Source organism: Lynx canadensis, chromosome F1, assembly GCF_007474595.2.
Source record: "Lynx canadensis isolate LIC74 chromosome F1, mLynCan4.pri.v2, whole genome shotgun sequence".
NCBI lineage: Eukaryota > Metazoa > Chordata > Mammalia > Carnivora > Felidae > Lynx > Lynx canadensis.
In genome coordinates this window covers 20,209,041-20,471,222 of record NC_044319.2, presented here as the reverse complement: position 1 = coordinate 20,471,222, position 262,182 = coordinate 20,209,041, and the positions used below count along the sequence as shown (strand labels likewise).

At 40.3% G+C, this 262,182-nt stretch overlaps 2 protein-coding genes across 6 annotated transcripts; one reads left to right on the top strand and one right to left on the bottom strand.

The window, feature by feature from the left end:
* Positions 1-57,591: 57,591 nt before the first annotated feature.
* Positions 57,592-258,861, bottom strand: RALGPS2 (Ral GEF with PH domain and SH3 binding motif 2). 5 transcript variants are annotated; one of them, XM_032591829.1, is made up of 20 exons: positions 258,701-258,861; positions 221,921-222,066; positions 216,015-216,119; positions 213,664-213,714; positions 198,250-198,333; positions 187,012-187,101; positions 181,240-181,332; positions 169,369-169,495; positions 130,014-130,151; positions 128,920-129,010; positions 123,499-123,566; positions 121,773-121,908; positions 120,823-120,974; positions 117,512-117,566; positions 115,044-115,121; positions 113,161-113,266; positions 110,017-110,109; positions 102,120-102,225; positions 99,848-99,939; positions 57,592-57,889 (listed from the first exon to the last, which is right to left on the bottom strand). In XM_032591829.1, the coding sequence occupies exons 2-20, from the start codon at positions 221,975-221,977 to the stop codon at positions 57,656-57,658; spliced, it is 1,956 nt and encodes a 651-aa protein (XP_032447720.1). In that variant the 5' UTR covers positions 221,978-222,066; positions 258,701-258,861; the 3' UTR covers positions 57,592-57,655. The 5 variants fall into 5 exon arrangements, with proteins under 5 accessions (XP_032447720.1, XP_032447721.1, XP_030159288.1 ...); XM_030303428.1 differs by lacking the exon at positions 57,592-57,889 and adding an exon at positions 87,530-93,226 and having other exon boundaries at positions 258,701-258,851; XM_030303429.1 differs by lacking the exon at positions 57,592-57,889 and adding an exon at positions 95,273-96,048 and having other exon boundaries at positions 258,701-258,854.
* On the top strand, positions 135,630-158,826 carry ANGPTL1 (angiopoietin like 1). Its single transcript, XM_030303432.2, has 5 exons — positions 135,630-135,928; positions 141,113-141,958; positions 154,404-154,597; positions 156,473-156,743; positions 158,139-158,826. Exons 1-5 carry the CDS (start codon positions 135,919-135,921, stop codon positions 158,324-158,326), a joined length of 1,509 nt encoding a protein of 502 aa, XP_030159292.1. The 5' UTR covers positions 135,630-135,918; the 3' UTR covers positions 158,327-158,826.
* Positions 258,862-262,182: the final 3,321 nt, after the last annotated feature.

Genomic DNA, 262,182 nt, shown 5'->3' with positions numbered 1-262,182 from the left:
AAAATGTCCTTATCTGGAAAATGGGAGTTAATCAAGGTACCTTATTTCACAAGATTGTTGTGAGGACCAAATTAGTAAAAGTGTGGGGAAAGTGCTTTCACATTATTGTACAATGGTAATGATTATTCGTGTATTTACTGAGCACTTGCCATCAGGAGAGCCTGAAGAAATAATGATGCCGGACACCAGCCCCAGACAATCTAGTGAGGGAGGCAGAAAACAATCACTGCAAGAAGGAACACACTGTCAAATACAGAAGGAGTTGTGTCAGCTTTTTACTGGATGTAGTCGAAAGGGCTTGGGGTCGTTTTTCTGACCACGGGATACATCATTCTTAGGAAAATGAGCTGGATAGATACAGGGGTCTACTTAATTTCTCTGACATCCATCTGCCTGCAATTGGCTAATCTTGAACTTTGTTTACTACATCAGGAGACCATTAAACAAAAGGGCAAAGCAACAGTTCCTCTAAGATACTTTACCCCAAAGGACTTTCCTTTGGTGCCTAGAACTCTGACAAAGATAGTGAGGGTAGATTGTCCGTCACTGCTCAGGAGAGCACATCCTGTAGCTTCAGTTTCATGCTGATCCCTTCTGTCATTAAGGACATTCACAAGGGGGGGTGGGGTTCATGGCCTCTCTAGGCAATCCACTCCAGTGTTTAATTTCACATCCATCAGATCCTTCCATCCACCCCATATGCTGCAGGACAGACACGCTTTCTCTAATTCTGTCTTCAGAGATGAGAAGCCAGGGGTTCAGGGCCTTCATGCTTTCAGACAGCAAAATTGTCCCCCCCCACCCCCGGCCGCCCCATCTTCCCCTCGCTAGACCACATTATTCAGGCTCTTTGTGACTGTATGCACAGCACCAGCACAGTCCTGATACAGCACGATGTTAGTATCTGCCCTCTTCTTCCTGCAGTGCGCCTTGCTTCCCACCCAATCAACAGTCAATATATTCTAGGTACTGTGGGGGATGCAGTCATTTAAGAAGGGGATTCTGCCTTCAAAGAGTTTACATGACTAGCACACAGGAAGCAGCTGCAAGAGATACGGGGGACTTAAATTATGCAGCACAGAGTCTGTGATCACTGAAAGAATCAGGGTCCAGGAAGATAGTGTGGGCCGGTATTGCCAGCGAAGGAGGATTAAAGTGAGCAAAATATGGGTGGGAGAAGAGACGGACGATATGAACCGAAGTTAGGTACTGCCGTGTGCACTCAACGACAGACGTCCTCGGCCAATGATACACGGTGGGAGACTTCCGTCCGTCCTTCGGTGAATGTCTACCAAGTGCCACGCACTGAGCTAGACCCAGCTCATGCAAAGGCCAAAGAAAGCCTGGTTCTCATGCTTGAGAAGCTGATAGTCTAGTATTGAGAAATAGAACGGAAAGTCAGGCAGAACCGCCATAGGAAGGTCTGAGTCCTTTGCCAAAGCTTCTGTGATGCTTCTTTCAGAACTCATGTGATGTCGTTCTAGGCATCCCTGTCTAATCTCCCCCTTTGCCTCTCTCTTCTCTGTCCCCAAACTGCAAGGCCCTTAAAGACACAGACTGACTTTATTTCATCTTTCTTTCCATCTGTGGAGAGCCTCCCGGAGAGTGCTTTCTCTGCATTGACGTGTTGAAGTGCATCGAGGTTAAATCAGGGAACAAATTTGGCCGTCCCCTCTAGCCAGGGACAGTGCCCATATGTCCTCAGTGGAGGAGTCTTTAGTAGCCCAGTGCAGCGTCCCCCAGTGGCTTGTCCATGGCCTGCAGAATTCAATAGCAACTCCTCTGCTTGGCATTTCCAGGCCCAGTCCACCTTACTGGGCCCATTTTCTGCTAATGTCTTACCTTCTACCCTAAATGATTCACTTGCTCTGAGGACATCCCCTTTTCTGCACCCCTGGTTGTGATCATACAGATTCTTCCTCTGGGACTCCCACCTCGCCCCATCCCCCTCTCTACTTGTGAAACTGTTGTGTATCTCCCAAATACCATTTGCTCATGAAGCCTTTCCTGACCTCTGCAGCTGTGCATGTACTCCTGGGCCTCGAAGACTCAGAACTTTCTACCTCCTTTGCAGTATGGTTTGCAGTGATCTCTTTGGGGATATGTCTGACTCCTTCCCCTGGCTTGTAAACCCTTCATGGTCAAGGACAGTGTTCTATTCACATCTGTATCTTCCTTAGTGCTAATACTGTGCCTGGCCCATGGTGAACACTCAACACTTGAAAGAGAAGTTTTAGAACAGGTCCTGTAGGCATGAGAAATCAGAGATCTCTTTCTTGGCCTCCTCCTCACTGTGTTTTCCTTTACCTGTTTCAGAATTTCCAGGTGCTTGCCAATTTGCCAAGCCCCAGGACTCAAATAACAGTCCAGCAATTCGAAGGTATAAGGGGAGGATTGTCTTAAGGTGACTGTATACACCAGCCCCAGCAGAACACACATGCTCGCTCGCTCTCTCTCCTTTTAAGAGAATACACCCACAATGATGGATCGATCCTACTGAAACTAATTAAGTTATTTCTACATCAAGAAACTTGAAGGGAGCTGGAGGAGAGCTCTCGCTGTTCCAAGGTGCTGGGAGCCAGGGAGAGGGAGATGAAAGGATTATTGAGTGAAGGAGCATAGGTGTCCCTGCCAGGGGCAGGGGCAGGGGCAGGGGCAGGAGCTCTGCCTCCGCTGCCTCCGTCTCCGGGCAGAAGTGTTCTTTGCATGGGGCTCTCTGCCGACCTGCCGCTTCTGCATTTCTTTCCCGGCTGGGCAAACTCCTTTCTCTCATTTAGCCACTGGCTCTCCACAGCTGCTCCTAGTAGCTCACACCCCTTGCTCCCAGCACTGGGAATGCCCACTTCACCCCCCTCGTGGCACATGTGGCAATGCCATCTGAACAAAACTTGCAAGTCCCAGGGACAGCATTATAAACTGCACACAGCACCCACTCAGCCTCTCTGCCAAGGAATTGTCCGGGATGCATGTATCTGAAAGTGATGGAAATCTTTCAGTTATTTCTTGCCATTCTCATTTTTTTTTTAAAGCAGCTTTATGGAGATATAACTTACATACCATAAAACTCACCTGTTTACTTTGTACAATTCAGTGGTTTTCAGTATATTTACAGAGTTGAACAATTATCACCATAGTCTAATGTTAGAGCATTTCATCACCCCCAAAAGTAATATGGGCTATTTTCTCTCTTATTCTGAAAGTATGTTTGTCTATTCGTTTCGTTTTGGGTTTTTTTTTTTTTTTTTTCCATTTGCTTATTACAGGCAAAAAGAAAAATACCTCAAGGGGACAGTGAACTCCTAGAATTACTAAGAATGCAAAGGAGTTATAGCTCTCAAAGCTGCATTTCACTTAACTTCCACGGATGGCTGTAGTCGTTTAATTAGCCACTCCAAGATGTACACTTTGTTGTGGTATATCCTCCGGAGTGAATGGCCAGGGCCACGTCTTTGGACATTTTCCAGTTTGTTGTGCCTTTCTCTGATGCCAGTGGGCTCTCCAGCGGTTCTGGCAGAGACAATATTGCAAATTCCAGATTGCTAATTCCCACAAGGCAGTCATTGTGTAATAAGCTCAGGATGGTACCACATGCACATGGGTATTTAATACACATTTTTTTTTTCTTTTTGCCGTGATGGAAGCTCTTTAGTTTTTATTAGCTCAATTTAACGCATGAAGTAATTGCATTGATTACTGCATGTGGTAATTGCAGCCACCTGGAAGTTCTGGGGTCCTTAAATTCGGCTCCCCTCCCCCACAGGTAATGTGCAAGAAGTTAAGCGGAAGGCCCTCTGAGCCTCTCTCACGACTGACCCGGGGTGTTGCTCTGACTGCACAGGGACTTTCAAAATATCCCTACGCCTGCCCCGCCTCCTCGAAGACTTGAGTTTAATTGTCTAACGGGGAAGGCCTCGCAAGGATATTTTTTCTTAAATATCCTTGCTCTTAAAATATTTTTTATTTATTTTCGAGAGAGATAGTGCAAGCTGGGGAGGGGCAGAGAGAGAGAGAGAGTGGGAGTCAGAGAATCTCAAGAAGACTCCACGCTGTCAGCGCAGATCCTGACCCGGGGCTGGAACCCACGAACCATGAGACCGTGACCTGTGCGGTGAGACGATGACCTGAGCCAAAATCAAGAGTTGGGCGCTTAACCAACCGAGCCCCCCGGGTGCCCTTAGCAAGGTTTTTTGGTTTTTTTAACAAAGCTCCCGGCTTATTTTAATTTGCAACCCAGGCTGAGAACCACTCCTCTCCTAGTGACTAAGCCAGGATCGTGTTGAACCGTGTGTAATTGCCATCTTAGTAAGGCAAAAAGAGTTGAATATTGGCAATTTCATGTGATTCGATCTAATATTCAGGTAATTCGTTTTTACTTTTATTTTTTTAAGTTTATTTTGAGAGAGAGAGAGAGCAAGAGAGCAAGAGAGCATGCAAGGGACGGGGAGGGGGAGAGAGAGGGAGAGAGGGAGAGAGAGAGAGAGAGAGAGAGAGAGAGAGAGAGAGAGAGAGAGAGAGAGAGAGAGAGAGAATGAATCCCAAGCAGGCTCTGCACTGTCAAGAAGGAGCCTGATGCGGGGCTTGAAACCACAAACTGTGAGATCATGACCTGAGCTGAAATCAAGAGGCGCTTAACTGACTGAACCACCCAGGCGCTCCAACTGGTTTTTATTTTTGAGTGGGAGGAAAGATTGGTCTTTTGGAAGGTATTCCACAGGAAACCAGTCATTTCTCTACAAACCCCCGATCTGCAGCGCATGAGGGTGAGAAAGGTGTGGCAGGGAAGCCAATGACCTCTGTGATCAAGGTGCTGCATCTGCGTGGACTAGACCCTCTGCATCTCTTCTTCCAGTGCAGCTGAAGCATTCAGAAGCCCATGGCTGCCGTGCAAGGAGGGAAACGAGCAGGGCTGGCCAAGGGTGAGACAAGCAGAAGTGTTGAGGGAACGTGACAAGGAGAGCATCTGGTCCCTCCTTCAAAGGCATTTACGGTTAAGAACATATACAGTTTAAATACAGGGCGGGCCAAATGAAATGCTTGGATAAAGAAAATCTGGTGCTCAGGCCTGCAGCTTGTGACCCTGACCTAGAAGACAGATGTTCATGGCACAGAGAGGTGGCTCAGAACAGGGGAGGACAAGACATGTGACACAGTAGAACTAGGAACCCAGGGAGAAAGGAGCCAGCACGTCACAGCCGTCCATGTTGTATGTAGATCATTGATTCGTGTTGATGAATAGAATTCCTTTGGGAGACCACGTCATGATTCATTTGTCCATTTCTACTCTCGGTGGACGTGTGAGTAGTTTCCAGGTCTGGGCTGTCACAGATAGCGTTGCATTCCTCTGCCATGATGGATGTTTGGGTTTACCTAGGAGTGGAGGTGCTAGGTCATGGGGGATGCTTGCGTTCAGCATTAGTAGAAAGTGCCAGTTTCCCAAAATGTGGAACCAGTTTACACCTATATCAGCAGTGCATGAGTGGCGGCATAGCTCCACATTCTTGCCCCCTGAGTGCTTTCTGGGCCACTGAATTAACCAAACCTGGAACTGTCTACTTCCAACTTAAGTGTTTAAGCGATGACTGGTCAGAGTTTCTGTTACGTGCAGCCCAGAGCTTCCGAAGGCACTCTACAAGGGCAAGTCAGGGTGCTAAGCTCTGAAAGGCATCTTTCCTTTAAAGGCCAACCATTTTCTGGCGTGTGGGTCCCCCACCACCACTGGAGCAGAGCCTTTGTCTCTCCATAGGGAGCAGCGCGTAGGTTCCCTCATTGTCGTTACCGGTTCCACCACTTGTCTAGGCCTTCCTCATTTGTGTCCTAAACTCTGCTAGTGGGTGTTCTCCTCTGAGTCTCTCCCACTCCAGTCCATCCTTCCTACACATGCAGTAGACTTCTGAGATAATCCGGAAACAACTGAAATTATTTTCTTCGATATCCCATTTGGCTGCCCAAGAATATACCGAATGGCTTCTTTGCTAACAGCCAACTTACCACCCAGCCTAGCAACTATCATTAACTGAGAACTCCTTTTGTTTGCCAAGCCTGGGGCTAAGAGCACCACACGTTATCTCATTTTATTCTCACAATGATCTCAAGAAGATCTTTGTGCCAGTTACAATGGATGGCCTCTCAGCTCCAAGCCACCCTTCATTGCCTGCTCTGGGAAACACAGACTGGACCTTTTAAAGATTTTTCTTTTGCTGGTGGCACACTGTCAAGCCTCGTCAGTAGAGAGCACCGGCGAGGCACCTCAAGGGGGCAGGGCTTTCCTTCCCGGTGCTGGTGTGCCCCATTCAGATGGCCAGACTCCCGTAGAGCAGCGGGGTCAGCCGCTTCACCCAGCGCGGCTCCTGGTGGTCCCTGCATAAATGACAGCATCCTAGAGGGTGGGTTTTGAGCAAGTTAAGAGATTTCTAGCAAGTCCTCCATTGTAGCACCGCCACGACTTCTTTGCTGCTACCTCATGAGCCACAGCAACACCCCAGCAGTAGAGTCTGGATCTCAGCCCTGGGGGAGGAGGGGCTTCCCTGGTGCTCTGGCTCAGCTGGACAGGGTGGTGGCTACTCTTCTTGTACTCTTGTATTCTGTAGAGTTCTGTTCACATTTTCCTAGCCAATCCCTCCTCACTCCAACCCACTGTCACAGTTCATAATTCTTCATGTTAAACTTTCTCTGCTCAAATCCCTGTCTAGTTTCTACCCCTGATTGGACCCTGATGGATATATCCCCTCTCTGATTGCACTTCTGGGTTGGTTTGTTTGTTTTGGAGTTAATGATATATAGTTTTTCATTTTCTTTGGTTTTATCTACTATTATTATTTCAATCCAAATATCTTAGCCAGTATACTCAATCTCCTCGTTGTAAACACAAACATGTTGGTTATTCTAAATTTCATCTTCTTTAAGAAATCTTTCCTTAGAATTCTCTTCCTCATTCCCACACCACCTTTTGCCCTTTTTATCTGGTCTGTCTGCAACATCATGTTGGGAATCTCCCATCTCCCTGGACCGTGTGTGTGGATCACTCAGCCACATGCTTCCAAATTTTGTCATTTTGTCTGTTTCTTCCTCTCTGTCTTTGCAGGTATATGTCTTTCAAAACACCCACTGAGGCTTTCCTTACAGGCCCATGTTTATGTTTCTTTTGTCTTGCTTTAAAGCAGATTTTCATTTTACTTGCTATCCTTTGTACAGAGTTTATGTTTGTTAATATCACTGCTAAGGTTCTAATAAAGAGCTTATTTTATTCAGGAAAAAAATCCTTTCAGTTGTTATTGTAATAGGGTTGGGGGGGAAACCAAACAAGCACACACGTGTTTATTCTGTCATCTTTCCCCAGACTCCTTGCAGATATTCTTTTGAAGTCTGTTTTTTATTTTGAACTCCACAATGTATCAAGAATAGCTTCCCACATTATTACATATTGTTTTACTACAACATTTCCTTAAGTTACTACAATATTTTAAAAGATCTTTGGTATTCCCCACTGAGGATATACTGTAATTTATTTAGCAGACTCCCCCGTTGTGGGATATTTAGGCTGTTTGCATTTGTGGCCAAGAAATTTTTAAAAGGTTCCTGGAGCCTAACAGAGATTGGAGGTACGCACCCAGGACCCTGACAGACACAACACAGAGGCATCCCTTCACGTAAGCAACGCAGTTACACTCCCTGGGGCTCTCGAGAATCTGTAAACAACGAGCAGTTTCTTTGATGGCCATCCAGCTCCCAAGGACAGGACACCCCAGTGCGCCTTCTTAGCTAGCTGCCTGCTACTCGGCAGCTTACCTGAGAAAGGGCAAAGTTCATTATTTTCAACTTGTTTTCAGTTTTTCCTTCTCCCCTTTCTCCTCTATTTCTCATTGAACTCCTAACTTTGCCTTCAATATATGAAACAAATGTATTACTGGCTTCCCTTGCATCTAAGGAAACAGTGTGTGAATAATTAATTTAATGTCTTTGAATTAGTCTTTGACACTAACACATACAATGTTCCTAGCTAAATCAGTGCGCGTGTCCGGGGGGGTCTTCCACGGATAAATTAGGCCCTTCTAACTTCTGGTGGCCCCTGGGCCGCCATCTTGGCCCATCGGACCTCAGCACATAATGTGGGGGAGAGAACTTTCAGCATCTCCAGTTGGAAAATGCACCAAATAATGGCACTATTGCACACAAATAAATACAGGATGCTCAGTGAAAAGCGAAGTTATGGAGAAACTTGCAAGGAAAATGAAAATAAGTTTGTTCCTTCAAGTTTTTACCCTGCTCCGTACGCAAACACAGACCAGCAATTCAAAAGTAAATGCAAGGTTTTCAACATCCAACAGTTTGGAGTAATGAAGGAAAAAAAAAAGTCAGAAGTAAAACAGTTTATACAGTGCCTTTCCTTGTCCTTTTTAAAACTCAAAAGAGGCTCAAGCAACAACATTCTTCCTCTGGGTTGAAACCAGCAGGGGCTGGGGCTGCTCTGGGACACTGCTCCTTTCATGAACTGGGAGTGAAGACTGGGCTCATTCATAGAACTTGCTGGGCAGTTAGACCACTCACTCCCTTGTGGGCTGCTGTGTGCACCCGTGCCTTAGCTGGGCCTCGATGGTGTTGCTGACCTCCAGAGGGCAATATGGGGTCTGCTTCTAGAGTAACTTTCCCGTGGTGCGCGGTGGAAGCTTTAACGGCCGCCCTGATCTGTTGCTCTTGATAGTTAGGCTTTCGGCCCACATTTCCTGAGTTGCTGCCACATGCTGGGCCTGGGAAAGACAGAGGGCACCAGTGTGGTGGGGAGAGAGACCTGTACATCCAGAATCACAAGACGGTCTGTGCATGCTGCCCGCTCCTGTAACAAACACTGACCCTCGAGCCGTTTGTGCCCAATCTCAACGGAGGAGGGGTTTGGGGGAGCCCGTTTGGTTGGAGGCGGGTAGCCAGGGAACAGGAAGGAAGAGTGTCTTTTTAGAGCCCAAGCTACACACTAATAAACTTAGCAAAGATTTCCAAGGATGCTTTCGTGGGCCTGAGATGGAAAAAATGTTTGTTTTCCATATTACATATGTCCCCACCTTTAAAAATGTTTTTCTTATTTTGTTATTCCACGGGGAAGTAGAGGAGGCACTGGTGGAAAGTGTAGGAGGCAGTGAAAGCCCGCCGAAGCCACCCCCCAGGCTGCTTCTAGCCAGGCCCTGCGTTAGAAACGAAGAATGGCATCCGACACTGTCCCCATTGCCGCTGCTGAGCGGGTTAACTTGTGGCGGGGAGTCACCATGCAAATAAAAAGATGCAACGCAGGGTAATGAGTGCTGCTCATAAATCCATTTACTGGATCATTCTTTCATTGTGATGGAGTACTCGCTGTGAGCCAGCTACAGTGCTCAGTCCTGAGGATACGAGAACCTAGGAACTGGGTTGCCTGCTAAAACACAGGTGGCCAATTACATTTGAATTTCAGATCAACAAAGCGCATGCTTTTAGTGTAAGTACATCCCATGCAATAATTTGATTTGCTAAGTCTGGCAGCCCTTCCTGGGAGAGGCCAGAAAGAACGCCAAGTGCTCAGGAGCACGGAGGGGGAAGGACCTCCTTCGGGCCCCCGCGGCTGAGGCGTCTCCCGGTGAGGCCTCCGCGACCAGCCCGGCACCTTCGTGCCTCTGACACCGCAGTGTGCCTGACTGCAGTGCTCATCGGTCTTGCCCAGGAAGCTCCTCCAGGGCGGGGTCCTTGTCCGGCCTGTTCAGTCCTAATGCCCAGTAAGCGGGTGTGCAGCAACTTCTTGTTGAATCCAGGAAATGTTCCCTGGAGATGGAAGGAGGGCATGGTGGTCTGGGGACACCTCATGGGGGAGGCGGTACTGGAGTTGGGCTTTACAGAAATGCATGCGCGGGGTGGGGGGGGGGTGATAGGCTACAACCCTGTGGGCAAGGGTGGCGCTCTGTATGACCAAGGCAGACTGACCGTGAGGGCTCTGCCCTGTGGTTCTCTCCGTGGGGATGAGTGACAGCTCATGCTTGCCCCGCCCCAGCTGGGAGGAGGCCTGCATCATGAGCAAGATGGATCCAGCGGCAGATACGTTTTCCTCTGAGTCCCCAAAAGGACTCTGTGTCGGCCATGACCTCAGAGAATAAATTCTCCCTTAGGGAGGCATGGAGGCAGCCTAGCAGTTTCTGAGTGGTAGGGTCTAAGCACTAAAGAGCAGACACATAGAGGGGCACCTGGGTGACTTAGTCAGTTAAGCATCTGACTTCGGCTCAGGTCATGATCTCATGGTTCGTGAGTTCGAGCCCCACATGGGGCTCTGTGCTGACAGCTTGGAGTGTGGAGCCTGCCTTGGATTCTCTGTCTCCCTCTCTCTCTACTCCTCCCCAACTGGCACTCTTTCTCTCTCTCTCTCTCTCTCTCTCTCAAAAATAAACATTAAAAAAAATTTTTTTTAAAGTAGACACATAAGGATGGACAGTAAGCTAATGGCATTTCAAAGGACAGTGATAATTCTAAACCACATGAATGGTAGGATAGGAAATTAGCTCATGAATGTCTGCTCTAAGTCAGGCCCTGTGTTAGTCCTTGAAGGCCTCTGCCCATCTTTTTTTCTTTTTTAAGTTTATTTATTTTGAGGGAGGGAGGGGGAGGGGCAGAGAGAGAAGGAGAGAAAGAATCCCAAGCAGGCTCTGCACTGTCAGCTCAGAGCCCAACGTGGGGCTCGATCTCACAAACTGTGAGATCATGACCTGAGATGAAACCAAGAGTTGGACACTTAAACGACAGTCACCCAGGTGCTCCCCCCCTTTTTTTTTTTAAAGGGAGAGGGAGTCCCAAGCAGGCTCCACACTGTCACTGTGGAGCCTGATGCAGGGTTCAAACCCACAAACCGTGAGATCAAGATCTGAGCCAAAGTCGGACGCTTACCTGAGCCACCCAGGTGCCCTTATCGTGGGCTTTTCTTGTTTGGTTTTTGGTTTTGCTCCTGTTAACATTTTTTATTTACATGTAATAAAAGTCACCTTTATTTGGTGTACAGTTTATGCTTTTTTGCATACATGTAGATTCTCATCACCACTGCTTCAGACTGGACACAGCTCCCTTCCAACACCCTAATGATGTCTCCTACGTTGCCCCTTTTGTATTCGGACCTTTTCCCCTATCCCTCAACTCTGGCCCCTACTGATCTGTTCTCTGCTCCTACATTTTTGTCTTTTCCAGAATGTTCTGTAAATGGAATCATGTAGTATGTAACCTTTGAGACCGGGTTTTCACTCAGCATAACGCACTTGAGATTCACCCATGTTGTCGCATATGTCCGTAGCCCATCCTTTTGTATTGCCGAGAAGTATTTCATTGTGTGGATGTAACAGTTTGCCCGTTCGTCATTCAGAGGTATTTCGTTGTCTCCAGTTTTGGGGCATTGTGAATAATGCTGCTATAAACATTCACATATAGGGTTTGGTGTGAAATAAATTCTCATTTCTCTAGGATAAACACCTAAAAGTGGATTGTTAGGTCACATGATAGGTGAAGATTCAACTTCTTGAGACGTTGCCTGTGTTCCAGAATGGCTGTACCATTTTGCATTGGAGAGGGCAGCGTTTAGATGATCCTTCCTTCATTCATCCCTTCTTTTCTACTTTCCTTCCTTTGTTTTTTTCTTTCTTTCACATTTTTCCTGAAATATAACTTACATGCCGTCTTTGGTGTAAAAGTAGATACACAGTTACATTCATGTAACTACCACCCAGATCAAGATATGGAACATTTCCAGCCTTCCTCCCTGTAAATACCCGCCGATCCCACAAAGGAATTGCTATCCTGACTTCTGTCATCACAGATTAGCGCGGCTTCTTTTAGAATGGCACTTACGGGGCACCTGGGTGGCTCAGTCGGTTAAGGGTCTGACTCCTGATTTTGGCTCAGATCATGATTTCATGGTTTGTGAGACTGAGCCCCCGTGTAGGTTCTGCGGGGACAGTGCAGAGCCTTCTTGGGATTCTCTCCCTCTCTCTCTTCCCCTCCCCTGCTCATGCTTGCTCTCTCTTTCAAAATAAATAAATGAACATTTTTAAAAAAGAACTGCATTTACATGGGATCATACAGTATATGATCTGTGACTGCCTTCTCTTCACTGAACATTATCTGAAATTCGCTCAGGTCCACGCATGGTGCAGCATCTGTCTTTTCTACAATGCTGCGTGATGTTGCATTGTATGAATATGCTTCAAACATTTACTCACTCTCCAATGACAGACATTTATGTGTGATCCAGTTTTTGGCTGGTAGGAAGAAAGCTGCTCTGAATATTCTTGTCTGTACATTTCTATGTTGCTGGTGGACACAAGCACTCATTTCCGTTGGGTATATACCCAGGAGTATAATGATTGGGTACGTGTAGTATTCGTAGAAACTGCCAAACAGTTGTCCGAAGGGTAGACCTATTGACAGTCCCAGAAGCAGTGTGGAAGAGTGGCTTGTGTCCTGACAATTGGCGTTGTTGGGTCTTCATTTCAGCCATCCTGGGGGAAGGACGGTGGGATCTCATTGTGGGTTTAATTCTCATTACCCTGATGACTAGGGATGCTGAGCATCTTGATCTGTTTATCGGCCATTTGGATTTCCTCTTTTGTGAGATGCCTGTTTAAATCTTTTGTCTGTTTTGAAAATTAAGTTATCTATAGGGTGCCTGGGTGGCTCAGTTGGTTAAATGTCCGACTTTGGCTCAGGTCACCGTCTCACGGTTCGTGGGTTCGAGCCTCACATCGGGCTCTGGGCTGACAGCTCAAAGCCTGGAGCCTGCTTCGGATTCTGGGTCTCCCTCTCTCTACTCCTCCCCCATTCGTGCTCTGTCTCTGTCTCTGTCTCAAAAATAAACATTAAAAAATTAAGTTATCTGTGTTGACCTTTCTTTTCAGGAGAAGGGAAGCTGTATAAAGTATCTAAACTTAGCTCGTGATTACCTCAGAAAGAAAATTGACATTGGTCCGGGTGCAAATGATGCTTTTTGTGGTGAGTGGAATTACCAGCACAGATGAATTTTGCCTGTTTTTGAACTTTATATGCAGATATGTAAGTGGAACCATGCCGTTGTCTTTCTCCTCCGTCTGACCTTTTCACTCAACACTGTATTGACTAAGTCATCCACCTGTTTGCATGTGGTTGCAGGCCATTTATTCTTCTTGCTGTAGAGCACTCCTCCGAGCGACTACACCCCCGAGTTGTTATCCTACTGCGGCTGGGCATGTGGGCTATTTCCAGTTGGGTTCTTACAGAAAGCGCTGCCATGAACCTTCCTGCACGCGTCTTTTCACACACATATTCACGCACTCCATAGCTGTAGATCCTCGATGTACCAAGGTGTGAGACTGCTGGCTCACAAGGTGTGCGTGTGTTCACCCCCCATGAATACGGCCAAAGGGTCATCAACGTGAATGTGCCAATTTACCCTCCGGTCAGCGGCGGTTCACGAGCACTTCTTTTGCTCCTCTTGCCATGATTAATTTCCAAACTTTAGCTATTCTGGTGGGAATCGTGGTTTTTAAACATTCCAATTGTGACAACTAGTGGAGGCGGGTCAGAAGACCAACCCAGATCCATCTACAGAGGGTTCTTGAAGATAAAGGTGGGGCTCAGAGGAAGGTAGCTGGAGCTTTTTAAAATGTTTACTTATTTGGAGAGGCTGAGAGAGAGCAAGGGGCAGAGAGAGAGGGAGACAAAGAATCCCAAGCAGGCTCTGCACTGTCAGCACAGAGCCCGATGCAGGCCTCGAACTCATGAACTGTGAGATCATGGCCTGAGCCAAAACCAAGAGCCAAAACTAAGAGTTGGCTTAACCAACTGAGCCCCCAGGCGCCCCATAGTTGGAGCTATTTCAAAAGCCACTCCCATGGTACTCCTCTCCTTGGTTCTCTTCTCTCTGCAGAAGTTGTGGGATGTTCAGGCTCACTTGTATTAAATATCATCTAGCTATTCCAGCTACCAATGAGCAGTGGCCTTGAAATTGTAATTTATAAACACAGCACAACTATAAGTAATACAGCTAAAAACATTGGATTCAGAGCTTGGCAGGCTGTCTTTAAAGTCAGGTTGGCCTTTCCCAAAGACAACATGTAATTCATATGTAAGGGGCCCAACACAGCGATTTGAACATAGGAGATGGTCAGTATTGGTTTCCATGAGCAAAAACAGCATCTTAAATTATTCTAGAAGGGATATGATAGCTGCTGCAAGTAACTGACACTGGCCCTACAGTCACTAAGCAGACTAGTTCCAACAACATGGTCATCAGCCTGTCACCTGAGTGCCTTTCTCTCTTCCCAGCTTTAGGAAGAAGGATTAGCAAAGGCTGTGGAGAAGGAGATGGTGTTGGCCATGAGTTCTGTGTATAAAGCTCCAGGAACATGTGTGCATCTGTGCTTCTGTGTACACACACACACACACACACACACACACACACACACACACACACAACCAGTGGTTTAGGATGGAGGGGAAGACATCAGGCCATCAGTACTCCCCTCTCTCCCCCCTCCCCCCTAGAGCATTTCTTTCACCATTTCAGCACTGCACAGCATCTCTTGATGAGATAAGTTTCCTTTTCTGTGCCTGGGAAGTGGAGCAGAAAAGCAAATACGTGAGTGCTGCCTCCAGACTGCTCAGGTTCAAATCTCAGATCTGCCAAATGCTAGTCATGGTTATGGTGGTTACTGTTGCAGTGGCTCACGCGGATCAGGCTTTACCTGCTTAATGTCGCTGGTGAGGGGGGTGCTGGAGTAAATGCTCTGCCTGTAGGGATGCACCTCTCGGTGCACGCTGCTGCAGAAAGTTCGGGGCATGCTCATTTGTTCAGCGATAATACAGCATTCCCCCCCACTGGAACGTAAACTGTATGAGGTTGGGGATTTCGTCTATCTTGCTTACTGCTCTACTCCCAGTGCCTAGAACAGTGCTTGATAAATATTTGTTGAATGAGTGAACATCTTTCTAAGGGCACCAGTCTGTCACTGCCCCTAAACGTGAAGTCCATAGACCTGGATGTGGAGTAAAATCATGTGGCTGGGAGTCAGATGAGCGAACAGCAAAGCCCAGAGAGGAATGAGAGCAAATCGGGACCAGAGACCCCAGGAGGCAGCACGAAGAGAACGGCCAGGCAGATCCCAAGCCCACATCGGAAAGGCCCCAGACAGGTGTGGTCTCCGAGGTGAAGCTTACACCCGATTCCCACTCCTCCTTCTAGCCCCAGGGTCTCCCCTCACCCTGACACAGCCTGACCCAAATAGCAGGAGTCTCTCACTGCCTCCCTAAACCAGAGTCCTAACCAGAGTCCAGAGGGGACTAAAGTTCCTCTTAATGGGAAGACGGGGAGGCTCCGTTTCCTTAAGGTTTGGACCTAGCGGGCAGAAGGAGAAATACAAAATCCCCTGGCAGTGAGGACTCCGCACAGACCACCAGATGTGAGCTGAGGCTGACTTCCCACAGAAAGCCATCAAGTGGAGGTTTCCCTCATTCCCGAAGTTTCAATGTCCCTGAAGTTTGGGGGAACAGGGGAGTTATTGGATGCTATGTATACATGGTCACCGGGACAATAATGACAAGGAATACGAGTGAGCTCGATTGATCATTCTAGCTTGGAGGTGGAGCTAAAGTCAATACCATGCCAAGTGCATTCCTGTCAATCACTAATTTTTCAAACACTGACTCAGCACCTACTTTGAGGTAGACATTGTGCTGGGACTTGTTGTACGGAAATGGATAAGATGTTGGGACTGGCCTCAAAAATTGCATGGGCAGCCAACCAGCTTCCAAACACAAGATCTTTTTTTTTTTTTTAATTTTTAATGTTCATTTGTGAGAGAGAGAGAGAGAGAGAGCATGCCAGGGGAGGAGCGGGGAGAGAGGGACAGAGGATCCGAAGCTGTGCTGACAGCAGAGAGCCCGATGTGGGGCTCGAACCCACGAACTGCGAGATCATGACCTGAGCTGAAGTCAGACCCTTGTCCAGTGCCTTTCTTACTGTCCACTTCCGAAGTTTTAAACTTGTGTTGAATGCATCCTAATTCCCCTAAGCTCTGTCTCTCCTGACTCTTGGATCCACCCACCTTTTGTGACTCTGTTTGTAGCCCCAGCCTCTGACCCTGCCTCTTAGGGTGATGAGTCGTGGAAGCTTGCTCCTTGTTAGGGAACCAGGTAAACTCCTCTCTAGGTCCCCTGCCCCCAGCGTCCAGGTGTGGACTTGCCATGTTTCCTTCAAGCTTGCTCTTCCCACTGTGTTTCTTGTGCTTTTGAATGAGTGGCATAATTCACCCCGTTGTTCAAGCCAGAAAACTGAGGTAATGCTCCCCTATTGACCCCTGCTGCTAATGGCCGCCATGAGACCTCAGAGTATTAGAGCAGCATTGGGTCTGAGCAGATGACTACAGGAGATGGAATGGAGGAGAATGGCTCATCAGCTGTGTTGACACTCAGCGTCCTACAAAGACAAGTCTTCAACCGCCAGCCCTAACTTACTCCTTTAGTCTGATTAGAATGGGGCCCAGAGATCCCACCATCCACCCCCGCCCCCGCCATTTTCTCTTCTTTCTTTTTAGGTTCCCCTGCACAAAACATCACCCCTCCTGCCTCCAACACCCTCCGCCCCTCCACATCTGCCTTTTTCATTCGGCCAAAACACAAGCTTCTGTTAAAAACAACAGGCTCAAAATGGAGTTGCGTATGCCAAGCCCGACATCACCAAACTGAGACTTAACTACAATTTCACCTCTTCCAGAAATGGAACCTTTTTTTTTTTTTTAATGTTTATTCATTTTTGAGACAGAGACAGAGCATGAGCGGGGAGGGGCAGAGAGAGAGAGAGAGAGAGAGAGAGAGAGAGAGAGAGAGAGAGAGAGAGAAGAGAATCCCAAGCAGGCTCCACACTGCCAGCCTGGAGCCTGATGTGGGGCTCAACGTGAGGCTCAAACTCACCAACCGTGAGATCATGACCTGCACCAAAGTCGGACGCTTAACCCACTGAGCCATCCAGGCACCCTCAGTTGATTTTTTTTTTTTTTAACACTTCCATTCATATAAACCCATGTAAGTAGGTTCTTTGGAGAAGAGTGCCACCAACATGCAGACACTCTGACACTGAACTAGTATGTGGGATTGAATAAATGAACCTGTACTGTTCATGTTCCAACAGCTTGAGATCCATGTTCACACTGAAGAGCTCCAGTGTCCACATTTGCTTTCTTCTTCCCCCTCTAAATGGATTCTCTTGAGTGCTGTTAAGTTGTTCTCAGCCTTCACAGAGGCCTCCCGGAGCAGACGGCAGGCTCTACATTAGGCAGAACAATATGCATTGTTTTGTTTCAACATATATTTTTTAACAATTTGCTTCCTTTCTGCCAACTAACACAAACTGGCAGGATTTTCCGGTCATTCGACAAAAATATGTTGAGAATTGATGCACAAAAGCGAACAAAACCCAGCCCAATCTCAGCCCTTGAAACAAGTATGCAACTGACAATGCAATGCAGCCGGCCGGGTGTGGACTGGGGAACGTGGCCAGGCAGGGGCAGGAGTGGGGAGGCAGAGGACAGAGCCCCCTAGCCCAGGCCTTGTTTTTTAAAACTTTTCTTTTTGGGAACTTCCAAACAGGTACAAGTGCTGAGAGGACGGTACAATGAGCCCTCACGTATCCATCACCCAGCTTCAACAATTATCAATATTCTGTCATTTTATTTATTTATTTATTTGGGGGGGAGAGGGGGAGAGAGAGTGGGGGAGGGGCAGAGAGAGAATCCCAAGCAGGTTCCACACTGTCGGTGCCAGAGCCCCAGGCAGGGCTGGAACTCACAAACTGTGAGATCGTGACCTGAGCTGCAGTTGGACACCCAACCAACTGAGCCACCCAGACACCCCAGTACTTTGCCCTTATTTCATCTCCTGCCCCTACTTTTTTTCTTGAGTATTTTAAAACCAATCCCAGATATCATATCATTTCACTTATTTCAGATTTCTGTTTGTAGCTTGAAAGAGCATGAGGCACGCCTCACCCAGTCTCAAAGGGAGGCTGGAGAGCTTCCTGGAGGTGGTGGCATCTAAACTGAGGCCTGGAGAAGGAGGCGGATTAGCAGCCAGGTAAAAGTGATAGTGGGGAGGAAAGGTTTGAGACCCCCACCCCCCCAAAAAAAAATTTATGTAGAGGTTGAAGGTAAGAGGTCAAAGGTAAGGGGAATACGCTGTGCTTAGCACCTTGTCACTCAGCTGTGGCCTATCGACCAGCAGAACTGATGTGACCTGGGAGTTTGTTGGAAATTTAGAAGCCAGAGCCCCACCCCAGGCCTAGTGAATCAGAATCTGTGTTTTATTTATTAAATGCTTATTTTTCAGGACATCTGGGTGGCTCAGTTGGTTAAGTATCTAACTTGGGCTCAGGTCATGACCTTACAGTTCACAAGTTCGAGCCCCACATCGGGCTCTGTGCTGACAGCTCAGAGCCTGGAGCCTGCTTCGGATTCTGTGTCTCCCTCTCCCTCTCTGCCCCTCCCCTGCTCATGCTCTGTCTCTCTCTCTCTCTCTCAAAAATAAACAAAACATTAAAAAAAATTTGAGAGTGTGCATGTGCTCACACATACACACACACAATCAGGAGGAAAAGCAGGGGAGAGGGAGAGGGAGAGCACGGAGTTAGATGCATTGGAGATCATGACCTGAGCCGACATCAAGAGTCAGACACTTAACCAACTGAGCTACCCAGGCGCCCCCAGAATCTGCATTTTAATCAAAATCCCCAGGTGATTTGTTTGCACATCCAGATCTGAGAGGTGGTGGGTTACAGGGCTGCCTGAGGGCTCTTGCCGCTGGGAAGAAGGATGGAGTGATGTGGCCAGAGCAGGGGACATGGGAAGAAACGAAGACAAATGCTCAAGCTCTCCCCTGACGCCAAGGAAGCGTTGCCAACCATTCTACAGAAGTGATATGATCACATGAGTGATGTGAGACTTTCACGGCAACTCTGCTGCAATGGAGAGAGTGGATTTTTTTTTTTTTTTGAAGTTGTCATTTTATTTCCAGTTAGTTAACAGTGTTATGGTAGTTCCTGGTTGTCCAGTATAGTGGGTCAACATTTCCGTATGTCGCTGAGGGCTCATCACAAGCGCACGTCTTTATCCCCATCACTTGTTTTACCCATCCCCCCCCCCCCCCGTCACCATCGGTTTGTTCTCTATAGCTAAATGTCTGTTTCTTGCCTTGCCTCCCTCCCCTTCCTTGTTTTGTTTATTAAATTCCACATATGAGTGAAATCATATGGTATATGTCTTTCTCTGACTTATTTCACTTAGCATTATACTCTCTAGCTCCCATCCATGTCATTGCAAACGGCAAGATTTCATTCTTTTTTATGGCTGGAGAGAGTGGATTGAGTGGGGGCGACAGAAGCCGTGGACACCAGTGAGGTTCTTGTTCTCGTAGAAGCTACAAGGTGCAGGGGGGCTGGGCATGGACCCAGGAGCCCAACAGCCTCGCCTGTGTTGTCTTTTTATCGTATTGTGCAAACCCCAGCGTGACTGCTTACAAACGGAGTGGCTTTGACTTTTAGGAACAGCTATTCAACTTTTCTGAGCCTCTCCTTCCTCGGCTGTCCCACGCATGGCACTTTCTTTTTATGGGCCCTTGATGGCGGTGTCAGTGAAGAATGAGTGCCTAGAATTAGAACCTCACTTGGATATATTAGGATGCAAAATGGAATCGGAGAAGCTACAACTGCCGGGTTCTACACTCATCTGCCCGCCTAACCCAGATCGCAGCACTCAGGCCCCTTGCCCCCCGGAGCCCTTCACAGAGATGCAGTTCACTGGCCAGGCTTCCAAGCACGTTCCCATACCTGCCTGCCTGCCTCAGCTCAGGCCAGTTCCCGCACCTAGAATGCGGGTGTGCACGCGTCTGTGGATTCCACATTACTAAGTGAGCACTCGTGATGTCTGGGACATTGCTCGGTCCTTGGGGCCTGAGGATGTGAGATACAGGACTCTCTGCACCCCTCCCTCTGTCAAAATTCTCCCAGTTCTTTGGGCTCATGCCTGCCCCCTCGATGGCACCCCCCAGCCCCATGCTGAGCTCAGGTGGTCCACGAACACAGCCCCAAATAGCACAAAGAGAGTGCCTCGTGGGGACATGTCACCAGAGGAGAAGAGTCAGGGGGTCCTGAGAAGGCCAGATCCCTCCTCGAGGGTCCTGTGCTGCGAGTAGAGACAGGGAGGGCATCAAGGGGTCCCTGCTGAGATCAAAGGGCCACAGGCCCACATTGGTGCCAAATCTCCGCATCATTTCTCTTCTGGTGCTGCACCTCCACAAATGGCCACACGGGGTCAGTGTCCTTTCATGCTTGGGTTGGCGCAGCTGGTCTGGGACATGGCTGGACACCATAGCTCTTCTCTCTGCAGTCTTTCTGCAGACTTCTGGCTAATTGAGAACATTTCCCCGAGGCTGGGAGCAACGTGGCCCATTAGGCTAGAGGGACCCCATGGTCTGGGTGAGGAGGAAGAGCCGCAGATTATTTCCACAGTCACATTGTTTCACTGAGAGGCGACGAGGGGTGGGGTGGGGTGGGGGTGGGGCGCTGCCCAGATTCCGGCCCAAGCTGGCTTGGTGTTCATTTATGAACAGTAAGTGCTCATTTGGACTGATGTGAGGGCAGGAAGATCTGCGAGAACAGGGACGAAGTCTGAATTACGTGAGGTTAGAAAGATAGGGTATCACGCCCCTCAGGAACACTGGGAGATCTAATCAACTGCAGACCACCTCTGCTGGTCCTGCCCTTAATAACTACAGGACACTCAGGCCAGGCCACAGGGCCCACGATTCTCACCCTGCACCAGGAGGGTGGCTGACTACCATGCCGGGCAGGGTTGTGCTGGGGGCAAACCCCTAGGGATCGAATCCAGCAAATGCATGTGTCACTGGCTCATGTACCTTCCCACTCCCCAAAGGGATTCCTTGGCCTCAGCTTGTTGATGGCTCCCAGGGCCTAAGAGATGAATGCCAGGATGGAGACTTTGAGGGCGGGAGTGGGCCAGGGACCCCAGGGAAGCCTGGGGGCCAGGACTGGCTGGTATAAACCTCTGAGCCCCAAACCTAGACCCAGGCCCAGATCTAGGTTTTTCGTGGCCTGAAGCTTATACCATTTGAAGATCTTTTCAAGAAAATAATATAAAATTACAAATACAGTAAAACCTTGTATTGCTGCGAGTAACTTGTTCTGTGAGTGTTCCGCAAGACAAGCAAACGTTTCTGATGAATTTTAACTTGATGAATGAGCGAGGTCTTGGAATACGAGTAGTACCTGGCACCAAGTGTCACATGATCACAACTGAGCCAATGGCTAGTTCGTTCTCTCTCTCTCTCTCTCTCTCTCTCACTGAGGGATTGTAGGATTGTGGGTGATCGTCTCCATGCTTGGATGCCCCGTCTCACGCTGCGGTGTTTGGCAGAAATCAGTGATTTTTCAGAACGTTGGAAGGTGCCCACAACTGGTTACTCGTGTATTTTTTGTCACTTCAAAGCACCTATGGACAGTCCTTTGCTTTTCCGTACAAGAGTAAGCTTAGGAATTCTTTGCTTCACAGTAGGTCAGGCTGCATGCAGATAGAGACCCTTTCCTCTGCCACCTTATTGCCGGTTACATTAAATACAGTAGATGACAAGAGGTTATTAATACTGCACTGTAGTCAACATCCGTTAGTGATAGTGCAAGTCGTCCTACACAATAGCCCCCCTCTCTCTGGTCTCCCTCACTCCAGCCACAAAGGTTTTCAAAGGTAAGTGCAGGTTAATTTATTTTTCTTTAGATTTTGTATTTTCTTCGTTATTTTGTATTATATCTTAATATCGTAACCGTTAAAATTTTTTTTAATGTTTATTTATGTTTGAGAGAGAGAGAGACAGAGCATGAGCAGGGGAGGGGCAGAGAGAGAGGGGGAGACACAGAATCTGAAACAGGCTCCAGGCTCTGAGCTGTCAGCACAGAGCCCGACACAGGGCTCGGACTCGGGAACGGTGAGATCACGACCTCGGCCAAAGTTGGACGCTTAATGGACTGAGCCACCCAGGCGCCCCTGTAATCATTTTATATGAATATTTTTGGGTTGTGGAATGAATCATCTCAGTTTCCATTATTTCTTACAGGGAAATTTGCTTGGATATACAAGTGCTTTGGATTACAAGCATGTTTCCAGAACAAATTAGGCTCGCAAGCCAAGGCTTTACTGTATAAAATTTGGAACAAAAGTAACTATTTACTAAGAATGAGAAAATAGGTCACATCAAATAATAAATGTTTAAAAGCTGACAAATAGTACAGATATCACAAAACCCGGAAAAATAACATTTTCATTAACCACCCGACACACCTCTAGAATATTTTCCCGGGTGTGCCGGGCTGCAGGGTCTTTGATGACCATTTGCCAATGATTTGGTGACACCATTTCCTCTAGGAAGAATAGAAAGATAAGTCAGCTGTTCTAGTATGGGCATCCAAAATTTCGTGTACTATTGCTACAGGCCTGTGCTTACAGACTCGGGAATTTGCTATATTCTATTTTGTCAATCCCAACAAAGAGAAGAGAATATGCTATGCTTATAACTGTACACGCTGCATTATGAAGTCTACCCCTGACAGGAGAGAACCTCCTGGCAGAAGAAAACTGGGACGTCAATGGGCACGGCCCCTGCTTGTACATTTACGGTGATTGAAAGGAGTTCCTCAAACTAGCTTCTGACTCTGGGCCTGTTAAGCCTTTCTTCTCTTACACTTCCCAACTACTTTGGGGGCCAGGTGCCACAGGTCACATTCATACTGCCATGTGACCTCTGGTCATGAGTTAGTGCAGGGGATGGTAAGGATGGCTTTCTTTTTTTTCTTTTTCTTTTTAAATTTCCATCCAAGTTCGTTAGCATACAGTGCAATAATAATTTCAGGAGTAGATTCCAGGGATTCATCCCCTACCTGTAACTCCCAGGGCTCATCCCAACAAGTGTCTTCCTTAATGCCCCTTACCCATTGAGCCCATCCCCCCACCCATAACCCCTCCAGCAACTCTCTATTTGTTCTCTATATTTAAGAGTCTCTTATGTTTTGTCCCCCTGTTTTTATATTATTTTTGCTTCCCTTCCCTTATGTTCATCTGTTTTATATCTTAAATTCCACATATGAGTGAAGTCATATGATATTTGTCTTTTTCTGACTGACCTATTTAGCTTAGCATAATACACTCTAGTTCTATTCACGTTGCTGCAAATGGCAAGATTTCATTCTTTTTGATTGCCGAGTTATACTCCATTGTGTGTGTATATATATATATATATATGTATGTATATATATATATACCACATCTTCTTTATCCACTCATCCATCGATGGACATTTGGGCTCTTTCCATACTTTGGCTATCATTGATAGTGCTGCTGTAAACATGGGGGTGCATGTGCCCCTTCGAAACAGCATACCTGTACCCTTGGATAAATACCTAGTAGTGCAATTGCTGGGTTGTAGGGTAGTTGTATTTTTAATTTTTTGAGGAACCTCCATACTGTTTTCCAGAGTGGCTGCACCAGCTTGCATTCCCACCAACCATGCAAAAGAGATCCTCTTTCTCCGCATCCTCGCCAACATCTGTTGCCTGAATTGTTAACTTTAGCCATTCTGACAGATGTGAGGTGGTGTCTCATTGTGGTTTTGATTTGTATTTTCCTGATGATGAGTGATGTTGAACATTTTTTTATGCGTCTGTTAGCCATCTGGATGTCTTCTTTGGAAAATTGTCAATTCATGTCTTTTGCTCATTTGTTCGCTGGATTATTTGTTTTTTGGGTGTTGATTTTGATAAGTTCTTTACAGATTTTGGATACTAACCCTTTTTCTGATATGTCATTTGCAAATATCTTCTCCCATTCTGTCGGTTGCCTTTTAGTTTTGCTGATTGTTTTCCTTTGCTGGGCAGAGCTTTTTATCTTGAGGCAATCCAGATAGTTCATTTTTGTTTTTGTTTCCCTTGCCTCTGGAGTATCTTCTTTTTTTTTTTTTTTTTTTTTTTTAATGCTTATTTATTTTTAAAAAAATTTTTTTTTTTTCAACGTTTATTTATTTTTGGGACAGAGAGAGACAGAGCATGAATGGGGGAGGGGCAGAGAGAGAGGGAGACACAGAATCGGAAACAGGCTCCAGGCTCTGAGCCATCAGCCCAGAGCCCGACGCGGGGCTCGAACTCACGGACCGCGAGATCGTGACCTGGCTGAAGTCGGACGCTTAACCGACTGCGCCACCCAGGCGCCCCAATGCTTATTTATTTTTGAGAGAGAGAGAGAGAGCACACAAGCAGGGGAGGGGCAGGGGGGAGGTACAGAGGATTCGAAGCTGGCTATGCGCTGACAGCAGAGAGCCCGATGAGGGGCTCGAAATTCACAAACCTTGAGATGATGACCTGAGCCAAAGTTGGACACTTAACCGACGGAGCCACCCAGGCGCCCTGGTAGGGACACCCTAAAGCCATTCCTACACTGGAGGAAGGGTTGTAGAAAGTATTTAACTGTACTAGAAAGTAACTGAAGATCACATATATATATGCACTCTTAACTCGGTTTCCCCTCAGCCAGACTATACTCATAATGCCACAGCCACTCCAAACACTACCCAACATGAAAGGAAGTGTGACCAAAGAACGTCAGAGTGGGAAAGCACTGTTGTCTTAATTATGGTTTATCTATGCCACGCTTTTCCCAATTTTCCCAATTTTCAGCAATCACTACGGGCCTCTCCCAGGAACTTGGATGAGGTCCTCGCCAGTGAGGGGTCCTAAAGCTTAAGCTTTGTCAGTTTCCTGCTAAGCTCACCCTTGTCTGGAACCCATCACTCTTTCCTCCCTCCCTGCCTCCTTTGCTCTCCCCACCCAACTGGTATCGCTTCTGGTGGAGGAAAGTTTCCCTTCCAGGTGGAAGGCAGGACAGGTCTCAGTCCCCGGCCTTTCTGGAGCCTCTCTGGGGCCTTCCCTTCCTTCCAGTACACACATAGCCCTTCTAAGCTTTCCAGTGACTTGACAGCTAGAGACGACAGACATGAGGAATAAAGCAGATTCTTCAAGCCTGCCTTTACCTTCTCTCCACTGGCTGCCCCAGGGAGACAGAGCCCCACATAGGTGTGCTGGTGTACCTGCAGCTATGGCCAGAGGGCTGAAGTGAGTACTCGGATTTCCAAGGAAAACAGAGTTAGGATCTCCTGGGGGCTTTTATCCCTGGAGGTAGGGCTGAAGCTCTGGATGGACCAATGGGATAGAGGCTGCAGCAACTGATGGCCAAGGCTGGGGTCACTGCCACCTCCCCCGCTTGGCTTCACCAGACCCCATCCCTGAGCTCTCCCCTGGATGACAGCAGGCCTCCTGAGGGCAGAGGCTGTGTCTCCTGCACCTGGCATAGTTCTTGGTACACAGTTGGTGCTCAATGAATGCTGAATTTGAAGAGCAGAATGGGGCTGGGGGCTCTGACTGCTCCCAGGTGGCCCTGAGGGAATGACAAAGGCTGCATCAGGCATGAGTGGCTAAACTCTCCGTGTTCCCTCCTTCCGTGCATGCTCTCACTTATGACGCCATTTTGTTGAACAAGGCTCTTCCTCTGGAAATCAGGCAAAGACCAACTGCAGCCTGGTGTTTGCATGCAGGGATTTCTTCTGGACATTCCTTGGGAGATCAGCAGGTTTTTCCAAATCGTGAATCCTGAAGAAAAGCCATCGGGAAAACAGGAAAAATGCTATCGTTCTCCCATGAGAATCGAAGTTTAACAATCAAGATAGAGGCGTGACTGGTTTGAAGGGTTCCATTGATGTCAAGCGAAACCAGGAGCGGAAAGTGCCGACAACACCAAGCTGAAGTTAAGGCTGACGTTTTTGAGAACAGGAACAGGAAGACACAGGAGGGGTGTGCTCATCATATAGCCACTCTTGCTTGTAGTTGTTTTAATAGGTTGTGTGTGTACGTGTGTGTGGCCCTGTTCTGGTGCTGAGCTATGTTGCCAACAAAATAAATATTAATAGGTCAGTATACCTCTTGCAAATCTTATGAATGGTGTTCCAAGAAAAAACAAGATTTGAAAGCAAAAATAAATCCCTAAATTGGCAATTTCCACACGTGATTGTGTGTCACGCTATTCACTTCGCTAAAAGATCTGAATGTTACATATCCAAATGTTACCCAACAACAAGCACCGGTGTTTTCCAGTGTTTGAGTATTCACCATGGGCTGTGGTGCTCTGTGAACACCACCAAACTTAGCATTTCTTATCTGTTAAACAAAAATTTGAAGATGTACGTAATAATGAGTACAGAATATGAAGAAAGTTGGAAGTGTTTTAAGAATAACTTAGGATTGGGGGAATTTCCAAGAATTCCCAGGGATTCCAATTTCTTATTCCTGAATTCTAAAATGGAACATCTGTTCAAAAATCTGGAAACACGACTCCAGCCTCAGGGAGGATCCAGGGGACTGAGTGGGTCAAGTTTGGGGGGCTAGGATACTGGTGGGGGAATTGTTAGGTTTACGTCGATGTCTCTTTGGTCCGTATCACTCCAGGGGAAAAATCTCAGCCCTGAGTGCATGATATGTGTTTGGGTTGGTGGATTGCACAGAATTAAAGAACTGAGAATCAGAAGGCATCTGAGTGGTTCTTCAGTGACCTCGCACTGGTAGAGCACCCATGACAGATGACCATTTACCCACTGTCTCCTTTATGTGACCCCCCCAAGTCCCCACTGTGCCTACCCTGCAGAGGGCAGTGCTCATCTTTTCTCTGGGGGAGTTAAAGTTTCTCTTGTCCTGTCCAAGTCAGAGGCTTGCAAGGCAGTATATGAATCTTTAACTTGGCCTCTTGTGTGGAAAGAGCTCTGGGTCTGATTCAAAAACCCAGATTCGAGTCCTGCATCTATCGATGACAAGCCTTATCAAGTTGGCCTCTAACTGGTCTGTTTACATGAGTATTCCACCGGGCTCTGTGGCTGGGGTGGGGCACCAAAACCAGACAACAGTTAAATAAACAGATAGATAAGTAAATGCATGGGGAGTCGAGAAGGCTTTTGGGAAGAGGCTGGCACCGAATAGGCACAATCTCGCGATTGCAAAAGACCAGTGAAAACTTTCAGTTAAACCAGATGGACTCAAAACATTTGTATCTCTCTCTTCCTTCTCCAAACTGCATTTAAGAAGTTTTATTAAGAGGGGCTTTAAGAAGTTTAATTAAGAGGGGCACCTAGGTGGCTCAGCCGGCTAAGTGGCTGACTCTTGGTTTCAGCTCAGGTCATGACCTCACGGGTTTGTGAGTTCAAGCCCGAGTTGGGCTCTGTGTGGAGTCTTGCTTGGGATTCTCTGTCTCTCTCTCTCTGCCCCTCCCCTGCTCGAGCTCTATCTCTCTCTCAAAATAAATAAACATTTTTTTTATTAAAAAAATTTTTTTTGAATGTTTAATTTTGAAGGAGAGAGAGAGAGAGAGAGAGAGTGGGGGAGGGTCAGAGAGGGAGACACAGATTCCGAAGCAGGCTCCAGGCTCTGAGTTGTCAGCACAGAGCCCGACATGGGCTCGAACTTATGAGCTGTGAGATCATGACCTGAGCCAAAGTCAGATGCTTCACCAACTGAACCACCCAGGCTCCCCAACAATTTTTTTTTTTAAAGAAGCTTTGTTAAAAAATACAAAACATGTACATTCCCAAGGACAAAGATAAGAGTACCCCTGACAGACAACCTTAGAAGACTGAATAATTGGAATTGTCCTGTCAGGGCCTAGGAGGCTATAGTGAACACGAGCTTCCTCAGAAGGTCAGGGGAGAGGTGGCACAGAGGACACAGGGACAGTAAGAACCCATCTTCCTTCCCCTCACCCTGCTAGGAGATAGGAAGTTCACTCTCTGCAGAAACAGACCAGACAGACTCAGATTCTAGGTCACCAAGCCCAGCAGATGGGGGACAAAGGCACACAATGAGGTCGAGGCAATGGAGTTGGGAGTCCCAGCCTGTGCCCTGAGACCCCGGGGGCCCTTTTCCACCTGATCTGAGCAAGCCTGGCGGCTACCTCCCAGATGAACAATCGGAGGATTCTTCTCTGGAAAAACGGACCAGCTCAAGAGAAATGACCTACAGTTACTGAAATTTGGGCCCTCCCATCAAAATATGCAAGTCTCAAACTGGTCCCTCTGTAGAGAAACTCTGTAGTCCCCATGCCCAGAGGTGCCCCAAACAACCACCCACAGACAGCCCAGGGTCATCAGAGTGGGAGAAAATCATTGGTAAGCCAAACACACACAAACTCTGCCTTGTGTTCAACTTTTAGGGAAAATGCTGAGAAAACACTATCTTTAAAAACAACCACCCCTCTGCTGCAAAAGAGAACAAGTAGAGAATTATTCTTATCTGCTAGGGGTTTGTGCTGAGTTTGGAAAACTTTGTTTCTTATGAAAAAAGGCTTACATCAACTTTGAGTTGTGAAAATAAAAGGGAACCTCATTTGAAATGAAGTCAGGAGGCCAGAAGGAGGAGCTCTCACACCCAAATATTTGTCATCAATTGTGAACCCAACAGGAAGAGAGGTGCCTTGTAAATTGATACTACTTAAGCTATTTCTATACTACCCCAGGGGGAGGAAGGTTTTTCTCCTCCCCCGGCAACAGCCCAGCCAATGAGAAGCCACTGTACTTGGAAGCCCCAGTGGCTCAAATGGATTTTTTTGTTTACAACAGCCCTCCCAGCTTCCCCCTTTCCTCTGTGAAAGACATTTCCTCTTTGTTCTCCAGACTTGCCTCTGGTTTGGCCGCAGCTTGCTTGTCCCAAATTGCAATTCTCTGCTATTTCTGAATAGACCCATTTTTTCGGTTAAAATAATGGATGAGGTTTTAGTTTGGTTTGGTTATTTGAAAGACAGATTGCACCCGCTGCGAGTCGGGGAGAGGGCAGAGGGAGAGAGAGTCTTAAGCAGGCTCCACACTCAGCTCAGGGTCCAATGCGGGGCTTGAACCCATGACCCTGGGAGCCACGACCTGAACCGAAATCAAAAGTTGGATGCTGAACTGACCGAGCTACCCATGTGCCCCCAGGACAGTTTTATTTGCAGGATTAACAGCACTTGGTGATCTAAAGTTGGATCCAGAGAAGACCCCCCCCCACCCCCAACAACTTCAAGGCTGGTAAACAAACAGTTGCTCGCACCCCTACGGCCAGTTGAGCTCACTGCTTCTTGTCAACACTGGGGTTTGAGAGTTAAGTTTTCTCCTCGGTTTTAAGCCCTACTTTGTGTTTTGAGCCTCTAGGCTTGATTCAGAATCTGTCTCAGGTCTTGTCCTTCCCGAGAATACTTGTTTGACCTTTGGTCTGATTCCTTTTGAGATCAGGCTGTTCCTATTGAAACTGTACTGTTCAGGAATTTTTCCTTTTTACCCTGGAGAAAAATCCCTAAGAAATGGGATACCAGTCATCAAAATGCTTTGAGAGTGTACCCCCTCCCTCACCCCTTCTTCTGGGGTCCAGGCTGGTTTTATGAGTAAAAACTGTGGTCCTTACTCAAGCACATTTTTTTTTCAGACAAAATAACATGTTTTGTTTTAAATAACTAAATAGAAGAAGACTAACGTATTATATTTATCCAGATAGTTACCATTTTGAATGCTCTTTAATTTCTGATATCCAGGTTTCTTTTCCAGTATCATTTTTTTCAGTCTATAGAACTTCTCTTAGTTTTGTTTTTTGCTACATCTTTTTTTTTAATTTAATTTTTTAAAATTTACATCCAAGTTAGCATATAGTGCAACAGTGATTTCAGGGGTAGATTCCTTAATGCCCCTTATCCATTTTGCCCATCCCTTCTCCCGTAACCCCTCCAGTAACCCTCTGTTTGTTCTCTTTATTTAAGAGTCTTTTATGTTTTGTCCCCTCCATGTTTTTATGTTATTTTTGCCTCCCTTCCCTTGTGTTTATCAGTTCTGTGTCTTAAAGTCCTCATATGAGTGAAGTCATATGATTTTTGTCTTTCTCTAATTTCACTTAGCATGATACCCTCCAGTTCCATCCACGTAGATGCAAATGGTGAGATTTCATTCTTTCTGATTGCCGAGTAATGCTCCATTGTATATACATACCACATCTTCTTTATCCGTTCATCCATCGATGGACATTTGGGCTCTTTCCATACTTTAGCTGTTGTTGATAGTGCTGCTATAAACATTGGGTTGCATGTGTCCCTTCGAAACAGCACACCTGTATCCCTTGGATAAATGCCTAGTAGTGCAATTGCTGGGTCGTAGGATAGTTGTATTTTTAATTTTTTGAGGAACCTCCATACTGTTTTCCAGAGTGGCTGCACCAGCTTGCATTCCAGCTCAAGCACATTTCTAACTAAATAGACCAACTTAACCAAAAGCAGTTCAGAATTTCATAGTTCATGTCCATTATGAGACGTTTTTGATCTCTCCAAGTTTGTTTTACTCAAAAGTAAATTAGAAAGCCGCAGCTCCAAAAAAGCAAAAACAAAAAACTGAATGGGATGCCTATTTTAATTGGTATCTTGAGGCTTCCAAACGTTTTTAGGATTCTAAGTTTGCTTCTTTGCAAAATACTATTTTAAGTTTATTTATCTTGAGAGAGAGAGAGAGAGAGAGAGAGAGAGAGAGAGAGAGAATCCCAAGCAGGCTCCGCAATGCCAGCACAGAGTCTAACATGGGACTCGAACCCATGAATGGGGAAATCATGACCTGAGCCCAAAACCAAAAGTGAAATGCTTAACCAACTAAGCCATCCTGGTGCCCCTCTTTGCAAAATACCCTTTCTGTCTTATCTGAGGCAAACAAACAATTGAAATAAATAAAAATGGCTTCTGAGACCTCTTTTCCCCTCTCCTGTCCTCTTTGTCTGCTCGTGCACCGCTGCCTTCTATTCAGGCCCCACCTCCAGGCACCATGTTCCTCTTTTCCCTCTTCATCCCTGCCCCCTTTGCACCCCCGTCTTCTCATTTCTCCTCTTTTCACCGAATTTCCCTTTTCCTCTGAACCTCTCCCCACTCCCTCTTCTCCTGAATCTATTAAAACCTGCCTCTTTATTTTTCTTTTTTTTTTTTTTTTGAGAGAGAGAGAGTATAAGCAGGGGAGAGGGGCAGAGGGACTGGGAGAGAGAATCTTTAGTGGCCTCCACGCTGACTCTGGGCTCCATCTCGTGACCCAGGGATCATGACCAGAGCCAAAATCAAGCGTCCGATGCTCAACCAACTGAGCCACCGAGGCACGGCAAAACCTGCCTCTTTAAAGTTAAGTCTACTGAGGACTCAAATAAACCCCAAATTTCTTATGTTCTCTAGATTAAGGATGAATTTTGAGCCACAGTTTCCTAAACGGAGGATCCCCATAGGTTTGCTGAAGAATTTAACTTATTCAGATTTAACGACGTGGTTTCTCAGATTTATATCCATTAGCCCACATGGGATGGTTGATGAGGAGCAGGTCAAACACCGCATGAAAAGATCCTGATGGGAACATCCTGAAAGGGATAGAGAGAAACAGACTCCCTAACTTTTGGCAAGATGCTAGGACCCTTGCTGGAAATCTCTACCAAGCAACTGTAGTAGCTTTTTCTTAAGCCTGTTGATTGGATCAAAATTGAGGCTTGTATACAAAAGCCTGATGAACCTGTTCGTGACTAATATTACTGACTCCAAATTGTCTTCAAAGAAAATTCTGGTCTTCCTTTAGATATTGAATTCACCTGGGTAGCATTTAACTCTGTTTATTAAATGACTGAACCAGGATCTGTCTCTGTTAAAACAACAACAACAACAGAAACAAAAACACCCCAAGAAAACCCCAGAGTGGAATGGGAAGCCTTGTCCACTCCAGATGTAGTTAACTTGGCCAGCAAGCTCTTTGGCACCCTAGATGGGTCACCGAAAAGAAAGACTGCTAAAATTCTCAACTTTCAACTCCAGCAAATAAAGGTCCCTAAGCAAAACCAGAAGTTTCTTCTATCACTGCAAAGAGCCAGGGTGGCAAAAAAAAAAAAAAAAAAAAAAAAAAAAAAAAAAAAAAAAAAAAAAAAAAAAAAAAATCATACAAATTCAAGCACTCAGACACCTCCGGCCCTCTGGCCAGCCTTTCCAGTGTTCTAATCGCAAGAGATGGGGCTCTGAGGAGCTACAGGGGCTCCTCCCAATCTTCCCTCTTAACCGGCTCAGAGAAAACACTCCCCAGACTGGGAATGAACCCCTCTCCCTTCATTGAAACCAGAGCTACGCTCTTGGTGCTCAGCCCGACTGCCATAAAGTAGCCTCTGCCTTGAAGTGCTAAACCAGTTCAAGAGGTGGGAGTCTCTAATAAACCTCAGCAGATTCCTGTCTCTGAACCTTTTCCCGGTTGTCTAGGCCCTTTGAGAGACACTCACCCTCTCTTCTTAGCTCCTCCACCCCTATTCACTTATTGGCTGAGATATCTTAGGAAAGGGGCATGCTAGAATTTTTCTCCCCCAAAGAGAAATCAAACTAGCAGTAATAGCAGTGATCAAAATAGCCAGGCAAGTGAATTAAATGACCCTCTGACATCTCTTATTGGCTCCGTCTCTGACAGCACTATAGCTGATCCTGGGGACGCGGATTGTTCGTCCCCGTTGGATCAGCTACAGTTCTCTTTATGAGCAGAATCTCCAACTGATGTCGGCAGAACCCACAGGGCATCGTCCATCAAGATTCAAATAGGTCCCTCAAAACCTCTCCCCAGAACTAATCAACACCCTCCAAATAAAGAAGCCCTTCAAGGCATCAAGCCCATAATAGACGATTACAAGGCTCAGGCCCTCATTACCCCCTGCCCTAGTTCCTGTAATACCTCTCTTTTACCCATGAGAAAACCCAATGGCTGAGGATGGAGATCTGTCCAGGACAAATAAATAATGCTGTTACCCCTCTGTATCCTGTTGCTCCCGTAACCCCCATGTGCTACGGGACACCCATTCTCCCTGGTAGCAAATTTTTCACTGTAATGGCTCTAGGCACTGCTTGTTTAGTATTCCAGTTGAAAAGGATGGTCGATATCTTCCTGCCTTCACTTGGGAAGAATGGAAATACACCTGGACAGGAATGCCCCAGGATTACAGAGTCCTCGCTTTTCACAAACCTTAAAGGCTGAAACGGATGGGGACGCCTGGGTGGCTTAGTCGTTAAGCATCTGACTCTGGCTCAGGTCATGATCTCAAAGTTCGTGAGCTCGAGCCCTGCTTCAGGTGAACATGAGCCCTGGGTGAGCCCCGCTTCTCTCTCTCTCTGCCCCTTGCTCACTTGCGCCCTCTCTCTCTCAAAAAAAAAAAAAAAAAACACCGGAAATGGTTGATATGAAAGAAGTTTTTCGGTAGGTTCTACTTTGTTAGAATATGTAGATGATTTGCTTCTCTGATCCCTTCTCAAACCTCTTCACAGGTGACAGCATCCATCTGTTAACACTTTGGCCTTAAAGGGACCTAAAGTCTCCAAAGAAAGATTGCAGTTTGCTCAAATGGGTGTTCAGTACTTAGGACATCTGATCTGAGAACAAGGGCTACAAGGATGCAGATGAAATCCCTCCCTACTGCTGAATGCCGACACGACATGTCACCGTTTGACCACCCTGAGGCAATTCAATTTTTTACCAAAAGCTCCCCTACCCAATGCAGATTTTTTGTGGTTTCCCGATTGTTCTTATTTAAAGGACAAAAGTGGTAAATAAGTGCTGGATGCTACTGCAACTCCTTTTGAAGTCACTGAGATCTCGGTTTACCTCTGGCTACTCCTGCTCTACAGGCTGAGTCGGCATGTGCCCTTACGTGAGCTCCGTACCTTAGCCAAGGGTAAAAGCACAAGCATTTATACTGATAGTCAGTATGCCTTTGGGGTAGCTCATGACTTTGGAAGATTATGGAAACAACGAGATGTCTTTACCTCCAATGGGGATACAATTTAAAATGGCTCCTATGTTCAAAATTTAGTAGATGCCATAGTTTTGCCGGCTGCTCTGGATATTATGAAGGTCTCTGGGCATTCCAGACTTGACTCGCTGGAGGCCAAAGGAAACCACCTTCCTCATATTTCTGCCAAAAAAAAAAAAAATCCTGCTTTCAAGGGACCCAATAGCCAAACCTCTGTCATGTTCCAAAGGGATGTTCTCCCAAAAGGTAATTAGGAAAACTGAACAGAGACACCCAACAATTGGCCCCATTAAAGGAAAAACAATATGGGAAATCTAATCGTTGTTGGTTTAATAAAAAGAGAGAACTCTGGTTTAGATCAAATAACAATCTGGCCTTCTCAGAAATTCTAAAATTCCCACCACTTATGACTGTACGTGCATTAAACCATCGGTCTGCTGACAAAATGATAGTGTTCGTGAACCAGCATCTTTATCTGGGGGTCCCTCTTGCACTTCCTTAGTGATTGGGGAACCTATTTCGCCACTCAGGTGCTTCAGTGAGTCTGTGCTGTTTTGCGGGCTTTACAACATTTTCATCGTGCACACTTTACAACATTTTCATCGTGCACACGATCCTCAGGCCTCAGGGCTAGTTGAATGCAGTAACAGCAATATATTGTGCGACTTAATTGGCAAGATTTGTAGAGACCTGCCAAATACCTTGGCTGAAATCATCACTCTTAGTCCTTCTAAATCTCAGACCCACCCCTTTTGGAACTCCTAGACTGTCAGGCTTTGAGACAGTCACAGGACATCCAATGCACTGGCCTCTGTCTCCTTTGATCCACAGTTGATAAAAGGAGACATACTTAATATTGTGAAGGCCTACTTGCTTCTATCAGAAATAACCATGGTTTCGTAGAGCAATCTTTTCACACTGCGTCCGTGGGGGACAAAGACCCTATGCATCTCACTTTGCAACCTGGAGAGTTTGTCTATTGGAAGAGACACCCCCAGAAAGACTCCCTTCAACCTCGCTGGAAAGGCCCTTATCAGGTACTGTTAGCCAACCCTTGTGCCTCCAAATTCCAGGGAATAGACTCTTGGGTTCACATGACACCTCCAAAGAAAGCATCAAAACCAGACCAGACCTGCACGCCACCTGGTGACCTGAAAGGAAAGATTTCCTGGAATTGAAGCAGATGACATATGAGGAGACAGCTTTCTCAAGGTGTCCGGACCAGGCCCGTATAACTTTTGGAATTACGGTCTTCTTCATGATCCTGTAAACTTTTTGAAGGGTTAGAAGGTTCAGAATTCAAAAAAGTCTTTCCTTCATCTGAACTATTAACTGACTTTGGATCCTTATCCAAAATCACGGTCTCAGAATTTGCAACCTGGTAGGCAGTATTGTTGGTAACATTTGGTTCTAAATGGTTCTTTTGAGGTAACAGTACTGTTTCATTTTATTTTAGAGAGGGAGAGAATGTGTGAGCAGGGAAGAGGGGCAGAGGGAGCGAGAATTTTTTTTTTTAAGTTTCATTTATTTTTGAGAGAGAGAGAGAGCACGCACGCAAGCTCAAGCCGGGGAGGGACAGAAAGAAAGAGAGGGAGACCCAGAATCCAAAGCAGGCACCAGACTCTGAGCTGTCAAGCGCAGAGCCGAATGCAGGGCTTGAACCCACAAACTGCGAGATCATGGCCTGAGTCACAGTCAGTCACTTGACTGACTAAGGTCCCCAGGCACCCTGAGGGAGAGAATCTCAAGCAGGCTCCACACTCAGTGCAGAGTGACACAGGGCTCCATCCCCGGGATGGACCTGAGGATCATGACCTGAGCTGAAATCAAGAGTTGGATGCTCAACTGACTGAGCCATCCAAGCACCCCAGGAGCAGTGCTGTTTCAAAATACCTTTGAATTTTGCTGTTTTACAAAAAGCTAATCAGGTATCGCTTCATGTTTATACCTGCACTGTTTCTTCCCAAATGCACTTGATTAATTCTTTCAGTGTGCTCCTATAGTATTCACTATTCTGCTTTTGTAAGTGGGGACTTCCAGGAGGCATATGTGACTCTGGGTTTGCCTCCACAAGGACAACTTTTCTCCCCGAAGGTAGAATGAGTGCCAGTAAATATTTCAGTTGGCTACTCTCAGACCTAGGGTCCTGGTTTAGAACCATCATTCACTTTGGAATTGTCTTGTTATTTCTTCTGTCTTGTATAATCATTTTAAGGTTTGCATTTTATTGCCTGTCAAAACACTTTTGCAAAGATGACGTACCCAGCAAGATGATCTCCAGTGCTTACAATCTTGTATAAGTGGGAAGTGCCTGAGAGTTTTCCCTCTCCTAACCTTCTCTGTTACTCAAATGTGGCCTTAAGTGATTCCCAACTGCCTTGTACTTGCCCTCCTACGTAGGACATGACAACCAGGAAAGGTCCTTCCTCGCACCGAGAAATAAAACTACTAAATACGGAAAACCTGAGTCTTGATCAGTGATGTTTTCAAAGACAGATCTTGATCAAAAGGGGGAAATATATATTTCCCCTTTTTAAAATAAAGTTGATTTATTTATTTTGAGAGAGAGAGAGAGAGAGAGAGAGAGAACAAGCAGAGAGGAAGAGAATCCCAAGCAGGCTCTGCACCATCAGCGCAGAGCTTGATGTGGGGTTTGAACTCACGAACTGTGAGATCATGACCTGAGCAGAAATCAAGAGTTGGATGCTTAACTGACTGAGCCACCCAGGCATACCTATATTTCCCCCCCTTGTGATCAAGATCTTTGAAGAATGAAAGGAAACCTCACTTAAAATGGAGTCAGGAGGCCAGAAGTGGGAGCTCTCACACCCTACCACTTGTCATCCATTGCAGACCCAATGGGAGGAGAGGTGCCTGGTAAGTTGATATGACTGTACAGCCTTAGCAGGAGGAAAGGAAGGCTTTCCTTCTGCCCCAGCAACAGCTCAGCCAATGAGAAGCCACTATCCTTCAAACTCCCCGTTTACACCAATGAACTTTTTGTTTACAACAGCCCCTCCCAACCTCCCTCTTTCCTCTAGGAAAGCACATTCCTCTTCTTTGTTCTCTGAACTTACCTATGGTTTAGCTGTAGCTTGCTTGTCCCAGATTGCAATTCTTTGCTATTCCTGACTATTGCTATTAAAATAGCTGACAGTTTATTTTTAAGGTCTACAGAATCATTAATATTATTGACATAGCCTAAGATGTATGATTAATGTAATAATTATCTAAATAAAGTTTCACAAATCTGGTGACTGATTCAAGAGTAGGAAGTGTTTTCTGTGCATTTCTTATATTAAAAACAAGTTTTAATGCAAATTCATTTCCTTATTTTTTATTCTTTGGATGTCAGGAGTTTTTAAGAAGAGAAAATATAGTATATAGCAAAATGCAATCTAATTTGGGATTGTAAATTTTACACTAGTGACTTTACCTAGCAAAGCATTTTGTTGAATAAAACCCCGGTATTTTTTCTTAACAGGGGAGCTTATATGTTTTTTATTATATTTCTAAAGGGAGGCTTTTTTTTTTTCCTTAAGTAGTTTTCATCCACACCAGACAACCCCCAACATTAAAGACTGAGCCAAAACTAAAAAAAAAGAAAAAATTTAGGAAACCAAGATAATGTATGGAAGAAAAAAACAATTATAATGATTTTCAGAAAGATCCATAAAAAAGGAGGGTGATACATATATAAAAGAATACTCAGAGAGGAAGAAACAGTTCTTGAAAATTTATAATGGTCATTAAAAATTCAGTAGGAAGGATAGAACATAAACTCACGAGTATCCCTCAGAAAGTAGAAAAAGAGATGGAAAATAAGAAGGTAAATATACTCATGAAGTTTCAGGGACAGGGGCACCTGGGTGACTCAGTCGGTTAGCGTCCAACTTTGTCTCAGTAGAACTCACGGATCTCACGGTCCACGGGTTCAAGCCCCGCATTGGGCTCTGTGCTGACAGGCTCTGTGGCTCAGAGCCCAGAGCCTGCTTCAGATTCTGTGTCTCCTTCAGCACTGAGGATGTAAATTTCCGGTTTGAAAGGACCCACAGTGTATCAGAAGAATGAAAATAGACCCACACCAAGGTACTTAATCTTGAATTGTCTAAATGTCAAGAATAAGGAGATGATCTTATCAGTGTGTGCAGCAGAGGAGGAAAGCCACATACAAGCATCAGTAACGAGAGGGGGATGAGGTTTTTCACCAGGAGTGCTGGCAACTCGAAGACAAGGAATCGTGCCTCCAAAATAATGGGAGAAATGACTTTCAATCTCAAATTGTCTTTCCAGCCAAACTCTTCATCTTGGGAGGGCAGACTAAAGGCACTTTTAGGCGTGCATGGCTTTAAGACAATTTACCTTTCATACACCCTTTTCTTAGGAAGCTCGTGGAGAGGGAGCGCCACCAAAATGAGGGAGTGAACAAAGGAAGAGAAAGATGGGCATGGAAGGAACCCAGGAGAGAAGGGACAGGAATCTCCAGGCTCAGGTTGAAGGAAGAGTGCTCTGAGCTCTCCCAGGCTCAGATAAGAGGGGGAGGCTGAGCTGGGGGACCGAAGACTCAGGGAAAAAACAAAAAGGGCCCATTACCTGGATCACACACACACACAGAGGGGATCTGGAGAAAAATTAATGATAGGTATGTAGAGAATAAAACCAACAAAACAAGGCAGTTGCTAACGTGGGGGTGAGACAGATGCGAGGAAGATGCACAGGGAGAGAAATGTAATCTGGTGCCAGGATACTCAGCTGGGAACAGCATTTACCTACTCATAATACAAATACTGAATATTCTGTTTTATTTATGAAAAAAAATTTTTTTTTAATTTATTTACTTAGAGCACAAATGGGAGGGGCAGCAAGAGGGAGAGAGAGAATTCCAAGCAAGCTCCACACTGTCAGTGCGGAGCTGGACACAGGGCTCAAGTTCATGAACCCCGGGATCATGACCTGAGCCGAAATCCAGAGTCTGATGCTCAACCGGCTGAGCCACCCGGGGGGCCCCTGAGTGTTGTGCTTTAAATGTCACTGTACAACTCCCTGTGAGGTGGGAGAGTGGAAGTGTGTGTATGTGTGTGCAAGAGAGACCAATCCTTATCTTGCACGGTGGAAGTCAATAATGCCTACAATGATATTGAAAAATAGTATTGTAAATATGGAGGTAAATTGTTATCAAATAGCTAAAGGAAATAAAGGTGGTTGCCCCTGGGGTTGGGGCTCCGAGGACAGGAGCCTTGAAGCCCTATTGAACTTTGAAAAACACATACCCCGTATTATGATGTTAAAAACAAAAATGGCAGTTCCCCAAAACTCTGCCTCTGTAATTTTCCACTGTTCCCACCAGGCCCCCTGCACTCAGAAGCCAGTTCACCAGGCACCCAAGGAAGGGCCGAGCCCCCAGACCCCACCGGGGTCACCTAACTGCAGAAGCCGGCCCTGTGCTCGCTCCTGAGAAACCCAGCCCTCGGCCGGCCCACCGGCGGGCCGACTCTGCCCCTGTCCCCCCACCTTCTTTCCAGGCTGTTGGCCTCCCGCCAGGACTCCGTGCTTCTCGAAATCAAAGCTGCAGACCCTAAATCTCCTGCCCCACCCCCACCCCAGATCCCGCCAAACTGACTCTGCGGGAGGATTTATTAAACCGGAGGAACCTACAAAGGAGGAAAACACACCCCTCCTCCCCCAACCACAAGACATCTTCAGCTGCTCTGTCCTCTGGAGAGAGCCGAGGGGATGGGCTGCCCCGGGAGACCCACAGGCGGGAAACTCGTTACAGATGTGAGCTTCGGAGCAAGAGGGGCACTGGAGACCTGCACGTTTCAGGGGTTTGGGGGTGCTCATGCGTTGCCTGGAAACCAGAGACCAAATAGGAAACAGGAAGCCCCAGGAGAGAGGCTGAAATATTTCAGCATCATTTCCAGAGGCGAAGGCTCCTTGCCAGGGCCTGGGAGCAGCTCTGGTCCTTTCTCCTCTCGCTCAGATCATCGGAACCCTCCCACCCCACCGCAGCCCACCCCACCTCACTCTCACCGCTTGGGGTAGAGGTGGCTTCTTAAAGGGTGCTGGGGTCCGTGTACACAGGCACACACACGTGTGCACACACACAGCCGCGAAGCCAGTTTCTGGCACTGATTTCTGATGAAGCTGACAGTTTAACAGAAATATCGTCTCACACCTCCGAGTTTCCTGCAGCTGCAGTGGCTGCCTGAGCAGGGCATTGACTTCCTGCTTCCTCTGGAGCGACCGTGGGTGAGGCCGGGTCTGAGCCCGTCCTAGAATCTGTAGCCAGAGCTGACTATGGCCAGGCCAGGAGAGCTCCTGGGACATGAGTCCAGAGCCCGAAACACAAGCGGCTCCCAGCTGAACACCCCAACCGTGTCTTTCTCGGCTGCAGACACAGGTCTGGCCACAGGGGTCCCCTTTACCGTGCCCTGCTGGGGCCCTGCATCTCTCTCTGTCACGGAGAACTTTCTCACTGGGAACGTGTATGGAACCTGCTCTTACTTGTCCCCTGACGATGCCCTGGGAGGCCCATGTTTCTGTGCTCACCCCTCCTCTACGCCCCATATCCCTCTGACTGCAATTCTCATTTGGCACTAGCATCTGTGAACTTAAAAGTTTCGGGCATGTGTATGCTGTGAATTTCAGAATTAGACAGACCTTGCTTTCCGTCACCAATTAGATTTAGGGCAACCTAGCCTCTCTTAGCCTCGGTTTCTTCATCTATAAAAACATGGACGATCAAGAAAGAAAAGACAAAACAAAACACGGACGATCCTTTCCTCTCAGTGGTGTTGTAAGGATTGGGGGGTAAGAAATATTTGGGCCTCGAATGGTCATTTCTTCAAAGAAGATATATAAATGGCCAACAAGCACCTGAAAAGATGCTCAACATCATCAGTCATTAGGGAAATGAAAATCAAAGCCACAGTGAGGGGCGCCTGGGCGGCTCAGTCTGTTGAGCACCTGACTCTTGATTAAGGCTCAGGTCATGATCTCATGGTTTGTGGGATCAAGCCCCACATCGCGCTCGGCACTGACAGCATGGGGCCAGCTTGGGATTCTCTCTCTGTCTCTCCCTCTCTCCCTGCCCCTCCCCGCTCATGCTCGCTCTTTCAAAACAAATAAATAAAACTTAAAAAGTATATATTTATATACAGCTTTGCTGCGGGCCTGGGTTTGACAATGGCTGAAGATCTTTGGTTCTCAAAGTTGGCTGTACTGATGCCTGGGTTCTGCACTCAGAGATTATGATCTAACTGGCATGAGCAGTGGCCTGAACGTCGAGACTTGTGAAAGCTCCCCCAGGCGATCTCAGCAGCCAGGTTTATCTTGAAGGTGCCTCACTATAAGTTGGGTCAGCAGGGTCTGACCGGTACTTGAGCGTGTGAACGTAGAAGAGGGTGAACAGTCAGATATGTGTGTGAACGTGTGAGAAAATCTACAATACCCTCGGGAGCTTGGGAGCGTGGGATCCGGCACTCTCTCGGACACTTGTCTATGTGTATGAAGAAAAGTGAGGGTGGCCAGCCATGCTCTGAAAACCTTTTACCTTCGAGAAGGTGCTCCAGGTATTTCCGACACAAGTCACCTGTGTAGCCAACCCCAACATGTTACATTAAGCCAAGGGAGGAGGGGTGTCTAATTCTTATAAAAACAGCACCGGGGAAATTCTCAGCATGCGTTTCCAAGGTTGCCTTCAAGGGCAGCCGCTCTAGACTTGATTCTGGCCAAGCACCAGAAACTGGGAAGTACAGATGGGGGGTCTTGTGAGGAGGTGACGATCATCTTAGGGTCCACGATAACCAGATGGCCAGGGAAGCACTGGAGCCACAAACTCAGTGTCTTCGTTGCCTTGTAATAACAAACTGACTCAGAACTTAGTGGCTTAAAACGAGAACCATATACCACAACGAGGTAACACCTCACACGTGCTGGGATGCCTACTATCAAAACAAACCCCAAATCCAAAAACCTAAGAAACAAAATACTAAGGTGTGGGTGAGGGTGTGGGGAAATTAGAACCCTTGCACACCGTTGGCCCGGATGTAAGATGGGGCAGCCGCTGGGGACAAGAGCATGGCAGTTCCTCAAAAAAATTGAAAATAGAACTGCCACACTACCCAGGAGTTCCACTTCTGGCTTTATAACCAAAAGAATTGAAATCAGGACCTTGAACAGATATTTTTACATCCATATCCGTAGTAGTATTACTCCCAATAGTCAAGAGGTGGAAGCAATCCAAGGGTCCCCTGATGGATGAACAGACAAGATGTGGTGTATAAATACAAGATTATTGTTCAGCCTTGGAAAGGAAGAAAATCCCGACGCCTGCTATACCACGGATAAACCCTGAAGACATCACGCTGAGTGAAAAAAGCCGGTCACAAAAAGACGCTGTAGGATTCTACTTAGCGAGGTACCGAGAGGAGTCAAATTCATAGAGACAGAAAGTAGAATGGTGATTGCCAGGGGCAGAGGGGAGAGGGAAATGGAAGCTACTGTTTAATGGGTACAGGGGCTCAGTTTAAGAAAATGAAGAGAGTTCTGTGGATGGGTGGTGATAGGCACTTAATGCCACTGAAATGTATACTTAATAATAGTTAAGATGGTAAAGTATATGTATCTTATTATAATTTTTAAAAAGTATGTATAAAAAAATCCCCCCACATCAAGCACCGTCTTATTCTCTCTCAAGACCCTGTGGGTTCACTGGGCCTGCCTAAGAGGTACTTCTGCTCTGTGTGGTGTCAGCTCGGGCTACAGACACCTGGGGTACCTGGCTGGAACATCCAAGATGGCTCCCTCACATGGCTGGCACACTGATGGGAATATCCGGAAGGTGGGCTCATCTGAGACCCTGGGACGACTGGGCTTCTCTTTCTCCTTGCAGTCATAGGGCCTCTTCCTCTCCAAGTGGCCTCTCCAAATGGTCTCTCCACTTGGTCACTCTAGCAGGGTAGCCAGGCTTCTTACATGGGGGTTCAGGGCTCCAAAAGGTACAAAAGACAGGCGCTTTCAGGCCCAGCCCTGGCACAGCATCATTTCCGCCACATGCTATTGGTTAAAAAGAGCTCCAGGCCCAGCCTGGATTCAAGAGGAGGGCACTCACTACACAAGGCTGTGGATGCTGGGAGGTGTGGGTCACTGGGGGCAATTTTTGTACACATTTCCAGAACTATGGTTAATCACCCCCCTCCCCATTCTCCTCTACTCATGTCGCTGGCTCCCCAATCTGCCTCTCTTTTGGGGTTCCTCATCTTGAGGAGTAGCACAACTATCCAGTCCCCTATCACTGAACCCAGACACTTCCCTGAGATCTTCCTCTTCTTTCCTTACACCTCCCCCCACTCTGTCACCAAAAAGGCCTGTGTGTCCCACATCCTAAATATGCCACTCTTCCCCAACCCATTGTCATGGCCTTCCTTTAGGCCACAGCCATCTTACGTGTGGGCTACCGCAAGCACCCCTCCAACCGACTAGGCTCCTGGACTGGCCCTCTCCTGCCCTTCCTCACCCTCCCTCCAGAGAAAGCTACAGAGTGGGGTCCTGTCCTCGACGTCTGAAGTCTTCCCCATCTCCCCGAGTCTTTCCAGGGTACAAGCTCCTGCACGGGACACACCAGTCACTTCCCCTGACCACCCACTCTAGAGTGGTCCCCAGGTGCTCTCCATGATGGGGCTCAGTTTTGTTCACAGCACTTCTGTTTTCTTCTTCTTTTTTTTTAATCCCTTTCACCGGGACTCCTCTTCTTGTTCCTGCTTCTTGTTGTGTATTTCTCACACTGGTAGTTCCTTACGGTCTTCTCTCTCCTTAAGTTCAACTATACGGGATTATTATGGACACTTCGCTTTTTTTTTTTTTTAAGATCTAAAAAAAAAAGGCAATTTCATATAATCTCACTCAATAGATATGAGCTACTTGTAAGTGAGTGGCTTTGTGTCTTGATGTCTTCAGCACCTCGTACAGGGCCTTAACTAGTCAGTCACTTGTACTAGATTTTGGAAAAAACTTTAGAAAGTCCAAAGGAAAGGCAGGTGTGACCCTAGAGGTGTGAACAAGGATTATGCCAGAGGGACGGGAGGTTCTAGACAAGAAAGGCCTCCGAGTATAACCAGGGATGAACTCACTGAAGAAGGGGGACATGTCTAAATAAACAGAATAGAGCGCTCCTTAAAAAGCTCTTAATGTTGGGGGGCCCGGGTGGCTCAGTCAGTTAAGCATGCGACTCTTGATTTCAGCTGAGGTAATGATCTCACAGTTCATGAGTTCAAGCCCTGCATTGGGCTCTATACTGACAGCGCAGAGCCTGCTTGGGATTCTCTCTCTCCCTCTCTAACAAAGTAAACTTTACAAAAATCTTAAAAAAAAACAAAAACAAAAACAAAACTCAGTGTAAAAGAACATGCATCCCTCCTGGACTGAGGGGCAGAGACACAAGGACAAAGAGAAGGCCAAGAACTCCTGAATAGTGTCAGGAAAGCTAAAGTTTTGCAAAAACAAGTGTTTTTGTTTACTTTTGTGTTAATGGTGACCGCTGTTGTGTATTTGTTTTCGGCTGCTACTCTAACAAATGACCACAAATAGAGTGGCTTAAAGCACCACAAATCCGTATTTTACAATTCTGGCGGTCAGAAGTCTGACACCGGTCTCAACGGACTTCATAAAATCAAGGTGTCACGGGTCTGCGTTCCTTCTGGAAGCTCTCGGGGGGGGGGGGGGAAGCAGTTTCCTTGTCTTCTGTGGCTTCTAGAAGGTCGCCCACGTCCCTTACCTAGTGGCGCCTTCCTCCGCCTCCAAGGCCGAGGATGTTCAGCCATGTCTTTCTCACGCCGCCATTTCTCTGCCTCCCTCCTCCAGTCCATCGTGAGGATCCTTGAAGTTCTCTTGCCCGCCCCCGCCACCCCCATAACCTACCTATTTTAAGAGCGGCTGGTGAGCAAACTTAAGTCTACCCACAACCCTCCATCCTTTAACCCACCCACGTCCTCCTTGCCATGTAGCGTCACACTCACGGATTCTGAGGCTGACGATGCGGACATCTGTGCGGGGACCATTCTGGTTTTACGGGAAGATGGGAAGTTTGGGATGGGGGAAGATTAGTAAGAAAGGAGAGTAAGAAAAGGGCAGAGCCACAGCTTGGGGAAAGCGGTAGCTGGGAGGGGACGTGAGAGCCCACTCAGGCGCTGCCCGCTCCACAAAGGGCAAAACAAGCAATATTGAGAGAGAAGTGTAATCTGACCCAGGAGTGAGAGAGGCCAGCAGATGGGAATCTTGGTTCAGGCGTTCAAATGCGCAAGAAAGGTCATGTTTCTCTAGTTTCTCCAGATTCACTTCAACCTGGCTCCGAGTTCCTATCCTGCCGGTTTGGCAGGAAACCCAATTTAAATTATTACCAAAGCTTCTCCTTTCCCCAGGATTCGGAGGCAGCCCCTCTGAATACTGCTCCCCCTCCTCACCAGCACGGTATTGTGTGCCTGGCGCTGTTCTAAGTGCTTACAACACACGAGCTCATTTGATCCTCATTACAGTCCGGAGACAAATAATACGAACGTCCCTATTTTACATACAAAGAAACTGAGACCCAGAGAGTTTCAGGAACTTGCCCAAGGCCACACAGTTTCAGGTGTTTTGGTTGTGGTGGACAGGCTCCTCGTCCTCCAAGGGAAGAGCCCCTTGAAGGTCTTGGCCGTTTCAATGCCACATGTGGGGTAACCACGGCTAAGATGGGGCACCCTGGCACCCATGCCGTCGCTTCCCCAGGGGCACAACGCAGCCATCCACCCAGGGCCTACACTTCCTCAGCACTGCCCAACCCTGCTCCCTCCTACCCTGATTAAGGACTTTTTTTTACCTCAGGGAATTCTGTTCCTTACTCTTCTGGTGGCCATTAAAAATGTTTAACACATTCTCAGGCACCTGGGTGGTCCAGTGGGTTGAGCGTCCGACTTCGGCTCAGGTCACGATCTCGCAGTTCGTGAGTTTGAGCCCCGTTTGAGCCCCGTGTCGGGCTCTGTGCTGACGGCTCAGAGCCTGAAGCCTGCTTCAGATTCTCTGTTTCCCTTTCTCTCTCTGCCCCTCCCCCGCTTGTGCTCTGTCTCTCTCTCTCTCTCTCAAGAATAAATAAGCATTAAAAAAATATTTATCATTTTCTCTTCAACCAATGTCAGAAATAGACAGCCAGGCTAATACTTCTATTTGGGGCCATTGTACAAAGCTCCCCCATGAGGAGCGAATACATACAGACCCAGCTACCTTCACCAGTCTTGGGGCCACGACATTTAGAGATGAAAATGTCCCCATTAATACTTCAAGAAATTGTCCTGTCCCGCAAGGAAGGGAGTGCCCAGCACCCTTGAGCTAGTTCATTTACATTCCAGAGCATGGACAGAACCTGACAAGAAAATCCACAAAGCCTGCTTGGGCCTCTCTGAGGAGTCTTGGGAAGGCAGAAGGTGCCAGGAGGCTAGCAGCTTTGGAACCAGGTTTTTAAAAATGGAAAAAGCGGTAGATTCCAAAACCGACAGATCCAAACCTTGGCCAAAGCTTCTGAAAAGATCATTAAACACAGAATTTGTAAGCCATTAGCAGAGGAAATGGTCTCATTTCCTTTAATAATCGGGCCTCCAGACTGGAGGATCACTGGGGTATCAAACTCTGGGGTGAAACATGAACTTTAGCGAAGATTCCCATTGAGACATCTCAAGGTCAAGATGAAGGACAGTCATCCAGATGATAACTTGGTTAGATAACGTTACGGGCTGAATGCTTGCGTCTCTCCAAAATTCATAGGTTGAAGCCCTAACCCCCAATGTGATGGCATTTGAGGGTGGAGCTTTTGGGACATGATTGGGTTCAGATGAGGTCATGAGGATGGGGCCTTCATGATGGGATTAGTGCCCTTGGAAGAAAAGGAAGAGACATCAGAGCGCTCTCTCCACCATGTGAGGACACAGCAAGAAGGCAGCAAGCCGGAAGCAGGGTTCTCACCAGAACCCAACTGTGCCGGCACCCTGACCTTGCACTTCCAGCCTCCAGAACTGCAAGAAAATACAATCTGTGTTGATTTAGCCACCCAGTCTGTGCTATTTTTTCATGGCAGACTGAGCAGACTAACACAGATGGGCTTGGAGTTAGTTCAACAAAAGTTCTTGCAAAGTGCTTATCAATGAAATTCTATGAAGGGGGGTGTCATGGATCAGGGACCTAGATTGACCTATGCAGGGAGCATCTACCTGGACTTATGCCATTCAACATCTTAATGCTTTGCATGATGACAGATAAAGCAATTGATACGAGCAAAGCTTGCCCTGAGCTGGGGGTGGGCGAAGGACAGCGTTCAGCTCAGGTAACCAAATCCCAGCACAGTTCCTGGCTTCTAGAAGGAACTCAATACACAGACCTGTCATCCTCTGAGCTGGGGGTGGGCGAAGGACAGCGTTCAGCTCAGATAACCAAATCCCAGCACAGTTCCTGGCTTCTAGAAGGAACTCAATACACAGACCTGTCATCCTCCCTGTGTGTCCTGCTCTTGTGTCTTTTGTCTTTGAGATATTTCTTCTGCCCACAATGGCTCTCTTCCTTCACCTCTTCGAGAAGCACCCACTCATTCTTTGAGATTTCATTTATATGCCATGTTTGTGAAGTCTTCATTGACCTGTGTTCCAGGTGAAGTCAAGCACTCCTGAGTTGGTGCCCTTTCTTTGCTCTGTATTTTGTGCTTTAACATACATACCTTTCTACACACGGTCTCCCCTGCTATATACGAGGCTCCTGAAGGGCTGTGACCGCCTTGCTTGTTTCTGTATCCACACCTAGCACGGTGCCTTGCATGTAGTAGGTACTTGATAAACATTTGCAAAGGGGAGGAAGGGAGGAAAGAAGAATCAAGTTGGCTGTTGCCCTTCTCTTGTCATATGAAGGGGTTTCCATGATGCCGGCCCCCAAACTACCCCCAACTCAGTGTCTTAAAACAAGAACTCTTCTATTTGCCAATGATTCTGTGGGTCAGGAGTTTAGGTCGGACTCTTCTCCTCTATGCAAGTTGGCAGGAGCCGCTCACTTGGGTGTATTTGGCTGGCAGCTTGGCTGGCCTGGAAGGTCAAGACGACTTCATTTATGTGTCTGGCACTTCCACGTTTCACCGTGCAGCCTCCCTCCCTCCATGAGGCTTGAACTTGGTCACAGAATGGTGGCCACGGAAGAGTTGGATTTCTCACACAACGGCAGATTTTCAAGAGGAGGAGTTCCAAATGGCAAAGGCTCACAGAAACTGTCTATCTTGTCAGGTCCAGCCTCAGAAATTATGCACTCATTTCCCCCATGTTTTACTGGTTAAAACAGGTCACAGGGCCTGCCTAGACTCATAGGGAGGGCTCAGTGGGAAGGGGGAGCAGAAAGAGGAGTGGGGTGGCTCCTAGCAGCCATGTGACGCAGTAGGCTTTGGAGCAGGGACCTGGGTTCAAATCTTACGTCTCTCCTGTGTAGTCTCATGTCACCTAGCCTCTCTGGGCTGGTTCCTCTATCTGTAAAATGGGTATAAGGATCATGAAATCAGCTCTTTCCCAGGGTGATTGTGGGTTTCAAATGAGCTCATGCATTTGAAAGCGCTCCACAGAGGCCAGCTTTTATCAGAGGCAGAGCCAGAAGTAGTAACCAGGCCAGAAATTGAGCCCACACCTCTTCCCACCACACAGCCCTTGGGGAGACTCAATGACTACACATTCACTGAGGGCAGGGAACACGGGTCACCCGTCTGCTTAGGAAGCCTTTCTCATCCTAAAGAAGATGCAGGTCGTAATACTGCCATTGTGTGACTAAGTAATTAGGTCTTGTACCTCTGTTGCTGAGGGTAGGAGGTCAGATTTCCAGGAAGCAGAGAATTTTGGGAGGGGGGGAGGTGGTGCCTAATTTAAATCCATGTGGGAAATAAGAGCAAGAAGATAGACTTTCTCTCAAAATGCTTTAAACTAACAATGGTCTCCCCTGACCTGCCCCACCCTTGTATGCAGGAAGCACAGAAGAAACTCTGAGCCCACTTGCCCAGGACTGTGGGCCTGGTTGGAAGAGGCCAGCAGGGCTGACCAAGTGTCAATCTTTTCATGAGGTTAACAAGCAAACCTGTCCCGGACCAGCAGGTCATTTGCATTCTTGTCACAGAGGGTGGCTGGGCTGACTGGTCTCCCTGCTTCCCCATGGTCTACCCTCCACATAGCAGCCCAGTATCCTTTTTCTTTTTCACTTGTCAATTTCTTTCTTTAAAAAAAAAAAAATGTTTTAAATTCCAGTGTAATTCATATACAGTGCTAATTAGTTTAGATTCCATATTGAATTCTATATTGATTCCATATTCTATAGCTGAATGGATTAAGAAGATGTAGTGTGTATATACACTGGATTATCACCCGGCGATCAAGAAGGAGGAGATCATACCATTGGCAACAACACGAATGGATCCAGTGGACCTTGTGCGAAGTGAAAGAAGTCAGAGAAAGACAAATACCGTATGACTTCACTCCTATGTGGAATTTAAGAAACAGACAAATGAACAAAGGAAAAAAGGCAGTAAAGAACCACTGTTAACTATCCTGTTAAATTGTTAGTCCAATCTCTCCAGCATTTCCTCGTGCCATTGCCCTCCCCTCGCACACCCCATCCTGGCGCCATGACCTTCTGCCCTTCCTGAAACACACCAGGCTCTGGGCTTTGCACCAGCTGTTCCCTCCAGCTAGAACACTATTCCTCCAGATGTCTGGATGGCTCGCCCCCTCACCTCCTTCAAGTCTTTGTTCAAATTTCATCTTCCTAATGAGGCCTACCCCAACCATCCTATTTAAAATTGTAGGGGCACCTGCTGGCTCAGTTGGTTGAGTGTCCCACTTTGGCTCAGGTCATGATCTCACGGTTCGTGGGTTCGAGCCCCGTGTCGGGTTCTGTGTTGACCTCTCAGAGCCTGGAGCCTGCTTCAGATTCTGTGTCTCCCTCTCCCCGCCCCTTCCCTGCTCGTGCTCTCTCTCTCCCTCTCTCTCTCAAAAATAAATAAAAACATTAAAAAAAGTAAAAATAATATAAGAATGAAGCCCTTAGTTTACTATGCTCGTTGTCTTTCTCCCTTCACTAAGCTCTCCGAGGGCAGAGGTTTGGTCTGTTTTGTTTGCTGACAGATGTCAAGCCTCCAGAGCAGTTGTTGGACCACCGGATGCCGCCCCGCCGCCCCTTCCGGGTCTGCTCCTTCTGGCCCGCATAGAACTACACCCCTCCCCCCACCCACTCCTCTGGAATGGTCATGTGATTTGTTTGGACTCCTGAAATGTGAGTGAACGTGACACGTGCCACCTCCAGAAGGGATGTTGAAGAGCTGGTACTTGACTGGTTGCAATCCCCTTTCATTCTGGTGTGGTGACCGGCGACCCCTTACCGGGCGGTGGTGGTTCTGTCTGCCCTTGACCCTTGGCCAAGACCAGGTGGAGCAGTAGCACGGGCAAGAAAGACGCTTTGTTGTGGTGAGTCGCTGAGGTATCGGGGAGATTTGTGATTGCAGAGTGGTGGGGTAGGCCCTCCATAATAAGTACTTGTCGAAGAAACGAATGATTAGTCAATGAATCCTTTTGTCCTCTTCCCAAAGTCCTGAATTAAAAAACCCCACTCTCGGGGCGCCTGGGTGGCTCAGTCGGTTGAGCGTCCGACTTCGGCTCAGGTCGTGATCTCGCGGTCTGTGAGTTCGAGCCCCGCGTCGGGCTCTGGGCTGACAGCTGGGAGCCTGGAGCCTGCTTCAGATTCTGTCTCCCTCTCTCTGCCCCTCCCCCGTTCATGCTCTGTCCCTCTCTGTCTCAAAAATAAATAAACATTAAAAAAAAAAAAACAACCCACTCTGGGTATTGATATACAATCATGTATAATCATCATCGCACGGATTCTTTTTTGAGTGCCAAGCCCTCGGAAGTGTGCAAGGCACAGGTCTCAGCGTTTTACATGTCCTTACCCACCCACTTCTCAATAAGTAAATCTGAGGTAAGTGCTATTATTGTTCCCATTGGTCAGATAAGAAAACGCCGCAGAGAGAGGTCAAGGCTAGAGCCGCCGGTCCCCACCGGACTTTTGGCTACATTCTGGAACTCCCAGCGGATGAACCCAGGCAAACGGTCCCACAGGCTGCAGCCAGTGTGTGCCAGCTGGTGGTGGGAATACTTGCAATCACCATTTCCTCGTGTAGACGCAGCCTCTGGGGCAAGGCAGGAATGTGCACTCAGAGACAGGGAGAGGGGCAGACAGCTTGTTTACCTGCTGAGCTGGGTGATGGGTCACCTGGATGGTTCTAGGTCTGGTTAACGTCTCAGGATGTTTTAAGTGGTTGGGCTGCCAGTAAAATTCTCCAATTGTGCTTTGTGGGGGAAAAACACCCAATCATCCAAAAAAAAAAAAAAAGAAGAAGAAGAAGAAGAAGAAGAAGAAGAAGAAGAAGAAGAAGAAGAAGAAAGAAAGAAAGAAAGAAAGAAAGAAAGAAAGAAAGAAAGAAAAGAAAAGAAAATCCAAACCCTATCCTTGCCCTTTAATTTTTAAATATATATGTATTCTCCGGCAAAATTCAATCCATATGTTTCTCAACCTTTCATACGCTGAAATGTTGAAATGTTTCCTAGGGAGTATTTGACTTGCAAAACCTCAGAACCTCCCCCCACCTCCTTTCCCTCTCTTCTGCACTATCCCGACTCTCGCAACGCTTTAGAAACAAGAATTCACATTCCAGCAAAAGGGAACCTTGGGGAAAACGGTGAGGCTCTACTCTGAGAAGGCAGAATGGCTCTGGACTGCTGAGACACCCACGGGGACATCCCCCAGGCCCTGTCACCTCTGAGCCTCACACTGAGTCAGACTGGCTGCCCTCCTCTGCTCCATGTGTGCCCTGATCCCTGAGCACTGCTTTTGAAATAGTGGAGGCAGCTTGAGGGACCTCAGCGTCTCTTTACACACTTGGAGTCAGGACAGCCAGCCAGACAGTGCAAAGACGGGTGGGAGACCAGACAGGGATCCGGACTTTTGTTGGGAGCCTGGGCCATGAGAGTCTCAGGCTCATCCTACCCCATTCCTGATGGCGGCTCTTCGTGCAGGACCAGTGAGGCACAGGCCAGGGGAAAGGGGGCATGTGCAGTGCGGCAGGGCTGAAGGCCGTACAGGGGCTTCAAGCCAAGCGCCACGGGGTGGAAGCGATAATAATTATTAATGCCTGGCAGTTGTGTAACCCTTCATAGTTTCAGAAATGCTGTCGGCAGTTTGATGCAGCCAGTTTTGGGGGGCGGGGGGGGGGGGCAAAGTGCTTGCATTTGATTCTGATTCTTTGATTCTTTGTCCTGGCTGGGCAACCCTCAGTCAATACACCTAACCTCTCTGAGCCTCAATCTACTTATTCACGGAACGAGGACCGTAACAACTCCTGCGTCACAGGCTGGTTGTGAGTCTTGTGAGAAAATGCCAGTGAACACGCTCGCAAGTCGTGAAGCTCCAACAGCTCGCCGTGGCTGCTGTGGAGCGGACGCCTCACCTCGCCTGGTGCTCGGGTCTTGAAGCTTAAGAGCCTGACCCTGCCCAAGGAGGACAGATTTGCAGTTTTCTGTCCTGTTTCTCCGCGAAGGAGAGCGGATGTTGTCCCTCTCGGGCTTACCTTCCCATCTCGGGCGCTCTCAGGATTCTGGATGCCGGGGAACGTTTCTAGGAGGGACCGAGGAGCCTCCAGGGGGACGACTCGTCCTGAGGGAAGGAAGGGGGAAGAAGGCAGGGCTTGGGGTGGCCGTCCGGAGGAGAGGAGTGGCTTCCAGGACCTCTGGGGGGTTCTAGCGGGAAGGTCAATACACCCAAGGGAGGGAGGGAGTCCCCCAAGTGCTGTCAGAAGCGAGCACCAGGACCACACGACATCGTACCACACGGAGACGCCTCAGCAGCCATCGCGGTGGCCCGGGGCCCCTTCCTGGGCTCTGGGGAGCACTGGGCAGTGGATACGTTTCCAGGGGCTGGGCTGGAGGCGCAGCAGGAGACGGGGGAGTGCTGCGGGGCCGTCTGGTGCACTGAGGACCCCCGGGGGGCTCCCAGAACTATGGCCCCTTGAAGGAGGGGTCCCGTGATGGCAGGTGGAGGCAGAAAGGGCAGCACTGTCTCGTGACTGTGACGCTTTACTCCACCGAGGCTCACGTGCGTGAGAAGCAGGGCCGCCAGGAAACGGCCGGAGCGCCTCGGTGTGGCACAGGGGGCCTGCCCAGGTCCCTGCCCGTCCGCCACCCCTGCCCCAGGTACAGCCCCGTGCCCCCGTGGGTCTGCTCCTCGGCCTGCATGGCCTTTCCCTGCCCCGTGCCTCTCCGCCAGACGATCACCTACATCTGTTCATCTGTGTCCTCGGGGCCCAGCAGAACGTCTGACACATGTTGAAAAAGTGGGGAGAGTGAGGGGCCCACATAGGACCCCCAGTATTCAAGTCCCAAACCCGTCTCCGGCATCAGCGGCGGCGGACCCTCCCGCCCTCGTCTGTCCTGGGCGTCTGCAGGTGCTGCCCGTGGGGCGGGGGCCACAGACACACAGCCCCGTGCAGCTCGGTGTCCAGCCGGCACACTCACCTCGCCGGGAGCGGGGAGGGCACAGGCACCCAGCAGGAATCCCTGCAGCCAGGCCGCCTGCCCAACCCGGGCCTCAGCTTCGCAAGCTGCGCTGGGCGTTGCTGGCCTCTGGGCCCTCTGGGCTCTCTCTTGAGGTGTCCCTTTCTGAGCAGGAACGGAAGTCTGACAAAGCCCGGCAATCAGCCAGTGCAACGCAAGCCTGCTGTGGAGACGCCTCCGGGTGAGATGTGTTCTTGCTGCGTATTAGGATCACCTGTGCGGCTTTGAAAACGCCACTGTCCAGGCTTCCCGCCGTAGCAACTATGCCAGAATCGCTGGCGTGGGACCCGGGCATCAGCGGTCTTTAAAATGCCCCAGGTGACTCCGAGCTAGAGCCAAGTTTGAGAAAAGGTGATCCCTGTGCCCCAGCCTCATCAATGAAATGAGGTTCTCTGGGGGCCCGGGCCTCCTTTGGTTTGTTTGGTTTTGATAGGTCTCCAGGGGATCCTAATTTGCACCGGGCGTGAGGTCTGATCAAGCTCCAAGGTACTTGCCTGAGGACTCGTAACACACGGTGGGATCGGGATGTGAATCCAGGGGCCTGAACCCCAGTCCAGTGCTCCTCCTGTCACACGGGGAGAAGGGCACACAGGGGGACTCCCTCCAGCCAGGCACTTCACAGCTTCAGGGTTCCGGTTGGCAGATTTGGCCAAGAGAGGTCGCAAGATCATCCTCAAGTTTGATCACAGAACTTGCACGGGGGCAACCGCTCCCCTGCCCTGCACTCTCCCGGAAGCCGCCTGGGGCTTCTGTGCCTCCTGCCCTCCCACTCTTTCTGTCCCTCCCATCATGCGGTTCGGTGGGAGCATCACGGGTTTGGAGACAGAGTGCCCCGCTTCCCCTCCAGCCCTGCCAATAGTTAAGTGTTGGCGTGCTTGTCATGAGCAGGCAGGGACTGTACCTTCTCGTCCTCGGCCTCTCTTAATGCTCAGATGGGGATCACGAATGCCCATTTCACAGATGAGAAAAGTAAGCCCCAGAGAGGTTAACAGCTTGTTCCAGATCAGCTGGATCACTTACTACCGTAAGTGATGGTGCTGGGATCTAAACTCAGCCTGCAAAGTCCGTGCTTTCTCTCCTGGAGCGTCATGCCTCCCAGAGCGGCCCTCACCCTGTTTGCTGCAGTCAGCTGGGAGCACCTGCAGCACCTGGTGAGGTCCTCCTGGTCTTTTGAGACCTCAGTGACTTGCTTCCTGGTGACCCACACCGTAGCCTGGATTGGGCCTCGTGTGTCTCCTCCGTGGTCCCATCTCTACTTTGCTCTCGACTCCTGGGGACCCGGCCCTTGGGAGGAGCCCAGAGGCGCGCGGTGACGTCTATGGCCACCAGGCCCTCACCTCCGGGAGCCTCCTTTTCAGCTCAAGAGGTCCCCGGTCCCAAGAGCTTTCTTTCAGCTCCAAATACATCTACCGACCGTGACCCGACCTAACATCCGTAGTCTTCTGGGACGTATTTTGGGCCATGGTCAGATTGTTCCCCAACAGTTGAAAATTGAGGTTCGTCTTACAAATAACTGCGTGACGAACGTCTCTGTCCACACATTTCCCTAGGAGGGGCACAGAGGCCAGGGCAGCTGTGTGTGGCGGTGGGATTAGATGTGGCGGCTGGGAGGGAGGGCGCAGGAAGGTCTCCTGTGGCCCCCGCGTTGTCTGCACCAGCCAGGCTCCCCGGGCAGCCTCCCCAGCCACCGCCCCATGGGCAGCTGAGTCCCATGCATCACTGGCAGCTTCTGCAGTGTCTCTGGCTCTGTGAAACTTGGCCCCCGTCCCTGCTTACATTTGCAAAACTTGACCGTGAAGCAGAGGCTTACCTCGGAACGCTATTTATGTACCACTGATGGATACAGAACGCTGTGTATATCCCTGTGAAGGTGGGGCGGGGACGGGATGTGCCAGACGCAGTCGTGCAGATGGGTCCGACTCACAAGTACCTGTGCGGGACGCTGAACGCTTCACGCAAAAGGTCTTACCGCAGCCTCTCACGGCAGGGTGTTTGACACGTGAGGCCCTGAGGCCCCAGAAGGACACACGCCCCCTCCAGGCACTGGCAGGTGGGGATCACAAGGCTCTAATCCACGTGCGTTAGGTTAAAGTCACTCCCCAACCCCAGTAAGTAAGGAAGTCTGAACACAGCAGAAGTTGTCATTTCCCAACAACCCCAGGAAGCAGCTGGAACTTTGTGGCCAGCTCTAGCCCATACCCCAACCCAGGCAGAAAGGGGGGGGGGTGGCCGGTGGTGATGAGGTGACAATGAGGTGACAGGCAAACCTCCTGGGTGAACTGCAGAAGGCCAAGGTCTAAGTCTACTTGGGGTTTTCCTTCAAACACCCATGAGGAATTTCCTATTGCTCTCAATTGTAGTTGTCATTAAAAAACTTTTTAAAAAATGTTTATTCTTGACTGGGGGAGAGAGAGAGAGAGCATGAGCGGGTGAGGGGCAGAATGAGAGAGGGACACAGAATGTGAGGCAGGTTCCAGGCTCTGAGCTGTCAGCAAAGAGCCCGATGCGGGGCTCGAACTTACAAACTGTGAGATCATGACCTGATTCGAAGTCGGACGCTTAACCCACTGAGCCACCCAGGCGCCCCTATAGTTGTCATTCTTAACGTATGCATTGTGCCTCCATCTGTACAAGAAGCCGTTGCAATGCAAGTTCTGGGTTACACTCTGGGCTCGAGGATGGCTGAGTCCCCACCCCTGCGGTCCAGGAGCAATGGAGGCTGAGTTCAGCTTGGAAGGATGGGTGTGATCCCAGCCGGTATAGACAAATGGGAAGGGCAACCCAGGCTGGGAGTTGGGAAGGGGCAGGGAGCGTGTGGGCTGAGAAGGGAGCAGCGCGGAGACGGAGACGGAGCTCACTAGGTTGGGTCTGTGTTGGGGAAAGACGAGCCATCGGGATGGAAACAGGGCCCCTGGACTAGCCCGTAGTCTGGAGAGAGCTCCTTCTCCACGTCTGACTTTCTCTGGCTCAGAGTGGGGAACAGTGATGAGGGTGAGGGGGTTGATTACATTTGGCACCTTCTTGTAATCAGTAAAGGGGAAAAACATAACCCAACACTAGATTAGGTAAACAACCGAGATCCAGGTTGCCAAACCCAGACCCTGAGTGAAAACAGGCCGCCCGGTGCCTGTCTGAATTCAAACAACACTCTCAGATGAGCACAGTCCTGCAGAAGGTCCCAGGAAAGAGCAGCAGTTTCCCTGAAGGGGGGGCCTAGCCACTGCCTTGGCCAAGGCGGAGTCCCGGGGGCAGGTGATGCTCAGGCCAGACTCGGTGCACAGCACCTCCCGGATGGCTGCTTGGGAGGTGGCCGAGGGTCTTTTCTCTGCAACCCCCTGTATTCCTCACCTGCGTGGTTCCTCCAGAGGCTCCAGAGCCTACCAGGAAAACCTGGAGAGAGGCGGAGACCATCTTCTGGAATGGCCAGGGCTTGCTCCAAAAGCCTCTGTCACCTTGGCTCCGGGTCTCCACCACCCTCCCCTTGTTCTCTAGGGTTGGCAATGGGGAGAGGCGGTCAGCCCCTTCTCTGGGTCCCAGCCTCTTGGGCTGTTGGCTAATTTTGGTTGGAACTCCGGTATTAAGTAAAAACATCAGGGATTCCTGGCAAGGACTCAGACGAAATGAGAATTAGAAAAACAGAAGAGTCTCCAAGTCTTCCCAAGCAGTGTAAGCAAACAACAGCCCAAGCTGTTGACGGCCCCTGGAGAACACCCCTTGGCAACAGACAGCCCCGCACCACCTGCCTTTCACTAGGGAGGCTTTCTCTGCCTGTGGTTCACGTTAGAAATTCTGACCCATGTGTCCAACCGACTGTTGGATGTTTCCATCTGAATGGAAACACCACGAACTCTATAGGTCAAAGCCAAACTCTCCCCTGACCCCTGAGAGACCTCTACGTCACTTTGTTCTCTCTGTCTCTCGCTCATTCAGCGGCTGGTTCCGCCATCCTCCCAGAGACTAGAACAGGCACGTGGGATGCACCCTTGTCTATTCTATCCAGACACGAGGTCATTTCCAGCTCCCCATCTTCCTCCCCATTTCTGCCGCTCCCTTGGTTTGAGGGTCTCATTCTGAGCTGTCACAACGGACTCCTCGACAATCACCTTACCTCTGTCCTGTCCGTTCTCAAAGCCATCCTTGACCCTTGACCCTTGATTCCAGGGGAATCCATCCAAAATACGAAGTTGTTTGAGCACCCTGCCCCCACTCCCTTGGAGTGTACCGTGGAGAAAACAGTTGAAAACCAGTCGTTGCAGGGTAGTGTCCTTCTAAGGGGGAGGTGGTGATCCAGTGTCTGTGAGTGGGGAGATTGCTCTCTGTCGGCTTCCTTCCCCTGCAGGGAGGAGTGGGGAGAATAGGTGAGAATGGCTGAATTTGTGACTTACTGTTCAGGTCAGCACAGAGAAAGACTGAGTGGTCACTGAAGGTTCAGGGTGTAAAAAAAAGTAAAGGAAGCTACAAGGCACATCTATTAAGTTGGAGAAGAGTGCTATGAACACCTTATCTTTAAAAGAAATATTTTTCAGGGGCACCTGGGTGGCTTAGTCGGGTGAGCGTCCAGCTGCAGCTCAGGTCATAACCTCCCTCACTCATGGGTTCGAGCCCCGCGTCGGGTTCTGTGCTGGCAGCTCCGAGCCTGGAGCCTGCTTCAGATTCTGTGTCTCCCTCTCTCTCCCCCTCCCCCATTCACGCTCTATCTCTGTCTCTCAAAAACGAGTAAACATTAAAAAAAAGAAAGAAAGAAAGATTTTCCAGTTTCTGTTACCACCAAGGCGGCGCCCTTGCCCCCGTCCCTCACCCCCATGCTCACGTGCACCCCAGCCTCCCAGACTGTGGTCTCTAATATCATTCTCCACTACCAGGAATGAGGATTCCATAGAGACAGCTGATTCCTTGTCTTTAAGACGCAGGAAAAAAATCAGGATGGGGTCTGGAACATCTTGTTGTTGCCAGAAAGCAAGAATGCTTTCAAGAATGTCAAGGGCAGCGCTGTAAGGACAAAGGAGCCAAAGGGGTTCCTGAATCAAGCCCTGACCATTTGGGCATTAATTAGAAGAGGTTGAGCCAGAGAAGGAATGCGGGTTTGCTACAATACTCCAAAAACAAAACAAACAAAAAAACCTTAAAAGTATACAGACAAGTGGCTGGAGGTGAAAAAAAAAAGGGTGAATAGAACGGGCTATGTTAATTTGTATTGACTTCAGTAAGTGGGGCATTTCATGTAAACAGGTCTTTTGTTTCTTCTACTAATTATAAATCTGTTTATAAAAGAGAGAGATGTGCTTGTTTCTCTCTGTGAAAGCAAGAAAGAATAAATACAGGGAACTCTGAGTCAGCTAATTTTTTTTTTTTTTTTTTTTTTTTTTTGAGAAAGCAGGCACCTTCCCAGGACAGGGCTTCTCAATCCTGAGGTCACTAGGGATGACTCATTAGGGAGGGTCCCCCTGTGTTTGCAGTGGGCCTGGGAGGAGCAGTATCTGCAGAGAGTTGGTGCCTTCTTCCTCAGGGGATGGAAGTTCGAGATGGCCCTATAGGTGATAATACACCGCCAGCAAGGAGCCGCACGTTTTTAATAACGCTAACAGACCAGGGCAATATATCATGAGGCAACCCTGGCCAAGCAAGATGCCAATTCATCTCATTTCTGGGGGGAAAATACAATGCTGCAAAACTGAAAACCTTCCCTAAAGGTGTGGGCTTGAAAAGTCTTACTGAAGTAACGAAGTTTAATTATAAAAAGGAGACTGTCCATATTTGGATTCTTCTCATCAGACTTTGCAACCCAGGCTTACATCCTGACCCAGAATCAATTCTTCAACCACCCAGACTTTCACAAACTCCAGCGGTTTGAGGCGGTTCTTTCCCTTTTTCTTTTGGTCTGGTAAGGTTGTTAAAATCCCTAGGAAGGTAAAAATAGTATTTGGTAAAAATCACTGAAATCCTAGGAAGGTGTCAAAATTGGCACCCCGGGAAGGTGTGGAGTTTAGGATGAGACAGAAAGTGAAATCCACATCATTAGCACTTTTTTAACAGGTTTTGATATAAAGGTATGAAGCGGTTTTGGAATTGCGATGTTTTGTATAGTTAATGCACTTAGAGCTTTTAGAAGGATCTGCTGCATTGAATTTGTGAATTTAATTAAATGTTTGGAGGTGTTTCTTTAACTTGGCGATCAACGTTAAATGTGAAAATCCAATGTGCTAAATTCATGAAGTCTTAAAAAAAAAAAGACTTTATTTCTTAGAACAGCTTTTGATTTACAGTGAAACTGAGCGGAAAGTAGAGAGTCCCCGTATGCTCCCTTCCCCGTGATGACACACGGTCTCCGAACGCTCTCTCAGCTTCCCCGCCCCGCAGAGCGGTACTTTTGTTACAGTCAGTGGACCCATACTGACACATCGTTATCAACCAAAGTTCAGGGTCGACATTAGGGTTCACTCTGGGTGGTCTTGGCAGTCTTTGGGTCTTGACAAATGTATAATAACATGTATGCACCACTGTAATGTCCTACAGAATAGTTTCACTGCCCTAACCATCCTCTGGGCTTGGTCTATTCATCCTTCCCTCCCCACTAGTCCCTGGCAACCACTGATCTTTTGTTGTATTTTATTTTGTTTTAATTTTATTTATTTATTGTGAGAGAGAGAGAGAGAGTGCGGGAGGGGCAGGAAAAAGACAGAGAGGGAGAGAGAGCATCCCAAGCAGACTCTGCACTGACAGCGGGGCTTGAACTCATGAATTGTGAGATCATGACCTGAGCTGAAATCGAGTCAGACGCTCAACTGACTGAGCCACCCGGGCGCCCCAACCACTCATCTGCCTACTGTCCCGGTAGTTTTGCCTTTTCCCGACTGTCAGCTACTTAGAATTGTACAGTAAGTAGCCTTTATAGTTTGGCTTCTTTCATTTAGTAACATGTGTTAAAGTTTCCTCCACGTCTTCATGGCTCGATAGCTCTTCCTTCCCCACCCCCTTGCAGGCTGAATAATATTTCATGGTCTAGATGGGCCACAGTTGGTTCATTCATTCACCTACAAAAGGATATTTTGTTTGCTTCCAGGTTTTGAAAATTATGAATAAAGCTGCTATAAATATCTGTGTATAAGTTTTTGTGCGGATGGAAGTTTTCAACTCCTTTGGGTAATTACCAAGGAGTACCTTGCTGGATCATAAGAGAGTATGTTCAATTTTGTAACAAACTGCCAACTGTCCTCCAAAGCGCGGATTCCATTTTGCATCCCCCCTGCCCCCCACAGCGATGAATGAGAGCTCCTGTTATCCTCAACCTCACCAGCATTCGTTGCTGCCATTGTTTGGGGTTTGGGCCATTCTAATAGGTGTGTAGAGGGAACTCGTTGTTTACAGTGAATTTGATTCGGAAATGAAAACCAAGAACACATGCCAGTTAGAATGGCTAGCGTAAAAAACACAAGAAGCAACAAGTCTTGGTGAGGATGTGGAGAAAATGGAACCTGTGCACTGTTGGTAGGAATGTAAATTGGTGCAGCCACTCTGAAAAATGGTATGGAGGGTCCTCAAAAAACCCAAAACAGGAGCACCGTACAATCCGGTAATTGTACTTTTGGGTATTTACCCAAAGAAAATAAAAACACTAATTGGAAAGATATATGCACCCCTATGTTCATTGCCCCATTATTTACAATAGCCAAGATATGGAAGCGGCCCGAGGGTCCATCCATAGATGAATGGATCCAGAAGATGTGGAATATTACTCAGCCATAAAAAAGAACCAAATCTTGCCATTCACAACAACATGGATGGACCTGGAGTGTATTATGTTAAGTGAAATAAGCCAGACAAAGACAAATAACGTGTGATTTCACTTATATGTGGAATCTAAAAATATGGCAAACACACAGCAACAACAAAAAAGAGAGAGAAACACACTCATAAATATAGAAAACAAACTGGTGTTTGCCAAGAGGGAAGGGGGTGGGGGAGGGGGGAAATGGGTGATGGGGGGGATAAAGGGGTACAAATTTCCAGTTGTAAAATAAGTCATGGGGATAAGAAGTGCAGCCTAGGGAATATAGTCAATGATACCTTCATACACCAATCGTGGTGAACATTCCATAACATATAAAATTGTTGAATCACTACGTTGTATACCTGAAATGAATTTAATATTATATGTTAACAATACTTCAACTAAGTTTTTTTAATGGCATTAAAGCCTGTGTCAATAGTCAGCATCCCTCTCCGTGCCCAGAGGTCCTTCGGACTTGAACTAACCCTCAGTGGTCTGAATACTACCCACCAGGCAGTGTGGGCCTGAGTGGGGGTGGGGGGGTGGTGGTGAAGAGGGGCCAAGTTACTCCTGGTTGCAGATAGGATGACTTAGGGAGGAGGGTTAAGGGCAGAGAGAGTAGGCCAAGGTTGGAGAGAGGGGGACAAAGAAATACGGTGGGAGAATAAAACTCAGGATGGTGGCCAAGAAAAATTTAAGAATGGGCAGCTTAGTATTTTGTTTGACGGGACGAGCATTGCTGTGATGTGCCCCGTTTCCACGAGGCTGCACTGTGTGGGTGTGGGGGTGTTTTGCGTGGAACTCCAGGAGAGGTGACTGAGCTCCACACCTGTGTCCCGGAGGCATGGAGAAGGACCAGCTGTGGGCAGGGAGAGGGAGGAGACCAATAGCCTGTGGCGGCAGCCTGTGGTCAAGTAACTAGTGCGGGCCCCTCTCCCCAGGGACATAAGGAAGGCCAAGAGGATTTCTATGTGGAACTGGCCCTCATCAGCCAACAAGCCGATTGTTCCATTTTCAAGATTTTCTGTGAGTTGGTTATTGAATTACTGGCAGGGAGAAATCTGCCCTGAGGCATTTGCACCACGCAAGTTGGTGTGCCAACGTCACGGGTCAGCAACCTCCCCAACTCTGCTCACGGCTGCCAGTTAAACGGTGACCAGCACACCACGGCAGGGAGGCCATTTGTGATCCGGCTCCTCGCCCCTCTCTCGAGGCTCAGCTCCTGTCACATCTTGTTTTTCACACACCAGAAGTGCCAGAGGACACGAAACTCCTGGCTCCCGGCCTTGTGCAAATGCTGTCCCTCTTTCCCTGACTGCACTCCATTTTTTAAGTCACCTCCTGGGGAAAGGCTCCACTCCAGGGCTGGATGTGTGAATTCCCAAGGAAAGTGTCTTGACCCTGTGGGGTCCTCCCTCCCGTCCTGTCCCTCCAGCTCGAGGCCCTTGAGATGGGCCTGTGGACTCTTCATTTCTGCGTCAGGAGAGCCTGGCGTGGGGCCAGAACCTCTCTGAACTTCTACAGCGCGATCTCCCAGGATAGGCTTAGTCTTATTATTTTTTTTTTTTTGTAAGTTTTTTTTTTTTATGTTTATTTTTGAGACAGAAACAGAGCATGAACGGCGGAGGGTCAGAGAGAGGGAGACACAGAATCTGAAACAGGCTCCAGGTTCTGAGCTGTCAGCACAGAGCCCGACGCGGGGCTCGAACTCACGGACCGCAAGGTCATGACCTGAGCCGAAGTCGGCCGCCTAACCGACTGAGCCACCCAGGCACCCCTGGGATAGACTTAGTCTTTAAGGACAGTCACGGTAGGACCGTAGGACCGGAAGGGGAAAGATGCTGCCATCTTTGAATTTAGAGGGAAATTCTCCAGTGCTTCCCGGATGCGGTGTGCTGAGGGACAGCGAGCGCAGGGTCAGCTTTCAATGACAGAGGATGAAAGAGGAGGCCTCCTGATGACTGCTGAGGCCTGGGGCTTCTCCAGGTGGCAGCAGTGGCCTTCGGTCCCACCCATCCTGCAGCGCACTGGGCTCCAGGCCTCTGGGTCGGCTCCAAGGTGTCAGCACCCGGGCCCAGGCCTTGGCTGCCCGCTGACTGAGTCGCTCCCAGCCAGAGCCACTTTCCGACCCCGCAGACTTGTCAGCAGGATTGGAAATGGTGACTTGGATGAAAAACTTAAACTGCAGGGGAATTTTTCAGGGCTGCAGAGAGAAGAGCTCCTCTTGAGGCTTTTGACTGGGTGGCCCCCTGGATGGCTCTGCCTCCCCTCTGGTCAGGGAGACGTGGGTCCCGTGGGTCCCGGAGGACAGCAGCCCTGAGGGGAAGGGCAGGCGGAGACGGGGAGGGGCCGGCAGAGAATCTTCCCTGATGCTGTTTCCTACTCTCTCAAGGCAATGCCCCATTATAAACACTGTTTGCTTCAGAATCCTAAATGTCGTCTAGAAATCTTATTGGCATTTTTGGGAAGATACACGAACCAGTCTTCCTGGTGGGGGTAGGGCTTCGTCTCTCCACCCCAGCAGGAGACGGCTTAGAATAAAGTAGAGAGCTGAGAGTCAAGACCGGCAGGTCATGTCCCGCTGGGGACAGCCAGGAGGCAGGCCAGGTGCTGTCCCCCAACCTGGGCCTGGGGGTTGGGACGCGCACGTGAGCTGCCTTACCTCTCTGGACGTCGATTTTCCTCAGAGTGGCCAAGATGTCTTTTCCTGGAAAGCCACGAGCCTGTTTTTCCTGAATCTCTCATGCCCATGTAGGCCTGCCCTCCTTGATAACACCATTGCCTCAGGGCCTGGTGTGTGTGTGTGTGTGTGTGTGTGTGTGTGACCTGGTAACTTCCAGAAACTTCTGCTCAAAAGAACCCATCTCTGGGGCAGGTGTGGCTGCCAGGAGAGTGCTGGGAGTATGAAATCCCTCAGCAGGTTTGCTCTGAGGGCTGAAAGCAACTCAGTGGTTTTACAGGATCTGGGGGAGCCCTTGGTTATTCTTGTCCTTCTGGCCTGAGCAACTCAAGCATCATTTGTCAACTTGTGTCTTCCTTCTCTCTTCTATGGGTCATTAGAGCAGGTGCTAAGATAGGTCACAGTCCGGGGCGCCTCGGTGGCACCCTCAAGTGTCTGACTCTCCATCTCAGCTCAGGTCATGAAGTCACAGTTTGTGAGTTCAAGCCCCGCGTCGGGCTCTGCACTGATGGCTCGGAGTCTGCCTGGGATTCTGTCTCTCCTCTCTGCCCCTCCCCCACTTGTGCGCTCTCTCTCTCTCTCTCTCTCTCTCTTTCAAAATAAATAAACTTAAAAAAAAAATAGGTCACAGTCCTGTCGCAGCCACCTGAACAAGCCACAGCCCCAAGGCAGAAGGACGGAACTCCCTTTATGAATTGTGGACCTCGTGTGTCCCTCGCGCTTGTTGTGGCTCCTGACACGGGTTATAACCCTGCAAACAGGTGCTGGGCACTTCCTGTGGGCCAGAGATTGTGCTAAGCTATGTACAGGCGCCATCTCATGTAATGTCTCCATGGTCTTGTGAGGAAGGGAAGTTCTATGATCACCATTTTCCAGGTGACAGAAGTGAGGCTCAGACAGCTATGCAGCTGGAGGCCTGGATGGTGAGTAGAGCCACGATCTGAACTCCCGTCTTTCAGACTCGGGCAGGGGGGGGGGGGTGGTGGGCAATACTGCCTTCCTGGGACTGGCAAATTCAGGCTGATTCTAAAGTTCGAGTCCAACTTGGACTGGTCTTTGGACAACTGACAACGCTTACAATATCCGTCTCCTTTTGAGGAGGGAGGAAAATGCCATCCCTGGAACATTTCTATCGATTCATTACCAAGAGGTTAAATTCAGTGTAAAGTGTACCAGCTACTGACCCTGAACTTCTGCCTTGACCTCCCTCTACAACCGGTTTCCCCACGGCCACTTACCTGCTGAGTTCTATGTTGAATCATCTGAAATTGATGTTGTTATAGGTAAAACTAGCAACTTCCTGTGATTCAAGCTAACAGTAGACATTGCAACTTGAAGAGCTCTCACATACCTTGATGTTATTTAAGTTTTCATTTATTATTCTGAGAGGGTGTGCGTGCGCGCACGTGCACGAGTGGGGGCGGGGCAGAGAGAGAGGGAGACAGAGAGCATCCCAAGCAGGCTCTGCACTGTCAGCGTGGAGCCTGACACGGGGCTCGAACCCACAAACGGCGAGATCACGACCTGAGCTGAAGTCAGACGCTCAACCGACTGAGCCACCCGGGCGCCCCAAAGCTTTCACTTACCTTTGCTGCTCCACCTCCCTCGGTCCCCAACCAACAATCCCTCTTATCCAAATTTCGCCCTCACTTCAAGGTTTAGCTTAAATAATGCCACTTCCTCCAAGAAGTCTTTGCTGAACTCCCATCTGGAAATCATCTTTCCCAAACGTCCATGGCATCTTACCCGCACCCCTCGTCACCAATCTCCAGGCACGGTGGTTGTCTACACGTACGTGCTTTTTTCTGATGAAGGAACCATGTCTAATTTATCCCCATCTGGCTGGCTCTTCAGCATAATATCCGGCACTTTGTAGGTGCTTTTTAAGAGTTGAGCTCAGTAATGTGACCTTCTGCTCCTTGTAGGGACAGTGTCCCAGGGCTCCACACCATAGCTTGTGGGAGCATCTGAGAAGGGAGCAGCGTGGGAGGCAGTACCTGCCCCTCAACATCCACCTCCGTGACCCTGGGAAGGGGGGCCCAGGAGCCCTCTCTGGGTCACACTGAATACAAGAATCAGACGAGGATGATGTGCCAGAGACAAGGCTCCCTTGATGTCATCCCACCTCAGAGAAACTTCTCCCAAATCTGGCCAGGGTGGCAGAACCATGAGCCTCAATTTTGGTCACTGCCTTGGGTACAGGCTTAGGATGTGGTCTGCAGGCCAGGGAGTCAGAAGACAGGCGACCCTGCACGGTCCCCCACTGATGACTTTCTGGGAAGGATCCCCTAGCAGCCCTTACCCAGTGAATTCGTATTTCCTCCCGACAGGCCATATCCACACACAGACCCTGCTTTCTCTCTAGAAAATGTTGTTTGCGGAAGACCGCGTGCCCTTGACTAAGCTCATCTTGAACCCAACAGGTCTGTGGTTTTCATTTCGTATCTCCTGGCTGTCCCTCCCTCCCATGACTGGGAAATGAGGAGGAAGGCAGGATTTTAAATGGCCGATGATCTCCATCTCCTCGTGGCAGCCGCCCAGTGTGGACTCTGGATCCGGGCCACCGAGCCAGCATGGGGAAGAAATGAGGCGAGGGGGCAGAACGCAAGCAGAGACCCCGGCTCCTGGGTCTCCTGCACACCAGCTGTGCGACTTTGGGCAGCAGGGCCCCTCCTGATTCCTCTGCACCCCGCTTTCACCACCCGCAACAGACAAGGGATACACCCCCCCCCCCCACCTTGCCCAGGGCATACATTAGAATGCAGATGATGCAGGTGATGCTTCTGGAGACAATTCTGGGGCACAAGATCCAACCCCGACCCATATAAGAGTACTCTGAAAAATCATAAAGTGCTGTATAAACTCAGTATCCATTCATTCCCTAACTCCTTTGTCGAGAGCTTGGGAAGTGCTGTCAGGCAAGGTGAGTGGTGCTTGGGGGACCAAGTGAGAGTTCCTCATCAGCCAGACAGCAGTGGGGGGCACAGACAGACAGACAGACGGATTTACCAGCGCTAGACAGAGACACAGGCCAACAGGAGCGTGAAAGAGATTGGGGATCGAGGAACCTATAAAGTGGCTCCTTGGAGAAGGGGGCTCCTGCTGAATGTGGAGACTTGGTAAGCAACTGGATGAATGGGGTCAGGGAAGCCGGGGGGTCTGGATGACCACCGGCTAAGGGCAGCCAGTGAGGGTCCAGTGCCATTTGCAGAAATGGGGATGCAGGAGGAAATCAGCGTGGGGGAAAAAGAGGAGTTCTTTTTCTTTTTTTTTTTTTTTAAATTTTTTTCAACGTTTATTTATTTTTGGGACAGAGACAGAGCATGAACGGGGGAGGGGCAGAGAGAGAGGGAGACGCAGAATCGGAAACAGGCTCCAGGCTCCGAGCCATCAGCCCAGAGCCCGGCGCGGGGCTCGAACTCACGGACCGCGAGATCGTGACCTGGCTGAAGTCGGACGCTTAACCGACTGCGCCACCCAGGCGCCCCGAGGAGTTCTTTTTCTATGCATCCTGAGTTTCTCTCCTTTTAGGCGGCAAATAGCTTTTCCCTCCCTTGTACCAATAATTTGTTTCATTGCAATTTGTTTCGTTGCCCCCCAAAACAAAACACAAACACACAAAAAAGCAGGACACAGAAGAGCTTCCAAGTGAATAGATTCCTCTTAATTCTGCACTCAGAGCGAGTCAATTAACCTACTGGTGAACGTTCTCCCAAATCTTTTTCCTGCGATCCCTAATTTCAAAAAACATAATTAGGAGTAGGGTATGATAGTGTTTTTAAAACTCTTGGTGCCTAGCTGTATCCCAGATCAGTACACTCAGAATCCCTGGGGGGCTGGGGACCAGGCAGCGGTGCTTTTTAAAGCTTCCCGGATGGTCCGGATGTGCAGTGTCAAGAACCAGAACCCAAGAGACAAACTAGTACCAGACGGGGCAGCAAAGGCAGCCTCCTGCTGATTCCATGCTGGTGCTTGAAGGCTCCACAAAGAACTCAGAGATGTATGTAGCACCAAGCCCAGCGACCACAGGGCATTTCAGGCTTCTACCCAGAGGAATCAGACCAAATCAGGATTCAAAGAACTGAGGAAAAGACGGTATTTTCAGACCCTCCGCTCAAAACCTGGAGGCTTCCCCCTGGGTCATGGATGGTGGTGGAGTCCCTTCAGTGATGGAATTAATACCTTCACGTCTCCGCCCTCGGGCTCTACAGCTGGTGGCAGGTGCTGGGGATGTTGTGAGCCACAGAGCAAGGTTAACTTCGGGTCCTAGCAAGAAAGGGATTATAAACTCCGGGAGCGGGCATCCGCCGTCTTGGAGAAAGAAGGTAAAGAGGGAAAAGAGAGCCTCCGATTCACACGAGAGCATCGGGTCCAAGAATTGTAAACATGTATAGGCTGCCAAACCTCACTCTAAATATATTCCAATGATCTCATGTTTTCATATGCAGCGCAATAAAAAGAGGCATTTTTATTCATCTTGGATGACAGCATTTTGAGCTTTTATGAGAGCGCTGTAGAAGTATTCGCGTAAGCAAGAACCGCAGTCAATATTTCAGCCGCTTAAAGTCACCACGACAGGCACTTTCAAGGTGCTGAACGGCAATTACGTATTTTCTCGCGAGTGGGACCCTCAGATGCCTTTCCCGACACGGCAGCCAACCCCCCCCCCCGGGGGGGGGAACCGGCCCCATCACAGATCCCCTGAGGAGAGCCAGGAGAGGCTCTGGAGGCCTCAGTGTGTATCCTGAGGTGATTAACATTTCGTTTTGGCCTCTTCATCTGCACGGACTTCATCTGTTCCTCGTTTTCTCCTTGGCCAAAGAGACCACGTCCAATGTCCTGAAGGAGAAGGCTGGAAGCTCTTCCTAAGCCCTTGTTGATGAAGCCCACTGAGGGGGCTTGTGGAGCGTCTCTCCTTCTGTGGCCATCTCTCACAATAGGAGAAAGGGACAGAGAGACAGAGAGACAGAGACAGAGAGCGCGCTCATCTCCGTCCTGCCTGACATCTGTGGAGCCTGTGTGATTCTCAGCCCTCACTGAGCTGAACAGCCAACCTCAGAACCGGGGGCCCTGTCGGGGACCTCCGCACCTTTGAACCCCTCCCCCCCAGAGCTTACCCTCGCCCTGGTCTGGAATCTGCGCTCCGGCCCTGTCTGTGCATAAATCAAGCAGCAGGGTAGAGCTCGGAAATATGACGAATACCTTGGCCGGCTCCTGCCTGAAAAGATGAGGGGGGAGGAGAGGGGATCTAAAGTAACCAGGCCTCGGCTGGAGGCACAGCCAGAATTTAGTGTTCCTGGAGCTGGCCCCGGCTGCTCAGACCCACGCCAGGGGAAGCTTCCCTGGGGGCAGCCCAGCGCTCCAGGCTCCGGAGGAGGAGAACACCGCTCAGAAAGTCTTGGGCACTTCGGAGCCCTCACTGCGAGCCCGGGGACGGGGGCTTGGGGACGCTTTGTCTCAGCGGGGACGGCCCTCACAGCAGCCCCGGGTCTGGAGGCTGCCGTTCGCACAGGGAGCTCCCCGGAGGGGGTGTGTGATGCTCACGTGGGCACGGGTGTGCAAGGACGTGTGCTCACGTCGGCGGCCCGGGAGGCAAGAGCACCCACAACCCCCCCGGAGGACACAGTTGAGGGGTGTCTGCAGCCCGCAGTCTGGGGGATGCTCAGTGCTGCAGTGGTTGGGGTCTCCCTTCCTCGGGTTCCTGCCTCCACTAGGTTAACTGGTCCCCTCTAGTCGATTCTAGTAGGTGGGGACCCTGCTCTGTCTTCCCTGTCAGGGACAGCCCGGCAGGGAAAGCTGGGGGTCCTGGGGGTCCCCCTCCTGCCCCGGTGCCGGTCACGGGACCCACTGCAAGCAGCTCCCGAGTGACCAAGCTCCTCCGTGGGGTGCCACGGTTGTGACCGCACGTGACAGGGTTCAGGCCTCCGAGAGCTTCCGTCTAGAGATGCTTTGTGTTTTGTTCTGTTCTTGAGAATCACGGGGAGACGATTCCCGCTGCCGCTGGCCGAGGGTCCGGGCACCCGTGAATCTTGGGGGGCCGAGCTGCTGCTTTTGCGAGGAGCTTTGGAGGGTTTAGGCTGCCACGGGCTCCAAGCAAACATGTATCAGAAGGGCTGCCTTCCCAAGGCCATCCATCAGTCACCTCAAAATATTCACTCCTCTCTCCAAACCCCCTCCACACTTAAAAGCGTTTTTTTAATGGAAGTTTTCCTTTTCTTTTTTTAAGGGAAGGAGCACCGTGAGACCCTCACTGCAAGGAGACAGGCCATTACCACCACCCTCGCCCCTGGTGCCTCCGGGCCCCCCCCTAAGGGCAGTGTGGGTCCTCTGAGCTGGCAGAACACTTAGCTTTCCTCGGGCGGAGGCAGATCACCCAGTCGGGCCTCCGGCCAGGGCTTTCCTGTCACCAGAGCCACACTAATGCGAATACATTTTTCATTAGGAGAAAATAAAACTCACAAGTGACATCAACTGAAAAATGTTCTTTGAGAGCAAGTTATTTCCATTTAAAGCGAAGCACATGACAGCTGGTGACTTTTAATGGAAAGTAAAATTTGCTGGGCTGCCTTACTATCAAACCACTTGAGAATTTGTGTTTTTCATTTTCCTTTTTGGAGCAAGGCAACGCTTTGGAGTCCACAAGAGCAGATGAGGAATGGAAAGGTCTGGTCTGGTCTCTAATTATGGCCTTAAAAGACCCTGGACAATCCTCAGCAAAATCGTGTTCCAGAATCTAGGCGCGCATTAATTTCCTTTACCTTTCACTTGAAGCTCATTTAATAAGCTGCTTAGAAAACAGACTCTTCCGTCCCACTATTCACTTGGGCTCTATCCCAGTAGTTGTGTGTGTACCGAAAACTCTTTGCCATTTCTCCAGTTAATAGGAAATGTCTGGTACGAAGGAATCCAGTGGGTATTTGCTATGGATTATATGTTTGTGTCCTTCCCAAATTCGTATTGTGTAACCCTGACTCCCAATGTCCCAATGTGATGGTGGTTGGAGGAACCACCTTTGGGAGGGAATTCAGTTTAGATGAGGTCATGAGGGTGGGGCTCCCTTAATGGGATTAGTGCCTTTTTTTTTTTTAATGTTTATTTATTTTTGACCGAGAGAGAGAGAGAGAGAGAGAGAGAGAGAGAGCGTGCGAGCGAGCGAGCATGAGTGGGGGAGGGGCAGAGAGAGGGAGACATAGAATGGGAAGTAGGCTCCAAGCTGTCAGCACAGAGCCTGATGCGGGGCTCGAACTCACAGACCGCGAGATCACGACCTGAGCCGAAGTCGGACGCTCAACCGCTGAGCCACTCAGGCGCCCCTGGGATTAGTGCCTTTTTAAGAAGAGGAGGAAGAGAGACCAGAGCTTTCTCTCTTTCCACTCTGGTGGGCATATAGCAAGAATATAGCTGTCTTGGGGCACCTGGGTGGCTCAGTCAGTTAAGCCTCTTACTTCAGCTCAGGTTATGATCTCACAGTTCATGAGTTCAAGCCCTACATCGGGCTCTGTGCTGGTAGTGCAGAGCCTGCTTGGGATTCTTACTCTCTCCTCTCTCTCTGCCCCTCCCCTGCTCATGCTTTCTCTCTCAAAATAAATGAATACAATAAAACTTAAAAAAAAAAATACAGCTGTTTGTGAGGCAGGAAGAGATCTCTCACCAGGAACAGAATTTGCTAGCACCTTGATCTTGGACTTCCCAGCCTTTAGAACTGTGAGAGTCAGTCAGTAAACGTCTGTGAAGTCAGTCTATGGTTCTCTAAGACAGTATTCAGGTAAGCCAGGAGGTGCTCTGTTACCATGAACTCTAGGGGATGAACTATCTGAACACTTGAACTGAAAGAAAAACCATGTGATGCCAGACCTCTGTTTCAGGCCAATATGAATTCAGTTCCTCTTTCCCTCCAGAATCTTCTAGCACTTTTAGAATCCATAACACATTTGTTGTCTGTGTGGAGCAGCAGAAGCACCTGCAGAATTTGGGGACATGGTCAGAAGGTGTCAGGTGTTGAAGGGAGAAACTAATAGAATCTTCACAACATGCTTGATATTTACCATCTGCAGACGCAGCCCGCAGCCCGCCCTAGAGGAAGTTTTGCAGATGCATTGCTGACGGTTTCACGGTTTGCAACATTAAGATTAAACCCGAAGTTTATTGGAAGGTTTATGTAATGACCAAGTAAATTGTAATAAGCCATATTACTTGAAGAGGATTAAATGAGTGGGTGTGAAACTTCCTGTATGGAGCCTAGAACAAGAGCGCTGAAGAGGAAGAACGTGGTTAGTGCTTATCCAGGGATGCCAAGGGGATATCGAGAAGGCATTCCCGACTCGACTCCAATCCGGGCCACACACCCTTCAACACCTTTTCCCTGATTCCTGCTTAACAAGCAATTTTTGTGTAGTTTGCTGCTCTTTCCTGTTTGGTGCGTCATGCTAAGGATTGTTCTGTCTTCTTGGAAACTGACCCCTTTATCATTATAGAATGCGTTTCTTTATCCTTGATAACTTCCTTTGCTTTGAAGTCTGCTCTGTCTGAAATTAATGTCACTCTTCCCGCTTTGTTTTGATTAGGATCAGCATGGCATATTTTTCTCCATCCATTTATTTTTAATCTATTATGTGTCATTACACTTAAAGTAGGTTTCTTGCAGGCAACATATAGTTGCCTGTAAGAATCTATTCTGATGGGGGCTCCTGGGTGGCTCAGTCGGTTGAGCGTCCGACTTCGGGTCATGATCTCACACTCCGTGATTTCAAGCCCCGCATCGGGCTCTGTGCTGACAGCCCAGATCTTGGAGCCTGCTTTGGATTCTGTGTCTCGCGTTCTCTCTGGCCCTCCCCCCGTTCATGCTCTGTCTCTCTCTGTCTCAAAAATAAACATTAAAAAAAATTTTTTTTAATAAAAATAATAATAATAATAAAAAAAGAATCTATTCTGATGATCTCTTGTAGCTCATTGGTGCATCTAGGCCACTGACATTCAAAATAATTATCGATACAGGTTGGATTAATGTCAGCCACACTTGTTACAGTTTTCTAGTATGTTGCCCTTGTTCTTTGATCCTATTTTTGTCTTCCACTCTTTTTCACATTTTATATAATTTCATTTTCTCTCCTTTCTTAGCATATCAATAATACTTCTTTTCTTCCACTTTTTTTAGTGGTTTCCCTAGCATTTGCAATATACCTTTACAACAAACACAAGTTTACTTTCAAATAACACTATACAACTTCACAGGTAGTGAGTATCTTACAGGAACAAAATGATCCTAATTCTTCCTTCTTGTCCCTGTATCACTGCTGTGACTCGTTTGACTTACATGTAAGCATACACATGTGTGTGTATATATATATATATACCAAATACATACATGAGCATAACATAATCTCAATACATTGTTGCTATTATTATTTTGAACAAACTGTTATCTGCTAGGTTAAGGATAAGAAAAATAAAAGTTTTAATTTTACCTTCACTTATTCTTCAATGGTCTTCCTTTCTTTACGTAGATGAATTTCCGACCTATTTTTCTTTTCTGGAAAGAACTGCCCTTAGGGGCGTCTGGGTGGCTCAGTCCGTTAACTGTTCGACTTCTGCTCAGGTCATGATCTTGCAACTTGTAGGTTTGGACCTTGCATCAGGCTCTGTGCTGACAGCTCAGAGCCTGGAGCCTGCTTCAGATTCTGTCTCCCTCTCTCTCTGTCCCTCCCCTGCTCACGCTGTCTCTCTCTCTCTCTCTCTCTCTCTCAAAAATAAATAAAACATTGAAAAAAATTAATAAGGAACTGCTTTTAACTTTTCTTGCAAGGCAGGTGTACTGGCAACAAATTCCCTCAGTTTTTGTTTGTCTGGCAACACCTTTATTTCTCGTTCACTTTTGAACAATAATTTCTCAGGATTAAGAATTTTTGGTTGGTGGTTTTTTTTTTTTTTTGTTTTGTTTTTGTTTTTTTTTTTTTTGTTTTTTTTTTTTTTTTTTTTTTTATCTCTCAACACTTTTCTTGTTTGCATGGTTTCTGTGGAGAAGCCAGGTATAATTCTTAGCTTTGATCCTCTATAAGTAAGGTGTATTTTTGTGTCTTTTTCTTTTCCAGTAATTCAAAAGTAAGTTTAAGTGTCGATTTTTGTTGTTTCTGTTTTTTCTTTTTGCATCTGTCTTGCTTGATGTCCTCCAAGCTTTCTGGATCTGCAGGTTAGTGTCTAGCATTAATTTAGGTGAAATCCTCAATCATTATTGTTTCAAATATTTCTTCTGTTTTTTCTTTTTTCTCCTCTGGTACTCCCGTTATAAGTACGTTACACTTTTTGTTGTTGTCCCACAAGCCCTGGATGTTCTGGTCTGGGTTTGTTGTTGTTGTTGTTGTTGTTGTTTTTAGTCTTTGTTCTCTTTGCCCTTCAGTTTCGGAGGGTTTTACTGAGATAGCCCCAAGCTCCGAGATTCTCTCCCCAGCTATGTCCAGGATCCTGGTAAGCCCATCAAAAGCATGCTTAATGTCTGTCACAATGTTTTTCGTTTCTAGCATTTCTTTTTGGTTCTTTCTTAGGATTTCCATCTCTCTGCTTACATTGCCCATCTGTTCTTGCCTGCTGTCTACTTCATCCGTTGGATCCCTCAGTATATTAATCATAGTTGTTTTAAATTCCCCATCTGATAATTCCAACATCCCTGCCATATCTGCTTCTGATGCTTGCTCTGTCTCCTCAAATTGTGTCCACTGACTTCTGTGTGTCTTGCAATTTTTTCCCTGATGGCTGAACACCAAGTTACTGGGTAAGAGAGATTTCTCTGAATAGTCCTTCAGTAATGTGGTGGTGAGGGGCAGAGAAGGGGGTATCCTATAGTCCTATGATTAGGTCTCAGCCTTTGGGTGAGCCTATGCCTCGGGACAGTGAACTTCGCGCATGTTTTTAATTTGTTTCCCTTTCCCCTCAGCGGGGACAGGAAGGCTAGAATCGGTTGGAGTTGGATATCGTCCTTCCCCCAGGTCAGGCAGGCTCTGATAACAACCCAGCAGGTTAAGCTCAGATTAACTAGTTTTCCCTGAGAGCAAGCCTTAAGAAGAGTGCTCGGTCACATTTCAGAACGGTTCCTTTTCCTCTCCCCATGCTGGAAGCATGAGGGGATTCTTCTCTGATATACGCCCTGGGTTCACCTTTCTCTCCAGTCTTGAAGGCAGTGGTTTGTCCAATGTCCTCCTTCTATGGATCCTAAATGAGTTGTTGCTTTTCCGGGTTCCTTTTACCTATTGTTAGGATGAAGTGACTTCCAAGCGCCCTTACACGCTGAACTAGAAATAAAAAGCAATTTTGAGAATGCTAATTCCGTTTTTCGGGTACGCAGCCGAAAGGGGTGCCCTAGGGAAAAACCGGAAAGGTACGTCCTTCATTGTAAGTTAGTTAAACTGGCATTCTGATTTTCCTATCAGTCTACTGTCAGTTTGGTTGGCAGGATTTCACCTCTCGGGGCCTGGGGAGTCCTGTGTGGACCGATTACATGAGGTTTCTGAGACCTGAAAGCCAAGGGCCGGATCTAGACCCAGACCTGCCCCGGGATGCAGATGTCCCGTGAGGCTCGGCTTGATCAGGCAGAGCCAGCCGTGGAGCACATACCCGGACAACACCACGCCCGCGGCTGTCCCTGTCGCGTTCTCACTCGCTGGTAAGTTACTTTGTACAGATTTTATCTTGGGTAACCCCTTCCTCTCCACTTCTCCTTCCTTAGATTGCCACATTTTCTGCAGCAGGGACACTGCCCCTGCTCCATCATGTATTAAATGTATGGTGTCTCGGCCACAGGGAAACTCAATATATTGACTGACTTTATAAGCAAAGGCATTCGAAAAGGTAAGAAGTGCAAATATATCTTCTTTGGAATCTAACCGTAAAAAGCATAATAAAACACGCTGACATGTTCTGTTGTTTGATCTCCCGCTTCTGTTTGAATGGAGTCTCACGCCAATCTACTTTCTCGAATGATGAGCAAGACATTCCTTTTACCATCCCTTTTCCATATTCTGTCCTATGGCTTTTGTTTTCATTCAGCCTGTCATTTACTTGTCATGAAAGAAGATGCTATTCGGGGCTGATCAGAGCTTGTGGGGTTTACATTTATTAAAAAAAAAATTTTTTTTTAACGTTTATTCATTTTTGAGAGACAGAACAGAGTGTGAGCTGGGGAGGGGTGGAGAGCGAGGGAGACAGAATCCAAAGCAGGCTCTGAGCTGTCAGCCCAGAGCCCGATGCGGGGCTCGAACTCACTGACCGTGGGATCATGACATGAGCCGAAGTCGGACACCGACTGAGCCACCCAGGTGCCCCTTACATTTGTTCTTAATCATACAGTTATAGGTGATTATTGTAGCAAATCACCATTGTGAAACCACAAACCTCTCAAGCCTCCTGGAACAACAAAAAAAAAAATTGCTGAACTTGAGTCATAGTAACAGCATTGCCAGGCTTACCGTGAGGCCTGAGTGCCAACCTGGGAGAAGGAGCCTGCGCAGGTAAGAAGAGGCTTCAGACGGATGCACTAAAGGCAGGATTTTGGTTGCAACACTGGCTAGATGAGGGAGTTTGGGCAAGACCCTTCAACCAAGACTCAATTGCCTCATTTATAACAATGCGGAGAACAAGTCCTACCTCACAGGACGGATGTGAGGATTGCATAACATTTGTCAAATGCACAGCGTACTATCTGGGCATACAGAGACGGATAAATGTTAGTTTCTCCTCTGCACGGGGCATTGAGTCAAATCTTACGTGAAGGGTCCTTCTAGTATTCTCAGGACTTAACCTCTCTAGCTGGGGCGCCAAAGCATCCTGGATTCCCATCCAGGCATCTGTTACAGCCTGGCTCCAGGACATCGGAGTATAAACACAAGGAGGGGGAAACAAAGTCTGTATGTGCAGCAATAGTCTAACATGAGGGGCTATGAAGTCATGTTCGCTGTCAGAACTCACCAAGTTCTGACCCCGCGTGAGAAAGTTGCCTCTGTCCAGCTTATCTCATGGGAAGCCCTGGAAAGGGATCGTACTTTCAACTTGCTTGATTGCACCTTCAGCCGTCTGCCAGGGTCTAACATTTCCCAGAGAGAGAGCAAAGCAGCCACTTTCCACAGCAGGCAAGTCCTCGAAAAGCGTGCTCATCACTCGGGAGGCATTAGTTTCAGCTGACCGAGGGAGCAGAACTGTCATTCTGGTGGCTCCCATCTGCTGACTGCTCTCCAGTGCCAGGCCCTGTGCTTTGCATTTTCCATGCATTATCTCATTCAACCTCACAATAACCTTAGGAATGAGGAACTGTTTCGGGCTGACCTTAAAGGCTTAGGAAGCTAAGTACAGTCGACAGAAGGGGACGATTGAAATGGGCATTTGAACACGGAGGGGACTGGAAGGGGAGGCCCCACTTTTTCCCTGGAAAGGACATCACGTTGTCTCTCAGGTCTGACAGCTCAGTGAAGCATCGTTGTGGGTTGTACTGCTCAGCAGAGCGCAGGGATCCTGGGTTCACGAGACGGAGGGACACCCTTTCTTCAAAATGCTTCTCGGTCTTTTTTCCAATGCTCCCACTTGGGGACAGACCCTCCTTGTCCCTCTCTTGGAGCGTGGCTGCTTCCTGCCTGTTCTCCCGGCCCCGTTCTCCAACTCCTCATCCTTGCAGTTCAAGTCCTCACTCAGCAGCTCAGCTCGAAGCCGTGTGTCCCACGGTGTGTCTGTCCTGCCACTTCTCAGCAGGGAACTCTTCCCTGGCCTCGGCTGCCTTCTTCCAGGCTTTGCTTTCAGACGAGATGGGGCACTTTCAGGGTGGTACGGTCGTAGACCAGGTCTTGCTTCCAGTTCTCCTCTGCCCTAAATCCTACCCACAGGTAAATCTCGTCCCTCCCATCCAACCTCCCCTGACTTCTCGGTCACCGTGCAGTGCTCTCCTCTGAAGCAGACCTTCCCTGGTCTGGCATGCACACGTGGCATTGCAGCCGTTCAGGATTCTTTGTGGATTCTTTGTGCTGACTTCTCTGTTTTGCATTTGTAGTGAGGTTGCAAAACGCCAGGGACCAATAGTGCAAGGCCCACAGGGAGGCTCGGGCCCTGCACAGCCACGGGGAAGAAAAAAAATTACATCTGCGTGTTGACACCGTGCGAATTTCTTTAGAAACTGTTATTAGCAAGAATAATTAAAACAGGAAGCTTCTGGGTTCTTCTTTCCTTGAGTCACCACATAATTAATCACAACATTACCTGTTTGTGCCGCTAGCTCTGGGCACCAAAATTGTAAGTTACAGCTCTGAAAGCCAGGGCCCACTAGGTTTGAGAACCAGACTAATCAGAGTTTGAATCCCAGCTCCACAATATTCGTTAACCTCTAACTTTTCGGGGGTGTTTTTTTTTTTTAAGGAAGAATTATCCCTACCTTATAGGGTTGTTATGAGGAATAGAGCTACTGCATATAAGATTATAACCAAGGCATCAATGATTATATGATGAATCAAATTGCTAAATTTTAGTGAAATACACTGGGAACTCAGAATGGCATCTGCAGGGACATAGTGAGGAGACACAAGGCAGGACTAGAGAATGGGCGGCCAGGAAAATAGCTGCTTCGTCATCTTGGCCTGGGGTGGGCTTGTGTTCCCAGTGCAGGGACAGGGTGATGGGGAGGTCGTTGCCTCCAGACAGCAAAGTGTGTTTTCCCAGTGATACGCCCTCTGCCTGAGGGCTGACGCAGTGCTGGTCTCATGCAGGTGACGGCTCACCAGGCACTTGGTCACTCCTGGTTCCTGGTTGCTTCTCGGCTCTCATGCTCCCACCCTGACTGGGGTGGGGGAGGGGTGGTCAGAGGCTGCCTCCCAGGCCCCAGAAGCTGGCAGAGAGCAGGAGGTTAGCACAGACTAGTTTCTACCGGACATTCCCAAGTACATACTTTGCAAGAATAAAAGAGACTTCTTCCTAGACCGACTTGCTAACCAACAGGTGGACAATTAAGGCGTCGCAAGAAAAGTCCGTGGTAAAGGTTCAAGAAGCTGCTTTTCTTAAGCTCTGCACAGAGGTGCGGCGGGTTACATTTTTTGAAAGCAATTACATCGCTCCGGGCAGATGGAAGAACAACAAGTACGAGAGAGAACTTGATGCGAGCAAGACTTTTGGCTTTGTTTAGCGACTGTTTACTGGATACCATAGTAGCACGCCTCGCCCTGGTGTGGAGTGTGAGAGATGCCTCGTTAGCCAGCAGGGGGGAATGGAAATATTTGAGAATGAAAGCCTAATTATTTTAAGACACATCAAAACAAAAGCAATGAGGGAAACAATCTGGCTTTAACAGTTTATGAGAATTCGGCATCTCTGAAGAAGCTGGTGGTGGTAACAGAGGGAGCACTGGGCCTGGAGGGAGCAGGGGCTTCCTGTGGACACAAATCAAGCCCATGAGGAGGCGGCGGGAGTTCTGTGGGCCTCCCGCGGACTCAGGGACCAGCAGGGGCTCGGCTGCTTTACCCACATAAAGGAACAGAATGTTCCCTTTACAGAACTGCGGCTGACCAGGCTGACCAGGTGCTGGGGTGGAGGCAGCTCGGGCCCTGCAGCCACGGGAGGTGGCCCGGCCAGAGCACCCGTCCCCTGTGTGGGGGATTATATCACCACGGCCTGTGGAGATGGCATTTCCCCCTTCTTTAGTAAAAACAAAAACAACCCCCCACCCCCAAGCAATAGGCATTTCTCTCCTTTGTTTTGAGATCATTAATATCCCTGGTTGCACTTTTAAAAATTCACAGAGCAGGCACACAAGCAGAAATCTTGAGATTTCTCTAGTAAAGTATTTTTTGCAGCTACATCTTTCCTTGGCACACATACAAGTCTTAAAGGCAGCCTGCCTCTTTTCCCTTCATTTTTTCTCCTCTATCCCTTCTCTCTTCTCTCCCTTTTTTCCTTTATTTCCTTTTCCTTTCTCGTCCTTTTTTTTCCTCTTTAAAAAAAAAAAAGGATTATCATTCTGCATGAGTCTAAAAGTGAGGCTCTTGTGGGCTTGGATTAATTCAGCAGCACAAGGAAATCATTAAGGACCTAGGTTCTTTCCATCTTCCCTTTTCTTTGAGGACAGCTTTGCTTTCTGGCCAGCTTCCTCTTGGTCATAAAGTGGGAGCCTCAGTTCCAGGGATCACATTACAACACCTAGGTCCATAACGAAAATGAGAGAAGAAAATCCGTCAAAAGGCTATGAGGAGTGATGGGGACTACAGTGGTCTGGAGCGAATGCCCCTGCCCAAGGCATTCAAATACAGAACAGTATTTTTCCCCTGTTGCTTCAGAATACTTTTGTTGTTAGAGGGGAAAGGCGGATCACGGATGTTCTGAAATAATTCCTGAGAGTAAACACACTGTTGTGAGCTTGGAACAGTTACTGATCTACTCTTGCAGAAATCAGCCCTGAGTCCAGGGAGGATGGTGACCTTCCGGAGATCGGACGATGGTGAAGCCTGCCTCAGCCTCACCTCATGCTTCCGCAGTGGCTGCTGTCCGGTCACGAGTTCTGCCTCCCGGGCAAAATCCCAAGCTTCTATACACTGAGGGCGACAGGCCCCTTGGCACTCTCCCATCACCTGTGGTCATGCTCTGGATGACACCCCGTCACACTCAGTTTAGGATGGGCCCTCTGGTGCTCCCTTCTAACCCAGTTTCTAAGTTCCAGTGGTTCCCAATGTGCGGACTACACTTTGCATCAGCACCACGTGGGACCTTGTTAGAAATGTACATTGTTAAGACTTACCCTACACCTGCTGATGCGGAAACTTGGTGGTGGTGGGGGACCCAGATATCTGTCTTAACAAGCCCTCCAGGGGCTCTGGTGCCCTCTGAAGTTTGAAAGCAACTGTTCTAAAGTTTCTGGCAGGTTTAGACACCAACAACCTAAATATTGGCTTTCAACCCTGGCTACACATTCATGTCATCTGGGAGCTTGAAAAAAATTATTAATGCTTGGATCATACTCTCCCCGCCCCTCCCCAATTATTATATTCTAATTGGTCTAGTGTGGAGCCTGGGCTTTGGGATTTTTAAAAGTTCTCTGGATGGTTCTAAATTGCAGCCAAGGTTGAGAACCACTGATCTAAATAAATATGAAGGGAGACAATTATACTACAAATGATTAAGTAGAAATCAAAGAGTGAGACACATACACTGAAACGAAATGAAAAAAAAAAAAAAACCCACTAATGTGACAGGTTAAACTGTAAAAACAGAAGTATAAGCGAAGAGAGAGGATTTGGGTTAGATATTGTTGGAGATATCCCACTCCCAAGATTTAAATGAGGCTGGAAAGCTCATTACCTCCTTTGGCAACATGTATACATCAGTGGTTTCTAAATACTGTGGGTTAGTGTTACTTGAAAAGTCCCCTTTACTGCTTCAAAACACACAACTCACTGTGTTATGAAATACTCTCAATATGTGATATGTTCCCTTAACTGTCCTTTTCCCTTTTCCGTGAGTTCTGATAGAGGGAGCAGATAAATGAGTTTGAACTATAACAGAGAGCCTCAAGTCCCCATCAGAACAGGAAGGGACCCTATGAAAGTCCCTTTAATGCAGAAGGCCCTCCTGCCCCCAGTCAGCTCAAAGCACAAAGGGCATCCACAGATTACTTTAACCAATGTGAAAACACAATATAAGCCTCTTCTTAAAGAAGGAAAAACATGAAACTAGAAATGAGCATTTCTTTAGGAGGGGTATCAGTTTTACTTTAGCAAAACTAAGGAATTACTACATTTCTGCTACCCAAGTGCAGTAAATTACCTTCATTTGAAGAGAGACCTAAAACTTCATTAGCTGTTATGGTAGCAAGTTAGGGTAGGGTCAAAGGTCTCCAACCTGCACCAGGCCATGCTCTGGACTTTTTCTTAGGTTGTCTATCCCAAAAATCCAGTGAGATGTGACCACACTCAAAAGTATAGCCATTTACCTCTTAATAGAAATTCCAACCCCCCTGTTTGTGAGGTTACAATTTAAAGTGCAATTAAGGTTGCAAGAGGTCACGAAACAGGGCTGCTACTCAAATGAATGGTTGGCACAGTGCATCCATGGATTCACAGTGAATCTCCAGGTGTTTCTTCCACAACTAATGGCACAAGGTCCTGTTTTATATTAAAATCTCAGAGCAGTTTCTGGCAATAAAAACAGCAGCTTGCTTATCTTTCTTTTGTAACAGCTTAACATAGATGCTAATAGTTTCTGAACCTAAACTGGATGAAAAACCGGACTCTCACAATTAGGCAGTAACAGAACAGATTCAGCAATTGTTACTTCTTGCTGAGCTTGGGCCATGGGCAAATCAGTCCACATCAAATTCAGCTTTTAACCTGTACCAGGCACCAGCCTCAGACTGATTTAACCAATCTAGGGTGGTATTCAGAAATCACAGTTTTATTTTCAATTTTGTCACTGTTATATTATTTTTTTTTAACGTTTATTCATTTTCTAAATCATTTTTGATACAGTATGAGCGGGGGTAGGGGCAGAGAGAGAGGGAGACACAGAATCTGAAGCAGGCTCCAGGCTCTGAGCTGTCAGCACAGAGCCCAATGGGGGGTTTGAACCCACAAACTGTGAGATCATGACCTAAGCCAAAGTCAGGCACTTAATGGACTGAGCCACCCAGGTGCCCCTTGTCACTGTTTTAAATAGGCACTGAGGTGGGTGAAATACTGTTCTTAATACTCAACAATAAATGGGGGTTCTTTTACAGGTGGCTTTTCTTCATGTTTTTCTCAACTTGCCAGTTTGTCTGTGGTGAATATACATGGCTTATTTATTTGGTTTCAGGTTTACAAGAAGATACTTCTTAGTTTACTGTGACTTAACTTAGCAAAGATCCACTCTTGTTCTCTTTAAAACTTCCCCTTCATCCCTAATCCCACTCCCTGTACCAGAGTTGAAGAGCAGAGTGTGTAATTGGGATACCAACATAAACACCAATAGTGCTTCTTACGGGCTAGGTAGCCCTGCTCTAGGGGCCTGAGAGGCACGAGCTAAGCTGAGCCTCACAACTCTGTAAGTGGGTTATTAGGTACATTTTATAGGTGAGGAACTTGAGAAAGAAGGCTGAGTCGCTTGCTCAAGGTCATGCAGTAAGGGACCCAGTGCTGGATTGCTCTATATACAAATATATTTCCCCGATACTGTCCACAAGATCTCTGGCATGGTTCCACCAGCTTACACCTTTACCTGTTTGCCTGACAATTCTGATTTTTCCTGGTCTCACCGTAACTGGTATTATCTGCTTATTTTTCACCAGTTTGACAGATATAATGTGACACCTCTCTGGTGATTTACTTTGCATTTCTCTATACTACTGAGGTTGAACATCTTTTCATAGGTTAGCCCCACAGGCTTCTTCTGTAAACTGTCTACTCGTTTCCTTCAGCACATTTTTCTACTGAATAAATTTTCTTACCCGACTTGCAAAAATTCCTTGTATGTTCCTTTCAAAAATTTTTTTAAAGGACCTCTTGTGAGAGGAGGGTGTATTTTCAAGACTAAATGAGATGATACATTTATTTTTATTACAATTAAAAAAAATGTTTATTTTTGAGAGAGACAGAGTGCAAGTGAGAGAGAAGCAGAGAGGGAGACGCAGAATCTGAAGCCGGCTCCATCCAGGCTCTAAGCTGTCAGCACAGAGTCCGACGCGGGGCTCGAACTCACGAATGGTGAGATTATGACCTGAGCCAAAGTCAGATGCTCAACCGACTGAGCCACCCAGGTGCCCCTTTGCACATTCTTGATATGAACCCTTTCTTTTATAAACTCCAAATATTTTCTCCCAGTCACCTTTTTCACAGCTCACATGACAACAGAATCATACTGGACAAATGATTAGAATGAGATAAGGGAGTTCAACAAGGTAATGGGCGTAAGTCTTCAAGTGAATGGAGAGATATTTCGTGTTTGTAGATGAAAGGAATAAATGTTTAAACACTGTTAATTCTCAAATTCATTCTATGAATTTAAAGCAATTCCAATAAAAATACCAATAGTGTTTTCTCTATTTTGACACAATGATTCTAGAATTCATTGAGAAGACGCATCAAGACAGTTAAGGCAAATTTGGACAACAATGTAATTACCTTACTAGATATCAAGACTTCTGTAGCAACATAGTAATGAAGGCAATACGGTACAGGCATACCTCAGAGATAGTGTGGGCTTGGGATCCAGACCACTGCAATAAAGTGAGTCAAAAGACTTTTTTTGTTTCCCAGTACCTATAAAAATTATGTTTACAGGATACTGTAGTATATTAAGTGTGCAACAGAATTATGTCTAAAAAAAAAAACCCAATGTATATACCAATGCTAACCATCATCTGAGCTTTTAGCGAGTCAGGTTTTTTTTTTTTTTTTTTTTTTTTTTTTTTTTTTTTTTTTTTTTTTTTTTTTTTGCTGGTAAAGGGTCTTGCCTTGGTGTTGATGGCTGATGACTGCTCAGGGTGGTAGTTGCTGAAGGTTGGGGTGACTCTGGCAATTTCTTAAAATTAGACAATGAAGTTTGCTTCATCAATTGATTCTTTCGTGAGGATTTCTCTGTGACATGCGATGCTGTTTGATAGCATTTTACCCACAGAACTTCTTTCAAAGTTAAGAGTCAATCCTCTCTAACCTGCTGTTAGTTAATATTACTAAATTTATGTAATATTTTAAATACTTGGTTGTCATCTCAACAATTTTCATGACAACCTCACCAGGAGTAGATTCCATCTCCGGAAACCACTTTCTTTGCTTCTAATTCTAGTTCTCACGCTATTTCCACCAGCTCAGCAGTTCCTCCGCTGAAGTTCTCCTGAACCCCTCAAAGTTTTCTGTGAGGGTCAGAATCAGCTTCTTCCAAACTCCTATTCATATTGATACTTGGACCTCTTGCCATGAATCATGAGTATTCTTAATGGCAGCTAGAATGAATCCTTTCCAGGTTTTCAATTTACTTTGCCCAGAGCCATCTGAAGAATCATTACCTGTGACTGCTATACCCTTATGAAATACATTTCTTAAAAATTAAGACTTAAAAGTCAAAATTACTCCTATGATACCATGGACTGTAGAATCGTGTTAGCACGCATGAAAACATTAATCTGGGAATGCAAATTGGTGCAGTCACTCTGGAAAACAGTATGGAGGTTCCTCAAAAAATTAAAAATAGAACTACCCTATGACCCAGCAATTGCCCTACTAGGTATTTATCCAAGGGATATAGGAGTGCTGTTTTGAAGGGGCACATCCACCCCAACATTTATAGCAGTGATATCAACAATAGCCAAAAATGGAAAGAGCCCAAAGGTCCACCAATGGGTGAATGGATAAAGAAGATGTGGTGTGTATGTATGTGTGTATACACACATATATTGATATCATTATTGCACTATGTGCTAACTTGGATGTAAATGAAAAAATGTTAACAAATGAAAAAAATATTTTTGTAAAAATAGAAAAAAAATAAATGCTAGAGATACAAAGGTATCTCTAGACAGACATGGGAAAAAAAAAAAAAGCAAAGAAACATTAATCTCGTTGTACCTCTTCATCAGAGCTCTTGGATAACCAGAAACATTGTCAGTGAGCAGCATGTATTAAATCTTTTTCTTTTCTGAGCATCAGGTCTCAACAGTGGGCTTAAAATATTCAGGAAACCATGTTGTGAACAGAAGTGCTGTCATCCAGGTTTTGTCCCATTTACAGAGCCCAAGCAGAGTAGATTTAACCTAATTCTTAAGGGCTCTAGGATTTTTGGCATGGTAACAGAGCATGTGCTTCAATTTAAAGTCACCAGCTGCATTAGCCCCCAAACGTAGGAGTCAGTCTTCCTCTGAAGCCAGGCACTGACTTCTCTAGCTATCGAAGCCCTACATGACATCCTCTTCCAGGATTAGGCTGTTTCATCTGCACTTAAAATCCATCCTTTAACGTAACTACCTTCCTTTTATTTTAGCTACATCTTCTGGGTCACTTCCTGCCTCACCTTGCACTTGTATGGTGTGGAGATGTTCTTGCCGTAAACCGCAAGAACCAGCTCCGCTAGCTTCCAACCTTTCTTCTGCGGCTTCCTCACCTCTCTGTCTTCATGATATTGAAGAGAGCTAGGGCCTTGCTCTGGCTGTTTGAACTTCTGTCCAGACCATACCAGCAATAAGGCTGTTTTGTTTTCAAATCGTTTGTGTGTTCACCGAAGTAGCACTTTTAATTTCCTTCAAGAACTTTTCTTTTGCATTCACAACTTGCCCAACTGTTTGGTGCAAGAGACCTTTTAGCCTAACTTGATTTTTTCACTAAGCTTATTTCTCCCCCCAAGGAGAGGGGGAGACGGAGGAGTGGCCAGCTGGTGGAACAGTCAGAATACACACAACGTTTACTGAAGTAAGTTTGTGGTCTTATATATGGGTGTTGTTTGTGGTGCCTTCGAACCATGACAACAAGATCAAAGATCACTGATCACATATCACTAGAACAAACATGGTAATAATGACAGGATTTGAAATACTGAATTACCAAAATGTGACAAGAGACACAAAGTGAGCAAGTGCTGTCGGAAAAAGGGCGCCGACGGACTTGTGCGAAGGAGGGCTGCCACAAACCTGCAGTTTGTACAAAATACAGTACCTGTGAAGTACAAGTATGCTTGTACTGGCTCACAGACAAGCACTAATGAAACAGAAAAGGGAAGCCAGAAACTGAGCGTGCACATATGGAAAACTCGTGTAGGACAAAGGTGGCACTGTGTGAAGTAAAGACAGGTTGACCCCATCAGAGAATTGTCACTCTTTTCATTCCAATGCGGGGACAGTGAAAATTTCCAAAGGCCATTAGCAAGGTGAGAACACTGGTGAAGCCCGGATCTTAGGGGCAAGCTCACGTGGAATTCTTAGATAACGCATGACCAACACCTCAGCCAATGACTCATGGGAGACTCAACCCAGCTGTTTCTGCACTTCTTACGATTTAATGTCATGTCTTAGAATCTATGAAATACAGTACGTATTAGCAAAGAAGGCCTCTCTGGGGACTGTTCATAGCATATCATATACTTGGAGCGAGGAGATGAAGTTGGAAATATTATATCCATGACCTCTATTCCTCCAGACCCCATCTGTCAACCTGCCAGAGCGCACCCTCGTTCCAGCACAGAGAAGAGCAACTGAAGCGTACCCAGACAGAAGCTTCCTGTACCAACAAAAACTTTGTCGATTGGTTTAGAAAGAGAAAAATATCAAGTTAGAGAACTTATTTAAAACTTAATGATGAAATGCATTTCAAAAGTTAGTGATCCAGGAGCCTGGGTGGCTCAGTTGGTTAAGCGTCCGACTCTTGATTTCGGCTCAGATGGTGACCTCACAGCCTGTGGGATTGAGCACTGCTTCAGGATTCTCTCCCTCTCTCTGCCCCTCCGCAGCTTGCACTCTCCCTCTCTCAAAACAAGTAAATAATAAGAAGATTAAAAAAAAAAAAAGTTAATGATAAAAATATAAATATGGCAACAAATTATCCCCACACAATCTATATTTTTAAGTAATTTATTTCAATAGAAATATTTCAGAAAACTGTACTTAAATTCATTTTAAGTTAGCTTATGCAAACACACTGAAGATCTCACACTCACATCTGCATATTAAACAGAAACAAAAAATGAGAGAGGAACCAAGCTGCACATCACTCAGGGAGGTCATAGTGCAACTGAGTGCTTCATCACGGGAGTACCTCAGGTTAACTGGGATAAAGAAGAATAAAAATGGCTTGTGTTTTCCTGTATATTATCATCACTGGGATATTTATGCCCACAGATGTTTATCTCCTTTAGATGACATTGTGAGCGAGTTCCCCGGTCCTCCCCACACATACACACTGCACTGGGCTATAAAACAATAAATTTGTCAATAATCAAGATGTAGAAACTCTTGAGAGTCTGGTGATTTATGAGCAGCTACTGTGTCAGACCTGATAAGTCGATGATTACTGGACTCTATTTATGAGTAGTTCTGATAGGTGATATCTTTAGGGGAAAGTTAGTATTTGTTAGTATCTAAAACACAGATAATATTTATGAAAATCTCTCTGGTCTATTAAAAGTCTCATCCCAAAGCACTATATGCATTCCATTCCTTTCATCCCATCACCACTCTGCAAGGCCAGGTGACTAGAATCAAAATTTAAATCCTGTTAATAACCCTTAAGGATCAGTTAACTCTTTAAAGAGGATATCTACTTCTGTATTCTGAAACATACGAGCCCTTAAAAAATGTGAAAATAGCATCTTGACTCAGTTGAACAACAGTCGTTCCACATCTTGCAAGAGTCTCAGAAGCAAAACGTTTCCAAGTTTTGTTTTGACTGAGAAAGCTAGTTTAGTCTCTTAGCTTCCCTTTAATTTAGACATTAGAGTTATTTTCACTTTCCTGCAATAGTATTTTCAAGCAAACAAGAACTGGTAGGTTAAGTGACTGCCTGTTTGTTCTGAGTCTTATTTAAATGTAAGAATGAACCAATCTAAATTTCGCTTTTTTGTCAAAGAGATTATCATTACAAGATTTCAGTAGCTTTAATGAGATTCTCAACAAATCCTTCTGGCTATAATGTATTCTTCTAGGGATTTTCTGAAAGGTCTTTAGAGTTAAATCTATGCTCAAAACGACAACATCAACAACACAAAATAAAACCAAACTCAGCTGGATGGATGCTCTTCAAAGCTGTTCATAAAAGCGCGCATCTAAAGGTTGATTTGGGCGGGTTTCGTTTTAATCTCCCCTGGCAGGAGAGGGGCAGGGAGGGAGCCCGTCTAAAGAAGAATCAAGACCAAGGAGGACAGCAGCAACTGCCTGGAGGCCTGTGTACAGACTGTCTTGCACCTGCTGTGAGAAGGAGTAAGCTGGTGGACACAGGATAGCACACACTCCTGAAATCCGACAAGCAACAGGGCAGAGGATTATCGTCGTATTCGATGCCCTAAAATTGGTCCTCAAATTGTTAAGGCACTGACCAAATTTTCCCCACACTACCACTTGAGACACTGGTATAAGGAAATTGCTTTCAATAACCTGAAAGAGTTTGCATGCACATATCTTTCATTAGAATCCTCGGAACGGGGGAAAAAAAAAAAGAGGTCACTTTAGTCACAAGCCATTTTTAGGGGAGCAAAACCAAAAAGTACTTATTAAATCATTTAAAAAAGGTTGACTTCACGTGGAAAACAATGATCCTCAATGCGATTAAGTAACAATGTTTTTTCTCAAAGCTTAGAAAGAACAGAGTATCACTCTGGCTGTAAAACCATAAATTTACTATGTCTGAAAAAACCAGTATAAAAGAAGAGAGAGAAAATAAAAACAAACCCTAAAAGACCACCGAAGAAGTCAGGTAAACCTCACCACTTGCTTTGGATCGTTTGTCCATGTGACAGCAATACTATAGTTCCACTGGGGCACAGCTGAATTCATCTTCATTTTCAAAAAGAGATCCTTTGAAGCAGAAGATTTCTTTTATTAAAAATTACCTTCTGTTAAGCAACACTGGTACCCTGCATTTGCAGAAGGTAACGGGTTGGTTTAAAAACTGGGTGGAAAGGAACGTGCCTCAAAAAACAAGAAGAAAATCAATAATGGATATATTCTTTTAAGAAGTTAATAGATTAAGTCTACTATTATTATTGATTTCCAATTAATACGACGCTTTATAGTTTTGTTTTCAGCAGTAAAGGTGTATAGTTTACAGATTTAATCTTAAGAAAAAAAAAAAAGACTTCTGCTCAAGTCATTTGGCCAGGTAAATTCTAGTAACCCCAAGAGAGCGACAGGCTAGGCTGTTCTTCGAGGGCCCCCGTGTCAACTAATACACAGTGTAGACACTAGAGACTGTAAACATTCCTTCTGCAACAATAGTGCTCCTTGGGCTCTTTTGTAAGTCACCCAGAAGAGGAATAAAGCCACTTATTAAAACTCTGTAGCTATAAACACCCTAACTCTTGACATACCGGGGGACCCAATACCGTAACAGTCCATACAGAAGGTAGTGCAATAGTCATATGGCATTTTTTATGCAGAAGAAAAAAAAAAAAAGATTGTCATTGAAGCACAGACCTAGGGAGAAAAAAAAATACTCAAATTGTCAGGATCCCTTTTTGTAATGTTTATAAAATTAATAATATTTACATAGTGAGGAAAATGCTATAGGAAGGTGTGTTTGATGAGTTCTCTTTCAATTCTTATAGTTTGAAGATCACAGTAAAAATAATACCTCTGGGGAAAAAAGAAAAGAAAACAAAACAAAACAGCAAAGTCCAAACCCCAGAGGGGGCATGAAACTGAAGCTAGTGCTCTGAAGGCCATTATTATGCAGGTATTTGTATAGTTGTATTTTAAAAACTGATGTTACTTCTGTATGAAAAATAAGCTTCCGTGTTCAAATAAACTGTTAAATTACATGTGCCTCAAATTGTATTTTGGCTAGTATTATATACTACTACACCAGGCAGTATAATATGCCAATATTTATGCTTATTGTAAACTAGCTTAAATTTAAATTATAATGGAATTTCTAATGAGTTGTTCTCGGCTAGGAGAAAAAAAATGAGTGTAATATTGATAGAAATCTCAAGCTTTTGAGTCACTCGTTTACTAATTTATTAAGCGTAGGCTTAATAAGAGAAAAAAATTTCATCTTTCTACTAATAAACTACCTAAATATTTAATATTATTTTGGTGACCTATTTTCTTTGTTTCAATTGTTAGATCATTTGGTGAATTATAGATCAAAAATTCACCTATGCTATTTTAATTCCCTGCTTTCACTGGTTTCCATTTGCTTCAAATGCTAAAATAATCCTCAAAAGCAACGTATAATCTTTTGAATAGACAAATTTGAAGACAGAAGAGCAATGGCTACTTCTACTGCACAGTTCTGTTAAGAGTTTCGGTCAGCCGGAGGCCACAATCCTGTACGGGGACTGTTCACCACATTTGAACGCTACTCTTTCTCTGTGCAAGCATCCCTTAACGTTTAGAGCTGAAAATATCAAACACGTCTTCCAGTTTAGCTCTCTCTTTGGCAAAACTGTGTGATGTCAGGCTCTGACTTCAGTTGCAAATCTCCACAAATATGGTTAACCTACAACATATCTACTTTAGCTTATTTATGAGAACATAATAGTAAAAAATCCACAGGGTTTTCATCCACAGTATTTTAAAAAGCACATACACTGTTAAAAACACTTATTTCTGAAGAGAAATAGACAAATTAAGGAATTTTTAAAAAATGCAAAACCAAAGAAAGATGTGCAAGGTCTATATAGTAATACTGTTGGCTATGCACGTGATATCTTTCTATGTACCTGACGTGGGTTCAGCCTGGGAGGTCGTTAACTGAAAAATCATTTACCACAGGCAACATTTTGCCCTCTCTAGCCTCTGTCACTTTCCACAAAACCAGAAATAATGGTATTTCTAACTGTGCTATATGAGAAAAATATTTGAACTGTTCATATCCTTTCCCAAAAGCTCTTCTACTTTCCTTTGGATAGATTTTTAGCTAATTATTCTGTGGGCAATATTTTCTACTTAATATTTAAGTTTCAAGAGTGAAATATTGATGATTAAAAAAAGTATAAAACTCCCTAAGAATGCAAATGTAAGAAATTTTATGTGAGGCCCAAAGTATTACAAGTTTATTGGAAGGTATCAGTCAAAAAGCATTTCTTACTCTGGGCCACTGCTAAGTTACACAGTGCCCCATGAGCTTACAGCATCTAACACATAGCTATTGTCCAAGTGCCATTTTTTTGTTAAAACTCTAAGGCAGTTCACCTTTGAACTTTTTTTTCTTTCTGCAATTCAACATTTATTCTGGAAATTAAATGTACTGTTGTGTAGAAGAGCTCTCACAAAACAGCTTGGTCAACTACTGATGAAATAATGGTTTCATGGCAGGGACCAACAGTAAGTTTTCAGAAAAATGTTTTTTATAAAGGAAAGTTATGGGAGAAGGAAAGTTTTGATAAACTGAAGATTCCCAGAATCTCAATCTTTCCCCTTTTTCCCTTTTAAAATTATTTCGTATGCCTTATAATAAAATACATACACACATACACATGTGGAAGCTCTTATAAACAAATGTGACCCTGAATCTCCTATTTAACAAAAATAATGAAAATGACTAATAAAAAAAACTGGCATTGTATACATTACACCCTGTAAAAGAAAATATTCTGATGAAATAGCAATACATCACCTTGATAACAAAAATCACCAGTGACTGGCAGAAGGGTTAATTCAATTAACTTGAAAAAAATGTAGTTACTGTAAAATCTCAGAAAAGTTTAGGTTGGGATTACGGTTCTTTCCTAAGCAGATCTGTGGTCCAACAATGAATTCAAATAAAAGGCTAAACTTCAAACCCAGTTAAAAACAACCATGTTTTCTGGAGCCCACTTGAAAGAGCGTCTGAAACAGGAACACTCAGCCTTTATGCCTCCTGCAGGAAATGAGGTTCCCCATACAGTACTATATTTCAGAACTTTAGTGTCTAAAAAAACCTCCCCTCATTCAAAGCAAACCCCACCCCCAACCCCGAACACACCCCAACCACTCACATTGTGAACACGTCTAATTCCTAAACTCTTGCTGTGGGAAAGCCAGTGAGGCTGCAGATTACTGGAAGCCAAAGCAGCCTTTCAGGTAGGCTGCTGGCAGCATCCTACTTGGGCAGGGTATCTTCACACCTCAGTTCAAAACCAGCCCCTCACATGACCCATAAGAAATATGTTTTCCCTTTTTAAAGTGTTTCTAAAAAAGGCGATTCCCCCCTCCAAAATTAGTACAAAGTTAAAAGAAATGCAAATCAGCTATGATCTATCCCAAGCACAGCACCGCCGGAAGAGTCACACGCACTATTTGGTGTTTCATGTTGGTTTCCCTTTCATTCTTTTAAGGCAGTGGTTTCTGCAGGTCAGTTCGGAGAAAAGAAGCGCGGTCCATGGCAGTTTGTTGTGTAACTCCAATTTGTTCTCTGGGAATATCTCACTTCATTCCCTGAAATTAGTGCTTTTTTGGTTCAGAACTCCAAAGGCTGAGACGGAGCCTCTGGGCTCCTCCTGGCACAGAACTGGTTATAGCTGGCGCTTTCATCAGCTCCTTGCTTTTACTTAGGGGCAATAGTTCACCTCGCTTCTTTCTTAGGCTTTTACTCAAAAGTCATCAAGTTTGTAGGAACCTTAAAAATATAAGCATCACAAAACTGATAGTATTTAAAAGTTGTTTTTCAAAGTATTATTTCTTATCTTTTCTTGTCATTTTAAGTAAGCCCAAATATCTCTTTATAAAAGGAATTTGACAGAAGGTACTGCAATCATTTATGAATAATGAATAAAATATGCTAGAACATTTTTGAGAAAATCACTGAGTTAATACGCTCTTTCCAAAAAACTGAAATTGGAACAGGAGAAAGGGTGGAGACGGTGTCTTTCTTGTCTAACACAGGGGCTCAGCAGATGCTTGCTGAGTGAAAAAAATGAATCAGAAAAGAAGTTCGGCTCAAGTAGGGTGAGACTCACACAAATGTGCTTGTTGTCATCTATTTTCTCATTATGTGTATCACCATGAGTTTCTACATTCACATTTTAAAATCACAGGTCATTTTATAATGAACGTTACAAAGAATTTCTTTGTGAAGTCATCATGAAAATACATATGGAAGAATAAAACTTATCATTAGATAAATTCTGATCTGACACTTTGTGACTCTGAAAAAAAAAAATCAACAGGTTACATAATAGTTTGCTGCCTATAGAGTGGATGGAATCAAATTTCATTCCTTACAGAAATCAACAGCAAGCCACGAAGTCCACATTTTAATGAGGAGAAATTCCACAGTAACTCTTTGAAATAGGAATATATGTTGTTTTTAAAAATCAGTTGATGAGTCCTCTAGTCAAGGACTAAAGAGGTTTTCACCATGTTAAAATACACTCTTAACCTTTACTATCAGTTTTCTTATCAGTGTGCTGGGAGAGATACCCCTATTTCAACGGTCCTTTCTCTGTCCTTTAAAACAGCTTAACAGCTCTCACACTTTAGCAATCTTTTCCTGAAAATCCTAGGATACTCAAAAAAAAAAAAAAAAGGTGGGCGAGTCTCCTACACGTGTCATCTTTGGAATGAAAAAATTCCTTAACAATACATTTACAATTGAATTATAAATCAAATACAATACAGGGGCACTTGGGTGGCTCAGTTGGTTAAGCGTCTGACTCATGATTTTGACTCAGGTTATGATCTCACGTTCATGAGTTCAAGCTCTGCACTGAGCTTTGTGCTGACAGCACAGAGCCTGTTTGGAATTCTCTCTCTCTCTCTGAACCTCCCCTGGCTTGTGCTGTCTCTATCTCAAAATAAATCAATAAACTTAAAAAAAAAATTACAATACAAATGCTCAAAAGTGCTTAAAGTACAAATTCTCAGGTCTGGTGATAAAAAACCCATATTTAAATAAAGCATAAGCTCATTTCCTCCTAAGTTCCTTGAATGTGATTTAAGGTGTTGTATTTGAGTCAGAGTCTTCTATTAAAAATTTTCAAATTTCACAGCTTCTATTTATACATTTGCTGCTACTCTAATTCTTCCAAGTATAGAGAAAAATGAATAAAACCCATTTACACACATTTGGTTGACTTTTTCAGCTGGAAGGTCTACTAATATAGTAAAAGAAATTGAACCTTTATGCATACGCTTTCTAGATTAATCTTGAAATCTGAGATTAAAAAAAATGACACTTAATACCTTAAGCACATTTAAAGAATGTAAGTTATGCTGCATTGCACATAACCTTAGTCCAGGCAAAAGGACGTCTGTTTCCTTTATTCTGTCCCAGACACTAACCTGACAGAGGCAAGAAGGTTATCTTTGTTCTAGATCATTTCCTTCTTTTTAAAAAAAATTTTTTTTTTCAACGTTTATTTATTTTTGGGACAGAGAGAGACAGAGCATGAACGGGGGAGGGGCAGAGAGAGGGAGACACAGAATCGGAAACGGGCTCCAGGCTCTGAGCCATCAGCCCAGAGCCTGACGCGGGGCTCGAACTCCCGGACCGCGAGATCGTGACCTGGCTGAAGTCGGACGCTTAACCAACTGCGCCACCCAGGAGCCCCTAGATCATTTCCTTCTTAATGGAGGGTGCTAAAAATGATATCAAATGCTGCTCTTAGTCTTTCCTATATATATCTAAAACGAAAACACTAAGAGAACAAGGCCTATTCTAACAAAATTTAGAAAGACTGGATCTAAAGAATAGAGGTATTTACTTGTTTGACCCTGTGTAGGTCACTTAGCATGTCTGAGACTTAGTTTCTTCCTTTATCAAAAAAGGGGTAATAACTTAGGGCCTGACAGCATAGGGTGAAAAATACTTTTATAAATGATATAAACTTATATAGTGTATTACATTATTCAAAATTAGCTACAGATAACACTTCTGAATTTTGGTACCTTAAGTCAATGGTCTTCAAATATACTCAACTAAAAACTGGTGTATAAAAAAATCTACACATATTTCCATAACTGCAGCTATCTTTATTTCATGTCTGCTCTAACAGTTCATGGTTCAACTTTAGATCTGCAGCAGGGTTTGGGGAAAACAACACCGTGGTTTCATTCTTCTTTGCAGCTACAGCCTCTGAATTAGACCATCTTTGTTTCAGTGAAATAAAAACAAACCCATGGGGTTTTTTGGGGGGGGGGGGTTTCACTACAACTATAGGAACCTGCATCTAGTCAATAGAATAAAGAGGAATCAGAGTCATTTTTATTAAAGTGCCATCTAAATTTACCCTCTCTGGGGCTATATTCCTTTGCCTCTCACTATATTCTACCAACATGGCCTCATTTGCCTATTTTGAACATCTTAAGCTCATTTCAGTTTCAGGAACTTTGAACTTTCTGTTCCCTCTACCAGACCTCTGTTCCCGTTAATCTTCACATGGCTGCTCCTTCTTGTTATTCATGTCAATGTCTTCCGGGAGATCTTTGTGCTCATTCTTTCTTTATTAAATTAAAAAAAAATTTTTTTATGCTTATTATTTACTCTTGAGGGAGTTAGAGCACGAGCCAGGGAGGAGCAGAGAGAGACAGAGAGAGAGAGAGACAGAGAGAGAGAGAGAAAATCTGAAGCAGGATCCAGGCTCTTCACTGTCAGCACAGAGCCCGATGTGGGGCTCAAATTTGTGAACCACGAGACCTGACCTGAGCCGAAGTTGGACGCTCAACCGACTGAGCCACCCAGGCCCCCCTTAAATTTTTTTTTAATGCTTATTTATATTTGAGAGAAAGAAAGAGCATGAGTTGGGGAGGGGCAGAGAGACGGGGAGACACAGAATCTGAAGTAGGCTCCAGGCTCTGAGCTATCAGCACGGAGCCTGATGGGGGGCTGGAACTCATGAACTGTGAGATCATGACCTGAGCCGACTGAGCTACCCAGGTGCCCCTCACTCTTATTTAAAGTTGTATCTAAATATGGCATCCTTTCTTGATAAAAACTCTCAAGAAAGTAGGGATAGAAAGAACATACCCTCAAGATCATAAAGGCCATATACCAAAGACCCACAGCCAGTATCATCCTCAGTGGGGAAAAGCTGAGAGCTTTCCCCGCTAAGGTCAGGAGCACGACAAAGACGTCCACTCTCACCACTGTTATTCAACACAGTGTTGTAAGTCCTAGCCTCAGCAATCAGACAGCACAAAGAAATAAAAGGCATCCAAATCAGAAAGGAGGACGTCAAACTTTCGCTCTTCGCAGATGACGTTATACTGTATGTGGAAAACCCAAAAGACTCCACCAAAAAACTGCTAGAACGGATATATGAATTCAGCAAAGTTGCAGGATATAAAGTCAATGTACAGAAATCAGTTGCATTTCTATAAAACAATAATGAAGCTGCAGAAAGAGAAATCAAGGAATCAATCTCATTCACAACTGTACCAAAAGCATAAAATACCTAGGAATAAATCTACCAAAGAGGTGAAAAATTTATACACTGAAAACTATAGAAAGCTTATGAAAGAAACTGAGGAAGACACAAAAAAAATGAAAAAACATTCTGTGCTTATAGACTGGAAGAACAAATATTGTTAAAATGTCAACGCTACACAAAACAATCCACATATTCAATGCAATCCCTGTCAAAATAACAGCAGCATTCTTCACAGAACTAGAACAATCCTAAAATTTGTATGGAACCAGAGAAAAGACCCTGAATAGCCAAAGCAATCCTGAAAAAGAAAACCAGAGCTGGAGGCATCACAATCCTGGACTTCAAGCTGTATTACAAAACTGTAATCATCAAGACAGTATGGTATTGACACAAAAACAGACACACAGATTAATGGAACAGAATAGAGAACCCACAGATGGACCCACAAACATATGGTCAACTAATCTTTGACAAAGCAGGAAAGAATATCCAAAGGAAAAAACAGTCTCTTCAGCAAACGGTATTGGGAAAACCGACAGCAACATACACAAGAATGAACCTGGACCACTTTCTTACACCATACACAAAAATAAACTCAAAATGGATGAAAGACCTAAACGCAAGACAGGAAGCCATCAAAATCCTAGAAGAGAAAACAGGCAACAACCTCTTTGACCTCGGCTGCAGCAGCTTCTTAACTTGACATGTCTCCAGAGGCAAGGGAAACAAAAGCAAAAATGAACTATTGGGACCTCATCAAGATAAAAAGTCTCTGCACAGCAAAGGAAACAACTAACAAAACTAAGAGGCAACAGACAGAATGAGAAGATATCTGCAAATGACACATCAGATAGAGGGTTTGTATCCAAAATCTATAAAGAACTTACCAAACTCAACACCCAAAAACCAAATAATCCAGTGAAGAAACGGGCAAAAGACATGAATAGACACTTCTCCAAAGAAGACATCCAGATGGTCAACAGACACATGAAAAGATGCTTAACATCACTCATCATCAGGGAAATAAAATCAAAACCACAGTGAGATACCACCTCACACCTGTCAGATGGCTAAAATTAACAACTCAGGGGGGCACTTGGGTGGCTCAGTTTGTTTGGCATCCGACTGCAGCTCAGGTTGCAATCTCCTGGTTTGTAAGTTTAAGCCCCATGTTGGGCTCTGTGCTGACAGCTCAGAGCCTGGAGCCTGCTTCAGATTCTGTGTCTCCCTCTCTCTCTGACCCTCCCCTGCTCATAGTCTGTCTGGCTTTCTCTCAAAAATAAATAGACATTAAAAATAATTTTTAAAAATAAATAAAATTAAATTAACAACTCAGTGGGGGCTTGGATGGCTCAGTTGGTTAAGCTTCCAACTTCAGCTTAGGTCATGCTCTTGTGGTTCGTGGTTTGGAGTCCCGTGTTGGACTCTGCTGACAGCTCAGAGCCTGGAGCCTGCTTAGGATTCTGCGTCTCCCTTGCTCTCTGCTCCTTCCCTGCTCACGCTCTGTCTTTCCCTCTCTCTCTCAAAAATAAACACACATTTAAAAAAAAATTTAAAAAATAAAATTAATAACTCAGGCAACAACAGGTGTTAGTGAGGATGTGGAAAAAGAGTAACCCTTTTGCGCTGGAGGGAAGGCAAACTGTTGCAGTCACTCTGGAAAACAGTGTGGAGGTTCCTTAAAAGATCAAAAATAGAACTACTCTACGACCCAGAAATTGCACTACTAGGTATTGATCCAAAGAATACAGGAGTGCTGATTCAAAGGGACACATGCACCCCGATGTTTATAGCAGCACTACTGACAACAGCCAAAGTATGGAAAGAGCCTAATGTCCACTGACTGATGAATGGATAAAGAAGATGTGATGTGTGTGTGTGTGTGTGTGTGTGTGTGTGTGTGTGTGTGTGTATAATGGAATATTACTCAGCGATCAGTAAGAATGAAATCTTGCCATCTGCAACTATGTGGATGGAATTAGAGTGTATTATGCTAAGTGAAATTAGAGAAAAATACCATATCTCACTCATATGTGGAATTTAAGTAACAAAACAGGTGAATATAGGGGAAGGGAAGCAAAAATAAGACAAAAACAGAGAGGGAGACAAACCATAAGAAACTCTGAAATACAGAGAACAAAGGGGGTTTGCTGGCAGGGTGTTGGGTGGGGGATGGGCTACATGGGTGATGGGTATTAAGGAGGGTACTTGTTGGGATGAGCACTGGGTGTTATATGTAAGTGATGAATCACTAAATTCTATTCCTGAAGTCATTATTACACTATATGTTAACTAACTTGGATTTAAAGGAAAAAAAAAATCAAATGAATAATTTTAGGAGTTAATAAAAAAAATAAAGTGGTGTCTACTCTCATCTCTCCATATCACATAACTATTTTTTACATAGTTTGTATAGTTCTATATACAGTTTTCAGCAGTTCAAATTTTATTTGTTCATTTTTTGGTACATTTAAAAAATTTTATTTATTTTGAGAGAGAGCAGAGAGAGAAGAGAGAGAAAAGGGCAGAAAGAGAGAAGAGAGAAAATCCCAAGCAGGCTCTGCATTGTCAGCACAGAGCGCAACCTCGGTTTGATCTCACGAATTGGGAGATGCTGTCCTGAGGCGAAATCAAGAGTCGGACGCGTAGCTGAGCCACCCAGGCACCCCTCTTTGTTCACTTTTTATTGACTATCTCCTCACTAGAACGTGGACTTCATATCTTGCTGACCACTGACAACAAGAAAAAGCATAAAAACAATACTGTTTTCCCTCTTCATTCTTAAAACTGGTCTCCTTACTTCCCTTTGGAACTGGTTAAACACAGGCCCGTGTTCGGGCCCACCATGAGGATGGAGGCGAGCGGCTCACCTGCTGTCTGTTGCTCTGGCAGGCTGCGCTCAAGTGCTTAAACCACAGCATCGCGTTCATTCTGTTGCCAGCTTGAAACTTGTACGAATTTCCTAAAATTACCAAAAACAAGGGGAAAATAACAAAATTTTAAGGACTCTGACATATAATAATTCAGGCAGATACCAGAGAGCAAACTAAAACATGACTAGAATTCTCAGTTTCAGAATTCTGTGCCTCGAACACCTGATCTTCTGATATAAATAAAAAGAAGAGTTCTCAGTGCTACATTCACATGCTATCGTTAATTCCAAAAGCCACCATTTTGCTGTTTATGAATCGGCAGAGAAGTACTTTTGTCTCCTTACAAGCTCTTTAAAGTGTACCTAAATAAAAGAATTGTTTGGCTCCTCTAGATTTGTGTGTGTGTGGCGGAGAGTGAAGAATATGTTAAGTTTTTACAGGCAAAATACTTTAATATGTTTGACACTTAAACACCAAGTATCTACTGTAATTAGGGATTAATTACCTAACATCAATATCAACTATGCTCTTAGTTTTCGGTTACAGTTGCCAAAATTATTACAGATTGCCAGGTCTACTGAGGGCTTGCTGGGAAAATCTGGAAAACCATGTTTTCCTCTTTTAGAAAATTAGAAATTCATCCATTTTGTGTGTATTTAGAACTTATGCTAATTCAAGACTGACACATAACAAATATATCTTATATAATCGTATATATTAAGGTAATAAACTGAAAAAAGAAAGGATTCATGTACTGAATGAAGCCTGCCCTAAGTTGAGCTTTATTCTCTTTTTTCATGGACCTAAGTTCTTTTTATTTCCCAATTCGTACTGAATTCTATTCTTTCCTTTATAATTGCATTTGATGGTCCAAGAGCCTGACCTTTATTTAGCCATGATAGAGCTTTCCTTTGAGACTTGAACACTCAAAGGACTTTTTCACTTTCAGAAGCAACAGTTTTTCTTCACCAAATGTTTAATGTTCAATAATACTGTTTTACTTGCTGAATTTAGATGCAGACGTTAGATCAACCTGAATAGAAGGCACATCTACAGTTAAGCTGGTCACAGCTGCCGTTTACCTACTTTCTCCTCCCTAACAGAAGGCCATTAGTTCAGATGTCACAAAAACCTCGGCAACTTGGAAATAGTTCTATCAAGCTACACTAAGGGAACTGAAAGAAAATAAAGAATTTGTTAAGTAAACCCAATGAAAATGATCTTAAAATGTAATTTTATGAATAATGTCTTTGGGATTTGGGGAGTAGGGCAGGGACTTTGAATTTAGAATACTGAGTAGAGAGTCCTTAACTCTATAAATCAATCTATTGAATCTCAAATGAGACATTTTGCTACTATGATTTTTTTCTGTATCTAACATATTTGCTTCAGTTTTCACTTAAAATACTATAAAATCCTAAAAGCAGAGTATCTGTTGATGTAAAATACATTCTGAATAAACAGACATCAAAATATAACTGTACAGTCAAGAAGTAAAATTTCAGTGGTGAGTTGCTGCAGTGGAAGATTCTGGGCAGATATGAAAGAATTTCCTGTCTAGCTTCCTTTGAGGTGCTCATCAAGAGCTGGCAGTTGTTAGGAAGGAAGAGCAGCAATCATGTAAAGATCTGTTCTGATGGCTGCCTGTGGTCTCCACTTAGAGATGCACACAGTGGGTCAGGAGGTAGGATCGGATTCTAATTGGCCCACTGTCTAACTTCTCAGATCCACTTGAAAAACTCCTATAGTCAACAGCCAATAATTTCATTTTTAAGTCTCTCTCTACATTGCAAGCAAAGTATTATAAATCATATTTTGAAAGTGATAGGAGTCAACCAATTAATTTAATTAAAAATAATGGAATAAAAATCATTTAGAGGACAACCTCTGTCACATTTAGAACTTAAGAATAATAATTTCAGGGTACAAATGAAGGGGTGCTGCACATATGGCAAATCATGGCCTATAGATTCTCCAACTCCCTCCTTCCCTCCCTCCCTCCCTCCCTCCCTGGTTCTTAGCTCTCTAGGGATTACTTGGGCTTTTAATTTCAAGTTTATGACCATGTAGCAAAGAAAATATGCTTATAATAGATACTGATATCTAAAAATATTGGCATCATTACTACACATTATGTGACAGAAATATTTCCAAGACATAAAACTATACAAACATGTTCCTGGTCAAGTATTCCACTTAAACTAGGTTTTGGCCAGCTGAAAGTTATGTACACGCAGTACCTTAAACCCTAGTTATTCTAATGATTCACCTTTCTCAGAGTCAGTCAGCAAGAAGAGATCTGGGTGTTCTGGGTCATCAGCCATCATCACCATCCATCCTACCACGGATATGTTCTTATTCGATGTTGATTTGAACTGAGAGATAAACAGATAATTAATGGAAACACAAGATTTATGGCTCATCCTAAACAAATCTTAAGAGTGAGCATATTTTCAGTTTCTCCCACTGAGAGGTGAGATTTGTGACTCCATGTTGGTCAAGTCTGCTCACAGCCTTTTACTTACAACTAAACTCCATTTAAGTATGCCCTCTTTAGGTAGTCTCCTACTTTCCAGATTCTTCATAGCTTCAACTCTTTATCAAAGTGTAACTGTCTGAGTCTCAATTACCTAAAAGCATGATCTTTTGCTGGGTTTGGTAAATTCATCTATGTCGTTTTTTTCTGTTCCTTACTATGTTGCCCCTCACTCCTTGCTTATAGGAAACATACCTGCATTTTAATCAAGGTGTTATCTTTTCTCACTCAGCTTTACTGAGATGTAATTAACATACAACACTGTGGAAGTTTAACGTGTACAATGTAATACGGGTTGTTATCTTTTTTTTTTTTTTTTTTTTCAACGTTTATTTATTTTTGGGACAGAGAGAGACAGAGCATGAACGGGGGAGGGGCAGAGAGAGAGGGAGACACAGAATCGGAAACAGGCTCCAGGCTCTGAGCCATCAGCCCAGAGCCCGACGCGGGGCTCGAACTCACAGAGTGCGAGATCATGACCTGGCTGAAGTCGGACGTTTAACCGACTGCGCCACCCAGGCACCCCAATACGGGTTGTTATCTTAAACCTGATGATTTACTAAGTCAGCAATGCTATCAGACAATTCTTAATAGTATATTCTTACTTGTATTTCTCAAAAAAAAGGTATTCTTGGCATGTTTGTTACTTTTCTATTCTTGTTTTTAAAGTTATACATAACATGAAATAAATGTAATGAAAAAAGGGCTGTTATAAAGGAACAGAAAATTAGGTTAATCTCATTCATAAACATAAATGAAAAAATATTAAGTATTGGTGTATAAAAAGCTGATATATATGACAAGCTGGATTTATCCGAGGAATGTGAGGTTGATTTAATGTTAAAATCAACTAATGCAACTAAGTTGGGTTTATTTCAAGAAAGTAAGATTAGTTCAACTTTAGAAAAATCTTTTTTTAATTTATAGAAAAATTATTAAAGCAAATCACCATATTAACAGATTAAAAAGAAAAAATATGCTCAACTCAGCTGATGCAAAATAAAACCATCTGGTAAAATATAATGCAAGTCTGTGATAGACTAGGAATGGAAGAGAAGTTTCTAATTCAATGAAGAGTATCCACCAAGCAAACAAACAAAACCTACATGAAACCCAAACCAAAACAAAGCAGGAAAGAAAAAAAAAATTCCCAAATCAAAACCCTGTAATACACACACTCAAGGGTAAAATTCTAAAAACATTTCAAAATCGGTATCAAGACAAGGATGCCCACCATTGCTACATCCACTCAACACAGAATTTGAAGACTTAGCTTAATATGACAACAAAAAGGAAATAAAAGGTGTAAAAGTAAGGAAGAAATAAAACTGCCATTACTCACAGATGATAATATTGACAAAGAAAATCCACTCAAACCTACCAAATTAATAAGTTTGATTAGCAAGGATGCTTGGAAAAGATCAGTATGAAAGTCAAATGTAATTCTATACACTAGAAATATAATAGTCATTTATAAGAGAGCAATACATGTAACAAGGCATATGGGAAAGTGTAACAGTTCAAAGGTATTCAAGAAGCCATAAATCAACGAATACCATGAGATGAAGAAAAAGGTGTGATTTGTATAGATCTCCCCATTTGATTCTCCCTAAATTGATCTATAGATTCAGTATCATTTCAATAAAAATTTCAATAGGGTTTGGGGTGCCTGGGTGGCTCTGCTGGTTAAGCATCGACTTCGGCTCAGGTCATGATCTCACGGTTCCTGGGTTTGAGCCCCGTGTCGGGCTCTGTGCTGTCAGCTGGGGAGCCTGGAGCCTGCTTCAGATTCTGTGTCGTCTCCCTCTCTCTCTGCCCTTCCCCCGCTCACACTCTGTGTCTCTCACTCTCTCAAAAATAAAGAACATTAAAAAAAAAATTTCAATAGGGTTTTACATGGAACTTGATAAGCTGATTCTAAAATTTATATGCAAGGGCAAAGCAGCAGAAATAGCCAATATACTCCTGAGAACAATTAGGTAGGACCTGCCCTGATAAACATCGAGACTCATAAAGCTACAGTATTTGAGACCATGGGCTACCGGGACAGGGATGGACAGGGCAATGGAAGTTGAAGAGAGCACAGAGATGGGCACAGAGATGCAAACTCATATGACAAGAGTGGGCTCTGCAGACTGGTGAAGAATGAATCGTTCAATAAAAAATGCCAGGAAAATTGGTTATCCATGCAGAAAAAACATGAAGATGAATACTTATTTCTTATCACACCTCTCTCTCCCCCCTCTCCCTCCCTCATGCGTACACACACCTACACACACACACACATGTCTCTGATTCCAGGTAGATCAATGATTTTAAAGCACAATGCAAAACTAAATCCATTAGTAGAAAATACAGAATATCTTAATGATCTCAGGTTAGAGAAGAATTTTGAAAACATGACTCAGAAAGTACTAACCATAAAGGGAAAGATAAATTTTATTACTTTAAAATTAAGAACTCTTCAGTAAAAGACGTCCCAAAGAAAGTTTGAAAAAACAAGTCAAATTAGAAACTGGAAGAAGATACTTGCAACACATAACTACTAATCGATCAGTGTCTAGAATATATAAAGAACTTTCACCAATTCATTAGAAAACCTATCACCCAATAGGCAAAATATTTACCCAGATATTCTGCACAAGACACATGAATGACCAATAAACATGAAAACAATTTCAAACTCATTAAGCAATCAGGGGTATATAAATTAAAATTATGATGTGCCATTTCATATTTACTAGATTAGCCAAAATTTAAAAGCCCGACAAGTATTGTGTTAACAATGAGGAGCCTCAACCTCACTGTGCTACTGGTGAGTGTGTAAATCTATTTGGCATTTTCTTGTAAAGTTGAACATCTGCATTCCTAGAGAACATACACACAAAAATATTCACAGGGCACTGCTAGATACGGCAAAAAACTGGCAACTATCCAAATATCTATCTACAGAATGATGAATACATTATGTAAGATTCATAAAATGGAAGACTATTCAATTGTGGAAAGAAAAAAGTGACAGTTATATGCATCAACAGCGATGAATCTCAACAATATAGTATTAAGCAAAAAAGGTAGTGCTTCAGACTACGTATGTGAATCTATTCAGGTATGGTTAAAAAAAATGTGTTAAGGAAATCTGTAAAGTAAAAAAAAAAAAAAAAGCAGTAATGAATGTAAATTCAGGACAGTGACAGGCTGGACAGAAGGAAGAAGATGCTCTCTGGGAAGATGTAGTGGGTTCACTAAGACTGTTTCTTATGCTGGGTGGAGAGTTATAAAGGCATTCATTTTATTACTAGTTAAAGTGTACATGTACACCACACACCTTTCACATGTTTCACAATTTTAAAGTAATGGGAAAAAGTATGAACACAGCACATTACTTGTAACGACACGGGCGCTACAAAAATGAAAGCTAATTACAAAGTTTTAATACTATCAAAAATGAAATGGGCAATACTCCAGAACTGCTGATTTGACAGCTTATAATTTATGTCAAAGCAAACAGCATGATTTTCCAATGTTCTTTTCCTAACCTTAAAAAAAAAAAAAAGTAACTCAAGCAATGTAAGTCTCTTTGTATAGAGGGCCAAAGCATAGGGAGTAAAAGTGCCCCTTGACCACCAGCTGAATCTCATCCCACTCCCCAAAATTCATCACCGTTCAGGGTGGAGACCTCTGGACCCTTGTCTATGCATTTACACCAAAGACCTTTTTTTTATTATTTTTTTAATGTTTATTTATTTTTGAGAGAGAAAGAGACAGAGACCGAGAGAGAGAGAGAGAGAGAGAGAGAGAGAGAGAGAGAGAGAGAAAGTAAGTGTGGGAGGAGCAAAGAGAGAGGGTGACCTAGAATCCGAAGCAGGTTCCAGGCTCTGAGCTGTCAGCACAGAGCCCAACGTGGCACTCGAACTCACCAACGTTAAGATCACAACCCAAGCTGAAGTCAGATGATTAACCGACTGAGCCACCCGGGCGCCCCACCAAAGACTTTTTTGATACTGTTGGTTTTCATATACAGTTGACTCTTGACCCTTGAGCAACACGGGTTTGAACTGCGCAGGTCCACTTACATGCAGTTCTTGGATCAATACAGTAAGTGTATTTTTTTCTTATGATTTTATTAACATTTCCCCCCAGCCTCCTTTATTGTAAGAAAACATCATATAACACATACAATATACAAAATATGTCAATAAACTCTTCATGTTATTGGTAAAGCTTTTGATCAACAGTAGGCTACTGGTAGCTAAGTTTTTGGGGAGCTGGATTTTCAACTGCACGGGAGTGGGAGGGAGCCAGGGTAGGTGCTCCTAACCTAGCTGTTCAAAGGTCATCTGTACAAACAGGGGCATATGTATACTCTGACTTGTGGTTTTCACTTGTCAGTAATTCCTTATTGATAAGTATTTTGAGTGTTTATAGATTTCTGCTATTATAAACACTACAGGAATATGCTTCTACAGGTATCTTTGTGCACTTGTTCAAGGATTTCCACAGGCCAGATTATCAGATAAGGAATCGCTGGTTATCATTAAGTTAAATATTGACTAGGACTGCCCACCACAAAAACAATACCAATTTAAATTTCTGCAAATAACAGTCTGTGTTTCCCTATACCATGCCCAATGCTGTATTATCAATCTTTAAACTTTTTGCCTAAAAGTAAAAAAGGGCATCTTTTTAATCTACATTTTTTTTTTTTCAACGTTTATTTATTTTTGGGACAGAGAGAGACAGAGCATGAACGGGGGAGGGGCAGAGAGAGAGGGAGACACAGAACCGGAAACAGGCTCCAGGCTCTGAGCCATCAGCCCAGAGCCTGACGCGGGGCTCGAACTCACAGACCGCGAGATCGTGACCTGGCTGAAGTCGGACGCTTAACCGACTGCGCCACCCAGGCGCCCCATTAATCTACATTTTTGATAGCTAATGAGGTCGATCATCCTTTCATGTTTATTAGCCACTTATATTTCATCTTCTGTTTATCTCTTCTTTCCCTTTTTCTTTCCTCCAGTTTTATTCTAAGTTGTAGAAGGTCTTAAGTTTTGTTACAGATTTCTTTTCAGGTGCAGTCTTGGTTTTTAAAAATGAACTAATTGAACAATATTTATTCTTTCTGCACCATACAGAGATAGGTTCACACATACCTGCAAAAACTTTTTCTTACAATGAATAAACTTCCATTAAAATATTTTTACAGTGAATGCTATTTTAAAACATCCAAAAATATAGACATATGAGTCCTCTTCTCTCTCCCCAGTTATTCTACCCTGCCAAGCTTATACTGTTCCTCATAGGAAAAAAGATGTATAGAGAGTAATAAAATATAGGTTTGTAGGCTTCCAGATTTCTTCCTTCAGCATTTATAGACATATGAACAGGCGTTATTTTCATTAGTGATTTTTTTCCCCCTCTAGCTTTTAATTTTGAAAGGCTGAAACTACAGAGAAGTTGAAAGAATGTCAGTGGTTACCCACATATCTACATTTTGTGCATTTGCTTGATCTCTTTGACCTACAGACATCATAATATTGAGTCCTAAATATTTCAGCATGTGTACTCTACCAATGTATTTCCATATAACCACAATGTAAGTATCTAAGAAATTTAACAGACACGTCGTTTTTAAAGTTCATATTTAAATTTCTTCAATTGTCCCAATTAAGATCTTTGTAGTTAAAAAAAAAAAAAATCACTTCCAGGATCCAACAAAAATACACAACTGCACTTATCTCTCAGACTCTTCAGTCTCTTTTAACCTGTAACAGTCCTCTTGTCCCCCCGCCCCCTCCATCTACCAAATTCTCCAACTACCAAGCCAGTTGTCTTGTAAAATGTCTCACAATCTGGATTTGATTGTTTCTTCATGATTAGATTCAGGTTACATTTTTGGCAAGAATACTACATAGGTGGTGCTGTGCTTATAGAACAGATTTTAATCCTTTATCTATTGCTTACATATAGCCAATATTTTCTTCCAATTCATATTTTAATTTTGTTTGAAAATGATTTTGCAAAGTTTTTCCTTCATTGCTTTTAGTCCTGTGCCACATCTCTTCTAAAATTGATACTCTAAAATAAACATGACCCTGTCTCTATATCTTCTATGTTGTTCTTATAATTCCTTTTTTAATCTTAATAGCTTTAATCAAGAGATTAGGAATATAGTCCTTTTCCTAGGCACTCAATTTGATTTCTTTACAGGCCACTATGCTAATTTTATTAGGCTTCTTTCTAGTTAAAGTTAGAGAAAAAAAAAACCCATTTAATTTTGAACAGCTACTTTATAATCATCAACTAAGTGAAACTGAGGCAAGCATCTCACAGTGGCTATGTGAAGAGTTAACTATATCTGAAGATAAAGGACTTCATTTAGCTACAGCAACCTTTTTTCCTCCCTTTGAGGACAGCAGTATTAATTAGAAGCAATTACTCTGCAAAATGTTCTGGTGGAACGAGTCTGTGTAACTCTGGTGGGTGAATGAGCATTAGTCACTTTGACCAGAAATACAAAAAATAGTCCTTTACTTCAATGTGAGGACTATATGTAAAGAACTGTAAGATAATAGTGGGCAAAAAAGCCAGAACTTCAGAATTCATGATTTCATTCAGGCATAGTTAAAAAATGAAGCAATGTACTGTTTAAGGAAACATACATCCTTAAACCCGAAGGCAGAGCAGGGCACTGATTAACACCAAATGCAGGACACTGACAGGTGTAGGTCTGGCTGACAGGAAAGAAGGTGATGATGCACTTACAACATTCATTTACACCAAAAAACGTACTCTTCTACACCTCTGGTTTAATTGCAAAAAACTGAAACCGTAAGAATAAAGAAGAGCTTCTCTGAATTATGCAATGTTACTGGGTAATTTATATGTAGTAAAAGGACTTGATTTTTTTTTTTTTTTAGTAGCTTACCTTTCCTCAGTATGGTAAACCACTTAATTTTCCCACAAAATACATGACTTAGAAATAAAATTCTTCTCAAGGGGATTTTACTAATGCAACATGGAAAATTTCTTCCTTACAAAGACTGTATCACTAGCATATAAAAACAAAACAGCATGCAGAAAAGATTTACAGCACGACTTTACATTTTGAGAAAAGAGCACTGAGAGGCTTCTAAGTAACATGCAGCACAAGAAAGTGGACTTCAGTGAGCATAGTAACCATTGTTCCTCTTTACTGTTGGGAAAAATCACTCCATTAGAAATCGAGGTGGAAAGAACATTGGATGATGGTCTCAATTTTTCACATTTTACGTGTTATGAACTGAGACTCCAAAGCAATAACTGTCAACTATTTTCTGAACAAGAAACCCAGGCGTGGGAAGGTTTTGATTCCAAGATAGATATTGGTAATGTGCACTTTTGATCTTTCAATGGAAAAATTGCATTCAAAAAAAGAAACTTCTAAATATGGAAGTTATTCCAAGACTTTCTTTGGAATGGTATCCCTAAGTAAAATCATTCTACCACACCACTCACACAAGAAATAGACGGAAGAACTGGATTAGAATGTGGAAAAAAACCAACTTGCCGCATTCCATTAGGACTACTTTCTTTACAACCATGGAGAGGAGGCACAACTCTGCTAACAGTTTAGAGGAGGAATACTTACATGTTTTCTTTCTGTAGCTTTTAGAGATTTGGCAGCATAGTAAAAAAGCTGTGTCCCACACAAAGCTGCCCAATACTTTGTCCATGATGCTACCTGGAAAGACAAACACATGAATATACTACCACCAGTTTCTCAGTTTCTTCACTTTCTTAGTGCTGATGACCAAGAGCTCCACTGCACTCCAGCCACCTTAGCCTAATCTTAGAGTCGAATCACTTCTGAAATCGTTATCTCCAACATTCCCGTCACTTCCACTGAACACACTCTACTGCTACTTTCTTATTTATTTACTTACTGAGAGAGAGAGAGAGAGAGAGAGAGAGAGAGAGAGAGAGAGAGAGAGAATGCAAGTGGGGAAGGGCAGAGAGGAACAGAGATCCGAAGCGGGCTCCAGGCTGACAGCCTGACAGCAGTGAGCCTGATGAGGGCCTGAACTCACGAACCGTCAGATCATGACCTGAGCCGAAGTCGGATGCTTATAACTGAGCCACCCAGGCTCATTATCTAGCCTTGCCACTGCCTCCCCATCCCGTATCCTCCTTTCCCCCTCTCCATATTTAGCCAGGACCACACGGTCCAGCACTATATCCGTTCCCTTCCAAACACTGGCATCTCACCATCCCTCTGTCCCGATATAGCCCTAGCCCTATTTAAATCTAACCATCTGATTACTTGGCACATTACAATAACCGAATATTGCTGGAGAAATCACATAATTGTGCCAATTGATAAAATTATAACCAGCAATCTCAAATAGAAATCAATAGCACTTCACTTTTACCCCATCAAGTCATTATATTCTTTCTCTGGAGACAACGATTTCATTCCTTCTCTTAAAAACTGTAGTATTCCACCCTCTCATGACAGCATCGCGTACTTCTCGGAGGAAAAGAGCTGAAGTCTAGTGAGGACTACCTCATCTTCCCAGGCCAATGCCATCTAACCACCTGTTTGTAGACCCACATACTTAGCCTTTCTTCTCGCTACAACAGAATAGTTAATGCTGCTTCTATCAAAGGAGAAACTCCACTGTCTTTTCACACCCTAGCTTCCTACTCTCACTTCCTCAAGAAACCTGCTTTTGTAATTTACTCCCTCTCCACTGTTTTTTGATTTCTCCCCCTCTACCATCATTATACAAATGAGGCTTAACAGCATTCTCATCTTTGAAAATCCCTCCAGTGCCCCACTCCCTGCCCCACCAGATAGCAGCCAATTTCTCTGCTCCTGTAACTTCTTGCAAGGTGGCTCTAATTCCTGACTCCACTTCCATCTTGCCCATTTTCTCTTCAACTTACTTTCAGTTAGGCTGCTGCGGTCAAGGTTACTGATCACTGACATTTTATCAAAGCTTCTGTTCTTTTTTTCTTCTTTTTAATATTTTTAAGTTTATTTATTTATTTTGAGAGAGACAGAGACAGCAAAAGTGGGGGAGGGGCAGCAAGAGAGGGACAGAGAATCTCAAGGAGGCTCTGTGCTGCCAGCACAGAGCCCAATGCACGGCTCAAACACACAAAGCCGTGAGATCGTGACCTGAGCCGAAACCAAGAGTCAGATGCTTAACTGACCGAACCACCAAGGCGCCCCAAAGCCTCTGTTCTTGTCACAACCTCTTAGCAACATCCGACACAGCTGGCCACTCCTTTCTTGAAATACTTTTAACTGCTATGCTTCTCTGATTAACAGTTCCTTCGTTCTCTCTGCTTTTCTTACAGCAGACCTTTACATGTTACAGAGTTCTATCTCTGCCCTGTTTTCTTCATAGATAATCTGTCTCATCCGGTCTCATACTTCAAATACCATCTGTATGCTAACAAGTCCCAAATCTCTATCTCTGGCCACCACCTCTCTGCTGAACTTTTGAACTGTATTCTTTACAGCCAAACTGACATCTCCACTTAAATGCATAAAGTGAACTCAGCCAAGACTGACCAGCCCCTCTTGGAAAAAACTTTCCCCATTTCAATAAACGTGCCCAACATTCATCGAGCTCAGCCCCAAACCCAGACACCACCTTCACTTCCACGTTCTCTCACACACCGCATCAAATACATCCATCAAGCAAACGCTAACTGTTCTGACTTCGCCTCCTCCACCTTCCGTGCCTCAGCCACATGGGTCTTCTTGCCTCCTGAGCTGGAGATCCTCACACGGCTAACCCGCCTTCTTCATTCCCATGACAGCGTGGAAGCCTCGCTGCGCCGATACCTCTCCTCACCCTCTCATCTGCCATCCCATCACCTTATTTCAAGGGCTTACTTTCTATTTGTCCTCATTGGAATGTCATCCCCACAAGGCAGGCACTTGGCCTCATCTTGTTTGCTGATCTATTTCCAGCATCTGGTGCACAATTGTGTAGTAATATCCTACCCGACATGCTACTCCTAGTTTGTGAGCTGGCCTAGTGTAGCTTCCTAACTATATGTGCCTGAGGTTTACTGTAACACAGGCAGCAAAATCAGATTGCTTAGATGCAAACCATTTTTATGTTTTAAGAAGCCTTTGTAGCTTCAAAAGTGTTATGTCTGGATATACGTTGAAGTTTTAATTCCAAACTAGATAAATTATACTATTATTTGAGAAAAAAAAATTCTCTTTCTTTAGTAGTCCAACTACTTGCTGCTGTTGGGGAAGAAGAAGCTTCTAGGTTACGTACAAAGGCTTTGTGCCACTGTTATCATTTTTTTAAAAAATATAACTATGGTTTGAAGGACATTTAATACCTGGGTTTCATTTCATGAAGGAAAACAAAACTGCATTACAGAAGATTTAAATAAACAAGTTAGGACTGACAAAACAAAATTAGTTGAATCCCATTTTTTAGGGTTGTTACTCTCTGTTCTTTTCCTAAACTTATTACTAAAATACTTCATAACAGCATATACTTTCAAGTTTCTCTGTGAAATGGTTTTGTGTAAGAACTACATTAGGGGACTGAGGAAACAGGAGCTCCTTGATGTAAACACCCTAAATGAATGATTTAACTGAAGTCTAAATTAAGAAACACAGTGAGGCAAATGTGTATTTCAAATTGTTTCAGTTGAACCATGTATTTGGTTTTACTTCAATTGTCTTCATATTTTTTAGGGCCCTATACATTTGCATATTTTTAGAGGTGTGTTAAAATATAAGATAAGATCTTACTGTGGGCTTTTTGCCTTCTTTTAACAAAGTTTTTCTTCTGAGAACACCTTGAATAGTAACAGCTCCTGGATATAAATGCACTGCCAAATCTTCTGATTCTGCAGAACTGTAACAATGGAATGAAGAAAAGAACATGTAAGAGCTTTTGGGTACAGTAGTTACAAAGCAGGTACTTAAATGAAATGTAACCGCTCTTAATGGTAAAACTTTGTTACTGTATTCAGAACAAGAAGACATTGACAATTATAAAGGTTTACTGATATGAAATTTATAAACTGTCACAAAAGTTTAATCAGGAAGTTATTAAAGTCAGATGGTTAAAAACACACTTTACGACATATTTGAACAAGCATAATTTAGAAAGAATAGAGCAATTCACTTTAGTGAAGATTAAATTATGGATTTAAGACTTTTTCTTCTTTTTTTATAATGTTTGTTTATTTATTTTGAGAGAGAGAGAGAGAGAGAGCGAGCGAGCGAGCAGAGGAGGGGCAGAGGGAGAGAGAATCCCAAGCAGGATCTGCACTGTCAGTGCAAAGCCCGATACAGGGCTTGAACTCATGAACTTTGAGATCATGACCTGAACAGAAACCAAGAGTCAGAGCCACACAGGCACCCCCAAGACTTTTTTCTTCTTACATGCTACATTGCATCACTGCTGTAAACTTTTTTCCCATTAGAAATTTTAAGTCTTGGTAGGAAAGATGAGGATTCTTTTTGTTAAAAGTATTTAAGCATACAAAACTCTAAATAAAAATAGCAGAAACTCAAAAAAAGGAGGAAAGGGAAAAGAAAACCCATGCTTAAATTAATTCTAAAGTAGATGAGAGAAGTAATACAGGCAATAACAACATATTTAAAAAACTGGCATACTATGATAAATTTTAATGACATTTAAACGCTGTCAATGTGTAAGTGTTTGGTTATAGCCTTATAGCCTAACAGCTCTCTAAGGAAGGAATAACTACAAAACTCAAGATTTCCTTTTCATATATCTTAAGAAAACCATCACAAAATAATCAAACATTCAAATATATTTCCCCAACGGACTTAAGGTCCTATATTTAAAACAAGAATAACTTAATCTGTCATTCTCTGGTGATCTGACATGATCTGCAGAATTCCTACAACACAGACAAAAACTGTGTAGTTTGCCAGTTTATCCCTTTATGATTATTTAGGTGTCTTCAAAGTGACTTAAAAACCTAGAGACCACTATAAATTTCATGTTAGAGCTGTTTATATTCAGGGAGGTATACACAGAGAGATTAGACACCAAATTGATATAAAGTTCACTTTTGAAGTTGGCTATTCTGTTGTAGTATGAGGTGGCTGATTACCCGTTACCATTAGCCTCCAGCCCCCAATCAATCTAACATTCTCATTTCTTTCCGCAGCTAATATGGTGCAGAAAGAGACCTGGTAAAACTACATAAACACTGAACAAACGGAAGTTGAAACGAACAAATATTTACTGAAATGGACTTGTCTAAATTCTGGACCTGCAGTTTATCTAAAAAATTCTTAACAAAGATAAAATGAATGGAGACTTATTAGCAAAGTAAATGCTATGACAGTAAGTAGCCTTTGAATAATAAGTGGATTTTTATATTGCTCATCCAATAACTAGCAGCATTAGAAAGACCTGTATGGTTACAAGGCTACCAACTTGGAATTATTTTGCAACTAGCTCAGTGGATCTGAAAGAGAAGTCCAAATTTCTCTCTAGATTAAATCTCGGAAAGCAAGTTTTCTTGGGTATTTTTTTAGCTGATAAACCAATTAGCTGAGAAAGAACAGAGATACTGTGAGATTACACCCATTAAGCCAGTCACCACCACCAGAGGGGAGTTCTGTGACCCCTGGATGCAGGGGGATTGTACCTGCTGGCCTTCATGTGGCTTCGATAGCCATTTCGTGCCACTCGTGTCACCGGGCCGAGAGAATGGTATAATCTGTTCCTGTTGGATTCCATTATAAATTGTATATATTACATATGCTTTTATTCACACAATCATTGATACCTAGAACAATATAATTTCTTCCTGTAATATAGCTTTCTAAATCCTTTCTAAATCTAAATGTGGTGGCTCCTTTCTTAAGCATGCAGCCTAGATTAAAAAAAAATGTTTTCTTCTATTGAGTCTAGATATACTTACAGGTGTTAGTAATACTATACATTTTACATACATTTGCTTTCATAAATCTGCTAAAATAATGAAAGTTATTTATAACCAATACTATCAAAACCTGGAAAATACTTCGAAAACCCTTTTGTTTCTATTCCAGTTCTTCGATTCCAGTTCAAAAATGGTATCTGGATTTATATAAATAATTCATTTTTATTATATGTCCCTATGAAGACACCTAAAAACGATGTGGGCTGTAAACTTAATGTGGCCTAAACATCTTATTTTCCTCTCTATCCTTTACATTAAATCCAAGAAAACTAATAAAGGAGAGGAGCTGGGTAATAAAGGCATTATTTTATTTCTACATCAACTGAAATAAATGATGAAGCCAACAAATGATAAAAATGGTTTGAATTCATATTTATCCAAAATGGCATGTAATACTTAACAAAGGAAATAAACACACACATAGAAACACCAACACGTCTTTGCCTGGGAAAAGCCAAAAGTAGCACTGTTGGGAAATGTTATTTAAAGCAAAAAGCATTACTTTAGCAACTTAGGCAGCAACATACTTGATGTCTCTGTAGTAAATAAGAACACAGAGTGATTTAACATTCAGAGTACTATTTTCAAATCCACTATCTACAAGCAGTATTTTAAACATCCTCGTTCTTTATTTACTTTTTGTTATTCCACGTCTGAATCTTGCTGAGAAGCATTAATTTGCTCTCAAAATGTTCCAAGAGCCACAGATTTAAACTTGGCGCAAAGACAGATTTTTTTTTAGCTGAAAATGTCTGCAAAGCAAAACATGTGTCACAAAAGAAATATACTGTTTTGAGATGTGAAGGTAACATCGTTACATACAGTCTTCAGAAGTAACCTGCTGGGACGAGGACGGACAGATTACTGAACACGACACCGTCCTGGTTACTCACTTATAACTCATTCAAACTGACAAACATTTTTTCCATTAATATTTTTTATCTAAAGATTACAGTATACTCTATAACCAACATATGATGCTCTTCCTAGAGGGAAGGAACTAAAATGACTTGTACCGACAGCATGCCAGAGGCAACTCTCATGTTTTTCTCGTTTCACGCAAACCTTAATAAAGAGACTGAATGTAAAAGCTGGAAGAGAAATAGTATGCAAAAACAAGGTAAGATCCCCCCACAGCAAAGAGTAAGAGTTGATAACACTGACAAGTAGAGTAGAAAGGCTTAAAAGTACTTTGAAATGTTGGGTTTACAAACAGCGTGTTAATCACATAATGGAGAGAAATCGTTACGAAGTTTCATCAAGAACAAGAATATAATTTTCCAGTTCCAATATAGTTTAATTTCAAATGTATAGTTAATAAAATTATTTTCTATTAAGAAGTGACTGATAGGGCGTTAGGTAACTATTTTCAACTCCATACTCTAAATTCAATCTCAACTACACTCTGCTGCCTAGAAAGTTAGGATGTCCAGTTTACGTACAAAAGGGGGCAATTATTTTGGCAAGAGTCAAGCATCTTATAAATCCGAAAATGGAAGAACTGAAATGGTCAAAGACAATATAAGAGTCCTAATGGATATTTAGTAAATAAATTATTTGCGCTGTTTGGCTACATCTTTAAGGAGATCTTATACTGGCAGATCAATACAGCATGGGATTTGCTGCAGGAAGAGCACAACTTCCACTACTTAAAGCCCTAAAGAAAGGAGAATGGAGCGTGACTTAGAGCATTTCAGCATAAATCTGTGTGCTGTATGTAAACTCTGAGTTGCTGACAATTTAAACTCAAACTCTAAGCTGCTTTACTTATAGTGTAATTTAAAATTTACTAAGTCCTTTTGCCCCTGACAAGGTAGCAGAGAATGAAGTAGACCATTCTATTAAATGCCTTAAAACTACTGAAATGAACCAGAATTTAAGGCAATAATTTTACTTCAAACACGTAAGTAGGTAAGGTGAGTATGATTGGTTATTACTGTTTTAAAGGTACTAAAATTCAAATCCACGTGTCAAGGCACCAAATAAACATATATTTATGAGCTAAGACTCAATTCCAGACTTAAATATCAACTTCTAATTTCTGCCACCAGTTGTAAGCTTATAAATAGTCCCTTCCAGATATGTAACAAATTTTATCTGTTAAAATGTTTATGATCTTTTAAGAAAGACCAACTCAGCTCAAAGCAGTTCAAATGGACAATTTTTCTTACCTCTCAAAAGCAGGCCATGAGGTCTCTTCACTTAGTTCAGAACCATCACTACTACCTAAAATCAAAAGTTATTCTAATTTTAAACATCAGAATTAGTTTAAGTTTTGTATTTTAAAAATAAACTTTCTAATTGTACTTATAAAATGATAATCATGTTATCTGTGGGTGAACATCCACAAATTAATTCTTCATTCTTGTGTTACTGCTGCGAGGCTTATTCTGCAATATACTGGAATATAGTTAACAAGACCACCAAAAATAACAAAGAGCATAAAACACTTTTGCAGGTCTACTTATAGCTCAAATGCATTATGTTTAAAAACAATTATAAACCATCAGAGAATGTACATAAGCATAAAACTTTTCAAAATTTCAAAATTTTGTCATAATTTAAGACGAATATAATTGTGAAATTCTTAAGAGGTTTGCGATATACTTCCTTCTCTTTGTATTCCTTTAAAAACCCATTATTACCTTAAGGATAAGAAGCTTAATGAAATTCCTCTCTTTCTTTCTCTCTTTCTCAAAAATAAATAAACATTAAAAAAAAGAAGTTTAATGAAATTCAACTTCTGCCTTTAGAGGCAAGGTAGAAGAGGATGGAATCCCTAAATTAGAAAGAAAGAAATAACAATGGTGCCGTAACAATGTAAAAACTTTCTCTTTGGCCAGAATAGCAGCTAACATACAAAGTTTTAAATTAGCTAAAGAAAAAAACTGAGAAGAATAAATCTGGAGAGTCAAAAACAGCTTACACTGATTTAAAAGTTATTTTAAAGATAATTCTGGCTCTCAATAAAATTGATGATTAATGTATCCCACATGTATCAAGTTAAACTGTCTATCAGACTTTCATACCAGTGTTCCATGACAGACTCAAACTTCAATGCTAAAAGGTATGCATTATATGTGATGGATTAATACCTCATCTATGTATTTAGAGTGGCCCTAGCTATATACTCTCCTCGGAAGAGCTTAGTTAATATGCACTGAAATAATTTTCTGGTTGTGTGGGTCAGATGAGAAAATGCAAGTGTTCTGTTAGTGGCGGTAGGGTATTCTAGATCATCTTTTGATTTGTAACATTATGTAGCAAAGACTGAAAATTGAATCATAATTAGTATGACTTATTTGTAGAAAATATGTTTTTCCAGTCCACAGTGGATATGCTTCTCTTGGCTAGGCAAGACCACTTCAGGTTATCTAAGATATCTGGACCACAGAGGCCACTGTCCCAAGCACTGGTGAATTTCTCTGCAGTACTTTCTCAAAACCTCTATGGTACAGATTGATATTATATGTTAAAGTTACAGCTAAGGAAAAAACCCTTTTGTAATTATAAATTGTGTGTGTATGTGTGTGTGTGTGTGTGTAACATCTACCATCTAGGGTTACAGATTTACTTTCTTTCCAGAATATACAGTTTTAAAATAAAAACCTTGCAAGGTACTATGTCTAACATTCTTAATTTACAAACAAGGATGTAACAATCTTTATTGCTTATCCTCTTAACAGCCTTAGAATTAATAAAAAATAAACACAAAGGCAAAAATTAAAAGTCTCTTCCTGTTCTAAAAGAAAGGCCTATAAACTGAGACACTAACTGTAAGTGAATAAAATAACCAGATAAATAATTGTCCTGTGGTAACAAAAAGAACAGCTATAGAAAGTAAAAGCCACAAATAAACTAAAGAATTTTCATTATAAAACTTATGAGGGGGAAAAGTGAAATAATATGTATACTTGAGAGCTGTAATTTAAAAAATTATTATTTTTTCATTTAAGTGGAATGCCAGATTCCATAGTGTAACAAATTTTTAACGGGAAAAAAGTTCTTCCTTTCTCTTTTGTCAAATTATTCTCTGTATTATTTTTCAGATTGAGGTTGATACCTGCATATAGACGACTTACAGTATCAACAAAGAGGTACTTCAGGTGGCTAATCGGTCTTGTATTTTGTGAATTTTGTCACTATTTAATCATTTGCATTTGTCAAAGGGGGAACTTTGGAATTAAAAAACTGAATGGTGCCAGGAAGCTCTAAATCAATTTTGTTTACAAGGTTTGGAACTCTCAAAGGTTAAGGAAGTCAATATGTTTAAGAAAATGAACTCCTTCTTGGATTTCCTTCTATTGACTGTTCATCAATACTAAGATGATCCTATTAACAATTGGCATAGCCCTTGACCAACCTGGTACTTAATCAGAGAGGAAGACATTTTTCTCCTTTAAAAAAATAAATCAGTATTTATGAAGATTTTTCTAATTATCAAAAGAAATAACGCTCATCTAAAAGATTCAGAAAATAAATAAGTTTAGGAAGTAAAAACAAATTCCTCATCTCCCTTTCCAGTATGGTCCTGATTTTCCAGTCCCCTTCACGGTAACTACCTGTATTTCTTCACCTCTCATTTTCCAGGCTACTCCAATCAGGACTCCACCCACATTATTCTATGAAGCAACTCTTATCAAGGTCACCAATGACTTCTATCTTGCCAAATGCACTCATCAATTCCCATTCTTATGTTTTCTTTTTCTTGCATTTGATAGTGATACTTCCTTCCTCCTGAAGATACTTGTCTATTGGGCTTTTCTGATCCCACACCCTGATTTTTATTCCTACTTCACTGGTCCCTCCTTCATATTTCCTCTGATGGCCCATCTTTAAAAAAAAAAAATAATCAGACCTCTAAACATTAGTATGTCTTATTTATTTACACTCTCTCCCTTGGTGAACTCAACCAGTCCCGTGGCCTGCAATACTATAAATATGCTAACTCCTATACTTGTATCTACAGACCTAATCTTACCCACTGAGCTCAAGTCATATATTCAGTTACCTACCTGACAACTCCATGTGGACCAAACATGTCTAAAACAGAATTCCCAATTCCCCAAACCCAGTCTTCCTTCACAAATACTTCACCACCTACAAATGACCGTTCTTCTGGTCTTCTCTACTATGGCAACAGTGCCACTATCTAACTAGCTGCTTAATCCAAAAGACAGGGAGTACACCAACACTGCCTCTCTTTCCTCATTCCTACAAACTGCATGAAGTAACCAATTCAACCAGTCTACCTTCTTTTCCCACCATTTCTCAAATGCTTCCCCTTTTGGAGTCTTAAAAACACCATGAATTATTAACTTCGGAAGCTACTAGTAATATGATCCTATATCTAATTGTTAACTTTGCTTTTATCAATTTTTCTCTAAGTATAATAGGATTAATGACTCTTTTTTTCCAGCTGAGTTTGATTAAAAGTCTCATTGTACATAATTTGGAATCCTCCCAGAGAAGTATTTCTCACCTATTGATATTCCACTAGAAAGAGTAGAACTTTCAGCGTGGCCTCGAGACGGTGCATGGGGCTCCATGACGCTATCATCTAATAGATGTCTTGGCCCTGCGTTTGGGAACGTTGCACTCTTAAACTCTGCTGTGTTCATTTTATGAATGAAACTGGAAACAAAGAAATATTTTTCATATCTTTTATTACTGTTGGTAGTTCAAAATATAAAAGATACTCTTATATAAAGAGTCAGGACACAGAAGACTTACCTGCTATCCTGACCTGACTTCTGAACTCTCATACTAATGAACACACAGATTTCACCATGAAAGCCTCAAACCAGCAGTTTAGGGAAAATATTTTAGGAAACCAGGCCAGGCCTTTATCTATCTATATAACAGACAATACCTTAATTTCACCTTAAGTCTCAGGTTCATTAAAAAATTGTTTATTTACATTTGCTTTTGGAAAATAACTATTAAATTTTCACAAAAATCATGGCAAAGGTGAACTATGGGCCCCATTTTGAGAAAAGTCTTGCAAAGTTAATGATGTTAAACAAAAAACCAGTTTCCTTTTATATTTAGCAATAAAAGGAGTAATTTTTATAAACCTTAATTTATGGCGACTCATTTTGATTAAGACAAACAATGACTGTCGTGATACAAAGATGATAATTTAAAAGGAAAATGGTATATTGCTTTCCTGATATTATTTACGATGATGCTCTGTAATATAGTTCATTTATCTCCCCCAAATGTAAAGGCACTGTTGGGAGAAGCTTATTTCCAAATTAAGGAAGAACTAAATGCTTTTAAGCAAACAAGATATTTTACTGAATCAGAAAAAAACTATTGTTATACAAATAAAACTACACAGGACACTATTTTAACTGATAAAATATCCAGAAAATAAATCCAACTAGAAACAATTCAAAAATCTGAAAAGATAAAGTTAAAGATGCTGACTTATAACCCAAGCTATGGCACTTCCTATGTCCGTGGGGAATCAGGTTCCGAGGGGATGGTGGCGTCTGCGGTAGCAAGGCTCCTTCAGCTGCCACGCTTTTTCTTCCACTTTGTGGAGATGCTCCTACTTCGGGACCTAAGAATTAAATGTGTGTGTGTGTGTGTGTGTGTGTGTGACAGAGAGAGAGAGAGAGGGAGAGAGAGAGAGAGAGAGAGAGAAATTTTCAAATGGTTTCAAAAGAGTGTTTTCTTTTTAATCCCTTGATAGAAATTTAAAATGTGGTTTAAATAAAATAATATTGCTAATTCTATTTAAATGACTGAACATTAAAATATATACTTTCTGCTTAAAACACAAAATCCAAAATATATCAAATCTGTTACTTCCTATCTATTTTACTGCATTAAGCAGGCAGTAGAAGCATTTTTCCCCACTTACAGAGGAAGAAGAATTAGAAGAGACAGGCTCAGGATATCACGTTGCACATAAAGCCTGAACTAATCAATCACTCAGCTCTCTGAGTCCTGTAGCTCAGTGCTCATTTCAGTTTACACACTGCTTCTTTCTCTTAGTTTCAGTTTTCTCTTAGAGAAAGAGAGTGTAGGGCAGGGCAGGTCAAGCATTCAAGTTGGAATTTTAATCTATATTAACATCGCCAGGCTTATGGGAATTTAAAAAAATAGAACTTGAAAAGTACACAGATTTGTGAAATATCACTTTAACAATAAAAACAAAAGCAAATTTAAGAGATTAAACTGCCATGTTTTCCTCTGCTTGTAAGCCTCTCCTAGATATTGTCATGGCTTGTCTCCTTGCTTCCTCCACATCTTATTAGATCAGCCTCCAAATACTTCGAGGGGATGCGGTATTACGAAGCTTAGGGCCAAAGTCTGCCTTTGAAATTACAAAAAGGTGCTTATTAATAATTTCTTAAATAATAGCCAATTATCTCCAATTTTTCATTTTTAATTATCTGTGGTATACATATATTATCCCCATTACAATGCAACAAGTAAATTAAGGAACTGTGACTATTTTTTTTAGTATTTTCAGTATGTAGCCCAGTATTAAAGTGAAATTTCTAAAAAGTCAAGTCACTAAAACTCACCTCTATAATTATTCAAATTAGTAAAATTTTCCACTCAGACCCCAGAAATGCCTAATGTAATCAACCTTCATTGCCTAGGACAGTGTATTCTTAATAATAAAAAGAAGAGATATTCATAAATACTTATCTTTTTTTTTATTTGTTATCTATTTTTCTTGATTAGTTGGCTTGTTTGTACATTACTACAAATTCCAAGTAACAACTTTAAAAAAAAATTTTTTTTAATGTTTATTTATTTTTGAGAGAGAGAGAGAGAGGGAGACAGAGCACTAGCAGGGGAGGGGCAGAGAGAGGGAGACACAGAATCCGAAGCAGGCTCCAGGCTCTGAGGTCTCAGCACAGAGCCTGATGCAGGGCTCGAGCCCACAAACCATGAGATCATGACCTGAGCCAAAGTCGGACACGCAACCAACTGAGCCACCCAGGCACCCCTCAAGTAACAACTTTTTAAATAAAAAACAAAAAAAACCCAAACAAAAAAGTGATATATTTTAATATCAAAAATCAACTTTTGTGTCTATTATAAAATGTGCTAAGTATATTTACTTTGAAGCACATTCTTTCTTATTAGGTTATCTGATTTCTTATTCAGTCATCAGAGAAAACTATGCACCAACCTACTAAATCTTCTCTGGAAGCAGCAGAACGTGGTGTGCTGGTCCCTGGTTCTATCTTTAATGAAAGCCTGCATTTTAAAAAGAAACAAAACACATAAAATATTAACATTTGACAAAATAATGTTAAGATTATGTATTTGCTCACAAAAAATTAAGCATTTTTATAAAATAATCTCAACTATATATTTTTCTTCAAGAGCAATCTTCAGTAGTAAATTTCTTATCATCTTCATACAAAAGCTGATCTTACAGTTATTCTAGGAAATATTAGGGAGGGGAAAAACATTAACAAGTTATAATTAAAAACAGAAAAATCTTTCCAAAGTACCCCAATATTGCCAAATGGTTCAATGTATTTAAAGATTTTTTTTGTGTGTGTGTTTTTTTTTTTTCCAATGTTTATTTATTTTTGGGACAGAGAGAGACAGACCATGAACGGGGGAGGGGCAGAGAGAGAGGGAGACACAGAATCGGAAACAGGCTCCAGGCTCTGAGCCATCAGCCCAGAGCCCGACGCGGGGCTCGAACTCACGGACCGCGAGATCGTGACCTGGCTGAAGTCGGACGCTTAACCGACTGCGCCACCCAGGCGCCCCTAAAGATTTTTGATGAATGACTACAAAGTGATAGAACTTGAGGTTATATTGATACCTGACACTTCAATTCAGGAATTTTCATGTATGTTACTAAATGTATCATGCAAATACTTCTAGAATCTTTGCTGGATGGGTTAATGGCTTCTCTAGAACTGAAAATTTGCAAAACACCCCCCAAAACCAATTCAAATTCTTAAAAAATCTTCAATAATAAAAAGGTTGTCTGCAAAATTCCTAGTATATCCCTGTCCTAACTCAAAGTTTATTACCTGGTACTTAAGTTTCATTTAGGTTAATATATCCAGTTTTGAGTTCCACAGCAATAAGAGATTAGGACTCCTATCCATGGAAACTTTCAGGAAATAGAATAATAAAGCAGTTGTAGAAAACACTTTGGTATAGTCCACAAAGTCTATTATTACTAAATATTTGTCTAAATATTAATATTTTTAAAAAGCATTCTACCCACTGGAGTTGTTTTTTTTAATGAAATTGTAGAATACAAGTGATATTCATCATGATAAATCTATTATAGGTTCTTAGCTGATTTACTTGATTACCTAACAAGGGAATTATATATGATTATATTCTAATTGTTTGACAGCATAGAATACAGCACTGAATAGATGTACAGTTAATCAGAACTCTCTGCTTTTTCTTTTTTTTTTTTTTTAATTTTTTTTTTCAACGTTTTTTATTTATTTTTGGGACAGAGAGAGACAGAGCATGAACGGGGGAGGGGCAGAGAGAGAGGGAGACACAGAATCGGAAACAGGCTCCAGGCTCTGAGCCATCAGCCCAGAGCCCGACACGGGGCTCGAACTCACGGACCGCGAGATCGTGACCTGGCTGAAGTCGGACGCTTAACCGACTGCGCCACCCAGGCGCCCCATCTGCTCTTTTTCTTTTTACACAGCAGTTTAATTATTTGGGCTACAGAGTGTACTGAATTCATTCATTTTTTTTTTTTTAACATTTATTTATTTTTGAGACAGAGAGAGACAGAGCATGAACGGGGAAGGGTCAGGGAGAGAGGGAGACACAGAATCTCAAACAGGCTCCAGGCTCTGAGCTGTCAGCACAGAGCCTGACGCGGGGCTCAAACTCACGGACCGCGAGATCACGACCTGAGCTGAAGTTGGACGCCTAACCAACTGAGCCACCCAGGCGCCCCGTGAATTCATTCATTTGATAAAGTTATTAAACACCTGTTTTGTGTCGGGCACTGTGCTCTTTGCGCTGAATGTGAGAGAGACTAAGGGCAGACATGGTGTCCCTGCCCTTCTGAAGCTTACAGTTTAGTAGGTGGGGGACACAGAAGTAAACAAAATAACTACAATTTCTTAATAAAGAACTGCAAAAGAGAGGAACAGAAAGGAAGCCATGGGTGAATCACATTGCTCTCAGCACTATAAAAAGCATCTTAAAGCACGCAGTGAGGTTAGAGTGTCAGTTGCCTGTGTCATCATCAAAACACCATCCAGTAATAGTGCTGCTAGTTCGCTGAGAATAGATATGTTCAGTATTAAAATGAAGTAACTTTGAAAGATTTTCATGCTGATTAAAAAACATGCATGTGGCAGCTCTTTCTGCCCAAGGGGCCTGTCCCTGTGCTTCGATAAAATCACTTTTTACACACCAAAACAAAAACAACCCCAACAAACAAACAAACAAACAAAACATGCACGTAATTTGTATTATCTATACTGGTTGCCTATATAGATGAAGATGCCAAAAACAGAGGTTTTTGGATAAACAAGGTGTCATTTTTATTTAAATCTCTTTCAACATAAAAACCATTTTTTTCTAATTATTTTAATAGCTCTTATCTTAAAATGCTGTTTTTCAGTACACTGAATTAGTAGGTTCATGCATCAGAACTGCATCTTTAAAAATTATCTTCTTCAGTCTCCCATATGAGGCCAACAACACAACACCAAGGGACTTGTTCCCCCAAGCAAAAACAGTTTCCCTCTCTATTCCTTTGGTCAGTCCATCCCCTGGAACACCTTTCTTCACTCTTTATGTGGAGACATCTCCCACTCACCTGTTAAGATTAAGCCTCAGGTGACAACCGTCTCCTGAAGCTGTTCACGTTTCCTTTTTCCTCATTTTTCCCACTCAAAAGCTGAGTTAGGTCTCCCCCCATGTCTGCATTCCCACAGCACCCTGGGCATATCTCTATTACGGTGATGTTTGGCGTGGTTTGTAGTCATCTGTTTTGTGGATGTGTTTTGTATTAGACTGCATTTCTTAAGGGCAAGAATAAGATTTTGTTTTTATAATCCTAGCAACTAGCATAATAACTCACCTGTGGCAAAAGCTTAGTAAATATTTATTAAAATGAATATAATCAGAAGGCTCTTCTGGTTCTAGCTACTCATGAAAACAAAAATCAGTACAATAGCATCAGCTTTCCTACAAAAATGAAGGTATCTTATGTCAGTTTACAGAGATTTAACACTACTTAGTGGCTTATTGGGCTATTTTATCCTTTTAGCAAAGTAAAAATCAGCTTACATAAACATTTTATTATTTTATTTTCACAGCAGTCAATAACAATTCACCATCCTCTATAACTGCAACAATTTCTTAGACTTCACCCCTACTGAATCGTTTAACTTCTTTTATTTTTTATTTGTATTTTTTAAAAGTTTTTATTTATTTATTTTGAGAGACAGAGAAAGAGAAAACATGAGAGGGTGAGGGGCAGAGAGAGGGAGAGACAGAATCCCAAGCAGGCTCCCCGCTGCCAGCGCAGAGCCTGACGGGGGCTCAAACTCACGAACTGTGACATCATGACCTGCGCCGAGATCAAGAGTCGGACGCTTAACCAACTGAGCCACCCAGGTGCCCAAAATAGTTTAACTTCTTTTAAATCTAGTAAGTCTGAGCCAGGTATAGAAATTTTTAATAACTACTTAATCATATTTTGAGTTTTAAGATAATCTTCCATACCTCACTGGACAAAACATGAGTGTTTTATGCTATGTCAGTGACTAGAGCTGACACAGAAGAAATAGTGGTCAATACAATATACAGACCATCGGACTGAAGAAGCTCACAACTTAGGGCGGGACAACAGATTTATGAAAAAACTCCAGCCTTGAAAAGCGGGTTCAGTGACCTCACATATTTTCAAATGAATTACTATGTACAATCTGTTATAAAATAAAAATTGATACAGAAATATAAAGTGGTAATATTACCAAATGGGGAAACAGATAGCAATAACGGTTTTTAAACATTAGTATAGATATATTTAAATATATAATACCTAGAGCTTAATACATTTAGTCTTTAAATTTTTTTTTTTTTTTTTCAACGTTTATTTATTTTTGGGACAGAGAGAGACAGAGCATGAACGGGGGAGGGGCAGAGAGAGAGGGAGACACAGAATCGGAAACAGGCTCCAGGCTCCGAGCCATCAGCCCAGAGCCTGACGCGGGGCTCGAACTCACGGACCGCGAGATCGTGACCTGGCTGAAGTCGGACGCTCAACCGACTGCGCCACCCAGGCGCCCCAATACATTTAGTCTTTAAAGAAAAGTTATTTCTATTCATTTTCCAGAATTTTTAGCCTTTTATTGGTACTAAGTCTGCTCTTCAAGAACTGTTGAAACTTATGCAACAAGAAAGTTGATGACCACTGTAAGAAAATTTTTATATAAAGCATTAATATTGAAAAATAGCCTAGTCTCTCACCTTGGTAAGTTATAAAGTAAGTATGTGTAAAAAATATTTGTGAAAGACAAAAGGTAATTTGAAAGCTTGGGAATAATTGGCATAATAAGGCTAAGCAAAAAATTTTTTTATTTGAAATTAACAAAGAAAGTCATAAGAAATATCAGAAGCCCCAAGGGAAATAAATAAGCTCTTTATCCTCCCATCTTTTGAAAAAAAAGAAACAAAAAACACTGGCAGTTATGATTACATGCAGCATACCACTGAAAATAAAAAGGGTTAATAATTCAAAGATCCTTCCCACCTTGGGCAGTACTGTGGATGTTAAGGAGAAGGAAACGGACGACGGTATTTAAAAGTGCTTTTTTAAGATCTTTAGTGAAGGACTTGCTACAATAGAGAAAAGGGTAAGTGTGGTGTTGGACACATATCTCTAACCCAGAAGTAAAAAAGTTCAATTATTCTCTCCATCCATAAAAATAACTAAAAACAAATTCAAAGATATGTCAAAAATTACCATTAAAAAAAGAAGTAATTTTCCTATTTGTAGACTGTTTCATTAGTTTTTCAATCTATTAAGAGATTAACTTTCCACAGGCACCTGGGTGGCTCAGTCAATTAAGTGTCCGACTCTTGGTTTCAGCTCAGGTCATGATCTTCTGGTTCCCGAGTTTGAGCCCCGCATCAGGCTCTGTCAATGCGGAGCCTGCGTGGGATTTCCTCTCTCCCTCTTTCCCTCTCTCTCTGCTCCTCCCCTGCTTGCATGCATGCACACGCACTCTCTCTCTAAATAAATAAACTTAAAAAAAATAAATAAAGATATATTTCCATAAAGATTCAACGTTTCAATATAGAAAGGAAGAAATCCAAACCACAACTATCAAATATCAAACATCAGCTCTCAACAACTTGAGAAAGGTGAAATACTTTAAAACAAAAGAAGAGACGAGGTATTTGTATACTGGCTCAATCATATCAAGTGATTAAAAAAAAAAACATAAGTACCTTTGCTACTGTAAAGACACAACTGGAATAGGCATTTGTATGATACGATATAAAAGTCAGATGTTTAAATACATGGGGACGAAAGGGTAGAAGACAGGAAAAAGTTAAACAGACTACTTTTGAAGATCCAACCTACTTGTAATTATCATCTTCCACAAACTTCTGTAGTTCTTCTATATACTGAACGGAGTTCAGATATTTTTGGACATGAGGCAACATGGGGATATCTAGGCAAAATGTGATAAAAGATTATCTTATAAAGTATATCTTAACCAGATTTTTAAAAGTTAACCTGAGAAAAAGATACTTCAACAAAAATTAAGGCCATGTGGTACCAAAATTTAAATGAACTCTAGAAGGACATTACTGAGGTAGATTTTATTTAATTTTATTTAATGTAAAACTAAAGGCATGCTGTTTATGTAGATTTTTAAAAAAAAAAGCAAACATACTCTGGTTTCTCCCCAAACAATTCCATTGACAAAATCCCATGTATTGGATAAATTTCCTTCCTCATATACACTTTCAGGAAGTTTTTGAGGTTTTCTTAAAAGTATACATGCATATAAGTTAGCTTTAAGACAAATCTATTTTAAATAAATCAGATAATTTAAACAGTATGCTCACTGTTTTTTAATATTATAAAAACACATACCACTAGGGTATCTTTATTCCCTATCAAACTGAAAGCATCCAAACATTACAAAACATTAAAAAAAAATCTACACCCTTTTGCTCATCACCTGAGTTTGTGTAAGCTCTTTCTACATATGTGTTTCCATAAACTACATCTTGAACAAAAATTGGTTATCTACCCATTATCGAACTCCAGAAAGCTAGTCAATTGTTACTAGGATCAGAGGTCTTAGCTCCTTCCCTAACTGAAAAATATAAGAAATATTTACATAATAGTTGAGGAATATCAAATGACATGAAGATAATAAAAAATAATTTTATAAATAATGTTAGCGCAGTTTCTACAAAGTAGCAGAAGAGCGAAAGATAAAACTTAAAAATTTAAATATGAAATATTTCAATTCCTTAAAAGCAAAATCTCAAACAGGATGCTAAATATTAAAGAGTGAAATGAAACAATCACTATTCTCCTTTATATTAGGATAATGTTCCCTGCTGTGTGAAAAGTGGCTAATGAAGGCAAATGGTTGGTTCAGGTAAATGAACCAACAGAATCACAGCATAATGGTGCAGTAGTATTCCCCAAAAACGTACCATATTCACAGGACTGCTGTAAATCAGAAATTATTCGAAGGATGTTATTCATCAAATTTGATCTTTGCTCATTTTCTAAAATGCTGCCAGTTGATGGGTATGCTGAATCAATGTATGTTAAATCTGACAAATAGATACCTGAAACAAAATGAGAGAAATGAGTGTTTTCTTAATTGTAGCCTGGAAGAGTAGGACACAATGAAAAAGGGGGGAAAAAAGCTACTTTACAACTGTATTTCAATATACATGCCGTATTTAGGATTTGTTGTTATTTAATATACCACAGCCTTGTTAAAACATGACGACTGAGGCCTAGATTTCCATGGATTTGGGGTCAGATACGTAAATAATATGTGTTTTTTGTAAATATCCCTTATGATACCATTTCATAGTTTGAGGCTGGAGTCAGAAACTGGCGCTTTTGGAACCTCGTGAAAAGGAGATGAGCTCTTGAACTGTCTCTGCCTCTGACTAGTTGTACATATGGAGACACTTATTTTAACTTCTGTACGTCGGTTTTTATGTCTATACAACTAGCGCCTATGTTCTAAGGATCGGGTGAAGCAGCTAAGTTAGCCTAGACAGTACATGGCATGGGGTAGTTACTTAGTATTAGTTCTATATTCCCTTGCCTCAAGTTGATAACTATCACCTGAATATTAAATACTTTGAAAACTGCCTCATCCTGGTAAAAATGTCTTGTTTTGAAGATTAGCAGTTGAATTTCTGAAACAGTGCACAGGACTACAAATTGAAGCTAACTCTTCCCCCAACCCCGACCCAACAAAATACAAAATTCTCTGTACCAACAAAAATAACATAACCTCCAAAATAATTTGGTTCTACCAGTTCTGGATATGCAAGGTCACTTATTTAAAAATATTTCCTGAGAGTTTATTATACAAATGTAAAGTGTGTAAGACAACTATACTCAAAGAGAAAAATACCACATTCATGAACTCTCAGAAAAAACACAACCGATGCATCACACGCTGCCTTCCAAACAAGCCCTGTGTTTTTTTCTCACGCCATTTCATTCACCTTGACTGTTTCTGAGACTCATCTCTGTTATATCCAGGTCAGCGTCAACTGTTCTTTGGTTTTCTCACAGATTCTAAGAAAGGAATTTAGGAACTGTCTAGTCTCGCCCCTCATTTTACAGATGAAGAATCTGAGGGCCACAGATATGTGTCTAATGCCATGTGAACTTTTAGTAATAGAGCTGGAGCTCAGAGTATATATACCTGTACACAAATTTCTCTCCTACATGCTGTTATAAATTCATACGGTATCTATAATACCATTCACTTGGTAATTTTTATGACTTTTCAATCTGAACTCTCATGTTTATATCTTATCTGTTCACGACTATAAACTCACTTAAGGCAGTTGCTCTATCTTGCACTCTAGGAAAATGAAAATCTTGTGCAGTGTTTTGACACTAGGTGCTTAAAAACAACTAACCTAAAAGGTTGGTGTGGCAATCCTTTTATTCATCCTATTATCATTCCTTTCCATTCAGGAAATCTTAACGGTATTCTTTAAGCTATCTATCATAAATACTTCCTTTTCTTTAGACTCTCAATTTTTTTTTAATGACTTCAAATGAATCTTTAGTTTAGCTTCTTTCCTTTTCCTTCAATCTCAGAGGAATATGAATCTGTTTCTCCTTCCCAGATCTAAACTGTGACTTTGAATATAATTGCTACTGCTTCTTTTAAAATATTTGCTGTTTTCTCCACTATCACTCACCCCCCGTCAGCTCCTTTGCTAGAGCCCATGCATACACTTCCACCTCCTCTTCAAGAAAACAAAATCGAGGCAACCCTTCATTCAAATCTGATTCCCTCCTCCGGATAGCACCCTGACCCTCTCCCTTTAACAAAACCTTTTAAGACAAACACAGACTAGTCCACTTAACTTATTTTATCCTTCATCTCTTTTTAATGAAATCTTTGACACATAGATAAGTTTACACATGACAGACTTTGAAAAGGCAAAAAAGATTACTAGGTGTCTTGCCTCCGGTGTATTCTTCTGTTTTTTCTTTGTTTTGTTTTTTTTTTTTAAGCTATATTATAACTCTGTAAGTTGTTGAAAACTGGTAATAATACACATTCTTGTCCATAAAAATGCCCGTTGTTTACGTCTAGTAAAATGTAACAGATTCATGTTCTATGGATGTTGAGCAGTTTTGTAACTATCTGTAAATTCATTTTAGCGTTCTTTAGTGCCTACATGGAATGTGTAGTACTTTGAATTCTCCCTTGAAATGGTTGCAAAATTTTCCTGATTCCCTTATAAATTTAATGATTTAAATAAAACCTTGACATATATTCATTTTGTATCTGTATGAGAATCATGACTTTACCTTTTAAAGAAGTATATTCTAACACATGTAATGTGTTAATAAATAACTTGTGAATGACCAGTCAAGTTACAAACTACAGCATCACCAGTACTGTTCCTTCCCTGCGTCATCTCCTTGCCTCCCGTCCAGAGGGAACTACTATTCCAAAACTTAAGATTATTCCTTTTCCCCAAGACAATGTCTGTAGCTCTGCACGATATATTATCTACTTTTGCTTATCTCTGAGCTTTAAAAAAATCCTATTTTATGCACATGTGATTAAGTCAAATGGTAACATTGGTAAAGTTCGAACAGGTACACCACAAGTAATTTATAGGTGTCTGTTAAAATTTTAAAAAGATAGCCTTCTGTGATGGCTGTATCTCACCATTTTGTTTCCAAGAGTTATTCAGGTTGTTAAATGTAGCTGTAATTCCTTAAATTGAAGAATTTGTAACTATATAACTATATCATAATTTACTTATTCATTTTATTTGATAGACTTTCCAGTTACTTCTCCCCGCTGGTACACAAAGAATTTCTCTAGGATACATACATCTATCATATGCTATAAATATGACATATATATGGTATATTCGTGTTCAACTTTACAAGACGATGCCACATTGTTTTTTAAAGCTGTATCAATTCATACTCCATTGACAGTATGTTTCTACTGATCCATACTTGTGCTAACACTTGGTATTACCAGTCTTAATTTCTGCCAATCTTGTGGGTGCTAAATAATATCTCATTGTGTTTTGATTTTCAGTTCTTTGATTAGTTATGAGGTTATGCATTTACATTTCTATGAAATGATTTTTGTTCATTTTTTCCCTCTGGGTTGTCTTTTTCTTATTGATTTCTAAGTTCTTAATATACTGTGGAAACTAATCCATTTGGCAGTTAAATTTTATCTGCTTTTCAACCCGTTATATAATCTGAAATCGAGATCTCGCTGTTGAAACTTATTCAGGGGCGCCTGGGTGGCTCAGTCGGTTAAGTGTCCGACTTCAGCTCAGGTCATGATCTCACAGTCCGTAAGTTTGAGCCCTGCATCAGGCGTGGTGCTGACAGCTCAGAGCCTGGAGCCTGCTTCGGATTCTGTGACTCCTTCTCTCTGCCCCTCCACCTCTCACGCTCTCTCTCTCAAAAATAAATAAACATTAAAAAAAAATTAAAAAAAAAAAGAAACTTATTCAGAAAAGGTTTAAGAGACCTGCTCACTATGAAATCCTTACATGTCTCTCTTGGTCTCCTCCTGCTGCTTATTAGTGTCGCAGCGGGACTTTTATCATTCCCTTTGTTCCTTGGTCTTTACTGGCTTTATTGGCTTGAGCCTTCCTACCTTCCCACACTCCGTCCATTCTCCTTTTTCCTCAAGGTTCTCTAGAAGCTGGTGTTCCCTAGGGTTCTGTCATTAATCTTCTCACTCTGCATGTACTTTTCTGGATTATTTTACTTCTGTAGCCTCAGCCATCACCTTTTGCTGATTACTTTCCAAGTCTCTCTTTAGAACTGAACTCCTAACTTTCATTTTCAATTTAAACATGCCGAATTAATTATTATTTGTCTGGCCACACCTGACAATCCCATTTCCTACTTTGGTTAGTGATATTACTTAATGTTAAAGTTAGAAAGTTCAAAACGACTCAAGTAAAAAGCCTCAGGAGAAATTTACTATCTGATATTTTCCCCAGATTAAGCTATTAGTGAATACAACAGGATCGCTAAATGATCAAGTAATGTATTATGTAACATAAACCAGAGGTTAGAAGCTGGGAGTCCATCTATTCCTAAAAATGGGGAGATGTGGCAACAATGAGGTACAGCTGGGAAGGGTGCAGACCCCACTGTATTAACCTTAAGGATGCCAGTTTGTCCTAGCCCTCATTTTCCTTTGTTATCTGACTTTTGGTTTACTTCATTTACTTACATGACTTGCTTCATTCTTGTGAGCATGTCTTTGTAGACCCTTGAGTTTGCAACCCCCGATAGACATAGGTACATGACGGAATTTAAAGAAACAATTCTGTGAAAGAGGTAGACACTAGGTTGACTTTATTTATTTTGAAACTAGGCTGACTTAAAGAGTGTGGATCGACAAAGAGATGATGGTAGAATCTATCAGGAAAGAAAAAATATCTCAAGCTAAGGCAACATGGAAGGAAAAGCACATGGTAATATGGAAACTAGAAGCCCCCCAAATTTTATCTAGAAGCAGCAATCAGCAATTACAGAATCCAAGGAGAGACAGTGTGGCATAATGCTTTGGAATTAGATTCAAATCCCAGTTCTACTACTTAATAGTGAAGTACTAAGCCAAATCAGTTAAGATGCCTAAATTTTTGTTTCATTAGCTATTGAGTTACTTAACATTTCTTGGTTTAATGAAATATAATAGCACAGTGAGTACTGAACAGTTACTAATTCTCTCTCTTGACTTGTCTAAATTCACATAGCCTGTGGGGAGTCAGAACTCTCTTTTTTCCCTCACTCTGGCCAGGGTTATGTTTGCTTTTAAATCTCAAAACATCAACTACTAAGAATAACCTTATTCAGACAAGAAGGGTCATGTTGTTAGAATAGGAGGCTATGACATTATAGAAAATCAGAATCTTTAAAAGTATTAAATTTCTTAATTTTATATATAGATTTCCACTTATTTTTAGTAATTACGTGTATGAGCAGTTTTATCTTAAGTGACATTACACAGTGAGGTACATCAAAACGACATCAAGTTTCTTATAAGTTTAAAATCTTCTGAAATGACAACTTAGTAAAATGTTTAAAAATCCTGCTAGGTTATAGAGAGTATTACATTATTTAGGTGGCTGCCTCCTGACAAGGTCTAATGCTCGTTCTTTGTAACAAAAAACAAACTTATCAGCCTGCTACTATTTCTGAGAAGCTGAGTACTATTTTTTCAGTATTCGAGTTAAAAGATCTCTGGCCAGCAGACTAAAATGTTTGTTTTATAATTGCCCGCTGAACTATGATAGTTTGTTTCCAGATGGTGCCCTTCCTTCAACCTGCACACAGTCTCTCCTTGTTCGGAGCTATTCAACCTCCTGCTGATCCCACTACCCCCACCCCTATTTAAGGCTACAGAGAGGAAATCCTAAGGAGGAGACTTTCCCCCCCTAGTCTCCAGCAATTTTTTGGTGACGTAATATGTGGGCTGAACTTGAGTTTACTGAGAAAGAGAGGGAATCACTATTCAAGGGTACTGTATATACAATCTGGGTCAGCTGCAGCTGGTTACTGCATTTCTCCATGTGGCAGACAGAGCAAAGCCACAATGCTTTCTCTGCCGGATTAACGACAGCCCACAGACCAGAACTTCCACTATACTACTTAAAATTACATAGGTGGCTTGTCAAATTCAATTGATGAGTGTTGTAAGAAGAAAAAGAAGTTCGTTATTACAGCTTGGATTCAACGGTCCAAAACAAAAATGCAATTGCCATTAAAGTCACAGATGAACAAACTTCTACACTGATTTTTAAAAGCGAGAATAAGAGCAGCAAGTTTCTGGGTCTGCTTTATCAACAGATGCATAAAGGTATTTTAATATTTCTTGTTTTTATTTAAAAATTCTGTATGTCAAAATTTTATATTTGTAGAAATTTCAAAATCTTTTATTAAACAAAGAATTTATAAATACACTACAATTTATCTTAGCTGAAAAAGGTTTTCTTTTGCACCTTTATGTAAAAACTGGTCCTTATGTACATACTCTGTGGTGATTGATGCATTATATGAGGTTCATTTTAATAACATTTGGTGTATATGCTTACACATCGGTAGATACGTGCTTGGTTTCAGAGAACAAGTGCTTTAGTGACACTAGAAAGAAATTTTAACAAGTAACAGATTAAATGTATAAGGCTGATAACACAGTGAGTAAAAACAAAGGGATACAAACAAAAGAAAACAGCTGTAAACATGAGTCTCTCTTCCTGCAGTTATAGTGTGTAAGTTTATGCATACTGTTAGAGATCTTAAAGTATAGCTACAAAACACAGCTAAGAACATATAAAATTAACTTAAAGGCTTTAGAACAATTCCCCAGTTATAGCATAACCCAATATGAAGCAGAAATTTTGTAAAGATTATAGGTAAGTCTATGGTATCTCTTGCAAAAACTCAAAATTGTAACTAACTTTCCAGGTTTACATGCAACAGGAATTTAACTTGGGTCACACACATTAAAACTGCTATAACTAGAATTACTTAAAAAAGCAAAGTTATTGACACACAAAAAAACCTAAAACTTTATAGATTAGGATTAAGGAAAAAAATAAAATATGACAGAAGTATTAAGTAGTCAGCAGTAACAGTAGAAAATAAGAACCCAGAAGAACCAATTACTTAAATACATGATTAAAAGACCAAAAATATATAATACTTTTAGATAGACATAATTTTGGTAACCATACATATGAGGTTTCTTTCAATATTCTACCTGAGGGCTTTGTTTAATTGTATTATGAGAAAGAACTGTTAAAAATAAAATTACTAGTTACCAATAGTTAGCTTTAACATCAAAGACACTTAAGTTTTTTATGATTTGGGGATTTTCTGTTCTTTTAAAAAACTAAAGGCATTAAATGGTAAGAATCTTCAACAAGCAAATAATTGTAAAGCTAAGATTTCTTCAACTTTACTTACATGTCTTTTCCTTAAAGATTCAAACTCTAAATCCTGGGAGGATCTCTGTTAAACATATTTTACAAGAAACTGATAACATGTCCATGCAATACTGCATCTGAAATACTCTCATCTCTCTTTCTGTTGTTGTTGGGTTTTTTTTGCTATGAAAAGTGCAGGACCTCATTCAACCTCATTTCTTACTGAGTCCTTAGGCAAGCATTTAATCTGAAACCCCAAACACACAGATAACTATCCCTTTCTTAGATGTCTCCAGGGGATGAGATTGTTCTCAAGTCTTTTCCCAGAATATAATTCACAATCTAGAAGTACCTAAGGTATCTTCAGTGCTTCATAAATTTAGGTTCATTGCCTCATGCTATTTTCGGTGCGTGAGATAACCAGTTAAATGCCTCTATGCATTTACCATCTGAAAGGAAGTAAATCCTGATTTTTATTTCTTCTCTCTACTAGCTGGCAAATGTAGCAACTATGAAGAGAAACAGTACTAATAAAATTAACCCAAGGCATGGAAGACTTTTTTTCTTTTTTTCCTAAAAACAACCAAGCAAAGGCACAGATTTAAACTTAAGTATACTGTAACTAATTTATAACATTCTCTTGGGACCTAGGAAAATTTTAACATATACAGAAAGGTTTTATGAGGTAACACAGATTTATAGATCTTTCACTTTTAAAACTGAACGTGGTGGGGAAATACTGAAGTTTTCAGAAAATGTAGTAGTAAATGTATTTTTAAAACCAGTTCTTTACTCATGACGTAGCTAGTCTACTTACTTAAGAAATGTGGCTCCTTATTCTTCTTTATGTGACAACTAAGTCATTACTTTTATAATAAGGGTAAGGGAATTATATTTGCTTAAAAGAAACCTTTAATTGCCTCCTTTAAATACTTACTTAGGTCAGATTCTCTCATGGTACACAAGGATTTATCTTACGACTTAATCGTATAGGAGCCCACAAAGAGCTAAGGCAGAACATACTGCTATTTCAACTTTTCACGTTTTTGTTCTTTCATGACAACACTGATGTAAAGTCACAATAACAGTCTTGGATTATATGTTCTTAGTTGTTCTATACAAATCTGTGTCTGGTAGGAAACACAAGCTGTTCAAATCAGAATACTGTTTATGAAATTCTACTTGTTTGGAAGTTTCATGATAGGTTCTGAATTTCCCTTGTTTTGGTAGCTTATGTCATAGATTACTTAAATAATTTTATGATCTAAGAGTTTCCATTCTATTATTAAAGTGAAATGAGTGAAGTTGAGGACTAGCTAAGTTAACTATGCAGGAGAAATACTATACATTTGAACCAGGAGGCTGACGGCTTCTACTTTACTGTCCTCAGTTTTTAAAATAAACCACATCTAAATTCCATGAATCTGCAAATATAGCAAGAAATCTTTTATTGGTTTTTGGCATAAGGAACTCTAGTACAATAGCAGTCCTTTTCTTATAAAATAGACAGATGATGTTTAAGGTCTAAATTTTCTACTCATGTCCGAGGCAAAATATACAAACAAAAAACTAAAAGTATTCATCCAAGTGTGCTTTTGATGATCACTTAGCAAGAGAAGGCCTCTGATATAAATAAGGAATACTATTATGCTCACTCCTCCTATCTTACGTTAGTAACAGAAAAATACTCCACACTCCACCCTTTGCTTATTTTCATTCTCACTCCACCTTCAAAACACCAAAGGAGACATGGTTTTAAAAAGTAGTGGTCATCTTCGTAACTGCAAGTCAAAGAGTCCTTATTTCACTGATTTTAATAATAACCTTTATTTTGGAGGAGGGTTCATACTTACAAGTTAGATATATACCAACTGATACAACACATACAGAGGAAAAGGAATGACAGCAGAAAAGCTTGGGATAGAAAAATGATGGAAACAGAGCCTAACAAAAATGATTCCCAAATACCTTTTCATAAATAAGCAATGGGTCAATGTAAAGAGATACACACCAGGAAAAGACTGAAAAATGAGAGACACAAAGTTAAGGCTCCTCTGTAGTTACACCACGACTAGGATAAAAAACACAGGTCTAGCAAAGTTAGGAGAAGATCAGAATCGCATTTGAATGCCAGTGTTGGCTTCTCTGGTACTTTATCTCTGTGTAAAATGGTATACATTTATTTCACAGTGTTGTTGTGAATGCAAATATATTGTTAACATGTATTAAGCACTACATAAATGTGAGGGACTGTTACGGTATTGGGGATAGAAAATAGAATAGAATATGTTGCAATGAACTCTGTGGAGTCTCTGCCTACGTTCAAACTCTGGTGCCATCTCTTAGAAGCTGTGTGACTCTGGGTAAGGTACTTAATTTCCAGATGCTAGTCTCTCGCTGAGAATGAGGACTGTGACAGTCTACCTCAGAGGGTTGTAGTTACAAGTAATGGACTTAATGCATGTAAAGGGGCTTAAAACAATGCCAAGCGCCCCGTAAGTATGAATGACTGTTATTACTGCATTGCTATTATTAATCGTAGGCATAAACAACTTGGGACCTGACTTCTCAAATCAAAACACAAGAAGTAGGGTGGGAAGTGGTACACTAGAGTTCTTAGTGTATCCACTGGTGTCCTTCAAAACCAGCAAGCAGGAATCAAGCTTGTGACAGAGGGAAGGTGGGCCATGTGCCGCTCAGCCTGCTGACGCACCCGACAGAGTGGCACGTCCTACCCGTTCTACTGCCACCACTCCTTAGGGAGGGAACTCGTGAGAAAGAAGCATCTTTGGTTCGTAGAGCGAGTTCTAATGTTTCCTCTAGTGTTTCTACAGAAATTGCATTATAAGGGACAAGAATTTCTCTGTCACAGCAAAATTGAAACATTTCAAGCACACATGTCAGCAATACGTGCCACTGCTATAAACACTGACTGAGGAGCCGGGGAACCTGAATTCTTGACTGGGTTCTAATACTATCTATTTGTGTGGTCTGGGCCTTCAACATGCACATGGGTGCAAAGAGGTTCTTTTTTATTCTTTAATGTTTATTTATTTTTGAGAGAAAGAGGGAGAGCACACGTGAGCGGGGGAAGGGCAGAGAGAGAGAGAGAGGCAGGCTCCAGGCTCTGAGCTGCCAGCACAGAGCCTGATGGGGGGCTTGAACTCACGGACTGCAAGACCATGCCCTGAGCCGAAGCCGGACACTCAACCGACTGAGCCACCCAGGCGTCCCAGGTGCAAAGAGGTTCTTGAATGAGATGGTCTCTAAGGCACTTTCCAACTCTAACAATCATATTCAAATATAGAGTTTCTTTCCTTGGTAATGGTTAAAGAAAAATATTGAAATTTTACTAAAATACAGTTCAGTAGAACCTGTTAGAAGAATGAACCTGCTAAATCATACGTAAACTTAGAACATATATATGATTATGGTTTAGAAAACATAATCGCCTACAATAATGACTGTAAACATTCCCTCATTCTTCAACTTGTCTCAAATCCTAAAAGGACATGCTACAAAAACTAAAAATATGATGCCAAAACTTTCTGGTTTGAGATTTGCCTCAAAATGTTTCTTTGATAGATAAAAAAGATATTTATTAGAGAGGGCCAATTTAACTAAAACCGAATATACATATAAAATAATGACTAGTAAAGTCACTTGCTATTAGCTTTAATACTAGTTAGGGAAGAATATTTTAATTAATGCCTTATACACATTGTGTATCATTTTCAGAGTCTTAAGACAGTAGAGTAAGCTTTTCAAGGGTAAGAAAAGTGTCTTATTAGGGTCTCAAAGCACCCAAGAACACTAATAGTATGCCATTGCAAACAGTGGGCACTCACCAAAATGTGTGCACTGAGCTGGGGAAGAAAAAGTATTACAGTGAGGTGATAGTTGGGAGAGTTATTCTCTGAAACCTAAACAAATGCAAAGGCATCGTGGTGTTGGATTTAACAAATTAATAAAATTAATTCTGGCCCAATTAATAACACCAATAGATACTCGTTTTTTTTTTTTTTTTTTTTTTTTTACGTTACTGACTTTAAAAGTAGGTTAATATTAATTCTTTTTACTTTTTTTTTCCTTCACTGGTTTGTTTTTTTACAAAGACTTTATACAACCTCATTTCAAAATGAAGGCTTTTATTTGGACCCTAAGTGTGTTATTCTTCCTACTAATGGGCATTGGACATTGCAGAGGAGGACAGTTCAAAATAAAAAAAATAACCCAGAGGAGATACCCTCGTGCCACAGATGGTAAAGAGGAAGCAAAGAAATGTTCATACACATTCCTGGTGCCTGAACAAAAAATCACAGGGCCAATTTGTGTCAATACCAAAGGGCAAGATGCAAGTACTATTAAAGATATGATCACCAGGATGGACCTTGAAAACCTGAAGGATGTGCTCTCCAGGCAGAAGCGGGAGATAGATATCCTGCAGCTGGTGGTGGATGTAGATGGAAACATTGTAAATGAGGTAAAGCTGCTGAGAAAAGAAAGCCGGAACATGAACTCCCGTGTTACTCAACTCTATATGCAGCTATTACACGAGATTATCCGTAAGAGGGATAATTCACTTGAACTTTCCCAGTTGGAAAATAAAATCCTCAATGTCACTACAGAAATGTTGAAGATGGCAACAAGGTACAGGGAACTAGAGGTGAAATATGCTTCCTTGACTGATCTCGTCAATAACCAGTCTGTGATGATCACTTTGCTGGAAGAACAGTGCTTGAAGATATTTTCCCGACAAGACCCCCATGTGTCTCCTCCTCTTGTCCAGGTGGTGCCACAACATATTCCTAACAGTCATCCGTATACTCCTGGACTGCTGGGGGGTAATGAGATACAGAGGGATCCAGGTTATCCCAGGGATTTAATGCCACCACCTGATCTGGGGACTTCTTCCACCAAAAGTCCTCTCAAGATACCACCAGTAACGTTCATCAATGAAGGTGAGTTACCTCTTACCGTTAAAAATGGAAGCATGAGGTTAATATGTTTTACGGTTTATGAAACAATGCACACAATAAATGGCTTACTCTTCATTTTGGTGACGTAATTATACACGAACATTTTTGTTTTCTATTAATCAAGAATTGAACTTAAATACATCTCTCAGGTCTGAGTCTAAGAGTTTCTAAAAACAGAGTATTCTGTGAGAAAGGTATTGTCTTCCATCCAAATTCTCACAATCTAAGTTACCAGCATTAAGACAGGAATGAGTCCATAATCCACTTCTAACCTCTACAACCCCCCATCGGCCTCCAGCTAGATCATCTAGCTGCTCAGCAATCCTTCTGTTTACCTCTTGCTGCTCTCCCCATTTTCCTCCTCTCCAAAAGGAACATTTAAAAATTTGCTTTCACTCTCCTTAAGCCTCTAATTACACCTCCTCCTTACCTCTGCTCTCAGAAATGTGTCATCTACTCCTGCACTGAGATGAAGTCTACTCAGGCCCTAGGTTCCTTGTTTCTTCCCTATTTTGGAAACATCTACACAACACCCATGCCTTCTTGCCCTCAGTGTTAAGAGGAAAAGGTATCCCTTCTATTTTCCAGGGCTAAACAAACTACAATTTGTATCTTATACCCACATATGTATAATTACATTTTCACTATGGTTAAACAAAACAAAACAAAACCTAAAATTGATCCCACTATCCCTACCTCTATTTCTTAATTTTGTTCCTTCTTCCATTCCTCTTCCCTCCCTCCCTCCCTCCCTCCCTCCCTCCCTCTTTCCCTTCAGTATTGGTCACCGATCTAAGTGGCCAGAATACAAAGATAAATAATTCATCTTTATTTCAGTTTAGTAAGCTCACTGCTAATTTTCTGAATATTTTACATTTATTTTACCCCTGCAACCATTTTGCCATAAGGCATTCTCTTGAATTCTTTAGAAGTTGATTTATTTCCTTAGAGTGGAAAGAAAAGTCCAAATGCCCCAAAGTAAAAAGATTAAATAAATAGTTCATTCACTTACTGAAAAGGCAGTACATAAAAATGTACGTAGACTATGGAGTGATTTTAAACAACAACACAGAGAACAAAGACTGGAACGCGTATGTCATAAAGTATGTCTCTGCAGCAGTGGACCCCACTGCTTTCTTGGGGCTCCACTTCAGAATATTCCGACTCTTCCTACTTCTCTAAATTCTTCATTTGCATCTCCTTCCTTCTCTATATTTAAAAAAGTTTTCCTCAAGATACTCTGTTTTGCAGGTTTCACACACCTTCAAGGCCGCCAAGTATCACCACTGCTCAGACGACTCCTGCCTGGGGCTTTCCCTCCAAATTCTAACCAATGCTCAGTGTTTGCATCTGGATGTTCTACCATCACCTCACATGGTGCTGCTTCCTCTCCTGAAATGCCTTCTCCCAGTTTCTCTCTTGACCTGGCAGATTTTAAGGCTTAAGTAAAATAATACCTTAAATATTACACATTCCCAGATTCCAACAAACATCTAAATGGCTCTTTCCCCAAACTGCTGACTTTGCCTTGAACATGTTTTCTGTTATCACATTACACTAGAGTTGTTTGCATGTTGGTCTCCTGGTAGACTGAATGCTTCTGGAAGAAAGTGAACTGTCTTTTCATTTTACTGTCTCAAACATCTAGCTGGGGGATGCCTGGCTGACTCAGCTGGTTAAGCCACTGACTCTCGATCTCAGGGTGGTGAGTTAGAGCCCTGTGTTGGGCTCCATGCAGAGTATGAAGCCTACTTTAAAAAAAAAAAAAAGAGCGCCTGGGTGGCTCAGTGGGTTAAGCATCCGACTTTGGCTCAGGTCATGATCTCATGGTTCATGAGTTCGAGCCCCGTGTCTGGCTCTGTGCTGACAGCTCAGAGCCTGGAACCTGCTTCAGATTCTGTGTGTCTGTCTCTCTCTCTGCCCCTCCCCCACTCTCACTGACTCTCTAAAAAAATAAACAAACATTAAAAAAAAAAAAGAGAACTCTCAGTATTCAACAGTAAGAAATTGAACATCTAGGTAGGATCAAGTCTTGGCACATTGTGCTCAGCATATTTTAAGCACTATGATAGATATTTGAGGAATAAATGAATGAGTGAATGAATGACTAAAGCTTAAAAAATCTTTTCCCCAAGCTAGCATTTTCCTTTTAAAATAAGTAACTTATTACAGAAGTAATACATATTTACCGAAGAAAATCTAGAAAAACTAACACGCTTTTAAGAAAGTTTCGCTAAATAGCCAATAGAAATAAACAGGGGAGCCTGGGTGGCTCAGTCAGTTATGCGTCCGACTTTGGCTCAGGTTTCAAGTCCCTCATCGGCTCTCTGCTGACAGCACAGAATCTACTTTGGATCCTCTGTCCCCTGCTCTCTGCCCCTTCCCCGCTTGTGCTCTCTCCAAAAAATAAACAAACATTACAGACAAAAAGCAAACAGAAATAAACAAAAGTTAACCAACACTTTGGTAATAGCCTTCAAGTCTTTCTTATTTGCCCTTCCTGTTAAACATGGTAATCAGTATTCTTGCAGCTTTAAAAAATAACTTTGTTCTTTTTCTTTCTCTATGATTATATCCTTAGGATAAATTCCCATTAGTAAGATTGGTGGGTCATTTGATTTTGATTTCTCTGTTTTGATTTCCATCACTCCCTATTTCTGAATTTGTTTGGCCCATCTCTGACACTTGCCTCCTGCCCCACATACCCAGTCAGCTCAGTTCTACCCCTGCTGCTTTTCCATCGTTCGTGGACTTGTCCCTCATTTCTATTCAGAGCCAGAACTCTAACTTAGCTCCCAATTATCTATGGCAGCAGCTAGAGGATAGACTTCTGGGTTATCAGCCGTGTAACCTCAGGGTGTGGGGTGAAGGTGGGGCGAAACTGCTCTGTGCCTCGGTTTCCTCATCTGTAAAATGGGGGATAATAAATGTACTTACCTCATAGAATTTAACATTTGAGGAGTACTTAGAACAGTGCCTGGCAGTCAAAATGTTAACTCTTACTAGAAATGGTGTAATAGCTTGTCAATTAGCCTAACTCCATTTTCTCTCTCCATCAAAATATATTCTATATTGCCAACAGATCTTCTGAAACTACCACTTTGATCACATCACACTTCTGCTCAGCAGTTCCATATGACACACAGAAAATGTGCATTTTGCTTAGCCTGAGTAAGAACAATTTCCTCCTCAAAACAATCTTACTTCTTTAGCTTTCCTTCTATTAAGTTCCTTCATAAAAACCATCTGTTTCAATAAAATGAATCAACTCATTGTCTTTGAAATATTTTCCATGCTTTCTGCCTATCAAATTATAAGGCTCAGACCAAAATAAAATAAAATAAAATAAAATAAAATAAAATAAAATAGCAACTCCTCCTTAGAGTCCTTGCTGACTTCCTCAGGCTTAAAGTGATTGCTTCTTTCCACAAATGTTTCTTTTCTCTGTGACATAAAGTATATACAACATTCCTTATACTCCCTCTTGAATTATTAGTTATCTTTACAGGTACATATAGTACTTATATACACATCTAAATAAAATGTCTTCTAACTATAATATAAGCTCCTTCCTAGTAGATGGATATTGTCTCTCACTTGCAGATGCTAAATAAATGTTGGCTAACTTGTTACTACATTTTTACAGAGCTTCTTAAAGTTTTCATTCCAAAGACCTTCATGAAAGTACTTTTGATACATTGCACTAACAATGTATTAACTAACGCTGTATTAACTAACAGCCTGTTAAGAATATAGATATCAGGATTCATTCAGTTTATATTGTTTTAACACTCAGTAACAACAGGCTAGAACACCATTATGTTAGGTAAATGACGATCATTACTAATATCCCCACACCCTGTGATTTCCAAAGCAAAGATGTGTACAAAATGATCCACTGGGTATAGAAAGAAAAAAATACGTATTTATTTTTGATATTCTTTTAAAAAGTGTATGTTTTAGGTAAGCTTTTAATGTTCGCAATTTATCAGCATAATAGTTTATACATTATCACATATAAATAAATATAACTGAAGTGTGTAGAATTTTTTTTTAACTGATGGAAGGTATAGCCACGTAGGTACGGAGATGAACACCATGGAGTATTTTCTGTGAGTGCTGAATCTTAACTGGATGGTATCAGTTCTAGAAGAAATTATTATTCATATATTCATACACTGATACATTAAAAAATGCTTACACAAAATGAGCTGTATCACTTCTAGATTTTATTATACACTGAGCTGTAGTGTAAGAAAAATCTTTTATTTCAGAATTAAATCCCATGTTAGGGATTTAGCATATCAAAAGTCCCATTTAAAAGACCTCTACTTTAATAAAACAATGGTGTTTATATCCTTAATAAACTAATCCCTAATGTAAAATTAAGGGCACACATCATTTTTTCTGCTATTCACTATTTGTTATTATAAGTAAACATTAACTTTTTACTTATTTCATTCTATAAATGTTGGTCTTTGATATCCAAGGAATAATTAGCTACACCGTAAGAATGTTCATTAGAACACTAATGAACATGTAAGGGAAAGCGCACAGAGTTAAGAAAGCCTGTTATCTTTGTTATTGACCTTGGGTAAGTCACTTGCCTGACTGTCCTGTTCTCTCACTTGTACAATGAGAGTGCTTGTTGGACCTGACAATTTTAACATCCCTTTCTAGTTCTAGTATTCTATGATTCCTATAAAATATAAATTACTCTGAGCAACAATAAACATACTTGCTATTTTCTTTATATATAAGGTACTAAAATCTTTGTTCACAGTATTCTTATCAGACTGGAAAATATGTTTGAGCTTTTTCGGTACTTGGACAAAAAGGGCAAAGATGGATGGTTCTTCTGTACTTACATATACTTCTGGCAACAAGATGTTCTTAATAACCGTACACTACATGTAGGTACATAGTCTAGAATTCTAAAGTCTCTAAATGTATAATGCATATGCATTAAACTTGTTTCAGCCAGTCACAAAAAGTCAAATACTGTATGACTGCACTAATATGAGGTGCCTACAGTAGTCAAATGTGCAGAGACAGAAGGCAGAATGGTGGCTGGAAGAATAGGAAAGTCTCTTTGATGGATAAAGGGTTTCAGTTCTGCCAGATGAAAAGAGTTCTGGAGACTGGCTGCACAATAAAGAGAAGGTATGAACCGTACATTTAAAATGATGAGTTGGTAAACTTCGTTGTGTGTATCTTACCACCATTCTTCTAAAAAGGTGTTTTAATGACAATTTTATATTTTAGGTTATAAGAAAAATGTACCTCCAAAGAACAAACTTACTATGAAATCAACGCAAATAATGCAATAACTCTGTTAGATTAAAATTAATTATCTCCAGAAACATTACCTTCCCTCTACTGTTAAAACAAAATGTTTGGGAATATAACTGCACACCTGGCAAACTGCTATCACTAAAATTCTTAACCGTTAATGTTATTCACTGACGGCATTTTGGGTTAGTCTTTTATAAAAGAAAACATTGCTCTTTTACAAATGGTGTATTTATAAAAATAGGTTTATTCCTTGTAAGCAAATGGATTTGAGAAAGTTCCTTCACAGCGTATTAGAGCATAGCTATCAGGAAACTTGGGATTCTGGCAAGGCTTTTTTGTTGCCTCTTTTGTAAGAGATTGTTATGGTAATTCGTGAGTTGATGCATATGAAAACACTTGGTGTATGTATGGTCTGACCATCATTAATTACTCCATTTATCTGTGCCCTCCCCTACATGTGCCTTGCTTTGCCATGTATGGGAACATAAAAGGTAAGCTTAAAAAGTTAAACATAAAAAGCAGGCATTAGAAACTAACAATACGCTTTTTAGTGGATAAAACTTTTAATTACTTATAATGCTTCTTATTGGTGTATTTTAAAGATGCAATTGCTTTCAGTGGAATACTTAGATTAACACTTTAAAAAAAAAACTAAAGAAACCTGTTTAGACAAAGGGGCTATTGGAATAGGATTCTTTTTTACCAGTTATGAGAAACAACTTATAATTCTTTAGTAATTTCAAAAATAAAAGCTCAGATTGCTAAATGCATTTTATTTTTTAATTCCATTTTATTTTTTAAGATTCAAAAAAAATTTTTTTTCTTTTTACATTTGTTTATGTTTGATAGAGAGAGACCGAGCACAAGCGGGGGAGGGGCAGAGGGGAGGAGAGACAGAATCCGAAGCAGGCTCCAGGCTCTAAGCTGTCAGCACAGAGCCCGACATGGGGCTCGAACTCACAAAGTGCGAGATCATGACCTGAGCTGAAGTTGGACGCTCAACCGACTGAGCCACCCAGGAGCCCCTATTTTTTTTTTAAGATTTAAAAAAAATGCTTTTTATTTATTTTGAGGGAGGAGAGAGAAAAAGAAAGGGAGAGAGAAAGCACACATGTGAGCAGGGGAGGGGCAGAGAGAGAGAGGGAGAGGGAATTCCAAGCAGGCTTCACATTATTAATTAGTGCAGAGCCTGACATGGGGCTTGATCTCAGGAACTGTGAGATCATGACCTGAGCCGAAATCAAGAGTCAGATGCTTAATCAACTGAGCCACCCGGTGCCCCACTAACTTTTATTTTAAACTTACAGGTTAATAAACATAGTAATTAATATTTTTAGAAGACAGAATCTATCATTGCTTTAGAAAGTATTTGCCCCAAACTTCCCATTCGGAAATGCTATAGAATGTATTTGTCTTATACTTAGCTCACAACCCAATTAAAAAGTTTACCTCTCAAAAGATTTTACTTGATGACCAATTATTTGAAGCTCTAAAGTGATTACCTTTTTGTCCTGTTTCTTTTGTCACAAAGAGCAGGATTAGGACAATGAAAATAAATGAGAAATTCAACAACTTCAAAAAGGGAAGAAAGCTTTTCCTTTTAAGCAATTAAATAGTTTCTTTACAGAAAAAAAAATGGGTATATTAAAGATGGTTCCCAATAAAGGTATATTTAAAGTATGAAAAAAAAATTAACCCACTGTTCTGTTCAAAATATGGGTTCTTAATGAAAAATACGTGTTGGGAAATAATGTGGCATGACTGGTCAATATTTTTCTTTCTATGAATCAGATCTATTAACTGGAGTTTGTTAGCCCTATACAAACTTTAATCATCAAATAAACTGAGGAAGAGAGAGACTGGTCCTTCAAATTCAATGTACAGAACTCCAGTTTCCTGCCTTGAGAAGAATCCAATTGTGTCAAGAAAGATGAAGACTCTTTCAAGATTACTCAATGCAAGAAAAAGGTTAATAAAATTCCTATTTTAAAAGAAAGGTACTTCCAGTCTATACCCTTTGTGAACCATTCTGAACAAATTCCTGAAACATATGTTAGTAAACTTACTTCTGATCATATGCAAACCTTCAAGTTAAATTTGACCTCTCAAAAATAAAGCTATTACTTTTCTTCTAGTCATTTAAGAATTCCTATTAGGCAATGACTTTTGTGGAAGAGAGAGCAGTAAAACACTTAATAGAAGAATGTCTTATAATCAAACTCTAGAGCAGAAAGTAAATAACATATACAAGTAATAATGAAAAAATATTTCTGCCAAGACCAACAATATATACTGGGCTAAGACAGGTTAATGGTTTATTTATAAAAAATAAACACAAACAAATACTAAATTCTAATATTAACTATCTTTACCAAGGAGAAAAAAGTAGCTAGAACACTACTAATTTTAGACACATGTTCTAGAAAAGGATTTCAACTAAATTTTCCTAAGCTTTTTGATCAACTAAATCTAACAGGCATCTGAACTGTAAATATGAAGGCCATCACCAAAAAAGTGGGTTGAAAATTAAAGTTAAAGGTAATTTTAATATTGCATAAAATGAAGTCTTATCAAATCAAAGCTGGATTTAGAAAACCCACAACTCTCCAATTTGTTTAAATATCCAAGGGCCTTTTAAGTCGCAGAAAAGAAACAAATGGTATTTTACAAATATTCAGTCAACATTCAAAACCTTGATGTTTCTAAATATTTTACAGCAATTCAAGTAACCTAGTGAAAGTCAAACTTCTGAATATATACTTAAATACAAAATGTAATTGCCAAAACTATAGTCAAATGAGTGCAGAGCAAACATTTACAAGGATGACATTCATAAAATAAACAATACAAAGATGACATTTACAGAATAGACAAATTTCTGAAATGAGGGAATATTTATGTGGACTGCAACAAGACCATTTTATGTGTGCATTAACTATAATAGAGTTTAAGATAAGAGCAATGTTCCTCAGATATCCTTGACTATTGTGGAAGTGACAACTTCAACTCGACAGTCTACCTCAAGGGCTCTAAGTATCACCCTTGGCCATTTACATTTCAGGCATACAAAACTTGTAAGTCCTCTGTAACCTCAAGCTCTCTTCTGTTTTCAGTTCTCAGCTCAGGTTACTCATGGGTAGCCTTGATCAGACTCCTAACCCCCACACTCCGAGCCCAAGCTCTTACTCAATTTTCAAAACTCAGCTTAGATACAGGTAGACTTTGATCTCTTTTCTGCAAATCTGGGTTAGTTATTTGTTGGCCAGTATTCCCAACTGTCCTGCATAACTCCGTCAAAGTATTTGTCATGTTGCAGTGGAATTCCCTTTTTGCTTGCCACTTCCCCCACTTCCCACTTAACTCTATGGTTGCTTCTTTACCTCTTGAGCCTAAACTTTCTAGCCTATCAGAGATGCAGAAAAGAAACATATGGAAAAAATGCAGAACTGAGGAAATTCTGGAAACCACTGTGGCTACTAGCGATCATGTAGCTCAACAAATATTTGAGTGCCTATGTGGGCTTGAACTATGGATGCACAACTAAAAGATATAGTCTTGGCCCATGGGGAGTTGTAGGAGTAAACAAATGAATATAATATCATGCATTACACAAAATAATCTAAGAATGGACCTGGAAATTAGACTTCACTTTTCCTTGAATTTTGCTCCTGCATATAAAATTCCATAGATTTCATCCTATCTGAATTACAACCTCTCTATCCTTCTCTGACTTGACTACAATGCATGCTTCTGAAATGTTTAGTAGCTCATATGTGACGGATAAAAAAGGAGAATAATATCAGTAAAACAAAGAGGTCATATTGGTTCACTGGGATTTTTTCCAAGCTATTTTAATGTTTTGTGTCACAAGCATCAACAGCTGAATACAAAGTATGTTAGCAGCTAATATTTGCTGTTATTTTTAGTGTAAGATTTTACAAAACATGAAGTTTTTCAGGAATACATTATTTTCTACAATAGAAATGACTGTACATTCACCTTTAATTAGCCATATTAAATTTATTAATTAAATAAGATACATATTTATTACATGAGCAACTGCTTTTTTTTCAAGGTCTGCAATGAAGGAGAAAAGAAGGCAATTAACAAGTTACTCATGATGACTACTCTCTAAAGCACTGTGTTAAAAGTTCTGAATACTTTGTAACTTAAATTCAGTAAATGATAAGGTAGATAATATAAAAACAATTCACACTGAATTTTAATGGAATGTGATCAAATTTATGGCCAGTCTAATAAGCTCAAAACATTATTTTTTCACAGTCCTCCCTACCTTAAGAACCTATTTATGAGCTTTCACAGACTAATCAATATCCTCATGAATATAAAAGCAGAAATTCCTTTTTATTTTTTGTTTTAATTTATTTATTTTGAGAGAAAGAGAGAGGCAGAGAGAGAGGGAGAGTCCCAAGCAGGCTCCACGCTGTCAACACAGAGCCCAACACAGGGCTTAATCTCAAACCATGAGATCATGACCTGAGCCTAAATCATGAGTTGGACATTCAACTGACTGAGCCACCCAGGTGCCCCCGAAAGCAGAAATTCTTAGCACAATTTTAGCAAATGAAATCTAGCAATACATAAAACTAGTAATACATATGACCAAGTCAAGACTATCCCAGCAATAAGGTGGTTGGTTTAATATTAAAAAATAATCACAGAATTCACCTACTAACAAACAAAAGAAAAACCCTATTATCTCAGTAGATAAATAAAAGCTCCTGACAAAACCCAAAATCCATTATGATAAAAACTCTCAGCAAACTAGGAACAGAAGGGACAAGAATTTTTAAAGTAGATATTACAGCTTAAAGGATATGTTCATAATGAATGCAAGATTAGAAACTGCAGGAGAGAAATAAAAACTACAAAAAAAAGAATCAAATTTTTTAAAAGAATTAAAGAATCCAATACCTAAAATAAATGTAACCCAAGAAAGGGAGCATTAAGTCTTTCCAGGTTCTCAAATTTTTTTTACTAGTAATGTATAGTGTTTATAGTTATTGTATCATAATTTCAAAAAGTCTGAAACAGAAATATCAACAGAACATAAAAATGTGGGCTAGAGAAATATATCATCTATTGATTTTGTGTGTGGTTTTCAATTTCCTTGTATTTAAAGTGTGAAGGCAAGTTAATTAATTTACTTAAAAAAATGACCGATAGCCTACTAATAGTTAAAACACTGATAATGTAAAGTCAGAAGAAAAACAAAAATAGTCTCCATCCTCAAGGAGCAATCTAGAGGAAAGAGTTCAGTCTCTAAGAACCTCTTCTAATGATGCAATCGTATAACTATTTATTTAATGAGATGACTCCTTCCCCAGTTAGCCCAAAAGGGTCCCTTTATACACCAGTACAGTATAGATAACACATTTCTTAAAATTTCAACAACGCTACTTTCATTATAGTGTATGAGCTTTACTCGACTAAACTCTATTTTCACCTAATTTCTTTTTTTTTTTTTAATTTTTTTTAACTTTTATTTATTTTTGAGACAGAGAGAGACAGAGCATGAACAGGGGAGGGGCAGAGAGAGAGGGAGACACAGAATCTGAAACAGGCTGCAGGCTCTGAGCAGTCAGCACAGAGCCCGACGTGGGGCTCGAACCCACAAACCGCGAGATCATGACCTGAGCCGAAGTCGGACGCTTAACCGACCGAGCCACCCAGGCGCCCCTATTTTCACCTAATTTCTAAAAACTGCACATGTCAAAATGTAAATATTTCTAGTAAAATATAAAATGTGATGGCTGGAATTTCTATACTTTTTTATTGTTGTTCTAAAAGATCTGTGGGGTAATTCTTATTTCTGAATCACTTAATATTTTTACATCCTTATAAAAAAAACAACAAAGGATCAAAACACTGGAGAATGGTTCAACTAAAGAAATGTTCAGTAAAACTTAGAAGCAATCTTTCTTTAGATCCAAAAAAATGTGGAAATCACAAGTTCAAGAGTCAGACACTACAAAGTATTTCACAAAAATGTTCTGTCATTTTAAAAGATACGAAGAACTTACTAGTAGATTAAAAAACAAGGAAAGAATCCGTTTCTCTCCCTATGAAATAACACGAAAGCAAATGTAGCCAGTAGTTCAGAACATGGGCCCTGGGGTTAGAAAGAAACGGGTTTAAGTCCAAGGTTTATTACCTTCTAAGATACAGGACTTTAGTTTCATCTATAGTTAACTGTTAACTGTTTCATCTATAGGACATCTGTAAACGATCACAGGGTCACTGTGTAGACTAAGAAAATTACTGTTAGTCATATAAATTGAAACAATTCTTTAGAAAGGCATTTTGCCAACATTCCTGAAATGCATTCATATGGACTACTGAATGAGGGAAAAAGTTAACAGATTCTGTAAGTTTGGGAAATTCTGATTTATTTCAGGGCCTCTTAGTCTTTAATATGTACATGTACACTGTGAGTTTCCAAAAGGGTAATATAATACTTAGCAATAATAAAACTTATTTGACCATGGTAGGTGGTTTTCACGAAGTACCTTAAGGGACTAGTGTGTTCAAGTGAAATCAAATTTTGGAAAATGTAAACTGGGTACAATGAAGAGCCATAAAAGTGTTCACACCCTCTTGATCTAGCAGCTCAATCCCACAGCATTTTTAAAGTAAATATTTGAAAAAAATGAAACCAATAAGAAGACACTTTGTGCACCTTACAATAGCAAAAATCAGATGGAACTTCAGTATCCAATGACAGAGTAATAAACAATGATATACTAATGTTAAAAATTGTATATTACAGCTACTATAAGTGCTAGAATGAAGACTGTGGTCCCAAGGAAACGGTCTTTTTGTTAAAAGACAGAATTCAATTTTCTATGTGTGTCAGAATTGCAATATAAAAATGTATGCATATGGACAAAGACTCCTAAGAACAGTGGAAAATGGAACAAGTTAATGTTCCAGATAGTGGGACTGGGGTAATCCTTTATTTAGTTTCTTTAACTTCTATGGTATTGTGTATACAATAGATAAAAAGTTGTATTGTAAAGAAAGAATAAAGGTAAGACCCTAGACTAAAACTATTTTAATAAGGCTCTATTCCTAGTAAGTTTCCTGGTAATCAATGGTATTTTAATTATAGGACCATTCAAAGACTGTCAGCATGCAAAAGAAGCTGGACATTCAGTCAGTGGGATTTATATGATTAAACCTGAAAACAGCAATGGACCAATACAGTTATGGTGTGAGAACAGTTTGGATCCAGGGGGTTGGACTGTTATTCAGAAAAGAACAGATGGCTCTGTCAACTTCTTCAGAAACTGGGAAAATTATAAGGTAAATCAGTGATTCGGACCTGGGAGAGAGGTGGAGCAAAGCAACTTTTACAATGTAGTCATTCTAGGAAATAAATAAGATACACAGCTGAGAAACAACTATCCATATGTTTTTTACTATCTACCTTTGTGGAAAAAAAAGAGAATTCTCATCTCTAGTTTTAAAGTCAAAATTAAAAGGTAAAAAGGAAACTAGAGATATACTTTAAAATGTCTCCCGGGGCGCCTGGGTGGCGCAGTCGGTTAAGCGTCCGACTTCAGCCAGGTCACGATCTCGCGGTCCGTGAGTTCGAGCCCCGCGTCGGGCTCTGGGCTGATGGCTCAGAGCCTGGAGCCTGTTTCCCATTCTGTGTCTCCCTCTCTCTGCCCCTCCCCCGTTCATGCTCTGTCTCTCTCTGTACCAAAAATAATAAAATAAATGTTGAAAAAAAAATTAAAAAAAAAATGTCTCCTTTCAGTCTGGATCATTTATACATGTATTTAATAGCAAAGGCTACTGCTAATTCCATTTTCTTTTTTCTTTTTTTAAAAAATGTTTATTTATTTTGAGAGAGAGGGGGAGAGAGAGAGAGAGAGAGAGAGAGAGAGAGAGAGAGAATGCAAACAGTGGAGGCACAGAGGGAGGCTCCACACTCAGAGCAGAGCGTAGTCCACTGTGGGGCTTGCTTGATCCCATGACGGTGAGATCATGACCTGAGCTGAAATCAAGAGTCGGATGCTTAACCGACTGAGACACCCAGGCACCACCACTAATTCCATTTCCTAAGAAGACAACTGCTTTTTTGTTTACGATCACATTTGTACCCATCAGCAGTTGTATGTAAGCACTAATATAAACTATAGAACTCAAAAAAATGACTCTTTCTCTAGGTTAAATTATCTCAGATAATCATCCCCCCATGTTTTAAATTGTTTTAAATTGGTTAACACCAGACAACGGCGCTGTTGGGAAGTAATGTACACGCAGACATACGGGACCAAAATTATTTCTCAGTAATTTCGATGTTTATCATGCTAGGAGTGTATAGTATACACCCTTCAGTCGAAGGATGGCAGATGAGTGCGATTATATTTTCTAGACGGTTAATACTTCATTCAAAACTGTGAAGTAACATGTGATTACTCACTTTTAGGTGGCATTTTACTGGCAGCTAAAAATGAGACATTAATATATCCATGTCAAAAGTTGTGTAAATTTCCAAACAAGTAACCAGGGAGAAAATCCCCAACACAACCTCCTTGAAAATACACTTAGTGTTAAGATCAGGTTTGCCGAAACTTACGCCGTGCTGCACACCTGCAATGGTGAATGTTTACTGAAATAGGACAGTTCATGGATTTTTTAAAAATAATCTACAATTTTTCCAAGGTGGAACTTTGAAGATGACTGTTTTATCCTGATATTTAATTATAATAGAGCTAAAGAAGACAATTTGCTCTACTATCATTTTTATTGAGTGATCATAAAAATGTCAGCTATCCTTTTTGTCTGACTATGGCAGGGGACAGTTACATATATACCTTTAGAAAAAAATCTGGCTCTTTGTACGAGAGAGATTAGGAATCCTTTTCAAGAATCTGGCTAGTTCACTAGTTAATGTTTTTAGTAGCTAGGAATAATGTTTATTCTGTTTTGCCCTTATACCTAAGGTTTGAAGCTAGATGTATAAATAAATATGGACAAACTAAGAGAAAGAAAAACAAAAAAAATGACTATGTGGGGTTTATAAAGGTCAGGTGAGCTATTAAAATGGAAATTCACATTACCGCTTAAATGGCAAATATTTTTATGTTATCAAATGTTTGAAACTTATCTATAAAAAAGTTTACTATCCCTGCACTTATGTTTGTACTCATGCTGTTTGTTGATTAACAGAAAGGGTTTGGAAACATTGATGGAGAATATTGGCTTGGACTGGAAAATATCTATATGCTTAGCAATCAAGATAATTATAAGTTGTTGATTGAATTAGAAGACTGGAGTGATAAAAAAGTCTATGCAGAATATAGCAGCTTTCGCCTGGAACCTGAAAGTGAATTCTTTAGACTACGTCTGGGAACTTACCAGGGAAATGCAGGGGACTCTATGATGTGGCATAATGGTAAACAGTTCACCACACTGGACAGAGATAAAGATATGTATGCAGGTGAGTAAGAAAAAACTGAAGTGTATTCTTTGTAGAATCACTACCTTCTATGTATTACACAGAACCTTGCTATTACAGTAGACACTACTAAAAATCTTTCCAGAAAAGTAATTTTGGAGTCAGTCACAGGGAATATAAGCTGCTGAAAGGTTGGTTATCTCTTCTATAAGGCAATCCCAAAGTGTGAATGAACTCTGTGAAAAATAAGGTTCTGTCATTCTAACTTGGGGGTGGGAGGGTGGTGAGGAAAAAAACACTCATTCCTTTGAAATAAAATTCTCTAATGCCTAAAATTCATAACTACTACTAACTAATCACCTACCACATGCCAGGCACTGTTAACAGATGCTAAGGATACAGCAGTGAACAAAGTTCCTGCCCTTCTAGAGCTTATTCTCTAGGAGACAAAATTATTTGTCAGGTGGTGACAAATACTCTAAGAAAAATAAAATGGAGTGAGAGAACAGTGAGTGATAAGCAGCAGGAGGTGGGGTGGGTGCTATTTTATACAGAGTGGTCAAGTAAGGTTACTTTGAGAAGGTAACATCTGAATAAAGACCTGAAGGGAGCAAAGGAAGCAAGCCATTTGGGTACCTGACCTTGGTAAAGGCATTTCTTAGCACTCACATGAAGGGGAACAGTAGGACTGCAACAGCAAAAAAGCTTTACTCAGAGAAGTTAATATTTGGTTTAGGAAGAATCATTTAGGCCATCCAGAAAACAGAACTCTTCACATTAGTTTTCATATACTTCTGCCTTTTTAACCCAGTTTTGTGGCCCTGATAAAGAGACATCACCCTGCAAAATCTGTTTTTCTGTTCAGCTGTATCTTGGCAAGCAGTATATAGGTCTCTAAGTTTACAATGGCAGAAGAGGGAAAAAGGAAGATATAACCAAAGTATATCCCATATTTACAGAAACACATTTGGCCACTGGTAGTGCTATTCTAATTTACATTATTTTGTGCTTTTTTGAGAATTCAATTTTCCCCAACTTACTACTTTAGCAACTCCATACCTTTCCTTCCCAATTCTCCATTTTATTCCTCTTTCTCTCACACAAACGCTGTTTGTGTTTTATTTACCCTGCTACACAGAAATTACAATTAATTACAATTAAGGTTAATTAATTGTTAAATTAAAATTTAATTTAATTTAAAAAAGCAATGGTAAGCAAGCAAAGGGCAAGGTCAAAAAGGCAATTCAAGTGATCTTCCAAGTAGCTGATGCTTCAGCAACAGTAAAAGAATGAAGAAACAAAACTCTAAAGACAAAGGTAACTGAAATCAGTAACAAAAACTCAAATTATTCCAAAGGTAGAGTAAGTTTTTCATGGTTTATGGAGTACCACGCTTGGAGAAACTTTTACTTTGATACTGTATTTTCTTCCTCAAAGGAAACTGCGCCCACTTTCACAAAGGAGGATGGTGGTACAACGCCTGTGCGCATTCTAACCTAAACGGAGTGTGGTACAGAGGTGGCCATTACAGAAGCAAATACCAAGATGGCATATTTTGGGCTGAATACCGAGGCGGGTCGTACTCTTTGAGAGCAGTTCAGATGATGATCAAGCCTATTGACTGAAGAGAGATCGCCTCCAACTTAAATGACAGAGAGCTCTGCCCTTTTCAGTTCCTAAAAATGTAAATGTTACATGTATATTGTTTTGCACAATTCATTGCTACAGACACAGTTTTAAATGAACTTACCATAACTGTAAAAGGGGATTTATGACTATAGTTTCATCTTTCCTCAATATACTGCAGAAGATTATTTGTACCCATAATCCTATTTTTAAAATTATATTGACTAAACATAGGCAAAGTTTGTTTTATAAAATGTAAATATTTGCCACAGTATATAACAAATCTTAGCTTTATTTTAAATCAAAATTGAATACATGTTCAAGACAATTTATTTAAAAATTTTATGAGATTGCTCTAACTTCCAATAGAAAAAATAATTTTAAAATTTCAGCCAAGTAATACGTTTTATTTATAAAAATATAGACAGGAAATTAGAGAAAACTCTAGTTTTGCCAATAGAAAATACATTTTGCATTGAATAAAAGTTATTTCAAATTCAATTTGTGCCTCTGACATGAAATGGTTAGACCGAAATCCTTTTCCTTTTATTTTGAGAGAGAGAAAAAGCATGCACAAATGGGGGAGGGCCAAGAGACAGAATCCCAAGCAGGCTCAGCACTGAGCATGGAGCCCAATATGGGGCTCCATCACATGATGGAGATCACGACCTGAGCCGACATCAAGGGCCAGATGCTCAACCAACTCAGCCAACCAGGCGTGCCCCTTGAACTCCTGCCAATATATTTTGTGCCAATTCCCCCCCCCCCAAATTAAGTGATCCATAGTATTTACGTATTTTAAAAAATAACGTATGTAATGTTTAAACAGTCAAATTTACAAAAAATGGAAATTATAAATGATTTTTTTCAATATTGTCTTCACATGATTTATTGGAACACCAAAATTTCCTGAAATGTATTTATATTGTTCTATCAGCAAAATATTGGTATTACAAGAATGGGAATCACAAAAATTTAGTGAGCCAATGGTTTTACAGATCTGAATTATAACTTACGTATAAACAAGCTTATTAATACTCCTGCTCTCCCCACTTCCAAATTTTCTGATCCTGTCTGCTATTCAAGTCAGAAAGCCTAGAGAACTTTATAAGCATTACCACATACTGATGGGTGGGACTAACACAACTTCAAGGAACTGTTAGATATTTTCTCAATACTGAGATTCAATACCTTCAGGGCAGAATCCACAGGGGTTTGGCTAGTCCAATTTGCTAATTCCAACTTATTGTGTGTGTGTGTGCGCGCGTGTGTCTTTTACTCAACTTTGGATCTAACAACTTATTACCAACCTCCTGGAACAATTTCTTTCCAAAAACATGTTCTTGCTTACAGTTGACCTTCCTAATTCATTTGTGAACTAAAATTTTAGAGAAATCGCTGAAGACTTCTGCTCAAGCAAAAAGAAAATCCAACCGTGACTGAAGATAATCACTTGAACAACTCAAGCCCACCAACATGACCAGTGTTTTTCCTGTCGTATGTTAAAATGAAAATGCTGGTCAAAAAAGGCTTCAAGAGAACATCAAAATATTAAAGTAGTGCTTTTCTTTGTTTTACCTATGGTTATCTTAAAATGGGTTTGAAGGGGCGCCTCGGTGGCGCAGTCGGTTAAGCGTCCGACTTCAGCCAGGTCACGATCTCGCGGTCCGTGAGTTCGAGCCCCGCGTCGGGCTCTGGGCTGATGGCTCAGAGCCTGGAGCCTGTTTCCGATTCTGTGTCTCCCTCTCTCTCTGCCCCTCCCCCGTTCATGCTCTGTCTCTCTCTGTCCCAAAAATAAATAAACGTTGAAAAAAAAAAAAAAATTAAAAAAAAAAATGGGTTTGAAGTCCCTCCTACCACCCCCAGAATAATAAAAAAAAAAATCTGCTGTAAGATTTCTGGATAAATTAGGCATCTAGTTGTTCTATCAAATCTTAATTGGATAAAATTGTACAAGGGCATTCCATTTATATAGCATTTCATGTAAACATCCAAAACCCTATCAAAGACAAGTCTTAAAGAACTTTCACAGGAGAATATTGTTTTATTAAAACTAGAATGATGTGAAAGTCCACATACAAACAAGAAAAATGGGCTCAATGCTAAACCACCTTGGCCACTGGGCCCATTCTGCTCTCCTTTAGACACGAGATAGCTCTGTTCTGGAGCTCCTGTAGAGCAGGGAATAAGAAGCAGAATTATATGATGGCTAAGTATAGGTACTAAAGTCAGTACTACTTGGATCTGAGGCCCAACTCTACCAATTTACTAGCTGTGTTACCTTGAGCAGTTTTTATATTCCGTTTTCTTATCTATAAAATGAGGATATGAACAGTAGCCAGCTCTTCATTTGCTAACTTAACAGAGCTATGACAAGCTATTATGGCAGATAGTTAAGAGATGGGATCACAAGAAAAGATAAAGAAAAACTAAGGTGAAGACAGTCATAGTAAGAATTTAAGCCAAGTGAGGATCTTCTGAGAGATTAGATAGGTCACTTGTGTGGTCCAATGGCTAGCTACTTAGCAGGTCACTTAGGAATAAAGACATGGTTGCCCGACCTTCAATAAGACTGAACTCTAACTTTGGAGATGCTTTACAGAAGGATTCAGTCATTTTTAATAAATGAAACGAAGCTTATCCTAAGAATGATTTAGACTCCATTCTGTACTCAATGGGAGATGCCATCAATGTCTAGGAAACTTGGCATCTCTCAGGTAGACTTTTAAAACTTGAGATTTTGAATAATGCCAATATTAGACATTGCCTTGAAATTCATTAGGTATCTACAAACCTATCCCCAGGCTCCAAGCTTGGTAGAGTAGAACGACCAAATTTTTAGTCCAGTGCTCACTTGACTCTGTAAGTCATGATATGAGAGTGCAAATTCTTCTAGTGTTATATTTCTTAGGACTCCTACGAGTAATAATATAATAAGGCTGTAAACACTTCTGCAATTATGAAGATGTTTACAATTACTTATAAACCTATACTAGTAAGATATGGTTTTTATATACTTAATAGTAAGCTAAAGATTATACCCTCACAGATTTTTAGTCTTTTATTTTAGTGTCTATAAAAAGACAACCAAGTAAGAAAAGAATGCTTCCACTCACAATGCCAAGCCCCCCTCCTCTCCTACTTCTCCCAAAAGCCATCTAAAAATAAGCTCAGTTTTCTGGGCACCTGGGCAGCTCAGCAGATTAAGCATCCAACTCTTGATTTTAGCTCAGGTCATGATCTCACAGTTTATGAGTTTGAGCCCTACACTGGGCTCTGTGCTGACATTGTGGGGCATGCTTGGGATTCTCTCTCTCCCTCTCTCTCTGCCCCTCTCCTGCTTGTGCACTCTCTCTCTCTTTCAAAATAAACAAACACTAAAAAAATAAATAAAAATAAACAAAAATAAGCTCAGTTTTCAATTTTATCAGTGGGGTTAATAGTTACTAAATTGTAAGTCTACAGATAATTATAGGAAAGACGGACAAATGAACTCAAAATTTTAATTCCAATACAGATTCCCAAAATATTAATATTATTCCCTAATGCTTTATTTCTTTGAACTGTAAATGAAATATAATGCTTATCTTTTTAAAAAATATTTATTTATTTATTTTTGAAAGCAAGAGAGCTTGAGTTGGGAAAAGGGGGGAGGGGGAGACAGGGTGAGAGAGAGAGAGAGAGAGAGAGAGAGAGAGAGAGAGGAGGAATCCGAAGCAGGTTCTACATTAAGCATGGAGCTGATGCAGGGCTTGATCCTAGGAACTGTGAGACCTGAGCCAAAATCAAGACTGAGCCACCCAGGTGCCCATAATACGTATCTTTATGTAAGTCCATTTAACCTTCTTTGTCTCAGTTTCTTCACTTGTAAAATGGGAATATAATATCATTTACCTTATAAAACTGTTAAGAATTAGACAATTTATGTAAAATACACAGTGTCAGGCATACAGGATTAAGTGCTGAATAAATGTTATTGAGATTTTTATTATTTTTCTGTTAAGGTTTGCTCAAAAAATTGCAATTTTTTTTTTTTTTTACTGCAATTATGGAAACATTAGCAACCAGAAATGCCACCAGCAAAGCTGCTGGAACTGGGGGTGGGGGTGGGGGATCTGATTCTGTTTATGATTAAAACGAAGATCTGTAAACTGCTATACATTATTTTCAAGATAGAAGCTCTTAAAGAAAGACTACGAACAGGGGAAAGAAATCAATGCAACCCTATCCCCAGCCTTTTTATATCACAAGTCCTCATGTGATCTAAAGTAAACTTCAGAAAATATACCATGAAAGAATGTTAGAGGAATTTTAAATATATAAAAAAAGAAAGAGAGCAAAAAGAATATAAATGAGGTAATGGAAAATGCAGATGTAATTTTGGCTAAAGAGAAAGCCAGGGCTGGCTGCCATTTGGTCAGAGCTCATTCCTGGGATTCAAACAAAAATGACCAAACATGCTTTATTGCTGTTTTAGAATATAATATATAATCTAGTGAGAAGAATAAGGTAAAGTACTCCATGGTGTATATTTTTTTTTTTTTTTAAATTTTTTTCAACGTTTATTTTTATTTTTGGGACAGAGAGAGACAGAGCATGAACGGGGGAGGGGCAGAGAGAGAGGGAGACACAGAATCGGAAACAGGCTCTAGGCTCCGAGCCATCAGCCCAGAGCCTGACGCGGGGCTCGAACTCCCGGACCGTGAGATCGTGACCTGGCTGAAGTCGGACGCTTAACCGACTGCGCCACCCAGGCGCCCCTATGGTGTATATTATCTACAAATCAAACCAAAGAAAGGAAAGGGAATAAAAGTCTTAAAATATCAAAAGCCAATGACATTTTTTGACCATTAGACATTTTTTAAAAAATGTTTATTTATTTTTGAAGGAGAGAGAGACAGAGCATGAGCTGGGGAGGGGCAGAGAGAGAGAGGGAGACACAGAATCCAAAGCAGGCTCCAGGCTCTGAGCTGTCAGCACAGAGCCCAACGCGGGGCTCGAACTCACGAGCCATGAGATCACGACCTGAACCAAAGTAGGATGCTTAACCAACTGAGCCACCTGGGTACCCTGACCATTAGACATTTTTGAGACCAGTGTCAGAGTCTTTTATACTCTAGAAAAGGGGAAGGGGGAAATCCCTTTAATTTCCATACAGCTACATACAGCTTTGGATTTTGTCAAAGTTATCTGAATAAAAATGTGAATGAACACCTAATATCTTCGAAAACATTTATACACAGGTTAGCAGAAGTTTCTAAAACTAAAGTAAAATAAAGAACTGCATCCTATTAAAAGATCAAGATAAGTAAACAATTATTGTAAAACAGAGGATCAGATAAAATCTGGAGACCACTGTAAGTTTAGGCATGCTTTAAACATTTCATCAAGTGTGATGAGGGCACCACTGACGAAGGCTGGCAAAGAAATAAATGTACTTCTTCCACGACACAGGAGAGAGAAGAGATTACTGACAAGGTAAAGTTGGATCTGAGCCTTTGGTATTGAAGAGACATTAAGTTCCGTAAGGGCAGGGACAAAGTCCATTTTGTGGCCTGCTGTGCAAATACTGGCTGGCCAGCTGAAGCACCAAAGGAAAACTGGGGTAGGTGGGAAATTGACTGATTGTAAAACTGCCTCACAAAGAAATCTATTGTATTTAAAACAAAGTTACTGGAACAATAAGAAGAGCCAGAAAGCAATCATTTAATTAATTCAACCAACAAATAGTAAGTGCCTACTTTTGTTCTAGATGCTAAGGATAAAGTTTTGAACCAAGAGATTAGAGTTTACATTCTGCTGAGGGAAAGATGAATTAAAACATTATAAAAACAAAATGTTGCTTTTCAGAATTGAAGATGGAGGGGATGCTATATTACAGAAAGTTTTAAGGACAGCTTTTCTTTTCTTAAAAAAAAAAGGACTATTATGAAAATCTAACAAATCAAAAATTTGTGAATTTGTGTGTGTGTGTGTGTGGGGGGGGTTCTCTACAAGAGTGAGAGGAATCACACCTAGACACATCAAAACAATGTACTTGTGTGCTACAGAAGGGCAGGAGATTTTACAGAAACTTCTTTGCTTCTACTTGATCAAAAGCAATAAAAAGAACTACAACTATTTATTTTTTATTATGTTTTTCCAGAAAGCATCCTAAGCTTGTTAAGCTACTGCTTTACCCCAAAATACACGAATAAAGTAGAAATGAGGCTAGGATATGCACATGAAATAATATTTATGTTTCATCCAGCTCAATTATTTTAGCACAATGTCCTATTTTTCTCTCTTCAGCAAAGCAAAACTTCCCACGCCAAATTCTTCAATAAGCCCCTTAAGATTTTTCTCCAGTGACAAGAACAAATGAGACCTGTTAATAATTTTCAGATTTAAAGCAATAATTCTCATATAAAACCATTTTTTCCTTGAGATTTGCCAAACTATTTCTCTCCAGAAATACTGTATCCTTATTCTAAGAATTTTTCACTATATTGTCCAGGCTGACTAATTTTTACCTTGAATGCAAACCAACAGAAGAGACAATTTTGCAAGGGATGATGAGTTGAAAGCCAAGAAAACATTTTCTACTTCTTATAATTTAATCCATATTGTAGATAAATTTGGCAGTATCAAAGTAAGAGTTTTATCAGCATATAAACCACCACCTCCTTTTTTGAGCTTTTCTAAGAATGGTTGATTTTGGTCATAATTCTTAGAGGCAAAAGCACTGAAGTTTGGATTCTATCTTGTGTTAAGAAAAGTGATTTGGGGGCTCCTGGGTGGCTCAGTCAGGTAAATGTCTGACTCTTGATTTCAGCACAGGTCATGATCTCAAGGTTTGGGAGACTGAATCTCACATCAGGCTGCGTTGACAGAGTGGCACCACCTTGGGCTTTTCTCCCTCTACTCTTTCTCTGCCCCTTTCTCCTTCTCCTTCTTCTCTCTCAAAATAAATAAACATAGAAAGAGAGAGAGAGAGAAGAAAAGAAAAAAAAAAGGAAAGAAAAAAACAGATGATTTGCCTTCCCCTTTTCTCTATGCCGTATAGATTCTTTTGGTTGATAACACTCTTTCCATAAAAACCTTTGCAACATAAGGGATAAAGGGCAGCGTTATGCAAATTCTGCATACTGAAAAGGGACAGTTAAATAGAAGCTACCAATATGCATACTGAGTAGCATCTTTCCAACATTTCTAGGGCAAGTTCTTTTTTTTATTTTATTAAATAATTTTTTGTAATTTTTTTTAGTTTTTAGAGAGAGACAGAGAGAGCGTGTGCGCGCGCAAGCAGGGGAGGAGCAGAGAGAGAGGGAGACACAGAATCTGAAGCAGGCTCCAGTCTGAGCTGTCAGCACAGAGCCCGACATAGGGCTCAAACCCACAGCCTGTGAGATCATGACCTGAGCTGAAGCTGATGCTTAACCAACTGAGTCACCCAGGCGCCCCTCTAGGGCAAGTTCTGTCCTATTCAATAGCATCTTGTAAATACTGACATTTGTGACAACTGCACTAGGCCTCGTCTCTTAAGAGTGGGAAAGGCTTCTGAAACCAAGACAACTTAAATAAAAAACACAGTCTTCATTAATTTTAAATTAGAAGAAAATATGAAAAAAGTAAACATTAACAGTATATAAACTGTTGTTGGTCTTGGTTCTTTAATACTTCAGTATTAAAGATCAGGAATGAAACAACAAACCAGCTAAGATGTAAAATAAATCAAGTAGTCACACAGTTGTATAAATTGACGATGCTTCACATTTTCTTAGAAAAAGCATGTGTGTTTTGATAGATGAAATACATTTAACCTCAAGATTTGCTATACAACAAAACAAAACTGTCACTGCATTAAAAGGATTATTTTTAAGATGGAAACAAACTAAATTGAGTCATAATAACTTATCTGACAAACATTAACTTTTCCTTTCTCCAGTCTGCCAAATGTTTGTGCCAAATGTTCCATAATTATCTCAGAATCTCAGGTGCTTCTTCCCAAACTAGCGTAGGGATGAACTATTACATGGAGACTACCAACATATAAGGAGGTAAGACAGGTCTGAAGGAAGAAGGATGATGAAGTTACTTCTAAACATGTTGAATCAGAGTTCCCTACAGATAGATATCTTATTCAATCAGTATCTGAGTATCCAAAATGTTACCAGGCACTGAGAATTACTAGACAGCTGGATGTACTGGAGTTGTTGGGCTAGATTTGGGAGCTTTCAGGAGAATTATGGAAAAATCTGACTGACCACTCCAGAGAGTACAGACTAAGTAAAAGCAGTGGACTGAGACTTTTAGAAGAACAGATGTAATTAAGAAGGCAGAGAAACAGGAATCAATAAAACAAATGCCAGAAACATACAACATAAACCAAGAGACTGGCGCTACTACTGAAGAATTTCAAAAAGCAGAAATAACTACTATCAACCTCACAAAATTAAGATGAGGCTTGAGAAACACCTATCAAACACTCCAACTAGGAAATCATGGTGGCCTTATAGGGAACATTTCTATGAGTGAAGAGGGAGATAACAGCATACTGAGCAAAAGAAAACAGCAAGAAAAGTAGAAAGAAATAGAGTACTTTTTAATTAGCTTCGGTACAGTGAAGGAAAATTACATAGTAATAGTGAAAAAGAAGAGTCTGGGTCATGAGAACATGTAAAATGAAAGGGAACTGAAAAAAGGAGGAGTCAATCATTGGAGACCAAATTGAAGCCACAGAAAAGATAATGGTTCTGAAATTTTCTCTACATCAACTTCTGCATCTCAATATTTGTCTCATTTGCTTTAACCAATAGGAATAACCACTGTGTTTGTTTCAGGTACCAAGGCTGGGAAGAAACAGGTATGCTTTCTAATAGCCAACCTTTCCAGATTCCACTCAACTCCAACTATGCTGCTGGTTTGCTCCCCTTCTATGTGCATGACAGGGCAAAAATGGATGCACATGCATTACAACTTCAAATCCTGTACCAAAGTCTCCAATGTGGAAAAATGTAAAGCAGACTCCTAATCTAGACATCATGGCACAAAGATTTATATTCATTTTCTCATTTTCAACAGAAAAGAATCTTAATTTCCTTTTTTTTTTAAGTTTATTTATTTATTTTGAGACAGAGAGAGAGTGAGAGCGAGGGAGGGGCAGAGAGAGGGAGAAAGAGAGAATCCCAAGCAGGCTCTGCACTGTCAGTGCACAGCTCGATGTGGGGCTCAAACTCACGAACCACACAATCATGACCTGAGCAGAAATTAAGTTGGATGCTTAACCGACTGAGCCACCCAGGCGCCCCTTAATTTCCTTTTCTAAAAGATACAAATAGTGGAATTTGAGAAAAACATTTCAATGGGAAACAGCCATAAACATAGAATCAGTAAATTTTGGAATGAGAATTGAACAGGTACAATTGGAAAGACACCAGATCAAGACTTTGGAATGTAAATCTGTCAGGAACTAGATCTTCAGACTATAAGTCAGGCCTTCCACCTTTCTGGACCTTAATTTTCTTAATTATAAAATAAGTGAATTAGAAGAAATCACAATGGTCCCATCCAGCTGAAAGAAGAACATGATTTTGGTCCTAGGTGTGCTACTTCTAGGTAGAACAAGGCTCAAAGACGACAATTCAATGACTTCAAAAGTTAGTAGGGAAGAGCCATTTTGGAAATGAGGGTTGCTGATTCTCAGTCTAATGTTCTTTAAGCTATAAAAAGTTTATGTTCTTAGAAAGTACGAAGATATTGGTGATATAAAAAAAATCCTCTATTCCTCTTCACTCCCAATGACATTTTCAAGAACGGGCACAGCCAAGGCCATGGTGAAAAGTGGAGCATATGCAGAAAGTCTCTCCAAATATCCAGCTTTGAGCCTCTCTGATGGAGTCATGTGTACTATGGTCCTGTACTGTTGATCAAAGAAACAGGACACAATATTCTGGAATGTAGTGGCCCTTATCCATGCTCTGCTTGGGGGTATTCTGCCTTCAACACAGTATGTGCAACATTCCCTATTCCCACTGGAATCCTAGGATGTCCTACAAGGTCCTAATAATGAGTTCAGTCTTCTCTGACAAACTAAGGTAGATGCTCTATTTCAATTGAAAGAGAAAGTTATCAATTGCCTATGTCCCTACCTTGTCTTCTAGTCATTGGTACTATAAAGACTTCAAAGAGGACACTAAGATAGTTGAAGAAATAACAGGTTTTTTCCAATTACTTTCAAAAACAGTTACAGTGAAATCCAGTATGAGTAATTACATGAAGATAGTGGAGACAGAGATGAAAAAAGGGATATTCAGAAAGAAACAAAATACTCTATATTTTCTATATTTAAATTTACATTTTAAAATGAGACAGTTTGAGACTTCCTTTCATTCAAACACCTAACAAAGCATTGTTCCTTTTTTGTTGAAAATAATCTTATAATATTATTAGTTAAGTAGTTCTTGGAATTTATAAACACTGTAAAATACATAATAAAGAGACAAATTCTTAGTCAAATGATATCTAAAATATACATTTGGTTGTCTCAGCACTTAGCTAAATTTTCACTACTGAACAACTCATTCCATCCAAGAAAACAACACCACCAACATTTAGACTACTTTTCATAATTCGCCCTAAAATATCTGCCAACTATACAAAATAACAGGAACTCATGATATTGAAAATAAATTCAATAAATCTTTTGATCAATTTCTTTAGTTAATGTTACATGTTTTCACAGCATTAAACTTCACTGCAAACTACTGTTTCATTCTTTAAAATCATTACCAAAAGAGCTAAAATGTATTATTTTACCAATGGTTCATCTTTAAGAGAAAAATGAGAGTCTACAAAAAACCTTAAGGGCCAAAGTCTAATTTAATATGAAAATCCATTCCAGGTAATAAGGTAACATATTTCTTTAGTCAACTTTTTTAACTTAACAATCTTGCAGTAATTTCCTAAAAGGATACACATGCTTTTAAAATATCTAGAATTTTATATAAACTACTGATTAAGACAGAACTAGACATAATGAACACATAATGACACTACTCACCTAAATAGGGAATGCAAGGCGTCATCTTTAAGCTACTTATATAGTCTCTTAGTCTTTTGTAATTATCTTCTTTACTCATTACATATTCTAATTTTTCAAAGGTAGTTTTGTCTTTTCGACTTAGTAACTAAAAAAGCAAACAGAAGAGTCTAAGTTATTTCCAAATCCCATCTTATTTTAGCAAAGACATGAAGCTGTATTTACTATAAATTTAAGTTTTAATTTCAATGTTATACATTTTTCAATTATATTTTGGCAGTATACAAATAAAACAAAATCAGACATGTTTATTAAAATAAACCCAAATCCATTATTTATAAAATGTAATATCCTTAAAGAGATTACTCAATTTTGTGGTTTAAGTAACAATTTTTTTGATAAATCTAACCATGGCTAGTCCTAACGATAACCATAAAACTGTGATTCACATTTTTGGATTTTTAACAAGACATTTTTTCTTTGATCGCTTTGATCAGTGCTGTATCACACAGAGGTGAACACTCAACTGAAACTGTTTTTAAGAGGGTTGAGGTGATTTGTAGTGAGTGCCTTTGAAAAAAATTGGGACAATCAAAGGGAATAAAAGCAAGGTCAATCACCCAAAATAATATTAACTCTTGCAATTTCTTGTGTTCTTGATTTTAGCCATCCTGACAGGTATAAAGTGGTATCTCATTGTGGTTTTCATTTACATTTCCCTGATGATTAGTGATCTTGAACATCTTTTCATGTGTCTGGTGGCCAACTGTAGGTCTTCTTTGGGAAAAGGTCTATTTAGGTCCTGTGCCATTAACTGGATTTTTTGGGGTATTGAGTTGTATAAGTTCTTTATATATTTTGGATATTAACTCCTTATCAGACTTATCACTTGCAAATGTATTCTCCCATTCAGTTGGCTGCCTCTTTGTTTTGTTGATGGTTACTTTCACTATACAGTAATCTTTTATTTTGGTGTAGTCTGAAAAGGTTTAATTTTGCTTTTGTTTCCATTGCCAGAGGAGACCTATCTAGAAAAATGTTACTATGGTTGATCTCAAAGAAAGTAATGCCTATGTTTTCTTCCAGGAATTTTATGTTTCAGGTCTCACATTTAATCCATTTTGAGTTTATTTTTGTGTATGGGATAAGGAAGTGGCCCAATTTCATTCTTTTGCATGTAGCTGCCCAGCTTTCCCAACACCACTTGCTGAAGAGACTGTCTTTTTTCCATTGTACATTCTTGTCTCCTCTGTCATAGATTAACTGACCATATAAGCATGGGTTTGTTAATTGACTCTATTCTGTTCCACTGATCTATGTGTTTATTTTTGTGCCAGTACCACACTGTTTTGATTGCTACAGCTTTGTTGTATACCTTGAAATCTGAGACTGTAAAACCTCAAGCTTTGTTCTTCTGTTTCAAGACTGCTTTGGCTATTTGAGGTCTTTTATCGTTCCACACAAATTTTAGGATTATTTGTTCTAGTTCTATGAAAAATGATATATTGTGTTGGCAAGGATGTGGACAAAAAGGAACCCTTGTGCACTGTTGGTTGGAATGCAAATTAATGCTGTCACTCTGGAAAACGGTATGGAGTTTCTAAAAAAATTAAAAATTGAATTACCATATGATTTGGAAATTCTGCTACTTGGTATTTAACCAATAAAAATGAAAAAACTAATTTGAAAAGATGTATGTACTCCTATGTTTACTGCAGCCTTATTTACAATAGCTGAGTATGGAAGCAACCGAAGTGTTCATCAATAGATGAATGGATAAAGAAGATGCGGTGTGTGTACACACACACACACACACACACACACACGCACAATGGAGTATTACTCAACCATAAAAAAAAGATCTTGCCATCTGCAGTAACACGGAAGGACCCAGCTAGAGAGTAAGTGATATAAGTCAAATAAGAAAAAGACAAGTATCATGTGATTTCACTCATATGTGGAATTTCAGAAACTAAACTAACGAACAAAGAAAACAAACAAACAAAAACAAACAAACAAAAAAACCCCAAAACAAAACCAGACTCTTAGATACAGAGAACAAATTGGTGGTTGCTATAGGGGAACTGGGTGGGGCGATGGGTGAAATAAAGGGAATTAAGAGAACATGTATCTTGATGAGCACTGAGATATATATATAGAATTGTTGAATCATTATACTGTACATATTAATATAAAACTGTATGTTCATTATACTTGAATAAAAAGGGTATTTTAAAAATATTAATTAAAAACTTCAGAAAATATGGAGTTTTTAAAAGTTTATTTTTTAGAGAGAGAGCATGTGGGAGAAGAGAGAGAAAGAATCCCAAACAGGTTCTACACTCAGTGCAGAGCCCGATGAGGGCTTGAACGCATGAACTGTAAGATCATGACCTGAGCTGAAATCAAGAGTTGGATGCTTAACTGACTGAGCCAGCCAGGCACCCCCAAAAATATGTTTTTAAGTATTTCAAAGACTCTGGAAAAAAGTCTTGTTTTCTTTAAACATATGAAGTTACTATTTCATTATGATATAATAAAATTTCACTTTATGTCATAAAACATTAGTGTTATTTTTTAGCACGCAAAACACATTCCACTTGTAAAATTCTCATCTAACTCTATGAGGTGAACAGAGAAGTCTGAAGATTAATAGAGAGATGAGGAGACAGAGATTCAAAGGAGATTACAGGGTTAGCAAGAAGCACATACTAATCCTCTCACAGTCATCCACCCACAAAGGCACAGGTCCCTGTCTTGCAGTGTCTCAGTCTGGTTCTGGAGGTGAAGAGTATTTTGACACCAAATCCACCACTCTTTATATATAATACTACAAGTGGTACGATTGGGATTCCTGTTGGAATTTATTTTTTCATGGGCTCTAAGATGCAGATTATCTTCAGATAATCTCCATCAGAAAAATGTGTGACTAGTATCCCTCCTTCTTTAAAACAAAAGTTTTAAGGAGTCCTTTGCTTTAATATTTTAGATAGATATTCCACAGTCTAAAACAGCAATTATATAATTTTCCTTGGCCCAGCTTTAACAATCTTGATCAGCATTTTCAAGAGTAGGTGCAAATCTCTGCTTCTACCTGTAAGTCCAACCATCCCTTTCTCTCCCACTTAAATGTGTGGATATGGAAAATACAGTGATATGACATGGCAGGGATAAGAATAAGCCTATTCTTTTTTTTCTTAAATCAATCATTCAAAAACTTCAGAATTTCAGGAGAAACAAATTATGTACTCGGAACATCACTGATTTTGCCACCTCTGAAACACAAACCTGTGGTAAAGAACTACATGGTTTAATATGTATAAGAACAACTTACATTTTGGAATTTTCAAAATAATCAACAACCAGATTAAAAGGATTCAATCTGGGGTGGGATAGTAGAGACTTGTTTCCAAAAGACTATTTAGAAGAAGAATATGGAAAAAAGAATTAATTAGATGTTAAAATAGGTTATTTCCTAGTGATAGCTCAGAAACTTATCCAAAGCCCACGTGCCAAAGCTATAACAAGTCCTGATTTTCTTTTTCTCCTTTTCAAATCTTTTTCTGATGTTTAGTCCTAATATCCCTACAATGTCACTTCACTATACTCCTCCAAAAAAGGGGGAAAACAAAGTACTTCACAAGGTTCCAACTCTTCATGTTTTTTTTAAATTTTTTTTTTTTCCTTTCAATGTTTTTATTTATTTTTGGGACAGAGAGAGACAGAGCATGAATTGGGGAGGGGCAGAGAGAGAGGGAGACACAGAATCGGAAACAGGCTCCAGGCTCTGAGCCATCAGCCCAGAGCCTGACGCGGGGCTCGAACTCACGGACCGCGAGATCGTGACCTGGCTGAAGTCGGACGCTTAACCGACTGCGCCACCCAGGCGCCCCCAACTCTTCATGTTTTAGCACCATATTCTTTCTCTGGTTAAGAGGCCACTGGGGCAAAGCTCTTCACACTTTCACTGGTGCCTGAAGGTGGGAACTCCCAATGTTCCTGGCCAAATCTCTATACCATAACAATGTTACCATAACAATGGACTTTGGGAAAATTTGAATCAACCCTTGTACATCTCAGTCACCATAAGAAAAGTAAAATTCCCAGATCACCCCTCATCACCTTGATTTGTATCTCCATATAATCTGTACAAATGCTTTCATTTATATAAATAAGTTATTTGTTTTGAACCTTAAATGCAGATTAATTATAATCTTTTGTTCATGACACTCAAATTATCATTAGTCCCTGATGTTACTTTCTTGTTAAATCGATTTTTTCTTAAATTTTTAAGTGAATGCACATGTATTAATCTTCATACTTACAAACCATATACTAACAATACACATCTACCTATGTGCTTCTTTCATATCCAATTCCTTTGACTATCTTTATTTTTTTTTTTTAATTTAATGTTTATTTATTTTGAGACAGAGAGAAAGAGAACACAAGCAGGGGAGAGGCAGAGAGAGGGAGAGACACAGAATCTGAAGCAGACTCCAGGTGCTGAGCTGTCAGCACAGAGCCGGACGCGGGGCTAGAACTCATGAGCCTGTGAGATCATGCATGACCTGAGCCTAAGTCAGATGCTCAACCGACTGAGCCACTCAGGCGCCCCTCTTTTGACTATCTTTAAATAACCAATAATCACTATCCTAAATTTTGTGTTTATCATTCTCTTTTATTTGATTTTTTTAAAAATTTTGACTGAAATTTTATTTGATTTTTGACTAAAGAATAGCATACTGTTTTTAATCTTTGGCTTTATCCAATCAATGTTCTGATGATGAAATTTCATCCATAATGTTGCGTGTGGCTGTAGTTCATTTTCACTGTTTCTATGCATATGTCTTCTTCTATGAAGTACCATCATAATGCATACTTTTCCATTTTTCTTACTTTTTCCTTTTGCTTTGTAAGAATTCTTTATATACTCTGGATATAAATTCTTGACCAGTTGCAACTGCTACACATTCTTTTCAATTTTCTTTAAAATATCTTTTGGGGCACTTGTGGTTCAGTCAGCTAAGCATCAGACTCTTGATTTCGGCCCAGGACAAGATCTTACAGTTCATGAGTTCGAGTCCCACATCAGGCTTTGCGCTAACAGCATGCAGAGCCTGTGTCAGGAATTTTCTCTCTCCTCTCTCCCCGCCTCTCCCCTCGACTCATGCTCTCTTCCTCTGTCAAAATAAATAAATAAACTTAAAAAAAATTTTAAATATCTTTTAGTGAACAGAAATTCTTACTTTAACGTACCAAAATTTTTTCATCTTTTCTTTCTCTGCTTGAGGTTTTTGTATCTTATCTAAAATATACTTACAGATCCCAAGTTGGAATCTATTCATGCTAAGCCAGAGAGATATTAAGCAATTTTTCCTCTTCTAAAAGCTTCAACGTTTTTCATTTTGCATATAACTCTTTAATTCATCTGACAGTGACTTTTGAGGCCTAATTTCATTTTTTCCCCAAACTGGTAACTAATTTCCCAGCTCCAGTTAAGAACAGCCCCTCTTTTCTTCATTGATTTACAATGCCACCACTGTCATATATCAGAGTTCTATAAAAGCAATGATCTTTTTGGGGGTTCTTTATTCTGTTCCACTGGTCGATATGTCTACATCTGCACTAATTGCACATTACCTAAATAATATAATCCATCTCGGTATCTGTTAGGGCAAATGTCCAAGCCTCCAACCCCATTTTCTTCTTCAGAAATAACTTGGCTATACTGACCTTTTATGTTTCCATATTATTTTATAAGCAGTCTTATCCAGACTCCCAGTTTGGGACTGATTCAAGTTGCATATAATCTCTATGTGCATTTGGGAAAAAACGCCATCTTTAAGCTTTCCTATCAGATACTGTGCCATCTAACCTAGTTCTTTTTCAATGACTCCCTATAAAGTTTTATAGTTTTCTGCACATGTCTTTCATATATTATTCTATTTATTGTTTGCTACTGTATTTCTTTGATATTGTAAACAGTGGTGTCCTTTTAAGTGACACTTTCAAATTGTTTAGAATACAACTAATTTTATATATTGTTTGTATATTCAGTCACCTTAATAAGCCCTGTATCTTAAAATTGTGGCAGACAGAATACACATAACATTCACCATTTTAACCATCTTCATGAGTACACTTTAGTGGCATTAAGTACATTCACATTACCAACCAACCATCACCACCAACCGTGCATGGCCAGAACTCTTTCCATCTTTCCAAACTGAAACTCCACATACATTAAACACTAACTCCCATTTCCCATTCCTCCCTCCTTCGGCCCCTGGCAACCATCTTCTAGTTTCTGTCTCTATGAATCTGACTTCTCTTGGTACCTTAGAATCATATAGTATTTGTCTCTTTGTCTGGCTTATTTCACTTAGTATAATGTCTTCAAGATTCATCCATGGTGTAATGTGTCAGAATTTAATTCCTTTTTAATGCTAAATAATACTCCATTGTATGTGTATACATTTTGTATATCCATTCATCTGGTGATGGATGTATGGACTGTTTACACCTTTTGGCTATTGTGAATCACGCTGCTATGAACACTGGTATAAAAATGCCTGAGTCTCTGCTTTCAGTGCTTTTGGATATATACCCAGAAGTGGAACTGCTGGATCAAACAGTAATTCTGCCTAATTTTTTGAAAATAAACCCTACTATTTTTAATCATTTTTTTCTAATTGTGTTGGCTAAGATGTCAATGTTGAATAAAAACAATAAAAATGGGCATCCTTTTCCTTGATGTTATAGAAAATGTTCCTAATATTCTCTCCATTTAGGTTACTATAACTCTGGGGAGACATTCCTTTTATCAGTTTAAAAAAAAAACAAAAAGGGGCACCTGGTGGCTCAGTTGGTTGAGCATCTGACTTTGGCTCAGGTCATGATCTCATAGTTTGTGAGTTCGATCCCTACATCGGGCTTGCTGCTGTCAGCGCAGAGCCTGCTTCAGATCCTCTGTTCCCTCTCTCTCTGCCCCTCCCCTGCTCACACTCTCTCTCTCAAAAAAGAATAAACATGAAAAAAAATTAAAAAACAAAAAACAAACAAAAATAAATAAAACCCCCCAAATACTCTCAATTCCTTATTTGTTATTAAAAATCATTAGCCCAAACTAGCATGAAACACATGCAATCTTTATTATCTTCGGACTTGGCCCAATACTCTACCCCTCCTAGTCCCCTCCAACTGTACTCTCTGGGTCTCACGGTCCATCCTCTGCAAAAACCCCATCCTGAAACTTTCCTTTAAGCATTCTCTTGCTTTTCTTGTAACATGAGCCTGGATTCAAGTTGGGTGCAATCCTGGCTCCTTGCTCTTCACAACTTTTTCCTTCCTAACATCCTCCAGCTTCTACTAGGTTCAAGCACTAGATCAGTGCTGTCTGAATTTTGTGTGATGAAAATGATCTGTGTCTGTGCTGCCCAACACAATGGTCACTAGCCACACGGGACTACTGGCTAGTGTGAATGAGGAAGTAAATTTTATTTTATTTTTTAGTGTTTATTTATTTTGAGAGAGAGGGAAACAGAGCACGAGTGGGGAAAGGGCAGTGACAGAGAGGGAGACAGAGAATCCCAAGCAGGCTTTGTGCTGTCAGCGCAGATCAAGAGTTGGATGCTTAACTGACTGAGTCACCCAGGTGCCCCGAGGAACTAAAATTTAGTTTTTTTTAGTTTTTTAAAGTTTTATTTATTTATTTTTGAGAGAGAGACAGAGAGAAGCGAGTGGAGAAGGGGCAGAGAGTGAGAGAGAGAATCCCAAGCAGGCTCTGCGCTGTCAGCACAGAGCCCCACGTGGGGCTCGAACCCAGAAACCGTGAGATCACAAACTGAGCAGAAACAAAGAGTCAGATGCTTAACGGACTGAGCCACCCAGGTGCCCCAGTTTTAATGATTCAAATTTAATACCCACATGTGGCTAGCGGCTACTATAGTGACCAAGAGAGCACTTAGATATATAACGCTTATGTTACTGTCATTAATAGAGCTGCTAGTCATTTTCCCCATTATACCTTAAAGATGTTAGTAGCTGGAGAAAAAAAGTCTGCAAACCAACATTACTTTCATATCTTGGTGACTGCAATCTTCACATAAAGGAGACTCTCAATACCCTGGTTTCTCAGTTCCTTGACTTCTCCTACACCCAACGATCTTAACTTCTACCACTCTCAGCCTCTATTCCCTTGATCATCCTGAATCCAATAAGTACTGCCTGCACCAGAACTTCCAATCCAGTTACCAATACTACTTTTTCACTTTTCCTTGTCTCTTTTACTTGGGTTAAATTCCTCACCTATCACTGAAACAACTTGTACATTTAATCTCCTGTGCTATCCTTGACCTCACTATGGTACAAACAAGCCTAAAATAATTCCAACTCTGGTTACACACAACTCTCATCACTACTCCAGGCTTATACTGAGCACCTGCACCTGGATGGAGAATGCATGACTTTGCTGACTGGTTTCACTTTAAATACATGATCAAAAGTCTCAATCGTAAGGCCTGCCATACCGAACCTACTATATTTCCCTAGTTAATTCATTCTGACACTCTTCTGCAGGACTTTCATTCATTCATTCTTTTTTCAAACCTCCAACACCTCTCCTCCAACATTCTCAACTAAGGACTCTGCTTTTTATGTCTTAAATAAATCATCAGAAGAATTTCTATAGAATCTCACCACCAAATCTACCAACTTACCTGCATCGGTAACCAAATGCATTTTCCTTTTCTGCTATTAAAATGGACAAACTGTTGGGGCACCTGGGTGGCTCAGCTGGTTAAGTGTCGGACTTCGGCTCAGGTCATGATCTCATGATTTGTGAGTTCGAGCCCCACATAGGGCTCTGTGCTGAGAGCACAGAGCCTGCATGGGATTCTCTCTCCCCACCTCTCTGCCCCTTCTCCCCTGCTCTCTCTCAAAATAAATAAACTTATAAAAATATTTTTAAAAAATGGATAAACTCTTTCTGCTCCAATACAGTACTGGATCTAATTCCCTCCTGCCTGATCAAGGGTATTGGTGCAGAACTCCTTGCTCTCCTACCATTTCTCTCATTCTATTAGATCACTGCACTAGCATATAAACATAATGCCAGATTTCTCTGTAGTACCTCAGTCCAGCCATTTACAGCAAAATTCCTCAAATGCATTCTCTACACTTGATGTCCTATTTTTTCTCCACCATTCTCTCTTTTCATTCCACCACTGTACTGAAACCACTCTTGCCTAGATTGCCAATCCTCTCCAATTGCCAGATACGATGGCCATCTCAAAGTGCTTACCTAATTCAACTTATCAGCAGCATTTGACATGGGGTGATTATTCTTTCTTGACACACTTTCATTACTTGACTGTAGGAAACTCCTCCCATGATATTTCCTTTGCTGATCCCTCCTCATTTTTCCAATTTCTAAATCTTACAGAGTTCCAGGGCTTTTCATCTGTACTTTTGACTCGGATGATCTTATCCAACCTCATGCTTTATATACTATCTTTATACTGATGATCAAAAATATATATATCTCTAGCCCCAACTCCTACTGTACACTTATATACCTAACTCTGACCTTACAGTTCCACATGGATATTTATCACCCAACTCAAACTGTCTTTGTGTAAAATAGAACCCCCCCTGCCCCACTGCCAACACAGTGGCCCCAGAATATCAGTAAATAGTATCTCCATTACCTGACTTGATGCCACCTCTCCGGACTAGTCTCCTACCATCAATTACTCCTTATTCCATTCTGTCAACACCGAGCACCCCATTCTTTGAACATTATCGGGGCCTTTGTACTGGCTATCACCTTTGCTTGAAATTCTTTTCTCCCAGATTTCCACACAAATGGTTCTTTCAATTCCTCCAGCTCTTTACCAGAGACTCTCTTACCATTCATATACATTCAAAGTTAACTTTTGAACGATATGGGTTTGAACTGCACAGGTCCACTTATATGGAAATTTTTTATAGTACAATACTATAAATGCATATTCTCTTCCTTGTGATTTTAATAACGCTTTCTTTTCTCTATCTTACTTTACTGTAAGAATACAGTATATGATATGTATAGCATACAAAGTATGTGTTAATTGACTCCACGTTATTGCTAAGACAGTCAAGTCAACAGTCAGCTACTAGTAGTTAAGTCTGTCGGGGAGGGGGCGGTGTCAAAAGTTGCATGTGGATTTTTGACTGTGCAGGGGGGCTGGCATCCCTAATCCCTGTATTGTTCAAGGGTGGATTATATATATAAAATACTTCCCTGCTTCCTCTCTATCCCATTTAATCTGCTTTATTTTTCTTCAGAGCATTCATCACTCTTTACGATATAACATTTATTTATTTATTTACAGTTTATCTCTTCCCAGCAGACTGTTGGCTGTATAAAAATGGGACTCTGTCTGCATCATTTACTGCTCTATGTCAAGCAATTAGTGCCTGGCACACTATTGACTATTTTAAAGTTTAATATAAACACCAAAGATTTTATTCAGATTAATAACCAAAATTGCTAAATAAAAAAAATTATTTTCCATGTAAATACATGAGGGAGATGACAAAAATATCTTAAAGAAAAATAAAAATTAACTTGAGGGAGATGTATCTCATTTATAAACCACAATATAAATCAGAGTATAATTCTTTCCCCAAAAACTTCAAAGACGGAATTCATTATTGTATATTTATAATCATTTCCATTCCCCAGTGAAATTCAGATTTTAAGAAGAGAGAATAAGGCCATATTATTAAAAAGAATTTTTAAAGTAAGAAAGCCCTTCACTCAGGTGTTTCTAAATGCAAATAAAATATAAACAGGATCATAAGCTCTCCCATTTTAATGTCTTTCCAATACAGTAAAGCACCCTGGTTTTCATGAGAAACATCTATCTCTTCAGATACTATGGAAAGTAAAAGCAATACTATGCTAATTAAAAATGGTTATATTTTAGTTAGAAAAAAAAACATTTTTTAAATTTTTTTCCATGATATTTAATATGCTACATAACAAATATTCTATTGTGCTCTCTTTGTTGTTTTTTTTTTTTTAAAGTTTTAAAAGTTAGTCATGTCTTTATCACAGGGCCCAAAGAATACAATAATCTTTTATACAAAATGTAATAAAGATTTAATTGGATCTAAAATTTTACTTATATAACATCTAAATGAAAAATACCGAGAAAGCTTGAGACCAGTATCACATCACTCAAATATTAAGGTACATAAATTTGCAGAAGTCAAAATTAACACCCTGACCTTGTCAAAGTGATAAAACCAAATATAATAAACATATATCAGAATGTGCAGCAACACTGAATAATTCCATGTTAGGTATCAGGTTTTTCATTATTCCTCAGGAAAAAATCTAAGAGTTTATTAACTAAAAAATGGTAATTTAATGTTTGTAATGTTGTAACATTCCATTTAACTAAAAAATGGAAATATTAATATTTAATATTCACTGAAAGTTGCCATTTAGATCTTCCTCGAACTTTCCGAAAGCTTAATCTTTATAAGATTAAATACAAAAAAAACATTAAGTGCAAAAAAAAAAAAAACACTTTCCCATCAGTAAACATGAAATGCTATGTTATCAAAGATGCTCACACAAATTCTACAAAAATGATTTCCTAAATGGCAGAAAGTAAGAACCGAGCTATAATTTATCCCAAAATTACCTGGCAAGTCTAGTGAAACACTTAGAGAGGAAAATGTAGGTTTCAAGAAAAAAAAAAAAACCAGTACAAAATAGTTTAAAGATCCAAATCTATTATCATAACATTAACCTTACTGAGAACTACAAAAGAAGTAAATAGATCTTTACTTCCAACAAAAAGTCCAACCCTGTCATTAACTAGGAAGTTTACTTACCGCCCATGTTTTAGTCAACCTGAAGATTGGGGCACTCTGTAAGCCAGAAACCACCGCCATAAGTGCATGAAGGTTATTCAGCTCATACAGTTTCTGAAGATTTAAGAAAAAGGGAGAGGAGAGATGAAAAATAAAAAGAATAAACACAACAAAACTTTAGATTAACAATGAGTAAAATCTAGGCAATTGGTAGTGTTTCAGTACTTATCACCCTTATTGAGATTTGTCTTTAGAGTACCCACCATGTTTACAGTAAACTGATTTTGGCCCACAACAGAATTTCCGTGTTCTAACCTGGCATTGTCCCCAAGTGTTGGGAACACATCTACCTCTAGCTCAGTAATATATTAAGAAAACCAAAGTTATAGCTCAGCATCAAGTTTACCCAGTATGATCATGCACCCTAGTTTCCAGTAAGGAGTCTCCTTTACACTGAAATGCTAAGCCTCTGCCTTATGATCCCAGTTTTATGAAAGGATCTACACCCAGGATCCTGATATGGTTTCCTACTCAGTATCCTCATAATTCCAGGACGAGGGTTCAAACCTGCCTTCCACAGCCTTCCTCAATTTTCTGCTTCCTCCTGGCTGAATCCTCAGATTCTTTGTTCTTCATTCATGTTGGGACACCAACCTGCTTTCCAATACTAGGCCTTGCTTTACAGTCTCCTTGTAGAACTCCTACCTAACATTAGGTTCCATCAGTTTGCTAAACAGATCTATTTGACATTTATTGCTAACTTCCCAGATTTCCTCATACTACCATGTGCTTACATCCTAATGGTCCTATCTAAAAATCATTTAGAATGGTCCTCACCCACTACCAAAAGACTCCAGAGCAAAAAATTCCTGTTTTTAACTGAAAAACTCCAACCAATATACCACCTTAACTCAGGTCTCAAAGAATTGCCATAAAGTTTCAAGAAATATGAACTCAATAAAACTCAATCTTTTTTTTTTTAACGTTTTTTTTTTTTACTGTTTATTTATTTTTGAGAGAGAGACAGAGTGTGAGCCAGGGAGGGGCAGAGAGAGAGGGAGACACAGAATCCAAAGCAGGCTCCAGGCTCTGAGCTGTCAGCACAGAGCCCGATGCGGGGCTGGAACTCACGACCTGTGAGATCATGACCTGAGCCCAAGTCGGACGCTTAACCGACTGAGCCACCCAGGCGCCCCAATAAAACTCAATCTTAAAAACATGGAAAATGAACACACATAAGGAAACAGGAATTCACAAATGAGAACGACGTTAGGTACTGGCCTCAAAATGAAGATTAAACATGAAGACATTATCCAGAATGCAACATGAAAGAAAAAGTGTTTTAAAAAAATGTCAAACAAAGGTTAAGAGACATAAGAGGTTTTAAAAAAAAAAAAAAAGGCCAACATTTATCTAGAGGGAGTTGTAGAAGAAGATGATAAAAAGCAATGGTAGAAATAATTATCTGAGAGATAATGGGAGATTATTATTTTCCCAGAGGACTAAAAAGACACTAATTCCTGGTGCCTAAAGAAACACAAAAAAACTGTAAGTCTGGAATAGCATTTTTAAAAAATGTTTATTTTTGAGAGAGACAGAGGACAAATGAGGGAGGGGCAGAGAGAGAGAGAGAGAGAGAGGGAGAGAGAGAGGGAGGGAGGGAGAGAGACAGAATCCACAAGCAGGCTCCAGGCTCTGAGCCGTCAGCACAGAGTTCAATGCAGGGCTCGATCTCATGAACTGTGAGATGGTGACCTGAGCTGAAGTCGGACACATAACCGACTGAGCCACCCAGGCGCCCCTGGAATAGCATTTTTTTAAGAACAAGATGACATAAAGATACTTCTAGGCAAAATAAAATAAAGATTAACGAAGGATTTTTTTTAATGGTGTCAGACACTCAATATCACTAATCATCAGGGAAATGCAAATCAAAACCACAGTGAGATATCCTTTCATACTGGTCAGACTGGCTACTATCAAAATGACAAAAAATAACAACTGCTGGCAAGGATATGGGAAAAAGGGAACCCTCGCACACTGCTGGTGGGACTGTAAACTGATGTGGTCACTATGGAAAGCACTGGGAGGTTCTTCAAAAATTTAAAAACAGGGGCGCCTGGGTGGCTCAGTCGGTTAAGCGTCCGACTTCGGCTCAGGTCACGATCTCACGATCCGGGAGTTCGAGCCCCGTGTCGGGCTCTGGGCTGATGGCTCAGAGCCTGGAGCCTGCTTCCGATTCTGTGTCTCCCTCTCTCTGCCCCTCCCCCGTTCATGCTCTGTCTCTCTCTGTCCCAAAAATAAATAAACGTTTAAAAAAAAAAATTTAAAAACAGGACTACTGTATGATTCAGCAATTCTACTTATGGATATTTATCTAAAGAAAAGGAAAACAAAATTCACAGTATGTTCACTGTAGCATTATTTACAATAACCAAGATATAGTAACAACCTAAGTGTCCACTGACTGATGAAGAAAGATGTGGTATATATGATACAATACAATATTACCCAGCCATTAAAAAAAAAAAATGAAATCTTGCCATTTGTGATAACATGGTTGAACTTAGAGGGTATTATGCTAAGTAAAATAAACCAGACAAAGACAAATATAGCATGATTTCATTTAAATGTGGAATCTAAAAAACAAATGAACAAACAAAACAGACACAGATTTATAGGAAAAAAACTGTTGATTATCAGATGGGAGGGCTTGCGGGAGTGGGCAAAATAGGTGAAGGGGATTAAGAGGTACAAACTTCCAGTTCTAAAATAAGTAAGTCAAGGGGACGTGATGTACAGCATAAAAATATAGTAAAAAATATTATGATAATTCTGTATGGTAACTAGACTTATTGAGTTCACAATGCATAAAAATAATGGATCACTGATATATACCTGAAAGAGGATATTGTTTGTTAATTATTCTTCAATAAAAAAATGGTGCCAGATACTCAAATGAAAAATATGAATAATCCATAATTCCTACATATAGAAAAAATTTTTTCCACATAAATACTCACATACAAAAATCAAAGCTATAAAATTTTCTTAAATGAGATACTCTTTTTTTTTTTTTTAAGATGATTTCTTTCTTTTGAGAGAGTATGCGTACGTGTCGGGGAGGTGCAAGGAGACAGGGAGAGAGAAAATCCCAAGCAGGCTCCGAGCTGTCAGCGCAGAGCCCAATGCAGGGCTTGGCCTCACAAGCCGGGAGATCATGACCTGAGCCAAAATCAAAAGTCGGATGCTTAACCAACTGAGCCACTCAGACACCCCTTAAATAAGATACTCTTAAAGGATATAATAAAAATTAAAGATCACTAAGTTTGACTACTAAAGTTAGAACATTTATATGAAAAGATAACATGAAAAGAGTAATAAGAGAAGTCACAAATATAAAGATGGATATAAAAACATATATTGGAGAAGCAGTATCTAAAATTAAATTAAAAAACAAAAATCAATAAAAGATCAACACCATAAGAGACAACTGTTCAAAAATCTTGAAGAGACATTTCAGGAGAGAAAACCTAAATGGCCAACACTGAAAAAATGTTCATTCTCATCACGTTCAATGAAAGCTATTGTTCCGTCATTTCTTTAAAGGCAATTTATCTTTTCTCTCTATACTTCTAGGGCTTAACCCCTCACATGAGCACAAAGAGAATCCCACAAGACAGCTTTCTAGCAGCCGTGTGTACAGCAACAAAAATCTGGTAACTATCCAAGCCAGAGTATACTGAAGAACTGGTGGTAAATGCAAGCAACCGAACACTCTACAACAGAGGCACACCCAAAGCCATTCGGCAACAGTGCTGAGTAAAAACACCAAGTTATAAAAGTATAAAAGTAATTATGGAATAATTTAAACAAAATTCAAAAATATAAACAACAATCTATTACTCAGGAACACACATATGTACAAAACTAGAGAAGAAAAGCTAACGTAAAGTTCAGGGCAATGGTTCCTTTGGTAGCAGGAGGGCAGGGGACTGCGTATGCGGAGGCCTATCAGAGTTCAGTGGGCAGTGGGGACATGGGCGTCCACTTTATGATTCTTTTGATACTTAAAATATACTTTACAATTTTTGTGTGTGTCTATAGGATGATTAGTTTTATATGTCAAACTTGATTAGACTACAGTACCCAGTTATTTAACCAGACAATAACCTCGGTTTCGCTGTGGAGCCGTTGTGTAGATACAGTTAACATCCATAGTCAGTCGGCTTTTTGGCTAAGATCAAGTGTAAATAAAAGAGACTACATTTGATAATATGGTAGGCTGCATCTAATCAGCTGAAATGCCATAAGAGTATAAAAACTGAAGGTTTCCCAGAGAAGAAATTCTGCTTCAAGACTGCAGCTTCAATTCCTGCCTGAGGTTTCTAGGCTGTCCACCTGCCCTACAATCAATTTCACACTTGCCAGCCCCTTCCCCCAACCATCGGAGCCAATTGCTTAATCTTCTTTATACATTTTACATACATGTATATTTATTCTGTCTCTCCAGAGAACCCTAACGGACACAGTCTACTAAACAAGTAAAAGACCTGCAAGTTTTGTAACAGACGGAATACAAAAGGCAGAGTCAGAATAGAGGGATTTAAAAGACAGTGTGAGCCAAAAAAAAAATTATGAATTTACAGCTTGGGATGAAAGAAACTACTGTCAAAAGTAACTTAAAAGTCTGAAAGTCTGAACTGGAATTACATGATTACTCGAGGAGGAAGGTAACAATGAGCTTGATAGGCAGAATTTGGTGGTTTTGAGTGGAACATGCAAAGCCCATAAAAAAACTAACAAAAATACCAGAAAAGAAAAAAACAAATTCAGAATGTATGGAGAAAAGACATGAATTTCTGCTAGCTAAAACCCAATATTTATCAAACATATCACAGAGAATGTTTTCAGAAATTTTATGACATTGCCACAGATCACATTTTGAAAGCTAGCTCTGCCACCTAGTGCCACAGAATGTTAGAATACAACTACTTCCAGGTGTGCAAGGAAATTACGGAGGCGTTCCGACCTATAGCAGTTACAATTTTAAAATAATTACGATAACTTAAAATTGTAAAAATGGCATTCTCATTTTAGTCCACCTTCATTCAGACATGAGGTAAGTTATGAATTTATTCTAAGAATGGTGAAGATGTGGCTACAATTATACCACCCTTTAGTGAACTTACCATAAATTTAGAGTTGTCAGTTTTAAGGAAATATTAGTATCCTCTTGTGGAATGCCTTGTTCACCCTCCTCTCTGAATTCTGACCATCCTTGAAATCCATGTTCCTTTTCTCTTGCTGCATTCATTATCTATGCCCCACAATAACTACTCAATTAACATATTTGGTTAACATCCTCTTTATACTATTCCTTTAAAAATAAAGTCTTATTCTCCACAGGGTTGGCAGTGATAGATTTCAAAAACAAATAATCGATATACATTTTCCTACTTAATCCTATAAGGCTTTCTCAATTACCTGCAGAAGAGTCCAGTATTTTGTAAATACTATACTTCACCATAATCTGATCTCTGCCTACTTATCCAGTCAAATAAGTAATATATTCCAGCTACTCTAAGACAGGGAGGGGAGAGCTAAAGGGAGGAAGACAGGAAGAATAAAGAAAAGGCAAAGAAAACAGGCATCCAATCGAAAGAGTCAACATATTAATCAACAGGTCTTATTTTCCAGGGTCAATAAATAGTAAATAAAGTATCACGGGCAAATAGTCACTCACAATGCTGAATGGCTGGACTCAAAAATAAAAATACAAGTCTTTCTTACCTTAGCAGTTTTAATATAGTGGCTCAAAACTTCTGCTCTAATTTTTAATGTCTGAGCATGAAGAATTTCTCTAACAACCCAAAAGCTTACCTGCAAATAAAAATTAAAAGGAGTTGAATGGCAAGATTCTTTACTCACAAGGATCAAATTAATGACAAGAGCTACTTGGTGAATGACCTATATAGCTGGTTAAAAGACAATACTTTTTTTCTCCTTCCGGCTGCCCGCCAGGATATAACCAGTCTTCAAATGTTGCATACATTTCATATATACATGATATGTATGTGCATAGAGATATACATGTGTATATGTGTATGCTTATACACACACACACACACACACACACACACACGACTACGAGTTTTGATTTGTAAAAGCAAAATAAATTTTGAAGGAGTTAATAAAACTGGTTTTATTGCATTATTACAACAAGAACACTATACAAATACATGTAATTTTATTCTGAAACATCATGGCAGAATTAGATAAGCTCTAAGATCAGACATTATAAACTATGCTACTTAGGGCAAGTTTTTCTGTGGCTGTGTAATCCCACATTGCCATTTATTTACATTATGAAATAATACCATAAAGAAAAGTCACTCTAAAATTAAACTAAGATTATATTTTTAAAATCATGTAATGCTTTCTAATTCAATAAACCACCTTTACAATTTCTTTTAAAAACCATTTATCAGAAGGCAGGCTAAATCTAAATTACTAAAATGCTCTATGTACTCTGATGAAAATAGTTTGCTTCTCATAAATATAACATATTTTTAATTCATTTACTATGAAAATAAAATCAAGGCACTCTCAGTTGGCTTGAACTTACACAAATCTAAATACAAGGTGTATTAGCAAGAAATGATAGTGCAAAACATAGTGCCACTGCCTCACATTTCTTATCCCTGTTTTAGTGAGAAACATTTCAGATTTTACTTGCAACTTTCATCTATAAACTGCCAAAATGTACATATTTTGTATATATTTTACAAATGTATATGTAAATATAAAATGTATATATTTTATAAAGCCATATTCATATTTGTTACTATATCTGGGCTACTAATGACAATAAGTATCCCCCATTCTGATAAAGTACACTTCTAAAATATATCAAAAGCTATACTTTATTTTGTCAACAACCTTGGCAAATATCACCTGTAAATTTAAACTAAACTGCATGATTACTGACTTTATTAAATTTAATGCCAGGCAAATTTTTTTTTCATTTTTTTTTTTTTAACATTTATTTATTTTTGAGACAGAGAGAGACAAAGCATGAGCAGGGGAGGGACAGAGACAGAGGGAGACACAGAATCCGAAACAGGCTCCAGGCTCTGAGCTGTCAGCCCAGAGCCCGATGCGGGGCTCGAACTCACGGACCGCGAGATCATGACCTGAGCCGAAGTCGGACGCCCAACTGACTGAGCCACCCAGGCACCCCAATGCTAGGCAAATTTTAAGACAAAATGCCATCATGATTTTAAAACATGGCCAAAAGGTCTCTGTCATTCTGTCATTGAAAGTTGGGGTCTATGTCACCTGTCATGTCATCTGGACAGGCTTGTGACTGCTTTAATGAACAGAAGATGAACAAAATTGATGCTAACTTCCAGAAGATGGTCATAAAAGAAAGCCTCTGCCTTGACTGCCAGAACATTCTCTCTGAGGTTCCTGAGCTACTGTGTAAGAAGTCCAACTTCTGTCCATGCTGGACAGGCTAAGTGCAGGTGCTCCCCAGTTGACAATCCCAGATAAAGCCAACCATACCCCAGAATACTGATCCAGAATGACCCACACAAAGATACAGTTCAATAAAATTACTGGGAAAAAATCTTTTGGCCACTGAGACAAAAAGATACAGTGATTTTTAAGGAAAAGAAAATGTAATTATCACCGGACTTATCAACAGTAACACTTGTCAGAAAAAAAAAATGGAGTAATATATCAAAAATCATCAAGGAAAGAAAATTGTACACAGAGGACAGGCACATTTGCCAGCATGCAAGAATTCAGGAATTACTATTCTCACGAGCCCTTCCTGAGTACTGTAATGGGTAACAAGCTACAGGCAATCAACATGCCTTGATAATCAGGATTCTGTGAGTAGAAGAAAGAACATGTGGACGCAACACAGAAGAGTTGGAAAAAAAAGTCTATAGTCGGTCCTGAATTTGAATTACAAGTATCTATACGAACTCATGAGATATTTTATCTTTAAACAGTTGTTTGTCTATGTGTGTGTGGACGACATATAGAAATCTTAGCTACCTCTGCTGAAAAAGGCATAGAAAATAGCAATGAGCATTCCTAGCATTCAAGTCCATTTCCCCCTGTAAGAAACCAGGACTTATTAAAGAACGTTGATTCCATATACAGGGAGGGGATGGGAGCAGGCAATGGACAAAATGAACCTGAAATATCTTTGCATACCAGATGGCAAGGAAACTATTAAAGACTGTTAGAATCATGACAAAGGACATGAAAGTGGCTCAGCTGGTTAAGCATAAGATTCTTTTTTTTTTTTTTTAATTTTTTTTTTCAACGTTTATTTATTTTTGGGACAGAGAGAGACAGAGCATGAACGGGGGAGGGGCAGAGAGAGAGGGAGACACAGAATCGGAAACAGGCTCCAGGCTCTGAGCCATCAGCCCAGAGCCTGACACGGGGCTCGAACTCCCGGACCGCGAGATCGTGACCTGGCTGAAGTCGGACGCTCAACCGACTGCGCCACCCAGGTGCCCCAAGCATAAGACTCTTGATTTCAGTTTAGGTCATGATCTCATGGTTTTGTGAGTTGGAGCCCTGCGTCTGGCTCTGTGCTGACTGTGTGGAGCCTGCTTGGGATTCTCCCTCTCTTTCTGCCCCTCCCCCTGCTCTCACTCTCTCTGTCTCTCTCAAAATAAACAAACTTAACAATATACTTTTTTAAAAAGGTAATAACTGCAATGGGTTGAAACACATCATATATGATGTTTTAATTTGTAAGTTCACAATGGTACTTAAAAAAAACTACTTGGTCACTGTTAGAGGAAGACAGAACACCAATTCACTATCTTCAAAACAACTAAATAATGGGAAAGAATTGAACATTTATCCTTCCTTGCTTATAGGAAATGGATCTCTGGGTAAGCAAATACCAGATAAGGGAAAATGTCTCTTTATAAAAGCATTCCAACTAATAAATGAAAAAGAATGAAATGTGAATTAACCTTAACATTTTTTTAATGTTTATTTATTTTTGAGGGGGGTGGGCAGGGAGAGAGGGAGACAGAGAATCCAAAGCAGGCCCCAGGCTCTGAGCTGTCAGCAAGGAGCCAATGCAAGGCACAAACTGTGAAATATGACCTGAGCCTAAGTCGGACGCTTAACCAACTGAGCCATCCAGGCGTCCCAGCCTTTTAACAACTTCAGTTAATTAATGGATCTAGACACAGCTGCTAAAATCCTGAAAAAGACAACCAGATATTATGTGCCTCCTGATGAAAAAGAAGAAAAACAACAAACACAACACATATTCTTGCCAAAGACACTGAACCCAACTGAATCCTTGGAACCAGCACTAACACCCAGAAAACATAATATATTACACTGTATAGATGCAATCTAGATTGTGGGAGACTCAAAATTAGGTCAAAATGCCTAGGTGCCTCCACAGGTAAATGATAAAGAAAAGAAAAGGAGAAAATGCCAATTAAAAAGTCTTAAAATTTAACAAATTTTAAAAATTGGCAAGGGTAAATAGTTGTGTCTGGGGACACATTTAGGTGATAAAACTATAAAAAGACACACAAGAAAGTGAGTATGATAAAAGGACAGTGATTATTCCTGGAGGAAGAAAGGGTGTGACTGGGCTGAGGTACATGTAGGAGTTTCTAAAGTTCAAGTTTTACTTTTGGTCCGGGTGATGTTACAAGGATATTTGACAATAGTTTATTGAACCATGTATTTGTTTTGTGGGTTTTTTGTATCCACATTTTAATTTACAGTAAGTTATGAGTAAGCAAATAAATGGGTAAGAAATACAAGAATAATAAAAATGACCAGGGAGATTTTAAAATGACAGAACTTGTGGGGCGCCTGGGTGGCTCAGTCGGTTAAGTGGCCGACTTCGGCTCAGGTCATGATCTCGCGGTCCGTGAGCTCGAGCCCCACATTGGGCTCTGTGCTGACAGCTCAGAGCCTGGAGCCTGTTTCGGATTCTGTGTCTCCCTCTCTCTGACCCTCCCCCGTTCATGCTCTGTCTCTCTCTGTCTCAAAAATAAATGAACGTCAAAAAAAAAAAAAAATTAAAAAAAAAAAAGAAAATGACAGAACTTGTGAAAATGAAAAAACAAAAGAAAAGTGAAATTAAAATTAGTAAGAGCTAGAATGAAAAGGTCCATGGAGATAATGATCTTTGTTTTTCCTGTTCACTAATATATTCCAAACACTGAGAACAGTGCCCAGGACACAGTGAAGCTTAATAAACATTTACTGAATAAAAATGAAACCTGAATCATTTCATATCAATTAGGTTGCAAAGTCTGATGATACCAACTGTTGACAAAGATGAGAGAAACGGAAGTTCTTGTACTCTGCTGGTGGGAATGCAAAATCAGTACAATCATTAAAAAAAAAAGACACCATCTTTTATAGGTAAACATGCATACATTCTCTCTGACAAAAATTTTATATCTAAACACACATTTTTCTAACCAATTACAGTGGGGTTTTTTTACCCACTTTAATGTATCAATTTAGTAAGTCTAAGTAGCAATGTTACTACTTTATTAAGCAGAAAAGATCAAAGAACATATCATCTAATACAAATAAATATTATTTCAGAATACTTCTGTTTCAGCTGTGTGTCTACACTGAATCACAATGTAAAATATTTTATCTTATCGTGGGTCACCATCAAAAAAGTTTGAAAGCCACTGCCTAGAGAAACTAGTATACATAAGTACCAAGACTCAGAATATTCCTAGCATCATTCTTCATAATAGCAAAAAATTAGGAAACATATTTCATGGTCATCCTCAAAAGAATGATAAATTCATTTTGATATATTCATACAATGAAATGCTAGAAAACAGTGAAAAATCAATGAATTAGAGCCAAATACATCACCATGGCGTCAGAGAAACACAAAGTGAAAAAAAGCCAACCATAAAAAAATATATATATAGTCTGATGATACATTTTATGAGGATGAAAAACAAGATTATACAACATGCTGTTTCAGGATACAAACATTTCTGATGAATCTATAAAAGAATTACAAGAAGAGTTTAAAAAACTTTTAAAAACCTGCCCAAAAAACCAAAACCCAAATTTTCAGATAATGGTTATCCTTAAGAGAGGGTACAGGGAAGAATATGTAAAATGTTTATAGAGTTTGGGTAATATTCTAGCTCCTAGCTTAGGTGGTTAATTCAAAATCATTTATTAGAATGCTTTTTAATACACATTCATCACATGAACTTGCCATTTCTGTAGGCTAACAATGGTTGAACATCAGCAGTTTCACATGATTCAAACAAATATTTAACACATTCTTTGAAATGTACCAAATATTTCATAAAAAAGTAAATCCTAGAAAACATTTATTCATAGGATATTTTTAACTGTAGTTGCTTTATTCAGTTTTATAATCATATAGAAGTGTTATAAAAACCTTATATTTGCATGGGGTGCCTGGGTGGCGCAGTCGGTTAAGCGTCCGACTTCAGCCAGGTCACGATCTCGCGGTCCGTGAGTTCGAGCCCCGCGTCGGGCTCTGGGCTGATGGCTCAGAGCCTGGAGCCTGCTTCCGATTCTGTGTCTCCCTCTCTCTCTGCCCCTCCCCCATTCATGCTCTGTCTCTCTCTGTCCCAAAAATAAATAAACGTTGAAAAAAAAAAACAAAAAAAAAAACCTTATATTTGCAGCCAAAAATATGTTAAGCTTCAAGATAGTTTTCTCAACTGTTTACATGGAACACTTCAAATGTATACTGAACTAAACAGAAGATAATAATGAAGTCCCTGATGTACAGCAACCAGTTTCAACAATTACCAAGTTATGGCCAAACTTTTTCACCTCTATCCCTCCCTTCCCCTCAAATGCCCCAGGAATACTGTGAAGAAAATCATAGATAATATATAACTACATCTATAAATTTTACTTTCAGAAAGTACAGTCTTTTTTAACAAACATAACCCATTATCATGATCATTCTTAAAAGCATTAACTTCTAATTATCAGTCGTATTTCCAATTATCTAAAGATAATGTCTAAAACAAATTTAAACAACCCTTCCCCAATAAAAAAGAAAACAAAAACAAGAACCTCCACTGGCCAGAAGGCATGCCCCCAAGTTGTCAGAGGAATATCCAATATAGAATGATGATTAAAATTATGACATAGTTCAATCACAGGAGATCACAGAGATACTAAAAATGTTTTCAACATATAATGATATAGGAACATTTAATGGTATGCCATGACAATAAGGCTATAAATTACATGCACAACATGATTTCCATTAAATTAAGAAAAAATAAAGAATGAAGAAAAGGATATATGCTGAAATGTTAACAACAGTCATGTCCAGGTATTTGTTTTCCCCTCAGCTTTTTATACATTTCTACATTTTTTCAATTTCCCTGCCATACATATTATTATTTTGATAATCAATAGAAAGCATAATTAAAAATTTTTTTAATGTTTTTATTTATTTTTGAAGGGGAGAGAGAGAGAGTGAGACAGCATGAGCGGGGGAGGAGCAGAGAGAGAGGGAGACACAGAATTCAAAGCAGGCTCCAGGCTCTAAGCTGTCAGCATAGAGCCTGATGTGGGGCTTGAACTCATGAACTGTGAGCCGAAGTCGGACGCTTAACTGACTGAGCCACCCAGGCGCCCCAGAAAGCATAATTTTTAATGGGATGGGAGAGAGTTCCATTTCTGGTAATGTGGAGTAGCTGGTATCTTTGGGAATGCTCATCTGATTATAATTCCAAATTATAAAAACAACTATTTAAAACCACAAGAGAGGGACGAAAAGAAGGCAGAAACTGGAGAACTGATCCTTGAAAGAAGATGCGTTGGATGAGATTTGCACTTGGTTCACTGAGGATGCTTTCTAGTTACCACAGTGTGGGCAACTAAAATTCAAGCAGAAGGCCACAGTCTTAATGGCTTCAAAAGTCAGAAGCCAGCTGGCCAAAAGTGAGGGGATAAATTCTAGAAAGGAAAGAAAGATAAGAAGGAGATTCCCCCAAATCTATATAAAAATGTCATCTAACTCTCTGGCTGACCTTGGAACTGTGCATGTGCAAGGGAAACTCTAAGAAGCCTAATTGAAAACAAAACCTAAAGGAAATTATCTGTTCTCCAAAGGAGAGACAGAATTTGAAGTTTGAGTCCAGCGAAGTTAACTGCTTGCTAAAATAAAAATCAACACTCTTCAAAAGAGGAAAACAAAACCATTATTACACTATATGTTAACTAACTTGGATTTAAATAAAAATTTTAAAATGCAAAAAAAAAAAAAAAGGGAAAAAAAATATTGAAGAAAAGTCATAAATAAGTTAGTCAGAGATAAATACCATATGTGGAATTTAAGAAACAAAGTAAAGGAGCCAAGGGAAAAATGAGAGACAGAGGCAAACCAAGAAACAGATTCTTAACTATAGAGAACTGGTGGTTACTGGAGAGGAGGTGGAGGGGGAATGGGTTAAATAGGGGACATGGATTCAGAAGGGCACTTGTGATGAGCACCGGGTGATGTATGGAAGGGTTGAATCACTGAATTGTACATCTGAAACTAATATTATGCTGTATGTTAACTAACTGGAATGTAAATAAAAGCTTAAAAAAAAAAAAAAGAGGACAACGGAATCCAGAATCACTATTATGTATCATCCATAATGATAACTATAAAACTTTAAAAATTGTCATACATGCAAAGAAACAGAAAAATGTGACAGTTAAGAGGTAAAGCACTAAAAGGACAAAAACAGACCCCAAGATAACTCTTCTGTTATAATTAGTGACAACTAGATGCAACGTGGGATCCCAAAGTATCTTGTAACAATAACAAAAAGGATATTAGTGAGAAAACTGGGGACATCTGAATAATGTCCTTAGCTTAGTTAATAGTACTGTACCAATGTTGATTTCCTGGCTCTGATAACTATACTTCTGTAAGATGTTAGCACTGGGGGAAGCTAACATCTTATATGGAATATAAGAACATGGAAACTCTCTGAACTATCTTTGTACCCTTTCTAAGTCTGAACTGAAAAGCAGAGATTCAGACTGAATTACAAAAATGAAAGGTATGTTAACTAACTAGAATTTAAATAAAAATTTGAAAAACAAACAAACCCCCACCAAAACAAAATAAACCTTAGATTCCTTAACATTACATTGTTGTTGTGCATGTGATTGTTGTGAAGTTCAACTGGGGATATTTTTGAGAAAATATAGAGAAGAAAATGGAGTAAAAATGAGTTCTTAAAACAATTATAATCTAGTTCTGTTGCTAAGACACTAACGATGTATTTGGTCAAATAATTTGATTCTTTTAATATATATTTAAGGAAAATTTAAAAAAAGGAAAAACTACCACTTATCAAATTCAAATGGATGTCAAATGGAATACTACACAGCAATAAAAATGAATTATTAATGCATGCAACAAGAATAAATCTCAAAGACTTTATGCTTTGAGAGAGTGAAAGAGACTAGTTTCAAAAGGCTACGTACTATATGACTCTATTTATATAAAAGTCTGGGGGCGCCTGGCTGGCTTAGTCGGTTAAGGGTCCGACTTCGGCATGGGTCATGATCTCACGGTTCCTGAGTTCAAGCCCCATGTCGGGCTCTGCTGACAGCTCGGACCCTGGAGCCTGCTTCAGAATCTGTGTCTCCCTCTCTCTCTCTCTCTTCCTCCCCCGCTTGCACTCTGTCTCTCTCTCTCTCTCAAAAATAAAGATTAAAAAAAATTTTTTTTAATGTCTGGAGAAGGCAAATACAGTGATGGAAAAGAGCTCATTGGTCACCAAGGGTTAGGGATAGAGAGTGGGTGTGACTACAAGGGTACAGCACAAAAGAAATTTTTAGGGTGATAAAAGTGAGTTTTGATTATACTTATATAAATCTACATATATGTTAAAATTCCTAAAATAAAAAAAATAAAAAATAAAAAAAGGAAGACCCAACGATATGCTGTCTACAAAAAACTCATTTTAAAAATAATATTGCACACAGGTTTCCTCTAAAAGATTCTGACTTCTTTCAAAATTTGCTATTTCAAATGTCCTATGATCCCACTAGGAGACATTAATAGAGTAATGGAGCCATTAAGTGAGATTATAGGATCTATTATGATCTGGAATAAGGATAAAAGCTTTTGGTACAATGTGACATATCTGACTCTGACAACTTTTCAGCTTAAGAATAATATTATTGTTTAAAATGTAAAGTCAATGGGGCGCCTGGGTGGCGCAGTCGGTTAAGCGTCCGACTTCAGCCAGGTCACGATCTCGCGGTCCGTGAGTTCGAGCCCCGCGTCAGGCTCTGGGCTGATGGCTCAGAGCCTGGAGCCTGTTTCCGATTCTGTGTCTCCCTCTCTCTCTGCCCCTCCCCCGTTCATGCTCTGTCTCTCTCTGTCCCAAAAATAAATAAACATTGAAAAAAAAAAATAAAATAAAATGTAAAGTCAAATTTGTGAATATTATAATAATGTTTTTGTATGGCAAAGAAAAAAATTTTTACTGTGGTAAAAAAATTCTGACCAACTCAGAAAAATTTTGAAAACAACTTCTATATAACTTGAATATGAAATTCAGTGTAAGACATGCTTGCCCTGTGTCCCTAATAATGATTTAATCTAATTTTTAAAAACTTCGATCGACTTCCATTTTGGGGAATACAGTGAACCAAATACCCTGAGAAACTATTTGCTACAAACTCCTAGAAATGTTGGGTTGAAGACAAGAAACTTTTTAAAAAAATGTGTGGCTAACTTGAAAGGAAGGATTTCTTCCCCTAGAGGCCAAAACAAAGAGGGAAATAAAGGCAAAGCAGTGGTTACAAGAAAGGGCACTACAGCTGCCCATGGAGGATTTTCTCTCAGTGACATAGGGGCTCGGGATTTAATACTCCTTCAAATACAAGGACCCCATCTCTACTCTACCACCTCTATGTCTATCTAAGGGATCTTCAAAGGGCTAAAATGTAGACTAAAACAATTCCCTTATTGGCAGAGAAAGGCAGAGTAGATGGAGAAAAATAAGTCTTTTTAAAAAATGTTTATTTATTTATTTTGAGAAAGAAAGAGAGAGGGTGCACACAAGTGGGGGAGCGGCAGAGAGAGAGAGGGAGAGAGTGAATCCCAAGCAGGCTCCGCACAGTCAGCGCAGAGCTCAACACGGGGCTCGATCTCCTGAACTGTGAGATTGTGACCTGAGCCGAAATCAAGAGTCAGATGCTTAACCGAATGAGCTACCCATGTGCCCTGAAAAATAAGTCTTTTATAAGAATTTGTAAACATCCCTTAGTTGGATTTGGAGTTGAAATTTCCACTACAGCAATGTACGGATGTTCCCAACCAAAACATATAAAAAACTGTCCTAAGTCAGTATAGTCCTTGGTACCAGCAAAAGCAAACAAAAAACATTTCAGAAGAGATATACCCTCACTCTAGGTGGCAGCAGAATTCCCACAAAGTACAGATATAAGCTTAAATGATGAGTGCTCAATCCAAAATTAGAAAATGTATAAAAATACAAACCATTTTGAGTAAGGATTAGCAGAAATGACAGAGAATTAGTACTCCAAGGACTCTGGATAATAACAGAAATTATAAAATAAAATGATGAAAATTATCTAAGAAATATAAAAAAAAATCACACTAGTGTAAAAGTGTACACAGACTTGAAATAGAAACGACCCATCTGAAGAGAATTAGTGAACTGAAATACAGAACTGAGGAAATAATGAAGAATGGAACACAAAGAAACAGATATAAAATACAAAAGGTTAAGATAACAGGTAAAAAAGAATGTCGAGTACCAACAAATTTCTAACAGAAATTACAGAAGAAAAAAAATAGAGATCAGGCAGGGGGACAGTATTTGAAGAGATACTGGCTGAAAATATGCCAGCATTCATGTGAAAAGCTAAACTACTTCTTAATGAAAAATTATATATTGAGGAACTGAATTTCAGAAACTAAGTATCAAAATTTTATAGGCAACTCACATGATTAAATCTTCTTGTGAAGGCAACAGCATTTGGTGCAGAACTGTATTTTTCTTTTTTATTCCATCCACAACTTGAAAGCTCCTGAAAAAATAGGTTAAAAATAAGTTCATGAAATAGCCCAGTTTTCTTATTATATTAAGGGTTTCACAACATTAAAGACAGTTGTGTCCCCTCCTAGAGCCATTTTATTCAAGAGGAACATATCTAATACTGTAACCATTCAGTTAAATCATAAAAACAAATTTTACCCGTAGAATATAAGAGGGCAAAATTACCTGTCTATTAGAACACAGGTAACTAGACCTACACTCCACAGGGAGATTGGTGGATTCTCCTTCTGAAGATATCGGAGTGTCAACAGAAGGACCTACAGATAATGAGAGCTAGGCTTCCTACAACGTACAGTGAACCCTACTAGCTGTCAAGCCCCATTCCCAGTCAGTTACTCAGAGCTTCCAATCAGCTTTCCAGTACCTTCTTCTTTGAGCTGACAGCCAACTACCCCATATATGTCATGAAACCTCTAATAAAAGGGCTCTTGATACCCCACAGGGTCTGTCAAGAGAATTCAAAGGGCTCAATAAACTTAAAAACTTAAATTTCTATTTTATACTAACTTCTGATATGACATTCCTTTTTATCTTAAATGTAGAGTACAGATTACAGAAGAAATGGCAATGCATGTGACGTTACCATTGATAAAAATCACAGATATTTTCATTTTCATATCACATTACAGTTAGTGCAGATAGCTCAAAACTATCATTGATACTCATCACTAGTTTGATATTATGAGCTCATCATCTCTGGATCTTACTTAATGTTAACATAAAAGCACATATATATTGCTATGTGACAGTTTTACAAAATACTTTGGGAAATGTATTTTAACAGGATTGATTTCCTTTGATTTTAAAGAAGGGTTCAGATTCACAGGCTTCATTCAGGGGCCAAGGGAGTCCAAGGTTCAAAACAGGTTAAAGATCCTGCTATAGTACCAATAACCACCACCAAAAAGAGATAGAATCTATAGGGAAAAAAAAAAAGACTCTGAGGAAGCTGAGTTAGGGAAGGGAACCAAAAAAAACTAAGAGAAAGACAAAACCATATATTTACTACTCTCAGATAAGAATAGGTATTGCTCCCATTAGGCAATAACAGAAGGATACATTCTATTCAGAGAATAAAACACAGCCTTTGGAAATGAAAAACACACTAAGGGAGATTTTAAAAATCACTGTAAGAGTTGTGAGATAAAGGTGATAGAATCTTTTAAAAAATAAGCTCAAAACAGGATCCAAATATTCTGTTAATTAGAGAGTCCGTAAAAGTCAATGTCTCAATAATAACAGGAGTTTTATAATTTTTTTAATGTTTATTTATTTTTGAGAGAGAGACAGAGTGTGAGCGGGGGAGGGGCAGAGAGAGAGGGAAACACAGAATCTGAAGCAGGCTCCAGTCTCTGAGCTGTCCGCATAGAGCCCACATGGGGCTTGAACCCACAAACTGCGAGATCATGACCTGAGCTGAAGTCAGACCTTACCAACTGAGCCACCCAGGTGTCCCAATAACAGGAATTTTAAGAGAGAACAGAGAAAATAGAGAAAAATAACTTACCCCCCCAAAAATTTTTTTTTAGTTTTATTTTAGAGAGAGAGAGTGTCTGTGTGCATGGGCATGCAAGCAGGGGAGAGAGGGAGACAGAATCTTAAGCAGGCTCCCTGTTCCGCATGAAGCCCAACATGGTGCTCCATCACGTGATCCTGGGATCATGATCTGAGCTGAAATCAAGAGTTAGATGCTTAACTGACTGAACCACCCAGGTGTCCCCCCCACCCCCCCGCTAAATTTTTTAATGCCCCTCCCCTAAGAAGTTGAAGAACAAGATCTGTCTAGTGTTCTTTACAGTGGATTAAATTTTTAAAACCCTCAAAACAAGGCCTAGCCTCAAAAAACCTGTAGCACACTGGAGACTAAGAGATTAAATCTGTAAGATTCAAAAACAAAACAAAATAAAACTAGATCACACGCAGATCAAAGTATCAGATACCTCAACAGCAACACTGAAAGATAAAGACAAATGAAAACAAAGTCTTCAAAATCCTAGAATTCTGTCCAACAAAAAAATGAATTAAGTATGAAAGTATACTACAGACATTTTCAGACATACAAGTGTCAGAGAATTTGTTTTCTAGGGACCTATTCTCAGCTAGGAAAATATGTGGTTCCTCAAAACAAACGAGCAAATTAAGAAAAAAAAGACATGGGATCCAAGAAACTGAGGAACCAATACAGAAAGAAAATATTGCAAAACCCAGTTTATCAATAAAGGGAGATCCTGGGACATAGCTGTGAGCAGAGCTTAAGAACAACAGTCCAGATAGTAACTAAGCAAGAGGTAAGAGATTCCAAGAGAGATACCTCTCAAAAATGAAACAATACCTAAGTGTTTGAACACACTGAGAAGACACATTCACTATATTCACTTCTGGCAGAAGAATTAGTGACAAGTATAGAGAAAGCTTAAGTAAGTTGTTAGCTCAAGGAACACAAAATTTAAGTAATCATGGCTTCACTGTAAAGAATAGCTGAGCCATGATTACTTACTCATGTCGAAACTGTGACATAACTATATGTGAAAAAGAGGAGGAACAGAACTGTATAAAGGTCAAGGGAAACAATATAAAAGTGTGAAGTCATTTTCTATAGTACAGAGTCAATATATCATATCTAAAATTTTAAAAATCAGGGGCAGCTGGGTGGCTCAGTCAGTTAAGCGTCCGACTCTTGCTTTCAGCTCAGGTCATGGCCTCGCAGCTTTGTGGTTTCAAGCCCTGCATCAGGCTCTGCACTGGCAGCTCAGAGCCTGCTTGGGATTCTCTCTCTTCTCTCACTCTGCCTCACTCTGCCCCACTCTGCCCCACTCGTGCTATCTCTCTCAAAATAAATAAACTTAAAAAATTTTTTAAATCATAAACAATAGACATTTAGACATATTATTTGAAAACTGGACATAAATTCCTGCAAGAAGGAATAGTTAAGGCACTGGATGAGCATGGGGCTCAAGGGTGGAGGCCGGTGGAAATACGGGACTTCTTAAATGTGATGCATGCCTGTCTTCCATAAAATTTTAAAACAGAAACAGAAAGAAATGGACTGAGGAGGGGACTGAGGAAACAGTTACGGTGATACTACAAAATCTAACTAAAACACAAAAATTAAGGTAATGTTTGTTTCCTTATATTGGAAAAAGTGATAGATTCAAGATATCTTGGAGGCAGGCAGGATCTGGTCACAATGTAAGCCAAGAATGAGGTGTCCAGAGGTACCAAGACTCCCAAGTTTTCGGCTTGAGTAATGGAGATGAAGAATACTAAAGGAAGAAATGGCAATCATTGCTTTAACACAGCGGACAAGCAGTAAATGCTCTGAAGATACCAATTACTTTTTTAAAATCTAAAGCTAGATCACAAACTTCAGATTTGAAATTACTAAAGGAAAATATGGAACGGAAACAACTCTACAGTAAAAAGACAACTGCTTGTTAGCCTAGATACAGGCTCATTTCACATTACCTCCTTGTACAGACAGAAAATATTTAGTGACAGATACTACACGAACATGAAAATGACATGACAGCTATATTAAAAACATCAAACTTCTAGAAAATATTTTTTCTAAAAATATTAATATAACCATATTAATGTAACTACATAAAGATGGCATATTTTAGGACAAAATTCCTCGGATTAGATGTACAAATACTGAGCTCATTTTAAACCAATTAATATAACTTCCAAATACATATTAATGCTATTAATATACAGTGTCTGTGTCAAATTGATGTCAACATAGCCATTTGATAGAGTTCAAACTCAGTTATGCAGCTTTACACAAAACGTAAATGTCATTTTCCTGTTATAAGTAAGGCTGTACCATAAATAATGAATATCCTTGCACCTTCTCTGACATTTCTGATCATTTCCTAAAAATATAGTCCTAGAAGTAAAATCACTAGGTCAAAGAGTCTGAACCCTTTCAAGGCTTTGATACCTGTCAAACTGCCCTCCTGAAATACCGAGTCATTTATACCACCACTATTGAGTCACTTTCCCAACAGTCTCACCAAATCTGGGTATATTTATCCTCTTTTTGTATATCACTACTTTAATTTCTCCAACTGTAAGGAAGAAGTGCCTTTGTTAAAAGAAGTGAAAAGGGGGGCGCGTGGGTGGCTGAGTCAGTTAAGTGTCTGAGTCTTGATTTCGGCTCAGGTCACGATCTCAAAGTCTGTAAGATCAAATCCCATGGTGGGCTCTGTGCTGACAGTGTGGAGCTTGGGATTCTCTTTCTCCCTCTCTCTCTCAAAATAAGTAAATAAACATTTCTTTAAAAAAATTGAATGAACAAGATTTGTTTTAAAAAGGAGAGAAAAGGGAGGGTGGAGGCTGTGAATCACTTATAAACCCACCACTGAGAGAAAACCCATGAAAATACCTTCCCAATCTTGTTTATGTGCAAAAGGGGGCCTAGTTTTTTGTTTGTTTAAAGTAGCCAGTACTTTTATTGTCCTCTTCTGTGTGATTTAATCTTCTGGTTTTATGCTTAAAACCTTCTCATCCAGAGAACAGGTGTCTTAACAGCAGCAGTGAAAGAATTAACACTAACAGAGATTACCATGTGCTAGGCACTATTAGAAGTGCTTTATACATACTCACTTGAACCTATCTTCACCATTATAAATTATTATGATAAACAAGGAACCCAGTAAAAGTGTCAGTGAATTATGGCTTTATTTTTTTACATGAAAACCTTTTGACTGCTTTTCTGACTCTTCAAATAAAAAATAAGAGGTTTTGAAAAATTCATCCAATTCTTGGAACATTGCAACATCATTAACTTAATGGAAAAATGCTTTGTCCCTTAACAGAACCCTTGGAAGCCAACAGAAAGGAGGTGGGATGAATCAATCTATAGTCACATCACTTGGGAGTACATAGATTAAAATTCCACTGGAGCCCTCCGTTCTAAAGGAATTTGTACTTAAAAATTGTGAAGAGGGGCGCCTCAGTCAGTTAAGCGTCCGACCTTGGCTCAGGTCATGATCTCGCCACTCTGAGTTTGAGCCCGGCATGGGGCTCTGTGCTGACAGCCCGGAGCCTGGAGCCTGCTTCAGATTCTTTGTCTTCCTCTCTCTCTGCCCCTCCCCTGCTTGCGCTCTGTGTCTCAAAAATGAATAAACGTTAAAAAAAATTTTTTTTTAAATGTGAAGAAACAGCAGGTTTTTCAAACCTCTTAAGATAGTAGCTACCATTTCCCCTTTGAGACAATTCTATATTACTAGCACATCTAATATAATAAACTGTAACTGACAGAGAACAGATTAGTGGTTCGAGGAATTAAGGACGGTGGGAAGTAGGTAGGAGTGGGGCTGGCTGACTATAAAGGGGTAGTACAAGGGAGAGAGACCTCTGTGGTATTGTAATAGTTTTGTATCTTGACTGAGATGATGGTTAGACAAAACAACACATAAGATGTTATAAATAAATAAATGTTATAGCAGTCCATTCCCTGGTTTTGATACTGTACCATGCTTATATGAGATGTAGCTTCTAGGGAAAACTGGGTGAAAGATAAATGGGACCTCTCTGCGGTATTTTTGCAATTTCATATGAATCCCTAATTATCCCTGTACTATTTTCTGCAAGTTCCAGTAAATGTGTTGTTACTTCAAAATAAAAAGTTAAACAACAACAATAACAACAAAAATCCATTTAATGAATTATGGAGCTGAAATTGCACTGGGTCTCCAAGAACTCACTAATTTCTTCTTAAACCTTGACATGCATTTGTATTAGCTAGCCTTAGAGGAATTTTGCCCTGCCCCAACTCTAACTCTCAACAGCCACTGAACTTCTCTGAGAAAAAAACTGCTCTTTCCTTTGCCTCGGACTCTGGATCTTCCTCCAAGAGACACTAGGGAACAATCTAAGAAATAAATCCTCCCACCCATGGTATCTTGCATTTGACAGCTGAGCAGCCTAGTCAAGGGTTATCCTATACTAAAACATCTCCCATGAATACCAAAAAGAAAGCGTAGTGACTCAAAGGATTTTTTTAAAGGTCTGATTTAAGAACAGGACTGATTTGAGTTGCGTACACCATGTAAGTCAGCCTCTATTTCAGCAAAGGCTCAGTGAAATAGAGCAACCTTGATACCTCTTAAAATCCGTTCAAATGGATTTAACTTAGAATTTTAAAATCAGGCAGTAAAGAGCAATCTAACAGTAACTCACACATAAAGGCAGTTTTTAACTGGGCATTGAAAGTGTATTTGCAAGAATATTCACGGGTGCATTTTGAGCCCTGAAACTGTCGAGCCCGATTTTCCACTGAGTTTATTTCGGAAGCACATGGGAAGCAGACACCGCAACTGAGGACCACCTACCCTATGAAAGAATTACTGAATTTCACAGGAGCCACAGCTTCTCTTATGCCTCTTGTAGGTTTGTTCTGTAAAGTCAAATTCTTGATCTAAATTTCATCTTGTAGGTTCCAACACTCTTAAAAGGACTGCTCTAAGGGTGATGTTGTAGGGATACCTAAAGATAGAAGAAGAGAAAAGGCCAATATAGACCAGCATGTAGACGGAGAATGAGAGAAGAAAAGAAAAGGCGATGGAATGTACACAAGACTGCGGGGGTGGGGGGCCCTCACAGGAAGAAGACAGTTTGTTTCTTCACTCAAGTATAGTTGACACATGAGAGAAGATAATTATTGCTAAGGCACTCTTATGCTCAAAAATGCAAAGCTTTTTTAAAGGGATATAATATACCCGTTAGCATTCGTCCTATATGGCTATTTAGAAAGAAGTCTCAGCCACAGACGATGTGCTTGCTACAACTCCTGTATTTTTAATCAACAGAATAAAGTTTTGAAACTATAAAACTGCAATATGATATGTGAGGTCAAAAGATCAATTCTCTTTCCTAACGTACTCACATTCTCTGTTCCCCTCCATCTTCCTCCCCACACATTAGTTAATTAATTAATTAATTAATTAACGCTGCCCCTGTAACGACAGCCGAGATAAAGGCAGGTGCTACCTTCTGCTACCACCGATGCCGTGGCACACCTCCTCTCCCCGTCAGTCATGTATGTTCCTCTTCACTCCCCTCGTTCTATTCTAAGCCTGACCTTGCTACGTAGTAAGGAAGTTCATGGTGATGAGGAGCAATCACAGAACTTACAAAACAGCCCACCTTGCTTCTAACAGCAAATTTCAAATCTTTCAGGTCTTCTTTGCTTTCTTCAAAGCTCTCACTATATTCATAAATGGTTTACATTTTAACTCTAATGCAAATGATAGTCTTCATTAAAACAAAGACAGAATTATGGTATTCCTGATGTTGGAACTTCGTATGTTGCCAAGATCATAGTCTCTGCATCACAAGAAAGCTAGAATACAGAAAGTTCTTTTACATACTGTCAAAATTATCTCAATTGTAAGTTTTTCAGAAATGTTTTAGTAAGATTCAGAATTATCTATTATGTACTTTCCCTCACTTAACCAGCATTCTTCCTCAGTCTCTAGGGTACCCCAGTTATACAGGAATACAGGAGGGCCTTATCTATCCTCTGTATTTAATGTCTGTTTATTGATACAATCTAATGGCTTACTGTACTGACTTACTGGAAATTATAATAAAGTGTCAAACTTTCTTCTTTGAAGGTAATACACGTCAGAGGACTTTCTGTGAGAGCCGGTCGCTTTGTGAACACTTAAAAACCTCGTAAGAGGCAAACATCATCCAATGTAATGATTACAGTACAGATTTCAAGCACAGTTCACCCTTTTAAGAGTTATTGAAAGTACCAGAGCATTGCAACTAGAAAGAAAATCTGATTGCAAACAAACTTTCTGTCATAACTTATCCTGTGTTGAGTATAATACTCATTCTGAAGAGAAATCCCATTGATGTAATGAACATGGAAATGCCTTCAGAAAAAATATAAGCTTTAAAGAACATGAGAGAATTCATATTAGACAAAAACCAAACCCCCATGAATGTAATAAACATGGGAATCCTTCAGAACACAGTCATTGCTTCCTCAACATTAAAGAACTCACACCGGAGGGAAGTCCTATAAACGGATAAGAGGGTTCTAAAAGAAAACAAACCTTCAAGATCAAGAGAGGATCACACCAGGGAAATCTATATGTATGAGAAATGTAAACAAAACAAAAACAAAAACAAAACCTTAACAAGAGCAGAGCTTCAACTAAATACCAGAAAATTCATACTAGAAATTAATAAATCCATAGAATCCTTAAACTGCCCTTACTAAGCATTAAATAATTCATACTAGGCAAAACACCTGAAAATGTGTTTTTTAAAGGGATATAATATACCCGTTAGCATTCGTCCTATATGGCTATTTAGAAAGAAGTCTCAGCCACAGACGATGTGCTTGCTACAACTCCTGTATTTTTAATCAACAGAATAAAGTTTTGAAACTATAAAACTGCAGGTGGGGGAAAAAAACCCCAAACTCCTTTTTCCATAAAGAAAACACGATTTTATAAAAGTCACTTTCTTGGACTAGTAACAGACTCTTGCAGAAATGATTCCAAACACTAGGAGATGACATGCCTGGAGGCTATACAGTATAAAGCTTGGGAATGGTCACTTACCAAACTCAAATACAGAACAGGTAATATTCTACGCACTAGGGATGTATCAGTGAACAAAGCAGACAAAAGTTTTCTGCCCTTGTGGAATTTATGTTCTAGTGAGGGTATAACAGACTCCCAACCTGTAAGAGCTTGACTCATGATCGCCACTCAACCTGTATCACGTCCTTAAGTTTCCTGAAGTTTTAATCAAAATTATATTTATTACTGAGTGAGAACTACACATAACTGCAGCCCTTACTCTGAAGTCACCAATAAAAATAATCCTACTTCTGGGAATTTCTGGAAGACCTAGAAGGTATTATATAGATCCAATGGTCCAAAATCCTTTACTTCATAGATTCAGTAATTTTTTAAAAGGCCAAAGACATGAAATCGATTCTATTAATGGCACGATCTATAAATGGCAAAGCTGAAAAAAACTACAAGTCATCCGGCTCCCTTTTATGTTCTGCCATTGGAAATTATTTTTGGGGATCCAAAGGGCTTTGAAATAAATTTTAAAGTAAATGAAATTACGGAAGTAAAAATCTGTGAGCACCCATTCAGAGCTGTGAATGTTAGACACAGACCAAAAAAGAAAAAAGTAAGTGGCAAAATGCATGGCAATTTATGCCCCAAACTGGTTTTAACTAATGAAAAGAGAAAATGAGTAGCTCCATGTAAGTAAGAGTTGTAAGGACACGTGAACAGTAGTTGAATATAAACAATAGAGCTACTAACATTTCTCCTTCTTTGTAATCACTATAATCACAATTTCAGTAACCATATCATTGTGCGCCCTCCCCATCACTAAGAGATGGTTGCTTACTGAGAGGAGGAAAGTGTGAAAAGCCGGGTTTTGTGTGAGAGGAGGCATCACCATCCACAGACGCTTCCAAATTTGGCCACACTGCTTGGGCCAGTGGGCAAGTGAAGATTCTTAGCATTTCTGTAGCACCAGCTATCAGGGTAATGTGTTCAGATGGAGAGGGATCTGTCAGTATATAGATGACTGGCCGAGCTGAGACCGGTCGCAGGCCCAACAACTATGCACAGACACTAAGGAGTGCTCACATTTCTAGAGCCGATGGGGTACAGCCCTATAAAAACACTGTACTCTTTTAATAATCTTTCAAAGTTGACAGAGATGAGGAAGGAGAGATAAGTTATTTAGGGGGTAAAACCAATTGAAGAAGAAGGAAAACAGGATGGAGAGAAAAGGGAAAAGAAGGACTCCCAGGTTTCTGAATGGCATTAAAAATGGATAGACAGTGCACATCACGCAGACAAGGAACCATTAAAAATAAAAGTATAGCAAACATTTTTTCTATGTAGTTGTGGTCTTACCATGAGTAGTTTTAAAATTACTGATGAACTTTCCTTTAACATTCTTTTCATTGGTAAGAATGTTTTCCATTCTTCTGACCACAAAACAAAAGAACTAGGAAACAAAGTACCAAAATCTATTCCTTTTCCTTCTTTCAATCTGAGGTACCTTTGGGTGTGATACAGGGTTGGAGAAAACCCAGGCTTAGCATTTCGTTTCATTCAGATCTGCTCTTAAAGATGTGATTTTATTTAGCGAGTTTTCTACTGATGACTAAGAACAGTCCCTACATCATAACAATTTTTTCGACACCTCAAAGATAAGGTTCTACAGTGAAATAAAGGGCTTACAACTTTTCCTTTTTCCCCCCAAGCAGTTTTCAGGCATACTGTATAACAGACATTGTAGATAAGCTACTTTATTCTGAGAAAACAGCTGCACTTTGTATAGTCGCCCCTTTCTTCCTACAAGTTAAGAACAAGTTTAGGTAGAACAAGTCTGGCTAAATTCTACTTAACACAGAAGACTTGGGAATACAGAATTCCCCAAACAGGTAGGAATTACAGGGTCCTACTCAGGGAACTGAATTAAGGAGAGATATATATTGTAAAAAGTTCCAGGTAACTCAGCAATTGTCTCTATTGTAGAAAACTGAGCGAGACTTGTGTGGTTTAATCACCGACCTGCAACTAAAATCACTAAACTGCATAGTTGGATTCAGAATCTTTATTCTTCTAAGTTTACATTAGTACAGATTTCATTTTGGAAAACGTGAATAAAGCATCACCTGAAATAGATACACACATGTAATAGTGAGTTTTGATTAGTAGTTTTAGCGAACTAAAGATCTTTTAAAGCTTCATCAAGTACATATACAATTTTTTAAGTTTTACATAAAGTTATATAGAGACTTGAACATTGAAATAATGGACAGAAATATCAAGATAAATTTATTCGATTCAGTGATAACCACTATCTTTTCACAGTATGTGAAGTTTTATGCATTTTATGCTAATAAAAAGGCTAATACATTAGACTGACATCATGGCTTAATCTTTTATTTGTCGACAGCAAGAGTTTTGACATAATAAACATCTGAACAAACACTTCAGAAAACTGAAGTGAAAACTGTCTTTAATAAACTCAAAGACATTCATACTTTACAACTCAAGTCAGTACTTAATGCACTACAGTACATATATTAACATGGGTGCTAGTCAGCAATGTTGAACATAAAAAGTAAGCTAAAGACGACTAAAACAACAGGATGCCTTTCACATAAATAATTTTAAACGTGCAACGGCACATATTGCTAAGGGACATATATACTCATAGAGGAAATATAGCTCAATGCACAGGAATGATACAAATCAATACTGGACAGTGGCTAGCTGGATGGGAGGAGGGAAGAGGGAGAACGGGGCAGAACACAGAGCGGCTCAAAGCACTGCTGAGGTGGGTACAGAGAGGTTCATCTTATTAGTCTTTACGTCTTGTTGTAGGTCTCGAAAATTTCAAAATATAATAGAAAACATTTTTCTGTCAGATGACAAAAGTCCTGTTTATACTGCCAGATTTAATGTAATCTTGAGGATTATACGAGACTAATACATAACAAGAATATTTTTGTGCTACATCATTTCTTTCAACAGTTACTGCTTCAATTTTTAAAAACATTGTCTCACTGAACAAATATTTACTGAACACTGTATTCATTTTCTTATTCAAAATATTGAGCCCCACTACATGCCAGACAGATAAAACAGTGGAAGCAAAATTATCAGTCTCTGCCTTTATGTAGCTTAAAACCTAGTGGAAGCAGCAAGCAATTAACCAAATAAGCACACGATGAACCACACTTCACACCTCATCACTCCTTCCTTCTTAAAAATACTTCCTTCACTTGGCTCATCTAATTCCATACTAATAACCTGATTTTCCTCCTAAATCACTCACTGCTGCTTCTTCATCTTTTGCGAATTCCACTTAAGCACCAAGTAGGACCCTTCTCTCATCTATACTCACTTTCCTGGTAACCTCACCTTACACTTTAAGTATCTCTATGGGGACTTCTCTCAAACTACACTTGCAACCTGGACAAGTAACATAATATATATCACCTAACTCAATGTTCTAACAGACTTGTAAACCCAAACATGTCCAAAGCCGAACTCCTGCTCTTTCCTCCAAAAGGCTCTGGCCTTTCTCCACAAGGCAACATTGCACATAATATTCTTATATGAATGGCAGCTCCAGGAGTTGTGAACACAATAATTTTCCATCTCAGAGAATATCAAGTACATGCTTCTGGCATCAGGCCAAAAACCCTGGCATCACCCTCAACTACTCTTGCACGCAGAGTCTAACAACTTTTCACCACCTCTTCTGATCCCATCCTGACCCAAGCCACCTTGCTCTCTTACCTGGTCTCCTCGATTCAGTCCTTGGTACCACGCCCTGACTCCCTACCTGAGTCAGCAGTCACAGCTAACCTAAAGCGCTACTGAAAATCTCAGTCAGAAACTGCCACTCCTCTACTCAAAAGGGTCCAAGAGTTTCCCATCTTTTTCGGAGTAATGATCTGCAAGGCCCTAGACCATCTAGCCCTCACTCTACCTCCCTCCTCTACTTCACTCCCTCCCTCCCTCCATCATGTAGCTCACTGGCCTTTGTCCTGGCTGTTCTCTGCCTGGAACACTCTCCCCCAAACACCCAGGATTCACTCTCTCGCTTCCTTCAGGTCTTTGCTCAGAAGGCACCTTCACAGTGAAGGCTTCCTGAAACCATCCCATCTGCAATCAAAACCCCCACTGTCCTCACTTTCTATTCTCTTCTGGCTGCTTTATGTTTTTCATGACACACTATCTAGCTCACTTCATTCAAATATAAAATCCACCAGGGCAGGAATTTTAGTCTGTTTGCTGCTGTATCTCTCGCAACGAAACCAGCGCCTAGCATGTAACAGATGCTCAGCAAATACTTGTTGAATCACAAAACATCAATGGAAACTTGCAACTGACAAGTGTAGTGAAGAAGCAGAGAGCACTAGGAGAACCGCCGGGAAGACAAAAAAAGCTTCCCTGAGAAAGTCAAACTTGACCTAAGAACTGAAGGATGAACAGGACTTAACTAGGATGTACACAGGCTCAGTGGTGACAGGGATGAAAAGGCCAGTGTGGCTAGACTAGGATGAGGCAGAAGATACATAAGGAGGCAAAACTATGAGGAGATTTGTGGACCATATTAGGGTAGTTTGTCTTTATCCTCAGAGCAATAGAAAGCCACTGAAGTGTTCTAAGCAGAGGGATCCTTATGAGCAGATTTACACATTCGAAAACATTCCTATGGGTGCTGGACAGAAAAGAGTTTAGAAGGGTCAATGGATGCAGGTAGATCAGGAAGAAGGTACTACAGCTGAGATAAAATGGTATCTTGGATTGGGGTGTTGGGAGTAGAGAGGAAATGGATAGAGAAGATACTCAGGATGTTAAAAAAAAAAAATCAGTAAGACTGGTATTAAATTAGATAAGGAAGTGGGACCAAGGAATTTTAAGGCTCACTTCTGAATTTCACAAAGTAGTGTCAGATGTCTCAGGAAGATAAAAAATTCCCATAGTGACCTGAATTCCATGTCTTCAGTAATTATTATCTAGATCTTCAATGTCCAAAGCCCCTAGTCACTAATGGTTAGTGAGTACTTGAAATGTGGCTACTCCAAATAAAGATGTGCTGTAACTGTATAACACACATTGAATTTCAAGGTCTTAGTAGAGAAAAAATATAAAATGCTCAATAATTTTATACTGATTAAAAGTCAAACTGATAATATTTTGGATGTTGTAGGTTAAATAAAATTATTAAAATTAATTCCATCTGTTTAATTTTTTATTCAGAAAAAAATTTTAATGCTTATTTTTGAGAGACAGAGTATGAGTGGGAGAGGGGCAGAGAGAGAGGGAGTCATACAATCTGCAGCAGATTCCAGGCTCTGAGCCGTCAGCACACGGTGTTACACGGGGCTTGAACTCACGAGCCATGAGATATGACTTGAGCTGAAGTCGGAAGCTCAACCGACTGAGCCACCCAGGTGCCCCTCATCTGTTTCATTTTTACTTCATAATGTGGCTACTAGAAAATGTAAAGTTATGTAAGTGGTTCACACTGTGTATCCAATGGATAGGACTACTCTCCTATGAAACAGTAATATGGCCACTGCAGTTTATTCAAAAGAAAAACCTGTCTATAGATAAGACGGCTGAATTTCTGGGCAAAAAAAGTGTAATTTTTGTAAAGAATTTAGTTTCTTTTGTTCAGGGATGTGAGGAAATGCAAGTTTTTGTCATTTAAATACAAAAGCCATTTTGTTTGCATGTTATGTGTCGAACAGATTGCTCCTCCTATTACTAATCTAATGGTTCTACTGAGAGAATCCTCATGATATAGGGCAAATGTTAGGAAAACACTGAATTGTGGAAATGACAGGGACTCAGAGATCATTCAGGCCCACTCCTTCCTTTTGTAAATGACAAACTTGAGATACTAAGACATTAACTAACTTACTTTAAAATCACACTGTCTACACCACTTAAGATACAGATGTTTTTCTCTAATTCCTTATAGTAATTACAGCGTTCAAGGCCACTGCACACTTTTATATACAACAAATACACTACATTTTGTTCCCAAAAGAATTAAAAAAATATGTATCTTATGGTACTGAATATTGGTATTATCACGCTTCATTTTGGGGTGCAAAATCATACTTGTATTATTACTTGGTAAGAGTAGAAATAGAAAAAGCACCAGTTTGAAACCCAATTCCTACACTTAGCTGTGCAGCAAGGACAACTGTCTTTCTGTCTTCTCATCAGTAATATACATTACCACACTCAAGTTCATACACACACACACAGCATACTAAATGGCTTACAGTAGGTAGATGCATAATAAATGTCAGTCTCCTTTTTAATAAAAGTAAAAAATGCCTTCCTTGATCCTCCCTCTTCTCTCTAAAAATGTCAACACAGAGTCATACTTTAAAGTTATAAATAAAGTAAGGGAAAAAACTGCTGTAGTGAGTTGTGAAACGCAGTTTCTCATTCCCATTCTCCCACGAAAAAGTTTCAAAGCCTTGGGTGACCATTCACCCTAAGTCTAGTGCCCCCCTCAGAAAAGTGACAAAGCCTAATCATCCAAAATGATTCATCAGTCCTGCCTGTGACTCAGTGATTTGTGTTTATGACTGCCACATGAGTTTCTGACGCCTGACTAGTATATGGACAGTCACATCAAAATCTTTAAACACTGAAACATTAATATGAATCTGACATTTCTAAAACTTCTTAATTTGGGATACTATTAATGACCATTCTGTATATTTAAAAGAAAAGTTCTTAAAACTACTCACATCTGGTTGAATGGCTTTAAATACTGGAACGTCCATTAGCGTTATCTGACCCTGAAATAGAAAGTAAAAAAATGACAATTTCTTGGGAATTCTAGGACATGACATATATTCTAAATTAGAATTATATTCTATACTAAAATATATTGAATACTCATATTTTTACTTCAGAAAAAGAGTCATTTTTATAAGGGATTACAGAAAATGAAAATTTAGCCCTTGTACCATTAAATATGATTACTTCAAATTATCTCATACCTATTCATATTTTCTTGTGACATAAATGAAGTAAAGTTAGAAAATAAAACAAAAAGGGGTGCCTGGGTGGCTAAGTCAGTTAAGTGTCCGACCTCATCTCAGGTCATGGTCTCGCAGTCCATGGGTTCTGTGCTAATCACACAGAGCCTGGAGTCTGCTTTGAGGTCTGTGTTTCCCTTTCTCTCTGCCCCTCCCCCACTCATGCTCCTGCTCTCTCTCAAAAATAAACAAATGTTTTTATTTATTTATTTAAATTTTATTTTTTAAAATTTACATACAAATTAGTTAGCATATAGTGAAACAATGATTTCAGGAGTAGATTCCTTTTTTTTCTTTAATTAAATTTTGTGAAGTTTATTTTTTTATTTTTAAAACCATTTTCTCAGGTATTCCTTTATTTTTTCAATACATGAAATTTATTGTCAAATTGGTTTCCATACAACACCCAGTGCTCATCCCAAAAGGTGCCCTCCTCAATACCCATCACCCACCCTCCCCTCCCTCCCACCCCCCATCAACCCTCAGTTTGTTCTCAGTTTTTAAGTCTCTTATGCTTTGGCTCTCTCCCACTCTAACCTCTTTTTTTTTTTTTTTCCCTTCCACTCCCCTATGGGTTTCTGTTAAGTTTCTCAGGATCCACATAAGAGTGAAAACATATGGTATCTGTCTTTCTCTGTATGGCTTATTTCACTTAGCATCCAGTTCCATCCATGTTGCTACAAAGGGCCGTATTTCATTCTTTCTCATTGCCACATAGTACTCCATTGTGTATATAAACCATAATTTCTTTATCCATTCATCAGTTGATGGACATTTAGGCTCTTTCCATAATTTGGCTATTGTTGAGAGTGCTGCTATAAACATTGGGGTACAAGTGCCCCTATGCATCAGTACTCCTGTATCCCTTGGGTAAATTCCTAGCAGTGCTATTGCTGGGTCATAGGGTAGGTCTATTTTTAATTTTCTGAGGAGCCTCCACACTGCTTTCCAGAGTGGTCGCACAAATTTGCGTTCCCACCAACAGTGCAAGAGGGTTCCCATTTCTCCACATCCTCGCCAGCATCTATAGTCTCCTGATTTGTCCATTTTGGCCACTCTGACTGGCGTGAGGTAGTATCTGAGTGTGGTTTTGAAAAAATAAATGTTTTAAAAAAAGAAAAGAAAAATAATTTAAAAATTTGGACAGTTATACATTAAATCAAAATCAAAACCAAAAATAAGATCTACTGGTTCATAGAGCAGTATTATTGTGACTATTAAATTGTATTCCCCCTAACAGTAATATAAAATCTAATATTAATAAAAAGGTTTTCTTCCCCATTTATAAAAATCAATGAAATTGTACTGGTAGTGGCAACTGACATCTAAGGGCTGCATATGGCTATGGCCCTATCTCTATCTCGATTAAGGCTACAGATAGAAGACAAAACCCAATAACGTACCAAAGAATAACATGTTATGATTAAACACAGTTTATTCCTGGAATGCAAGAGTGGTTCAACATCAGAAAATCAACAGATGCTGTTAACAAGTTAATGGAGAAACAGAAATTAAATAAATGAACATTTATGTCAGTTAAGAAATAGAAGTTTTTCTAGGTATCTTTCATGGTATCACAATAATGCCTTCAAATTTCATTTTTCAGTTTTTTAGTCTATAAAAAAGTCAAAATACTTCTTACATAGGTCAATAAAGCACAGTGGCTTGGGGAGGTGGTACAGGGAGGGACAAAAACAATCAGTTCAAAGGTAAGCACTCACTTTTTTTTTTTTCCTAATGTGTGTGTGCGTGTGTGTTGTTTTTTTGTTTTTGTTTTTGAGTAGCACACAATGTTACATTAGTTTTAGGTGGGAAGTATTATTATCTGCCAAGCTGAGAGTGTAACATAGGAAGCTGCTCTAAACCTCTCCCAGCCCTTCTCCCTTCCCCATTTCATCATTCCTGTTTGCTCCACTGCTGTACTAGTCTCTCCATCAATGCCCCTAGCCAGTTTTCTTTAACCACCTCCTTCTGCTGTGCTGTACAAATTCTAGCTCAATAGCATCAATGTGTAAGTTATGTGCAAAAACTGGAGAAAGGGGAGGCAGGAGGCTTACCGCATATTCTTCTGGTGTAACCTTAAGAACGTCAAATACCACAGCATCAAAGCTTTTCTTCAGTTCAGAACCTTTGTCACTTAATGATTCGGAACTGCTACTTTTCTGTTAAATTGAAAGAAAATGCAGCCATTTTAATACTGTCTCACAGTCAGTGCCACAGAAACTCCACTGGCATTAAACTGAAAACAGTGGGTTGACAAACACGGTAGAAAAACCGGGTACAACACGCTGCTTAGTTGGAAGAGCACCAGATAAAGGCTCAGACAACTGAAAAACCTAATCTCTTTAAATTTCTAGGTTCTTACATGAGTCATTTTCTTGTCTGTCAGTTTCCTCATCCTGACATCCTATCATTTCTTACAGAAATAAAAGATTTTAACAAGTTCTATGATTCTCAAATGGGGTAAAGGCAAGTTAGGGGAGATGAATACCTCTGTTTATAATTTTTAAACTATTGTTTTAAAGAAAAATACAAATTATTTTCATAACCTAAATCATAAAACATTCAGAACTTCATTAACTAAGTAATCCGATCATATTTGTTAAGTGATGTCTGTCTGCAATAGTACAATTGATACTATTCTTCCCATTATACTACAAAGTTAACAGTTTTCTGTTTTAAGGTTACTATTTTAAGTTTGAATTTGCTGTTATTACATATAAAACAATAGGTGGCTTTTGGCTCTGAAGAGTTTATTTCTGTTCAATTTCCACTTCATCTGTACCACGAGATAAAAATGTACTCTGCCTCAGTTGGCTGAAATCAGAGCATCATTGTTATAAGAACATATTAGATCATGCTCTATTAAATAGTGGCTACAGTTAACGGCACAAAAAAATTCACCAAATTTCAGTTGCCAATGTATAAATATGTATGTCAAACTACCAGCTGTTATCCATCAGTTTTGAACACTTGTCATTATGCCTCATTTTTCTGTTTTCTCTCACTTTCATTAGCAGCTAAGTATCAAAATCATTTCAAAGGAAAGGATCTGTCATTAATTTGGGAAAATTCTCAACCATTACTACTTCAAATATTTCTTCTGCCCCTTTCTCTTCTCCTTCTGGTTTCCATTACGTGTATGTTACACCCTCTGTCATTGTCCCAGTCCTTGGATATTCTACTCCATTTTTTTCATTCTATTTTCTCTCTGCATTTTAGTTTCGGATGTTTCTACTGACATATCTTCAAGATTACTAATTCTTTCGCTGACTGACTACTGGCCACCAGTCTACTGGTGAGCCAAAGTCATTCTCCATTTTGGTCACCAAGTGTTTGATTTCTAATAGTTTCTTTCAGTATTCCTGCTTACATTGTCCATCTGTTTTTACAAGTTGTCCATTTTTTCCATTAGAGCCCTTAGCATTATTAATCATGGTTATTTTAATTATCCAGAGAGAATTCCAAAACTCTGCCATATCGACCTGAGTCTGGCTCTTGTACCTGCTTTGTCTGTCCGGACTACGTCTTTTTCTTACCTTTTAGCATTCCTTGTAATTTTATGAAAACCAGACATAACGTACTGGGTAACAGGAACTGAGAGGTAAACAGGTCTTCAGTATAAGGATTTATGTTTCTATAGGTAGGAGTTATGCTGTGTTTACTGTTTATTGTACTTGATGTGTCTACTCTTCAATTCTTCTAGTGTCCTTCTTTTTGTCTTTGGGTTTCCCTAGAAACTCCTTCTTAGAATCTGTGTCTTGCAGTTCCTTCTGCTATAATCCTTCACTATTATACAGGAGCCCTGTTGATGTGGTGGTGAAGCACGGGGTGGGGGGGGGTATTCTATAAGGTCTTTTTGTGAGCCTATGCCCTTGGGCTGTGACCTCAAGTACTTCTCAGTACCCCACCACCACTGCTGATCCCTGAGAAAATGAGAAAGAAAGGCGGGAGGGGGCTAGTGTTGGGTATTTCTCTTGCCCCAAGTAGGTCTCTGGTAAAGGAGTTTCCCTTGAGGTCAGGGGAGAAGAGAATGCACTGGGTATAATTCAGAATGGTTATTGTCCCCTCCCCCCGCTAGAAGCAGGAGGGTATTTTTCTCTGATCTTCACTGTGAGAACCTGGTAGAGCTTCTGGAGGTAAAACACTAAAGTGGGGGTTGGGAGAACCTAAGACTGGGCCTTCAGGAGTTTCTAACTTCAAGCTAGTTGCTAGTCTACACAATGCCTCCAGCAATTTGTCAACTACAGCTTAAGTTTTTCTACCCGTTTCTGGCTAGAGTGATTTATACTCTTGGTAAATTAATTTCCTATTTGCCTCTCTCCAGTTTTTGGGTCATCAATGTCAGTTTGCTCTGTGACATCAATTTTCTGAGAGAGCTAAGAAGAGTTCCTGATTTTCAGTTTGTTCGTTTTTTTTCATGTTGTGAGGACAGGAGTGATGAATTCCAAACTCTACATATCTAGCAGAAACCCAACGTCCCATAATCATTTTTCCTAACAGCATTTTGTGTGCTTATTCTCTGTAATTCTGATTATAGTATGTCAACATCATTATTTTATATCCCAAGACTAATTTAGAAATTTACTTATAATGTCAAACATTCAAACAGACATCAGTTACTGCCCCAATAACCAAATACATTCTGTCAAGTGGAGACATTAATTTTAAACATAACTTGGCAATTTTCTCCAAGTTTTTAACGCACTCAAGACAAGTTAGCAAATCATAAAGGCAATTTTATTGCTTATCAATACAAGTAATCACTTTCCTTTTTTCCTCCTTACAAGCCATTAGAGGAGAAGCTTAAGAAATTAAGAGGGATATCTATCTGCTTCCCCAATACCAATAAAGAAGTTGGTACTGATAAGCTACACAGTATTTAAGTATAACGTCCACTAAGGGAAGAGTAGTAATTCTATATTCAAGACAAGATTAAAACCACTGACACCTCTCAATATCTGGAAAAGAAAAATTTCACTGCAACTCTTCTGATCTCAGAAGCTTTGGTACAGGTTAACTATAAAGGTACTAAGACAGGGAAGTCAATCACACAGATCAAGTATTTTATCCATTTAATAAGCTTCTCAGACTTATGGGATCTTTGCATTTTGTTATATTAATAGATCTCTATTTTAAGAAAAGGCAAAAAATATGTATTTTTAAATTTTACTTACCACAGTGTAGAACAATTTAAAAGACAGCCTTTTCCACTTACCATATGCTAAACTGTATTACTCCGAGGCCTGATGTAATTCATTCACTTTTAGGGCAGTTTTTTGTTTTGTTTTGTTTTGTTTTTTTACAGTAAAATGATCTATTTTATATAACAAATAATTGTGTACTGTTTCCTGCAATATTAGACCAAATGTTTCAGGATATATAGTTATAAATATCCTATATATATATATATACACATATACACTTAACATATTCAAAAATATGGTTATAAAAACACCCATATAGATATATTATATGTATGTAATACAAACATATATACAAACATATAATAATATAATCCCTGTCTCAAGGAGGAATTAAAGTGATATACACTTATTGAAAAAAATTATTTTAAAAGTGGGATTTTTTAAGTGATAGTTTCAAAATAGGAAACCTCTTATCTGTTGAGGGGATCAGGAAGAGACTTTACTGAAAGTATAACATTTGAAATAGGTTTTGAAAGACAGACAAAATGTATTTTTTTTTGTGCAGTGAGAGGGAGAGGCACACTGGAGTGAGAAGAGAAATTCCATGTAGAAAAACTAATACAGACAAGGCTGTAACCAAAGTAGGAAAAGAATGGTTTATATAAACATCAGCAAGATGTAGTATTCTTTCATTAGAATGAAATTTCAAGTTGATAATTATCAGGAGTTAAGTCTATTAAAAAGAAAATTTAGAGCCATTATGAGGAAAGTCTTAAATAAAAGGTTTAGGGTCATTTGCACTTAATTAACAGGCAGTGGGGAACCATGGACAATCTGGGGATACAAAAAAGCTTAAGAGCTGTATTTTAAGAACATTAAGGTTGAATTATAGTCAAACGGACCCAAAATAGCAGAGAATGGAAGTGCAAGACCGAGCTAAAAGCCTGCTGCAATAATCTAGACAAGAAATAATGACCAAACTCAGATGGTGCTGGTCGAAATAAGGAGAAAAGGGCCGGATCCTAGAGAGGAGGAGTGCGGGACAGGCTCTACAACAGCGGCCAAGTGTCTGCATCTCCTGGCGCTCACATCCTGTGGAGCTCCCTCCACCTGAGTGTGGGCAGCACTGTGACCTGTTTCTAACCAACAGAATGTGGCAGAGAGAATGGGGTATCACTTGCGTGGTTACATTACAGAACTGGAACTTCTGTTCTGCTCGCATATTCTCCCTGCTGTGATGAGAAAATGGGTTGTGATACACAAAGGAGAAGTGAGTTAATGACAAATCTAAATATCAAACTTAGATGGCTAGGGAAATAGTGTTGATATAGACAGTGATGGGAAATTGGTAACGCTATTAACAAAAGTCAGAGAAAGGGGTTGGACTATTTTCTTTACAGGTTGTAGAGCAGAATAGTAACAAGTAACTTGGATTTTGTTCGTATTATACATAAAATGTCTGGTTCATCAGAAATGCTTAATGAAAATGTATGAGGGAAGCAAGAGCAAGAGATAGAAATACAGAAATCATCAGCATAAGAAAAATAATCGAAACCACAGACTTAGAATATTTTCACTGACAGCAAGGCCTAAGTAACTGGCTGGGACAAAATGGAGTTGAAGTTATTAAGCAACTTTGAGGCCAACGTGTTAAAAGGTCATAAACATTATTCTCATCCTCTGTAACAAGAGAAAAATAAAGGAGAAATAGAGGAGCTGTTTGCTAAGCTATTAAGGAAAGAAGGCAAGTACTCTAGATTTAAAGGTAAAGCAAAAAAGAAAAACTGTGAGGCACAAATAAAATTCCAACACATTAACTAGAGAGATGGGCATCTAGTTCAGTCTTCACTTCCATCTTTACACTCTAAGCTACACCCCTTCCAACATTTCAGCCTAATGGTTTTTGATCTCCTTTAAGAGACTGGGAATCAAGGGATCTGGACAGTGTTAACATTATGTGATTCTAAAAAAAAAGAATCTTTTATTCTCACTTGTATTATTGTCCTCAAGGTTCATGCAATGTAAAAATACCCTAAAAAGACAGTCTATGTATGTATATATACATTCTATGTATCCTTTAAAACTAAACACAAGGGGCGCCTTGGTGGCTCAGTCGATTAAGCGTCTGACTTCAGCTCAGGTCATGATCTCGCAGTCTGTGGGTTCAAGCCTTATGTCGGGCTCTGTGCTGACAATTCAGAATCTGGAGCCTGCTTTGGATTCTATGTCTTCCTCTCTCTCTATGCCCTTCCCCTCTCTCTCTGCCCTTCCCCTGCTCATGCTTGGCCTCTCTCTCTCTCTGTCTCTCTCTCAAAAATAAACATCAAAAAATTTTTTTTTAACTAAACCCAAGAAAAAGTTTTAAGTAATCATTTGTCACATACCTTAAGTGAATAAGGATTACCTGTTTCTAAGATGTATAGAACACATGAATGGAACAATTAAAACAGTTTTTGGGGGGGGTGCCTCGGTGGTTCAGTTGGTTAAGTGTCTGACACTCGATCTCGGCTCAGGCCATGATCTCAAGGTTTGTAAGTTCAAGCCCACATCAGGCTCTAGGCTATCAGCACAGAGCCTGCTTGAATCCTGTGTCTCCTTCTCCCTCTGCCCCTCCCCCACTTGTGTGCGCCCTCCCTCTCCCTCCCTCTTTCTCTCTCAAATAAACATTTAAAAATAAAAAACAAAAGCTTTTTAAAAATTAAAAAATTTGTAGCCCTTTTCTCAAATTCTGAGTTAAATCTGTGACCAACCATAATGCTTGAAAAATTAGAATGCCAGGTAAGAAACTCTACAGCTAAACTTCTAAAAATTCTTACCTCAGAAGCAGTAGCAGCAATATTAACATTGCTTGCCTGCCCGTTCATTAGGTCCATGCTTCCCACAACATCAGTCCTTGACACTACGTTAACAGTAACAGAAGACTGATTGCTTCATGTCCAAGGCCACAAATACATTATTATTCCTGTAAAAAATAAACAGAAAATGTTTATTCTATGTCTTACTGGACGTTTAAGAGAGCAAATCCATGCCTATCACCATGCCAAGAAATAAAACACTTCAACTTCACTGAAGTTTTTTATTTTTCTTTCAGTTAAGTCACTATATCCAGCTTGAGGACGATCCTGGATGCTATTTCCAAATGGTCAGAAACACCACATGGGCAATATTCGATACACGTTACTGTTATGTTCTTCATCCATAAAGCGGAAGTATAATTTTTCACTTAGTGTGAGAAAAATTCAAAAACCTTTTTTAGCTTTAAGTAAATAAAAAGTGTAAAACACCATGTGGCAAAGTAACACATGGCATAACTCAATACATTTTTTAGAGATCTGAAAGACATCTATAAATCAGCAACACTAAGTAAGTCTGTCATTGCCGATAAACTGGTTTACAAAGATGCAAGTAATTAAAAATAAAAGATTACAGAACGTGTCATAAAAATACCACAATATACGTTTGTTTATTTGTATAGGGTTTTAAAGTTTACTGAATATCTTCAATCATTATCACACTGACCTTCACAACTACCAATAGACTAAATTAAGGATGACATTATTATACTCACACAGCACAAAGAAACAGAGCTTCTGATGATGCAGGCTGGTAAATGAGGAGAGGCAAGAATAAAATTCGAGCCATCTAAAATTCTAGTCAAATATTATTTCCACAACATCACACTTCTTTCCACTTCACTGTAAGCCAGGATATTTACTTGAGCTTTGCATCCCTTTCCACAAGTAACTTGCTGTACAACGCTGTGTCGGTAACTTCTGTCTAGGATGGAATTTCTTCCTCTCTATAAAATGACAGAGGCAAATGGACTCTAAGGCCCCTTTCTAACTTTGAATTTCAATGATCCTTTTTCATAAGAGAAATGATAAGTGTCTATAAATTAGGTGTTTTAAATTACACTGGCTTTAAAAACTGAGTCTAAAATAACAATAATAATTCTCTTGATGCTAAGTTTCCTCTCTCCGGATAAGCAATAGAGGACAGTGATTTAGAAGCAGACTCTAGAACAAGACTGCCTAAGTTTGAACCCAGAAAACTGTTAACTTCTCTGGGCTCAGTTTCCTTATCTATTAAACAAAGGTAACAGTAAGTGCCTATCTCACAGAGTTGTGATGAGGAGAAATGAATATATACAAAGCCCACACAACAGTGCTGACACGTGATAAGTGTGCAATTATGATGATGCAGATTTTGTCTACTTAATCCACACAAAGCTTAAGTTCCACAGTCTCTGAATTAAGACAAAAGCCTTAGAAATACATCTCTGGCAAAATACATGTTGGTGGGCATCTCCAAAATCCCAACTGAAAACACAGTGAATGAAAACACGCCTAAAATAGGTCTCCTGAATGTAGCAAAACATTTTGGTTTTCAAATGCTTAAAATTTACTGCTAGTTTGCATCCTTCAGTCATATCTTAAGACTATCTTCATTTCTTCAGATATATACTAAATACCTGCTAAGAGCAAAACGTGGTGCTAGACTTTTTTTAAATGAGAAAGATATTAGAAATAATGGGTTTTTAAAACCATTTAGAACCCACTTAGAAAAGTCAACGTGAAAGTGAACAGAGCACTGAAATACTTTCATTTCCTCCAACCTACGGCATTTCATTTTATAAGGTTCATTATTCTTATGCCACTATTAAGGATCAACTTTTATCTACACTGCCATATAAAATTAGCTTGATAATGCAAATTCTCTCTGAAGTCAACATTCAGTTTGCAATAACATGTTTTCAGATAACTTCATTTCATTCCACAGTCTATGCATGAAGATTAATTTAGATATGAATCCGTAAGTCAAGAGTGCCCCCTAGTGTTAAAGAAAAAGATTTTTAATTAAATTGTTACAGGAAATGTATTCAATCTACTCTTCAAATAGGTAATTTTTTTTACTATTATTTACTGAAAACGAAGTACTACAGACCAGAAATAAACATTACACATTTTTAAACTCTAACAGTAAAGAATCAAGTTTTCTCTGCCTGGTTTTAACTTTAAAAAAAGTACAGTAAAGCATACCTTAAAGAAACTATTTGTAAATGTACTACATATCAGTGTTATTTAATGCTGAAGTGAAGTTTAAGATCTCATATGATATCATACAAACATTAAATCCTTAGATACAAACTAAGTTTATGTTCTTAGTATGTATCTCAAAACCTTTCTGTGTTTTGCACACAGGAAAAGTTCAAATTAAACAAGACAAATACATACTTTACTATTTAATTTTCCTAGAGCTACAAATGACACAATCATTCATAATTATTACCAACATCACAACAGCTCTCTTCTTAATTAAATTCATTCTGAAACTTCTAAAGACAGTTAATCTTTAAATTTAAATCTTTGGGTTTAATTCCCAAAACAGGTATATTGCTTCTTTCTAAGCAATTAAAATCCAAAAACAAGGATATTGCTTCTTTCCAAGCAATATAATACCCAAACAGGAAATCTGAAATGTGTAGATTTAGTTCCTTGCTTGAGGTCATGGAACTAAATTATTAAATTGCAGGCACGTTAGATGTGCAGGCACATCTCCTACACACCCCACCTTCTCAATGGTATTCACACCAAGAAACCAGTACTTTTTAACTAAACGAACAAAGGATTAAAATCAAAGTGTCAACGTCTCACTAATGAATCTCATTTCACAAAAGCAGATACATATTCTTTTCTAAAGTAAGTTATGCTATCATCATTAGGAATATTATGCGAAAGACATTTAATACTTCTATAAAACATATCCTCAAAGAGTTAAGCAACTATAAGGGAAATGGTAGTAAAACACAATTAATTAGAGCAATTTCTTTGGGAACATTTAGACAATACAGAATTGATATACTCATATACTCTGGCTTAAAATCTCAGTCCTAGAAATTCATCTCATAGAGAAAAAACTATACAGGTAAAGCTATTCAATAAAGCACAATTTACAATAGTGAGAACCATTTTAATACCTTTGTATACAACCACATTAAGAAATTCCAATGGATAATTATAAGAAAGATGAAAACAGAAATGAAGGGCTCAACAAGAGAAACTAAACTTTCCTCAGGGGCCTAGATGGCTCAGTCAGGTAAGCGTCCGACTTCAGATCAGGTCATGATCTCACAGTTAATAGGTTCAAGACCCACACCAGGCTCTGCTCTGACAACATGGAGCCTGCTTGGGATTCTCTCTCTGCCCATTCCGCCCCCCCCCCCCACTCCTGACTCTCTCTCTCTCAAAATAAACTTAAAAAAAAAAAACAACAAACAAACTAAACCTTCCTAGTATAATATTCTTAAAACTTTCATGAGGAAAAAAATGGGGTAAAATTAAAACACTGTAATTGCAGTTCAATATTTAACACTTGTTACAGTTTGCTTTCCTTTAACATTTATTTTAAAATGAATATTAAAGACATGCTTTATATGACACTCATGGAAGGCCTGAAGATTTAAGTAGCCTGTATATCATGGCATGCAGGCAAGCTGACTTTCAGCATTTGTGATAGCTAAACTCCCACTGCCTTCTTTAATTTTTTGATCTAAGAAAATGAGAGAGGAGTCTCAATTCCCCAGTACTTTGTTTCAACAATAAAGCCATTATTCTAGCAGAAGTTTACTAAAAACATGGTTGCCTCTTAAAACCATTTCCAGTTTAACACTAAGCAAGATTATCTTCGCTATTTGCCGCCCTTGAAAAGTTCAAGCTATTACAAAAGAAATTAAAAAGAAAAAAGTTCTCGTGTACATCCAGGGTTACAGGAGTCCCCAGTGCCTCCTGGAGAGAGATTTTCCTGTAAATCTGTGCTTCCACTGCTCTTTTGTCAAAATTCTAATGCCATCTTTTCACACTGGTTTATTTATGTATCTCTCCCTAATGAACTTTGAGTTCCTTGATATTAAAGACTCATATTTAAAACAAAACATGACAAAAAAATCATTATTTTCCATCTTTTCATTCAGGCACATGAACACAATACTTGACCCTCAACTACTTACTTTAGTAAGTATCTGTTAAAAGACTGAATGAATCACTGAATAAAGCATCACTCACAGGACAATGTTATATCAATGTCCAATTACAGTATAGGGCGAATGGCAATCAGATAATACATACAATACTACACACATTTAAAAGAATATGATGAGGATTTCAATTTCCAGCAATACATCTGATAAACAATATAAAAATCTTTGTATGAATGAAATTTAGGAATTGTAAGTTGAGTTTTGATTATCAGTTGGATAGAAAAGGCAACCAAGAGATGAGAACTGAGACACACACACTGTTCCCCACCCCACCCAACCACACCTTTACCTAGAATAAAGCCAGCCAGCCAGAACAGTCTACTCCTTCAATGATAAAATGTCTATTAAAAAAAAAAAAAAAAAAAAAAAGGAAGAAAGAAAGAAAGTATACTGGTGTAAGAAGATACAGAAACTCGTCTGTCTTGGCCTGAACTTAACACTGAAGCTAGAGAAGAGTGTCCACAAACTTGTCTACAAAATAAAAACCTGTAATCCTAGGCATACTCCAGCAGGTACAGAATTTGAATTTATATACTACCAGCACAGTCCAAGACCCTCAAGATGAGAAATCCACAAAAGTAGGTTCACAAGCCAGTGAGACTCCTGGAACCCCAGGCAAATGGAGGGAACAAAAAGACAATGAATGTGGGATTCCCACAAATAAAACCCCACTGGCAAGCTCAAGATAAAAATTTACCAACTGTATAAGCAAACAACATGCTACAAGTAAAAGCAAGAAACACAACAGTTATTAGGATTACCTTCTGAGAACTTTAGATGAACACTTATCTGATAAAGGCTATAAAACAGGAAAGATTAAAATCAGCAGCCTTAAAAGAAGAAACTGAAAATGTTATGCAAAAAGCAACACAAACATTTGTTGGAAAACCAAATAAAAATGTTTCTTAAAAAAAGAAAAATATAGTAGCTAGAGAATTAAGCATCAGATTAAACAAAACTGAAGAGAATTTGTGAAGCAGCGGAGAGAAAGGAAATTATACAAAAATTCTGTACAAAAGAATTACATGCAAAATGCATAGAGATCAAGAGAAATGAAAAATAGAATAATAAGATCTAGCACAGTCTAAGAGAAGTCCCAGAGGAAGAGAAATAATAAAAGGCAATATTTAAAGAGATAAAGGCTGGGAAGTTCCCAGAATATGGGCAAGATACAAATTTCATGTTCAGGAATCACAAACCTTGAGCAAAGAAAGTAAAGAGTCATATTCTATATACATCATTCTAAACTGGAGAATATTTGTTTTTTGTTTTTTTTTTTAATTTTTTTTTTCAAAGTTTATTTATTTTTGGGACAGAGAGAGACAGAGCATGAACGGGCGAGGGGCAGAGAGAGAGGGAGACACAGAATCAGAAACAGGCTCCAGGCTCCGAGCCATCAGCCCAGAGCCTGACGCGGGGCTCGAACTCACGGACCGCGAGATCGTGACCTGGCTGAAGTCGGACGCTTAACCGACTGCGCCACCCAGGCGCCCCGAGAATATTTGTTTTAAAAGCAAGTGGAATAAGTCACTTTACTTACATATGAATAAAATTAAATGGAAAGCTTCTCAACAAAAACAATGCACACAGAAGAAAATAAAATATCTTCCAAGTGCTGAGAGAAAATAACTGTCAACCTAGAATTCCATACCCAGCTAAATTCTTATTCAAGAGAAGGCAAAATATACTTTTATACAAAGAACTTAGCACAAAATTAGTCCATATGGCAAGCAATTAAGACTGTAATACATGAAAAACTAATTTATTTCAAAGCAGAAATAATTATCTTAGTCATGACTGCTAATATGATTAATGTTTTTAGATTACTGTCAAAACATTTAAGAGTTCAAAACTAACTTCTTTAACTACTTTTAAAAACAATCATCTACTTTTATTTGCAAAAAAAAAAAGGAAAACTACTTCTCCTTTTATAGAAAATCCTATCGTTTTATATATTGGAATATACAAAACAGTACAACAATCACAATAAAAGCTAATATCCAGGAGTGCTTATTACCTGGCAGGCTTGCTGAGAACTTTTTCATTACAAATTCACTGGATCATCAAAACAATTCTATGAAGTAATAACATTATACCCTATTTTTAGAGGGGAGGGGAGAGGAGAGGAGAGGTAACTTGCCCAAGCTTGCACAGTAGGGGCAGACAGCTGGATGGGAATTAAAAAGGGAGGATAGATGGGAAGGAAAAATCAAAAGACAAAAAAGACAGATGAGTTGATAAATGGATAGATAAAAAACAAACAAACAAACCCAGGACAGAGGCGGAGGATGCGGAAGAGAGAAAGGAAGGGTCAAGGGGAGAAGGAATTGTAGGGAAACAAAATGAGGGAAGGAAGGAAACAGAAAAGAGAACCTAAAACGTTGTTCCTACTCTAAGTTCATAATATGACTAGAGGGGAAAAGAGCAGGAAATGAAATAAACAGAATACTACTATCTGTTAAACTTCTATTCAGCTTCAAGAGTCACATGATTTCTACAGGAAGAAGTAATGTTTAGGTTTATAAAGACAAGTTGAAGGTTCGGAAGACAGGAAAGGTAAAAACACCATAAACGAGAGTGCAAATTTAAAAGTGACGACCCAGAGAGGAGGTCCAGTGTGGAGTGCTGGCCTGCTTACTCAGGAGAATTTTTGTGATGGACTCCGGAAAAGTTCTAAGAAGTCACAGGACCAGACTAGGGAGGGTCTCAGCTGTTGAATGGGGACATTTAGACTGGAAGAGACAAGCAAGGAATCATGGAAGGTTTCTAAATAGGGAAGAAACCTTAGAAAAGTAAAACCAGTATTTCAGGGTTTACTATGCCAGAGGTGTGCCACAGGGTCTTAGGGAAGTTGAGTAGTAAACAACACTCTTCCATCTTTTGCCACAAACAGCGAAGCATCTGAAGTGCTGTACAGACCCCTTCCCACCCAAGCTTTTCCCATCTCTGCTCTCGAGGACCCTCTCCTAGTCTTCAGCTGTGCAAACTCTCCCATAGTCACAATGTAGCCCCTTCACTTCAATCATCTTTATCCTACCATCACCAGTTCCTAATTCAGAAGCCCTGATGCCATGGAAATGGCAATCTCAGATGGTATTTTATTTTATTTTATTTTATTTTTTTCCACGTTTTTTATTTATTTTTGGGACAGAGAGAGACAGAGCATGAACGGGGTAGGGGAACGGGGTAGGGGCACAGAGAGAGGGAGACACAGAATCGGAAACAGGCTCCAGGCTCTGAGCCATCAGCCCAGAGCCTGATGTGGGGCTCGAACTCACGGGCCGTGAGATCGTGACCTGGCTGAAGTTGGACGCTTAACCGACTGCGCCACCCAGGCGCCCCACTCAGATGGTATTTTAAAAAGTGAACAGAATTCATGTCAATTCATGAACAACACTCCTCCGTAACTCCACCACCACTCCTGACCAAGGAACAGAGAAAGCAGTTCAGTGGTAAAATCATGAGATATAGAATACCAATTCCAGGGTTTTAACCAAGTGCATTATGCTAGGTAAGTATCAGTGAACTTTGGTTTCTTCACTTACAAATACGGGATGATAAAATATACCTCAGAGAGATTTTGTAAGAATGACAAAAAAAAAAAAAAAAATCACTCAGGAAAAACTCCATGCATCTAGAAATGGCATAGCATAATAGGAAGAACACAGATTTTAGAATCAGAAAGCCCTGGATTCAAATCCTGGTCTAGGGCACTACCAGCCAGCTGTAAGGCATTGGGCAAAGAACTTTGCTAATATTTAAGCAGAGGCACCAAGTCCATCCATCAGTGATGTGGCTTAAAAAAAAAAAAAAAAAAAAAAAGGAGGAGGGGCACAACTCTAAGAGCCCCTCTACTTCTAAATTCCAGAAGCCTGTGAAAATTACAATATAAATCAATGGATTAAAAAGAGTAAACTATTCCTCTAAAGTATATTTTAAGACATAAGTACACTGGAAAAGAAATTTACTAAATGATTAAAAACACTGTAAACATGTTGACTAATAACAACTATCTCTCAGGACAAAAAAAAGATAAATCTACAAATAGTTTGCAATACTAAGCCACTGAATTTAATGAGGAGGAGTCCCTCAAGAGAGACACCTCTCAGCATGATGGCCAACTAACTTCTACATGTAGATTAAACACAAATGTTATAAATTATTTTATGAATTTATTCAAAAGTATACACCTTGAAATTATTCCATATATCGCTAGTAATGCAGAATAAGTGATAACAAATTCTAAGCTACAATTCATTCTTAAAAGATGGCAAGCATCGTTTAAAACAACAGCAATCACATGGATAAGAACACACCAAACTGTAAGGAAAAAAGACAAGTTTTACATAAACTTCAATCACTGTAAGCCAATCACAATGACAGGTTTAGCAATTTTACACCACCAGGTTGCAAAAGAAAAAAACAGTTGAAAATGTCTTAATTAATCTACACATTTAGAAGTCTCACGTCAAAAGAACTAAATTGTTTTCCAGTAAGACTGCTAGATCACTTACCAAATTATTAAAGTTAAACACTTTTATATTTTTTCCAGGCATATATTTTACATACATACTGAAGATGTGTGACGATTATTTTCAAAACAAAGTAAACTAAGATCTTAAAAGGAAAAGGATAAAGATAGCAGAAAACTGTTTCACCTTTCTCAATGCCACCTTATTACCCTACCTCAAGAAGAGTGCGTATATTAAGGACAATGAAAAGAAACCAGCCCATTAAAAAAATGTTTTTAATGTTTATATTTAAAGAGAGAGAGAGAGAGCGAGCGCACGTGTGCACAAGCAGGGGTGGGGCAGAGAGTGAGGGAGAGAGAGGGATCCCAAGCAGGCTCTGCGCTGTCAGCACAAAGCCTGACATGGGGTTTGAACCCACAAACCGTGAGATCGTGTCCCGAGCTGAAATTGGGCACTCAACTTGCCCCTGAGCCACCCACGCGCCCTAAGAAACTGGTCCATTTGATACATTTGTACTTCACTATTTATAAAATAGTAGCCTTTATTTCCCAAAGTGTAAAGAAAGACTTAAAAATAATGAAGCGACTTCAAAAAATTCACTAGGATTACAATGATTCTACCTTAAGTCAATAGAGATTCTATACATAATAAGCTTTTCAGATGTAATTTTGTTGCATCTGTACTGAAGTGTAGAAGTAATGGAATGATCGATTAACTGACCCATATCTTACACAGAGAGTTTATATTTCCATTTACCTAACTGGCCCCAAACTAAATACTTGATGAGAGATTTTCAAATAAATGAGTATTAAAGGGGAAAATCTTAAGTAAATTTCTATCTCCAGTAAAGATTCCCTGATGATAATTTGCCAATTTGCCAAGTGATCCTAACACGTAAGAGCTCTGAGATCTTCCACGCAACCTGGCCCAAAATATAAATATAGGTTAACTAGAATTCAGATAACAGAAAGTTCCAAGCAAAAAGATAAACTGTGCTCCACGTGTTTGTTTTGTATGTTTTTGGTTGTGGTGGGTGTGTATACATTTTAGCCAGAAGCTCTATTCAGAAAGTCAGCCCATAAAAGTCCATTTAACTCATAAAACGATGTATCTGGAATAAAACAAAAATCCCAACATACTGTACAGATTAACAAAACATGAAAACAATCCAGCTCAATCAGAAATAGCTTTATGTAACTGGCAGATGTGTGCCACTGCAGGCTCAGAAATGGTCAGAGAAAAGAACTCAGAACTCAGCCTGGTAGTATCAAACTGTGGAACAGACAGAACGGTAGGTCAAGGACTCCATGGTTGAAGTGAAAATTTCACATGCGCTAACAGTACAGCAGTGCTTCCCTCAAGCTGCAAGAAAAAAGAAAGAGCCTAGAAAGAAGAGCAATTAAATAGCTTGGACACTCAAGAGGTTCTTGTACCTGAAATGCAAGACTAAGTCAAACATCACAGAATAATCCATAGGCAAAGGATTATACACCATGCAACACTGTAGCCACTAAAATATCACAGAAGAAAACTCAGTGATGTATAGGAAAATATACACAGCATACTGCTAAGTGAATAAAGCAATTTACCAAACAGTATTTAAGGTATAATCCTTTCGTTTATCATTATCACTATTATGCTGTAGATCAGAGATTATACCAATATGCACTACAATGTAGCTATCTCCATGTTTCCAAGTCAATTTCTTCCTAACTTTGGCTTGCTTACTTATATATTTCAAAATTTCTACAAAGACATTATTTTAATTAGAAAAAAGTAACAAAACAAAACAAAACAGTGTTTTCCCACAGATTGCTTATTAGTTGCAAGAGGAAAATAAGTAACTACACTGTGTGAAGAAACAGGACGACACCCTGAGTGTGTGGATCAAAGTTGCCACTGCCAACTAGGAATGGAAAGACATCATGTGGTTCTGCCGTGATACTCTGGGAAGGACACATCACTTATAAGTAGTTGAGCTGAGGATGCATAACCTGAATCTAATCTCAAGGAAATGGATAAAAATAAACTGAGGAACATTCTATGAATTCATTCTTTTAAAAATCTCACAGCACAAATAAAGGCTGAGGAACCAGTACACATTTAAACTCAAGAGACAACTAAAGAGGCTGTACTGGAGGGCAGTAAATGATATTATTGGAACAATTCACAAAATTGAAATATTGACTATAGATTAAAGTACTGTATCAGTTTCCTGAATTTGATAACTGTGATGTGGTTACATAAAAGAATAATTTTGTTAAGAAATACAATTGAAATATTAAGAGGTAAAGGGGCATGCAAACTATTTTCAAATATTTCAGAAAGACAGCATGTACATGTATGTGAGAAAGAGAAATAAATGATAAAGCAAATGGGGCAAAATGTTTTAAAAAACACTGGTGCCTTTTTGACTTCTATACACCTATAACTTTTCTGACAGTTTGAAATTATTTCAAAACATAAAGTGCAAGGGGGAATCCTGTTCATTCTCCTGAATTATACAGAAGTGCCTCAACTTAAAAACCTTTAATTTGCAAAATTTCATAGAAACTAAGCTACATATCCAATAAAAAGTACAACTCTTCCCACCAACAGATGGTGTTAGTGGTCACTTTTGACTTCAGAGCCAAAATGGTCTCATGAACAGTCTTTTAGAATTAAGCTATATATGTTCACAAATATTTTTCTCCAAAGAATAATACAGATGAATATTATTTAAGAGGTGGAAGATCTTTGGAGATCTCAACTTAGGGTACACTTCAAATCCCTTATTTTAATATTTGTCCCCCTTATCCCAGGGCAAGCCCTACCAAGCCGCCCCCACTCTTCATGAAAAACCATGGCTGTAGTAATTTGCTAAAAAGTGATGGAAACTGTTGTATTCTTCACATGTTCAAGAATGAAAGAAGGGGAAGAAAACTGGAAGTAAAGAAAAAGAAAAGGAAGGGGGGGGAAGTAAGTTTACTTACTCACTGTTTTATCCCAATCCCCTGATTTTACAGAAGACAACAATCCCACGGGAGGTTATGTGATGTGGCCAGGCTCACTTAATCAGTTAATTGCAGAGGTAGGTCTTAAATGCAAGTCTTCTGTTTGCTAATCCTCAGTGCTTTCTACAATGCCAAATTACCCACTCCCTAACCAACCCTTAATTGTGGAAACGTGGAGGTGGCAGAGGGTGAAATATCTAGTTTCTCTCCACCTTCATTTCTAATAGAAGTTCATCAGGTGAATAAGGTAAACAAAAGAAATACCATGTATATAAAGGCTAGGATGGTGAAATCCTTTGACACTGGCATTCAGGGAATTGCCAATCGTTAAGTACAGTATAATTAAAAAGGGCAAAATGTAAAAAAGAGAGGAGAAGCTTCAATAACGGAGTCTGGAGAAGCAGGTAAAAAAGGCAATGTTTGTTACAGTAAAAAGAAAAGCCTGGACTTCATCCTATAGGCAACAAAAAGAGTCCTTATAAATGGACTACTAAATTATATGATCTTAGAAGTTTCATTCAGAAGGAGAGATAGTATTATACACATAGAGACTGTATTATTTATTCCTATTGAATTCTGAAGTCTCAACAAATAAATACCAATGTGGTAACCTCAAGTACAATAGATCCTCAATGTTATAAGGAATTTTGTCCCGGAACATCTTGAAAATCCCCAAATTTGAAAATACTACTATGGCATATAACACATTAAAGTGTAACTAATTTTTTTTTTTTTTTACTCTTACAGGCCGTTTAATGATTCTAAAAATACTGAAAGAATTTATACTTATGCAATTGCAAAGTAGACTCATTTATACCATTGATTTAAGCCACCAGAGAATTTTACATTTTACTCATTAATTTATCCAAAATTCCTCTTCCCATACCTATTGCTTTTTGCTTCTCTTTGGTCACCAGCACCAGGAGTTTTTTATTTCCTTATAGATATAGTTATATTATTTCCCTATAAAGCCCCCAACCTCTTCCTCCAGTTGGGCTTGCAGTTTTGAAGGCCTTAGCCTGCTGCAACCTTCTCTTCCCAGCAAAGCAATAAAGTTATCATTCCTCTTTATCCCAAACTCTGTCTTTGTGTTATATTTTGGCTCTGGCGCAGAGAGTTCAGTTTGACAACAGTGTGACGGACTAGTATCACATCTGTGCTCAGCAAAATTACAAATTATCATATGTCATACACTCATCAGTCATTCCCAGAATAGTGAAAAACACAAGTGTTAATTTGTCAAAGACAGGTATCTATTCTATTTGCAACTTACTAGCCAAAAAAGCATCATGTACTCTTATAGTAAAAATTCCACTGGACGTTTAAATGTAGCAATGCCTACAACAACATAAATATTTGCATGACAACTTGTATCTCACACACACACCTTAAGATAATTTCAGCAGGATTTGAATAAATTTGTTTTAGTAAATTTACAATATAGTTTTCCATCAGGACATTTTATTCACAACCGAAAGAAGTGGGTCTCTGAAGATTAGTTTACTCCTGCAATATGTTCCTGGGGCCACACACTGATTAGAAGAAGAGAATTTCCTGTATAATTATTGAGGTGCTGTAGAGATTGGAACACTGCTCTTCATTTAACAGCCCAAGGTAAACATTACTATACTCAACTTAGAAAACTGAGGTTCAGGGAGGTCAAGAAGAGGTATCTTTTTTTTTTTTCCACTCCTGTAAATATAATATTTAGAAATTAAGAAACTCAAGCCTTACAAGTCATTCTGATTCTTGACTTTGGGTCAAAGATTTTGCTTATTGCTTTTCATCAGCTTCCAGCATTTGAGGCTGCAGACTTGCCCTTACTTCTTTATAAGCTCAAATTTAGTGCTTCCAAGATGGCCAATGGAAAGGCATTCACTTGCCCTTAAATGCTAGATTTCACCTAGTAAAATGCTAGATTTCAACTTAGTAAAAAACAATAGCTAACTGAATTAACTATACCAATTTACGAGCAAGTACTTCACATATATTATCTCATGCAATCTTCATAACAACGCTGTAAGTCAGATGCCATTATTCAAGAAGAGGTATATCTCTCAAGAGCAAAGAAATCTTCGGGCACCTTGGTGGCTCAGTTGGTTAGGCATCTGACTCTTGATCTCGGCTCAGGTCATTATCTTGTGGTTTGTGAAATTGACCCCTGTGTCGGGCTCTGCACGGACCCTGCTTGGCATTCTCTTTCTCCCTCTTGCTCAAAATAAATAAATACTAAAAAAAGAAAAAAGGAAAAAAAAGAAAGAGAGCAAAGAAATCTTTCCTAGAAGTCTTCCTCCTTCATTCTCCTCTCCACCCCACTCCCATCCTTGCAAGTCTCAGTGGCTACGAATCCTTCATACTTATTTATGTCTGACAAAGAGGAAATGTCAGGGAAGTCTTCACTAAGAATCTGCTATTTGAAATGAGTCTTAACGAGTAGAAACTGGGCAGATGGAAGGGAAGTAGTATGGACATTCCTGGCAAGAGAAAATAATACTTGCAAAGACAGAATGGAAGAAACTGGCATGGCAGAAGAGTATTGGTAAATTCTTTGTAGAAAAAAAAAAGTGTGTGTGTGTGTGTGTGTGTGTGTGTGAGAGAGAGAGAGAGAGAGAGAGAGAGAGAGAGAGAGAGACAGACAGACAGACAGAAAGAGAGAGAGGAAGAGGGATTAGAGAGGGAGGCAGGGAACATGGATAATATGTTGCAAAGACAGACTGGAAACAGATCATGAAGCATGTAAAACAGCATGGGAAGAAACATGCACTTTACTCTCTAAATCAAAAGTTGTTAACTAAGAGACCATGGATTAAATCCTAGATCCATGAACTGCACAACTTCCCAGAAGTATGAAAATTGTGTAATGAGCACTCACAAAAATTAATTTTCCTGGATCCACAGCTATCCAATGATTTTCAAAGGGACTCAGGAATAAAAAGTGGTTAAGAATCACTATTCTGGGTGACTGGGAGTTACTGTATAATTACAGGCAGAGATGTATGCCATAACACTTTTATTTTAGAAAAGGAACTGGCAACATGTGTGGAGGCTGGCGGATTAGAAAGAGAACCTTAAAAGCAGAAACAGCAATTATTGCCCTACTTCAGCCAGGAGATTATAAGTATATTTTTAAAAAACTAATTCCATAGAACTTTCAAAAGTAAACTTGCTGAATTTGTTGACCATCTGCAAATGGGTTGTGAGTGAGAAAGGAAGTAAGCATGCCTTATCATTCTACTCCTCCCTGATAGTTGAGGTCATTCACTTATTTCATACCATCATCTGCAAAAGCCATTAAGTTCAACAGAGCAGGTGCAAGTGAAAGGGTACCACTTTCCTCCATTTGCAACTACCACTAGGAAACTAATCAGATGATGCCAAATGTCCCAAAGAGGAAATACTGATGGTGTAGAACAAGGGTTTGCAAACTACGGCCACAAGCTGAATCCAGCCCTGTTTTTGTAAATTAAAATTGTTTTAACGGAACACAACTACACTCATTCATTTATGTATTGTTTATGGTTCCTTTCACCCCACAAAGGCAGGCCTGAATAGATGCAACGGTGACTGTATGGCCTGCAAAAAAAAGTCTGAAGTATTTACGATCTGGGCCTTTACAAAAAGTCTATTGATCCTTCATCTAGAACAAAACCAAGGGCAGATTCTACTTCAGAAAGCACTCCTCAGATGAGGGTATGCAGGGAAAGGCTGTACACAGACCAAATTCAGCCAGGTAACATTAATCTTCCGGGGCAGCTGCAGATATCAAGTTACTCCTCATCAAATCAAATAAATAAGATCTAAGAAAGAATCTATTGGAAAACCAACACTCCACACAAGCAACATATTAAGAGCCAATGTTCTCAACCCAATCCAAATCCTCGTCCTGAGGCCTCATTCTTCCACTCAAACATGCCTTCTCCCTCCCTCAGGTTCTTTTAAGATGTAAAAAGAAGAAAATACTAAGATTCAAGTATCATGTAAAACTGCTGAAGTATCTGATCTGGACAAGAGTCTTGGTCTATTTGTGTAATTTGGGCAAACAGGTGTCTAGATAGGCATTTTAATCTTTAAAAAAAATTTTTTTTAACGTTTATTCATTTTTGAGAGACAGAGAGAAACAGAGCATGAGCAGGGAGACACAGAATCCGAAGCAGGCTCCAGGCTCTGAGCTGTCAGCACAGAGCCCGACACGGGGCTCGAACTCAGGAACCATGAGATCATGACCTGAGCTGAAGTCAGCTGCTTAACCAACTGAGCCACCCAGGCGCCCCTTATTTCTTGATTATTTCTAAGAAAAAGGTTATAACTGACTTCTGCTTTGTGTGTATTTAAATAATTACGTGAAAGGCACAGCAAGGATCCATGTTAAAAAAACAGTTTTTGGTAAATCTTTCATCAATTCATATATGTATTAGGATCTTCATTGCATCACTTTTTCAAAACAGCTTTATTTATACAGAGGTGGCATGCAATAAATTGCACATGTTCAATGTATACAGTAAACACCCATGAAAAAATCTCTACAGTCAAGATAGCGAACATAGCCACTTGCTCCCAAGTGCCTGGTTTCTCTCATTCAGCAAAGTTACTTTGAGATTCATCGGTGTTGTTGTGTGTATCAACAGTACATGCCTTTTTATTGCTAAGTAGTATGGACATACCATCATTTGTTTACCCATTCATCTACTGATGAGCATCTAGATTTCAGTGGTTATTACAAATAAAGCTGCTGTGAAGGTCAGTATGGAAGTATTTTCTCTTCAGTAAATATCTAGGTAGAATAGCCAGTAGGTCTATATCTAACATTTTAAGAAATAATCAAACTATTTCCTAAAGTGGTTGTACTATTTACAAACTCAACAGCGAAGTACAGAGATCTAGTTCTTGTATACCCTTGCCAACACTTGGTAAGCCTTTTTGGTAATTCTAGTAAGTATGAATGAGTAGCTCACCTATGATTCTGATTGGCATTTCTCTAATGACCAATATTACATTTAATATAAGTAATATAAATATAAATATTTTGAGAGTTCTTTTTTTTTCTTTTTTTTTTCTTTTTTAAAAATTTTTTTTTTTCAACGTTTATTTATTTTTGGGACAGAGAGAGACAGAGCATGAACGGGGGAGGGGCAGAGAGAGAGGGAGACACAGAATCAGAAACAGGCTCCAGGCTCTGAGCCATCAGCCCAGAGCCCGACACGGGGCTCGAACATCACGGACCGCGAGATCGTGACCTGGCTGAAGTCGGACGCTTAACCGACTGCACCACCCCACCCTACAGCTTGTCTTTTCATTCTCTTAATACTTTTGGAAGAGCACACATTTTTAATTTGACCAAGTTCACTTATCAATGTTGTTTTATGAATCACGCTTTTGGTGTTACATTTAAAAATATTTGCCTTAGGGGCATCTGGGCGGCTCAGTCGGTTAAGCTTCCAACTTCAGCTCACATCATGATCTCATGGCTCAGAAGTTCAGGTCCCGCACTGGGCTCTCTGCTGTCAGCATGGAGCCCACTTCGGAACCTTTGTCCCCCCTCTCTCTTCTGCTCCCCCACTGGTTCTCTCTCAAAAATAAAAATATTTGCCTAACTCAAGATCACAAAGATTTTCTCCTGTTTTTGTCTAAAAGTTCTATAATTTTAAATTTTTGTACTTAGGTCTATGATTCATTTTGAGTTAACTTTTGCAGGCAAGATACAGAGTGAAGTTCATGTGCTTGTATATATTGATACCCAATTGTGCCAGCATGATTTGTCGAACAGGCTATCCTTTCTTCATTCAATTGCCTTTGTACTTTATTAAAATTCAGTTGTCTATAATATGCATTGGCTTATTTCTGGACTCTTCTATCCCACTGATCTATTTCTCTGCGTATACACCAATACCATACGGTTTTGATTGCTTTAATTGTATAGTGATTGTGGTATCAGGTAGCACTGACTCTCTTTGTTCTTCTTTTTAAAAATTTTTTTCTATTTTAGATTGTTTTCAGTTTTACATGAAGTTTATAATCAATGTGTTGATTTCTGTGTGTGTGTGTGTGTGTGTGTGTGTGTGTATATATATATATACACATATATATATAAAAGCCTGCTAAAATTTGGGAATGGGATTGCACTAAATCAACAGATCTATTTGGTGAGAGCTGTCATCTTAGTAACAATCAGTCTTCCAAACCCATGAACAAGGAACACCACCCCAGTTATCTAAGTATTCTTTAATTCTGTTCAGTAATACTGTGTAGTTTTCAGTATTTCATACATGTTGCTATGGCCAATGGTATTGATTTTATTAAATTTCAATTTCTGTTTGTTGCTAGTTTATGAAGTGTAACTGATATTCATATATCGATCCTTTATCCTGCAACTTTATTAAACTCACTGATTAGTTTTAGTAGTTTTATAGGTTCCAATAGATTTTCTACAGTTCTGCCATCTGCAAAAAAAAAAAAAAAAAAAAAAAAAAGATACTTTTACTTCCTCCCTTCCATTCTAGATGCCTTTTGTTTTTTGCTTGACTACACTGCCTAGAACCTCCAGTATACTATGGAACAGAAGTAGTCAGAGTAGACAATCTTGACTTGTTCTAGGTCTCAAGGAAAAAGCATTTGGTCTTCCACCATTAAAATTACATTATCTGTAGTTTTTTCAGAGAGTTTGCTCAGAGTTACTATCTGGAATGGAAGATTTAATAAGATTATCAAATGCTTTTTTCTTTCTGCATTTACTGAGATAATCCTATGGCTTTTCTTTTTCAGTTGGTTAACAGGGACTTATACTGATTGCTTTTTAAATGCTAAACTTACCTTGAATTCCTGGAATAAACCCCACTTGGTCATGATGTTTTGTTTTGTTTTATAAATGGTTACATTTAATTTGCTATAATTAGTTTAGAATTTTTGCATGTATGCTCATGTGGGATATTTCTGTATAGTCTTCTTTTCTCCTAATGTCTTTGTCTAGTTTGAAATATAAGGGTAATACTAGCCTCACAAAGTAAGTTAGGAAGTATTCCTTTCTCTGCAACTTTCCGAAAGTCTTTGTTTAGAACTGGTATAATCTATTCCTTAAATATTTAGAATTCATTAAATTCTAAATTTAGAATTTAGAAGCCATCTGGGCCTAGAGGTTTTTTGGTGGGAATATTTTAATAGTATCCATGTCTTTAATAGACACAAGTCTATTCAAGTTGTCTATTCCTTCTTGAGTGTAGTGGTGTGTATCTTTTGGAGAATTTGTCCATTTCATTTGTGGTGTAAAATTTATAAGCATAATGCTGCTTATAATACTCCATTATTATCCTTTTATTGTGTGTAGAATCTGTAGTGATGTCACCTCTGTCGTTCCTGATACTAACCAGTCCAGTTAGAGCTTTATTTACTGTACAGAACTTCCCAAAGAAACAGTTTGTGGTTATCACTGATTTTGTCTTTGTTTTCTTGTTTTTTATACATTCTCCCATATTGACCTTTACCATTTTCTTTCGATTATTCTGGTTTAATTTACTTTTTTCCTAATTTCTTAATGTGGAAGTGAGAATCATTAATTTGAGATCTTTTTCCTTTTCTAATATAGGCATTCAGCGCTATAAATTCCCTCCTCGGTACTGCTTTACTGGTAGCTCACAAATTCTGGTATGTTTTATTTTCATTTAGTACAAAATACTTTATAATTTCCTTTTGATCTATTCTTTAAGCCACAGGTTATTCAGCATTGTATTATTTAGTTTCCAAGTATTAGTAAATTTTGCAGTTTTCTGCTAACAATTTCTAATTTAATTCCACTGTGATCAGAGAACACAGGTTCTCAATCCTTTTAAATTACTGAGACTTGTTTTATGGCTCAAAATATGGTCCATCATGGAAAATGTACTTAAGAAGAATTGAGAATACTCTGCTGTTGTTAGGTTAAATATTCTATAAGTGTTAATTAGGTCAAATTGGTTGACACTATTATTCAAGCCTTCTATATCTCTATGATTTTCAATACTCAGAGAAGGGTACTGAACTCTCCAACTAAAACACACAATTTGACTATTTCTCTTTAGAGTTCCATCAAGAGAAATTTTGAAATTCTATTAGAGGCAAAAAAAAATGTTTAGAAGTGTTATGTCCTCTTAATTAACCAATTTCTTTATCATTATGTAATGATATCTTTTATCCTTGGAAATATTCTTTGCTCTGAATGAAGTCTACTTTGTCTAGTATTAATACAGCCATTCTATCTTTCAACTGTTGTAAGTATGGTATATGTTTTTCCATTCTTTTAATCTATTTGTACCTTTATATTTAAAGTATGCTTCTTATAGACAAGAATATATAGTTAAGTCTTGCTTTTTTATCTGCCTATCTCTGCCTTTTAACTGGTGTTTTTAGACCACTTACATTTGATGTGATTACTGACATGGTTAGGTGTAAGTCTATTATCTTGCTATTTGTTTCTATGTGTTCCATGGACCTTTTTGCTCTTTTTATGACTTTTTTAAAAATTAAATAACTGTATTTTCTGATACCATTTTATCTCCTTTGTTAGATTACCTATAACTTTTTTGAGAACAGGATTGCTTTAGGATTTATAGTGTACATCCTTTAGTATACATCCTTTAACTTACCATAATCTACCTTCAAGTGCAGTACAAAAATCTTACAACAGTCTACTACCTAATACCATATCTTGCTTACCTAAGTCTCTGTACCTGAAAAAATGGGAAAGAAGCAAGCATTAGAAATAAAAGAAATAGTGGCAAGAAATTGAGACCTCCTTGATTTCATTTAAAAAGGTAAATAAGAGGGCGCCTGGGTGGCTCAGTCAGTTAAGCATCTGACGTCAGCTCAGGTCATGATCTCGTGGTCTGTGGGTTTGAGCCCCGTGTTGGACTCCGTGCTGACAGCTTGGAGCCTGGAGCCTGCTTCGGATTCCGTGTCTCCCTCTCTCTCTGCCCCTCCCCACTCATGCTCTGTCTCTGTCTCTCAAAAATAAGTGTTTAAAAAAAAATTAAAAAGGTAAGTAAGAAACAAGAAGGAAAGAGAGGTTTAAAAATTAAAACTCTACATACATCTCTGATGGTTACCAAAACTGTTAAAGGATTTTTAAAAATAAATAATCTTTAAATTTGTGTGTTTCTTTCCCAATGTAAATTTTTTTATGTTAAGTAGGCTTTAAAACTTAAAGGTTCATCTGCTTTGTGGCCTTCATAGGGTTTCTGGCTACTATGAATCGTTTGATGCTGATTAGGTTTCATATCATGACATGACTTTCCCCTCATGTCTTTGCATACAGTAGACTGAGGGGAAAGTTATGGCTAAAACTGCACAATAAAATTACAACCCTACCTTTACCCTCCCACTGTGCATTCTGGATGTTCATTGAAGTGGGAACTGTGTCTAAACATATTCTCAGCTTCATTTTAATGGCATTTTTAAAAACACACAACTGAAAACAACAACAACAACAACAACAACACACAACTGGATGACATGTTAGTTTTGTACTGCTTGTCACTTTTCTCTTGCCACCTTCCAGGACTCCTTTTTTGGCTCTAATAAGGATACCTATCTGCAACAGAATCCAGGATTCTGTAGTTCTCTAGTGTCACCTCCTTGTATTATTTTTAACACAATATGAGATAACATGTTATGAAGTATTATATTAAAATACATTTAATGTGTCCATAATTAAAGTATGTATTATGTATTCATGCTGGTGTTCTTTATTGTTTTTTGTTTTCTTACTTCTAGTGAAGATTTCCAAGTAAAATGTTTTGGAGCATACAAATTTTTTTTTTTTAATAAAACCATATTCCCATAAAAAAAAATTAAAACTCTACAACTTTACTATCTGTGTTCCAATCCTAGCTCTGCCACTTATACATAACCTTAGGCAAGATAGTTAGCCTTTGTTTCTACCTCTTTAAAATGGAGGAAAATAACAGTACCTACACTTCACCACGTTATCACAATGATCCAGTGAGTTAATACAGGTAAAATGTTTAGAACAGCACCAAGCCTCTTTTAAATCCTTGATAAATAAATACCAGGTCTTATTATTCAAACTACGTAAGACAGTATTTTTTTTTTTATGCTCTATACCCAAAATAACATTTCATACCCAGCTCACACACTAGGTTGCCCTACTCTAAGTGAAGGTGCAAGCAAATTAACTCCTTAGGCTCTTTTAACTATAAGAAATTAATTCATGTTACCTCAATTAGCATTATATATATGTCACATATCATATATATATGTGTATGTATATATGATGTCATACATATATGATGCTATTTACTAAACATTTGTTACATGCTTAGCATTGTTCTAAAAGCTTTGTGTCACCTCAGTTAATCTTCATATCAGCCCTACAAAGACAGATACTATTTATGATGCTCATTTTACGGATGAGGACTGAGACAGAGAAGATGAACAACTTGCCCAAGGTCACAAATCAGTAAAGGAGAGAGCCAAAAATCTACCACCAAAAGTCTGACACCAAAACCTGTACTCTTTTTCCTGGGAAAAAAAAAAAAAAACAACTGGATGTAGTCTCAAGAAAGGCAGGAACCACAGAAATACTAGAATAATCGAAGAAGAATATCCACAGAGCCAGAAATCAGAATCTTCAATCTCTTGCTCTATGCCTGTCTCTCTCTCAGATCTCATGGTTTCTCGCTTGGAATTCTGTGTTTCTCCCAACATAGATGACCTATTCTTTTCTCATCCCTCCTTATGCTAATATTGTCCCACATTATCAAATGTAACTATCCCCCTACCCCAATGCAAATAAACCCTTCAATCCAAAGCATGCCCAAAAGACTAATTCTTGTTGTTATATCTTCAGTCATGCTGGTTCCTAATATATTCTTTACACCTTAACAAAACACATTCCTTAAGGAACACTCTGGCCTTCCCTTCACTAAGCCTCCTCTCCTGTCAACAGCTCTTCAATCTGACACATAAGTACATATGGTCTTATGCTATTTTTTTTATCTTATGCTATTTACTGTGATTTCACATATAAGATTTCATCTTTCACCAAGAAGATGTAAATGAGTACAAGGCCTAAGATTTAAACCTCTATGATAACATTCACAGTACTGTGCTTACATAAAACATTCAAAAGTACTGTTCATAAAAAGAAAAAAAAAAGAAGCAAAAAGTGGAATTTCTTATCTGTAAGGTATCATCAAAACATTTGTTTTAGTAGACTTACCCTTGTCCCTCCAGCTTTAAGAGATAGGATCTAAAACCCATAAACCTACAAAAACTACATCCACAAATCAAAACTGAAAAGTAGCAGAGGTTATCCTAGCAACAACTTTACAGGATAAAAGCTAAGTCAATCAAACTTCTCCACCTACAAAATCCTAAAATCTATGAAACTCTATAAAGATTTCAGTGCATTTACAGAAGAGCACCTTAAGAGCAGCAACAGATTTGTCACATAAGTTAATTCTAGAAGGCCAGAAAAGTTCTAGTCAAATCCTGGGAATCTAAATCAGGGTTGGAAGTCTAACAAAAATAATTTACTTCAGTAACCCTGAAGATCTAGAGTAACCCTCTGTAGGAGAGAATCTCAGCTATGATTATACTTGATCTTCAAGGTCCTCAAAGTGGAAGCGTGAAGAGCTAATTCAGCTAAGTCCTTGATTTATGCTTTCTCATTTGATCCTTACAATGATCCTATGAGAAGGTGCTCTTATGCCATTTGTAAATAGGGAAGCTGAATGCTAAAGAAATTAAGTAACTTGCCCACATTCACACAAACTTTAAGCACAGGATTAATGCCACTGTTTATGTTGCAAAACAGTTATTTAAAATCTAACTTAGTAAATTACTTGACGGATTCCTAGAGCACTCAGATGCATTATGAGAATTTTAAGGCAACGTGAAATCATAGTTTTAACACTGACATTCCTTTCAATGAAAATTAAACTATAGGTTAAGATACACATTTCATAGAAAGGCAAATGATTTTTAGACTAGACCCAACCAAAACCCACCGCCATATCCTGTTTCTCAAGCAAGCACACTGAAGTCTATCATTCCTTGTTCAAAAAATCACTAGTGGCATCAACTTTATGACACTTGGCTAACATACTGGATAAAAAGACAAAAACTAGAGGGACACCTTGGTGGCTCAGTTAGTTAAGCATCTGACTCTAGGTTTCGGCTCTGATCATGATCTCAGTTTCGTGGTTGCAAGCCCCACATCGGGCTCTGTGCTGACAGTGCAGAGCCTGCTTGGGATTCGCTCTCTCTCCCTTTATCTCTGCCCCTCCCCTGCTCACACTCTCTCTGTCTCAAAATAAATAAAATAAAAAAAAATTAAAGACAAAAAGACAAAAACTAGATCTTACATTAAAATAAAATGGATGAATTAAAGATAAAAAAACATTTAAGTGATAAAAATACTAGAAGTAGGGGTGCCTGGGTGGCTCAGTCTGTTAAGCAGCTGACTCTTGATTTTGGCTCAGGTCATGATCTCACAGTTCATGGGTTTGAGCTCCACAACAGGCTCTGTGCTGACAGCGGGGAGCCTGCTTGGGATTCTCTCTCCCCCCTCTCTCTCTGTCCCTCCCTTGCTTGTGCACACGTGCTCACGCTTGCTCTCTCTCTCTAAATAAAATAAATAATCATTAAAAAAATGCCAGAAGTAAACACATGATTTTTTTTTCTTTTTTAAGTTGTAGCATAGGAAAGTCTTTACTAGGACTAACAATAGAAACAACACAAGAGACTGGTATATCTGACTAGAGAAAATATAAGACACACACAGTAAAATATATTATTTCATTAATCTAAGATGAGTAGGGGCGCCTGGGTGGTGCAGTCGGTTAAGCGTCCGACTTCAGCCAGGTCACGATCTCGCGGTCCGTGAGTTCGAGCCCCGCGTCGGGCTCTGGGCTGATGGCTCAGAGCCTGGAGCCTGTTTCCGATTCTGTGTCTCCCCCTCTCTCTGCCCCTCCCCCGTTCATGCTCTGTCTCTCTCTGTCCCAAAAAAATAAATAAACGTTGAAAAAAAAAATTAAAAAAAAAAAATCTAAGATGAGTATATTCTCACCTTTTAACATCTCTACAAGCAGGATGTCTCTTAAAATCAAGAATATCATGGTTTAACTGACAGCATATTATTTAGTCTTAGTTGTACATAAAATAATGCATCTTACAGTTGAAGCCATTTTGGATTCAGTAAGATTCTCTTAAGAGACAAAAGATAAAATGGAAAAGATCTAAAGCAAATGATTTAATATTCTTAATACACAAAAAGCTCTTACATGTTATTAATGTTAACACGGTGTTTCAACTGCACTGATTATGTATCATTTCTTAAGTTAGGAGTTAACTGTACCAGTTTTTTATGTATTTTTTGTGTATCTGATTTATTTCCTTAAAAGGCTTTAAATCAAAAGACTTATGCCTTTAAAAGAATTAAGAAAATAGGTAAAAGGTATGTATGAAAAGGAAACTGGAGAAAGTAGCACGAATATACAAAAACGTGAAAATATAAGTTCCACTGAAAATGTTTACAAATGCCAATTAAAACTGAAAGCATTTATTACACAACAGATCAATGTATATGCTTTTAAAGCTGATCACCAAATCTGTGTTAGCATACAGACACACTTACACACCATGGGCAAGAATGAAAATGTACTTAACCACCAAACAAGAAACCCTTCTTTTAAGAATTCACCAAAAGGAAATAATCAGAAAAGAATAAGAAGACCTATTTAAAAAGGATGCTAACTTTGTCACTGTTTAATATAAAAGTTAGAAACAACCTAAATGTCCATCAAGATTCCTTAGGTAAATTATGATTCATCCATACAACACCACACCATGCAACCATTAGAAATAATGGCATAGAAAAACTGTCTTTGAAAGGCATATAAATATTCCTGAAGTATACAAAGACTATTTTTCCCCTTGTTTTAATTTTTAAACTTTTTCTATTTTTTTTTTAATTATTTATTTTGAGAGAGAAAGAAAAAGCGTGTGCATGGGAGGGGCAGTGGGGGGGGGCGGAGGGAGGGAGGGAGACAGAGAATCTCAAGCAGGCTCCACACTGTCAGTGCAGAGCCTGACGTGGGGCTTGAACTCACAAGCCATGAGATCATGACTTGAGTCGAAATCAAGAGTCAGATGCTTAATTGAGCCACCCAGGTGCCACTCTATTCAGTTATTTTTAATTGAAGTGTAAGTGACAAACATACAAAAGCTTTTCATATGAGCATCAGATTTAAAAAATCTTTTCTGATTTGATTTAATCTCTTTATTGAGATATAAAAGACTCAAGTGTGCAGTATGTACAGTGTACTGGGCAACATGTTTTTCCTGTGTAGCCACCCATGTAACCACCAACCAAATGAGGATGCGGAGCATTTCCGGCACTCCCAGAGTCTTGCTCCTCTAGTCCCAACCCCTAAACTCTACTCTGACTTCTATCAACACAGCTGAGTTTGACCTTTTCCTGAAATTCAAAATAAAAGAATCATACAGCATATACACCGTGTCCACCTTCTTCTGCTCAACCTTCTGTTTGTGTGTTTGCCCATACTGCCTGGGAAGAGCGGTAGAGTTCCTTCCTTTCCACTGATGCATAGTACTACTTTAGTGTAAAACAGACTACACATTATTGATCCATTTTTTCTGTTGATGGACATTTGGATCGTGTCCCATCGGGAGTTGTTATGAAAAAAAGCTGCTATGTTTCTTCAGGTTTTATAACTGATTTTATTTGCACTGCCTTTAATTTAGTTTTAGATACTTCTATTAATAAAATTAAAAGGATCACAACCCAGAAAAATATAACACACAAAAAAATACAACTACCATTTCATTTTAAGATTTATGTTTTACATAGCTGAGATTCTTACACATGCTGTTTCTTCTGAATCAATCCCTTTTCCTTTCAGTTTTTTTCTCCCTTTTTCTCTCCCTCTCCTCACCTTAGCCCAACTAGTAAGAAATGTTTACATCTAGTGTGCAACGTTTTCCCACCCTTACAAGATCACTTAAACACATACACACACATAAGGTTTTTGTGGTTTTACAAAAAGGTGATACTTTATATACTCCTCTGCATCCTGCTTTTCTAAATTAAATATGGTAGCAGTGTCTTCATATCACTGATTATTTTTGCCATGTCTTATTTTTAACAGCTTTATTGAGATATTAATTCACATACCATACAATTTGCCTATTTAAAGTATACAATTCACGAGATTAAGAGTGTACTTATGATGAGCACTGAGTAACATACAGAATTGCTAAGTCACTATAGTGTACACCTGAAATTAATATAACACTTGATGTTAATTATACTGGAATTAAAACTTTAAACAATAAAATAAAAATAAAGTTTACAATTCAATGGTACGTACAACTATCACCACAATTTGAGAACATTTTCATCATCTCAGAATGAGCCTCCACGTCCTTTAGCTCCCACTGCCTCTCTCCTTTCCCCAAGTCCTAAGCAACCACTAATCTACTGTCTACAGATTTGCTCTGTTCTGGACATTTCATCTGAATGGAGTCATATAACATGTGGCATTTTCTGACTGCTTCTTTCACCTACTATCATATTTTCAAGGTTCTGTGATGTTGTAGCATGTAGCTACTCCTTTTACTGACTGAATACTAATTCATTGTATGGATATACCACATGCTGTTTCTCCACTTGTTCATTTATAGACATCTGGGTTGTTTCTACTTTCTGTCTATAGTGAATAATGCTGCTGTAAATACTCACGTACAATTTTTTCAGGGACATGTTATCATTTCTCTTGGTAATTCTATGTTAAATAATCTGAAGAACTCCCATAATGTCATCCAAAGTAGCCATATCAATTTACATTCCTATCAGTGTGTGAGGATTCCAATTTCTGTACAACTATGCCTACATTTGTTATAATCTAACTTTTTGATTCTAGTCATTCTAGTGGCGTGAAGGTGGATTCCATTATGGTTTCTGTTTCATTTCCCTGATACCTAATAATATTAAGCATCTTTTCATGTGCTTATGCATATCTTCTTTTAAAAAATGCCAATTCAGGGGCACCTGGGTGGCTCAGTTAGTTAAGTGTCTGACTCTTGGTTTCGGCTCAGGTCATCACCTCACGGTTCATGAGTTCGGGCCCCACATCAGGCTCTGCGCTGACAGTGTGGAGACTGCTTAGGATTCTCTTTCTTTCTCGCTCTCTCTCTGCCCCTCCCCTACTCATGCTTACCCTCTCTCTCAATATAAATAAACTTAAAAACTTTTTTTAATAATAAAAAAATAAAAATGCCAATTCAGATCCTCTGTTTTCAAATTGGGTTATTTGTCTTTTTATTACTGAGTTGAGTTCTTTACATACTCTGAATACAAGTCTTTTAGCAGATATATGACTTGCAAATATCTTCTCCCATTCTGTGGGTTGTCTTTCTACTTTCTTGATGATGTCCTTTGAAGCTTAAGTTTAAAATTTTGATGAAACCCAATTTATCTCATCTTTGTTTTGTTGCTCCGGCTTTTGGTGTCATATATAACAATGCTTTGCCTATTTCAAGGTCATGAAAATTTACTCCTATGTTTTCTTCTACAATACATGTCTTCTGATGTCCATGTATACTGATTTCTATTGAGTCTAAAACAAGAAGCGAAACTGCTGGATCACAGGGCATATATGTGTAGAGCTTTAGCAGAGGATACCAAAGAATTTTCCAAAGTGGTTTTACCAATTTTCAAACCCACCTGAAATGTATGAGAGTCTAAGTGCTCTATATTCTTGTCAACACTTAGTAGCTTCATATTTCTTCATTAACACCATTCTGGTGGGTATATCTTAGTATCACATGATAGTTTTAACCTGTAACTCTCTAAAAATCATGTGAATACCTTTTCACCTTAGCCATCTAAACAACTCATTTTGTAAATGCCTGTTTCAGTCTTTTGCCCATTTGTTTCAAAATTGGGTTCCTAGTGTTTTTATTGTTTTGTTTTGACATCTTTTATACACTCTAGATACAAGTCCTCTGTCAGTTTTAAGTAATGCAGACACTCTTTCTAGTGTGTCACTTGCCTATTTACTCGAAGTATCCTTTGATGAACAGAGGTTCTCATTTAATGAAGAACAATTTATCAGTCTTATCTGGTTAGTACTTATTGTGTCCTGTTTAGAAAAAAAAAATCTTTGCCTACCGAAGGATCACGTAGATATTTTTCCAGGTTTTCTCTAGAAACTTTATTTTTGACCCTTCATCTTATATCTATAGCCCCTTCAAAACACACATACATAACCTCTGTTACAAAACTATTTCAGGATACAGAAAAAGGAAAGCTCCACAACTCATTTTATGAGTTTCATAACTTTAAAGCCAAATGTACACATATAAATCTGTGATAAATCTATTGATAAATGTGGATTTTTAAAAAACTCTAAGACAATGGCAAACCAAGTTCAGCAGTGTGTGTGAGGAGAGACAAATGCAACACAGCTAAGTAGGGTTGGATGTAATAATGCAAACAGGAGATACTCTATTAATGTGTGATACAGTCTATTAGATTAACGAAGAAAATACACATGATCATCTCTCCCAACACAGAATAAGCACTTGATGAAATTTAATACTTATTTATGACAGTAAAAGATAAAAATTCTTGCCAAACAAAGCCTATAACATATTTCTTAATCTTTTACAGTTATCTATCAAAAACTTAAAGTAAGGTAGAGGAAATAGGGAGAGGTTGGTAATAGGCTACAAACTTTCAATTATAAGATAAATAAGATCTGAGGATCTAATACGTAATATGGTAACTATAGTTGGTAACAGTATATTGTACAATTAAAATTTGCTAAGAAAGAACTTAAATGTTCCCACCATAAAAAAAAAAGTAAATATGTGAGGTGATAGGCGTGTTAATTAACTCAATGGGGAAATCCGTTCACAACACGTCACAACATTATAAATGTTCCTTACTTATTGTTTTAGTGTGTGTATGATTTAGTCATATATTAGCTAGTTAAAATACAGATTTATATAAAGGCAAACTTTTTATCTTGTTTATTGCTGTATCCCCAGCACCAAGAACTATTTCTGGTACAAAGAAAATGCTCCATGACTTTTTTAAATGAATAAATAAATGAATGATTTCTAAATCAAAATCTGTACTTGGGGAAAAAGTTATAGTACTATAGGCTAAGTCTGTATGTATAAACAATATATATACATGTATGTACATATTACTTATGCATGCAATTATTTCTGATTAGATTAATAAAATAACTAGCTAATTTAAAAATACCTATATTGAGATATCATACTTAATTATGAGACTTTAGAGATATTCCTATTAAAGTCAGAAACATGACATTCAAGTGAGCCCTTAATGCTACTATCTGGAAAAACACTGTATTTCCCTATTCTATTTTCTGTTCACTTTTCCACTTTTTGATAGATGACCGTATCATATATTTTTCCCTCTTCTCAAACCTCCAATACATACTCCTATTCTTCTTTACTTTAGGTAATTACCTCACTTTCCATACACTAAGGTAAACACAAAACATTAGGTGAAAACTCCAAGCCACCATCATTTTATGTCTCTATCCAAATACAGTTGGCGCCTGAACAACACAAGGTTAACTGCATGGATCCACTGACACATGGATTTTTTTCAATAAATATAGTACAGTACTGTAAATGTATTTTCTCTTCTTTATAATTTTCTTAGTAACATTTTCCTTTTTATAGCTGTCTTTATTGTAAGAATACAGCATATAATTCATATAACATACAAAATATGTGTTAATCAGCTGTTTATGTTATCAGTAAGGCTTCCTGTCAATGACAGGCTATTAGTGATTAAGTCTGGGGGAAGTCAAAAGTTCTATGTGGATTTTTGACTGCACGGAAGTCGGTGACCCTAACCCCTTGTTGTTTAAGGGTCAACTGTATTCCATCTTCTCTCCTGTTTCTATAGATAAACTCCCCCTACTCCTAGTAAAGCAAAGGCTAATCCTTACACCTGTACATAGATCAGGAGTCATCAAACCAAAGCCCATACTATCCATGGCTGCTTTGACGCTACAAAAGTAAAGCTAGGAGTAACAGAAACTGGCCCACAAAGCCTAAAATACTCATTATCTAGCTCTGTAAAGAAAAACTGTTGACTCATGCACTAGACCATCTCTCCTCTCAACTAATATGGGCACTGCTGGTTGAAAGGGCCCACGAAGTTCCAAGCACATAAAGTAAGATGCAAACAAGACACAACATCAAGGACATGTCAGATATACTGATGACAAAAAAAAAACCTTAACAGGGAGAGGTCACATAAAAAGGATGAAGACTGAATGGCATGAGACTTTGGAATAACCACTTGAAGCTAGGAAATTATAGTGCAATCTCTTAAATCTTGAGGGGAAATTATTCTACCTTGGAATTCTACACTCAGACCAGCCAAATTATTAATCAGGTATCAGCGTGGAAGAAAGATGTTTTCAGCAATACATACATTTCAAAAATGTCACCTCCTCATACACTTTCTTAAAAGTTACTGGGGGTTGCATTTCACCAAAACATAGGTATAAATGGCAAAGAGGAAGGCTCCAGACACCACAGGCTCTGACACAGGGAAAAGGCAAAGAGAACTCTCAGATTCATGACGAGAGGTCGCAGGCTACACCTGTATGGCAGGAGTGGAAAGCCACAGTACAGATTTGAGCAAAAGCACAGAAAGACCTAGGGGGTTCCCAATTTTTTAAAAAAACTGAACAATATGATGTTGAACATACTGGGACAGCTTTAAAAGAAAAAAATTAGAGACAAATGGGAAATTAAGCAAAATTCAGAAAAGAAGAAAAATTTTTAACTCCAAGAAATATAATTTTAGTACACTGCAAAATTCAACAGTAAACATATTTACAAAGTCATAATAGTGTGAACAATGAACACTGATTTAACCAAAAGCATAATATACTGGGAGATAAAGGATTTTCAAGGTGGCCTAGGAATCTGAAAGCACAGACTCATCTTCCACAGCAGCAAGCCAGGAGAGATCTAAAATTGAAATAGTTTAAAATATGGGAGTAAATACCAGAAGAAACAGCTACAAGTATGGAAAATGGTTGCTTTAAGAGCAGAATATAGGAAGGAAAGTTATACCAAGATGAGGCAGGGGATGGTGTTTTTCGTTATAAGTCCTACAGTACAATTGTCTTTTTAACTGCGTAGTTGTATTATTTAAAGTCAACAACTGTTTTAAAACAAAACTAATGGTTTTTATGTCCTTTGATGTCAGTTCATTCAGTCACCCCACAAATAATACTTAAGCATTGACTATGTGCCAGGTTCTTTTCTAGGTGCTACGAATACAACAGTGAAGAAAACTAAGTCCTTGCCCTCACGAAGCTTACATCCAGAAGGAAGAAAGCAATAAACAAATTAACGTACGCTTTAATGTCCGATAAATTAATGTTGTGAAGAAAAATAAAGGTAAGGGTAGAGTGTGATAAGGATCCTATTTAAGTAAGGTTTTCAGAAAAGGGCTCCTTCCAAGAATCAGCAAAAAGGAAATCAACCTAAAAATGAAAATGTGTTTTGAGAAAATGTCATGAAAGTAAAATTACAGAAGGGTATCAATGAAGTCCAAAGTGAGAACTTCATTTTAAGCCTCTCATACTCCAAAGCTACATATCATTCAAGAGCCTGTACCAAAAGTTCTCAGTAGTGAAACATAAATCGCTAGGGACCCTCAACCTAAGTCACAAACATGGCTATTTATACTCTTCCTATATCTATAACTAGCCATTACTTATTAAAGTTACCAGATAGGGGCAGCTGGATGGCTCAGTTAGTTAAGCATCTAACTCTTGGTTTTGGGTCTGGTCACAACCTCCCGATTCCTGGGTTGGACCCCCAAGTCTGGGTCTTCGATGACAGCATGGAACCTGCTTGGGATTCTCTCTCTCCCCTTCTCTGCCCCTCCCCCAGTCCATTCTCATTTTTTTCTAAACAAATAGACAAACATTTAAAAAATAAAGTTACTGTGTATATTTACACTCAATTTTCTTTCCATAGAATACGTGGATGTTTATATTTTAACTATGTAGTTAAACATTTTCCTAAATCAAAAGCTCAACACATTAATCAAGTAAGATTAAAAAAAAAATTCCAGATTACTTCCAAGTTACCAAAATTTATCACGTCCAATCTTCATTCTCTCACTACAGAGGAGCCCTAAACCAATGGGAATAAGACACATTTAAAAAAACAATTTTTAGGGTAATGCAATACATTAACTTTCCTTTCCAAGGAACCTCACTCAGGCTAAGTGAAGTAGAGTTTCAACTTTTTTGAATTATCTTCTCACTGAAAATTGAGTAACTGAAAAAATATAGTATTCAGATTAAAGGGATAATTTTATTCTACATTTAGTTGTTATAAGAACCTAATATTCAAAAAATAGGATTGATTTTAATACATCTTATTCTCAAGACACTTATACCATTAAAAGTCCATCAAAACTATCTGTGTCTTTTTTACATAGCAAAAAAAGTGATACTTTTAGATTTTAAATAGGTTTTAAAGTTTAACTCATGAAAAGAAAGCAAATTCAACTAATTACATCTCAATTAAGAGGAGGATTTAAAGTTTAAAAGTTATTTAGAAATTTCTGGAAAAGTAAACCAGTAACCATATTGTACACTGACCTGTAACCCTAGACGTTGATGCTTTCCCCAAGCTTTGCACTTGGAGACGGAGCACTGGGCTATAGGAACGGCTACAACTTGGGATTGGGTTGACTGCTTGCTTACTATTGGTGTGCTTCCTCATCTAAAATGACATAGGGCCACCTCGGTGGCTCAGTCAGCCAGACTCTTGATTTTGGCTCAGGTCATAATCGCACAGTCATGAGATCAAGCCCAGCTTCGGGAGTCGAGCCTGCTTAAATTCTCTCTCCCTCTCCCTCTGCCTGTCCCCAGCTCACACTCTCTCTCTCTTTCTATAAATAAATAAATAAATAAATAAATAAATGGGAGCTAATAATGCCTACATAGGGTCAAAGTTAATTACTGGCGGTCCTGACAATGAGAAATACTCACATATTTAAGTATCAATAATATATATATAAATATATATAAGATTTGTAACCTGCAAAACACTACACCAATATTTGTCATATTTTAATCAAAAAGGAAAACTATCACTTTCAGTCAAGTTTTTCTGATTTTAGCAATAATGGTTATCAGATTCTATGGAAGAACAGTAGGACACCGGTCCACTCACACACACACACACACACACACACACACACACACACACACACACACACACGTGCCAGAAAAAGAAGAGAGGATTTTTTTTTAATTTAGACTTAAAAAAAAATCTGACTCCCTTATAAACAAGTGCCAAGAGGGAATTATTTTTAGCAAATATTTAACTATACAAACCAAAAGACTAAAGCTGTTTAACCACATGTAAACTCCACATCATCTGACTTCAGGTAGAATGTTTATTTTTGGTTCCACTTGGGAACTAGACACCCAATGTATATAAACATAAATATATTTTTTAAACAACTGTCTTAATGCTTTTGTTCACTCAGTAATAATTCCCACTATTCTTAGAAGGAAAAACACAAACAATATCCTTAACTAAAGTTCACTGCAAGAGATTTTACTTCTTAAACTTTTAAGCTAACTTTAAACAAATAACATTATCTGACAGAGGAGCAGTGGACTATTTGCCCACTTATTCTTTAAACTCCATCAGAGCACAGACCTGTCTTTTTCTCTGCTGTATCCCCAACACTGAGGCACCTAACTGGCACCAACTAGGTACTCAACAAATATGTGTGGAACAAATGAGTAAGTGAGTGAGTGAACTGGGCCTCTAGACTAAAGCTTAATTTTCACTTAAATATCCATCACTCATTACAAACAACTATACTCTCAACTATAACAACGTGATAAACTGAAAAAGACACATAGTAGGTACTTAAACACACACAAGTATATTACTTATGTGTGTAATAAAAGTACTCAAAGTAAAAGAGTTCAAAAAAAATTTCTTTCAAGAAATTTTGGTGTGTTCTTTCTGATACATACACACACACACACACACACACACACACACACACACACACACACACACACACACACCAGAAAAGCATGTTGCAATCTTGATAAAGCAAACATCATCTTTAAAGTTCTGTTGCAATGTGGAATAATTTAGGCAAAATGAACAGTATTTCCAGTGTCCCACCCAGAATATTTTCAAAAGTCAAATTCCTTAATTCAGTTAAAGGTGGACTAAACTGGAAAAACAGACCTTACCATTTCAAAATTATTATACTGAATTTTAAAGAGGGAAAATAAAATAGGTTTAAAATAAATTACAGTGAAATTATTAATGCAAAAAGGCATCTAATATCCTTATATTTGACCTTTAAGCAAATTAAACAAGTAATTTCCCAAAAATTTTTAAGCTAGATTATAAACTGTATGCCCACAAAGCTTGAGTTAGTAGTTGTTTTTATTAAAATAATACTGTTTGGATAAGTTCCTTCATAATTCTAAAGTTCATAGTAAGATATTCAGCGGTAACAGTACAGTAATACACATTATAGTTATGATTCTACACCACTTGCACAAGCATAATTATCTGGGTGGAACAGGCTTTATGGCTAGCATGCTATGGTCTGTGACTGCATGGATCGAAGTTTCCCAAGATTCTGATGGTCATCTTCAAAGAGACTTAAGTAAGAGCCGACTTCACGGTGAATACAAAAATGCACCAAAATCAATTCATAAACACCGGTACGAAAACAAGGCTCTCTATAACAACTATAGCGTTGGAAGAAAAAAAAAAATCCAGGGCACATAAAAGGTAAAACTCAATTGCTGCCCGTGTTTCCTGCTTTACGGTCTTAAACGCCAGGTATTAGATACTTTTTTTTTTTTTTTTAGCGTTTTCTTAAACAGAAATTTAATGTTTTCAGTTACCCCTCCTCCACAGTTAACATCAATGCCCTTTCTTCCTCCTCCTTTACCCCTCCCAGTTCAAACAAATTAACATTTGTACGAAGGTACCTCCTATCAGCTCGCAGCTTCTTCCCAAACACGCCCACGTACATTGAAACTGGCCTGCGTCTACACAACACAGCTACAGGAAAAGAGCTCCAAGGGGGGCAGGTGGGAGGATAATTTAGCTCTGCACAGGTTTACGACTCTTTTCCAGATATTAGCTCCTCACTCTTGGCTCGGGTTTCTGCCAAATCACCTCCAAAGCATGGTGTTTATGAGCCTACCTAATCCGATACTGCAATGGAATTCCGGATATTTGCAGACAGATATCCCGGCTTTGCAAGTGTTTGATCAGATCGGTCCGGAATCTCTCCTTAGTACGCCCGCTCCTAGCTGTACAGCGACCCGACCTCCGGCCGCGCCCCCGACTCCGGACCCTGCCGCGCTCCCGGCCGGAGGCCAGCGCAGGACCAGCCCCTCCGCGTCCCGGGCTGGCGGGCGACCCGGGCTGCGGGCCGCTCCGCAACAGGTCACCGTGACCGCGGGCGCGGGTTCGCGGGCGGCTGGCTCGGCTGCCGGCTTCGGGGGCGCAGCGCCAGAGCCAGAGGAGGGGGTGTGGCCCGGCTCCGCGTTCCCGGCGCGGCGGTCCGGACTCCGGCTCACCTGAAGGGAGGCTGAGGCGCAGCCCGGCGCCAGGGCAGTGCGGGCCGCGGCCAGGGGCTCCCGCCACCCAGGAGGGAGAGCCGAGGCGGCCTCAGGGGGCCGCCCCGCCCCCGGCCTCGGGACAGAGACCGGGAGCGGGGAGCCCACGGCCGCCTCCAGCCTCCGAGAGCGAGCCGCCCAGGGAGGCGCGGCCCCGGGCCCCTCAGCGCTCTCCTCCCTCAGCCCGAGCCCGGTCTCCGCGCCGAGGGCAAGCAGCCCCGGGGCCCGCGGCCAGGAGAGCCACACCGCAGCGCCCGAGCCGCCGCCATTCCCCGCGCCGCCGCTGCGGCTCCGCGCCTCCCGGGGGGCGCAGCGCACCCACCTTCCCTCCCCCGCACCGCCCGCCAAGGCTCCGCACCGGGCCCGCGGCCGGAGCACCGACCTGTGCAGCCGCGGCCGTCGCCTCGGAGGATGGGAACACGACGCCGGCCTCAGGGTCCGCCGCTGCCGCCGCCGCCGCTTAAGCTAGCGCCTGGCGACCCGAGCAGTCGGCGTCTCTCATTCAGCGCCCGCCGCCGCCGCGGCCGCCGCTCGGGGGAGGGGAGTGAGCTGGATCCACCCCGTCCGCGCCGCGGGTGGGGGAGGAGAGCGGACCTGCCGGGCGCGCGCAGGGAGGGCGGGGCGGAGCCGCGCGCGCGCGCGCACCAACCGAATGCGCTCGCGCGTGCCTTCGGGGCCGCGACTGGCGGGGTCTTCGCCGCGCGCTCCGCGCCTGCTGCTCTACTGCCCCACACGCCCAACTGCCGCTGGGGACCGGTGTCCGCGGCGCGCGCCGCTAGCCGCAGCCCCCCGCCCGGCGCCCGCGGGAGGGAGGGGCCGCTACCCGCCCTAAGGAGGGGCGGGGAAGGGTTGGAGGGCTGACAGGTGGGGCGCCGGACACCTCCTTTCCGCACGGGGCCCACCACGGTGAAACCGACCCTGGTGTCCGTCGCTTTCAGCGCCGGCACCTCACCTTTAAGGCCGGAGAACAAAGTCTGGAAACACTTGGTCCCCAGATGAAATATTCTGCCCGCGCCAGCGGTGTTTTTAGAATTAGTCGCTGCAACTAATGTGGGGGGCTCCAAATGTGAAGAGCCGCCCCACTGCCGTAGGACCATAAATTATGGTGATCAATACTCTCATATTAAGATTCGGGAAGTGTTAGAAGTAGGCCTTTGTAAGTGTTATGCTGGGGACTGCCCGTGGTTTAATAAGCAAATGGCAGAAATTTGGCATCCCCGGGGGTCTCGGATTGACGAGTTCCAGGTGAAAAGTATTTTCATGTCAATGCACGAAAAAGATTCTGAAATATCAAATATTTTCTGTGAATGAAAAAGGAACAGATTCGTTATAAACGGCGGAAGGGTGTTTCGGAGGGTGCTCTGTATGGGGTGGCCTACTTAAAATTAGCACCATTTGATGCAGTGTGACTATAAATGGAAGGTTTTAAGTGAGCCACCTTTATGCTGTCATTAGACCATTTGGAAATGATTATTTGATGATCTGCAGCTCTTCAGGCCATGTACAGTAGAATGTGGAAGGGATACTGTGTACTAACTAGCATTGGGTATAAAACATGAAAGGACCAAAATTGTTCCCATTTGGTTTCTTTCCTCCCTTTTATAACCACCAAGCAGAACTGATTAATCGTGCATATTGAAGAATGCTAATTATTTCCTCCTTTGACGGCCTGGTATCATAACCCTTTACTCTTAGGGAAGCTAGAATGCTCCTTCAAACCCCTTCCCTCAAATAGGGTCACTTATTTAAAGCCTTCCCTCCCGCTCCCCAAACCCAAAGGTAAGTTTAAAAACAAAAACAAACAGGATAGACAAAGTTTATGGTTTTTCACTTTTATTGCATTTTAACTTTCAGAGAAAGTCTTGAAGGAAATCATGATGAAATCACTGAGAGAAGTAGAGAAACCAAAAGTAAGAAAAAAAGCAACTTTCAAATGAGAATAGACTTAGAAAAAGGAAAACAGACTATTGGTAAAAAGGGGGGAAATGTATTATGTATACAGAGTTTTCCCATAGATGCTAATTGCTTCAAGTCCCAAAGAAACAACTGGCAAACAAAATTAGCACTTGGAGGAAAAACCCTTCTAGTTATCAAGTTAGGTAAATGTTTATTCTTTTTAAAGTGTTAGTAAGAGATTAAGGAAGAGGTGGTTGGCTGTGTGCCAACAATAATACATACAACAATTATATACATGCATACATGTGTGTATATATATATATATACCATTATCACTGCTTTTAAGAAATAAGAAAACTGAGAAACAACAGGGAATTCTATTTTGTATTAATGTTTTGCAATTACTTTAAAGTTGAATTAGGGTTTCATAAAAACAAATGAGCCTGTGTTCCTACATCTGCCAATAATTTTCACAGTTTACGGTAAGAGCAGTGAAGTTTTTTCATTTGGACTTTGAAGAGAAAAAGGCATGTGACTCATGAAGGTAGGCCATAGATATACTAAATTCTTATATGTACTGAATTTCTGAGTTTGGAATAGTTACTCAAAATCTGTTTCTCATGTTGATAACCTTTAAAATAATAGTTTTATTAACCTTTAGAGTTGTGTTGAGTTCACATTTCTGAAATTGGTAAGATTAAGAATTTGCATATAAAAATACTGAAAGAAAAAAAGATTGTTGTGTCTTTTTTTTTGTCATAGCTTGGGAATTATTTTAGAAAGTCAATGCCCCTTCCATTTATTGATATGCAAATGAGCAATGGCTTTTTACACTTAAAAGAGGACCAGCAGCAAATTTTCTTTACCAGAGCATCTTTTATCACAGTTAAATTCTGTAAGTTGCCTTATGTATTCCATTTGCTTTTGCCAGAAGACAAGAAATATGCAGTTTTTGTATCATGAAGAGTACTAATGTATAAAAGTGAAATGTCACTCTATAAAATAGAAATCAATAAGAATTCAATATGTTTAAAATCATTTCAAAGGAATCACCATTGTGTAACAGTTCTGTTACTATCCATCAAAATTATTTCCAAGGGGTAAGCCAAAGAACTAATTTAGATATAGAGCAAGCAGTTTCAAAGATAAGAGACCGCTACAGCAAGAAACAAATCAACAAACATCTCATTATTGCTGTCAAAACAAAATCAAAGTTAGAAAGTTTATTATTTCAGGGGCGCCTAGGAGGCTCAGTTGGTTGTGTCCGACTTTGATTCAGGTCATGATCTCATGGTTTGTGGGTTCAAGCTCCGCGTCGGGCCCATGTGCTGACAGCTCAGAGCCTGGAGCTTGCTTCTGATTCTGTGCCTGGCTCTCTGCCCTTCCCCCGCTCACACTCTTATCTCTCTCAAAAAATAAACACTAAAAAAAAAAAAGCTTATTATTTCAATAACACCTAATTCTGTTACAACCAACAGAATTTCAGTAATAACATACACCTCTATTATTTCTTTAAACCATTGATCTCTCTTCTGAAATATATATATGAAAACATACTTTGAAAAATTTTTATTTTTGAAATTTTTATCAGTTATTTTTGCAATTGTTCTGGTTTAAAATATAGGTAAAGTAACATACCCAAAATTCACTTTAAGGGAAAGGATATATGGGGGGACGTTGAAGAGACAGACACATATTCTCCAGAAATCTGACACCAAGGTACAAGGAGAGCCCGCCACAATTCCCAATCAAGTGAGACATGCCACAGATATTAAGATACCAAGAACAAAGATACTCAACAGTCCATTCAAATCTGTGCACCAACTGTCAAAAGGCATAAGGCCTAACTTAAGATTGAGGTGTTTCTCACATGGGCAGCTCTATGCAGGGAACAGATCAGCTGAGAAGTATTTACTTAATGACAATTAACGTTTCCCCAGAACAACTCCTGGGGACCTGCTAGTATTT

Excerpts from the sequence above, each read along its gene's own strand:
- RALGPS2 (XM_032591829.1), bottom strand. The coding sequence starts at position 221,977 with ATGGACCTAATGAACGGGCAGGCAAGCAATGTTAATATTGCTGCTACT. Across the intron at positions 216,120-221,920 it reads TTGCTGCTACTGCTTCTGAG|AAAAGTAGCAGTTCCGAATC; the intron begins GTAAGAATTTTT and ends TCAATTTAACAG. Across the intron at positions 115,122-117,511 it reads TCATGGCCTGCTTTTGAGAG|GAACAGATTATACCATTCTC; the intron begins GTAAGAAAAATT and ends GGAATCCAACAG.
- ANGPTL1 (XM_030303432.2), top strand. Across the intron at positions 141,959-154,403 it reads AGTAACGTTCATCAATGAAG|GACCATTCAAAGACTGTCAG; the intron begins GTGAGTTACCTC and ends TTTTAATTATAG. Across the intron at positions 156,744-158,138 it reads AGATAAAGATATGTATGCAG|GAAACTGCGCCCACTTTCAC; the intron begins GTGAGTAAGAAA and ends TCTTCCTCAAAG.